The following is a 288,358-nucleotide window of genomic DNA, read 5'->3' on the forward strand; positions in this document are numbered from 1 at the left end:
TCTTCCAGGTCTTCCCTGGTCACCCTCTTTAAACATCACACCCTCACCTCCTAACTTGCTCACTCTAAAAACATATCCTATTTTCTGTCTCTTCTTAAAATTTTATTAGGACTCTATGTTCTTATTTCTGGCCCATCTGTATAACTCAAGACAGCTCCTAGAAGGTGCTCATTCTGCAAGACAACAATTCATAACTTGAAGACCCAGTATTAAAAAATGTTCTATGAGCTGTGTTTCTTCCTCAAATATATGTCTGTGACTATTCCTCTACTTCATCCTTGGGGCAGATGTCATAATATATATTTGCATGATTCTCCCTGCTGTTCTTTCTATAAATGGGGTCAGAAGAGGCTTGGAAGGGCTATTGCTTGAGTTTCTGTGTCAGCCTTCATAGCTTTTATATCCAGTTACCTAACATTCAGGGCAAATGTTTTCTAAATCCAGTTCTACTGCTATTGACAGAGAAAAGGGTGTGCAGGGCTAGGAATGGGGACTGGCGGCTTTCCTACAGTAAGCTTGTTCAAGTGGCACTTCCTGATGAGTCACAGAGTATGGGCAGGGTGCTAGTGTGATATTACTGAGACTGTGAGAGCACTCCACACTCTGAGCATGTTTTTAGCAGGGCTTCTTCTCGACAGAAGCAGACAAGTCAACTATTTTGTTTACCTTGAGGGCCCTCAAAAGGCTAGTCTGAATAAAAATTTTATTCGTATTTACTTGATCTGAAATTCCTGCCATAGACCCCTTCTATAGTTATATCACTTCTAAATAAATAAAGATTTATTTCTGTCAACACTAGGATTACAAATTAGCTAGCGGACATATTAGCAGGGGTTGGTTACCTGATTAATAATTCATCACATCCCTCCTCAATCATAGGAGCACAAGATATCTGACAGGTGGAGGAAAAGCTTCAGTTTATTATGAGATTTAAATAAGACATTTTATGTAGAGCACTTAGAAGGTGCTGAGAAAAATAGTTCCAATACAACTAGAGAAAAAGGATGATATAAGAAATGATTATTAGGTTTCAAAGGCTGGATGAGAAACCTCTTTATGACATTGTTTCTTAAATTCCGTGCAATTGCTATGAAAATTGGAGACATCACTGCCACTCATGCCTCTGTGTTCTCAGGAACTTTTGAAAAGAAGTCCTTGGTAGTTTTCACTTTCTTGTTTTTAATTCTAAAACTATTCACCCTAAGATGTAAAAGACTAACATCAGATCAATCTTCAATATGGATAAGAGAACTCAAAAATACCAGCCAACCTTAAGGAAGCAGGTATGCCACAGCGAAAGGAAAGCCAATTTCTTCTCACTTCAGTCTTCCACCCCTTTCCTTTCTCCTTGACCCGTGTTCTTCTAACACTGAAGAGTCCACAGTAAACTCTGGATTTCCCAGACACTACCATTTCCTCAGATGCTTGCCAGATGAAGACTCCAATTTACCTCGTATTTCAGAAGACTCCTAAATTTCGTCACTATTACTATCATTTCTCCATAGTTACCTGTTATCTAAAATGAAGACACAGGTGGAATGAGTAAAGCAAATGCATGAGCAACCTCTCAGATGAAATACCAATGGGCAGGGGGTTTTGATTTTCCTTTTGGCTTTTGCAGACTTTGTGCAGCAACAGGGGTTCATAGAGCCTGACTTTTCTGGGACTATCATGTCCATGCCCCTTTAGCTTCCCTTGGTGAACCAAAGGGGGTTAGCAAACTTGTGCCATCCATGAGACCCCAGGCAATTAGAGAAGGAAAAACAATTGTCTCCCATGGGAATGACACCTAATTCATTGGCCTATGTAGAATTGTTTTTTTTCTCTGGAAAATCACCAAACCAAACTCCATTCATCAAACTCTTCAGAGAATTGGCCAGGAGTTACGAAAGAAAATAGGTTCTTTTCATCTCAGATTTTGCCTCTGGGTAAAGTACTCAATTTCTATGAGTCTTGGTTTCCTCATCTGTAGAAAGAACATGATATCTAAATGATCTACTTCATGAGTTAAGAAAATCAGTGGAGAAAATATATGGACTTTTATTCAAGAAACACTTCTGGAACAGGATGTTCAGGTAATCTACTGGATGCTGAAGGAAAAACAATGAATAGGCTAAAGCTCCCTCCAGACAGGGAGTCAGATACATAAAAAAATAATGGCTACTCATCATAAGTACCATAATGAAGGTAAAACAAAAGCCCATATATCCCTGAGATCAGGATCAATGGAAGATAGTCAAATCAAAGGTTAATCAAGATAGCTAATTTACTTAACTTATATAAAATATAATTTTGTTGGTCAGTTTTTGGATGTTCAATGTTATTTCCTTTGAATATGGGTCTACTGATTAGAGTTTTGCATAATTAAAAACTCACCCAGTATTTAGTTTTCTTAAAGTAGAATAAGAGTTTAAAGATACTTGAAAATCAAACACATTTGCAAAGACACGTAAAGAATCTTGCCATATTATGATGACTTTTCCTCAATTTTTTAATCATTGTTTAACCCACATCTAACTCAAAAGAACTTTTTCTTAGAGGCTTGTCCAAGACAGTAACTTGGCTTTTATTCAATTCGTATTTTAAATTGGTATAAATACTATTTAAATAACAAATATTAAATATGACTGGCATAAACAAGTTTGGGAACAAATAAACTGAGTCTTGATAAGCCTGTAACTCAGCTGGCTGATGCAGAAGGGTGTAGGCCCACTGGAGAGAGGCTACTGGTCAGGGGCTTTGGGCAGGCAGTGAGCAACAGGGCTTGTACTTACAGAGGATGTGGCGGGGGTGTTGGTGAATTCAGCACCCTGCCTCAAGGTGGTTTAAGTAAAAACTGGTTAAAGACCTTCCCCATATGTACAAAATGCTTTGTGAGCACAGTGGAGCTACTGAGTGTTTCTGCCTGGACTTGAGATAGACACCTCACAGAACATGTTTTTGGCAGCTGGATCTTAAAGGAGTCAACTGTTTTTTTTAAAAAACAGCTGTTGAGGGGGTGGAGGGGAGAGCAGGATGGCTTTTGAGCTACAGGAAATAGTATGTAGAAACCAGAGAGGTATGAATCATGGGAAGTGTGTTTAGCTACACTTTTCTAATACTCACTTGGGAAAGTGTGGTCAAAGGATGGAGTGTCGGAGGAGAAGTAAGAGACAGGTGCAATTTTGATCACTATGTTCAAGTTTTCAACACTTCTTCCCAATTCACACTGGACCATCTAAGCTCTTAGAATATTCCACCCTTTTTTATGTCACCTTGCCACAATTTCTGAACAGGTTCATCTAAACCTCCTTCCATATGTGGGAAAGGAGGGAGGTCAAGAAGAGCATCAGTATAGATATATTCCTAGCCGTGGTAGGATTAAGGGAGAATTCACTACCAGTGGACTGAGAAGGATAAGAGCCCCACCAAATCCAGGCAAAGTGATAGTGCAAGCTTTCTACCAATCATCCTCTGGAGAACATATTATTGCAAAAAGGTATTGCATAACATCTTGTAATGTGAGAAGGCTCACCTTCATGCACCTCACTTTCCTTTAGGCATCACTCCTTACCTGACTAAAATCTTACTCCTTTTACAATCCAGGCTCAAATGCCACCTCTCCATATATAATGTTCCTTGAACTCTATCCCATGTCTTTTAGTGTAGTGACATTACTTATTCCTTTGCCCTCTCATAGCCTGTTTTTTTTTTAACCTACCTGTTTTTGTTTGTTTGTTTGTTTGTTGTTGTTGTTTTTAAGCCTGTAGAGCAGTTATTTCATTTCACCTTGAGTTAAGAGCTATTGGGTCCACATCTGTATCTGGCAGTAGATTGTGAGCTTCCTGGACAAAGTCTTTACTTTCTAGCCTCTTTGTTTCCCCAACAGCACCTTTCACAGTGTAGTCAGTAGGTTTGAATAAAAATTTATTTGTTCAATTGAAGAAATGAAGATATGAATAAGAGGTCTCAGTAGCCTGGAAGACAAACACGGTTGCGTTTATGAAACATGCTCCTAGGAGTGATGGCAAACTTTGGAAGAATAAAGAATCTGGAGGGGGCTCAGTGTACAAGCACAAGGAGATTAGAGGTCTAGAAAATAGGACCTTTCAGAAAAGGTTAGAGGAACTGGGATTGTTTAGCATGGAAATGAGAGGATTTAGGGGAGTTAGTAAGAGGCTTTAATTATATACATCAAGTGGTTAAGCAAAGGAAGATTCTGAGCTGTGTTCTGGCTCCTTGGAGGATGGAATCAAGAGGATTACCATGCAGTTTGTCTAATTTCTTCCACATGTTTCTTAAAGTCAGGGTCTTTATCAACAATGTTTCTATGTAACTCAACAGAAACCAGATGGAGTGATGGATACCTTGCAGATTGTTAGGATTTTATTCGATTACTTGAAAATACGGATTGGTCTGTGTCTGGGCAATTATCCATGTATCTGAAGTTCCTTTAAACATTATTCAGTGTCAACATTGCCTTTCAAGGGTGTCCTAGAGTCCCGTACCTGGTCTGTGATGTGTGCAGAGCCCAATCAGTCTCCTACAGGCAACATTCCTTATGTAAATGTGTCTCATGACTATGATTAGATTGGGGCTGCAGCCTGGGTGGGCAGTGCTCTATTCTGGTGACATTTTATGTCAGCCCTGGTCTAGATGAGGAAAAGAGAAACCCAAAGAAAGATTGCACAACTGTCCAGGATGTGACAATGATGCCCTGAGAACTGTTTCCACTATGGCCAGGAGAGTGGGGAGGTGGGAGGAGTCACCCTTAAATAGCTGTTCCATCAACCGGCATTTTCACCCATTGAACTAAATGTTACTTGAAAAAGATTGGACCACAACATAAAGACATCTTTGACATGGGTATTAATTCTGTACTAATGCAATAGCTGCTAACAAATACAATTTTGCTATTAAAATGGGGGGTTGGGAGGTAGAGATGTTGGAAACAGGCTCATTTGTGTGGCTGTGTATGTGTGTGTGCGTGTGTGTGTGTGTGTGTGTGTGAACTGCATCTTTATTTGTTGTCAGAAGACAAAGCCTCAGAGCAGCAAAAGAGATAGACTGACCACAGAATTAGCTAAGCACAGAGGAAAATCATTTGCATAAACAGTTTCCCCAACCTTGAGGCAGATTTGCAACTCATCACTAAGGGGCTGTAGTGGGAAGGATGAGGAGAGAGAGGGGATTATTTCTTCCACTTCCGCAGTAGGTTGACCTCACTCTTCCTTTGAATAAGTGAGCCTGTGGTGGTGCCAGCATTCATGGGTTTCCACAACCTGAGTTACACAGAAAACCACAGCTATTTTCAGTAGAATCAGACCCCAGCTGAGTAGCATTCTGCCCTTTTGCTTTTTTCCCAGAACTGCAGAAATACAAAATGACCTGGAATTAGGCATTAAGAACAAACACACTTCCTCAATTCTCATTTTCCTCCCACAAGTATATTAAGGATAATAACAACAACAATGCATTATTTCTTCCTTCACTTAGGACTTCAAGCATAACATTTACTATGTGGATGATTTACCAATCATCTTGGGTTCTCTGATGGCAATTAAAGTTAACATTCTGGTAATTATTCCCTTTGAATGGACATAGTGCCATCTTTTTAGATGAGGATCTCAGAAATAATCAAAAACAAAAAACCAAACCAAACAAAAACCTCCCAGATACCCTGGACTGATTAAATTAAAACAAAGGAAAATTAGCTGTGATTCCTTCTTGATTCAATTTGAGTTTTCAAAATGATGAATGTTATTCATGAATGCTTTAAAGTTCACTTTAATGCATATTTGATCAACTTTGAATGCATCACAAATTTCTCTTATATTTTAGCCTTTTTAAAAATAGTAAAATTGAAACTGTCTCGCCCAGATTTAAAGGGATATTAGTTCTCTCCTCACATATTCTGTCTGGTCTTGTGAGAGTGGCCCATTGTGCCCAAGTACAACAGTTTCTTTGCAGTGCTGGATCTTAGACACTAAAGACAGCCTCTCTTCAATGGGGTTACTACAGGGGAAAAAAGAAAATTTCAGTGCATCATAGAAGGGATAATCTAATCCTCTTTGCTGGTGCATCTGCTCTGGCAGTTTTGCTCTGCAAATCAAAAGGCATCCCATTAATTAAAGTTCCTTTTCCTTTCATTTTTATTCAGCTAGTGAAATGTGACCAGTATTCACATACACACAAAAAAGTTTCAGCCCACTTTAGTCAGAAATATCCCCCCAAAGGGTGTGCACTTTGATTTGTTGTCTGGTTTCCGCTCACTGTTCCTCCTCATTTTTTTTTTTTTCAAGAAGGAACCCTTCTCCTTTGGCAGAGTGCAATACATTCAGAGAGCTTTACAAAACAAAGCTTTCAGCTCTGAGTCAGCAACAAACTCATCTTTGTTCCTGTGGCTCTATTAAGGAAAGAAGGCCAATTTTATGCAGGTTTCTATGGCTGGCTTCACAAAGGCATCTCTCTGTGTGCAAGCTCTCTAGCAGGAACAGCCCACTCTGAGATCATCATTTTCAGCAATCCCCAGCTGCAGAGAAGATAGGAGAAAGAAAATCATAAACTGGTTTATATAGTGATTTTCCTCAGGCGTCTGGAATATAGATTCATTCACTGGTAAGCAATTAATGGAGACAGCTCATTGGTTGCATTCACATGTACAGCCAAGGCCTTTACATTTTCCTTTATCCTCAGTCATGTTGATTGGATATTCGCATCAATTGTCTCGAGGAGGAAATGAAGCTTATTTGCACTTTCCTGGGTTTCCCAGGAAATTCCCAGGAATTCTTGTCTTTCATTCGTTGGTGTTTTAGTATGTTTGGGATTACATTAAACAGTGTGTTGCCATGCACTTAACATTTGTTTAATATGATTAGGGCACTTTAAGAGCCCCAATTGGCCCACAGGGTGAAAGTATAAGACTTCAAAGACAAATGGCAAACATTCAGAATAGACAAAATAGCTCCCAACTCATGAAGCAAGAATTTTTAAAGACATCAGAATAACCCTATTTGTCATGAGGTTTAACAAGAAAGAGTTGGGGGTGTTTGTTATATGTATTTTAAAAATGAGAAGTAAATTTACAATAGTTGTTTCAATTTAAAAGTGATACGGTATTGCCTACAGCCACCTGTGTTAGTGCTTCCTAAAGAGCATTTTAAGATAGGTTTATGCATATTTTGATTTAAAAGAAAGTTTCCACATTAAATAAGTTTTGAGGGGAAATGTTGGTTTTAAGAAAATGAAACTTCTTTTAACTGCAGGACTTCTCAGAACCTTTCTATGCTAAAGTAGATTGAATGTTCCAACAGATTCCTTCCCCTCTCCTTACCTCCAAACTTGTGCTCCAAAGATAGAATTTTGGGAAGTGCTGACCAAGGCCAAGGGCATGATTGGTAACTGAAGGCTTCAAAAGCTCAGGCTATCCTGAACCTTGGTTGCAAAAGGAACTTCAGACATATTTGTTTTAATATGGGTATATAAAATATTTATAATCAGACGTTATCTGAAGCTAGCTATTCAGTAATCAATTAGCGTGTAATAAGAGAGCACTCTACCTTTTTTTTTTTTCTTCCCAACATGCTATCATTTTACAGGGAGAGCCTTAGGAGATCTCAGTTAGTTTATGGATACACTGGTTTTCTGACTCATATTTCTGAGGCTTCAGTGATAGAAAAAGAGCCATGATGGAATTTAAATGAGACACCTAGAAAGGTACCTAGTAGAAACATTAGGAAACATATTTTTGCCATATTATTAAACTTTTTGTTGTTATGTAAGATCTGCTAGTAAAGACTTTTGTTCATTGTCCTTTTCATTAGTTCAAAAAGAAATATGTATGTATCAGGCATGGTGTAGACAAGACAGATGTGGTCCTGCTCTCCTGGAGCTTACAAACTAGAGGGGAAGAAGAAGAAATGCCACGTTTTGTAATTTCTAGTCATGTGTTGATTTGTTTGTTTCATAAAAGGGATTTTGGTGCATTTAGAACTGAGGGGGTGGGTCAGAAATTACTGGTATTTTGAAAGATTAATGCATTATTAGACCCATCCTGAAACTTGCCTGGCCCAGGGGAGGGTTATCCTCACAAGCATAGGCTTGTACTTTTGTCACAAATGTCTTGTATTTATGAAGACTGTATGTTGGGACAGAAAAAATTCATGGTTGGGAAGGATGGGTTCTTTGAATTATTTGCCCAGAATTCCTGAGCAACAATTTCTGTTTTTCAGTGACTGATGAGTCACAGTTCAGAGGAGATAGAATCAGTGTGCTGATTGTTGTAAGAAAACTGGATACAAGTCTAAACTTCTCTCGAGCTGGAAAAGAAATCCTAAGACATACCTCAGTATTTGATATACTACAGAACATAAACGATCTTTTTGCACTCTTGAAGCAAGTTGCGACGTGTCTCAAGGACGTTTTCTTATGAAAGAGGGAAAGATAATGGCTGAACTGTGGAACAAGGCAGTGTTAGGGAAGCTGCTATAAAATGAAGTTATCGTAGTTGTAAAAAGTATAATCTATATAAACTGACATGTAGCCATCTCATAGGAAAATTGTAAATCCTAATCAATTACGGGAAACTAAAAATCAAGGAAATGATTTGGTGTTGATCAATTCAGAAAACAATTTAGAAAAAAATATATGATCTAGGCTTTTAGATCCTGTGCTTATGTACTCTAATATGTTTCTTTGTTACTCTCTTTTCCATTGTTTTAGTATATGAATCAGTCATTTGTGTACTTTCTACTGCAGTTTCCTTTGCTTGTCTCTCTGCTCTATTTATGTTTGCCTTTTTTCAATCCAGGTCAATCTAGTCAATTCAAGTTCATGTATTTATTGAAGAAATATTTATTAAGTGCCTATTATTGCCTAAGCACTAGGGATAAATGGTAAAACAAGATAAATAGATGTTTCTATATAATGCTAAGAAACACTATTTGAAAAGCCATGGGCAGCTACATGTCAAATTGCATTTGATGATCAGATAGTGGCTTTGGATGAAGTTTGACTTTTTTTTTTAATGCCCAGATTAGCTTCCATATTTCTTTTAGACTTTAAACACACTGTGCTAAAAATCTCTATAATTTCAGTTGTGTATACTTATGAATATTATGAGTATTATTAACATTATTATAAATATTATAAAGTATCTTGACTTCAAAATTTAAATATATTATTATGCTTTAAAGTTTGCTGTCATATTAAATGCATTTTATTAAATAAAATTTATAACAGAAATTGCAAAATTAACCATTAAAAACAACAGTCTATTTTGCTTTTTCCTATTTTTATTACATATATTTTATGATAGACATGATTTTATATATACCTATTATGCATATATGAGGTATTATATCAGGGAGAGACTGTTTCTCCTCTTTAGCTTTTATGGCTTCATTCCATCCACATAATAATTATTTAGTGATGATAAATACTCAAGGCAGTGGTTCATGCAAATCTTCTCCTGCACCTAGAAATCTCTGCACATCTTACAAGAAGCTACACTGGCAATTGTTTGAAAGGTTTTACATGGATTTGAAATAAACATCATAAAAATTTGAAATTCTTCATATTGCCAACAAATATGCTTTTAAAAATCAACCAAAAATGCACTTTATAATTACTGAAATAGGGAGCACTTTGAAAATGCTAAACATTATAGCGATTTAATCTGGTTAACCAAAATCAACACCATGAGACAGGTTCAGATCAATTCATTTGTTCAATTATTCATTTATTTTATCCACGTGTGAGAGAGTGAAAGAGATTAGTACTTGCCAAGAAGTGTTATAGGAGCTGAGTTTACAGCAGTAAATAAAGCAGATAAAAATCTCTGCCTTTGTGGAGCTAAATTCTAAGGGAAGGAAGACCAACAATCAACAAATAGCTATATAATAAAATGCAAGGTAGTGTTAGAAAAGCACTATAAGAAGAATTAAATTAGTGTAAAGATGGGGGTGGTGGTGGTGGTGATAGTTAAAGAATATGGAATTTGTTTTGAGGTGATAAAATCTAAATTGACTGTGATAATAGTTGTGAATATACTAAAACCCATTTAATTCAGCACTTTAAATAGGTGAAATGTATGGTGTATGAATTATACCTCAATAAATTTTTTTTAATAAAGTAGCATAAAGGGATAAGGACAATGGGAAGAATTTTTTTTGATGCAGTGAATGGGAATCATTTCTCAGAGGAGGTTATATTTGAGGAGAGATTTGAACAAAATCTAGGACCAGCCCTTTCAGTTACCTAGGAAAGAACATTCCAGGCAGGAGGACTTGCAAGTGTAACGTCCCTAAGGCAGAAGCATGCCTGTGAGGGTTGAAGAGGAGCCAGGCAGCCCACTGGAACAGCATGAATGAGGACGGTATGGTGGGAGATGCATTAGTTAGGGGGCCGCTTGACCTAACATATGGAGGACCAGGGCTGAAAGCAAATGGAGGCCCACGTATGACAAGTCTGAATATTTTAAAGTTATATATCACACTAACATACTCTTAAATAAAATATGTTCTATCTTTCTTCTTTGACAAATGTACCTTTATAACATCTGGGAGGCCAGTTTGAAATTTAAAATTCTTGACCTCTGCATGATGCCATGTTGTGAATAAGGAGTTGGTCCCTGGTCTTTGGCCCAGTCCCTTCTCTTTCTGCCCCCAGCTCTATTCTATAGTTTGAGAGGTTATACATTTGCATGGACATCCCAGCCCAGCATATCCAAGTTCTATCCTCACCCCTACAAATAGCTGCCTCTGGCCTAGGGGTGTGTACATCAGCAGCAAGGCCTGCCCCTAGAAAGACAAAATAGGAGAAGAGGCTGCAATTCTGGAAGCAGGCTTGCAGGCATCTGGAACGGTATTCTGCAACCCTGGGAACCATGGAATGTCCTATAAGTAAGGGTACAGGCTCCAGTTGTACACATTCCTTTGACTTGCAGGCTCCTTGCTCTGGGGGGATGTGATGCTGGTAGTGCAGCTGGAGACATTATTATTTCAGGCATCTCTTTCCTAGGAAGAAGAAAGAAGATTGTTCCAAGAATGTTGGGGATTGATTCATGTCCCTCATAAACACATGTACAAGTCTTAATCTATGTTTCTGAGGGTGAGAACCCATTTGTAAATAGGACCTTTGAAAATGTTATTATTAGTGAAAGTGTGGAATAATTTATGGACAGGATCTTTGAAGATCCTATTTAGATGATGCCAAATTGAATTGGGGTGGACCTTAATTTATATAAGTGGAATTCTTGTAGGGCAGAGGGAATTCAGATGCAGTCAGTTAGGGAAAGCCTCAAGAGATGACCAAGGAGATATTGCCACGTGACAGAGGCAGAAATGCAAGCTAAGGAACCGCAAGGATTGCGGCAAGCCAGCACAAGCAGGCTACAGACTCTGGGAGAAAGCATGAAAGCGTGGCCTTGATGATGCCTTGATTTTGGACTTCTAGCCTCTAACACCATGAGAGAAGTTCTTGTTCTTTAAGCCAATGCATTGTGTGGTATGTGTTGTAGTAGCCCTGGCAAACTAAGACAAAGAACTGCCCTGAAGCAACAACAACAACATTTAAATTAATATCAGACTGCTCAACTCTTCAATAGATAGCATCAAATGCCTTTTACTTTCAAGACGCTTTGAAACCCTCCTGTAGAAAACCTCCCCTTGCTGCATCTACCCATTCTAATCTACTATATCAAGATCCTTACACAATCCCAATCAAATATCCCGCTGCCCACAATGAAAGACAGTCTTGAACTGGATGCAAAATCTCATAAATTGAGTCTCAAAATCTCCCTCTTGGAATGGCTCAGATGCTACTAAGGCAGTATTCTCCTGTATCTGAGGAAGAATAAATGCAGCTTTGTTCCATCAGCATGTTATTTTGCTGTATTTATGGTAAACCAGACTGACAATCTTGGAGGCCCACTGAGATCCAATCAAGACCTCCTACTGCCGAGCCCAAGACCCTCAGTCTGGAAACAGTACACTCTTCTGAAGCCTCCTGAAACTTTCAACTCAAGGGTCTCACATTGGATCCAACCTCTAATTTCTTTCTTTTTCTTTTTTCCTTGCCCTTTGGCTCCCCAAATGCTGAGTTTATTTTGTATTCTAGAAATAATAAATGCTCTTAAGGAATGCTTTGATTATCTGATCAGATGTGAAAACTTTTTATCCTTGGTGGAAATCTGTTTGACTACTAGCAATACTATATTTGTCTCTGTCTTTCTCAATTCTGGTGAATGTCTATAAGGGAAAGTCCATAAAAAAGCACATGGGTATAGGCTCTATAATTCTGCTCCTCAAGCAGCTCCACAGAATGAGAAATTCAGAAAGTTTTTACTCAGGCTGGCTTCCTTTGGTCAAAATTTGCTCCAGGTGACAGGTCACTTATCAAAACTTATGCAAATTTCCTCAGTCTTGTTTTATAAGCCTGGTTCTGGGAGAGATCCCCTCTCTATACCTTTCCAAATACCTGATGCTTTAAACTAGTCAGGTTTGCTGTTGCAGATGTTCTGGCCTTTAGGCTGGGGCCATCAAGACACAAGGTACATAAGCAACATTTTTGACCAGACTCTTGTGGATTTATCTGTCTAAACTTATGTCTGCTCCTCTCTGCATCAGACTCCTGCTTCTTACATACATTTGTACCACAACCCACATTCAAATATTTGCCTTCCCAAATGGCATACTTTCACCAAGGACAATTTAGAATTACAGAAACCACTTTAGGGAAATTTTGATATAATCAAAATTGGAGGCATTTAGGAGGCATCTTAGAACAAAAATGGAACGAAATCTCAAATATCCAATTGTCTTCATTTTTTATTGCTGTACAAAAAGCAGCAAAAGATATTCAAATTCCAAAATTGCTACCTTAAGAGATTACTCTTATGTAAGCTCTAGCTAGATATCCCAAATGGCCACAGTATTCCAAGCCCTTACTGACAGTTGTCTCAAAATATCTAGGTCCCTATCTGAGACTCTAAAAGTTTCACCCACTAAGTTTATTTTTCAGAAACTTAAATCCACCAGAGGGATCCTATGCCAGACAAGTCCTAAACCCCAGAGGCAACAGCCTCTTAAAGAACAACAATCAGATGCAGCCTCCTCCCTCATAATATTGATACCCCTTTCCAATATGAACAAGTTAGGGTATTCACCGCCTAGACACCCCTGAAGATCGAGAAAGTGACTAAATGAGAGGAAGTGATAGCAACAGACAAGATAGGATTTAACAAAGGATTACAAATACTGAATCTTTATTTAAATATATACATATATCAGTTTTAGATGCTAGGGTATTAGAATAGTTAGAAGGAAATAACTGAAATGGTGGAACTGTAACCCATAACATTCTTTGAAATTTTGCTTTCAAACTCTTGTTAAATCTTACTTTGAAAGTTATCACTGTTTGGTATATATGTTAAATTTCACAATAAAAAATGTATTTTAAAAAAGAGTTTAAGAGATTAAGTGGCTAAGGCAAAAGAAAAATGTGAAAAACTTAGAACTCTCTTACACTTAAGTCCTTCCAAATCACAGTTCACATCTTTATCCTACTACTCTTCTTCCCCTGACCAATGCTCTGCAACACCCTTCTGCCCCTATTTCTCCCTCTGACCTGATCCCCTCCTCTACTTGTCTACCAGAAACTCCCCAAACTCAATTACTTCTTAAGTTAAACTTCCCTCAGAACAGGAAAAAAACCTTTAGGGTTTAATTTTTTTTCTACTTTTAATTTAATTTAATTTTATTTTGCTCTGTAACTGCCTTTTTATTTCACTCACTAACATAACATCTCAGTGTCTTCTTTTTTAAATGATTTTATTCGCACACCATACAATCCATCCTAAGTGCACAATGGCTCTTGGTATAATCATATAGTTATGCATTCGCCACCACAGTCAATATGAGAACATTCTCCTTTCTTCTGGAAAAGAAACTGTAGCCCTTATATTCTCCCTATTACTGACATTTAGCTTTGGTATATGCTTTTGTTACAATTAATGAAAGAATATACAGTGTTACTGTCAACTAGAGACCTTAGTTCGCATTAGTTGTATTTTTTTCCCATATACCAACCTATCATAATAGTGATGTACTTTTGTTCCAATTCATATAAGAACTTTATTACGTTTGTACAATTAACCACCATCATTGACTACTCTAGGTTCTGCTAAGTTATACAGTCCCAGCTTTTATCTTCTAGCCTTCCTTCTACTGACATACATGACCCTAGCTTCCCTCTTTCAACCATACTCACTTTGTTGATTACACGTATGGTATTATGCTACCATCACACAGTATTGTGCTATCCATTTCTGAACATTTACAATCCATCTTATTAAACATTCTGTACTCTATAAGCATCAATTGCCCAACCTCTACCTTAGGGTTCATTTTAAATCTTGGTCTCCCTCTGAGTTGAAACCATTGTCAAGAACTTTCTGAAGCCAAGACAGGATGGGGGAAATTTGCTGTGAAATTTAGAATTGTTTAGGAATATATACTTCAGAGGCCCCAGATCTATACCAATTTGTTCATATGATAGTGGTAACACTGGATGCCAAACATTGGATGGAAAAAGCAGTTGGAAGATCTTAGGGGTAATTTGAAGACATTGAATTGCATAGAACACCAGAGGGGTTTAGAAATCCACAGATATTGAGCAAGGACTCTTGGAGGCTATTCGCAAAGTCTTTACTATGAAAATAGATGAACTCTAATCCATCCCCGCAAGCAAAGGAAGACTATGTCTAAGAAAACTCTTAGACAGCATTCATGACAGCTCTTGAAATAGATGTGAACCCAGGTCTCTCTTCGCTTTTTGTAAATGACCTTAAGCCAGAAATAAGCAACTTAATGTAAGCAAAAACTAAAATGGGAAATAGCCCAATTGTCAAATCTCCACCACCTTGCTGAATATTTTGAAAGAATCTTAGAACAAAATGAACATAAGATTCAGAGTAGATTGATGGCCTTATAGATAAAACAACTAGATGTTCCTATCCCAGTCATTAAATACTGGAAGAAAGACAAGATATTTATGAAAAGATAAGACATTTAAATAGAAAAGATATTTAAACATAGATACTGTAAACAGAATGGATATGGGAAATACAATCATCCTGTGTTAACTAAGAAACTAAAGGAAACAAAGTAAATGATCAATGAAGGAGCACTGAGGGGCAATCAAGCACCCAATTGCTAATTTTACCCTTAAATTCAAAAGGACAAATTTCTTTACATATTAAAGGATAACCATTAAAAATTTTTTATGGATACAGGCTATGGTAGGTAGATTAATGGCACCCTAAAGATGTTCACACTAATCCCCAAATCTATGACTATATTATGCTATATGGAAAAGAGGGCCTTTGCAGATATGATTAAAATTTAGGAAGTAGAGATGAGAGATTTGAAACATGAGGACTTGACCTGCCTTTGCAAATTTTGAAGATCCAGGAAGGGGGTCATGAGCTAGAACCAGACCAACAAAATAAGGAATGCCAGTGGTTTTTCAAAGCTTGAGAATGATCCCTGCCTGGTGACCACCAAGAAAATAGGCCTTTGTCCTACAACTGTGTAGAATTGAATCCTGTCAACAACCTGAATGAGCTTAGGATGGGATGCATCCCTAGAACTTCCTGAAAAGATCACAGCCCTGCTGGTGTCTTGACTTTGGCCTTATAAGAAATCAGGATCAGAGAAACAGCTAAGCCACACTGTGCTCAGATTTCTGTCCTAAAAGTGAGAAAATAGATGAGTGTTGCTTTAAGCCTTTCAATGTAATTTGATATGGCAGCAGTAGAAAACTAATACAGGACACTACAATACCAACCTTAAACCCTGATGTTTTATATAACCTCTCCCACAGAGTCAACAAACCACATGGGTGATGGGTATCTCTAAAAACCTTAAGATAATTTCCATGTCCCAACTCATAACTGTCACCCTTGGATCTTTAACTGAGGAACATGCTTTTCTTCTTTATGACAACTCCTACTACCTTGATAGGGAGGGATTTATTGTGCAAATGCAATTGCTAGATTAAAGGATCTTCTGAAGATTTCTTTCTCAAAATCTCTTATGGCTCTCTATTTCCTTTATTAGTAATGAGTTCATAGCTAATCGACTTTGACTTACTAGTATCCTTGTTTCTTAATCAGGACCAATTTGAAGACCTCAAGGAGGTTGGCAACTTAATAGAGAAAGGACTCATCATACTTTGTACCAGTCCTTGCAACATGCCTATCCTCTCCATCAAAAAAACCAATTGGTGCAAATGTAGTTTGTTCAAGACCTCAGATTCATAACAAGAATGGTGATTTTCCACTTCTATTAGACCAACCCTAAACACTATTTTGTCTTTGATGCCTCCTGAGTTTACATATTTTATAGTTGTTGATCTGTGCTCTGCCTTATTTCTTTAGATCAAAATAGTCAGCACTTGTTTGCTTTCTTTTGAAAAAATAAAAAATATAGCTGAACTGTTATGCCCAGGGATTTACTGAAGGACTCTCTAAATTTTCACAAGTCCTCAACCAGGACATCAAGGGCCAAGTTTCCTAACGATTTTATTCTTGTCTAATATGTGGCTAACTTCCACTGTATTCTAAAAGTAGGTGAGCTCTATGACTGACTTCATCTATCTACTTACTGTTTTAGCTCAGAAAGGGCATAAAGTTTCCAAAGGAAAACCACAATTTTGTCAAAATAATGTTCATTCATAGAATATGATTAATCTCAGGGGGTGAATTCCTTATTCTTGATAGACTACAAGTACTTCAAAACTTTTCCAGGTCAGTGGCTAAGAGACAAATGAAAGGATTCTTATGACTCACTAGATACTACAGAGAGACTAAAGTTCCCAACTTCTCTGAAACTGCACAGCTACTATAAGACTTAAAAGCCTCAGTAACCCAACCTATATACACACACACAAAATTTTGTGAGTTATAATTAGCTCTTTGACAACCTTTCACTCTGGGCTACATAATTAGTATAAACATTTCTACCTATTTGAGTATGGGAGATGTGGACAAGCCCCGGGTGTTCTGATTCAACTTGATGGTTGCAGAAACCAATTGCTTACTATAGTCTCTCTTGATTCAATGTAAAAAACCTACCCACCTTGTCTAAGGTCAATAATGGAGGCTTCTGCTAATTTGGTTTTAGGGCCTTCCTTGCATTTGATAGTTCCTCATTCTGTACAAACATTGCTGCTCATTGAATACCCATATCCTGAATAGATTTATTAGAAACTCCTTTAGAAAATCTGGATTTAATTTTGTATGTTGATGGGTCTTATTTTAAGACTAACTAAAGAAAGAATCCGGCAGATTATGTTAAAACACTCAATATGACCCATTGTCAGAAGCAAAATCTGCCCAAATGGCAGAACTCATTGCACTCACCAGAGTTTGCTGAGTAGCTACAGATAAGTTTAATATAAACATTGATAGTAGATATGGTTTTGTTATGTCCATATTTTGTAGTGCTTAGAAGCAAAGCACTCAAAGTTTCCACTCAATTAAGAACAGTCAGCATATTAAAGAATTTTTGAGTTCTTTAATGCTTCCTCAGGAGGTGACTGTTATAAAAGTAGAAGCTCATTCAAAATTGGGTTACGTGGAAGATAAAGAAAATGGCCTGACTGATCATTATGTCACATAAACAGCTGTCACGAACATCCTAACCCTCACGAGATCCCAAAAGACTGAATGTTTGGATAGGTCTAAAGAAGCTCTTACAGGATGCCAGCAATTGGCTTCAGACTTGGAAAAGAGGTACTGGGAGAAATCTGGACACAAATTGCATGAGGATAACTTCTGCTCTTTGGATATTGGACTCATAGCACCAGAGGATCTCAAATGGAATCTTGCAAAAATTTTATAGGAAATTGACCACCACAGCAAGAATGAATTGACCATTGATACATTGTATTGTACTTAATCAGCATTGGTTGGGCAACTTTACTAAAATTCTTGAGGATGTCTCTGGTGCAGGTCACATCTTTCACAAGAATAAACCCAGTAAAAGTAGTAAGGTGTGGCATAGACTAAGGTCCAAATCTCAGGATCCCTTTTCACACCAACAAATGAATTTCAGAAAAATACCCCAGTGGGTTTGTAATACGTCCTGGTCATTGCTTAGTCTCAGGAATTTTTACAGCATTTTTCTTGCTGGAAAGATAGTTTCCAACAGTGTCAAAAATTTACTTAATTTTGTATTCCCAACCTATGGAATTCCAACCTACCTCTCTAATGACTAGGGCACCCATTTTACTGGGGCTACTATTAAAGAGCTTTGTAAATCCTTGCTACCTAAATGAAAATGTTCTTGTCAAATTTACCTTCCATCTTCAGGACAGGAAGAAAGAACAAATTGAACTCTAAAACTCAAATTTATCAAAACTCTTAGAGACTCAAATTTCCATGGCCTAAGCTATTGCCCTTCACTTTCATAACATTGGGCTCAACTCCTTCTGGGATTCATCAACTCCTCCCCCTGTATGAGTTAATAATAGGCTGGCTTATGAATCTAGAAATATCATCTGCTATCATGGATTCTACCTAATAAAAGAAGAGAAAGTCAATATGGTGGTAATTCATGCAATACATTAAGTCTTATCAACAGATTTAAGCATCCTTTTCACTTTATTCTTCTAAACAACTCCTGAATGATTTAAACCTGAGGCCAGGACTTCTGAAAAGAATACCCTCAGGTACTGTTAACAACTAGAGCAACAGTGAAACTCTAAGAGGCTGATCCTTGGATTCATGACTCTCCATCAAAGAGGCAAAAACCATCCTTGAATCAACAGAAGATGGTCCTAATCAGAGCTCTCAAGCTGAGGATTCTGAGATTTCTTAGGGCCCTTCCAGAAGTGGAGAGTGTTCACTGAGAGATAGGTTCTACTCAAAATCTTTGGATAAAAAAGAATTTGACTAGGTGAGAAAAAGCTTCCATCCAGAACACAAAGAATAAAACCATAGATTGCAATGCTTTAACTAGCATTCTTTTGTTCTTTATTGTCCTAGATATTTTATTTTCTCTTTTGCTGGTTTAAGGCTGCCTTTATGTTACCTATAAAGCCCCTATTCCAAACTTTGCTGTTTTAGGGCCTTCTTTACATTGTATGAGTTCCATACCTAGCTACAATTTACTAGTAAACTAAAGTATACAACAAAAGCAATGGAAAACACATTTTCCATTGAGAGCCATCCAGCTTCCTTTGGTATGGTTTCCTTATAATAAATCTGTTGGTTTCCTAGGTAACTGTATTCCATCCTTAGCTAACTTTGTAGATAGAAAGCACTGTAACAGGCCAGACATCAAGAAATCTAAAACTCTGTATCATATTGAACTCAGAAAAGGAGGTTCCTGTCTCCACTGAAACAACACGTGGGGATCTTTTGTTGGAGCTGACTTTTGAAACTGAGCTTATTCAGAAACACAACTTAGAAGAGGACTAGGGCTAGGGAACAGATGGTAAATATCTGCAGGCTAATTAACTTTCACAGATCTTCCAAGTAAGTCATGTTACTTTTTTTTCCTTAGAGCTACTTAATGATCTTGATACTACAAACTTCATTTCCTGACACCAGATCATTCTTGATGAGCGATACCAAAACATTACGACACTATTTGACAATCTCTGGGTGTAGATTGGCAAAAGCAGATCATTGAATATCTCCCAATATCTAGCATTAGATTTGAATACAAAAGTCTACTGGCTTCTACCTGCAAACTGAAAAGGAACTTATTACATTGGTAACCTGATTCCTGAATTCAAGATAGTTTCTGCATCATCCAGGGTCCATTTTGGCCTATAAGTTTCCCCTCTCAGAAAAAATTCACTTTCTGTTTCCTCCTGTAATGTAGGAAGACTCTTACAAGCCATGGTTCATAGACTAGCAAAGATCTAGAGAATATCACCTAGGATATATAAATCCTCACTTTGGAAATTCATGAAATTGGACAGGCAGGGGTTGAAAATAGAGCCTCTTCAGATATAATATTGGCCTTTTGACAGGGATCATGTGCTGTTCTAGAGGAAGAGTGTTGGATTACATACCTGCAGACCTCTCTGATTCTTTAATATTGCTAAACAGATTTGGAAAGGAATATTAAAAAACATTGTCAATTTGACTAATAAATCCGTATCTGGTACTTGTGTGCTCTTCAGTTGGGGATGAGATCTATTCTCTCAGTCTAATATGGGCACTTGGCTCCTGGGTAGAGAAGTGAACTATGAACTCTAATCATCACCCTCCCCATAGTACTGGGTTATAGTGTTAGATGTGTGATCTCCATAATTTAAAATGTTGCTGAGAAGCCACTATGCCATCAAATGATCCAACAAGTGATCATCCAACAAAAAGAACAGGAAAACTGACACTTGAGGAGGTTGAAACAACCAAGTCTGGAAACGTGATATGCTATCATGACATTTCAAATAACAATGAAAATTTTGATTGATCACATCCCCAGATGTTAATGGTCTCTTGTACCTCAGGCTAAAGAATGAACAACCAGGCAGGACACTGAAAACTCACACAGTTTACATTCTACATTAATGTGACTTTATTATTTGATTGCCTTTATTAACATGATATTACTATCCATCAACATGAGTGCATTATTCCAGACAACTCTGATCTAGAAAAATAAAAGATACAAATTAATTCATTGTTCATTCCAGGAACTTCTTTAAAAATCTATTCAAATTAAAATCAAACTGTTCAACTGTTCAACAGGTAACACAAACAACTGTTTACTTCCTCAAAGTCTGAAACTCATGCTTCAAAATCCTCATCCTTCTGTGTCCACCAGTAGTAAATTATAATGACCTGTACCAGTCCCATTTAAACTCACGCATTAAATACTCACCTTAAAACAGACTCCAAAGTCCCAAAAATATTCTGATTTTTCCGTTCTTTTTTGAGAGGCTACTAAAACTCTCAAAGGTTTGTTATCTCTTACTATGGTAAGAGTATGCCAAGCCTTGTCTTATGCACAGGTTATTACTGCTGTTATTACTGTGTTTTTGATGAGCCATCATTTGACAAAAATTCAGTTTTGAACACCAGAGTTTTTGGCACTTGTGATTTGTGTCATCATTTAGTTGAAAAATAATTTTCTAAATTGAAGTTTTTAGAAACCTACTGCGTATCATCAATCTACCAAATTAAATATAAAACACATTTAAAAAGCATGAGTACATAATATTCTGTAAAATTATATTAAAGTAAACCGAAATACAACAGAAAAGCTATATTCCTTCTTTGTGTTTACATTTATAGTTATAAGGAACATTATAAATGTTTCTTCTTGGGGATTATATTTACAGTTATATTTGCAATAAGACAAATTCTAAAATTTGTGGATAATTGATTGCGTAGGGTGGTACTTTTGAATATTGCAAGTCAGAGTTTGCCTTATAGTAAATTTTGAATTCTTTTCTAAAACACAGTGTTGTGGTGGTGCAAGTTGTTCCATGGTGAGCCATGGTAACAGAGGCTCAGGCACAACAGAAACTTTAAGCAAATAACTGCTTTATCACTGACAGAGCACAAAGGGTCCAAAAGAGCAGAGGAAGAGATTACATTATGGCCAATCTTCTGGGGAGGCCCAATTGCTCAGGTCAGGATCAGTGAGTGACAGCTCCTCACACCCTGCTTTGTGTCAGAAGGGAGAAACTCTGTGCTGTTTGAGTGTGAAGTATTTATCCACCCCAGGGAGAGGGGACCCTGCAACTGAGAGTTCCTGCCCTGAAAAGGATTTCAGACTGCTTGTTCCCAGTTTCCAAGTTTAAAGTCTGACTGGGTCTTTTCAATAGACTGAACATCTCCCTCAGGCTGTGGAATAGAAACAAACTGAAACATCATTGCACAGTAGAAGAGGAGGTGGGGGATAGTGGAGGGCTAGGAGATTGCCGCTAGGTTTGTCCATGACTTCCCCAGCTGTCCACCTCTTCATGTCCTGACCAGGTCTAGTCTACTCTTCCACATTATAAGCCCACCTCCACTTTGGACACAAAGGTGGAGACAGCCTGTGGCTCTCAACTATGCTGAAAGTAAAGGTTTGGAAACATCAGTGACTGGTGCCAATATGCAAATAGCACAATGTCTGGGACTGCAGGTGCCAAAGGGGGCACTTTTGCATTCAAGCCCCAATAGTCTATAATCAGCTGCCGTGCTCCACTCACCTTTTTCGCTGGGCACAACAGTGAAAAATAGGCAGGGATAGCGGAGCAGAGAACACCCACACGTAGGATTTTCTTTTCAGTAGATAGTTTGCTAACCATTTAGCAGCTAAATTTGCTGGAAAAACTACCTTTCCAAGAGAACAATGTTCACTTTGGCAGGTACATTGTAGTATGTTTCTGAGTGGATCAACTCTTGGCATCCACACATAGAAGGTCCGTTATGAGTTTGGTAATGTCTGTTTCCCCCAGCAGGGAGCTACTATTCCTACTACTAAACAACGCGGTGAAGAGATAAGAACCCTGAGGGTGCATGACCCATCGCTTGTCCAACTGTGATGGGCAGAATTCTCTGGGACAGGGAAGCATATCCTCATGGTCACTGCTGGGAGGCACAGTGGGCAGGATATCAACTCCTATAATGCATTCCCTGGTGGGAAACACAGCCCTGGGGGTGGTCAAAAGGCCAAGGGGACCAATCCACAGTGTACCACTAAACTCCCATCCCCATACGTGGTGGAATGCCTGAAACCTCCCACCACTACTCATTGTCCCTTCCCCTCTGTGCCTCCCAGAATAATATGCACATGGGTATCTGTATCCAAAAGCACCATAAAGGTTTGTTCATTGCCCTCAACTTGTACATGCATTGGGGCAAATGGTCTTCATTCCCCGGGACATTTTTAGTTTAGTCAACTCTGCATAGAGAGGTCCCTGTCAGGGGCCAAACTCCTCAGCTGGAGCCAAAAGGAGAGACAAATCTGCAGGCTCCTCCTCCTCCTCTGCCACCCATATCTGGGTCAAGCAAGGACAGACTGTCCCTGTTGAGCCTGTGGTCCTCCTTCCAGTTTATATTTTCCCCTGAGTTTTCCATTGGCAATCCCATCTGTGGTGTCCTTTGGGACCACTTGCTCTAGTAGCCACAAGAACACAGCTCAGCAAGTGGGGGCCCTGAGAGTAAGGGAGCCTGCTGACCCCCTCCATGGGTTCTAGGACTTGCTGGGTTAACAGCCATGTGCCCACTGCTTGTTGATTTAAGCAGTGGTTCCCCAAAGAAAAATTGCTGGAATATTTTCTCATAAGGCAAGTTTTTTAATGTGTATGTATTAAGAAAGTAGAATCTCAAAATACCTTGGAAAAAATGTCCTAATTTTCCAACAACAATATAAGTGTAGTTGGTTGTTCTAGTTTGCTAATGCTGCAGTTTAGCAAAATACCAGAAATGGATTGGCTTTTATAAAAGAGAGTTTATTCGGTTACGCAGTTACAGTCTTCAAGCCATAAAGTGTCCAAGGTAATGCATCAACAATTGGATACCTTCACTGGAGGATGGCCAATGGCATCCAGAAAACCTCTGTTAGCTGTGAAGGCACGTGGCTGGGATCTGCTCTGGAGTTCTGGTTTCAAAATGGCTTTCTCCCAGGACTTTCCTCTCTAGGCTGCAGCTCCTCTTCAAAATGTCACTCTCAATTGCTCTTGGGGCGTTTGTCCTCTTTTAGCTTCTTTGGAGCAAGAGTTTGCTTTCAATGGCCATCTTCAAACTGTCTCTCATCTGTAGCTCCAGTGCTTTCTTCAAAGTTTCCCTCTTGGCTGTAGCTAGCTCACTCCTTCTGTCTGAGCTTATATAGTGCTCTAGTAAATTAATCAAGGCCCATGCTGAATGGGTGGGACCACACCTCCATGGAAACTATCCAATCAGAGTTATCACCCACAGTTGGGTGGGGCATATTTCCATGGAAACAACCTAATCCAAACATTCCAACTTAATCCCCACTAATATGTCTGCCCCCACAAGATTGCATCAAAGAACATGGATTTTTCTGGGGGACATAATATATTCAAACAGGTACATTGGTATTAGTTATTTGCATCCTAAACACACTGCCAGGAAAGACAGGTGTAGATTTAGGAGGTTTATTTCAAAAGGGTAAAAAGAAAATGATAAGAACATCTCAACTAGTATATATGAGTCCCTGCTATGTAACAGACACTGCCAAGAGTTGATCCATTCAGAAACATGCTACAGTGTACCTGCCAAAGTGAACATTGTTCTCTTGGAAAGGTAGTTTTTCCAGCAAATTTAGCTGCTAAATGGTTAGCAATCTATCTACTGAAAAGAAAATCCTTTTACTTATAAAATAGTTTTCTTAACAATGTTGCAAGTTCTGTAGCTTGGCCTCCAAGCCAGACAGCTGGCCATAACTTTAAATTTGCTTTAGAGTCATTAAAATTGAGGCAAATAAAAATTTTACTTAAAAGATAAAGAAGCTTAAAGCCATTTAAATTGGCTGTAACAAGAAATAGCCAGTACTTTCTTCATGAGCTTCAATATTGTTACCTAAAATGATCTACCCAAGATACTAGATTCAGGAGCTAGACATAATAGGGGCTGAACTCCCAGCCTCAGGCTATGTCCCAGCTAGTGCACCTAAACCTCATATGAAATTTCAAAGCAAAAGTTATTTCCATTATTCCCATGAAATAATCCCCAATAGTAGCTTAGAATTCCTATTTGTAGTTCACTAAGGACTCAAGATTTCCCAGTTAATGGTATATTTAGGTTTGTCATCAGGACTTGGAAATATACTTTCTTTTGGCCTCAGTCCTGTACTTGCTTTTGTCTAAGTAACTCTGCAGATGCTAAACAAAGGTAACACAGTTTTGTGTGAAACAGGTAGTTTACAAGCTGGCCCAGTTTTCTCTAGGTGGAGTAGTTAGGGAAACTTGGTTTTGTTTTGCTTTAGTGACTAAAATATCTTTTGAGAATATTTCTTTTACCTTCAGTAGATGTCTGGCTTATCATGATCACAGCTCCACTGTACTAGAAGTGCTCCTGGAGCAGGAAGACTTACCCAGGAACTTAGTGCTCTCAGCTTGCCTTTGGGGATGTGGCCCCATATTGCAAGCTGATGGTGAGCAGGGAGAAGCTCAAGAAAATGAAGAAGTCAAAAGAAAAGTTGAGGAGTGACATCATCAACATGGCTATGCAAAACAACTCCTGGAAAAGTCTCTCCTCAGAATCAACAAATAAAAGGGCAAATCCCACTTGATTAGAATTATGGAGGACAACAGACCAGGAGGAGGACTCCATAAATGCTGAACCAAAGAAAAGAAAATCAATCCCCAAGATCAGGTAGCAGGTTTTCTTTCTGGATTTGCCAGTCTAGACCCCTTCCCCTCACTTGGTCCTGCACAGCCTGGGCATCCTGCAGAGGCAGCATAGCCTGGGTACCTCCTGCCACAGGTGCAGATTATGGAACCACTCAGAGCAGTAAGTTAGAGCCCCACACACATCCAAGCCCAGGGACAAAGGTCTGCAGAGACCCGGGGCACAACACAAGCCAGTGAGGAGAGCTGCATAAAAAGAGGCCCCCAGAGGGGCAGAGAGACAGAGACCACAGCAGAACTGTGGGCAAGTGCTGTACACACCCCATCCAGTCTGTTCACTGTTCCATATTTGACCCTTCTGGATTGACCCTCCTTCCTGGATTGACCTCATCTGGGTCCTGGGAGTGGGATACCCTAACAGGGAAGAAACTGGAGACAGAAAAGCCTCACAAGTAATAAAAAGGGGGCAGGGCAGGGACTGATCTGCTGTAAAACAGGGCAGGTCTGAGAACAGAAAAGTGTGAGGAAAAGGTGGCAGTGAGTGAGTGAGAAAATTTAAACAGATCATAGGAGCTAGGCAGAAAATCCTGTACAAAAACAAACAGAACAGATCAAGATTTCCAGAAGAGGAACAGACGAAAGGATGCTTTCTCCTGGAGGTGAAACAATTGCACATAAAGTGAAATCTTAAAAACTGTACCACATATCCAGGGCAAGAATCAGATAAAGAAGAGCTGAGAAAATCTGAACGGTTAAGCAAGGGCTATACTCTAAAGGTACAGAATAAGTTGGATCAACCATCAAAGAAAAGCCTTAACACAAAGCCAAACAACAATAAAGCTCCAGACAAGAGGGAGAAAATGACCTTCAGAGTTAACATATCAACATAATCAGATACCCAGACATCAGCAAAAAATTCAAGCCATAATAAAAAACAGGAAGATATGGCTCAAAGGAACAAATTAAAACTTCAGAGGAGACACAGAATTTGGAACAACTAATCAAAGATATTCAAACAAATCTCCTAAATCAGTTCAAGGAGATGAAGGAAAATATGAGTATAGAGCTAAAGGATAATAATAAGACAAGGTAGGAACATAAAGAAGAATTTGAAAGTTCATAAAGAAGCATAATAGAAATTACGGGGGGTAAAAGACATAATAATGGAGATTAAAAATACGCTAGAGGCATACAACAGCAGATTTGAACAGGCAGAAGAAAGAATCAGTGAACTAGAAGACAGGACTATCAAAATCAAGCAGTCAGAAGAACAGATAGAGAAAAGAGTGAAAAAAAATGAGCAGTGTCTTAGGTATTTGAGCAACAGGAGAAAGTGCACAAACATATGTGTTATGGATGACCCAGAAGAGAAGGAAAAAGGGGAGAAAGAATATTTGAAGAAATTATTGCTGAAAATTTCCCAAATCTTATGAAAGACATAAATATACATGTCCAAGAAGTACAACATATTCCAAACATAATAAATCCTAATAGACCTATCTGAAGACACATACTATTCAGAATGTCAATGCCAAAGATAAAGAGAGAATTCTAAAAGCAGCAAGAGAAAAGCAATTTGTCATATACCAGGGATCCTCAATAAGACTAAGTGCTGATTTAGTCCAATTTGCTAATGCTGCCTGTTATGCAAAATACCAGAAATGGATTGGCTTTTATAAAGGGGGTTTATTTGGTTAAACAGTTACAGTCTTAAGGCCATAAAGTGTCCAAGGTAATGCATCATCAATTGGGTACCTGCACTGGAGGATGGCCAATGGCATCCAGAAAACCTTTGTTAGCTGGGAAGGCAAGTGGCTGGCATCTGCTCCAAGTTCTGGTTTCAAAATGGCTTTTGCTTAGAACATTCCTCTCTGGGCTGCAGCTTCTCTTCAAAATGTCACTCTCAGTTGCTCTTGAGGCATTTGTCCTCTCTTAGCTTCTCCGGAGCAAGAGTCTGCTTTCAATGGCCGTCTTCAAAATATGTCTCATCTGCAGCTCCTCTCTCAGCTCCTGTGCATTCTTCCAAGTGTCCCTCTTGGCTGTAGCAAGGCTGCTCCTTCTGTCTGAGTTTATATAGTGCTCTAGTAAACTAATCAAGGCCCATGCCAGATGAGCAGGGCCACACCTCCATGGAAATTATCCAATCAGAGTTATCACCCACTGTTGGGTGGGTTGCATCTCCATGGAAACACTCAATCAAAGAATTACAATCTAATCAACAGTAATATGTCTGCCCACACAAGATTACATCAAAGATAATGGCGTTTTGGGGGACATAATACATTCAAACTGACACAGTAACTGAAAGGGTAAATGCAAAACCCCAAAGTACTATGTCCTCAATATACGACTCTACTCTTTAATTCACGTAAGAATCAGAATACAACTAAACAAGAAAATGGCAGACTTCCTGAAAATGGATGTGCAAAATATAAGTGGGTTAAGAACAACATAAAAGAAGGGAAACAGGGATATGGAAGAAGAGAGGGGAAAAAGAGAGATACGTAAGCTATTGAAGTTAAGTTGGTATCTTTGCAAATAGTAAGTTATAGATGTAGGTTGTGTAATACAAACCCCAGGATAACCAAAAGGGAAGTATTTTTAACATATATAGAAACAGAAATGAGAACTGGATCAGTCATAAAAGGTCAACTGTATAGAACAGGAGTGGCAATAAAAGAAAAGAGAAACAAAAAAAAGAAAGAAAAAAAAAGATATGACAGATAAAGAACACAGGACCAAATGGCTGAAGTAAGTACTATCTTTACAGTAATAACACTGAATGTTGATACATTAAACTCCTTAATCAAATGGCACAGATTGGCAGAATGGATAAAAAACAAAAGCATGATCCAACTATATGTTGTTTACAAGAAACTCACCTTAGACCAAAGATACAAATAGACTGAAAGTGAACAGATGGAAAAAGATATTCCATGCAAATAGTAACCAAAAATGAGGTGGGGCACCTATACTAATATCGGACAAAATAGATTTTAAGCTAAAAGCTGTTTTAGGATAAAGACAGACATTATATGTTAATAAAGGGATCAAGCCACCAAAAAGAAATAACCAGCATAAATATGTAAACACCTAACAACAGTGCCCCAAAATACCTGAGGCAAACACTGGCAAAACTGAAGGGAGAAATAGATACCTCTACAATAATAGATGGAGGCTTCAATATACCACTCTCATCAATAGATACAACATCTAGACAAGAGATCAATAAGGAAACAGAAAACTTGAATATTATGATAAATGAAGTAGACCTAACACATCTACAGAACATTGCACTCCAAAACAATAGGCTATACATTTTTCTCAAGTGCACATGGATTATTCTCCAGGATAGAACGCACATTGGGTCACAAAACAAGTCTCAATAAATATTAAAAGACTGAAGTTATACAAAGTATTTTCTCTGATCATAATGGGATGAACATAGAAATCAATAATAGACTGAGAGCTGGAAAACTCACAAATATATGGAAGACATGCACCCAAAAGCTCCTGAATACTGTGCTCTGTATCCACAATGTTGACCTGTTTAATACAGACGAGGATTGTATTACAGGAAACTAGAAAAGTCCAGAAGCTTTATAAAAGAAGGTCAAGACTTGGATATAAAAAACCATATAAAAGAACATTAAGGTTTTGTTTGTTCATTTGTTTGTTTTAACTACAAAAAGTGCAGTAAGTTTGCCATGTAGTTTATGAAATGAAGCTTCAGGGTCCTTTGCCAGCCCTGGAGAGTGCTGAGAATTTCTGGGTGTTGTTAGTTACAGGGAGAAGCCAGGATGACAGCAGGAAGCATTTCTTTGTTGGTATTTCTGGTAAATGGCCCAAAAAGGTCTCAGAAGAAAAGGACCTGAATCTGTAGTAATTTGTTGTGATTTATTTTCTCATTGTATTTTAAGAAAATATGCTGAGGAATTGAGATATTTTTATTTTTAAGAACATTTTTAGTACTCAAAGGATTTCTTTACATGATAATTAGTTGGAATTTTAATTGGTTTAATTATGTAAATAGTCTAAATATATAAAACAAATACTTCGTTCTCTTTTAATTCTTTCTTTTAGAAGTTAGGTAAACCACACTTACATGTTTCCAAAGAACTTTACATTATGGAAATGAGGAGGGGGTTGGGTTTTGGTCCCCTTTTAAGAAAAAATAGTTGATATTAAATCCTTGATGCTATTATAAGGGTGCTGTTTGGAATTTTAATTAATTTTAATTGCTACTAAATATGGAGAAAAATTTGAATACTTCCAAAAGCAAGCATTCCATGTCCTTATGTGCTTTGTCAACATTTTTTAATAATGCAAAATTTATTTTCTTTGAGAGAGGACACAGTGGGAAAACAAAAATATCACCTTATTATGGAGCTCATTCATTTTTGCATTCAACATATAGTAGGTACTCAAAAAATATTTGTTCAATGAATGAATGATTTAAACTACCACATAATACCTCCAAGATATAAAGAGTTTACATTTAAATGACCCAATGAAAATCAAAGTTCAAAAAATGGCTACTGTCTGCTTATTGATGAGAATATAATTTTTCAGAGCATTTCAAACTATTAAGCATGCATTGATGACTTGGTTTGAAACATTTTTGTAATCTCTTTTTATTCCTAGTTACTGGCATAGTCTCTGGCATGTGGAAGATGCTCAATAAATGTTTGTTGAATTTATGAATAGGCATTTTAAGGATTAGACCATTCATCTGTAGTTATACACAGTTTGTTTACTTTTAGGTTGACAATTTCTTTAATTAACGGTATGGGATTGTCAACAATACATAAAAGTTATCTTTCAAGATTGTTAAGCATGAGACCCTCAAGGGAGCTTCAAAAATATGTTTGACGAGAAGTAGAGGAAATTTTGTAGTCTCAGGACTGACAATCCTGCTGTCATTAGATGGCCAAAGATAGAAGTAATAAGCAGGGCTGGTAATTAGCATGGGCCAGTGAAAAGGAAAAAGGAGGGAATTTGAGGTTGTGAAAAATACACATAAAGGGGATGATTAAGATTCATGTGGGAGGTGATGGTTTACTTGATGCAGCTAGAGCAAGGGTGTGTTGGAGAGTAATGAGATATTTGGTTAGAAAATATGGGGATTGTAAACCCCATTGATGAGGGGCCATAGATGCCAGGCTCAGGAATTTAGATGAGGTGTTGCAGGCAAGGGAAAGTGATAATAAGAGACTGACATGATGAAAGCAGTGTTTGAGAAAGTTAATCCTGGCAGCTTTGTGCAGGATAGAATGACAGGCTCAGAGGGTAGACTTAGCATGTAGCTGGGGGCTTCACAGTAATCCCAGGGAGGAGATGACAGCCTGATCTGGGGGGTTCCTAGGGAAATCAAGAAGAAAGCACAAATGCATGAGGTAGGGTAGGGACAGCAGCTTGTGGGGACTGAGAGACTGTGGGTAGACTCAGGGTACCAGTTAAAGGGCAGGGTATTTAGCCGGGTTTACGACATTTACATTTCAAATGTCACATACTCAAAGCCAACATGCTGTCTGACGTAAATGATGGGAAAGGATGAAAAGTTAAGACCTGAGTTGTAGATCTGGGGAATTACCAGGATAAGTATTATAGAGGAGAGCAAAGTATCAAAATAAGCTTTGTGTGACCTCACAGTATGGGTAAAGAAGAGGAGAGGAGATGGGAAAGAGTGAAACTATAGCTGAGAATATAGGAACATGGTAATTTAAGAGAAGAAGGAAGTTTTCAAAGAAACGGTGACCAACTGGGTCAATTGTAGTCAAGGAGATTGAAAACAAAGTTGGAGATGTGAAAGCTCAAGTGGAACGGTTACGCATCTGGGGGTGAGGGAGGGGAAGGAAATGATTGTCTTTCTTTTTTTCTTCCTTTCTTTCTCCTTTCCTTCCTTCTCTCTCTCTCTCTCTCTCTCTCTCTCTCTGTCTCTCTCTCATTCTCTCTTTCACCAAACAGGCACTTGGAAGTGAGATCCTCAATTGTGTTGTCCAAGGGGGAAGTTAATTACCATCTCCATTTTTGGCAGATGACCCCAAATTCAAAAGAATTCTCTTCACTTCCTGTGTAGCGGTGACTGAAAGGGTGGGTGGGAATCACCCTTTTTCCTATTTATGGTGATGGATGGGGATCTAAGGAGGAGGAAAGGGAGGGAAAAAGATAGAGTGTTCTTCATTCATCCTACCCTCACTCCCCAACTAGGCAGATTTCTATTCCCAAAACCCTCCTTGAATTAGTCTTTTCTTTTATAAAGGGTGTGGGGTATGAGCATGTGGATTGATAGCTGGATTAACAACTTTGTCACCTTTTCTAAGTCCTGCAAATATTTGCCTGGACGCTTTCTTTGGAAAGTGAAGTAATTCAGTGTTGGTGTTTTAGAACAAATTCAAATCAACATGAAAAGTCTCATTCCACCTTCTATTACAAATGCCATCCCCACACACCTTCCTTTTCACCTCCACCATCACATCTCCTGTTCCATAACACCATGGCTAGATAGTCTCTGTTTTCTCTTCCAGATCCACTCTTGTCTCTTCCCAACTGTGCTGTGTGCACCAAGAGCTGAACTTCAAGGGTAACTTCCAAGAGCTCCCTTCCCCTTTGTTCTATTTGGATTCAGTCAATGTGAGGCAGGATATTAAATGGCAGAAGGAAAATGAATTCAAGGTATTTAGTCCCTCAGCAACCTTCCTGCTGGCTATGTGTTAACAGGGCTGCATTTCTCTACCAAAAGACCCAGCTCCAAACCATGCTGCCCTGTCCCCCCTTCCCCCCCGCCCCTCACACTCTACAGCATCTGATCTCTCTCCAGGCTTCAATAGTCATTCCTTCCTCTTCTCCTTTCAGACAAGAGATGGCAATAGATCCCCACTGTGGCTAGGCCCCTGGATCTTGGAACCTGTTGGTGTCTCTCAACATTTCCCATAGACTTGTACATTTTCTTTTATTGAATTTTCCTCAATTACCCTGTTAGAATATACCATGTGTTTCCTTTCATGACTCTGACTGAAACAAATGATCGATATAACTTCTGCATCTCCTTACTATAAATATTTTAAGGTGTAAGTGTGAATTACATATATTGCCTTATGAAATATGCATACCCACATGCTACTAGAAAGAGGGAGAATTTTGGAATAAGACAACTTGAATCCAAATCTCAGCTCTTACATAGATAAGCACATTTTTAAAGTGAATCTATACATGCTCCTTCTTGGGATTGACATGAACATTCAGTGAGATAAATGCATCACAAACACAGCCCATATTCAACAAATATTTAGTTAACATCTACTTGGTACCAGGCACATAGGTCTTTGTATATTGCAAATGTTCTGTAAGTGCAACTTAATTTAATTCACTCAAATGTATAAGAAATATCTCAAGGTCATGAAAATATTCTTCTTCATGGGGAATGAAGAAGACCATACTAAAGAAAGCAGAGGAAATATAACTAGCTCTTTCTAGTGTCCTGCATTTGATTTCCTTGCTGTACATCAGCATCATTATAGATTATATAATTATATCCTCTAGTAATGAAATTTCACAATATAACTGTGCTTTAAAAAATGAAAGCTGGAAGGAACTCATTTTTAGATCAGGAAAGCAAGGAGAGAAGTGTCAAAATAATTGAGTGTGAAATCTTCTTAAAATGTCATTGTCAATTACTGAAGATACAGCAATCATATTTAAAAGTAGATGTCAAATGGCAAATTTGGAAGCAATAATTGAATAAATTTTACTTCAAAACCTTTGGTTAAAGAAAGAATATTGCACTGAACATTAGGAAGCTTGAGTTTTACATCTATTTCTGCCTTTAACTGGATAATGGCCCTCAAAGATAATTCAACTTTTTGGAGTCTCATTTCTAGTCCTATGGTTCAATTAAAATAATTTTATGGCACACTCATGTACAGACAATATAATTAATGCTCCAAAACTAACAAATGTAACTTAATTGTGCAAAATAGACTGGACTAATACCATGTGAAAAGCACTGTTCTAGGTGTTGGAGAGATAATGGAATAATCAAGATAGTCCTGCTCCCTATTTAATAAGTCAAGCCCTCGATCTTGGGACTTGCCCTTTATGAAACTTCTTTCTGCAAAGGAGAAGCTAAGCCTACCTGTAATTATACCTGAGAGTCTCTCCCAGAGAACCTCTTTTTTTTTGCTCAGAGGTGGCCTGTCTCTCTCTAAGCCAACTCTGCAGGTAAATTCACTGCCCTCCCCCCTACGTGGGACATGACTCCCAGTGATGAGTCTGGACCTGGCAACGTGGGATGAGAAAAACTTCTGGACCAAAAGGGGGAAAAGAAATGAAACAAAATAAAATGTTGGTGGCTAAGAGATCTTAAAAAGAGTCAAGAGGTCATTCTGGAGGTTATTCTTATGCATTATATAGATATTCCTTTTTAGTTTCTGATGTCTTAGTATAGCTAGAAGGTAATACCTGAATCTGTTGAACTGTAATCCAGTAGACTTGATTCTTGATGATGTATAACTATATAGCTTTTATCGTGTGACCATGTGATTGTGAAAACCTTGTGACTGACACTCCCTTTATCCAGTGTTTGGGCAGATGAGTAATAAAATAATGACAAATATATATATATAAATAATAAGGGGAGAAAAGGAGTATGGGATGTTTTGGATGTTCTTTTTTATTTTTATTTTTTCTTTATTTTGGAGTGATGAAAATGTTCTAAAATTGATTGTGGTGATGTATGCACAACTATATGATGATACTGTGAGCCACCGATTTTATACTTTGGATGGATTATATGGTGTGTGATTATATCTCAATAAAGTAGCAATTAAAAAAGATATAGTCCTGTCCTCAATAAGGCTAGAAGAAGAGTGAAATGTCAATGCCAGGAAGCACAAAATAAATTCTGTTACTGAGATTAATAAAGTTTTTAATGAAAATGCCAAAAGGAATATTTTTTTGTAGAGGGAGAGGGAATGATATTGCAGAGCAGGTAGCATTTTCAAATCAGTAGTTCTAGATTAAATTTTTCTTAAGAAGATACCTTGCACTTTTAAAATTATTTCCTCTAATATATTTGTGGCTATTTTTATGGGAATGAAAATTTAAAATTATCTTCAAAATTACTGAAAAACTTAGATCTCTGGTATAAATGAATATATGTTTTTAGTCTTAAAAGATCCTGACCTAATGACTAGTTGGACTAATACCATGTGAAAGCACTGTTCTAGGTGTTGGGGAGATAATGGAGTAATCAAGGTAGTCCTGCTCCCAATTTAATAAGTCAAGCCATTGATCTTGGGGCTTGCTCTTGTGAAACTTCTTCCTGCATTTATCATTACCACGTCTGACTGCCATGACCTTCTGAGAGGAATAGCTTCTCTTCCACTTCCACCTTCCAAATTTCATTTGTGTTGGACAATTGAAAACCAGAAGAGGTGAGTACTTTGTGATAGTTCCCAATAAAGAAAGCCAGAAGACAATGGAATAAAAACTTTAATGAAATGAAAGAAAATAATTGTAAATTTTGAGTTCCATACTAAGCAAAAATATCTTCTAGAGTGGAGGGGGGGAAGACAATTTGAAATAAAACAAATTGAGCATTTGCCATCAGAAGCCTCATCTTAACAGAAGTAAAAAGTGTGTAAATATAAATGAAAATTAACTACAAGTAAAAAGTGTTCATCTGTGGAGTCTTAAAATGGAATTAAAATGTCAAAAGTAACAATAAGTCAAGAGGGGAGTAAAAGAGAAATGTTTTAAGTGTTCTATTTGTCCATGAGGAAGCGAATAGTATTGATTAACATTAGACTTTGATAAATTAGAGGTTCATATAGTAATTTCTAGACTATGCACTAAAATAACAAGAGCTGCATATGTTACTTCCAAAAGGAAAAAAATGTATAATCTTTTTCAAAGAAGGAAATAAAGGAGAGTAAAAAGACAGAAAAAGTGTGACAAATAGAAAACAAAAAAATAGAGTAGACTTAAAGCAAAAGGTAATTACAATAAATGAAAGTGGACTGAATGTTTCAGTTAAAAGACAAATATTGTCAGACTGCACAATAAAAGAAAATCTAAATATTAAACTAAACTGTATAAAATTATCAACTCAATCATTTTTTTTTGACCAGAAGAATTGCAATTTCATATAGTTCAGGCTAATAATGCTATTTAAAAGGGACACATATAAAAATAAGCACAGAGAAACACTGAAGTTAAAGAAATGGAATAGATATGCAGTGCAATCACTAATCAAAATAAAGCTGATTTATCTTTATTAACATCAGACAAAAACAGAATGTAAGAAAGCAAGCATTAGCAGAGAAAAAGGGGTCAATTAATAATGATCAAAACATCATATCAACAGAAAGATATCACAATTTAAAATTTGTAGGTACCTAAATACTGTATCCTCAAAATACACAGGCAAATAATGGAAAAAAAAAGGGGAAATTGACAAATCCATAGACATAATATATATTTTAGCATGCATTTCTCAATGATTAGAAGAACAAGCAGAGAAAAACAACTCAGTAAGGAATAACAAAATTAGGAAACTTGAATTAATAAATCATTTTAATTGCTTCCTGTTGACCCTGTTGGTAGGAAAGGGATGCCTGCCCTACGGTTATGGGGATGGACAAACACATGATGCCTGACATTGGACAGATGAAGTTGACAGCGGTTTATTAGTCGCATGTACTCTGGGGAGGAAGACACAGCATGCCACGCAGGTCCACAGGAGTGTTGGCCTCAGGACAAAGTCAACAGCCAAGGGCTATGGGAGGCAGGCTTTTCGTGTCAGGAGGGTGGGGTGCTCCCTGGTTCCAGCAGGAGGATGTGATTGGCTATCTGAATATTTATGTGGACTGTCGGAACTAAAACCCAAACAAGATCTACACCTGTTCTGTTTGATAAGGAGGTTTGTTTGGTGGGGAATCTTATTTCTGGGAGCAGAGTAGAGAGGGAACCTTGGAGTTAGACCATTTATGGCCCTTCTGGTTTTCCCCAGATGTCGAGGCAGTAGAGTATTGCCCCTTAATTTTAGTCCTTACCCCACAAGGGTGAATATAGAGCATTGGTACCTGAGAAAGGCAGAAAACATCTTCTATTTAAGCACAATTGGAGACAGCAGAAGAAAAGTTTAGTGTCTTTGAAGTAGGTCAGTAGAAATTAACCAATTAAAAAAAAAACACACGCACACAAAGAGAAGATATTTTAAAAAATGAATAGAGTTTCTAGTGGCTTGTGGGAAAATATCAAGTGGTCTAATATGTCTATAATTAGAGTCACTAAGGATAGGAAAGACAAGATACAAGAGTTTTGAAAAAATAATGCCCAAAATTTCCCCAAATTTGGTGAAAAAAGATCAACTTACAGATCTAAGAAGATCAGTGGACTCTAAACATGATAAATACAAAGAAATCCATACATAAGTATATTATAAGCAAACTGCTGAAAACCGAATATTAAAAGAAAACCTTGACAGCAGCCAAAGGGAAAAAAAGCTACATTACATACAGTGGAACAATAATATAAATGATAGAAATGAAGGCCAGAAAACGATGGTATGAAACATTTTGACTTCTGAAAGAAAAAAATAAAAGTTTAATCTAGCATTCTAGATTTAGTGAAACTATCTTTCAAAATTGTAGTGAAATGGAGACATTTTCATATAAATGAAAGGTGAAAGAGTTTTCCACTAGCAAATCTATATGAGAAATTCTAAATGAAGTTTTTCAGGCTGAATATTTTAGACTTGGATTTATAAGAAGGGATGAAGAGCATTTGAAATGATAACTATATGGTAAATATAAAAAACTTCATTTTTAAAAAAATATCTTTAAAAAGAAACTAACTGGTTACTCACAAAATTATAACTTTGTATTGTGGAGTGGATAGTGTTTATAGATGTTAAATTTATGGCAACAATAGAATAAAAAATGGGAGCTAAATGGAATTATATTGCTGCAAAGTTTGTACATCTTATATGAATTACATAATATTAAGTTTAAGTGTACTGTGATAAGTTAAAGATGTATGTTAAAAACATTAAAAAATAGGAAGTGATAGAACTAAAACCTGTTTGAGAACTTAAAATGGGATACAAAAAAATTAATGAACAAAAATAAATTAGGAAAGGATTAACAAAAGACCCCAAAATAGAAAGGATAGTAGAAAAAAATAACAAAATGGTAGGCCTAAACCCACTATATAAAAAATTACATTAAAAGGAAATAAAGTAAATATGTCAATTAAAGGCAAAGATTTTCAGACAGGATGCAAAAGCAAGACTTAATTATGTGCTGCTTTCAAGAAACCCACTTTAAATATGAAGACACAAATAGGTTAAAAATAAAATGATGGAAAAAATACATAACATGCAAATAATAAGCACAAGATATCTAGTGTTGCTATATTACATCAAAATAAATTCCACACAATGAGTATTATTAGAAATAAAAAGGGACATTCTATAATGATTAACAAGTCAACTCATCAGAGGAATGTAACAACCCTAACAGTGTATGCACCTAAAAACCAACTTCAAAATTCATGAATGTAAAATTGGCAGAACTAAAAAGAGAGATAAAGTCATGATCACAGTGGAAATTTTAACCACTATAACTCAGTAAATGATAAAATGACAAGGCAAAAAATAGTATTAATATAAAGAATTTGAAAAGCCTAACCAAGCACTTTGCCGTAATTGACATTTTTGGAACCTTGTATCTGAAAACTACACGACGGACATCATTTTCAAGTGCACAGGAAATATGTTTACTAAAGTGGAACATATATTGGGCCATAGGATAAGTCTTAGTACATTTCAAAAGACTGTATTCTTATAAAAAATGTTCTTTGTCCACATGGAATTAAAATAGAAGTCAATATCTACACAATAGATTGAAAACTCTAACTATATAAGCATTTAATAACAAAATTGACCCATGAACAAAGAATAAAGCAAAGGGGAAATTATAAAATATTTCAAAATAAATGATTGAATATACAATTATTCAAAAATCTTTGGAATGTTTTTAAAACAGTGCTTATAGGTAAACTTTTCTATTCTTTCAAGCTAGAAAGAGAAACAAATTAAATTGGAAGCAAGCAAAATGAGGTAAATAAAACAATAAGAGCAGAAATCAATAAAATGGATAACAAGCAGAGAAAATTATCATAACCCAAAGTTGATTAAAATGGCTTATTTAAAAATGAATTCAAAATAGTAATGAAATTGACAAGTCCCTAGGAAGCTTATCAAGAAAAAAGGAGAAGAAATACAAATTACTAATATCAGGAAGAAAAGCAGGGATTATCATTACAGAGCCTACAGTCATCAAAAGGTTCATAAATATGAATAAATTATAACAAATTTGATTACTTATATTAGAGGTCTGCAAACTTTTTCTAAAATAGTCAGATGGTAAATATTTTAGGTTTCAAAATTTATGGTCTCTGTCATAGCTATCCACTCTGAAATTGTAGCACAAATGTAGTCATAGACAATATATACAAATTAGTTTGGCTATGTGCCAATAAAACTTTATTTATGAAAACATGTAGTTGGTCTGTGGGCAGTAGTTGGCTAACCCCTGATTGAAATAAAATTGATAAATTCTTTGAAAACACAACTTTCCAAAACTGACAGGAAGAAATAGAAAATTAGAATAGCCCTATGTCATTTAAATTTGTAATGAATACCTTCCTACAAAAAAAATTCTATGCCCAAATGGCTTCACTAGTGAATTCTCTTGAATATTTCAGTAAGAAATGACACTATTTCTATACAAACTCTTTCAGAAAATTGAGAAAGAAGAATATTCACATTTCATGCTCTAAGGGCAACATAACCTTGACACAAAAACCTGACAGAGATTACAAAACAGAGAAAATTATAGATCAATATACCCTCCTGAACATAAACACACATACTCACACATATGTACAAATCCTTAAAAACTATCAAATGCAGCAATACATAAATAGAGGATAATTCCTCATGAAAAATGGGGTGTATCCCAGGAATTTAAGGCTATTTAAACATTTATAAACCATAACTGTTACCTGTCATATTAACAGAAAAAAAGGAGAATAGGCATATCATCATCACAATAGGATACAGAAAAAGCAGTTGACTAAATTCTATACTAATTCATTATAAAAACTCAGCAAACTAGGAATAGAATGATATTTTTTCAGTATGATGCTGGACATCTGCCAAAAACCTACAGTCAACATTATATGTGATAGTGAAATGCTGTATTCTTTTCTCCCAAGATCAGAAATAGAGTAGGGATGTCTATTATCACCACTTCTATACAATATTGTACTGAAGGTCATAGTCAGAACAATAAGACAAGAAAAAAGAAGTATGGGGCAACAATTGGATAAGAAGAAGTAAAATTACCTCTCTGTTTTTCAAAAGGCATGATTGTTTACTTAGGAAATCCAAAGAAATGTATACAAGTATATATTAGAATGAATGAGTGGTTTATAAAGAATCTAAGATTCAAGGTCAATGTACAAAAATCCATTTTATTTCTACATGAAAATATCAAAATAAAAACTTAGAAAATAAAATAAAAAGAAAATTCCATTTCTATATCACACAAAAAGATCAAATACCTGGGAATCAATCTAATGTAGATGTTTAAGATACCTTCATTGAAAAGTACAAAGCATTGCTATGAGAAATTAAAGAATGAAATAATAAATAGAGCAATATACTGTTTGGGTTAGAAGACACAATAATTTTTAGATGCCATTCCTTCTCAACTTGATCCATAGTACCAAAACAATCACGATGAAAATTGCCCCCAATTTTTGTAACAATTAACAAGCTAATTTTAAAATTTGCATTAAATGCAAAGGATCTGGAAAGCCAAAACAATCTTGAGAAAGAAAAAAATACATATATGCTTAGTTGAGTTTAGATGAAGTTAACAAGGTAATTTAAAGGGGAAGGAGAGTCTTTTTCAACAGACAGTATTGTAACAATTGGAAAAACATATGGAATAAAAATAACTCTTGACCAAACTTCATATAAATAAAAATTAATTCTGGATGGATAAAAATCGAAATGTTAAAGGTACAGTCTAAAAGTTCCTGTAGAAAACTTAGAAGATAGTCATAATGTTGGGGAAGGCAAGTATTTCTTATAGTGGAGTATATAACACGAAACATCAGAGAAAAAGGAAATTTATCATCAAAATTAAAAACTTCTGCTGATAAAAGCAGCACTAAGCAAGTGATAAGGCAAATCAGAGACCAAGAGAAAACACACACAATATATATCTGACAAATGACTTTCACTGAAAATGTATAAGACAAACAAACCAATAACATGGGCAAAGTATTAAAACAAACAATTCAAAAAAGATGTACAAATAGTCAGTAGGCAAATATATAGTTGCTCAACATCTTTAAACATCAGGAAAATGCAAAAACTAAAATTAAAACTAAAAACCCAATGAGCTGCCATACCAACCCACTGAATGTCTAAATTTGAAAATACTGGCAACACTGGATATTAATGTGGTTGTGCAGTAACAAACTTTCATGCATATGGAAAACTATTTGGCAGTGTCTCAGAAAGTTAAGAATAAAAACACCCACTGTTTTCGTTTCCCAGCTGCTAAAACACATACCATACAATGGATTGGCTTGAATAAGGGGAATTTATTGGATCAGGTTTTGAAGCTAGGAGAAGTTCAAAATGGAGGCATCAGGAAGGTTATGCTTTCTCCCCAAATACTGTGGTATTCTGGGGCTGGCTACTGGTGATCCTTGTTCCTTGGTTTTTCTGTCACATGACAATGCACATGGTAATGTCTTCTCCTTTCTCTTCTGGGTTCCATTGACTTCCAGCTTCTGGTGGCTTCCTATGGCTTCTCTCCATGTCCAATTTCCTTTGCTTATAAGACTTCAGTCATATTGGATTAAGGCACACGCTCATTTAGTTTGGTCACATCTTAACTAAGAGCATCTTCAAAGGTTCTATTTACAAATGGGTTCATACCCACAGCATCAAGGGTTGGGACCTGAACATGCTTTTCGTGGGGACATGATTTAATTCCCAACACCTACCCTATGACCCAGCAGTTCTACATCAATACAAAATGAAAATACAGTCGAAAAATACTTTTAAACATGAATGCATTCATAATTCATGACAGCAAAAAATTGAAAAGATGTCAGATGTCTATTAAAAGGAGTCTTGATAAACAAACAGTGGCATGGTCTTATAATGGAATACTACTCAGCAATAAAAAAGAGTAAATGGTTGATATATGTGACAAGGTAGACTAATCTCAAAAATATGTTGAGCAAAGAAGACTGAAAAGAGTATACAATATATGAATGTATTCATATGAATTTCAAGAATAAGCTAGGCTTCTTTATGGTGGTAAAAATCAGAAAACAGTTGGTCATAGGAATTGGAACCACAAAAGAATTTTCTAGAGTTATATTCTATATCTTAATTAAGGTACACTCACATGGGTATACTTTTATCACATGGGTACACTTAAAAGCCATGCATATCTAAACAGGTCCTCAATAAAAAGAAAATATTAACAGAGTAAAAATATTTAAATCACAAGCATCCAAACACAGAGCAAAAACAATTCTAGGTGGATTATAGGCAGATGTGAAAGGAAATAACATATAAAACTTTTTGAAGAAAATATAAGAAAAAATCATTACTTCACAATATCAAAGTTTTCTTTAAAAAGACACAAAATGCAATAATAATAAATGATTGATAAATTCAATTACATTAAATTTTTTTAAATTGTGCTCATCAAAACACCTTAGAGAAAGTAAAACTACAATCTATAATGTGAGACAACATATTTGCAAAACATGTATCTGACCAACAATTTGTATTCAGAATATTACAAAGAATTTCTACAAATCAATAAAAAAGACAGCCAGTGAAATAGAAAAACGGGCAAAATTCTGAGCAGATATTTAAATAATGAAGAAATCCAAGTTACCAGTATGAGATTACAAACTCATTAACATTCATGAAAGAAGCAATTAAAACTACAATGAATTACCACTAACTATGCACAGATTGGCAAAATTTGATGTCTGACAATGACCAGAGTTTGTTAAGGACATGAAACACCAAGAATGTTCATTTGTGGTAGGGAAAGTTGGTAAAAAGTAATTTTGGAACATTATTTGCAATATCTAAGAAAGTTGCAGAAACATATCTCTATGACCTAACTATTCCCCTCCTAGAGAGTCTTAATTATACCCTAGAGGATCTTGTGTTTGTGTGCCCCAGGATGCATGTACAAGACGTCCATAGCAGAATTCATAACAATAAAAATAATGTAAAAATGGGAAATATCCCAAATGACAATTTGAATCTTTGGGGATTCAAAATATTCCTTCCCTCTGGCCCTCTTTGCAGTCCCTGGAATTGTGTCTGTGACCTTGAAGAGCATGGAGAGAGGCAGCCACAAAATGTGGAGAAGTTGAGGATGTGGACGTGGGAAGTGGATCTCGACTTCATTCTCCCTGGGACAACCTCTGTCCAAGTATGGTGAAATACCATCATTCCTTGGAAGAAATTAAGTCTTCTCAAGGCTTCTAACAAGAAAATGTTTCCCCAGTTAAATTTCCAAGGCTTCATTCACCATGGCAGGTTCATAGAGAGATGTAGGACTTTTACTCATTGGGGACTCCATCCTTGATAACAAGGTCTTTCCTGTTGATGATCCTCTGAGTACCCCACCACACTGCCTGCAAACCAGCACACTCATAGTCTCTGCAAGTGTACAGCTAATCTTTACTAAAAAGTGATGGAGTTTAGGGTTGTTGACTAGATTGGTTCAGTGCAATGAATTGCTCACTCTCTGTTCATGCATGTCCCAAATGTGCTCCCATTGCATCTCATGGACTCTGGGAACTTCTCCAAGTACCTCCCATCAATGCATCTTATTATTTGCCTGTTTTCCATTTCAACTTTTACCCCTTGACACCCTTCATGGCCCTGCAGCCTCCTGGGCAAATTTTTGGAGTTCAGGCACTTTTGTTCAAGATCACAGGCCAGTAGAATCCACACTACTCACTTAACCTAACTCCAGAGACTCCAGTCTGGGCAGAGAGATGAATTCCAATCACACTGCTGATCTAACTTGCTACCCCAGATTCTTAAGCAATTTTGTTTATTTGGCCAGATATAGTACCATAAATGGTGTGCTAGTTTGAATGTATTGTGTCCCCCAAACGCCATTATCTTTGATGTAGTCTTGTGGGGCAGATGTTTTGGTGCTGACTAGATTTGCTTGGAATGTGCCCCACCCAGCTGTGGGTGATGACTCTCTGATGAGATATTCCCATGGAGGCATGGCCCCACCCATTCAGGGTGGGCCTTGATCAGTGGAGCCATATAAATGAGCTGACTCAAAGAGAAGGAACTCAGTGCAGCTGTGAGTGATGTTTTGAAGAGGAGCAAGCTTGCTAGAGAGGAACGTCCTGGGAAAAAGCCATTTTGAAACCAGAACTTTGGAGCAGATGCCAGCCACGTGCCTTCCCAGCTAACAGAGGTTTTCTGGACGCCATTGGCCATCCTCCAGTGAAGGTACCCGATTACTGATGTGTTACCTTGGACATTTTATGGCCTTAAGACTGTAACTGTGTAGCCAAATAAACCCCCTTTTTATAAAAGCCAGTCCATCTCTGGTGTTTTGCATTCTGCAGCATTAGCAAACTAGAATAGATTTTGGTACCAGAGAAGTGGGGTGCTTTTGCTGCTGAGTCTGCAAATACCAAACATGTTGGAACGGCTTTTCAAATGGATAAGGGGAAGATTATGGAAGAATTGTGAGGAGCTTGATAGAAAAGGCCAAAACTGCTTTAAAGAGACTGTTTATGGAAATATGGACTCTAAAGATACTTCTGATGAGGACTTAAGCAGAAATGATGAATGTGTTGTTGCAAACTGGAGGAAAGGTGATCCTTGTTTTAAAGTGGCAGAGAAGTTGGCAAAATTGAGTCCTGGTGTCAGATGGAAGGAAGAATTTGAAAGTGACAACCTGGAATACTTAGCTGAGGAGATCTCCGGACTACATGTGGAGGATGTACCCTGGCTTCTTCTTGCAGCTTATAGTAAAATGCGAGCAGAGAGAGATAAACTTAGAACTGAAATCTTGGGTTCAAACAAACCAGAAGCCAATGGCTTGGAAAATTATGAGCTTCCAGGGGGTGGAATCCCAGAAGCTACAGCCCAACATGACGATGTAACCAAACATGCAACCCAGCTGCCATTTCAGTACAAGCCAAGACTGGAGATGGAATTATCCAGAAAGGATTTGTGGAAAGTCCTATTGTCTGATGGCTTTGACCCCTGCATGCTTCATGCAAAGCCAACAGAATTTTTGCAAGATCTTTACAGACAGAGCCATTGCCAGTCTGGACTGGAGAAGACAGACAAGGAACAAACTGAAGGAAAAATTTCTTCAACGACAGAGCCATGGAGGTTGGGGTCTGGAGTCAAGAGGTCTTGGGCTGGGAGAGCAGAGTGGCCCATACGCATGGAAAGGGTGAATTTTCCCTGGAGGTCGAGGGTGGGTCTTCCACCTCGATGCTCGGGAAATGTCTTGCCACCCCAAGCCCCAAAGAGGGTGGAGCACATTCCCAGGGAATTGGGGAGAGCCTGGCTGCCACCACACGGTTCTGAAGGGGTTGAGCATGTGCCCCGGAGATGGAAGGGAATCCGGGAGCTGCCCCGAGGTTTGAGGAGGGTGGGGCCGAGAAGGTGGTCTCCCCAATGTGTGGATATGTTGGAGCACTCACCCAAGTGTTTGGAGAGGAAAGGGCTGCCGAAAAGGTCCTTAGGAAGGGTTAGGCTCCCGCTCTCTCAAGCCCCAAGGATGCAATGTTGTTCTGTAAATGACTCTCAGACTTTGAAATCTAATGGAGTTTGTCCTGCGGGTTTTAGGAACTGTTTTGGTCCTGTTAACCCTGTTTTCCTTACTCTTTCCCCTTATGGCAATGGGAATTTTTATCCTATGAATGTCCCTCCTTTGTATATTGGAAGCACATAACTTGTTCTAAGTCCACAGATCCAAAGCTAAAGGAGAATTATGCCTTAGAACCCACCATGCCTGTAATTGATTTTGATAGGATCTTGTACTTAACTTTTGTTACTGAAATGATTTAAGTTTTTGTGATATTGTGATGGAATGAATGTATTTTGTACTTGGAAAGATAATGTCGTTTTGGGGTCCAGGGGGTGGAATGTGCCAGTTTGAATGTATTGTGTCCCCCAAACGCCATTATCTTTGATGTAGTCTTGTGGGGCAGACGTTTTGGTGCTGATTAGATTTGCTTGGAATGTGCCCCACCCAGCTGTGGGTGATGACTCTGATGAGATACTCCCATGGAGGCATGGTCCCACCCATTCAGGGTGGGACTTGATCAGTGGAGCCATATAAATGAGCTGACTCAAAGAGAAGGAACTCAGTGCAGCTGTGAGTGATGTTTTGAAGAGGAGCAAACTTGCTAGAGAGGAACGTCCTGGGAGAAAGCCATTTTGAAACCAGAACTTTGGAGCAGTTGCCAGCCACGTGCCTTCCCAGCTAACAGAGGTTTTCCAGATGCCATTGGCCATCCTCCAGTGAAGGAACCCGATTACTGATGTGTTACCTTGGATACTTTATGGCCTTAAGACTGTAACTGTGTAGCCAAATAAACCCCCTTTTCATAAAAGCCAATCCATCTCTGGTGTTTTGCATTCTGCAGCATTAGCAAACTAGAACAAACGGGGTCTTCCAAACATTTTATTTTCATTCCTCTGTTAGCCTTTGAAGTTCATTGTACATTCACATCCATTCCTAGACTAACCTTTTTCTTGGCCTTAGGCTTTGGAGAAGCAGTATCACTTTGAGTCAGGGATTCAGGTACCTTCGCTAGGTAGTAATCTCATAATGATCATTAAATCTCATTGGCCTTAACGTGGAGGAAACGGAAACCACAGAAGACAAAAATGAAAATGTCAATAGAAGAACATCTCTGTAGCACCTTGCATATTTAAAGTGGCAACTTTTTCTGTGTTTTTCACGTAAAGGACTCTGTCTTGCTTCTAGACAACCTTGTTTGACTTTGCCTAGTAACATCTTTCTTTCATTTGTTTTTGGCTCTGATAGTCAAGCTACCTCTTGAATTCCTGGTTTCTAGAACACTGGTAATAGTTTGGTTTTGTGTTGGTCTTTTTACTCCAAAGTTAAAATATTTTGCAAGATTCATGCTGACCCAGATTAAACTCCATCCTCTGCTTTTTATTAGGTGAAGGAATGTGGATAACTTAATCTGTATGAACCTTAAGTTCTCTCATGTGTAGAAAAGAGCAATGATTGATGAATTTCAGGCTTTTTGAGAGCATCAGCAGAAACTCAATGAGTGATAAACATTCATATTTTTATAATCATTATCATTATTATACTCTGCATCTTGTTTGCTCCCTATTTTAGTTTGCTAAAGCTGACAAAATGCAGATACCGTAAAATGGGTTGGCTTTTACAATGGGGATTTATTAACTTACAAGCTGACAGTTCCGAAGACATAAAAATATCTGAAACAAGGCATCAATGGGTGATGCTTTCTCACTGAAGCCCAGCCACCAGCAATCTTGGACTCCTCTGTCACATGGCAAGACACATGGGTGTGTCTGCTGGTCAATCCCTTCTCTCCTGGGTTGCTTTGCTTTTGGCTTCTCGCTGCTCCATCTGCAGCTTTCATTCTCGGCTTCTATGTCTTTCTCTCTGTGTTCTGTGTCTTTCTTTCACTTTTCTACTCTGTTTCTTTGAATTTCATCCTCTTATAAAGGACCCCAGTAAGAGGATTAAGACCCACCTAGGGCATGCATCAACTGAAATAGCCTAATCAAAAGGTCCCACTCACAACAGGTCTATACCCACAGGAATGGATTAGCTTTAAGGACATGATTTTCAGGGGTACATACAGCTTCAAACCATCACACTCTCTATCTCCAGAAACAACATTCAATTCTCTTTTTTTTTTTTTTTTATTTTTTTAATCATCATTTTATTGAGATATATTCACATACCACGCAGTCATACAAAACAAATTGTACTTTCAATTGTTTACAGTACCATTACATAGTTGTACATTCATCACCTAAATCAATCCCTGACACCTTCATTAGCACACACACAAAAATAACAAGAATAATAATTAGAGTGAAAAAGAGCAATTGAAGTAAAAAAGAACACTGGGTACCTTTGTCTGTTTGTTTGCTTCCCCTACTTTTCTACACATCCATCCATAAACTAGACAAAGTGGAGTTTGGTCCTTATGGCATTCCCAATCCCACTGTCACCCCTCATAAGCTACATTTTTATACAACTGTCTTCGAGATTCATGGGTTCTGGGTTGTAGTTTAATAGTTTCAGGTATCCACCACCAGCTACCCCAATTCTTTAGAACCTAAAAATGGTTGTCTAAAGTGTGCGTAAGAGTGCCCACCAGAGTGATCTCTCGGCTCGTTTTGGAATCTCTCTGCCACTGAAGCTTATTTCATTTCCTTTCCCATCCCCCTTTTGGTCAAGAAGATGTTCTCCATCCCACGATGCCGGGGCTACATTCCTCCCCGGGAGTCATATTCCACGTTGCCAGGGAGATTCACTTCCCTGGGTGTCTGATCCCACGTAGGGGGGAGGGCAGTGATTTCACCTTTCAAGTTGGCTTAGCCAGAGAGAGAGGGCCACATCTGAGCAACAAAGAGGCATTCAGGAGGAGACTCTTAGGCACAAATACAGGGAGGCCTAGCCTCTCCTTAGCAGCAACCGTCTTCCCAAGGGTAAAACTTATGGTAGAGGGCTCAACCCATCAAACCACCAGTCCCCTATGTCTGTGGTCATGTTAGCAACCATGAAGGTGGGGTAGGCAAATACCCCTGCATTCTCCACAGGCTCCTCAAGAGGGCACTACATCTTTTTTTATTTTTTTTTTTCCTTGTTTGTCTTTTTTCTTTCTTTTTTTTTTTTTTTTTAACTTTCCCTTCTTTTTTAAATCAACTGTATGAAAAAAAAAGTTAAAAAGAAAACAAACATACAATAAAAGAACATTTCAAAGAGACCATAACAAGGGAGTAAGAAAAAGACAACTAACCTAAGATAACTGCTTAACTTCCAACATGTTCCTACTTTACCCCAAGAAAGTTACATAATATAGCAACATTTCAGTGAACTTGTTCCTACTACATCCATCAGAAATTAACAGACCATAGTCATTTCTGGGCATCCCCAGAACGTTAAATAGCTTATCTGTTCTTCTTGGATTATTGTTCCCCCTTCCTTAATTGCTCCCTACTGCTAGTTCCCCTACATTCTACATTATAAACCATTTGTTTTACATTTTTCAAAGTTCACATTAGTGGTAGCATATAATATTTCTCTTTTTGTGCCTGGCTTATTTCGCTCAGCATTATGTCTTCAAGGTTCATCCATGTTGTCATATGTTTCACCAGATCGTTCCTTCTTACTGCCGCGTAGTATTCCATCGTGTGTATATACCACATTTTATTTATCCACTCATCTGTTGAAGGACATTTGGGTTGTTTCCATCTCTTGGCAATTGTGAATAATGCTGCTATGAACATTGGCGTGCAGATATCTGTTCGTGTCACTGCTTTCCGATCTTCCGGGTATATACCGAGGAGTGCAATCGCTGGATCGAATGGTAGCTCTATATCTAGTTTTCTAAGGAACTGCCAGACTGACTTCCAGAGTGGCTGAACCATTATACAGTCCCACCAACAATGAATAAGAGTTCCAATTTCTCCACATCCCCTCCAGCATTTGTAGTTTCCTGTTTGTTTAATGGCAGCCATTCTAACCGGTGTTAGATGGTATCTCATTGTGGTCTTAATTTGCATCTCTCTAATAGCTAGTGAAGCTGAACATTTTTTCATGTGTTTCTTGGTCATTTGTATTTCCTCTTCAGAGAACTGTCTTTTCATATCTTTTGCCCATTTTATAATTGGGCTGTCTGTACTATTGTCATTGAGTTGTAGGATTTCTTTGTATATGCAAGATATCAGTCTTTTGTCAGATACATGGTTTCCAAAAATTTTTTCCCATTGAGTTGGCTGCCTCTTTACCTTTTTGAGAAATTCCTTTGAGGTGCAGAAACTTCTAAGCTTGAGGAGTTCCCATTTATCTATTTTCTCTTTTGTTGCTTGTGCTTTGGGTGTAAAGTCTAGGAAGTGGCCTCCTAATACAAGGTCTTGAAGATGTTTTCCTACATTATCTTCTAGGAGTTTTATGGTACTTTCTTTTATATTGAGATCTTTGGTCCATTTTGAGTTAATTTTTGTGTAGGGGGTGAGGTAGGGGTCCTCTTTCATTCTTTTGGATATGGATATCCAACTTTCCCAGCCCCATTTGTTGAAAAGACCATTATGGCTCAGTTCGGTGACTTTGGGGGCCTTATCAAAGATCAGTTGGCCATAGATCTGAGGGTCTATCTCTGAATTCTCAATTCGATTCCATTGATCTATATGTCTATCTTTGTGCCAGTACCATGCTGTTTTGGCAACTGTGGCTTTATAATAAGCTTCAAAGTCAGGGAGTGTAAGTCCTCCCACTTCGTTTTTCTTTTTTAGAGTGTCTTTAGCAATTCGAGGCATCTTCCCTTTCCAAATAAATTTGATAACTAGCTTTTCCAAGTCTGCAAAGTAGGTTGTTGGAATTTTGATGGGGATTGCATTGAATCTGTAGATGAGTTTGGGTAGAATTGACATCTTAATGACATTTAGCCTTCCTATCCATGAACATGGAATATTTTTCCATCTTTTAAGGTCCCCTTCTATTTCTTTTAGTAGAGTTATGTAGTTTTCTTTGTATAGGTCTTTTACATCTTTGGTTAAGTTGATTCCTAGGTACTTGATTTTTTTAGTTGCTATTGAAAATGGTATCTTTTTCTTGAGTGTCTCTTCAGTTTGTTCATTTCTAGCATATAGAAACATTACTGACTTATGTGCATTAATCTTGTATCCTGCTACTTTGCTAAATTTGTTTATTAGCTCTAGTAGGTGTATCGTCGATTTCTCAGGGTTTTCTAGATATAAGATCATATCATCTGCAAACAATGACAGTTTTACTTCTTCTTTTCCAATTTGGATGCCTTTTATTTCTTTGTCTTGCCGGATTGCCCTGGCTAGCACTTCCAGCACAATGTTGAATAACAGTGGTGACAGCGGGCATCCTTGTCTTGTTCCTGATCTTAGAAGGAAGGCTTTCAGTCTCTCACCATTGAGTACTATGCTGGCTGTGGGTTTTTCATATATGCTCTTTATCATGTTGAGGAAGTTTCCTTCAATTCCTACCTTTTGAAGTGTTTTTATCAAAAAGGGATGTTGGATTTTGTCAAATGCTTTTTCAGCATCTATTGAGATGATCAATTGATTTTTCCCTTTCGAGTTTTTAATGTGTTGTAATACATTGATTGTTTTTCTTATGTTGAACCATCCTTGCATGCCTGGAATGAACCCCACTTGGTCATGGTGTATGATTTTTTTAATGTGTCTTTGGATTCGATTTGCAAGTATTTTGTTGAGGATTTTTGCATCTATATTCATTAGGGAGATTGGCCGGTAGTTTTCCTTTTTTGTAGCATCTTTGCCTGGTTTTGGTATTAGATTGATGTTAGCTTCATAAAATGAGTTAGGCAGTGTTCCACTTTTTTCAATGTTTTGAAAGAGTTTGAGTAAGATTGGTGTCAGTTCTTTCTGGAAAGTTTGGTAGAATTCCCCTGTGAAGCCATCTGGCCCTGGGCATTTATTTGTGGGAAGATTTTTGATGACTGATTGGATCTCTTTGCTTGTGATGGGTTGGTTGAGGTCTTCTATTTCTTCTCTGGTCAGTCTAGGTTGTTCATATGTTTCCAGGAAATTGTCCATTTCTTCTACATTATCCAGTTTGTTGCCATACAGTTGTTCATAAGATCCTCTTATAATTTTTTTAATTTCTTCAGGATCTGCAGTTATGTTACCTTTTTCATTCATTATTTTGTATATATGGGTCTTCTCTCTTTTTGATTTTGTCAGTCTAGCTAGGGGCTTGTCAATCTTGTTGATCTTCTCAAAGAACCAACTTTTGGTGATATTTATCCTTTCTATTGTTTTTTTGTTCTCTATGTCATTTATTTCTGCTTTAATCCTTGTTATTTCTTTTCTTGTACTTGGTTTAGGATTGGTTTGCTGTTCATTTTCTAGCTTCTTCAGTTGATCCATTAGTTCTTTGATTTTGGCTCTTTCTTCCTTTTTAATATATGCGTTTAGTGCTATAAATTTCCCCCGTAGCACTGCTTTTGCTGCATCCCATAGGTTTTGGTATGTTGTGTTCTCATTTTCATTCATCTCTATATATTTAGCAATTTCTCTTGCTATTTCTTCTTTAACCCACTGATTGTTTAGGAGTGTGTTGTTTAATCTCCAGGTATTTGTGAATTTTCTAAGTCTCTGATGGTTATTGACTTCTAATTGTATTCCATTGTGGTCAGAGAATATGCTTTGAATAATTTCAATCTTTTTAAATTTATTGAGGCTTGTTTTATGTCCCAGCATATGATCTATTCTGGAGAAAGTTCCGTGAGCACTAGAAAAGTATGTGTATCCTGGTGATTTGGGATGTAATGTCCTGTAGATGTCTGTTAAATCTAATTCATTTATCATATTGTTTAGGTTTTCAATTTCCTTATTGGTCTTCTGTCTGGTTGATCTATCTATAGGAGAGAGTGATGTGTTGAAGTCTCCCACAATTATTGTGGAAACATCAATTGCTTCCTTTAGTTTTGCCAATGTTTCTCTCATGTATTTTGTGGCACCTTGATTGGGTGCATAGACATTTACGATTGTTATTTCTTCTTGCTGAATTGCCCCTTTTATTAGTATGTAGTGGCCTTCTTTGTCTCTCAAAACATCCCTGCATTTGAAGTCTATTTTATCTGAGATTAATATTGCTACACCTGCTTTCTTTTGGCTGTAGCTTGCATGAAATATTTTTTTCCATCCTTTCACTTTCAGTTTCTTTGTGTCCCTGTGTCTAAGATGAGTCTCTTGTATGCAACATATTGATGGTTCATTTTTTTTGATCCATTCTGCGAATCTATATCTTTTAATTGGGGAGTTTAATCCATTTACATTCAACGTTAAAACCGTGAAGGCATTTCTTGAATCGGCCATCTTATCCTTTGGATTATGTTTGCCATATTTTTCCCTCTCTCTATTAATATCCTTTATTGTACCCATACCGAATCTCTTTAGTACTGAACCTTTCTCCAGGTCTCTCTGTCCTGTCTTTGTTTCTCTGTCTGTAGGGCTCCCTTTAGTATCTCCAGTAGGGCAGGTCTCTTGTTAGCAAATTCTCTCAGCATTTCTTTGTCTGTGAAAAATTTAAGCTCTCCTTCAAATTTGAAGGAGAGCTTTGCTGGATAAAGTATTCTTGGCTGGAAATTCCTCTCACTCAGAATTTTAAATATATCGTGCCACTGCCTTCTTGCCTCCATGGTGGCTGCTGAGTAGTCACTACTTAGTCTTATGCTGTTTCCTTTGTATGTGGTGAATTGCTTTTCTCTTGCTGCTTTCAGAACTTGCTCCTTCTCTTCTATGTTTGACAGTGTGATCAGTATATGTCTCGGAGTGGGTTTTTTTGGATTTATTCTATTTGGAGTTCGCTGAGCATTTATGATTTGTGTATTTATGTTGTTTAGAAGATTTGGGAAGTTTTCCCCAACAATTTCTTTGAATACTCTTCCTAGACCTTTACCCTTTTCTTCCCCTTCTGGGACACCAATGAGTCTTATATTCGGACGTTTCATATTATCTATCATATCCCTGAGGTCCATTTCGAGTTTTTCAATTTTTTTCCCCATTCTTTCTTTTATGCTTTCATTTTCCATTCTGTCATCTTCCAGGTCACTGATTCGTTGTTCAACTTCCTCTAGTCTTGTACTATGAGTGTCCAGAATCTTTTTAATTTGGTCAACAGTTTCTTTAATTTCCATAAGATCATCCATTTTTTTATTTAGTCTTGCAATGTCTTCTTTATGCTCTTCTAGGGTCTTCTTGATTTCCTTCATATCCCGTACTAGGGTCTCATTGTTCATCTTTAGTTCTTTGAGTAGCTGCTCTAGGTGGTGTGTCTCTTCTGGTCTTTTGATTTGGGTGCTTGGGCTTGGGTTATCCATATCGTCTGGTTTTTTCATATGCTTTATAATTTTCTGTTGTTTTTGGCCTCGTGGCATTTGCTGAATTTGATAGGGTTCTTTTAGGGTTTGTAGACCAGTTGAAGTCCTTATCTCTAATTTATCAGATCTACAGCTTCGTGGAGTACACTTTCTCTAACTAACCAGCAGGTGGCGTCCACGAGCCACCTGTTCTCCACAAGCCAGATCTCCCCTGCTTAGCCTTTTTGGTGAGTGGGGGAGTGAGTCTTGTGGGGCCCAATTGGTGTCCCAAGCTTGCGTGTGTAGTTGGTGTTGCCTGCCCTGTATGTGGGGCGTGTTTCTGGGCAGTCGGGGAGGAGGGGTGGCCCTAACAATCAAATCTCCCTGATGATCCTAGAGTTTTAGAGCTGCTGCAATAGTCTAATCCTTCAGTTCAGTCCTGCCACAGTTTGTCTCTGCCACTGACCCACAAGTCTTTGGTATTGGCGTATGGCTCCTGAGACTTGCAAGTGGGCCCCTCTTCCAGGCTGTGCACCCCGGGTCCTCTGTTGAGGGATGACTGTGCTATGTCACAGGTGAGTGCCGTCTCCCCAGGGCAGTTCTGGGCTGCTGGGCTGTGTTGGGAGGCTCCCAGTCTGCTCAAATGATGGCTGAATGGGGCTCTGTTAATTCACACTGCTCCCCCTTCCCAGCTCTGGGACATTCAGCTGAGGTTGCAGGGAAGGCTAATGTCCACGCCCAGTTTTGTGGTGTGTGCCTGTTATTTGAAGCACTTCCGTCACACTGGGTTGTCTGGGGCAGCTCTGGGCTATGGGGCTGGCGATGGGCAGGAGTGTTTCCTGTCCACCAGGATGGTGGCTGTGAGCGGACACCCCCCTTTTCTTGGGAAGTTGTGTTGTTTAGTGAATTTTCTCAGCCACTGGAATATTGCCTTTTGTCTCAGAGCTCTCTTAGTTCTGCTCTTGATTTGACGTGCCCAAATTTCAATTCTTTGAAGCTTTCTGTATTGAGCTTCTTAGAGTAATTGTTTTAGAAAAAGCAAAAAGGATTTAAAAAAAAACAACAACAAAAAAAAAAAAACAACAACAAAAAAACGGCCCTCCTCAGAGATCTAATGGGTTATTGAAATGCTAATAGACAAAGCAACCAGGGCCATTAAGGAAAGGTGCCCAGGGCAGAGAGATCAGCTTTGCTTCGGGATTTGCATATGCGCCTCAAGGCCTGATCTCCGCCCTTCCCCTTTCTGTGTTCACCAGAACTCGAAAAATCCTCTGCTTTTATTTTGGAGTTTTTCGTGTTGTTTTTTTTCTATGTCTGTCTCCTCTCTGCTGGGCTGGCTGCTCTCAGAGTCTCTGGTGTCTGGTCTCAGTCTATCTATGGTTGGAGTTTGAATCAGTAGAATGAGTTTCCGATAAGAGCAGCCACTGCACTTCTCCCTTCTCCTTCCCGGAGCTGACAGCCCCTCCTCCCCCGGGACTGAGCCTGGCAGGGAGGGGCGCGGGTCCCCTGGCCGCAAAAACTTACAGATTTCGCTGATCTCAGCAGTTCCACGTTTTCATGAGTGTTGTATGAAGTATGCCCAAAGACAGATTGCTCTGTGGTGTCCAGTCCACGCAGTTCCTGGCTTTTTACCTACTTTCCTGGAGGAGTAACTAAAACATACAGCTCACCAGTCTGCCATCTGTCTCAATTCTCTTTTAATCTCTACCCTATCATCCCCTCACCATTTGTCCCTCAATGACTTCCAGCAACCTTGGTTTACAACAGATAGTTTGGGACCCCAGTTTGAGAATTCTGTCCTAAAATACCCTGGTCTGTCTGTGAGGCCTCACTCATAGGTATCTGGCTTAAAGTAAATTTTTGTCCCATTTTCTGGGATTGTCCCTGGTAAAGACCTTTTATCTTGGCATGATTAATAATACTACCCCTCTCACTGAAAACATCCCGGGTCCAGCTATAATTACAATATGATCACCCAATTTTGACTGGACCTTATCTCAGTTCTGGGCTCTGTATTTCTTAATGTTTCCCTGACCTGAACCTGTCATTTTGATAAACGTGCCCTGTTCTCTCTAAAGCTTATGCTCATTTAAGTGAGTAGTATAAAGTTCCTTGAATAACACCACAGATGATATGGGCTCTAGACCTAGATCTTCCACTCGTCAGCTATGGAACCTAAGGAAACAATATCTTAAGTCTCAATTTTCTTCATAAAGTTGTGTGGTAAAATTATCTTTTTTCTCACAGGCTTGTTATGAAGCAAAGTTAAATATGTGTGAAAGAACTTGATAAATGATAAAGCGTTGTACAAAGATATGGAATATTCTGTGGGCTGTTTCCTTCAGATCCTTGACTTCTGCTCAGAGACACGGTGCTAGATATAAAATAAAATGCTTAATGTTTCTGGATTCATTTTCCTATTACTAAGATGTGCAATGAAAACTTAAAGTGAAGGCTATGGAAATACTTCCAGTCATTATATGTTAGCAGCTTTTAGCCATATCCATCTGAGAAATTATTGTTTCAAATAAGAACTACTTTTGTTGGTGGAATTATGAGCAATGATAAAAAGAGTGGTACATGTGAGAGAAAGAGAGCCTGGCATAAATCAGGATCTGGACATACTGATGTCGTGATTCTGTCTGATCACCTATTGAACTGAGTCAAGTCTCTGGAAAGTGATAGGGTGTCTGGGGTTCACCCTTGATGGAACTCATTATGATAGGGATCACAGCCTCATGCAAGCTTACATTTTTATCCCTTTCCGAGGGCTTAAATATAGATTAAGCTGAAATCATGGTGTTTTAAGACTGAATAACATCACTATCTTTTCATTCCAGTCTCCTTGGTTGAAAATCTGGGACAAAATTTGTGCCTGCATTATTCCATGATGGGAGTTTGAAGCTCTCTGTTCCCTCATTGAAAAATGCCTCTCCTAATGTTCTACTGCAGATGTTTGCCTTGAGTCAAACAACTTATGTAGAATTACAGATGTTTGCCTTGCATCTACAACTTATGTAGAATTATAGATGGGTTAGTGGTAAATTAGTGTAAGTGTTGCTTTTAGGAGATGGGGAATCATTTAACAATATTCTATTTTTACTTTAATGCATGGGGTCATTTTATCCCAGCAATAGTAATTTACTCTGAAGGAGTAGTGGTAGAAATGCAAATAAATGCCCCAGCAACATAGTGTTTTGACCTGCAAGAAATTCATCTAAGGCAAAAAATTATTTTCAGAATCAAACTTTTCTTAAACAACTGTATTATCTTAATGTTTTGTAAAATTTTCAAAATGAGTTTTACTTTGAAATAGGTTATATAGTAGCATTCCTTAAACAAGTATTTAGTGTAGTGTATGATTTAGAAGCTGTTATTTTTCAAAGAGTAAAAATCCAGTTAGCAATTTGGCAATGAAAATCAATGCAGTTTTCTTACCACAGTGACATCAGTTGCTTTAATAAATTCAGTGCAAAAAAACAATAAATATGATGTAATTTTACTACACTTAAAGTTCACTCCTCTTTTTACTCAATTTCTTGTATTGCTGCTTACTATCTTTAGGACATTGGGAGAGTTATTCATTCTCTACTTCTTAGTTTCCTTATCTGTTAATTGGATGGTTATGAAGATCAAATAATTTAATGCACATGCATTAGTACATAGTAAACATTCCATAAATGCTAGCCATTATGATTATGAAAAACAAGCAACTTTTACATAAAAGCTCATGAATTTGATAGGATGAATTTGTGTGTTTTTAAGTCTTCAAATAAACGTCAATGCAAATAATTCTAGTGTTAGGATCATTGATAGGATGTTTTGCTTTAGCCATACAAAATCTAGTTTTCAATTAGAAGCTACATTTCCAATTGTCTTTCATTTCAAATCATTTTGGTGTTAAACTTAACCAATTGATGTTTTTTGAATGCCTGCTATGAGAGACTCTTGGGGAGATTTAAACATGGAAAACACCATTGCTTCCTTTAAACTGCTTAGTATTTAATGGTAGAGATGAGTATTTTACAAGCAACTTTAATACAAAGCATAGGGAAAATACTTTTATCAGACATAGATCAAGATATTTTAAGAGAGCAGAGGAGGTATAGATTATACTGTCAGAATAAGGAAAAGCTTCACGTATTAGTAAAATTTTGATTCATGAAGAACATTTCAGGCAGAGGGAAAGAGAAAAGCAAAGACAGTGACCCGTGAGTGTTCAGAGCATATTCAGGGAATAAACATTAAGTATTTGAAGGTAAAGCACATGGTAGGAAGGCATGAGCCTATAAAGTTAAGTTGGGATAATACTGGGCCATGTCTCAAGGCTGATCAGATACAGATTCAAAAGGATAAGGAATGATAAGTGGGGATGGAATTGTGGGGGCAGCTAAGGGAAACGTTTTAGAGGCAAAGAAAGAAGACTTCATGACTAATTGGATGCAAAGGTAAAAGAGGAGGTGAAGAGGATCCTTATTCTCTACCCTTGCATGCCTGAAATAGCAGTGGTGCCACTTACTGAAAAAGGGGGCACTGGAGACTTGGTGCAGTAAATGACGGATTCAGTTTTAGTTATATGAAGTTTAAAAATACTCATGGGATTTTCTCTTGGAAGCATTGCAGGGATTTAGGAGTCATTTGCAGAGTAGTGATAGTAAAGCTATGAGCTGAATGAGTAAATGAGTAAAAGTTCATCAATAATTCTAGCAACCTACACTGCAGATAAAAAAATAGTTTTGAAAATTTATTTAATTTACTTTAATTCCTAAAGAAAGTCATGTTATCTTCATTTCAGTTCCTGCCTAATGATTCATTTGCTTTTTTCTTATATATATTTCTTATATATTTTCTTATTTCTTAGTTTTATTTCTTTTTTTTTTTCTTTCTTTTAATGCAATTTTATTGAGATATACTCACACACCATATAATTCACCCAAAGTATATAATCAATAGCTCCCAGTGTCATTGTATCATTGTGCATTCATCACCACAAACAATTTTCAAACATATTCATTATTCCAAAATAAAGAAAAAATATATAAAAACAAATAAAAAAGAACACCCAAACCAACCCATACCCTTCTCCCCCAGTCCCTCAAGAAGACTTTGCAAATACTTTACTATTTTCTGCACAAAGTACTCAGGGTTACGTTAGGGTACCTTATTAACTGGTACAGAAAAACAAGTTCTAATTCCCATTCTAGGTTCCATGCAACCATGTTGTTTAAGTAGACTGACCATACAGGTTATGTTAGAAAGTGTGCTACAAAGAATATAAATTCTGTACCAAATGTCTTCTAAATAAGTCAAAACTCATGAATAGATGTGACTGCCATAAGAGTTTACAATCTATGAACGTTTACAACAAGCTTCATTGAACACTCTGCACTCCTGCATCGATTGCCTGATCTCTGCCCACATTCGATCCCTTGGTACTTAAGCTTTTGAATTCAATTCTCAGCATTTGTTCATTACAGTAATTTTATATTAGTGAGGTCTTACAATATATGTCCTTTCGTTTCTGGCTTATTTCACTCAACATAATGTTCTCAAGGCTCATTCACCTAGTTGTATGCCTCACGTTATTCTTAGTTTTCTAGGCTGCTATGACAAATATCACACAATAGAAATCAGAGGCTAGAAGTCCAAAATCAAGGCTTTGGAAAGGCCTTTCCATCTCCCCAAAGTCTGTAGTGTTCTGGTGCTGGCTTGCCAAAATCCTTGAGATTCCTTGCTTTGCATGTCTGCCCGCCGTTCCACAGTAATCTCTCTCCTTCCTTATGTTGGCTCTTTTGGTTTTTGCTAACTTCTAGCTTCTCATCCTCTGGCTACAGCTGAATTTCCTCTCTTAAAAAGTCCTCCAGTTACAGGGATTAAGGCCCACCCTCATTCAGTGTGACTGCACCTAAATAAGACTTTAGAAGATCCTATTCACAAATACATCTTCCAAAGAGTCCTATTTACAAATGAGATCATGCCCATTGGAATGTAGATTAAGATTGAGAACATGTCTTTTGTTGGAATCCATAATTCAATCTACCACAGTCTGCCCTCTACAGCCCAAAAAAGATATGTTCTTCCCATATGGAAAATATATTCAGGCCATCCCAATATCCCAAAGTCCTTGAGTCATTTCAGTAACAACTCTAAAGCCAAATTCTCATCAAAATCAGTTATGGTGTGGTCAGTCCTGGGACAAAACTCCTGGCCTCTGTGGACCTGTGAAACTTGGAGAGCATGTTATCTGCTTCCAATTACAATGGTTTCTTTTTGTTGAGGTACCTAATCCAATCTACCACATTCAGCAAACATTTATAATGTACTGATTATTTTGGGTACTAAGGATTTATACTGAATAGAACATGGTCTCATTCAGTAAGCAGCTCACAGTGTAAGAGGCTTTCAAGACAGGAATTACTTAATGAGTTGTCCTCTCCCAAAGCCCTCATTTCAGGCACTGAAGTTTCCCAACACATTTTATGCAAAAATATTATTTTCATAATCAAAATTAATTATTTTAAATTAATCACCTGTGGCTTATTGCCTGCTTGGTCTATGCTGGAATATTCTTGAGATGGATGACTCTGCTTTCTCAAAGTTTTCATGACCCTGAAAGTGTACAACTTACACACTAGAAGCATCATGAAAATGACCAACACATAAAATTTAAAATGCTTGACATTTTTGTTGGTGTACCTTTTTATCTTAGCCACAGTAGTGCTGGAGCTTCTTCATTATGCCCTGTCTTAAATATTTAGGGGCTCTTTGTTAGATATTCTAAACCTTCTTTTAAGCACATTATATTGGTATTTGGTAAAGAGAAAGAAAATCTTGACTTCTCTGCATTTCTGAAATCTTTACTAGAAATACACAGTTGGTGAGCAGAAAAATGCGTTTTAGTTTATTCAAAAGGGTCAGTGTGAAATGTTCAGCCCAGAGCTTTTTTCCCTTTTCTTTGACACTTGTCCTGGAGCTAACACTTGCAGCAGTGCTTGCTGTGCTGGCAGGAAGTGTTTTCCCGGAAGCCAGCTTTATGCCAGAGGGAAGTGCCCAGGCCTGTACACTTGACCCTCAGCCAAGGGTTCCCTAAGGCTTGTCCCTAGAGCTGGGAGCTGCAGGGAGATTTGAGACAGGCATCACCTCCTCTCTGGTTTAAAAGAAGTGCCAGGGCTTAAATTTTTTCATTTCATTTATAACGGTGAGCAAAGCAAAGCTTGGCTTGTTTTCTTTTATTTCCCTTTCAAACCCTTTTGACTTGGGGATAGCCATAAAGGAAATGAGCAGAATGAAAACTTATCGTGAAACTATAATAGTTTGTAATGTTCATTAAAATACATAAAACTTGAGGCACACAAACTATGCTCTGAAATGATAGTTGTGAAGAAAATAGTTTTTCACAGCAGGGTGCTGAGCACTGTTGCTAGAAGACTTTGCTGTTTCAGCAAAGTCACTGCATTGTGTCTGAGCCCATCTTATATTAACCTGTTTCTGGGCCCCTCCAAACAACCAGCTCTTGCTTGGCTATCAAATTTGAAAATAGATCTATGGATGCCAGCTAGACTATAACTGGTTTTGCGCTTTTTCTAGCTTGCTACATGCTTCTATCCATTAACAATCGGTTAAATGTTATCCCCTGTTAGTTTTCAAACCCAAATTTGATTGCACTTTGATGTGAACTCTACTAAGAAGTAATTTTAAGTGGAAAGTCAGAGGGGTAGATTTGAGAAAGAATGTGATTTAAAATCAGGAGACACAGTCCCCAATCCCATGTCCTCCATTTGCTTTCTGTGTGACCCTGAACACATCTTTTAAACTTTCTAAATATCAATTACTCTTCTCTCAGTTATGAATTATAATAAGAATTTTCAAACTTCCCACACAGAATTACGGGGTGGATTGAAAGATAATGTATGTTAATGCATTTAGCAACAATTTAGAATTTATAGTTAATAATGAGTTAAAAAGCATACATTAGACTCTATTCAGAATTTGTGATTTGGATTTAGCTGACATTTAATTATACACTATCTATAAAAAATGGTAAAAAGGAAGGATACTAATGAAATGTAACAAGATTACAGAGGAGAGGTTTGAGCTATAAAATAACATTTTTGAGGACTTCATATTAATTATTTATAAAAGCATGATATTACTAAATCTAAATAAGTATCTCAATCTAAATAAATCTATTTGCGTATTTAACCATCTATCCATTTTTGGCATAAGGGATCTAAATGAGAGTGGAAGAAAACTTGACTTAGGACAGTAAAAACTTGTTCATTTGCTTACTTTTTTGTGGTTAGTTAATTTAGCTTGTTGACAATTTGGTTAATTGTTCCCTGACTTATTCCCAGAAAGATTCAAGAGAGCAAAAATGAAGTTAATTTTTTAAATGCTATCTTTGGGCTGGAAATAACTGAATTAAAAGTAAATAATGTAAAACATTTCTGAAGATCTCTATTTCCTTGTCTGTAAAAATGATTAGCCCCTCTAAGCTTCCATTAGCTCAGTGTTGCATGATTGTATTTCCTGGAATACTACTTGAGAATTGCTTGGAAATTTATTTAAAATGCACCTCTCTCAGACTTACTGATTAGAATCTCTAGAAGTGATAGTAAGAATACCAGAATTTTCAATATAAACAAGTATGCTGGATGAGTCTTGGGCACATTAAACTTTGCAAATCATCACGTTGGTCTATAAATCTGTGTAAGTGTATATGTGTGAATCTCACTTTTATTCCCAGTTTCATGCAACCTGGGAAAACACTGATGGGGGATTATGAGGAGCACATATTATTGATTTAATGCTTTTAAGCCACAAATTGTATTTAAAGATTATTCATTTTAACTTGATGAATCTAAAATTTAGTCAATTAATGGTAGCATAGAAGCTATGATTTATATTAATTTTATTTGTTTTAATGTCAACTAGTTACATTTGAGCACAGTTGATAATGGGGCAAGTTTCAAACAGATGACAGCACATTGATTATTAACAGAAAGTTAGAAAATCCTCTACTTGACCATCTTCCTTTAAGAATATCCTGAATCAGATTTTTCACTCTTCTGAGTAGACTTTTCTCTCATTCTATGTTCAAGTTAAATGCTATTGTGTCTTAGAAACCTGACTCTTCCTGCTGCTCAATCTTGCTTCCTTCTCGCATCCACAGTTCCACATCGTTGTTCCAAGGGCACTTACTCGTTAGCATCCCACACACTACACTTCATCTCAGAGTCTGCCTCCAGGAGAACCCAGCCCATGATGGATCCACCTCAGAGGTCCTCTGCAGACAGCTCTTGTCCACATGGGCAGCTTCTTGCATGTCTCTCCTTGAAGTGGATCTCTGGTTGTTGAAGTATGCTCAGTCCCCATGGGGACAGACAGAAAAGCTGTGAGATAATACCACTGAGAGCAGAAATTGGTATGGAACTGTCAGACAAATATCTCAGCCTCCTCATTCCTCAGTAAAATATCTGGGAGATATATGCTATAGTCTCCCAGAAGGTCCCCAGAGAGATTTAACTCCAGATGCCTAGAGAGATAACCTGCTCCTGCATGTGCCCTATATTGGCCTCCTTCCCTTTTCTGCCTCCCTCACACCCTCACTGTCTTCCTGGGCTCACTCCCAAATGAATTCATTGCACCCAGTCCTTTCCAGGGACAGCTCTGGGGAATTCCAAACTAAGACGAGATCTGTGAATTTGCAGTCCTTAATTCACTCCAATTTTACTTGTACACATTGTTATCATGTCTCTCTAACTTTTAATTTTTTTTGTTGGAAGTTTAAATAATTCAAGTTATAAATAAATTATAACACTGAAAAAAAGAGAACAGCACAGGACTGAATATACAGATTACCAGAATAATACTTGCGGGCTGTAGGAGCATTATTTTAATTGTTCTGTGGCATCTGGTCCCCAGTTCATCCCAGGAGAGCATATCTGATATTAGTGATGTTTTGTAGAAGCTCCTGTTTAAAACTGTCTAACAAGATACCAAATATTAAGCATACACTCCTGTGGTCATTTGGAGCAATGTACTCCAGGAAAACATGTTCTTAAACTTAATCCATTCCTGTGGGTGTGAGCCTATTGTAAGTAGGACCTTTCAAAAACGTTACTACAGTTAAGGTGTGGTCCAAACCAATCAAGATAGGTCTTAATCCCATTACTGGAGTCCTTTATAAGCAAAATGAAATTCATACAGAGGGAGAGAAAGCCACGGGAAGCAAGAAGCTGAAATTCAATGAAGCGGCAAGAGAACATGTGCATTGCCATGTGACAGAGGAGCCAGGGACCAAGGATCACTAGCAACCAGCCCCAGAGCACAAATCTTCAGGAAGAAAGTAGTGCCTTGATGACACTTTAATTTGGACTTTCTCTTAGCCTCAAAACCATGAGCTAATAAATTTTCATTTTTTAAGCCAACCCATTCAATGTTATTTGCTTGAGCAGCCAAAGAAACCAAAACAACTCCTTTTGCTGTTTGCAATGAAATGTATTCTTGTGTATATTTTTTTATAATCTCTCTTTCTGGTTTATATGTTCTGTTTTTTTAACATTAAAACCGTTAAAAAATTAATTAGAACCATGTAGCAATTTTCTACTAAATAATTCATGTGATCATCTTCACATTTCTTTCAAGAAGTATTCACCTCTAATATGACCCTGCAAAAAAAAAAATAAAATTAGTTCAAATCAATTCAATCCAACAAATATGTGTATGGTGGCTACTACTTTTTTTCACATGGTAATATGGTTGATTCTCATTTTTTGCTGTATTTATACTCTACAAAGCTGCAGTGAACACTGATTAATGAATATTGAAGCATTGCTTCTAAAGGATATACTGAGTTTGGTTCCTGTGAGCCTCTGGTCACAATATTTTCATCAACTGATCAATACGTAGCCTTGTTTTATATGTACTTCTGCTTAAAGACACCCTACTTAATATATATTGTTGAATCATTAATGTTGAACTCATGCCCACAGCACCATAACTCATACCCAAATGAAGCTTATCTAACAAAGGTAGTTTCTCTATAAGGCACATTACCACCTTCTTGCACTTAGAAACACTAGATAGCACTTTAGCAGTATGCATGGCGGCCATTTAACACTGTAAGCTCTCCGACAAAAAAGCAAAAAGCATGGCACTAAATATACCACAGAAAGCATAGTTCTTTACAATATGAGAGTTGAAACAAGAAGGCAGAGCTCTGCTTTGTTCCACCACAGCTGGAAATGTATACATCAGGTAACTCAAATGTTGGGCTGCTCTGCACATGTCTGTAAATGATTGTGAAATCGCCACAGGTATTCACCTTCAGGTTACAAATAAGTTTTAGTGAGGATGTGAATTTGAAAACATGGAATCAGAAAATAATGAGAATGGAGGGTAGATCTGTATCAGAGAGCAATACAAAGAATTGGCATTAGTTTCCTCAGGCTACATTCACAAACCAGTTCATAGGTTACTATCACATTAAAAGTACAGAGATTCTTGGCTCTGAGCCCCTGCCCAGCAGTGTCATTGAACCTCTAGGCTTTGAATTTTTTGTTTATACTACCAATCTTATCCTCTTTCTTTCTTATGAAAACCCTGATTTGTGTAAGTTTCTGTCTTCTTCTGTGGAGCCTTGTGCTTGAGGGTAAGAAGTTCCAGGAAATGATGTCAATCAAAATTGCTCTACATCAATCAAGGTAGTTAATACTTAAGTGAGAATTCAAGCCCGAGTTTGAATTTGCCAGTAAGGCTCCTAATTGATGGGAGAAGATGCTGGAAGGGCTGCTGGGGATGGATTCCCTGTTACATAAAGAGACACTCAGGAAGAAATAGTCCTTTTTTTCTTGTGCTGGAAATTTAGTCTTCATATGATACCTGGATACAAAGGATGGCCTCAACTGCTTAATTTCTTGCTACAACCCTCCTTTGAAACTTAGGGAAGAGCTCCTTGGTATTATTTGAAAGTCTGAGTGGCTATATCCAGTACCGTGTACCCCAAAATGCCTCTTGTCGAGTCACCTGATATCCCTGATGTTATCCTACGTACGCAGTCAGTTATAGAAAGAATTATCTTTTTCCCTCTCCTTAATCCCCCTCCCTTCCTCCACCCCAATTTTGGAAATGATGGGAAGGTTGCTGTTTCCCATCTCTCTATCCCCATTTGCTCATCTCCACGTGAAAAGGAGGGACTCATTCAATTGATAATATTTGGAAAAACATGTTGAGAAAAATGCATGTCTGGGATAGGCCTGCCTGTAAGTAATGTGATTCTCTCTGTTCCTGTTACCACATGGTAAACTCAGTGGAAGGGGCCTCCTTGCCCTATGTCTGGATAGGCAAGTTTAGTTCTGATCAGAAGGGAAGAATTAGGAGGTCTGATTTTGGCCTCAGGAGCAAGGTAGTTTTGTGCTCCCATAATCTGCTGGTATTAAACCTAAAATCTTAATCCCTATTTGATGCTCATGTCTCTTTTTTAATTTGTTTGGAATGCATAGATGGAATGAATAATGAATGCTTCAAGTGGCAATGTTCTTGGGGGAGTTTTGTCAAATTGTGAGTCCTGCTTCCTTTTCCTTGTTTTTCCCAGAAAGTCATCACATCATGATGCTAGTTGGCTCCTCATATCCTACCATCCTGGTCAGACTCCCTGAAGTGAAGACCCTGAGGCTACCCTCAGATGCCTCTGCTGCAGGGTAGGTATGCAAAGCATAACGAACAGCCTCTAAATTTCTAGTCAATTACAAAATTCAGAGGAATTCTACAACCTAGAGTAAAACCAGATCGCTTATTAAATGAGATAATTTTTTTTAATCTAAAAAGCATTAAAATGAAAAAAGAATTAGAAAGGAGAAGCTATAATTCAAGTTTCTGTTGTACAATCATGGCCTTGGTAAAAAGAAAAGTATTGACAGAATGTAAGCTCTTTCAAGGTTGCCTATTTCAAATATGGTTTCATTGGTGTTTTAGTTTCCTAGGCTGCTGAAACAAATACCATGAAATAGGTCAGCTTAAACAATGGGAATTTATTAGCTTACAGTTTTGAGGTCAGGAAAATGTCCAACTCAAGAAATCATCAGTCTTTCTTTCCAAAAACCAGCTGCCGGCAATCCTTGGCTTCTTTATCACATGGCAAGGCACATAGCAGTATCTGTTGGTCTCTTCCTTTTCTTCTGGGTTCCATTGATTTCAGGTTCTTGCTTCCATGGTGTTTCCTCTCTTTCTGGCTTCTGTTTAGCCTCAGTATGGGATTAAGACCCATACTGAATGACGTGGGTCTCACTTTAACTGAAGTAGCCTCATCAAAAGGTCCTACTTACAATAGGTTCATACCCACAGGAATAAATAAACTTTAAGAACAAGTTTTTCTGGGGTACATACAGCTCCAAACCACCACAATTGGTGATATATTTAATTATGGTTGGAAATTTATAATTCTACATATGATGACCCTAAAGTATTCACTTAATGAAATTTGTCTGTTTCAGTGGGCATAAAGTTTATGTGGGGACCCAGGGCTCAGGACCCCTCCTCTCCATAGTGAAAGTGTTATTTCAGGTAGCCGCTACTTGACCAGGACAGACGTTAAAGATCATCAGACCTCCCCAGGAGTGGAAAGACTGTACAAATGGCATCATAAAGAAAGCATTAAAACTTCCTTCCCCTGATAGCTGTTGATAACAAATCTCCATACCCCTGTGTCTCAAGAACCTGCTGAAACTCTGTTCTCACACCCTGTGGGACGTCTTTGTACTAACCCTTATAAATTGCCCCCGGTACCCTCCTGCTCTTTGTGGAGCACTAACTTCCATCTTTTCTGGCTGGCCGCTGCTGTGGAACCATCTTTTGTTCATAAGTCCTGATTAAACTTATGTCTAACTCCATACCTAGTGTGTTCTTTGGTCTTGGGGCTGAGCTGGGTTTGAACAGCTTATTAACAATTAATGCAGCCTTTTGCTCAAAATATCATCATCTCAGCCTGTTTTAATTCTTTGTGGCTGTTTATGCTTCACTACTCTATTTTACTGCTTTACCTCTAAACAAATTGTATTATGCCAAGTTTCCTATATGATATATTTTTTTTTAATCATCATTTTATTGAGATATATTCACATACCACGCAGTCATACAAAACAAATTGTACTTTCGATTGTTTACAGTACCATTACATAGTTGTACATTCATCACCTAAATCAATCCCTGACACTTTCATTAGCACACACACAAAAATAACAAGAATAATAATAATTAGAGTGAAAAAGAGCAATTGAAGTAAAAAAGAACACTGGGTACCTTTGTCTGTTTGTTTCCTTCCCCTACTTTTCTACACATTCATCCATAAACTAGACAAAGTGGAGTTTGGTCCTTATGGCATTCCCAATCCCATTGTCACCCCTCATAAGCTACATTTTTATACAACTGTCTTCGAGATTCATGGGTTCTGGGTTGTAGTTTAATAGTTTCAGGTATCCACCACCAGCTACCCCAATTCTTTAGAACCTAAAAAAGGTTGTCTAAAGTGTGCGTAAGAGTGCCCACCAGAGTGATCTCTCGGCTCGTTTTGGAATCTCTCTGCCACTGAAGCTTATTTCATTTCCTTTCACATCCCCCTTTTGGTCAAGAAGATGTTCTCCGTCCCACGATGCCGGGTCTACATTCCTCCCCAGGAGTCATATTCCACGTTGCCAGGGAGATTCACTCCCCTGGGTGTCTGATCCCACGTAGGGGGGAGGGCAGTGATTTCACCTTTCAAGTTGGCTTAGCCAGAGAGAGAGGGCCACATCTGAGCAACAAAGAGGCATTCAGGAGGAGACTCTTAGGCACAAATATAGGGAGGCCTAGCCTCTCCTTTGCAGCAACCGTCTTCCCAAGGGTAAAACTTATGGTAGAGGGCTCAACCCATCAAACCACCAGTCCCCTATGTCTGTGGTCATGTTAGCAACCATGGAGGTGGGGTAGGCGAATACCCCTGCATTCTCCACAGGCTCCTCAAGGGGGCACTACGTCTTTTTTTTTTTTTTTCCTTGTTTGTCTTTTTTCTTTTTTTTTTTTTTTTAACTTTCCCTTCTTTTTTAAATCAACTGTATGAAAAAAAAAGTTAAAAAGAAAACAAACATACAATAAAAGAACATTTCAAAGAGACCATAACAAGGGAGTAAGAAAAAGACAACTAACCTAAGATAACTGCTTAACTTCCAACATGTTCCTACTTTACCCCAAGAAAGTTACATAATATAGCAACATTTCAGTGAACTTGTTCCTACTACATCCATCAGAAATTAACAGACCATAGTCATTTCTGGGCATCCCCAGAACGTTAAATAGCTTATCTGTTCTTCTTGGATTATTGTTCCCCCTTCCTTAATTGCTCTCTACTGCTAGTTCCCCTACATTCTACATTATAAACCATTTGTTTTACATTTTTCAAAGTTCACATTAGTGGTAGCATATAATATTTCTCTTTTTGTGCCTGGCTTATTTCGCTCAGCATTATGTCTTCAAGGTTCATCCATGTTGTCATATGTTTCACCAGATCGTTCCTTCTTACTGCCGCGTAGTATTCCATCGTGTGTATATACCACATTTTATTTATCCACTCATCTGTTGAAGGACATTTGGGTTGTTTCCATCTCTTGGCAATTGTGAATAATGCTGCTATGAACATTGGCGTGCAGATATCTGTTCGTGTCACTGCTTTCCGATCTTCCGGGTATATACCGAGGAGTGCAATCGCTGGATCGAATGGTAGCTCTATATCTAGTTTTCTAAGGAACTGCCAGACTGACTTCCAGAGTGGCTGAACCATTATACAGTCCCACCAACAATGAATAAGAGTTCCAATTTCTCCACATCCCCTCCAGCATTTGTAGTTTCCTGTTTGTTTAATGGCAGCCATTCTAACCGGTGTTAGATGGTATCTCATTGTGGTCTTAATTTGCATCTCTCTAATAGCTAGTGAAGCTGAACATTTTTTCATGTGTTTCTTGGCCATTTGTATTTCCTCTTCAGAGAACTGTCTTTTCATATCTTTTGCCCATTTTATAATTGGGCTGTCTGTACTATTGTCATTGAGTTGTAGGATTTCTTTGTATATGCAAGATATCAGTCTTTTGTCAGATACATGGTTTCCAAAAATTTTTTCCCATTGAGTTGGCTGCCTCTTTACCTTTTTGAGAAATTCCTTTGAGGTGCAGAAACTTCTAAGCTTGAGGAGTTCCCATTTATCTATTTCTCTTTTGTTGCTTGTGCTTTGGGTGTAAAGTCTAGGAAGTGGCCTCCTAATACAAGGTCTTGAAGATGTTTTCCTACATTATCTTCTAGGAGTTTTATGGTACTTTCTTTTATATTGAGATCTTTGGTCCATTTTGAGTTAATTTTTGTGTAGGGGGTGAGGTAGGGGTCCTCTTTCATTCTTTTGGATATGGATATCCAACTCTCCCAGCCCCATTTGTTGAAAAGACCATTATGGCTCAGTTCGGTGACTTTGGGGGCCTTATCAAAGATCAGTCGGCCATAGATCTGAGGGTCTATCTCTGAATTCTCAATTCGATTCCATTGATCTATATGTCTATCTTTGTGCCAGTACCATGCTGTTTTGGCAACTGTGGCTTTATAATAAGCTTCAAAGTCAGGGAGTGTAAGTCCTCCCACTTCGTTTTTCTTTTTTAGAGTGTCTTTAGCAATTCGAGGCATCTTCCCTTTCCAAATAAATTTGATAACTAGCTTTTCCAAGTCTGCAAAGTAGGTTGTTGGAATTTTGATTGGGATTGCATTGAATCTGTAGATGAGTTTGGGTAGAATTGACATCTTAATGACATTTAGCCTTCCTATCCATGAACATGGAATATTTTTCCATCTTTTAAGGTCCCCTTCTATTTCTTTTAGTAGAGTTATGTAGTTTTCTTTGTATAGGTCTTTTACATCTTTGGTTAAGTTGATTCCTAGGTACTTGATTTTTTTAGTTGCTATTGAAAATGGTATCTTTTTCTTGAGTGTCTCTTCAGTTTGTTCATTTCTAGCATATAGAAACATTACTGACTTATGTGCATTAATCTTGTATCCCGCTACTTTGCTAAATTTGTTTATTAGCTCTAGTAGGTGTATCGTTGATTTCTCAGGGTTTTCTAGATATAAGATCATATCATCTGCAAACAATGACAGTTTACTTCTTCTTTTCCAATTTGGATGCCTTTTATTTCTTTGTCTTGCCGGATTGCCCTGGCTAGCACTTCCAGCACAATGTTGAATAACAGTGGTGACAGCGGGCATCCTTGTCTTGTTCCTGATCTTAGAGGGAAGGCTTTCAGTCTCTCACCATTGAGTACTATGCTGGCTGTGGGTTTTTCATATATGCTCTTTATCATGTTGAGGAAGTTTCCTTCAATTCCTACCTTTTGAAGTGTTTTTATCAAAAAGGGATGTTGGATTTTGTCAAATGCTTTTTCAGCATCTATTGAGATGATCAATTGATTTTTCCCTTTCGAGTTTTTAATGTGTTGTAATACATTGATTGTTTTTCTTATGTTGAACCATCCTTGCATGCCTGGAATGAACCCCACTTGGTCATGGTGTATGATTTTTTTAATGTGTCTTTGGATTCGATTTGCAAGTATTTTGTTGAGGATTTTTGCATCTATATTCATTAGGGAGATTGGCCGGTAGTTTTCCTTTTTTGTAGCATCTTTGCCTGGTTTTGGTATTAGATTGATGTTAGCTTCATAAAATGAGTTAGGTAGTGTTCCATTTTTTTCAAAGTTTTGAAAGAGTTTGAGTAAGATTGGTGTCAGTTCTTTCTGGAAAGTTTGGCAGAATTCCCCTGTGAAGCCGTCTGGCCCTGGGCATTTATTTGTGGGAAGATTTTTGATGACTGATTGGATCTCTTTGCTTGTGATGGGTTGGTTGAGGTCTTCTATTTCTTCTCTGGTCAGTCTAGGTTGTTCATATGTTTCCAGGAAATTGTCCATTTCTTCTACATTATCCAGTTTGTTGCCATACAGTTGTTCATAATATCCTCTTATAATTTTTTTAATTTCTTCAGGATCTGCAGTTATGTCACCTTTTTCATTCATTATTTTGTTTATATGGGTCTTCTCTCTTTTTGATTTTGTCAGTCTAGCTAGGGGCTTGTCAATCTTGTTGATCTTCTCAAAGAACCAACTTTTGGTGATATTTATCCTCTCTATTGTTTTTTTGTTCTCTATGTCATTTATTTCTGCTTTAATCCTTGTTATTTCTTTTCTTGTACTTGGTTTAGGATTGGTTTGCTGTTCATTTTCTAGCTTCTTCAGTTGATCCATTAGTTCTTTGATTTTGGCTCTTTCTTCCTTTTTAATATATGCGTTTAGTGCTATAAATTTCCCCCTTAGCACTGCTTTTGCTGCATCCCATAGGTTTTGGTATGTTGTGTTCTCATTTTCATTCGTCTCTATATATTTAGCAATTTCTCTTGCTATTTCTTCTTTAACCCACTGATTGTTTAGGAGTGTGTTGTTTAACCTCCAGGTATTTGTGAATTTTCTAAGTCTCTGATGGTTATTGACTTCTAATTGTATTCCATTGTGGTCAGAGAATGTGCTTTGAATAATTTCAATCTTTTTAAATTTATTGAGGCTTGTTTTATGCCCCAGCATATGATCTATTCTGGAGAAAGTTCCGTGAGCACTAGAAAAGTATGTGTATCCTGGTGATTTGGGATGTAATGTCCTGTAGATGTCTGTTAAATCTAATTCATTTATCAGATTGTTTAGGTTTTCAATTTCCTTATTGGTCTTCTGTCTGGTTGATCTATCTATAGGAGAGAGTGATGTGTTGAAGTCTCCCACAATTATTGTGGAAACATCAATTGCTTCCTTTAGTTTTGCCAGTGTTTCTCTCATGTATTTTGTGGCACCTTGATTGGGTGCATAGACATTTACGATTGTTATTTCTTCTTGCTGAATTGCCCCTTTTATTAGTATGTAGTGGCCTTCTTTGTCTCTCAAAACATCCCTGCATTTGAAGTCTATTTTATCTGAGATTAATATTGCTACACCTGCTTTCTTTTGGCTGTAGCTTGCATGAAATATTTTTTTCCATCCTTTCACTTTCAGTTTCTTTGTGTCCCTGTGTCTAAGATGAGTCTCTTGTATGCAACATATTGATGGTTCATTTTTTTTGATCCATTCTGCGAATCTATATCTTTTAATTGGGGAGTTTAATCCATTTACATTCAACGTTATAACCGTGAAGGCATTTCTTGAATCGGCCATCTTATCCTTTGGTTTATGTTTGCCATATTTTTCCCTCTCTCTATTAACATCCTTTATTGTACCCATACTGAATCTCTTTAGTACTGAACCTTTCTCCAAGTCTCTCTGTCCTGTCTTTGTTTCTCTGTCTGTAGGGCTCCCTTTAGTATCTCCAGTAGGGCAGGTCTCTTGTTAGCAAATTCTCTCAGCATTTCTTTGTCTGTGAAAAATTTAAGCTCTCCCTCAAATTTGAAGGAGAGCTTTGCTGGATAAAGTATTCTTGGCTGGAAATTCCTCTCACTCAGAATTTTAAATATATCGTGCCACTGCCTTCTTGCCTCCATGGTGGCTGCTGAGTAGTCACTACTTAGTCTTATGCTGTTTCCTTTGTATGTGGTGAATTGCTTTTCTCTTGCTGCTTTCAGAACTTGCTCCTTCTCTTCTTTGTTTGACAGTGTGATCAGTATATGTCTCGGAGTGGGTTTTTTTGGATTTATTCTGTTTGGAGTTCGCTGAGCATTTATGATTTGTGTATTTATGTTGTTTAGAAGATTTGGGAAGTTTTCCCCAACAATTTCTTTGAATACTCTTCCTAGACCTTTACCCTTTTCTTCCCCTTCTGGGACACCAATGAGTCTTATATTCGGACGTTTCATATCATCTATCATATCCCTGAGGTCCATTTCGAGTTTTTCAATTTTTTTCCCCATTCTTTCTTTTATGCTTCCATTTTCCATTCTGTCATCTTCCAGGTCACTGATTCGTTGTTCAACTTCCTCTAGTCTTGTACTATGAGTGTCCAGAATCTTTTTAATTTGGTCAACAGTTTCTTTAATTTCCATAAGATCATCCATTTTTTTATTTAGTCTTGCAATGTCTTCTTTATGCTCTTCTAGGGTCTTCTTGATTTCCTTTGTCTCCCGTACTATGGTCTCATTGTTCATCTTTAGTTCTTTGAGTAGCTGCTCTAGGTGCTGTGTCTCTTCGGATCTTTTGATTTGGGTGCTTGGGCTTGGGTTATCCATATCGTCTGGTTTTTTCATATGCTTTATAATTTTCTGTTGTTTTTGGCCTTGTGGCATTTGCTGAACTTGATAGGGTTCTTTTAGGGTTTGTAGACCTATTGAAGTCCTTATCTCTAATTTATCAGATCTACAGCTTCGTGGAGTACACTTTCTCTAACTAACCAGCAGGTGGCGTCCACGAGCCACCTGTTCTCTACAAGCCAGTTCTCCCCTGCTTAGCCTTTTTGGTGAGTGGGGGAGTGAGTCTTGTGGGGCCCAACTGGTGTACCAAGCTTGCGTGTGTAGTTGGTGTTGCCCACCCTGTATGTGGGGCGTGTTTCTGGGCAGTCAGGGAGGGGGGGTGGCCCTAACAATCAAATCTCCCTGATGATCCTAGAGTTTTAAAGCTGCTGCAATAGTCTAATCCTTCAGTTCAGTCCTGCCACAGTTTGTCTCTGCCACTGACCCACAAGTCTTTGGTATTGGCGTATGGCTCCTGAGACTTGCAAGTGGGCCCCTCTTCCAGGCTGTGCACCCCGGGTCCTCTGTTGAGGGATGACTGTGCTATGTCACAGGTGAGTGCCGTCCCCCCAGGGCAGTTCTGGGCTGCTGGGCTGTGTAGGGAGGCTCCCAGTCTGCTCAAATGATGGCTGAATGGGGCTTTGTTAATTCACACTGCTCCACCTTCCCAGCTCTGGGACATTCAGCTGAGGTTGCAGGGAAGGCTAATGTCCACGCCCAGTTTTGTGGTGTGTGCCTGTTATTTGAAGCACTTCCGTCACACTGGGTTGTCTGGGGCAGCTCTGGGCTATGGGGCTGGCGATGGGCAGGAGTGTTTCCTGTCCACCAGGATGGTGGCTGTGAGCGGACACCCCCCTTTTCTTGGGAAGTTGTGTTGTTTAGTGAATTTTCTCAGCCACTGGATTATTGCCTTTTGTCTCAGAGCTCTCTTAGTTCTGCTCTTGACTTGACGTGCCCAAATTGCAATCCTTTGAAGCTTTCTGTATTGGGCTTCTTAGAGTAATTGTTTTAGAAAAAGAGAAAAGGATTTAAAAAAAAAAAAAAACAAAAAAAAACGGCCCTCCTCAGAGATCTAATGGGTTATTGAAATGCTAAGAGACGAAGCAACCAGGGCCATTAAGGAAAGGTCCACAGGGCAGAGAGATCAGCTTTGCTTCGGGATTTGCATATGGGCCTCAAGGCCTGAGCTCCACCCTTCCCCTTTCTGTGTTCACCAGAACTCCAAAAATCCTCTGCTTTTATTTTGGAGTTTTTCGTGTTGTTTTTTTTCTATGCCTGTCTCCTCTCTGCTGGGCTGGCTGCTCTCAGAGTCTCTGGTGTCTGGTCTCAGTCTATCTATGGTTGGAGTTTGAATCAGTAGAATGAGTTTCTGATAAGAGCAGCCACTGCAGTTCTCCCTTCTCCTTCCCGGAGCTGACAGCCCCTCCTCCCCCGGGACTGAGCCTGGCAGGGAGGGGCGCGGGTCCCCTGGCCGCAAAAACTTACAGATTTCGCTGATCTCAGCAGTTCCACGTTTTCATGAGTGTTGTATGAAGTATGCCCAAAGACAGATTGCTCTGTGGTGTCCAGTCCACGCAGTTCCTGGCTTTTTACCTACTTTCCTGGAGGAGTAACTAAAACTTACAGCTCACCAGTCTGCCATCTTGCCCCGCCTCTCCTATATGATATTTTAAAGTTATGTAATAAGAAACAATGGTCATTGACAGTTTTTGCCCCCCAAGGCTTCATCTAATTCTTCACTTTTGACTGCTTTCTCTGGACATCCCAGGCTAAAGATAAATTCTTCCTTTATGAATGACTTCAGTGTTACTTTCTGAACCCATTAATGTCCTTCAATAATTGATTCTGTCCACAAATGTTTATTGATTGTCTTCTCTATACCAGATGCTATGCTAGGAGTACAAAAGCACAGAACCTATAGAATTAACATTCTATTGGGGAGGACACATTTGAACAAATAATCACAGTTATTGTGAGTGCTACAGGGAGGATGTATATGGAATTGTGTGAGAACCTATAACAATAGTATTGACCTAGGAAGGGGGAGAATGGATCAGGGAAGATATCTATTTCTAGAGGCCTTTGCACTATATATGGTTTACCATGTTATACACTTTAATACCAAAGAACATTCTGAGAGGCTGGGCAACAAAAGATTCCTCACTTCTGGTGAGGATGGACTCACTCCTTTGTCTTTCTTCACCCCAACTCTGATACTAGAACTTGCTTTTGAAAGCCCATCAAAAAGATCCTTAGCCACAGAAAGGAGAAAAGCTTTTTATGGTAAAGCAAGTTCCTCAGACAAAGAAAAGAAAGACACATTCCGGATGTTAAAAGGAGAGTAGGATGACTAAAACACAGAGAGATATAGGATATAGGAGAGAATGGTGTAATGTCAAACTGGAGCTATAAGTTAGGACTTGTAGGTCATGTTAAAAATACTGAGTTTTACCCAGAGAAACAAGAAGCCATTGAATATAATAATGATAGTGCTACTACTACTAATGTATATTTTTGGATCACTTACTATCATTCAGGTCTGAGATATATTCAATCATCATCACCATCCTCTGAGGTGGTATTATTATTCCAGTTTTCAATATGTGGAAACTGAGTCACAAGAAGCTAAATGACTTGCCCGAGATCACCGAATTAGTAAAATGTTAGTGCTAGGATTCAAACTTAAAGTCTGCACTCTTAAGCAAAGTATTATGATGAGATTTACATTCTAAAATTATTAGGATACCTGGACCTTATAAAATAAATTGGAAGAAGGAAAGAATAGTGTACAGACCAGTGAGGAGTAAATATAATAAGATGAGAAATAAATGGTGATTTGGGCTGGAATAATGGCAATGGGAATGGAGTAAAGTGAATGTATTTGGGAGATATTTAGGACCTGGTATTAATAGGACTAGAGGAATTGTTAAAGGGTAGGAGAGCCTAGGATGCATAGCGGCTTTCTATTCAAGCAGCTAGGGAGATGGTGGGACTGTTTACAAAGACAAGAATCATTGGAGGAGAAGCAGTTGCTGTGGAATAAGGGAAAGCGGAAAGAATGACCATGAATTTACCTTTTGATATGTAGATTTTGAGATACCTGGGAGGCATCAAAGAAGAGGTGCTAATTAGGGAGATGTTCTTGCATCTAGAATTAAGGAAAACTGTGGGACACAGATAGAGATTTGGGAATTAATAGCATTTGATAGAAGTTGTACAAGTAGGTAGTGACTAAACCATGTGAAAGAGTGAGAGGCATGAAGTAGAGACTCAAAAGAGAGGAATTTCTCAGGACTGTCAACATTTTAAAATTGGTTAGAGAAGTGTAAGCCAGTCAAAAAACCTGCAAAAAAGATTTCAAAGGACTAGTAGGAATGGCAGGGGGCAGGGAACAAAATAAGAGAGTATTTTAAGTAAGGAGTGGAACCCTGTAACAAAAAATGCAACAGAAGCTACTGAGTTGTTGAGAAAAGTTAAGAGTGAAAAGTGCCCTTTGGATTCAGTGATGTCGGGTAAATGATAATCCCAGAGGATACTGTTGGTAAAGGATGGGGGATGTACCTAGATTGGACATATGGAAATTCCTGAGGTAGACACACATTTGAGAAGTTTGACTGTAAAGGGGAGGAGGGGCATAAGGTGGCAGCTGAACAGTGACAGGGTTGAAGGAAAGCTTTTTTATGGAATGACTTATGAAAGTCTGAAAGTTGATAGGAAGGAAGCAATATAAAGGGAGAGCAATAGGTTCTAGAGGACATGGGATAATCAATATCATACTATTCCTGAGAAACCATTACTTTTTTATTTCCTTGATGGAGTGTTTGTTTTTTAAGTGTATGTGTCATTTCTTCAGCTAAATTTAAATTCTTTGGTAGTGTATCATTTTCCTGTTTGGATTCCCATGCTCTCAGACCCCAAATTCACATCTACCACACACATACACACGCACTACAGACACACTCAGGCATACAGACACATTCCATAGTGGCTGGTGGTGATTGTACATAACTGAGACTGATGGCTCAAAAATATTTACAGATTAGTGACTAAGGAAACACATTTCTCAGTGATTTTACCAATAGCTTTCTCTTCTAATTTAATAAAAAATGATAAACCATGTTCCTGTAATCACAGACTATAGTTGTTTATACTTGTTATTGTAATATTTTCTTTCCACTCCTTTACATGATACTATAGTTGTTATACTTGCTATTGTAATGGCTGTTTTAGCTTAGTTACTTGTTATTGTAATGGTAACAATTCTACCTCCCCTTGTTTGAATTCATAAAACCCAAAACTCTCTAGACTCAGGAGACAGATTTGAGATTTCTCTTATTCCTGTTTCCTTTCTTGGTGGCCATGAAATAAAGTCCTTTCTTCCTCTGAAGCACTTGTGTCATTATATTGATTTCAGTGTGCATTGGGCAGCAAACCTGCAGTTTTTGGCAACATTCTTATTCTTTCATTAGTATTCAGCAGCAATAGATGAATACTAAATTCTCACTGAATAATTTAGCTTGAATGTTTGCCCTTTGATGTACACATACAACATAACTAGGAAACACCATGTATTGAATCCATTGTCAGAAGCTACCATTCTAGCATATTTAACAGTTTAAATACCAGATGAGACCCTGAGAAAGTGCACAAAAAGCTTCAAAAAAGTTTCAAATTTTTGTTGATATAAATGTATTCCCTATACCCCCTAATTCTCCCCACACCCATCTCCATTTGTTGGCTGAACAAACAAATCTTTACATTTGTTGTTAAAATCCTAACTGCAGATTTCTGGGCCACGTTTTTTGCTAACCTGTTCTGTTATTGATGGTTGAAAAGTCCCTTTTGTTTATTGTTTAACTTCACTTATATTTTTAAGACCTTACTATTGTCTAAGCTCTAGGATTCTCCACCAAGAGGCACTCACACGAGGCAAAGCAATTAGTAGGAAGTACATGAGTCCAGTAAGCCCAGTATCAAATCCTGCCTCTGCCATTTAAAAACTCCACGACTTGGACAAGACACTTAATTGACCCTTCATTTCCTTGCTTTTAAAGTGAGGATGGTTTTACTTACCTAGCTACTTAACTGTTGTTAGGATTAAAAATAATAAATGGGCTGGCACATAGTGAACCTTCCACGAATGGATTTGCATTTTACTGGAGTAAGGAGTACAATTTCTTTCATCTGTTCCCTTCTTCCCCTTCACTGGGAAAATTATGGAATTTCAGTGCTTTCTCTTTCCTAGATTTCTCATTGGGCCAGTTTAGGCTCAAACTTGTGAAGTGCCTCGGAAAGTACCTGGACCATTTTTCTTGTTCCTACAAAGTGGTGATAAATGGAGCACATTAATGAGATTCACTGAGTATAATTATGGCAACTTTACTTGGCAGCTGATCTTATTCTACTTTTATGTCTTCAAAAAGTGACATTTATTAATATTTAACATTTATTTATGTGTCTACTCAGTGATGTGTGCTTTTCAGATAATGCAAATATGCCCACTTTCTGATCTTAAGAAGCTTAGTCTCTGAAATGACGGACAGCTCTATTCGTTCCCTTAGGGGGTAAAAAAAGAGAACTGTTTTGTACTGGTAGGGGGTGCCCCTCAATGACCCAGTGTGCTTTCCATCCCTGTCCTTTATTATACTCTCCATTTGTGTCATGTGCACATTTGAGATTCCAGCAGCTCTGTATGAAAGCCTTAGGTAAAACTGCCAGCAGTCAGCTCACAAAGCAGCATGATGACCTAAAGAGTTTCCTCCAGGCTGCAAACACAGAGAAAGATGCCAAGATAAGTCCCCCCCCCCCCACCTGTATTTCCTAAGGGACAAGCTGTAGGCTAGCAATCCTGCCAAGGCCCCAGTATCAGGCAGAGTCTCCACCCAGCAACTGACCAGAAGGCTGGAAGATGGAAGGAGTCAACGTTGAGGACTGTTAGGAATTTACAAGACAGGCCTGACTCCTGCCAAGCCTGGCTTGAGGATACAGGCCAACAGCTATTGAGCGTGCGTCACCTAGCAACACGAGACCTGCTAATAAAGGGGAGTCTTTTCATTTTCCCATACTGCAGATAATTTTTCAAGGGGAGTTTGGAAGGTGTGTTCTTGTATCTTTTTCTTTCCTGAAGTCTAACATGGGCTCTGCGTGTCAATTAGACTACAGAATTTAGGGAGTTCTCCCTGTGTGCAGAGCACTATCTGGGGGATTCTGCTCCTTCAGCACTCTGAGAATAGATACTATGTTTAAAACTGAGAGCCCAGGAGCAAGTTGGTAAGCACCACTTAATGCAAAGTAGCAGTGGTGGCTGCATACATTTCTGAAATAACAAGGCAAGTGGAAATAACAGCTGTGGTGAGATAGTAGTAAGTAAAACTTCAGCTGAACTTCCTAAAAGAGAGGTTACCTGAGAGGAGGCATCCTAAATTTTGGAAATAATTCCTAGGTTTCATTATCAAGTGACTAAACAAGGCATCCAAAAGGCAGTCAGCTGTGCTTCTGTAACCCAGAGCTACTTAAATGCCATCCATAGACCAGTGCTGGTCTGCAAACTTTTACAGGTCTACGGTAAGTACAGAAATTCAGAATAAGGATTTACAAAATTTTTGGCAATTTGGCAGAGTAATTGTATGGCTGTTGAATTTAATATTTTGTTATTAAAATAAAGGCTTATATTTTCTATATCTTGCTTTATTTTTTCTAGTAATTCACTTTCTTGTATTTAAATAAAACGTATGCTCCATGATGAGTTGGAAATTAAAAACAAACAAAAAAAAAAAAGGAAAAAGAAAAACAACTAGCCCTTTGATACAAATAGTTTGAGAAGGTTTGCTCTAGACCATGGGTTAGTAAATTTTTTTGTAAAGGACCAGATAGTAAATATTTTAGGCTTTGTGAGCCACCCAGTCACTGGTGCAACTAAGTAATTCAGCTGTTGAAGGGTGAAAGTAGCTATAAAGGATACATACACAAATGGGCATGGATGTGTTCCAATAAAACTTTATTTACAAAAAGAAAACACAAAAAACAGCCAGTAATCCCTGCTCTAGACCAGTGCTTCCCAAACTTTACTGAGCAATCAAATCATGCAGATTCTAATTCAGTATATGTGGATGGGGCCCCGAGATTCTACATTTCTGACAACCTCCTGGATGATGAGGGTGCTTCCGGTTCATGGACTCATTCTGCACGGCAGGACTTGATAAAAGGATTTGGACATTGAAAGCCATAAAACAGGGTTGGAAGCCATTCTGCCATTTTTTGGCTAGTAACTGTAGGGAAGTTATTTATCTTCTAAGCCTCAGTTTCCCCATCTGGAAAAGGGAGATGATAATTTCTATTCCATTTCATTTCTCTAAAATTTATATAAAATGATATTTGGGAAAGTGTTTTATGAAAAATGCAAAAAACAGTGGTAAAAGATGTGAGATAGATATAAGGTGTTCCATTATTCTTCATTTTCTTTAAAGGATTTCTGTTTAAATTGTGTGGGTATATGTAAGTAGATTAACTTTTATCCACACATCAGGTGTCACAGCCTGAGGGGGCTCTACCAGTCAAAAGACCAAAAAAAACACCCAGCACCTGCTGAAACATGAACTTTGTTTGGGGCTTACTCACAGGGAGGCAGAATTTAAACCACTTTTCTCTTGCCAGGCAAGTACCACTTTTGCAGGGAAAATTGGCCATGTGATTCAGAGAACAGCAAGCCCTTTTATAAGGGTTTTAGACAAAGACATTCCTAAGGGTGGGGGGAGCATAGATGCAGGAACAGGTCACTCTGATCTGAGGGGTGGTGCAGGAAGGACTAGAATAACACTTTAACAATTACATTTTGCTCTTTTTGTGAGACTAAGAGTCTCTCACTTCCTGCCTGCCTCCCATAAAGTTACATTTGAAGGTCAATTTACCCTTTTTCTCCTTACTGGCTTACAAAGGTAATAGTTTAAACATATAGCTGCCTAGGTCATGCAGACTGCTGTGCACCAAAGATCTGCAGGCCTGTTTTGCTCAGGCCATGGCTTGCCACATTACGGCAGTTTATTTGTATTTGAAATAGTCAAACTGAGAAAATGCACTCAGTCTGTGCTTAATTGTTACCTGGAGGACCTTTATCATGACTTCATACCACAGAGGTGGTTATGGGAAGCAAATCAAAAATTGCCTTCTAAGTCTGCATCAAAAGGTTTGCTAATATAGCATAATGGATGTTTAAAATCAGTATTTGTTGTGAAAATTAGTGCAGTTCAATAAATGGCTAAAAAGACCACACACATAAATGAGGTACAAATAATTGCCCAATCAGCTCAGCAACCTAACACCTGAGTTGAGCCCTTGTCTAGAAAAATATCCAGTTTTGTCCCTCACTTAACAGAGGTCACTGGTGTCCTTCGAGAAGTTTAGCTGATCCTGCAAACAGAACAGTCGTTGCATTTTTACCTTGAAAGGAATCTTTCTTGCCACGTTTTGTCAAGAATCTCTGGAAGGACAAAGAACTGGGACTTCATCAAGCTTACATAATAGGCTGTATGATGTGCCTACTTGCTACTAAATGTTTGTCTACAGGACAAGATTCAGTATAAGACTTTCTTTAGACTGCTGGGTAGTGGGGTTGTGGGGAGTTCTGCAGATAGAATCTAACAGTTATGAATAATCTAGGATATTCCACAGATAGAACCTAACTGTTGTAAACCAACCAAATTGGCTTAAGATTGTTTGCCAAGTAAGGCTTCATTATTATCTCTGTTCATCTAAAGGAAAGTGCTAGGAAGCCATCTTGGATTTACTGAGAGAAGCTACCCTGCCCTGTTAGAACATGGGTGAGCAAGGCATCTTGTATCACTGAATGTAGTTATACTACTCAAAAAAGGGCAAAAATAGGAATAACTGGCCCTTTTGTCTGCAACATGAAATTGTAGACACTTTGTATAGGCAATTATAGAAAATAGCTTTAGCTTGAATGGAGAGGGGAGGTGGTTCTCCAGGATTTAGGATGGAAAAACTAGTAGATCTGAGAAAGATAGATTCCTGTGGAAAAAGAAATGGGATTTGGAGTCCTAGAAGTGGAAGACTCCTGAATCAATTCTGACATAGAGCTCTCAGGGCTCTCGGTGACCATGGATTGTGACTTTGGGAGTGAACTGAAAGCAAGGGAGCCCCACTGCCCTGTCAGCATCCACTCTGAAGGAGGAGTGCCAGTGAGGATTTGGCTTTTGTGATGGTTAAGTTCATGTATCAACTTGGCCAGGTTATGGTGTCCAGTTGTTTGGTCAAGCAAGCACTGGCCTGATTGTTACCATGAGGACATTTCATGGACTTAAATCATGAGACAGTTGATTTCACCTATGGCTGATTACACCAACAATCAACTGAGGAGACTGTCTTCAACAATGAGAGAAGTCTTTAAAAGGAGAAGTGATGATTTCAGTAGTCAGAGGAGAGAATTCCTTTTTTACATCAGCCAGTCAGCTTCTTCTGGAGAATTCACTGAAAGCCTTCATGAGAGTTTGGACTTGCCAATCTCCATAGTCACATGTGACAATTCTTATAAAAATCTCATAATATTTACTATCCTATCTGTCTGTCTATCTTCCTATCTATCTATCTATCTATCCTGTTGGATCTGTTTCCCTAAAGAATCCTGACTAATACAGCCTTCTTCTTTGTATTCCAAGCATGGATTTCTAGGCCTCCTTACATCAAACACTCCAAGCCCTTTCCTTATATTTGCAGTTTGAGATAACAAGCTCAAGGAACCCTAGCCTCAGAGACACGGTGACCTGTGATGACTGATCCAAGGATTTATGTGTTTGAAAACACCTATGGGAACTGGAAAACCATTAGTATGAATCCCTATGGAGGAAAGGAAGGCAGGGTTTCTGGGTGGATGTGTTGTTGGGCTCCACAACCTTCCTGAGGTAACCTGAGAGTGACTGTGCAGGACCTGAAAATGAGGGCTAAGTGCTACAATCTTGGGAACTCAATTGGAGGATACTCTGGGCTAAAGTTGGTCTAAGAGAATGGGACCCTCCATCCATAAACCTCCCCAGTGCCTGGGAGGAGTCAAGACCAGCATCCCCAGAGTAGGACCAGTTTTCAAGAGTGACACCTGGTGGCAGTGAGAAGAAAAGCAGCCTTGACTGATGTTTCCAATATTCTCCCCACTTTGGTGTAAAAATTGGATTGATCTCTTCCTTTGAACTACATCAACTGCACAGCATTTGACAATTTATGGGGAACACATAACCCTGGAAAGGGAGATGACTGATAATAAGGTGGGTGGGTCTTCAGTCATAAAATAGAAAATAAAAGAGATGTGATCATACTGGCCTCCCTCATTCGTAAAAAGTTCATAGGTTTATTGTAGGAATCAAGTGAAATAAAAGATGTACATATGTTCCTTGAAAAGAATAAAATAATAATTGTAATAAAAGTGTCATAGGTGGTACATATTAAAATTATTGTCATAAGCTGGCATTTGACATCATATAAATTGAGTGCCTTAGGCAACTGTTTTCCTTCTTGTCTTGCATTGTGCCTTTTCTATTTCCATATCTGGAAGATTAATCAATAAAAAATGGAGCATTTTCATATCTCTCAGAAAGAACAGTGTCAAGAAAACACAGACAAGGTGCTGATTAATGTATAAACAAAGGCTTTTAACTGTAACTTGAAGTTGACAAATGAGTTTAATCAAGGCTGGAATCTTGCTGTAAAAGGTGCCTATGGTAGTTTCTAGGATATTTAAAGGAGCTCAACATATGGGAATTTTTACAGATGGGATTCTTTGCTGGCTTTCGAGGGGAATGAAGATGGGGCATTGTTCAAGTCCTGCCTCAAGACTTCCTACTCTTCTTTTTATACCCCCCCCTTTTTTCTTATCTTTCCTCTCCTTTTTTTCTTCACCCTTGATTCAGTAACTTCAAAGAAGGTTTCTCCTATTTTCTTATAATATCTTTAATGCAATATGGAAATGAGAAAATTAGTTAAAAAATCTTGCTGGCTGCAAGATGGCCAACAACTTCTAGGAAGCTGTCCTGGGATCCTTCTCCCCTTGGGAACTGGCTTTTCCCCCTGAACTGTAAGCAAACAAAGTCACCACAGCCCAAATAATACTGTAAGACTTCAGCTAATGAGCTGAATCCCTTGTTTTTCAAATTTATTTGATGAATGTTCTAGAGCTTCCTTCCCTGAGGACACTCTAAGTTCATCACTGAGCCTGGGTTCATTTAAAGAAAGGGAACAAGAAATAGGTAAGCCTGTGCCCAGCTTGTGCTTCTAGGGCAGAAGATTTAGGATTTGTTAGTGAAGGGCATGTGGATGTTCCTGGAAGGAAACATGAACCTCCCACGAAGCTGCTACTTAGAAGTAAAATGAAAATCTTTGGGGGAAAGGAAGATCAAGATGCACAAGTTCTGAGACCTGAGATGCAAACACCAGCAAGTGAATCTTTACAGTTAGTTTCCTAGCAACACAAAGCCAGGGTAATCTTGGCATTTTGTTTTCATTCCTTAAAAATATTGACTCCTGAAAAGAGTCTGAGCAATGAAAAAGAGAGTGGGAAGAAGTAACTGGTGGCTAAGATTGTACTCAACTCCTACATCTTAACAACAAAAATAAATTATAATAACACCTGCATGCTCACTAATCCATGTCTTTTCATTAATTAAAATATTATCTAGCTCTGCAAATAAAATTGTAAAATAGGCATATTCTTATCGTATTATGAACTGACCTCAGCCAATTTTGCCAGTCACAACTGTGAGACCCTTTTGGTGTATATCAGAAGTCACCTTACCTTACAGGTGTGGAGGACAATAGGATTCCCTTCCCATGCTTTCACAACCAGACAGAAAGCTAAAATTATAACAATTGTCTGAATTAATCTGCCGCAATGCAAACATGGGCAAGCATACGCCAAAACAGTGAACAATGCTGTTCTTTCACACAATAGAAGTCCCAGTTCCCTATCCTTTTATGCATTCTTGAGCATTTTGCATGAAACGTTCATTTAAGACGGATATTTAACTATTCTGATAGCAGGACTCGACTAAACTTTCAGTTGGCATTCAGGTCCAGGGTCCTTGAGTGAGATCCGTGGTACTCTTAAGTGATGGTACCCAGTCCTGAATTGATATCCTTAACCCCAGAGATTCACACAGTCTAAGCAAAGTTGAAGGTGTTTGTACAATATTTCTAGCCAACTCTTAGAAATATTAGGCACCATTCATTTCACCAGTGAAAAATTATCCCTAACATACTTTCTGTGATTAAAAAATCCTCTAGTGAAGACTTAGATATGGGTTGTTGATGCTTATAAAAGCTGCATCTGGAATCTGATTTGAGATTTTCAGATAGCAACACAACACCCTTGAAGTTTGAATAACTGATTGGAGTACTTAGAACATTTGCTAACTTACCCCTCACCCTCAGAGTGTACTATTTCTAAATAATATATTAAATTTAGAACTGGTACTAGTAGGGAGTTCCTCTGAGTCACTTAACCCTCCCCACTGCCACCCTCATTCAAGTAATCGGCCACTTGTACCCCCTTCCTGTTAGCCGAATGAGAGAGGGAAACATGTACCACTTTAACACACCTCTCTTCAAATTTGGTGTTGATGTTTAAAAGGTGAGTAAAGCGATGGGGCTAAGGCATTACAAAAAGTCACCACCACTATAATCATTAGGTAATATTTACCTGGTGAACACATTGAAGACCGGAGACTGGCCTTTAGCCTAAGAGGTTCAGAATTTGAATTTCCCAGTGTTCTGGAATTGAGAGGCTTTTGTGACACCCACTTATGCTAAATAAGCAACCAAGTTACTGGTATATAGCCTAGAAAAGCAATTATTTCACAATGAAAAACACAACTGCCAAGTGGACCTAATACTAACATCTATTTGACCAATGCATTTTTTCTCCTGTGGGCAAACTACTGGTGAAATAAAATGTTTACGGTCCCAATTGAACAAGGAATCAGAAGAAAGGAACTTGATTATATGACATAAATGTTTTATACCACTGGGTTCTGTCAGGCTGCTGAATCTACATTAAATCTGAGAAGGGAGCTATTTTCTCAAGTTGACCTGGTAAACTCAAGTCCCACCCCCAGAGACCTTGGGTGAGACTTGCAACCATTATCTCTGAAAATCTCCTTTTTCTCTGCTTTCATGGTACGGAAACCTTCCTTCTACAAGACATGGCCCTTCTTTAAAGGTGGTAGCAACTTCAGTCTGATAAACAAGTGAAGCCAAGTGACTTTGCAAATCTGTTTTGAGTGATTATTTGCCAATTTTAAGGTTCAAATCACATGGCAACTTTATTTCTTACAGAAAGAATTATTGTAGGCACCTCTTATTGCTCCACATACCATTGATAATTAGCAATTATTCGTCCGCTCAATAATATAAAAGAAAAAGTCTTGTGATAATAAAAATGAAATTCTAGGAGACAAACATTTAGAATAGTGGCTTGTATAGAGATTAATAAATAACTTGAATTAGTAAGTGAGTGAATGCTGCTCATAATAGTTCTGGAAAGAACTTCAAGGGGGAAAAAAGTGGTGAAAGGCAGGAACATCTTCAGATAACCAAGATAACCTGGCACTACCATCAAAAGCGTCAGCTGGTAGGCTCAGTCCAACTCGCTATTCTGAGTCTATTTCCTTGTTGTTAGAGCGGAGGGCTCACGTGCAACAACTTCCTATGAATCAACCAGTGAATCATGGGAAGGATCTGAGGAACCCAAACAACATGAATTGTTTCCAGTAGTCTCAGTCCCATCCTGCACCAAGAAATGCTTTTGCCTCTTCTGTCTTCCCCTGTACTTGAGCACTCAGCATCCCCTTTTCATCAATCTCTTCTCAACAGGAATAAATAGAATAGCAATGCAGTGTTAATGAAGGAGACATCATGACAAGAGATAAAAGGGTGAGAAAATTAATTAGAGTGAAAATTAATTAGAAAAGAAGGATAAATAATTTTGCTAAATCCTGGAGCAATAAGTAACCTGTTTTTGAAGATCATGAGTACATTTAAAAAAATCTGTTAAATCAGTTTTATTGCACCACACTCTGATTTGAAAAATTCAATTGAAATATAATATACTCTTTAGAGGCTTTAGCCTTCTTAAAAACTTCACTACACTTTTAAAATGTGTTATGATAAGTTGTTCTGTTTTGCTTTACTTGTTTCATGAAAGAACGGGAGTATAAAATGAAGAAATCATTTTTTATTGTTCATTTTTGTACCCTGCTTTGTTTTAGTATGCTCTTTCATCTTCATCAAGATCACTCTTGTTCAAGAAGAAAGTTTTTTTTTTTTTAAACAAAATAAAGAGCCACTTATTTTTGATGCTAGCTGGGGTTACAAAATTAATAATTAATTACAAAATTAATAATATTAATAAATATCAGCAATTGTTTAGAGAAAGTAAAAGTGATAGCCTTTTCTGTAATTGAGATTAAGTCAGCAGGACTCTTCTAAAATGCTTACCTTATGCACTGTACTCTTCAGTGGTTACCCAGAAGGTCCAAAATCAAGATCAGTCTCCCGCTTACCTTTCCAGCCCCATCTTTCATCATTCCTCACCCCTACCCCATACCCACCGCCCACTTTCTAGGCGCTAGCCATACTGCAAACTTGCAGTCTATGAAAGTGCTGTCCTGTTTCTTCCTTTCTGTTCCAGGCACACGTGGTTCCCTCCACCTCTAATGCTAGTTCTGATAACACCATCTTCCCTTCACTTGGCTGAATGTTTCCTTCCTCTCAACCTTTTCAGGATTCTACTGAACATGGCACATCATTGATCACACAGAACTGACATTGCCTGCAGATCTCATCCTCCAGACATATTTACTGAGTGAAGAATTAAATGCAGGAATAAATATATATTTCATTAATCCTTATTATGGATAGGACTTGGAGCTTTTCCTCACCCTTTCGTAATTCCCAGACTTCATTCTTGCTCTCTCTGTTTTGGGTGCTGCTAGCTTCCTCATATATTTTAAGAATTTTGCTCCTCTGTAAATACCATTTGCCTATAATTATAGTCTTAAATTCAAGGGACTAATTTTTGTTTTCCTGCTTTGTGAACATAACTTTTAAGTAATAATTAGTTAATTTGTTAATTAATTAATTCAACAACTGTTTAATAAAGCCTTTACACAGTCCAATGATTGGTGGTGATTTTTTGGAACTATATTTGATGAAGAACTTTTCTTCAAAGTCCCTCTCTTTTCTCTTCAATTATTCTTTATTTCTTGTTGCTACATATTGGGACTCATCCACTACATCAAAAAGTACAAGAATGAGAAGATTAAAAACTTATTTGTCAATTTCACTAGTTATATTTTCTGATAAAGCATGTTCTATGGAGAATCAAATATTATCTAGCTTTTAGGATTTGGGGGCATGGGGAAGGAAATATATGAGAAAGAGGTTATTTGTAGTTTGCTATGTTCACCACCAGGAAAATTTAAATCATGCTGAATGAACTCATTTTTTGGCTTAATTACTCTATATTTTGAGTTTTGAATCTTGATCTACACATTTAAAATCATACCAGATTTGGTTGGCTTTTTAAAACAAAAATAGTAGTTGCAAATCATTTTCTTTTGATTATGACTTAAAATTATGCTTTATTTTTTACATAATCTGTGCCATCTAAAAACTGATTCAAAACTAATTTGCTATTTTTCTTCAATTCTAATACCATTTGGCTTAGCGAGGGAAAAATGCTACCCTTAATGAACACATGGATTAGAAGACATATCCTAGTTTTAGAATATTAAATGCATAAAAATGAACATTTTGAAATCAAAGAAATTTCTTGTATTTTTCCAGTCAGAAATCAAGCTTGACTATGTGATCCTTGCTATGCAAGTATAGTCTACATATTTTCATTTAAGTGTGTAGAATGGATGCAGAAAAATTCAGCTGTTTTTAAAATATGGCTAAATGTGAGGCTTGATTTCTCTGAAGAGAAATCAGTGAAGAAATGGCAGTACTTCAAATGACTCATCAGAGTTGCATTGGTTTTCTGCCTGCACATGTAGATTACACTCCTCTTGACTGAGCATTTTGGTATTGGTATTTTGCTGCCAGTTCACCATCCAACTATGGTGTATTTTTCTTTTATCTCTCATTTTATCTAGAGAAGTATCAAAGCCCAGGCATAATTCCAGAACAGAATAAAAGTATTATTTTTGGCTCAGTGTTATTATATAAGTATCCTGGTCTAAAAATTGGCTTATTCTCATTCATGCCATTTATTTTATGGACTAGTTATAGTCCACTATGGGCTAAGTCCACCTGCACCAGAGTCCCTTGGTGCTGCAGAAATGGTGATTCCTGAACCCCAGCCCACAGCCCCCGTGCTTGAATATCAAAGGATGGGTTTTGGAATCTGTATTTTTGGCAAGCTCTCTAGGAGTTTCTTAAGCATACTGAAGTTTGAGAAGCTCTGCATAGTAGAGCATGGACTCAGAGCTAGACTGCCTGAGTTTGAATCTCTGCTCAGTCACTTACAAGCAGAAGGGCCTTAGGCAAATTATCTAAATTATCTGTGCTTCAGTTTCTTCCTCTGTAAAATGGGATAGTATAAGTGCCTTCTTCATTAGAGCGCTTTGAGGACCGAATGAATGAATATATTCGTAAAGCACCTAGAACTGTGTTTGACATGTAATAAGCGCTATATGTGGGTCTTTCTGAATCTATAGAGACCATTGAAAAATGGCAGATGCTCATTTAACAAATACTTAGTGAACATCCACTAGGTGCCGGGCACAGATCCTTGCCTTGATGGTGCTTGTACTCTGGTGGGTGAGTATCATGCAAACTCACACGCACTTGTATGTGCTAAGACCAGTAACAAAGACCGCCTCCTTAATCTGCACAATCCTAAGAGATTAATATCCTCCCCCTTTTACAAAGGAATAAACTGCAGCACAAAGAGATTAAGTAATTTGACCAAGGTTGGACAGTTACTAGGTGATGGAGCTACAGCATGTTCTTCTTTAGCCACTTTCCTATACTGACAGGTATATTCTGCTAAAAGGATTGCTTGGTTGAACAAGCCTGGGTTGACTCTTAGTTGCAGAAGGGTTTATCTGGAGGCCAGGAAAGAACTGGAGGACAGAGAAGTCACACCCAGTAAGTGGGAACAGTTTGCTGCTGGACTTCCCATTAGGTGCAGAAGTGGATGGGATGTTACCCCTTTCCTTGGGGGTTTGGCACAGATGCTGTTATATTCACAATAAGTGAAGAGGCTTAAAAATTGTATTTTATATAGATACAAGTTTAATTCAGGGTTAAATCTTTAAACGTCAGTAACTGAATGATCAAACATCATAATGGTTCCAGATAACTAGGTTAAACTCCTTAAATCTATAATCAGTGTCACCTGGTAGTCGAGTTGAAAAGCAGGCTTTCTGGGGTTGGACTCTACTTCATTTTCTTTTCTGTTGAAAGAAGAAAGTTATTTAAGGTGCGATATCTATGAATAGTACCCTTCCTTTACATGAAACCTCTCTCTAAGGTGTTGAAAGACTTTTATTCATGCTGACTCGCTTTCAGTTTCAAGATCAAGGAATTATCTTCTGGTTAATCATTTAAGTTCTGTGATGCCATCTGTTCACATATGGGATGAATTTAATAATTACAGGCAAGAAGCTATCATGTGAGGTAATTTACCCCTTTGCTTCCGAAGTGAACTATCTTTATCAAGGCTACATTTGAAATGATTTGGTAAGGAGAGAGGAGGAAGATGTCTTTAGTAAAATTTTTGGTGTGTGGTGGATGAAGAGGAAGGTGTCTTGAAAACCAAGTTGGGGAAAGGTGACAAGAAAACTAGAATTTCTATTTGCTGCATAATGTAGGGATTAAAGTACACATTTAGCAACCCCCAGCTTTCTTTTAGTATGAATTATACTGCTTATTAACTTGTAAAATAAACACATTAGTTGTTATAGGGAGTTATGGAGACTTCTAGATCTCTGTAAAAGGACATTTATTCATAAAACTCACTTAAATGTAAACATTAATGTGAGTGAAATGCCTTTGAGAAGATCTTGAAATGTGCATCCTTTATAATAAAATCAGGACTTAGCGGTTCACAGAGCTGTCACATACATACTCTACATGAATACGTATTTATTTAGAAATTACATGTGCTCTAACAAATTCATCTTATAAGACATCCAGAATAAGACATTTTAGTAGGAGAGATGAAAATGGAAATAAAAACAATATTTTAAAATAATTTTTATTTCTAATAGAACAGAAACAATATTGCCGACACTAAAAGTAGCATTTATTTTTGTTTTGATGAGAATCATTTGATTGGGTAGGCCTCGTTATTTTAGGAAATCCTATTCTATGCCTGGAGACAGAGCTGGAGTTTGGGCCTCTGTGCCCACACTCTGCTCTACTCTTTGCTACTGCTTCCTGGATCAAGAGCGTTGTCGTGTGGAAATAAGGACAAGGCTTTACCAAATTTCCATATTTTAAAAGAGACTTCAGAAACTGTATTTTTATGTGTGTAAGTTTCTGAATTTTAAATTTACCCTGTTATATTTTAAACATTGAGTGAGCAAAACAAATCACATCTGCATGATGAAAGCAGTCCACTGACCACCAGTGTATAACCTCTGATTTAATCATCCTATAATTTATTCAAGACCAACACTTTGAAAAGGCAAACATCATCTTGATGCTAAACATGCCCTCCCTTCTACAATCTCTAACTTTTACTTTTCAAATAAATTAAAATTCATTCAACTCTTCCATGCCCACAAAGTCCAAATTTCAATTTTAATGAAATGCGAAATCTATTTCCTACTCCATGCTGCACCACTACCACTGTGTGTGATCTTTTTCTTCTTCTTGTCCTCCTAATTTACTCCTGCCAATGAACAACACCAGCTCAAATGTTGTTTGCTGTGTGGAGTCCTCTAGGTGAATAACGCAGTGGTTGCACCATTACCAGAATACCAAGTGCAAGAAGAAGAACGTAAATGTAAAACTATCATTATAATTGTCACCTGATGACCCAGTTTGATTTACTCTTTATATCTTAAAAGTCAGCCTAAATATTTGTTTAGCACCTGCTACATGCCAGCCACTGTGCTAGGCACTGGAATTATGAATATTGAAAACATGGTCTCTGTCTTTAAGCTGCTCACAGCCTAAAACAGTCATGACATCAAATAATTGGAAAACAGTGTTAAAAGTGCTTTAATGGAGTTTGGTAGAAGGTGCCAGTGGAGACTAGAGGAAATTCTAAAAGGCTTGAGGAGATCAGAGTATTTCCCAGAAGAAAAGAAACATGAAGTGAAATGGAAGGATAAATGAAAGTTCTTCTTGGGGCAAGAGGGACAGGCATTTCGGGAGAAGTAAGAGGAATTTCAAGCAGAAGGATCAACATGTTTATATAAGAAAGCCTGACAAAATTGAGCATTTCATGTAGTTTCCTGGAATTAGAAGCTCATAACAATGTTTAGGTGACTATAGTATTGACTACAGTGTTACTGTTACTCTGTTCTGAAATGTATACTGAACTTGGCCCTGAAATTATTTCCTTAGGCTTCCTGTGTCTTGTGTTAGAATAAGAATATACCTTTGTGTATAGGTTCTATCTTGATCAATTCCTTGGATCAAACTGAAAATTTCCACACCACCCTCCCTACATTCTGCTGGGTCAAACTTCAACATTTCCTTCAAAATCTTAAATCAACTCAATGACCTTTTAATTATAGGTAATTTGTGGCATTGGGATCCTTGTTTGATGTTTGCTCTTTTTGCAGTTTTTAAACTTAAAATCATTAAGTTAATAACAATTCCTGGTCATTTCATCTGTTGGAACCTCATTGGTAACAACACAGTTTGTGATTAGAGAAATGCTGAAAGCATTAATAAAAGCCCCAATAAGCACAGTATAGACAAAGAAACAGCCTCCGTTCTCTTCTCATTAAACAATTGAATGTCTGAGAGTACTGCTGTAAAGTACAAAAATTTTGAAATATAAAATTGTGGGATTTTATTTAATTTTTTTTTAAAAAGTTTTTTTTAGTAGCCATGATGACAAGCAGCAAAAGCTGTGAATTTGCTTAGCTCTCAAAAGATGTGGTTTCATCAGTGAAGCAAATCTCCTGGGGGCAGACTGAGTCAGTTTATGAAAAGGCAGTGAGCCATACTATTGCCATTCATAGTCTGCTCTCCATTAAACTGCCTTTCAGAATCAGGTCAAGCATGAGATAGGCTGTGCCAAGTACAAAACATCCTTCAGGGATGGTGAGGACATCGTCAGTGATATGCAACCACATCCACCTCTCCTCTTTCCTTATTTTCACAGTTTCATCCTCTGATATACCTTAGGCCTGCCAGAGGAGCACAGGCATTAATTAGCTCTGACAGCCAACTTGAATTAACTCCCCTGTGCTACAAATTTACAAACCCATTGAAGGCAGGGGCCACATCAGTGTGCTTTGCCCATATATGCATCACTAGTGCCTAGTGGTGTGCCACCACATTAACACTTAATAACTCAAAGAAAACACCTTTATTACGCATTTAACAAATATTTAAAATACAGGCAGGGCTGTGATTGTGTTCCTGTACTTTTGTTTTTTGTTTTTAGTAATTATGGTTGGACACTTTTACATATAATTCGGACAGTGCCAAAATGTATGTGCATATGTGTGTGTATGTGTGTGCGCGCGTGTGTGTGTGTGTATGTTTAAATGTTCTATAACTGATTTAAACTTTCTCATGGGCTTCAAACTGTAGTAGTGGTGAGGTGGGAAAAGTAGAGACAACTTTTCAATTCATTTACCAGCCCTTTCAGGTAAATTTGGTCTTTGTGGAGAGTGTAAACACTTTGTCTTTCATCTCTTCTTTTACAAGATGGTCTCTGGGTAGAGAAGAAAGTTACGTTCTATGTGCCTTCTTGTGAGGGAAGTGAGAGCCTCATGTTTGTGAGCAGGATCCTGTGCTGTGCTTTGAGACATCCCAGGCCTCTGGTGTTGAAGTCCATGGCTACAAAATGTTGGCAAAGCCCCGACATTGTTTTTCCATCTCTGCTGCTGCCTCAGCCCAACCTTGGCTCTTGCTGGGCTGCAACCTCCCTGTGGCTGGGCCGAAACTCCCAATCGTGCATTCGCTTCAGGCTTTTCGTCACTTTGCCACCTTTTTAAAAAAAAAATTGTTATTTTTCTGATATGGCTGCCCTACTTCGGTTTCTTTTGGCTAATCTCCTTCCAGACTCTGAACAAGGAAACTGGGTTAAGTTTTCCCCATATCCCACTCTGTCCTCCATTTTAAAACCAAACGTCACTCTCCCCCACACTCTTAAAGATTCAGTCTTCGGAGCCGGAGGGTGGTTGGGAATTCAGTTCATGGCCTGACCTCTTCTCTTACTCCCTGCTTCCATTCCCTCCTTTTCCTCGAGCCAGAAAAGCTTTCTTTTCTTTCCCAGTTTTGTAAGTCAGGGACTACTGCTTCAAACATCATATCTTCTTCTGTTTGGAGGTGGCCTCAAGGGTGCATGATTCACAGAAAGGGATAAAAGTACATTGATTTAATATTTTTCCTAGTACTATCCACATTATATTCATTTTACCTGAGAGAAAACTAAAGCTTACGGGGGTTAAAGTAACTTGTCTGAGATTACTTAGATTCGAAGTCCTGCTGCAAAGATAATGACAGTCTGATGCAATTTGGAGTTTTTGAGTGTTTTAATTCGAAGTTAGCAGCTGTATATTTCTCTTTGCAAGTTTTATCACCAGATATTGCTTCTGATCAAGTTAAAAACATAATTTGATAGCACTTCCCCAAACTCATATAATGTTTGGCACATGAGACCAGAAGCAATTGCCCTAATTAATTAATTTGACAAAATGCAGTTTATCTGTGAAAATGAATTAAGGAATAGATGAAATTAAAACCTAAATTAAGGTAGCACATCTTCCATTTCTCTCATGGTGGGAAGACGGTTTCAATCTAGCAGTGTCCCTGATACAAAAAACAATCACATGACTATAATTAGCAAAATTCCTTCCATTTTATTCTAAAGAGAAGCAGAGAAACTGTTTTTCCATTTAAAACTACTCACCCAGGGGAATAAAGTGAACTGGGAACACAAATGTCTAAAAAGTGATTGACTGTAGGTTTTTAAAATAGAAATTTAAGATATAAAACTTACCTTTAAAAAGAAATTTAAAACATGACTTTTCAGTATATTGAAACAAATATGCAACAAGTAGATTCTTTCCCCCTAGGTTGCACCAGCCTAATGTGAAAAATAAGGTCACAAAAAAGTAACAAAAGAGAATGTCTCTGGCTCCGTCACCACCACTTCCAAGGGTATGCCAACTCCCTCTTTTAAATTAACTTTACATGTCCCAATTTCACATGTTCTCTGCCAACCAGTCCTCTTGGTGATTGCAGCACCTGCCATTTTCCTGGTGATAGTTCCAGTAAATGCCACCCATGCCTGCCAAGGTTCTCCCACGCCTATTGCTCTTGGTAAAGACTTCTCTCTGCTGCAGATACCTATGGATATGTGAGCCAAAATCCACAGATGCCTGATGTTTTAGGGGCTTATGCTCAGTCAAGGTCTCCATCTCATGAAACATGCCATTTTTCTGCACAGTATACTCAGCCTGTCACCAATGCTGCTATGCTCTGTTCTCAGTGCAACATGAAGCTTTTATTAAAGCTACCCCTTTTAGCCATTATGCCTCTAATGCAGACTTTTCATTATAAGACTGATGATAGCTTACCTGAGGAATGGACTAAAAATAGACAACATACTATGTAGAGAACTACCCCTTCCCTACAGTATTTACCTAATGGCTCATTGTCCAAATTTACCTCGATGTGTTCTTTCCTGGGTTGAAAGCTTTCCTAGGAAGCTTTTCATTTCCTTACGCAAAAGTAACCCCAGTGAACAGGTCTTAGTCTCAAGCAAAGACTTCTGCAGTCTTTCTTTTTGACCTCCTACCTATATGTCCAACTGCTGACTGGATATTTCTATTAGACATCCCACATTTCCTTGACTTCAATATATCTGAATTGAACTCATCATCTCTCCTTATCTTCCACCTGGGAATCTCCATAAATGGGATAACCATTCAAACAGTTACCTATACCAGAAACTTGGACATTTCCTGTGTCTTCTACCTCAACCTTGCCACTACCTATATCTGGTTTCTCACAAATCCCATATTCTTCCTTCTAAATATCTTGTAAATCCACCCACTTCTCTTCATTCCCACTATCTCCTCATTCCCACAGGGCATTACTTCTCACCTTAATTTTCTGCATCATCCTCCAAATAGTTCTACCCACACTTTCTCTTGCCCCTCCAACATGCCTTCTATATTGTATAGCCAAACTAGACTATCTAAAATCCAGTCTGATTGATCATTGATTCCCAGATGAGAGTCCTTCAATTTCTTCCTGTCATTCTTAGTGCCAACCTGGTCCGGCACCAATGACCCCTTTTACCTCTTGAAACCGCCATGCTGTCTCTCTTCTCCAGGCTTTTCCAAATACCGTTCTCTGCATGGAATGGTTACTAATTATCTGTTGAATAAATGACCAAATGAGTAATATTTTTCCATAAAAGTACTCTAAAGACCCTTCAATAAACAGATTCCCTGAATCCATTTCTTTTCAACTGAACAATTTCATTACATTTTAAAGTGCATTTACTGTTTTACAAATAGCAAAAGTAGAAGTGAACCTTGCATGCTTGTTTTAAGGTTCTAACAGGTGTGTTCATCTATATCGATCACCTAGACCATGGTGTGGTCCACCTGTATCTGAGTATCACCCTCTTTGACTTGGGTGACATCCTGAAGATGCAGCCAATGCCTATGGCAGAATGACAGCATAGAACAGTGAGGGAATCACTGGACACCTTCCAGCCAGCCAAATCCCTCCTATCAAACCTGGCATACAATGGAGTGACAGATGTCGCTGTCAGATTGCTTTCACATCCTTGATGTGACCTACCATGAGATGCTCTAATTTCATTTGGAAAAGCCTGAATAATCTTTACAAGCTTGAAAAGTGAAAAGAAAAAATAATTTTATGACTCAGCAAGCCCTGCAATCCATCTAGAAACAGTTCGACAAACCCCGTAATTCTTAAGATCTGGCTGCCATCTACAGGATGCTGGTTCCATTCCAACTTTGATGATTACATTCAGCTTGCCCACCTTCCCTTGCCACTTCAATCAGATGATATATTTTAATTTTGTTCAAAAAATACCATGCATAATTGCTAGCAAAGTAAAATAATTGCACAATTAATTCAGAATTGTGCCTTAAAAATGGCAAATTAGATGACAATAAAATTGCTAATTATATTATTCAGGGAAACTTAAATATATTAACTGGCATTGCCTTTATGGTTTATTAAAGGGAAAAGTATTTGATTTTACCTTTTCTGATACAAAATTTTGGTTTTATGGTAATTAAAGATAAGATTAGCATGGTCCTAGACACACAGATGTACACACGTTTTGTTTGGTGTGAGCTGGATCTTATAAAATCTGAAATACAATTTGAATAGCAGGGCCTTACAGACGACTTGGAGACACCATGAATGGTAATGATTTCTTTGAATAAAAGTATTACTGCAATGAGTTTTAAAAGAAGAGTGAAATAAAAGGGAGGACCAAGAGTAAACTTATTGAGGGGTTAGCTATCCGAGAAGTCACAGCAGAGAGTGGGCTTTTGGGCTAAGATCACTGAGATGAGACTCCAGACAAAGGATACAAAGTGATCAATGTCATGAAGCATAGGAGAAGTGGGGAGAGTTTTCAGAGATGAAGTGGGAGAGGTACGTGTGGTTGTGCATGTTTTACGTAGAAAACACACGTGCATATCCCGTGTAAAGTCTTAATGTTTGCTTTACATATTCACGTGGTTTTCATTGGAGAGGAGACCTTGTGTTAATCTATACAGAAATATATTGTGCTCAATGTGATTAGCTCCATACTCCAGACTAGTGGAGGAAAAGGTTCAAATTCCTTTTCAGGTATACAATAGCCCTGTGACCTCAGATTCCTTATTTGGAAAATGGAAATAATAATATCTGTTAGGATTATTGTAAAGCTTAATGAAATAATGCACATAAAACTCAGTAAACAGTAAGTTCTTTAAAAATGTTAGCTTTATTTCAGTGTTATACTGAATATTATTTATTCTTTCAACACAGGGTACAGAAGAGAGATAAATCAGAGGCCCTGCTGTCTTAAGTAGCTTGCCCAGTTAAATGACCAAGGAATTACAATTATAAAAAGATAGAGGTGAGATAAATGAGGGTGACCTTCATCTAGTGCTATTCTGCCACATTCCATTTTTCAGAATCCCTTATCAATCTATGAAAAAATTAAGACCCTGGAGAAGACACCCCATTTCACTGATGGGTAAACCAGTAGGAAGAGAGTTGAATTTCTCAAGTAGTGAAGTAGCATGACAAAAGAGTAATCAGGATTCTGACATCCTGACCCTGTCTTATTTTAATCAATGGGTCTCATCTTTTCCCTCAACTGGATAAAATAAGCCTGAGAGTCCCATAGGAAGATAAACTTTTCCTTTCTTGATTTATCCCTGTATCTGACTGCAAGATGTATGGATTGAAGGAAAGAGAATGTGCTAATCCTGACTGTGCCTAGATTTTTGATGGGGATGAGTAACTAATCCCCTTTACCACAATGTATCCCTGTGAAAGAATATTATGAATAAAAACTTCAGACAAAAACAATGAAAAGACAATCTTCAGTATTGTGTTTTTAATAAGGAAATGACAACTCAAATGACTCATTCAAATAACTTTTTATGCAGATAGATGAAGTTTTGTGTCAACAATTATAATGCTTCTGAAAGAATTAAAAAAATATATATATACTACAGATATACCTGATTGCTTAGACAGAGAATATGAACTCTGATTCAAAAGACTTCATATGGTGCTGCATCTCCAGTTGAAATAATAGATGGGAATGGGAACCAAAGGGTGGAAGTAAGACTGGCCACACTTACCATCTTGAGAGTTTGTGCTTCCCATCCCTACAACTATGGGCCCTGAATATTTTGAGATTCTGGTTGTTAAGAGGGTGCATGTTCAAAGCAATTTCCCATAGAATTACAAGCTATGACTCCTGAATTATAAGCACTTCAGGATTCTTGTGCCAAGGGACCAGTTGACAAAAGTGTGGTCATCACTCTGGCAGGGGTAATTAACCCTGTTCATCAGGATGACTTAGGGCTGCTGTTACACAATAAGGACAGAAAAAAATATGTCTGGCATCCAGGTGGTCCACTTGGGTGCCTCTTGGTACTCCCTTGCCAAATTTTGATGGTGAATGCAAAAGTATGACAACTCCAGCTTGCAGCAGGCATGGTGACTGATTGGAGTTAAAGGTCTCATTAATGGCACCAGGTAAGCCCTCTAGGCCAGCAGAGATGTTAATTGAACAGGAGGGGAATCTAAATTAGATAGCAGTGGAAAGAGACAAGGAGTGTTAGTTGAGACTCTGTGATCAACTGCAGGAGTGGGGGCTGTAGTTCACTTCTCTAACATTACTCTTCCAAGTTCCTCCAGGAATAGAACTCTGAATAGAGTTCTGCCATAATCCTGGAGGATCTGCCCCAACAATACATGTGAAGAAGTGAATCCAAGCATTGCAAAGTGGGAGACTGTGGGGGGACATTGTAATGCATCATCCACATCGCTGCTCAATGAAAGACTTCTTTCCCCACATGCTGAGGATGCTGTTGACAGTCTTCAGCTGTCTTCCCTTTGGGGGTTTCCTCAGCTGCAGAGATCTACCTCCCCCAAAGTCAGGCCCCTTCCTCATGTAACTCATATCCAAAGACTGACTGATGTGGGGTTATAGAAATATCACCATCTCAGCCTAATTGAGACAATCCTGGATACCCATTTTAGTTCCAAAGGTCACTCTGGTGTCAGCTGAGACCTACTTTGGGCCTGTGTTAACAGTTCGACTTCTCTCTCTGCCCAGTTCTACTTCTTTCTCCTCTCTTGCACAAGTGTTTATCTTAAGAACGCACTTTTTAAAAAGTCCTGCATGCTAACCTCTGCCTTTGAGGGAACTCAACCTGGGAAGTCCTTTGGTGATGGTGGTGGTTGTGGTGGCCATGGTGGGCGTGGTGGTGGTTCTCAGTGGTTGGAGGTCAATTTTCTTATGCAGAAATTGCACTGGCCGGGAGCAACGTTAGCCACAGCTTTGTGTGCTATTCTGTGGGCCAGCACTATGGGTGGCAGTTTTGCCATTAAGCCAATTCTGTGGCATAGTCTTGGCCATATTTCCTAGAAACTTAGCCTCAAGTCTTATTTTCTAGCTTTTTAGACAATACTTGGGCTACTCAATATCCTTTTAATAAACTTATGCTTAATCAGATTAAGTCAGTTCTCCTGTTTCCAACAGACTGATACAGTCATGTATCTTAAACAAGTAAATATTAAACAAGTTCATAAACATTGGACCTCTAATAACTGATTGAGACATTCCCCAGGGTAGAACAATGGTATGAATATTACAGGCATACATTAAGTAATGCTTCCTTACAAAGCCTTTTGAGCTACACTGGCAATAATGATGGAAGGTGGGCATGTTGGAGATAGAAAACAAAGACAAGCAAGTTCACTGATGTATATAGAAAGCAGATTGATGTAGCTGGAAGGAAAGGGAATGACAAGTGAGAAAGATGAGACAAAGGGCTCTGTGGCTCATTGGAATTTTATTTATGTTTTTTAAAAGATGAAGTAAAAAACAAAATCTCCGGACATTTTTATTTTGTGGATATGGTTTTTCTTTTAGATTCACTTCAGATCAACATATTTATGACTCTATTGCATACCCATTAGGGGATTACAGTTTCTAACATCAAAAACTGGCAGTAGCTGTTATACAATAACAAAAACAGCAAAGTAGACTCTTTTTTTCATTCATCAAAATGCTCTAGGAGTAAAAATAAAACATTTTCTCATATGTAACAGATTTCTGTTTATTAAAATAGATCAGGGTATAAAGACAGCAAGCCCAATAAACTGAAAATGTAAAGTCATAAAATGAAACAACATTGCATCATTTCTGTACATACTGTTTTTCTGTGTGCTCTGTTTGAATGCTCCCCACAGTCACAGCCTTTTTTGGGATTTTCTATTTGCTAACTTGAAATGTTTTCTTTTTCTGGTTCATAGACTAATATTTAATGGCATCTAATAGTAACAAAATAGCAGCTTAAAAATACTGGTATTAGATGGTTTCCTAGGAAAATGGTTATGTGCTTGGATGAATCTGGCACTATGCCCCAAATGTCAACAGTATTCAGGTTGTGCCAAACATCCAAAAAGAAAATGTGTTTCAGACACCTAAAGATGACTTGGCTTCCATTCACTCTGCAATTCAAACCTGGACAGTGTCAACAGAGTGTTACTCTGTTTGTCTGCATGGATAAAACAGAGGAGCAGAAGCTAATTTCAAAAGGAGTCAAGGTTCAGAACCTACATAATTTTATGGAGCAAATTATATTCTGCTCTTTTGAGAAGCCTGAATTATACCAGAAAATGAACCAATGGCTAGTCTCAACTACAGAGTGCAGGTGCAACATGTTTCTCTTGGCAGTGGCTAGAAGTACCCAGGACCCTGGAGAGTCTTTAGGGCCCTGGACACTGCAAAGTGTAAGGACCCAAGTACTTGCAAAGGAAATCAAAAGGAAATTAGAGTTGCTTTTGTGCCTTGGTGCAGATGTAACAAGAACCTATACTGGAAGGGAACTTCTATTATTAATAGCAAGACCAGTGATGTGAAACTAGAAGTAGTTTCTTTTTTGTCATTTTTGTATTGCTCACCACAATTCTATAAAATCACAAAGCTCAGAGAAAGATAATCATGCTGTAGTGCTCTAATTTTCTTTATCATGAGGGGTAGATAAATGAAGTAAAGACTTACACAACAAATATGGCTGCATATGCTGAGCATTCTTTCCTCTCCTCCAAAAATAATTAGGGCAATTGAGGAAAAAGTAAAACTCAGATTCTAAATGAAAATAGGATTCAAATTTCAAAAGGCTTTTAAAAGCTTCCAATGTGGAGCCAAGCAAGAGGATGTGGAGTGAAGCTGAGGAGAGAACCCAGCAGCTGCAGATCTCAGAAAGCACCAACAAGATACATTCCCTAAAGGTAGAACCACACTCTGATGCATAAAAACTATGCCTTTTACTAGAACAGTAGTGAGAGAATTGGGGTGTACACCTTGATACCAGAAATCTCTTAGCATCCAATTACATTCAGAGAAGCTGGGGTGGGGGGTGGGGTCTACTACATGAAAATCATGTTTGCAGGAAGTGCTTTGTCTTTTTGGAAGCTTAGAAGAATGTCTTTCATTTCTGAAAGACGGGTATCCTGGATTTTTACTCTGTTTCACTAGCAAAGAACCTCTTGCAAATAGCTGGTCCAACTCATTCAATGGAAAAGTAACAAAAATAATTAGCAAAGAAATGTTCCAACTCACTTAAAGTTAACTATAAAAAGTAACTAGCACAATTTCCATATAAAGATGCTATAAGAGGAGGAAATTGCCAGCAAAATTTAAAACAGTGAAGGGTACACCAGAAAAAAGTGTTGACATATAGCCCATGAAAATTATGAACCCCAATTTTTCCCTGAATTAAAACAAAACAAAGCAAAGCAACAAACAAACAAAACAAAAAACAAAGAACAACAAGAAAAATGAAGCATTTACTTTTATGAAGGAAGACTACAAAACAAAAATTCAGGATGTCAGGGAATGATGGCAAAGTCAGGAGTGATGAAATTATGTTGGCTTAACTTAGGTAAAAAAAGAAAAAGAAAACTAGAATCATAAAGGCAATACACTGGAATATACAGTAGGAAACATATAAGACAGAAATGAAAAAAGTAAAGAAAATGAGATCGAACTGAAGAGAAAGTTAAATGGAAAAAAGATAAATTGTCTATATCTATATCTGTATATATCTACATCCTTAATATTATATATATTATATGTAATATTATATATATAAAATAGACAAAGATGATGCAACATATGCATACTTGGAGTTCCAAGATAAAATTGCAGAACAAAGATTTAGAGATATAACTCAAGAAACATACTTTAAATTAAAAAAAAAAAAAAGGCTTGAGAATGTATATTTAAAAGACACACCACTTGCCAGGAAAAATAAATCTAGAAATCAATACTGAAAAACAATCTGGAAAATATAACAGATCACAAAGCCAAAGGAATATTACTTTGCAAAACCAGGCAAAAAGATCATGTCACTTAAAAAGGTGAAAAAAATTAGGCTTCCTCAAACTGCACAGCAACATTTAGTATCAGAAGAAAATGATATAAACAATAGTGAAAAGAAGAAAGTGTGAGTCAAGATTTCTTTATCTGGACAAACTGACTTCTAGGTATAAAAGCCACACACAAATATTTCGTGACATTTGGAAAAGAAGCTCGCCACAATAAGATAAGAAATTGTTAATGAACTAGCAATGGAGGTGACAGTTGTAAAGCTTAAACAGCAGTATGTGGAATTTTGGGATAGAATATATTGTCATTAATAACAGCATTTTATTGGGGTGTCCTGGTCCTTTCAGATGCTTACTCTAGTTCCAAGTTTAAAATGCATGTTCTTGATGACCCCAGATTCACAATGGTCAAAATTTCATTGCCCACACAGTATATTTGTAGCTTAAGTTTCTATCTGATGAAGAAAAATATTATTTTAACAAAGGCCATAGAGAAAATTTTTGACCTTTCATTGGCATAATTTCTTGTTTATTCTTCTATTACAGAAATCCTCCCCAAATTCAGACACCATAAGTGAAATGTAGATGTGCACTCTATTCATATCATTTAATTTTCTTTTTAGAATTAAATGTAATTTGTTCAGGAAATAAGTCCCAAGCCTGGTGGTACTCTACTAAAATGACTGCATAGGTTTGGGACTCCTTATCCTGGTATACAAGTCACAAAGATTCCTTTTGTTGAATTCTTATAAGAAATAACATACTGAAATTTCATTTTTTTTGCTCTGCCTAGTAATGGGAAAAGCACTCTGACTTTGGCATATGCTACTAAAGCCAGATACTTGATTTTTCTATCTTGATTTGCACCCTCACCTACTAGTCCTCGTCCCCACCCCCCTTCACTGCATTCAGCAGAATTGAAATGTCTACGTTGAACCTTAAGATTTAATCACCTCTATTTAAATTGGGGGACCCAGCAGCTAACAACATTTGGTTTTGGGTTTCTGCCTAACATTTATCTGTTTGGGGGGGTTTCAGTGAAGGTTAGCTACTTTTCTTTCTGGGCCGTCCATTCCTTCCACTGTTGGCACCTATGAAGTAAATAGTCAAGTATTTGGGAAAACAAAACAAAACAAAACAAAACGACCTCTGGATTTTTGATGCCCAGCATTAAGTAAGGTCTCTTGGATTTTGCAGCAATGTTGTGCACTGCAATTTTATTTTGGGTTATGGCATTTTGGGTCACCATGTAATTATATGCTAAGCCTAAGTCTCAGTACTGAAGGTTTTGTTTTTCTTGGCATTTCAGCTTTGACATATGTAAATTCTATTTTCAATAAAATAAAATGACTTTCTCTTGATCTCTATTTATAGGTTTAAAATTGAAGGAACTTCTGGTTTTGATCTAGGGTTGATCCAGGGTTATGATGAGTCTGTTATATAGTAATTACTTATATGTAATTTTGGGTCATTGCAAGTAGAAAACTACATGAAAAATGCTTTTTATAATCAGTTGAAATTTGTTAAAGGTTGTGGTGTCCAGAGTGAAAATGTTTGCAACATTAGGTCTATTTTAGGTCTATATTAGCAACAATCTATTGTTAAGATGAGTAAGTTCAGCTTTAGGATAACTATTGCATGCATGTGTGTGCATGTGTATGCACGCACATGAAACAATTCAAAATTGAATTAAAAGATACAAACTTAAATTTGGCAGATTTTATTGTATATTCCAGGTTCATTAAGAAACAATTCTTGGGGGGAAAAAGCAAAACAAAAAAGAGAAATTGCAAACTGAAATTTCAGAACATAATACTGAAATCACTATAGAAATCTAATCAAAGAACTAAAAAGGGAACAAGAAAGTAAGAAAAAGAAGGAAGAATTTCATAAAAACACACCAGAGAAAACATTAATATTGACCAGAAAGCTGATAAACAGTAGAACTCATACATTCAAAGTAGGATTCTTGTGGATAAAACCAATAAAAGTAGACTAACTACTAGCTACCAAATGAAGAAAAAAGGAGAAAGTAATAAATACATAAAATTAAAAAAAAATTGTAATGAGGAAGTAACAAGAGAAATAGAGGCAAGTTAAAGAATCACTTTTTAAAAAATGTTTTGCTTAACACTATGAAAACAAGTTTGAATATGACATGGACAATTTTCCAGGAAAATACAATGTGTAAAACTGTAAAAGAGAAAATTTAAAAGACTGATTTCTACACACTAGTCTGGAAAAGTTATAAAAAATCCAACCTACTCAAAATCTCCAGATTTAAATATTTTGATGGGAAATTTTACCAAGCCTTTAAAGAAAGTGAATTCCAATGCTTTATAAACTTTTCCAAATCAGACCCCTCAAATGGGAAAGCTTCCACTTTCTTTATGACAAAATAAAATGACAAACCAACCATGACTGCACACACAAGAGATCTTTAGGCCACTGCAAAAATTCTAGGTAAAGTATTAACAAAAAGAATCCAGAAGCATATTGAAAAACATTCCTTACCAAGTGGAGTTAATTCTAGGAATGCAAGAACAAGGAATTTTCTAGGAGTATTCAAAACCAAGATATCTATCATTTACTTCACAATATTAATAGTCATATGATCATTTCCACAGATGATTAAAATCATTTAACAAAATTCAAAATCTATTGATGAATTAAAAAATACTCTTAAGACTAAATATTTTAAGGTGTCAATCCTACCTAGGCAATTTATAGATTCAATTCAATCCCAGTCAGAATTTCAACAACTTTCTTTGCAGAAATGGAGAAGCCAATCTTTTGATTTATATGGAAGGGTAAGGGGTCCTGAGCAGCCAAAGCCATCTTGAAAGAAAATGAAGTTGGAAGACTCATACTTCCCAATTTTAAAGCTTACTACAAAGCTATAGTAATCCATACAGCATGGTAGTGGCACAAGGCCAGCCATATAGACAAATGGAATAGAATTGTGAGCACAGAATTCAACCCTCACATTTATGGCCAACTGATTATTTTTTTTTAATTCATTTTATTGAGATATGTTCACATACCACGCAGTCATACAAAACAAATCGTACATTTGATTGTTCACAGTACCATTACGTAGTTGTACATTCATTACCAAAATCAATCCCCGACACCCTCATTACCACACACACAAAAATAACCAGAATAATAATTAAAGTGAAAAGGAGCAACTAAAGTAAAAAAGAACACTGGGCGCCCTTGTCTGTTTGTTTCCTTCCCCCACCTTTCCACTCATCCATCCACAAACTAGACAAACAGGAGTGTGATCCCTATGGCTCCCCCCAATCCCACTGTCCCCCCCTCATAAGCCACATTTTTATACAATTGTCTTCAAGATTCATGGGTTCTGGGTTGTAGTTTGATAGTTTCAGGTATCCACCACCAGCTACCCCAATTCATTAGAACCTAAAAAGGGTTGTCTATATTATGCGTAAGAGTGCCCACCAGAGTGACCTCTCGGCTCCTTTTGGAATCCCTCTGCCACTGAAGCTTATTTCATTTCCTTTCACATCCCTCTTTGGTCAAGAAGATGTTCTCCATCCCACGATGCCAGGTCTACATTCCTCCCCAGGAGTCATATTCCACATTGCCAGGGAGATTCACTCCCCTGGGTGTCTGATCCCACGTAGTGGGGAGGTCAGTGATTTCACCTTTCAAGTTGGCTTAGCTAGAGAGAGAGAGCCACATCTGAGCAACAAAGAGACATTCGGGAGGAGGCTCTTAGGCACAATTATAGGGAGGCCTAGCCTCTCCTTTGCAGCAACAGTCTTTCCAAGGGCAAATTCCGTGGTAGAGGGCTCAATCCATCAAACCACCAATCCCCTATGTCTGTGGGCAAGTTAGCAACCATCGAGGTAGGGCAGTGGCCAACTGATTTTTAACAAGGGGGCAAAGACCACTCAACTGGGCAAGAATAGTCTCTTCAACAAATGATGCTGAGAAAATTGAATCTCCATTTGCAAAAAAAAAAAAAACAAAAAGGAAGCTCCCTACCTCACATTTTATATAAAATCAACTCAAAATAGATTGAAGATCTAAATATAAGAGCCAGAACTATCAAACTCCTAGAAAAAACCTAGGGAAGCATCTTCAGAACCTTGTGTTAAGCAATGATTTCTTGGGCTTTACTCATCACAATCAAAAACTTTTGTTCCTCAAAGAACTTTATCATGAAAGTAAAAAGACAACCTACATAATGGGAGAACATATTTGGAAACCACATATCTAACAAAGGATTACTATTCAGTATATATAAAGAAATCCTTCAAATGAACAACAAAAAGCTGACAACCCAGTTAAAAAATGGACAAAAGACTTGAACACACATCTCTTTAAAGAAGATATACAGATGATCAGAAAGCACATAAAAAGATGCTTACCATCATTAACCATCAGGGAAATGCAAATGAAAACCACAATGAGATACCATTTCACACACATTAGAATGGCTGCTCTTAACAAAATGGAAAATAACAAGTGTTAGGGAGGATGCAGAAAAGTAGGAACACACATTCATTGCTGGTGGCAGTGTAAAATGGTGCAGCTGCTGCGGAAGACAGTTTGTTGTTTCCTCAGAAAGCTGAGTATGGAACTACCATATGACCCAGCAATCCCTCTACTAGGTATACACCCCAAAGAATTGAAAGCAGGGACTTGAACAGATATTTGCACACCAATGTTCATAGCATTATTCACAATTTCTGAAAAATGGAAGTAACCAAGTGTCCATCAACCAATGAATTGATAAGTAAAATGTATATACATGTGGAATATTATTCAGCCATAAAAAGGTATGAAGTCCTGTCACATGCAAAAACATGGATGAACCCTGAAGACATTATATTGAGTGAAATAGGCCAGACACAAAAGGACAAATATTGTATGATCTCACAGATTTGAAACAATTAGAATAAGCAAACTCATAGGATCAAAATCTAGATTAGGTTATCATGAGATGGGGTATGGGAATTTAAGGCTTAAAATGTATAGGGTTCTTATCCGGAATGATGGAAATGTTTTGGTAGTAGATGGTGATGATGGTAACACAACACTGTGAACATAATTAACAGCACTGAAATATATATCTGAAAATGGTTAAAAGGGGAAAATGTTAGGTTGTATACATGGTAACAGAAAATTTTTTTTTTTTTAAATCCATGGAACTTCTGCACAAACAGTGAATCCTAAGTTAAACCATGGGCTCTAGTTAATAGTACAATTATAAAAATGTGCTATCATCAATTGTAACAAATGTTCCACACAATGCAAGGTGTTACGAATAGGGTAGTATATGGGAATACTATATTTTATGCATGATTGTTCTGTAAACTTCTCTAATAAAGAAAAAAAATCCTTTCAATAAAACAGAAGCTTTCTTAACATTATATCTATTTCAGTTCAAAAGCAAGCATTATGTTTAATGGGAAATACTAGATGCATTTCCAACAAAATCATGAACAAATCAAGGATGCAACTATGCCATCTATCAATTTATGGCCTGTTCTGGTTTGCTACTGCTGCCAGAATGCAAAATACCAGAAATGGATTGGCTTTTATAAAGGGGGCTTATTTGGTTACAAATTTAGAGTTCTAAGGCCAAAAAAGTGTCTAAACTAGGGCATCAACAAGAGGATACCTTCACTGATGAATGGCTGATGGCATCCAGAACACCTCTGTCAGCTGGGAAGGCACGTAGGTGGCATCGGCTGGTCCTTTGCTCCCGGGTTGTGCCAAAATGGCTTTCTCCAAAATGTCTCTGGTCATCTGTCTTAGCTCCTCTCTTTCAGCTCCTCTGCGTCCTTGCTTCTTTCTCCCAGGATGTTTCTCTCCAAGCATCTGGTAGTTCTCTCTTAGCTTCTCCAGGGCAAACTTTGGGCTTCATCTCTTAACTTAGCATCTCCAAACCTCCTTCTGTTTGTATCTCCAAGCATCTCCAAGCATTAGCAAGCATCTGTGTTGGCTCTTGAGTTCTCTTAAGTAATCCAGTGAACCAATCAAGACCCACCCTGGGTAGACAGGGTCCACACCTCCATGGAAATAATTTAATCAAAGTTCTCATCCACAGTTAGGTGAGTCACGTCTCCATGGAAACACACAAGAGGTTCCACTCAACAAGACTGGGTTAAAAGATCATGACTTTCATGGAGGACATAATGTATCTAAACCAGCATATGGCCTCTCAGTAGTAAATTTACCCTTCAGTACTTGCTCTGCCATAATGGGTATTTCTCCTTTACAGTGAACGTGAAGTTAAGTTTTGTCAGTAGAGGATGCTGGAGGGACACTGCAGGTGGAAGGAGAGTTTCCTTCCTGGTTCTAGTGTGCTGTTTTGCTTTTACTTGTTCTTCATGAATGATGTGTCAAGGGTGCATGTGTGGGCACACTGGATGGTGCTGTGCCCCAGTGCACGTGCGACCTGGAAGACTCACAAGCACAGCTGGGGCCTGATGGTCACATTCTCGTGGCCCTTCTGATGTGGAAGTCATGTTTTTGGCACCATGCCTGTGGCTGTATTCTGATTTCCTCTTTGCACCCACCCACCAACCTCAGTCCATCAGGCCCATGAGATTTGTTCCCTGCTTACTGGTCCTGGCCACAATTCTCTGCCTGCTGGCCTCAACCTACCTCACCCCTGAGGAGTGTTTCCTACTTTCCCATTGACCGTGGACCAGCTCTAAACCCTTCCATGCAGTGTGTTGCAACTACACCTTCTGCTATGGGGTCTGATACCCAGTCTTGGGACAGGGCCCCTTCTAAATTTGCTTTGCCTTAAATACTCTCCTTCAGCCCCAGGATATCCTTTAGGAGTTCCCTTTATGTCATTATAGTTACATACATGTACATATATATACATATATATAGTTACACATATAGTTTAACATAATTATTTATAATTAACTTCCTTGTTTAAATTACTGTGTGGTTTCTCTCTCCTCACAGTTTCACCATTATTTAACATTGCTTTGAATGTACTGGCCACTGTGATTGTGAGAAAAAGAAACTAGAGATATAAATATTGGAAAAGAGGAGGTGATACTAGAACTATTACAGATGATGTCATTATATAATTGGAGAATCCAAATAATCAATTAAAAGGCACAAAGATAATACCAATTCATTAAATCATAGTTTATAATTAATATTTATCTATAATTATCATTCATATGTAAATCTAAATCAGAGAGCTTATGTATGAGAAGAAAAAGCCCAGTTCAATAAAAACAAAGAAGTAATAAACCTTAGGAACAATTTTAATAAGAAAGACATAAAACTTATATGAAGAAATATTTAAAACACTCTTGAAAGTTACATAAAACACTTGAACAATTGCAAACTGATTCCATATTCTTGGATAGGAAGACTCAACTTCCTAATTTTAATCCTACCCAAATTAATTAATAAATGTAACATGGTTCTGAAAAATTATTAGTATTTTTTTCAGAACTAGACAAGATGATACATTTTACATCAAAAGTAAATGAACAAGCAAGATGGCAGAATGGTGAGGTGTGTCTTTCAGTTACTCATCTGGCAGCTGCTAGATAGCCAGGAACTGTGTGGAACTGATGTCACAGAGGAATATGAGTTTGGACACATGTCACACAACAGTCTCCAGCACATGGACCAGCTGAGATCAGCAAAATCTGTAAGTTCTCATGGCCAGAGGTCCTGTGCCCCTCCCTGCCAGGCAAAATATACTGTTTTGTGGCTAGTCTCCCAAGGGAGGAAGGGCCATCAGTGCTGGGAATCGGGAGGGAGAAACTGCAGTTGCAGCACTGATTAACAAACTCAGACTGCTGAACAAAAACTCCAACCATGGATAACCTGAGACCAGACACTGGAGAATCTGGGAGCAGTCAGCCCGGCAGAGAGGAGATAGGGCTAGCAAAAACAGCAGAAAAAACAAAAACAAAAACAGACACTTTTGGAGTTGGGGGTGAATGTAATTCAGAGAAGGACTGGGGTCAAATAGAACCTGGCACATATGCAAACTGGGGAAACCAGGGTCCCTCTCTGAAAAGCTGTTTTTTCTGGTTTCATGTTTGCTACTCAATTGCCTTGTCTTTTTGCATTTCGATAGCCCATCAGAACTGCAAGGGTGGAATTAAGGGCTTGTCTTTAAATAGCCCATATTGGGCCTTTCTTTTTCTATTGTCATTTCTTTTTTTTCTTTTTTTAATCTTTCTCTCTCTCTCTCTTTTTTTAAATAACTATTCTAAGTAGCCCATTATAGAAAGCCTCAAAGACTTGCAATTTGGGCCTAGGCAAGAGCAGAGCTAAAATAGCTCTGAGAGACAAAGCAATAAGTCTAGTGGGGGAGAAAATTCACTAAGGTCCATAACTTTCCAAGAAAAGGGGGCATGCCCAGCTCCAGTGGCAGCCCTCCTTTGGGGAACTCACCCCAGGGGCTGGAATTCAGAAACCAGTTTCAGTCAGCCACACTCCCAATAGGGTGAGGGTCACCAGGAGAACCAAAGACTCCATACCTCCTAACACTAGTGGGGGAGCTGCGGACTGGCAAGCGCAACCTGCTGGACAGCATAGGAAAAGCACAGAGTCTAAAAGACTCACAGGAGGGTTTCATTTTCAAGGAAACTCCACACCCTCCTCCTGAGACCTGGGCCTCTCTGGACTGGGAAAACCTGACTGGGGTTGACCATATCTGAGGATACACTCACACAAAAAGGCTATATAAAGGCACGGCAAGAAACAGAAAAACAAGAGGTGAAAAACTCTGATCAACTAAACAGAATCTAAGTTAAAGTTCTAGAATAAGCTGAACTGAACACCAAAGGTTAGAGAACAAAGCCAACCAACAAGAAAACCCTAGGGAAGAGTGAAAATAAGCTCCAAAATAAACTAATCAAGAAAGTTAGAGGTCCAGACAGCTTAAGACAACAAGCCATACTAGGGAACATGAAAATATGGACCAGCCAAAGGAACAAACTAATAGTTCTGAGATCCTGTATCAACTGAGAAACAGGAGTTGAAGCAATTATTGCTAAATCAATTCAATGAGCTGAAGGAAGAACTAATTGGAGATGTTCAAACAACTCTGAATCAATTCAAAAATCAAGTCAATGAACTGAGGGGAGACATAGCAAAAGAGATGAAGGATGTAAGGAGGACACTGGATGACCATAAGGAAGAATTCAAAAATTTGAAAAAACAAATGGCAGATCTTATGGGAAAGAAGGGCACAATGGAGGAGGTGAAAAAGACAATGAGGGATATAATAGTAAATTTGAACAGGCAGAAGAAAGGATCAGTGAATTGGAAGACCAGACATCTGAGTTCACAAACATGAAAAAACAGATGGTGAAAAGAATGGAAAAATATGAGCAGGGTCTTAGGGAGCTGAGTGACACTATGAAGCACACAAATATACATGTTATGGGTGTCAAGAGGGAGAACAGAAGGGAAAAGGAGCAGAAAGAATAATAGAAGAAATACTCACTGAAAATTTCCCAACTCTTATGAAAGACAGAAAATGACAGATCCAAGAAGTACAGCATACCCCTAACAGAATAGATCCCAATACACCTACACCAAGACACTTATTGATCAGATTGTCCAATGTCAAAGACAAAGAGAGAATTCTGAAAGCAGCAAGAGAAAAGCAATCCATCACATATACAAGGGAAGCTCTATAAGACTATGCACAGATTTCTCCACAGAAACCATGGAAGTGAGAAGACAATTGTATTAGTTAGGGTTCTCTAGTGAAATGGAATCAACAAGAGATATCTATAAATATAAGATTTATAAAAGTGTCTCATACAATGGTGGGTATGCACGAGTCCAAATTCCATAGGAAAGGCAGCAAACTGGCAACTCCAATGAAGATGTTTGATGAACTCCTCAGGCAACGAACTGGCAACTTCGATGAACTCATCAGGAAATGCTTTGCTGGTCAGCCAAAGAAGTGAAGGTCCTCTATCTGTCTTGCTTAAAAGTCTTAGACTGATTGGATTAAATCCAGCTGACTGCATTCTCTCACTGTGGAAGATATGCCCTTCACTGACATCATCAGTCACAGCTGCAGCAAGTTGACTGAAGATTTATTTAATAAACCATCCTGTTAGTTTATTAACCAGCCACAAATGTCCTTGCAGCAATGGTTAGGGAAGTGCTTGCTTGACCAGACACTGGGTACCATCACCTGGCCAAGTTGGCACATGAACCTAACCATTATAACAATGGTATGGCATATTTAAGATACTGAAAGAGAAGAACTGCCAACCAAGAATTCTGTATCTGGAAAAACTGTCTTTCAAAAATGAAGGAGGGATTAAAATATTTTCAGACAAACAGACACTGAGAGAGTTTGTGAATAAGAGACTGGCACTACAAGAAATACTAAAGGGAGTGCTACAGTCTGATAGGAAAAGACAGGAGAGAGAGGTTTGGAGAAGAGTGTAGAAATGAAGATTATCAGGAAGGGTAAAAGGAGAGAGAGGAAAACATAAGACATGACATATAAAATCCAAAAGAAAAAATGGTGGAAGAAATTACTGCCTTACAGTAATAACACTACATGTTAATGGATTAAACTCCCCAGTAGAAAGACACAGACTGGCAGAATGGATTAAAAAACAGGACCCATCTATAGGCTGTCTACAAGAAACTCACTTTAGACACAAGGACAAAAATAGGCTGAAAGTGAAAGGTTGGAAAAAGATTATTTCATGCAAACAGCAACCAGAAAAAAACAGGAATAGCTATATTAATATCAGACAAATTAGACTTCAAAAGTAAAACAAAAGAGGCAAAGAAGGACACTATATATTAATAAAAGGGTCAATTCATCAAGAAAACATAACAATCATAGATATTTATGCACCAAGCCAGAATGCCCCAAAATTCATGAGGCAAACACTGAGAACACTGAAAAGAGAAGTAGATAACTCTACAATAATAGTTGGAGACTTCAGTACACCACTCTCATCAATGACTAGATCATCAAGACAGAGGATCAATAAGGAAGCAGAGATGTTACAATGTATGATAAATGAACTAGCATTGACAGATATTTATAGAACACTATGCCCCACAACAGCAGGATACACACTTTTCTCAAGTGCTCATGGAACATTCTCTAGGATAGACCACATGTTTGGTTACAAAAAAAGCCTCAACACATTAAAAAATGTTGATATTATAAAAAACATTTTCTCAGATCATAATGGAATGCAGTTGGAAATAAGTAACAGACAGAAGACTGTAAAATTCACAAATATATGGAGACTAAACAACACATTCTTAGAAAACCAGTGGGTAAAGAAAGAAATTACAAGAGAAATTAGTAAATATCTTGAGGCAAATGACAATGAAAACACAACATATAAAAACTTACAGGATGCAGCAAAGGCAATGCTGAGAGGGAAATTTATTGCCATAAATACCTATATTAAAAAGGAAGAGAGCAAAAATTGAGGAATTAACTGTTCACTTGGCAGAACTAGAGAAAGAATAGCAAACTAACCCCAAAGCAAACAGAAGGAAATAAATAACAAAGATTAGAGCAGAAATAAATGAAATTGAGAACAGGAAGACAATAGAGAGAATCAACAAAACCAAAAGTTGGTTCTTTGAGAAAATCAACAAAATTGATGGACCCCTGGCTAGGCTAACAACAACAACAAAAAAGAGAGCAGATGCAAGTAAATGCAATCAGAAATGGGAAAGGAAACGTAACTACTGACCCTGCAGAAATAAAGGAGATAATGAGAAGATACTATGAGCTAATAAACTAGACAACTTACACAAAATGGACAACTTCCTAGAAAAGCATAAATAACCAACATTGACTTGAGAAAAAATAGGTGATCTCAACAAACCAATCACAAGTAAAGAGATTGAGTCAGTCATCAAAAAGATTCCAAAAAAAGAAAAGCCCAGGACCAGATAGCTTCACATGTAAATTCTACCAAGCATTCAAGAAAGAATTAGTACCAATCCTGCTCAAACTCTCCAAAAAAATTGAAGGGAGGGAAAGTTACCCAACTCATTCTATGAAGCCAACATCACCCTAATACCAAAGTCAGACAAAGATACCCCCCCAAAAAAAAGAAAATTATGGACCAATCTTTAATAAATATAAATGTAAAAATCATCAACAAAATACTTGCAAATAGAATTCAGCAACACATTAAAAGAATTATACACCATGACCAGATGGAGTGTATTCCAGGTATGCAAGGCTGGTTAAACACAATAAAATCAATTAATGTAATAGACCACATCAATAAATCAAAGCAGAAGAACCACATTATCATCTCTATTGATGCAGAAAAAGCATTTGACAAAATTCAACATCCTTTCCTGATGAAAACACTTCAAAGGATAGGAACAGAAGGGAATTTTCTTAATATGATAAAAGCAATAGATGAAAAACCCACAGCTAACATTGTACTCAATGGGGAGAGACTGAAAGCTTTCCCTCTAAGATTAGGAACAAGACAGGGATGCCCACTGTCACCATTGTTATTCAACATTGTGCTGGAAGTTCTAGCTACAGTAATTAGGCAAGAAAAAGAAATAAAAGGCATCCAAGTTGGAGAGGAAAAAGTAAAACTTTCACTGTTTGCAGATGACATGATTCTATATGTAGAAAATCCAGAAAAATCTACAGTAAGGCTATTAGAGCTAAACAGTGGATACAGCAAAGTGGCAGGCTACAAGATCAACACACAAAAATTTGTAGTGTTCTTATACACAAGTAACGTGCAACAAGAAGAGGAAATCAAGAAAAATGTTCCATTTACAATAGCAACCAAAAGAATCAATTATTTAGGAAAAAACTTAACGAAGGCCACAAAAGACCTATACAAAGAAAATACAGGCAACTGCTAAAAGAAATTGAACAGGAGCTAAAAAATTTGAAGAACATACCATGCTCATGGATTAGAAGACTAAATATAATTAATATGTCAACTCTACCTAAACTGATTTATAGATTCATTAGAATACTAATTAAAATCCCAACAACTTACTTTGCAGAAATAGAAAAACCAATAACAAAATTCATTTGGAAAGGCAGGGTATCCCATATAGCCAAAAATATCTTGAGAAAGAGGAACGAAGTGGGAGGTCTCACATTACCTGACTTTGAAGCATATTACAATATCTGGAAACCACATGTCAGATAAGGATTTAATATCCCAAATATATAAAGTGATCCTACAACTTAACAACAGAAAGACAAACAACCCTATTAAAAAATGGGCAAAAGACATGGACAGACACTTTTCTGAAGAGGAAATACAAATGGCTCAAAAACATATGAAAAAATGCTCAACTTCACTGGCTATTAGGGAAATGCAAATCAAAATCACAATGAGATTTCATCTCACACCCACCAGAGTGGACATTATCCAGAAAAAAAAAAAAAGAAAATTACAAGTGCTGGAGAGGATGTGGAGAAAGAGGCACACTTATTCACTGTTGGTGGGAATGTAGAGTGGTGCAACCACTTTAGAAGACAGTATGGCAGTTCCTCAGGAAGATAAGTATAGATTTGCCATATGACCCAGCTATTCCATTACTAGGTATATACTCAGAGGAATGGAAAGTTAAGACACTAATGGAGATTTGTAAACCAATGTTTTTTGAGACATTATTCACCATAGCCAAGAGATGGAAACAGCCCAAACGTCCATCAACAGATGAGTGGATAAACAAACTGTGGTACATACACTTGATGGAATATTATGCAGCTGTAAGACAGAACAAAGACATGGAACATATAATAATGTGGATGAACCTTGAGGACATCATGTTGAGCGAAGTTAGCCAGAAACAAAAAGACAAATACCATATGGTCTCACTAATGTGAACTAACATTAATAAGCAAACTTTGAGAGTTAAAAGCTGATAACAGGCTACCAGGAGATAGATAGAGGGTAGAGATTGGGCATTTGATGCTGAAGGACTGCAGAATGCTCAGCAGGATTGATTGTATAGATCCAGAAATAGATAGCATAATACTGTGTGATGGTAGCACAATATTGTAACTACACTGAACAAAGATGTCCATGAGTAAAGCTGAAAGAGGTCGGCTAGGGGCATGAATGACATCTGAAGTAAAGATAGAAGATAAAGACTGGGACTGTTTAACTTAGCCAAAACTGCAGTGGTCAAAACAGCATGGTAATGGAATAAGGATAGATATACTGACCAATGGAATCGAATTGGGTATTCAGAAATAGACTCTCACATCTATGGAGAATTGATATCAAGGATTGTGTCTAAATGTACAAATATAAAACTGCTCTTGCATGTTGGTGAACAAATGAATGTCACCATGCAGTGTTGGAAAGGGGATGGTATTGGGGAAAAATATAATCAGACTGGAGTCTATGGTCAACAGTAACATTGTAATATGCTTCCATTAAATATAACAAAGGCAGTATACCAAAGCTAAACGTTTATGAGAGGGGAATGTAAGGGAGGGATATGGGATTCTTGCTAGTGTGTTATCTGACTCTACCATTGCATTGTATGATATTTTATTTTCTTTTTATTATCTTTTTTATTATTTGTTAAAAAAACAAACTTTTTTTCTTGTTATAATCAATATGTTCAAGCGCTGACTGTGGTGATAAATGCACAACTCTATGATGACACCATGAACAACTGATGGTACATTGTGGATAATTATATGCATTGCAAAAGCACCAAACTGTCTTACAATAGCATAATGAACTGGGTGAAAATTATTTTACCTCATTTCACTGGCTTAGGCCTAACTCCTTGTATGTAAAGAGTTCCCATTAATTAGGAAGAAAAAGACTAACAACACAGAAGAACGATAAATGGAGTTTATAAACAGATGGTTTACAGAAAATAAAATACAAATGGCTCTTAAGCATATAAGATGTTCAACTTCACTCATAATAAGAGAAATAAAAATTAAAACCATATTGAGATATATTATTATGGATTGAATCATATTCTCCATAAAGGCATGCTCAAGTCTTAACCTCTAGTTCTGTGGATGTGACCCCATTTGTAAATAAGATCTTTGAAGACCCTATTAAGGTAAGACCAACCTGAATCAGGGTGGGCCTTAATGCAAAATATCTGGAATCCTTATAAACAAAAGAAATTTGGACACAGTAGTAGGAATAGTAGGAGACAGAAGGAAAGAGAGGGCCATGGACAGAAGCAGAGATTGAGTTGTGGGTGGCCAGCAAGCCACCACCAGGATGGATGCTGCAGACTTCCAAGAAAGCATGGCCAGCTAACAACTCGATTTTGAACTTCTAGCTTCCCAAACACTGAGACAATAAAGCCCAGTCATTTAAGCCAACCAGTCTGTGATACTTTGTTATAGCAGCCTTCACAAACTAAGATACATATTTTGCTTGTCATATTAAAAAAAAATTAAAAAAATTAGAAAAAACAGCTCTAAAATCCAGAAGTTTAATAATATTCAGCATTAGTGAGGATGTAGTACATTGATCATGGAATGGAAAATTGGTAAAATTTTTATGGGGAACATTTTGGCAGTATGGAACAATATTGCAAAATAGGTATACTTTGATTTGGCATTACTGCTTCTAGGAATTTACCTGCAAATGAAGTATGTACAAGGATCCATGCAAAATTGCAGCCCTGTTTGTTATAGCAAATATTTGGAAACAATCTAAATTTCATCTTTACAGGACTAGTTAAATAAGCTATATTTCTAATGGAATATTATCAGAAGTTTAAAAAATAAGGAATTGTTCATATGCTTATTTTGAAAGGTGTTCAAGATATAGTAACTGAGGCAGGGGGAGAGAGTATAGTATACCACTATCATATGAAAATGTAGGTATGCATGTGTGTGTGTGTGTGTGTGTATTGGCCTTATTTGAAAATTAATCTCTGAAAGGGTAAGGAAGAAACTAGTAAGAATGTTTACCAAGAGAAGTGATGGAAACTATGCAGTTTGTAGGCAGGAAAGGGAAGAAGAGTTTTCATCACTTACCTTTTTATACTTTCAGATATTTGCACCATGCTATTATATGATAGCTGTTCATTAAATAAAATAAGTTTTAAAAAATGAGATAAATATTCCAATCTGCCACAATATTGCAAAATTGAATTTCTAGCAAATATAATCTAGTTTTATTACACATTTATAAACTGAAGTGGCACAACTTTCATTTATATCTTGGCGTTCATTCCTTGATGTGCTGCAATCTGAGTTCCACTGAAATTGCTTTCGCAAAACTCAATAACAGCCTCCTAATTCCTAAAACCAATAACCACTTTTCAATCCTTTTCTAATTTGAATTCTCTGCAGTGTTTGATGCTGCTGTCCACCTCGTTCATTATCAGAATACAGCCTCTTTGATAGCACTTTGCCACCTACTAGAGTTCCTGGCACTCAGAATCCCCCTAATGTCCAGGTTCTCCCTCATAGTAATCACTTTCCCTTAAGGAACAAGCAGGATAAAAAGGAGATTTTTCTCATTTGTCATTCCTGATCTAATGCCCTGCCACTTTGACACTGGCTTGAACGTCTGTTGCAAGCTCTTAATGATCAATGAACCTGTTAGGTTGGAGTCATTCAGGAATCCACACAACGCAGCAAGTCATGGTTTAAGTAGAAAGTTTAAGGTTTATTAGAGGAAGAAAGCAGGTGGGAGCCAGTGAACAGAAAGAAAGAAAATGGCTCCAGCTCTCTATCTGAGAGTCGCATTGTTTAAAGGAAAAAACCCATGCTGGGATGGGAGGGTGTTGGGGGAGAAGGGTGCCTGCTGAGTGTGTCCTGTGCCTCGATTGGGTGGGTGCCTAGCAATTTCTGGGCTGATTGGTTGTTAGGGTTCTGAAGCATTATTCTTCTTTGAAATGCAGTTGTGTTATCTATCTAGGGAGAGCAGGCCTTTCTGGTTGTTCATCTTATGGACATATCTGACTTTACCTTACCTGCCTTTTGGGGGTAGGCGCCACTGTGGCTGGAACAGCCTTGAACAGCCTTTATTCTTTAGTTTATGGGGCACCTGTTTCTGTGAGATAAGCTGTGGGGCCCCTGGGTCAGAAACTCCTTCTACATGTTAGACTCTTTTTCTGGGATCTAACAGAACCCTCTTGTCAAAAACTAAGGGACATCTTCAGTTGAAGAGGCAGAAAATAATTGGGAGTTCTATTATTTCATCTCCTTATGGTTATTATTCTCTGTGTTTTAAAGGTGGCACACATACAGTACTTAGAAAAAGCAGAACTGGGGCTGGGACTTGAAAGGCAGCATGGTGTAGTGGTTAGGGAAACAACTTCTGGGGCCAGATTACCTGGGTTCAAATTTCAATTTCACTCTTTACTCGTGTGTAACCTTGAGTGAGTTACTCAAACTTCACCTGGGTGAGTTATTCCAACTGTACTGTCTTGTTCATTCCTCTCTAAAATATTACATAATTCACTGGGCTCCTGGGCAATATTGATGAGGTAATAGTTGTAAAATCACTTTGACCCATGCTTGGCATCTAAGTTCTTGCATTTACTGCTAATAGCATTCCATGTAGAAAATTCTAGAATATTGAATCCAGAGTCAGAAATCTGAATTTTAGTCCCATTTCTGTTACTCATTTTGCCTACAATCTTGAATAAATTTTCTGTGTTTCAGTTTCCCTTTTTGTAAAATGGGGGACTAAAATATGATCTCTAAAATTTTTTGTGGTTCTATAAAATTCTAAACACCCAACTTATTTGAGGAACAATATTATAATCATGTTTACTTCAAAGCCTAATAGCCAAAGTTCTGGTTTGTGTATAAATTGACAAGCTTTTCTAAAGACCAGGATCAATGGCTACACAATATGAGCAACATTCAGTCTAGTTTTATGAAGAAATTTAGTGACTGACTTACATTTAATACAGTGGCCACTTCTGTTAGGGCAGGCAAAGAATCCTACACTTAAGAGATAAAGTCGCTCCATAATTGAATATTTATTTAATAAACACCTAGTCTCTTAGAAGTTTCTAATATTGAGAAATAAAACCAAAATTGCATAGATTAGAAGCAGATCGATGAGCAGAAAAGCACTTATGTTAGAAATAAAGAATTTATTTTCACTTCATTAAATTGTAGTTTGACAAATAGACCTGGATTTTCTCAATGTTATTTTCCAAAAAAAATTACCTCATAAATCCTACATTTGTTTCACTCCCCTGGGTTAAAACCTTGGGATGCTATCTTCAAGTCTTTATCATTTACTCCTTTTGTCCAAAGTAGCCCTAAGCCCTGGCCTCTCTTTTGCTTCACTCCATTGCCACTTGGTCCAAATGCTCTTCACCTCTCCATCTGACAGAAACAGACTGGCAGACTTCAGCCTTTGTATTTTCAGGCTATCACACATTCTATTGCCAAGCATCTCTGTTGGGGACAATTAAGGTAGCATATATAATATTCCCCTTCAGCGATACCGGTAACATGCAACATGGCCGCCAGGGCTGATGCAAGAACAGCCTAAGCTATAATTAGCCTTCTTCAAGGAAGTAACAGTAGTTCCCGCCTAAGCAGTAGCAAGTTCGCACCTAAACAGTAGCCGCCCATTGGCCATCCACCCCAGCAACAGCTACCACCAATCCCAGACCCCCAGCAACAGCAACCGCCAATCCCCCTACATCTGCCTTCCACCCTAGCAACAGCAGCAGCCAATCCTAGATCGCCACCCGTCCTTACTAGCCACTCCCTCCACCCTTAGAGTATATATACGCTGCCTTTTCAATAAAATTTTGCAGCTTGATCAGAAACCTGTCTTGCTGTCATTCCTCGTGTCTCTTGTCCCATACCATTCTTCCCTCGCAGGAGTCAGAGCCTCCGTTGATCGTCCCGCAGGCCGGGACACATCTCCTTCTTTCAAGCACTGCCCCCTAATATTCTTATCTTAAGAATTTATATTGGTTCATTACTACCTTGTTAGCAAGCCTAAAGTTCTCAGTTATCCAGACTCAAGCCTTGCTTAACTGATCTAGCCTCTCTTATTAATACTCTCTTCCCCTTTTGTTTGTTACAGTTTCCTCACTGTCTCTTGTGTACAAATTTCTCATTACTGATTCCATGTAGGAATTCCTCTTCCTGAATAGCTCTTCTTCACCCATCCATCCACCCATCTACCCATCCATCCATACATCTATCCATACATCCAACCTATGCATTTTATAACATGTTGAGTCTTATTTTTGCATGAGGCTTTACATATTTACTAGCATCTCCTGTTTTGAAGCATTGACTCTCAATAACGCAGAGCTTCATGATTCTCAAATTATTTCAGGTACGTGCATTACAAGAAACTTAAATGGGCATCATAACAGAGTAGAAAATCCACTTAACTTGGGACTTTGTGACTTGAATTTAAAACCAGTTCTACTATTGACCAGCTGTATTTCTGTTGACAATTCACTTTCTGAACTTTACAAAGTTGTTATAAATATTAAGTGAATAATATGTGAAGCTATTTTGTAAGTTATGAATGCAATGCCTGTTTTTCTGTTATTTCTATGTAGTACAACATTCTTTTCAGTGTTAGATAAATAGAAGTTCTGTTAGAAGGTGTTTAAGAATTATATGTTATATGCACAAAAGAAGTCACAAAGCAAAGTTTTGAATAAGAAAAGAAAATTGGAGTTAAATGTAAAGCCATTGGGACAAAAATAGTTGAGTCATATTGAATCGGATGGCAATTCTCAAGAGAAAGAATTGTCACTTAAAAATGATGTGATACTGTTTATTCAAGTGCTCTCCAAGGAAACATTAGCATCAGCTGACTGCACCCTGGCAAGTTACAAGAGACGTCCCTAACTGCACTGTGTTGTTATTGATAAAAGACCTATTTCTATGAATTGGGAGGATATAATTAGGGCATCTTTACAGAGTAATTCAGAGTCTATATATCTTTCCTGTGGCCATTCTTTGTGGGATGCACAAACAGCTACACTGAAATCAGTGGAGACTTGACCAAATGGGGAAGTTTCATGGGAAATACTAATGATCAGGAAATATTAATAGGCTGGAAACATATATCCTATTCTGGCTGAGATGAAAGGTATCATAAGAGAATAATTAGCATTGCAACTCAGTTTTGTTGCTAAACTATTGTACAAAAATCTAAGAAGAAAATATAGGACTTAAAAGAGGAAATACTAGGTACTCTCAAAGATTATTTACATGTTGAAATGTCTTACATAAGAATGGGGTAAACTCTAAGGACTCAAACATTCTCTTCTAAATTTTCTACAGTACTTCAGCAGACACTTATGTTCAAGCCAAGAGTTAGAACTGAAGTAGTAACCTAAGTGGAGTTCAAGTACATCACTGGAAAATTAAGACCTATGGTAAGTGTGAGAGAGAAAGTTAACTGTCCATCAAAATTTGTGCTTTCCCTCCCTAGTTTAAATCTATTGTGGTGAAGTAGCTGCTCAGACAGCGATTACATTTCCAAGCTTCCCTTGCATCTAGGTGGGTCCATGTCACAAATTCTCCCCAGTAGAATGTAAGAAGTGATAATTTTCTGGCCAAGATGTTGAACGAGTGGGTTTGACTTCTCTTCTAGCTGCCAGAGGACACAGAGACACTAAGGGAAGGGTGGGGCTTCTGAATTGAAGATGCCCACATCCCTGAATCTCAAGATAAATGAAAACCACCTACTTACCAAGCAGGAACACTGGAATTGGCCTATTATGTGGGCAGTAAATTTATATTTTGTCAAACTCCTGAAATTTGGGGATTTAGAATTAGATGCAGCTAGCATTCCTCTAACAGAATAAACTTAACCCATGAGGTGAAAGCCTAGAAAATAGGTCAGCAGTAATACGTTGAGAGACTTTCTAGCCAGGTTTCTAAATATAGCTCAACCATGAGTAAAAGATTCCATTAATATATTTATGGAAAATCCTCCAAAACAAATGCTCTGAAATAGTATTAGAAGTATAGGCTACATTCCATTTCCATCTTTACCATTTCTGTTCCTCTTTCCCTAAAGACTCTTTCTTATCTTCTCCTCTATCCATCCATTCATCTAAATTTTGTCTGCCCTTCATTACACAGCTCAAGTCTTGCCTTCTGCGTGAACCTTGCATATCTTCCAATAGCACTGTCTCTATGCATTTACTATGCACTAACAAAGGGTTGTATCTTCTCTAATCTGTTCAAATTTACTAGTGTAGAGATGCTAGTAAAATTAAATATTTTCATAGCATGGATTAAAAGGTAATGTGTTACACTACTGAAAAGCAATGTACACAAAGCTTAGAGAGAAATGGTCTTGCCTTTAATTTTTCATAGAATTTCATTATCAAGCTATCAGCCTTGTAATAAAGTGAAGGAATACTCCCTTCCTCTAGGCCATTTTCAAATATTTAGTTGGAACTATTTTTTCTTGGTGGCTACTTCTTTTGAGAAAACATTCTATTCCATTCATTAATGTTGTTTAAAAGATCAGATACTAAATTAAACAAAAGAAAAAGGAAGGAAGGAAAGCAAGAAGAAAAAGGGAGGGAGAAAGGATGTACAGAAGGAAGAAAGGAGGGAAGGAGTGAAGAAAGGAAAGTAAGGAAAAGATAAAAGTAATGACAAACATTTAAATTTTAGTTTAATGTTTGCACAGATTATTAACTGAGTTTTTTTTTTTTTTTTTTAAATCTGATTTAGTAAAATTATGTTAAAGAAAGACCAGGTCCTGTCTTAAGGGCATGTTTTGATTACAGGAACTTTAGATAACACTGGCCATGAAATTAGTAGCTTCTCTGCTGAATCAACTAAGATTAATCATAGATTTCCTTACCTGGACAAAGTTGGTCACAGTTTCAGCCAAAGGAAGAAAGTGAAGGCAAGGAACTGAGCTATGCCTACTAAAGCACCCAACCATTTTAGCAGATGTCATTCCAAGTGGGACTCTGGCAAAAAAAAAAAAAAAAAGAAAGTTAAAGTAAATGAGCAGGAGTATCAGTTAACTAGGTATCAGAGTGGATCCTGAAGTATAGATGCAGAATTTCCCAGTAAATAAATATTTTTAAATGACAGCCATTGATTTCAAAATTATAGGTTATAATAAAAACTATTTTGCATATTCTCTCATTTAATTGACAATATCTCACATTAATTTAATGTAGCTAAATATGATTATAATATTACTAGATGTAACCACAGTTCCTTCACTTACTCAAGTGCAGAAGATGAAATTGGAATTTTAAGTGATTTGTCACAAGCTACCAGGCTCTGAATAGAAAATGTTAATTTTAATGGTATGAGGGAGATATCTTTTTCAAGTTGATACAACACAATTTAAATTTACCACAGTTGCGAAAGGTCAAGACTTTTAAAAGAATGTGATTCCCTCCCCCAATAAAAAGTCTCTTTCAGCATTATATTTATAGGTAAATTCCATAAACCACCCATTCAAATCTCCAACTAAATGATTCCCAACTGCTCCAGGTAATGGTTACCAGATTTTTTTAAAAAAATTTTTTTATTATTATTTTTTAATGAGATTGTTCACATACCATACAATTATCCAAAGATCCAAAGTGTACAATCAATTGCCCATGGTACCATTATGCAGCTGTGCATCCATCACCACAATTAATTTTTTCTTCAATTTTTAGACCATTTTCATTACTCCAGAAAAGAAATAAAGACACACAAAAAAAGGAAATTCAAATCCTCCCATACCCCTATCCATCCACCCTCCATTATTGCTTCATAGTCTTCGTATAGTACATTTGTTACTGTTAATGAAAGAATGTTAAAATACTACTAACTGTAGTATATAGTTTGCAATAGGCATATATTTTTTCCTATATGCCCCTCTATTATTAACTTCTAGTTATAGTGTCATATACTTGTACTAGTTCATGAGAGAGATTTCTAATATTTGTACAGTTAATCACGGACATTGTCTACCACAAGATTCACTGTTTTATACATTCCCATCTTTTAACCTCCAACTTTCTTTCTGGTGACATACATGCCTCTGAGCTTACCCTGTCAACCACATTCACACATCATTCAGCACTATTAGTTATTATCACAATGTGCTACCATCACCTTTGTCCATTTCCAAATGTTTAAGTTCACCCTAGTTGAACATTCTGCTCATAATAAGCAATTGCTCCCCATTCTTTAACCTCATTCTATATCCTGATAACTTACATTTCATGTCTATGAGTTTACATATTATAATTAGTTCATATCAGTGAGACCCTGCAATATTTGTCATTATGTGTCTGTCTTATTTCTCTCAATATAATGCCCTCAAGATTTCTTCATCAACCCATCTTTTTAAAGATGGTTTTGTTCACACACCAAACATTCCATCCTAAGTAAAAAATCGATGGTTCTTTTATAGTCACATATTTATGTATTCACCACCATCGCCACTATCTGTATGAGGACATCTCCATTTCTTCCACAAAGAAGGAGGAAGAGTCAAAGAAGGTAGGGAGACAAGAGAAAAAGAAAAAAAGAAAAAGAGAAAACAAAACAAAGCATGACAGCTAGGAAGCAAAAATGGAAAGATAGCATTAAACTAAAGTAGAATAAAGAGTCTGACAACATCACCAATGCCAAGAGTCCCATACCCTTCCCCTATGACCCCTCCCCATATGCATTTAGCTTTGGTATATTGCCTATATTATATCAAAGGAAGCATAACATAGTGTTTCTGTTGACTGTAGTCTCTAGTTTGCATTGATTGTATTTTTCCTGCAATCCCACCCCATTTTAAACACCTTGCAATGTTGACATTCATTTGTTCTACCTCATGTAAAAATATATTTGCACCTTTTATCACAATGATTGAGCATCCTAGGTTTCACCGAACTATGCAGTCCCAGTCTTTATCTTTCCTCTTTCCTTCTAGTGTCCCACATGGTCCTAATCTTCCTCTTTCAACCATACTCACCATCATCTTTGTTCAGTGTACTTACATCGCTGTGCTACTATCTCCCAAAATTGTGTTCCAAACCTCTCACTCCTCTTTTCCTATCTATCTGTAGTGCTCCCTTTAGTATTCCGTGTAGAGCAGATATGTTGTTCACAAACTCTGTCATTGTCTGTTTGTCAGAGAATATTTTAAGCTCTCCCTCATATTTGAAGGACAGTTTTGCTGGATATAGGATTCTTGGTTGGTGTTTTTTCTCTTTCAGTATCTTAAATATATCACACCTCTTCCTTCTTGCTTCCATGGTTTCTGTTGAGAAATCCACACATAGTCTTATCAAGCTTCCTTTGTATGTGATGGATCACTTTTCTCTTTCTGCTTTCGGGATTCTCTTTTTATCTTTGACATTTGATAATCTCATTATTAAGTGTCTTGGCATAGACCTATTCAGATCTCTTCTGTTTGGGGTATGCTGTGCCTCTTGGATCTGCAATTTTATGTCTTTCATAAGAGATGGGAAATTTTCATTGATTTTTCCTCTATTATTGCTTCTGCCCCTTTTCCCTTCTCTCCTCCTCTTGGGACACCCATGACACATACATTCATGCATTTCATCTTGTCCTTAAGTTTCTGGAGATGTTGCTCATATTTTTCCATTCTTTTCTGTATCTGTTCTTTTGTGTGTAGGCTTTCAGGTGCCTTGTTCTCCAGTTCCTCAGTATTTTCTTCTGCCTCTTGAGATCTGCTGTTTTATGTCTCCATTGTGTCTTTCATCACTGGTGTTGTGCCTTTCATCCCTTGTGTTGTGCTTTCATTTCCATAGATTCTGCCAGTCATTTTTTCGAACTTTCAATTTCTACCTTTTGTTCACCCAGTTTTTTTATTATACATGTTATCTCTTTTGCCATATCTTCCCTAAACTTTTTGAATTGATTTAACATTAGTTGTTTCAATTCCTGTATCTCAGTTGAAGTGTAAGTTTGGTCCTTTGACTGGGCCAAAACTTCATTTTTCTTAGTGTAGGTTGTAGTTTTCTGTTGTCTAGGCATCTGGTTTCCTTGGTTACCCCAATCAGGTTTTCCCAGAATGGGCTCAGGTCTTGTAAGGAGGCAATAGTATCATGTCTTCCTAAGGATGTGTCTTAGAAGACTGATACACCCTGTGAGGCCTCAAGTCACTGTGCTTTTCTGCCCAGCAGATGGTGCCTGTCAGCCTGTGGCTCCAGACTGGTGTAAGGAGGTGTGGCCCATGGCTGTTTTCCCCCAGGCTCCGGGGTCTGGTACTGAATGGAAGGTGGGTGGTACAGCTTGGCACTGCCTCTTTCCTCTTAGGGAAGATACACCCCCTAGGGAGAAGTCATTTGTATTCAAATAGTCTCTGACTCTCCTATCTACTCTTGTCTGGGTCTGAGCACTGGGAATTGAAAATGACTGAGGCTTTCTCCACTGAGTTGAAAAAGGACAGAAAGCCCCCCCTTCAGGGTCAGTCTGTGGCCACCCTCAGTTTCACCCATCAGCCAGAGACAGCACCTGTTCTTCTGGGCTTCTCCTTCCTCCCAGAGAGGTCCTCCAGCTCTCCAAGATCAGTCATCACCAAAAGCCTCTGTCTGTTGGGGATTCATAGCTTGTATTGAGCAGCCCCAGGTTTGTCAATTAAAACCCCAGCTGGAGCTCAGCTGAGCTATATTCACTTGCTGGGAGAGTGCTGCTTTCTAGCACTGCAAGGCTTTGCAGTTCGGGCAGTGGTGGGAGGGGGCTCCTGGCTTGGATCCACAGTTTTTACTTACATATTTTATACTACAATCTCAGGCATTCCTCCCAATTGAAGTTGGTGTATGATGGGTGGACGGTCACATTTGTCCCCCTGCAGTTATTCCCGATTATTTAGTAGTTGTTCCTGGTTGTTTATTAGTTGTCCAGGGGGACTGAGGAGCTTCCACTCCTCTCAATGCTGCCATCTTCTTTCCTGGTTACCAGATTTTTACACAACATCTGTAATCACAATATTTAAATGCAATAGAACACATAAAACAATTCCTTGTAAACCGAAGTATGAACTATATTGAAATACAAATTTAGCACTAGATTTGAAAAGATTGATATTTGAGTACTTGTTCTTTCAATGAATATGAATAATAATAAAACACTTACAGGCTTTATAGTTTGAAAAATACATTATCATATCATGTTGCTTTATAAGTGATTGTGGAAACTGTGCTCCATGCTCATCTCTATTTTTTACTTACTCATGCTTCAGGTTTGACCAGTAACCCTTTTCAAAATTGACCATCTCATCCCTGAATACTGCCAGGGATATCTGTTCCTCTTCTGATATTTCTTAGTGCTTCACAAATAATCTATATCATTTATGATGGTCTCTCAGCATGCTCTCACAGTGTAACTTGGGCTGAAATTTCTAGTCTAACATCTGCTTCAGTTGACTCCACAGCAGTCATTTGGGATCTTTACTGCACATATCAAATGGGCAAATCTCAGAAGCCTTGCTTTGAGGAACTTAAGCTGGCTATGGTTCAGTGCTCTGTTGTTCATGACATCCTCTGACTACAGACTTAGTTTTAACTATGGCTGACCTAGGATGAAATTATTTTGATAGTGTAATACTCAATGCAAGGAAACATGCTTGGTTAGAAACTATTCTGCTCAAAATATTTTTAAACATTTTAGAACAAAATTTTAAAGTTTTGCTTAGAAGAGTCTCTAGGGAGAAAAAAATCTGGATTTAAGACAAATGCAGGAAGCATGCTATAAAATATTTAAAGTCATTGCTTAGCCAAGAGTTGATTCAAGGTAAATTAAGCATTAAAAAAGAAAATGTTTGAAAGAGGAAACTACAAATGAAGTGGCTGCTGAGGCAGTGAGGGGAACATTTGCATTTATTGGGGACTGGTTTATCATGGATTGTACACACTGCAGATAGAAGAGGTCGTGGCTGTGTGAACTGCTTGGAGGCCACTTAAAGAGGTTGTATTTCTTAGACAATTAGGACTAGAAAATTGGAAAGTTAATATTTTCTATCTAATTAGTTTAAATCAAAGCAGGCTAAAGAAATACATTTTAAAGCTGGCTAGGAAGCTCCATTGCCTCTAGGTTGGCAGGATTCAAACTCCAGAAGCATTAGATACATCTGAGGGGCTTGTAAAAAAATGAAGAATCTTATGCTCCACCCCAAGTTCTGATTCGCACTTCTAATGGACCCCCCTTTTCCTTTTCTTTGGAATCCATTGTTCTGTTTTGTGTTCTTCTGCCCAGTGTTGTAGAGACCTAGAATCTGAATATTGAATAAGCAATCCAGGTATTTTGGAGAGATGCCTGGACTGTACTTTCAAAAAACACCACTAAATAGCATGGCAAATTTATCAGTTCTTATTAAAACAAAAAAAAGGAGGTTGGGGGGAGTGGGTATGGATTAAAAAAATTAAAATTTCCATGAAATGTGAAATGTAAATTTGCTTTATTTTCCAAAATTGCCAAAGTTCTGGAGACAACGTAGAAATGTACAAGAATTTATAAATAAATGTTTGCATATGTTGTACAGTAGGTGCATATACTATGCTTTAATCATTAACTTTAAATGATGGTTCTAACATTTCTAAACTTCCAGTATTTACATATATAGCATAAACATGGCTACAGTGTTGACTATGGATCCTGGTGACAGACTGCTTGGGTTCAAATCCAGGCTCCCACATATTAAAAAAAGCTGCGTGGGCTTCAGCCAAGTTCCTTAAGCTCATAGTGCCTCAGGTTTTTCATCTTTAAAATGGAGATGATAATTATACCTACATCATGGAGAGTATTGAGGAGCGGAAATTATGTAATACATATAAAATGCTTTAAAAAGTTCCTGGAGGAAGAGGATCTAAGATGGTGGCATAGAGAGGAGTGGAAGCTAAGTAGTCCCCCTGAAACAACTAAAAAAAACCAGAAACAACTAGTAAATAATCCAGAATAACTTCAAGGGGACAGACATGACCGTCCACTCATCATATACCAACCTGAATTGTGAGGAATGCCCGAGATCATAGCATAAAATCTGTAAGTAGAAACTGCGGATCCAAATCGGGAGACCCCTCCCCCACGGGCTGAGCTACAAAGCCTCGTGGTGCCAGAGAGATGCTTTCTCCCAGTGAGCGAATATAGCTTAGCTGAGCTCCAACTGGGGTTTTAATTAGCAAGTGTGAACTGCTCACTATGAGGTACAAATCCCCAACAAGTAGACAGAGGCTTTGGGTGATGACTGACCTTGGAGACCCAGAGGGTTGCCTCGGACTAGCTCTGTTCCTTTTTCGACTCAGGGGAGAAAGCCTCAGCCATTTTCAGTTCCCAGTTCTGTGACCCAGACAGGGGTGTGGCACAGGCAGAGAGAGACCATTGAAATGCTAATGACTTCCTCCTAGGGCGTCTATCTTCTCTAAGAGGAAAGGGGTGGGGCCCAGCTCTCCTACCTGCCTTTCATTCAGAACTTACACCAGTCAAGAATTATAGGCTAATCTTTGCAGCAGGCAGAGAGCACCCCTGCACAGCCCGGTGGCCCGGGGCTTTCCTTGAGGGACGACGCACACTAGTGATGTAGCACAGCCTTCCCTCAGCAGAGGTCCTGGAAGATCACAGCTGAGAAGGGGGGCCCACTCGGAAAACCCAGGGACACTACATCAATGCTCGTGGTTTGTGGGTCAGTGACAGAGAAAATCTGGGGCAAAATCGAAATGAAGGCTCAGACTCTTGCAACAGCCTTGACTCTCGGGGAACACCTGGGAGGTTTGAATATTAAAGTGGCCCTGCCTCCCTGACCACCCAGACACACACACCACCTTCAGGGCGGACAGCTCTGACAACAAACCCAAACTGAGTTCACCAACTGAACCCCACAAAAATCATTTCCCCACACACCACAGAGACAAGAGTTGGGGAGAACTGACTTCAGGGATATAGGTGACTCAGAGACACCATCTGCTGGTTAGTTGGAGAAAGTGTAGGCCACCAGCTTGTATTTCTGAAAAATTAGATTGGTATTTTTTTTTTTTTTACAACTTGAAAGAATCCTATGAAGCAAAGCAAATGCCAAGAGGCCAAAAACAACAGACAATCTTATTGCATATGCTAAAACCAGATGATATAGAGAACCCGATCCCAAACACCCAAATCAAAATTTTGGAAGAGACACAGTACTTGGCACAGTTAATCAAAAATCACAATCGAGGAACGAAAACATGGCACAGGATATAAAAGACATGAAGAAGACCATGGAACAAGATAAAAGGGACATAAATAAGACCCTAGAAGTGCATAAAGAAGAAATTGCAAGGTTAAATAAAAAAAAAGAAGACCTTACGGAAATAAAAGAAACTGTTGGCCAAATTAAAAAGACTCTGGATACTCATAATACAAGACTAGAGGAAGTTGGACAATGACTCAGTGTCCTAGAGATCCACAGAACAGAAAATGAAAGAACAAAAGAAAGAATAGAGAAAAAAAACGAAAAACTCAAAAAGGATCTCAGGGATATGATAGATAAAATAAAACGTCCAAACTTAAGACTCATTGGAGTCCCAGAAGGGAAAGAGAAGGGTAAAGGTCTAGAAAGAGTATTCAAAGAAATTGTTGGGGAAAACTTCCCAAACCTTCTACACAATATAAATACACAAAGCATAAATGCCTAGCGAACTCCAAATAGAATAAATTCAAATAAACCCACTCCAAGACATATTCTTATCAGACTTTCAAATACTGAAGAGAAGGAGAAAGTTCTGAAAGCAGCAAGAGAAAAGCAATTCACCACATACAAAGGGAACAACATAAGACTAAGGAGTGACTACTCAGCGGCCACCATGGAGGCGAGAAGGCAGTGGCATGACATATTTAAAATTCTGAGAGAGAAACATTTCCAGCCAAGAATACCTTATCCAGCAAAACTCTCCTTCCAATTTGAGGGAGAGCTTAAATTTTTCACAGACAAACAAATGCTGAGAGACTTTGCCAATAAGAGACCTGCCCTACTTCAGATACTAAAGAGAGCCCTACTGACAGAGAAACAAAGAAAGCAGAAAGAGATACAGAGAATTTTAACAGACATATATAGAACCTTACATCCCAAATCACCAGGACACTCATTTTTCTCTAGTGATCACGGATCTTTCTCCAGAATGGACCATATGCTGGGACATAAAACAAGCCTCAATAAATTAAAAAACAAACAAACAAACAAACAAAAAACAATTGAACATATTCAAAGCACAACTCTGACCACAATGGAATACAAATAGAAGTCAATTTTTGAATTGTAACTCCATTATTTACTTCCTACATGATATAAAATACACAAACTCTAATGATAAATCAGTGGTTTTGAACTCAATGTAAAATATGTAATTTTTGAATGAACTATATAAAGGTGGGGCATGGAGGAGTATAGGTACATAGTTTATGGGTCCTATTGAAATTAAGTTGGTATCAAAGAAAAATAAGATTGTTATGGATTTAAGAGGTTAATTTTAAGCCCCACAGTAAACACAAAGAAATTATCAGAGAATATGACCATAGAGATGAAAAGTAGAGTATGGGTTAAGAGAAATGGGGCAATGGGCAATGGGGAGTTAAGAAATGAGTGTAGGGTTGCTGTTTGAGGTGAAGGGAAATTTCTAGTAATGGATGGTGGGAAGATGATAGCATTACAACATTCTAAATGTGATTAATCCCACTAATGGAATGCTAGGGAAGGGGTGGAATGGGAAGATTTAGGCTGTATATATGCTTCCACAATTGAGGAAAAATAAAAGACAGTCTAAATAGATGACAATTGAAATCCAAGGATGACCCTGGATGGGATCTGAGGATGGAGGACAGGAGGCTCAAAGGGACACAGTTGAGACATAAGGAAAAGGAAATATAGAATGTAAGCTTTGTATCATTGTTGAATCTCTTGTACTTCTTAGCTGCACTTAATGGGATTGCATAAAAGAATGTTCTTTTTCATGGGAATTGTATACGTGAATTACAGTGTTTGTTCAAGGATGTGTGCAGCTATCTCTCATATGTTCAGAAGACAGAGCGATAGATAGGGAGAGAGGGAGGGAGGGAAAGAAATAGCAATGTGACAACAAGTTAAAGTTAGTGGATCGGGGTATCGGGGTGGGGGGCCAGAGAATACTGGAGTTCTGTGTATGGGGTTTGTATTGTTTTTGCAACTGTTCCTATAACTTTGAATATATTTCAAAATAAAAAGTTCCTGGACTACCATAAACCCTCAGTCATTTGCTTACTATAGCAGGCACCCAGTGGATATCTGTTGAAATAAATTAAATTGATGGACTAAAATAACAGTCTTGGCATGAACTGAAGACTTTTACTGCTTAGCCTTACAAGTGAACCCATAAAGAGAGTCAAGTAAGCAGAATAAAGTTAAGATTAGTGTGAAGGCTGCAATCTGATCTTACGGTTGTCTACCTCCCATGCAGCCTATTAGTATATTTTTCTTCAAGTTAGGTTTTTTAAAAAGTCTTAATTATTTGCTCTGTTTTTAAGGGGAAAATAGAATTGACTAGAAATCACTTAGGGATATCAGAACAAACGTCTAATGCACCCCCTTTTCCCTGTTTAGTGTTCTTCTACCCAATGTTTTTTGCCAATGCCATAGTGAAACCGGATCATTCTGTTTTCAGCTTCACCCTCTTCTCTCTTGTACCACTAAAAATTAGTATAAGTTTTAGTTTTTTACTTGCAGTAAAGGAGAAAAACAAAAAGTTCACAAATAATGCCTTTGTGTTTAGGACTATGGCCTGTAAAAGAGGCGGTTAGAGACCCAAAGCCCAAGGGAAACCCATCGTTCTCAGCAACTATTGGCCTGGCCATCATCGCCTCAATTTGGTGGTAGAGTGTTTAGTCAGTAATCAATACTAAACTCACAAGAAAGATGAGTTTAGGACGTTTGCATTAGTTTCCTAGGACTGCTGTAACAAATTACCACTAACTGGGTGGCTTCAAACAATAGAAATTTATTCTTCTACAGTTCTGGAGGTCAGAAGTCCAAAATGAAGGTGTTGGCAAGGTTGTTTCCTTTTAGAGGCTCTGGGGGAAATCTGTTCCATGCCTCTCTCCTGGCTTCTGGTGGTTGCCAGCAATTCTTGGTGTTCTTTGGCTTGAAGATGCATCACTCCAATCACTGCCGCTGTTTTTACAAGGTGTTCTCCACTGTGTGTGTGTCTCTGGGTGCCTCCAAATCTCCCTCTGGTATAAGGACACCAGCTAATGGATTGGGTCCATCCTAATCCAGTATGAACTCATCCTAACTTGTTCACATCTGCAAACACCCTATTTTACATTTACAGATAGCAAGGACTAGGACTGGAACGTATCTTTTGGGAGAACACAAGTCAACATAGTATAGAAATCTTTCTGTTGGCACCAAAAAAAAGAAACAGTTTTGGACTGGGGTTGGGAGAAAGTCTAGGGCAGGAGAGCCTCCCATTCACAAAACCAAGATTCTGAGCCAGGTAAAGCATTAAAACTCTGGAAGAGGCTCTCTTTTAATAACATAGGACAGTAGGGATAACAAAGATCTACAGTAGTCATCTTTGAAGAATGGGATTCCAGATCTGGCAGAAGAACTCTGATTGTAAGCTCTGTTGCATGGGTATCCTGAAGTTGTTGATAACTCCCTGCCTGAATCTGTCTTGGCTCAGGAACTACAGCTGTATAGAGTCTACCATGGACTTTTCAAACAACAAGTGTGGACAGAGAATTTTTATCAAACAGAATCAACCATCATTTCTGCAGTACTGCACTGCAGTGTTATATTGTGATTTAAGTGATGATGAATTGGTCGTGATGGGTTAGAACAGCAAAGTGGCACTGGAGAGGATATTGCCAGTAAAGGACAACAGCTATGGAGATAATGCAACACACTTGAAAGGGTTGCCAACACCTTAACAACATGTGTTTCATATTATGTGACTTTAAGTGGTTTTAAGAATGGCTTCAGTTGTTTTGCTTAATAGAATAATCTCTAATGCTTTTAATTAGCTAGAAAAATGAATTAGGGAGTGAGATTTTTAAGAAAGGAAGTTCATTATAAACCTTATTTATAAGGAAGGAGATAAAAAATAAAAATAAGGTTGAGGTCAAAAATACCTTTATTCTAAGCCTTTAATTCCAGGCAGGCTCATCTTAATTTTAATGTTAATTTAGCATTAATGCTTCCCCATTTCTTAGTGTTACCAGTTTCCACATTCAAAGAAAATGTACATTGTAATAATGGAGAATAACTCTAAAATGACTTTTTAAGTGGCCTGGCAACTGCTCCCTTGATTTCTTTCTCAAGATCCAATATTTTTCTAAAAACTGCATTTGCACTAACTCAGTACCCAGAGAAGAATTTTGACTATGACAACTTGAGAGCACTAAACTTTATGATATATTATGGCAAGGCTTGTTTCTTGGCAAGAAGCAGGGATGGCTGATATTAATGGGAGCATGAAGGTTCTGACAGAAAACCAGCTCATGGCATTATGAATCATGGGGCTCTAAAACATTTATAAATGAATGAAAAGGCTCGAGGCTGACATGAATTATGAGTCTCATTATGGCACTGTAATTTCTCCAGCAATGCCTCTGAGGGGCATGGCACCTCTCAAGAAGAGGGGTGAGACTTCCCTTACGTTATTTTTCTACCAGTAATTGGCAGTGGCCAAGGAGGGTTTTGGTCCATATCCCTGGGGTACACATGACAACATATCTCTGCATATAAAAGTTTTCAACAGCCAGGATCCTGCAAGTTTCCTTTCTTCTTAGGGCCAAGCATTACTGTTAACCTTCAAGAAAAAATAATAGGCCTTAGGAGGAAGGCAGCTTTTCCAACTTTTCCATTTCTTTAAACAGCATTCAGATGGGCTACAGTGCTTCTATGGTATTTTATAAGCTGACACAATGCAGCAGCATTATCAGTATTTCTCAGGGAAAAAAAAGTGTACAGGTTAATTATTTAGTTACTTACCTCAGTTGGGAAAAGTTAAAAAAAAAAAAGGTGAGATATTAATGCAAATATATGTGCTCTTAGAATCAACACATCCTTGATCTTCACAATCTTGTAAAGCCCAGGCTAATATACCTTCATTAATAAGGTGAATTGGGGGAGAGGCCTATTGGAAATAACTAGAAGGCTGCATTATCAATCATTCCCAAGAAAATTTATATTTCTTTCAAGTAAATAAACTTATCAAAGCATCGATTTAAGCAAAGGCAAGGCTCTTCACTTTCAGATTTTCTATTACATTTTCATATGGACATAAGTATTTCTAAAATACCTTAGAAAGTTTGTTGGCTCAAGGAGCAAACATTCTGTCTGGTATTTCACTTACGCTGTTCATGTGTTAAGAGCTCCACCTCACCTTCCCACCCCATCTCACACATACAACTTTAGGCTGAAAATATAAACACAGATGCACACACACAGACACACACATAGATGCCACCTATTGTGATGATGACAAGCTTAGAACTACTGTGATGCCAATGTGTGGCAGGGATCCTGTCTGATGGCTGCTAAATTTATTTTTCTTTTCCTCCTAGGATCAGAGGTAGACTTCAGGTTCTAGCCTCCCTGTGGACACAGGGGATCGTACACTGAGTTCTGGTATGTAGAATGGGTAGAGGCCCATGAGAACATTGTTGGCAATACCTTTTGGTCACTCTTTTTCCTCACCAGGTGAACAGAATCTGACAGAGGACTCCAAGCTCATAAGAAGTAGGAGAGCTACCAAGTAAAAAGAGTCTTATGCCCTTTTGCCTGAATAACCACAGAGCTCCTTGCTGACCCACTTTTTAATGTAATGTGAGTGATTAAAAAAATAAATAAATAATAAAAAAAAATTGAGATCTGAGATTTGGGGGTTAACTTGCTATAGTTTTTAGTCTACTCTGATACATTAATAGTGAATATAGTTTTTCCTATTTAAAATGTGTGAAAAAATGAGGTTGAATTATTTCTGTTTAAAGCATGTGCCAAAATTGAAGATGTATTTTCTTTCTACTATAGCTATGTATTACATGAATGTCTTCTTAAACATTCTTAGATTCCATTTACTAGAATACAGTGCTATTAGAATGATAAACTGTTGGACTTTATTAAGAAATTCTTAGAGGAGAGCACATTCATAGAAGTGGTCTTAGCAGCTACTTATGGGCACAAGCCCAAGCACTATTTGGATCTCATCCCCCTTCACTTTACTCATCCCAGGTCCTGTTCTTTCTTTTTAATACCAACTCAGCCTGTCTGTCTTTTAGTCCTATCACCATTCTTAAGTAGCGATATTTAATGCCTGACTGCACACTATCAGAATAACTCTTTTCTCCATTTTCCTTTCTCTTTTTATTGCACTCAGAAAAGAAGTTTGATTAGTTTTGCTGAACTAGAGCTGCAATTAGTATGTGGGGCTTACCATATTAGTTTGGGTTTGCCACACTAAACAGAATAATTTATAGCTTGTAGACTGAGAGGATTTTTGTGGTGCTTAATACCTATATTTTCTTTTTTTTTCTGTATGGCTTATCAGTGTAAAAGATCTGAATCCATTGTAGTAGCCAGAAAAGATGTTAAAAGAGAAGAGCAAAATAATATTTGTACTCTGAAGACTGCTATAGAACACAAAGCTCAGTTTGGTACATTTAAATCATAGGATGTGAATATATAAAGCATATACATGTTTTGAGAAATACATTTTTAATATTACTAATGACATCGTAAAACTAAAATAAGCTCATTTTCTGAAATCATGGATCCCACACTTTTTTTCAGAAACAATTCTACTTGCTTCTCACCAAGCTTAATGTGCAGTCTGGATGATCTGATAACATCTGTATTAGTTAGGATTTTCCAGAGAAACCGAACTGGCAGGATATATAAATATTAATAGATTTATTATAGGAATTGGCTCATTGACCATGGGTTTGGCAAGTTCTAATTCCATAGAGCAGGCTGCAAGTTGGGAACTCTGATGAAGGTTTTGATGAATTCCCCAGGAGAAGCTGGCTGGCTGATGTAGAGATCATTGCAATTAGGGGTGAGAGAATGGGAAGAATAAAGGATAAGTTGTGTGGATTTGATAAATTGTGTGGATGTTGGTGTTGGTGCTATCAATGAGATGGGGAGGATCAAATGAAAGGGATAAGGGGAAAGTGGTAGAATCAGAAGTTCAGATTTACACATTTTAAGTTTAATATGTCTGTTGAATACCATGTAGATATCAGGGTATATTTCAACAACTAAGTCAAGAGCTAGGGGGGAAATGAGAGCTGGAAAGAGACATTTTGAAGCGAGCATATAGATAACATATAGTCACAGCCCTGGATAAGATCACCTAGGGAGAAAGTGCAGCTCAAAGGGGAAGGCAGCCCTCGAGCTAAGCCATGGAGCAAACCACAGTTAGTGGTTGATAAGAGATGGAGCCAATAAATCAGACTGAAAAAGGAGCAACCTGTGAAGTGGGAAGAAAACCAAGAGAAAGTGGTGTCATAAAGTTGGTGAGATGAAAGAATATTAAGGTCAGGGTAAAATGCTACTGAGTGGCTAATTAAAATAAGAACTGAGAGATGACAGTGGGAGTTGGCAAATTTTGATAAATGTTATAAAGGAACCAAAAAGTCCTTCAGATATTGACTAGCAGAGAAGTGGTTTCCAGTAAACTAATGGTGATGAGTGACCACTTCAGATACAGGTGACAGGGAAGTCCTCTATATAAGGATCTCACTAAAGTTCAAATTAAGAATGAAAAAGAAATGCAAAGAAAGAGATTTTTGTAAAAATTTGTTTGCGTTGTTTTGTCATGTTTTAATAGTGATAGTGAGAAATCATTCTTTAAAGGGAGAAAGAGAGTTATATTTATTTGAAGTTGTTGGTTTTTTTGTTTTTTGTTTTTTTTTTTTAAGGAAGAAATTAGATTGGGGAGACAGGAGGACCCAAATTATAAAAGACGTTGTAGATCAATTTAAGGAGCTGGGATTTTATTCTAAGTGAATGGGAAGAAAAAGCCACTGCAGATTTGAAGTTTTGAAGTAGGGAAATCACATATTTTGATTTATATGTGCACTGGCATTAAGAAAAAAAGAATTTTTATTAGGTTTTCCAAATTCAGAAGCATTACATGCTCCTTGTAACAGGTTAATCTAATTTTGTTCTGTCAACTTAAAACAAGTGACTTTAGAAATAAAAGGTCTATCTTACATACTTTGGGAGTTAGGATTCTGAGGAATAAGAAAAAATATTTTAGACTTGACCTTTGTGCTTCAGTAGGAAATGGTAGATGTCTATACTTTTCTAATTTTTTATTGGCCATAAAAATCCAGTGAAAACAAATAAAGGGAAATGGCATTCCCATGTCATGTCACCTTACTATCATCTTGATGTTGTTGTATGTTTTTTACTTTGTTGCTTATAGAGCTTTACAATTTTTAATTAAACTCTGATCTCTGAATATCAGCTCAACCGAAAACCAAAGTGAAATTTTCACAATGAATTTAGATAGCACATGAAAACAGATGATTTTCATTGCATAACAGCCTCATTATTTGGTGCCTGAAACCAAGAACCTAGAAATAATGTGTTCACCTTGACCTGAGAATTAAATGCTATTTAACTAACATTGTTACCTAACCCCCTGCAATCTTCATTTCCCTTTCTTTCACTGTGCTTCATGATGACCTTCAGAGAAATACATAAAGCTAAACGTTAGACTGGTTCTCTAATTGTTTATAAAGAGCACGGTGATTAACTCCTACTTGGGTAAAGCTCCCGGCAGGTGTCTGTGTGCTGACCACATACCATTGTGATTTACTGATGCAGTGATTACTAGACTCTTATTATGATTAGAAAAAACCCGTAACTGAAAAATATATGACTTTTCACTTTTTAAATCAAACTTGTGAAAAACATTTTTTCCTTAGATGGAGCCCCAAATTAGGTTTAGGCATATTTGGTGTAAGGATGTAGAGCCAGGTTTTCTTAATTCAAATCCCATTTCCACTGTTCCCTAGTTGTGTGACTCTGGCCAAGTTTCTGAAGCTCTTGGTGCTTCAATTTCCAATTTGCAAAATAGGTATAAAAATGTATCCACCTCCCAGGATTGTTGTGAAGATTAATGTGTTATTACATGTAAAGTGATTGCAATGGGGCCTGGCACATAGCACTGTATAAAATTCAGATAGATGTTCAAAGAGATAGTTATCTGTTATATAACAGAGCATTGTTCTTCATTCCTTCTTCAGTTGATGAAGTTAACATATATTTTCATTCCAGATATATTTGATAATCTTTCTTCCAGTTTTCCTGCTTATAATGCTCATTTTTCTGAGATGGGATACGAGTTCTCTCCCAATGTTTTGCTACAGGTGTGGCATCATGGGAATATTGCTTGTTGGGTTTATTGTCCTCCTTTTGTCTATCAACTTAGAATACTTAGTCCTTAAAAGTTCACATACACAACTTAATTTTTAATTTATAACATCGCTTAACTGTCATGCAGAGAGCTATTAAAAATTAAAATGAACTACTGTTTAAAAATCAAAAGCCAATAAATAATTTTAAAGTATTGGAGTAAAAACATTTGAGTCTACTCCAATTATGTATTTCTGTAGACCTTTAATGTCAAAATTATCTGCTCATTCTCATTGAAAAAGTGTTTGCAAGAACATATATTACAGGTGGAAAATGCAAGTTTTATTAGAGTTCTTAAACTATATACCATACCCAGGAAGGAGTCCCATCTCAGGGCAGCAGCAAAGTTGCATCTTATGTGTGCCCGATTATGGCACTGAGAAAAGAGCAACCTATACATGGCATCTGGTCACTTTCATGCACTAAATAGCAATAGGATTACATAGACCAAATTTTTTATTATTGTTTCTTTGTCTTAAATAAAAATTCAGAAAGATAATAAAAGTTTTCCTGGGAAGATTTTTAAATAATTAAATAAAAGGGTCAAGTAAATCAAGTCAACTTATAAGTGAGTCCCTTGATTCCAAGAAAGCCATCCAGGTCAAATCTTAAGGTAAATGTTGAAGAACTGGGTGGAAAGGATTGCCCATAATGGCAGAATAAGTCCAGGGTCTAGTAAAGCCTTCTAATAGTCATTTGACAAAGCAGAAGAAATAAGTGACAACTTGTTTGACCTCTCCCCACAAAGTAGGAAAAATTGAGGAAAGCAACACTGTGAAATGAGTAATAACAGTAAAAATTGAAGCAATAAAGTATAACAAGAATATCATTAAATGGCAATTCCACTGAAATTATATATAATTTTAATATCATTATAATTAGAATTCCAACAAGGATTTTTAAAATATTGGATTTCATTAGTCTTAGAATTCATGTGGAAAAATAAATACCCAAGAAAATTGAGACAAATGCAGAAAATTAAAAGAGAGAGAAAGGAGAGTTGAGTTGAACTGACAGGCAGGGGTGAAGAAATTATTTAACCATCTATCAAAATATAATATAAAAACACTGAAATAAAATAAATGTAAAGCAGGTGTTGGAAAAAAATAAATCAGAAGAACAAAATAAGAAACCCAGATATTAATCCCAGAATACATGAGAAATTACCATACAAAAAAGTTGGTATTTCAATTTAGTGGGAAAGATGTTGGTTTATTTTTTAAAGGAGGATTCCTATGTATCTAGAAGAAAATAAAGTTGAACCAGCACACAAAATGTGCAAAAATATATTCCACATTTTAAAATATAGGGGTGGGGAAGGGGGAGAGGAATTTTTCAATCAACCACAAATGTACAAAAATTTGAAAATATTATACAACATTTTACACTTTAGATCATATTGTATCACTTAATTCTTGGTGCAAATCCCTTCAATTCAACCAAATGACTCTTGATTTCTTTTGTTACCCAAGGTAGATGGCATATTTTTAAAACTAAAAGAAGCCCTGCTTTTGTCTTTTTGCTAGAGATATACATATGATCAGAATCAGCAATATATGAAAAAAAATTATAGTGTGAGTACTCACTTGTGGTTAATAGTAATAGCTTCATATGTTCAGCCAACAGATATTGAGCAGATGAGCCGTCACTGTGCAGACATCTGGAACACAACAGGGAACAACAAAGAACAGGGTCCTAACCTGCCCAGCATTAGCAGTCCACAGGGGAGTCAGGCTGTAATCAAATGTCCACACAAATAAGGTGGTCACACTTCTAAAAGTGTGCAGCATTTGGGAGTGGGTAACTGAGAGCCTGGCCAGGTGTGTTGTGAAGAGCTTTATAAGCAAATCCTCCAGTGACCCTGTGAAGTGGTGACAGTTTTATTACTCAAGCCCTTGTAGCTAATAAGTGGTCACAGGATTCAAACACAGCAGTCTGTCTGACTTCAACACTCTTGATATTAAACCTGACACACACCAATACAAACGTTTAGCTTTACCCAACACATGATTGGGCTAAGTGGTGAGAATCATAAAACTGTATCCTTGGGAAGGTGGTTGACAAATAATCATAAAATATTCTATAAAAATTTACATTTTTTTTCCTAAATAAGAACTTACTGCTGAATTTTTTTACAGCCTCTGACCTCTTCAGTTCCCTCTTCAAGCAGTGGTTGGAATTGAATTATCTGTATAAGGTAAAAGCCGGATTGTACCCTGGCTTAAAGAACATGACATATGAAAAAGTGCTAGGTTGTCTCTGGCACATAACTGATCAGCCAATGTTGCTATCCTTTTCCTTCCCTTTCTTGAAACCACAGTATCCTTGAAAATGAAATCCAAGCTCTTTGGACTGCCATTCAAAGTCTTTAGAGGCTTTGACACCAATCTGCCTTTCTAAATTTCCTAATCATATCTTGCTATGCCTGTGGACCTTTGGTCATCCTGTAAGCAGAAGGTGCTTTCTCTCCTCTGGCCATCCTCAAACTGCTTCCTTAGCCTGGAATGTCCTCTCTCTACTTTTCCAACAATTACAACTGCATGCATTCCTTAAGAGAAAACTGCAAAGCTGTCTCTCTTCCCCAGTGCACTGCTGACATTTGAAGACATTTCTGCAGTGCATTACTCTCCTTCCGTATCCCTGACTTCTTCATATTATTCTAAACTTCATTCTCAGACTATAAAGTTATGGTACTTTGCTTACACATTCTATCATCCTGTCTTATAGGGAAGGAAGATTGTACAGCAAATGCAGAGACTTTACAGGGACAATATTTTATTTTTGGATTCCTACCTACACTTTATAATGCCACTCATATATGTATATGTATGTGTATATGTGTGTATTTAAATTGAGGCAACTGTTATATCTTTTCGCAAAATACCAACATTGCAACATTGATTCAGTCATTTGCTTAGTAATGTACAGTTTAGAACTATAAGTCCGATATGGAACATTTCCCTCATCCCTCCCTTTTATTCATTCCCTTTATGTGAGCATGTAAAAATGTGTGCATTTCTATGTGTACATGTGTCTGCCTCTTTCATTAGATGCATTCCATTGAGCACAGGGAACATTTTTTAAAAATATATTTTGGTTCAATCTCATTCTAACACATAGTACTAGACTTTGCACATAGTAGATATTCTAATCATTCATTCATCCATTCACTCAACAAATAGCTATAGGGTACTTACTCTGTATGAAGGCTGCACTATGTATTCAGGATAAAATAACGAACAAACCAGACACAGTTCCTGCCCTGAAGGACTTCCATCAGAGCTGCTGTTACCAGCAAGGGCTTGCTGCCTGAGGTGTACAGTAGCCAATGCTATGACATCAGGATTTTGAGAAAAGAAAGGGTTTTTTATTTTGAGGTTGACCAGCAGGGAGACAAGAGCAGGAGCAAAGCTCAAATCTGCCACCTTCCCCTTGCCCAGCAGTCAGGTGAGGTTTATATGGGGTTAGGAGGAATGAGGGTACCTCGAGTCACAAGTGCTAAGCTTACATATGGGGCACATGCAGAAGCTCTACAGAGAAAGTCATATGTTGCATGACTAGAAAATGGCAGCTTAAGCAAAGTATTTCTTGGGTAGATTACTTTCAGTCACAAGTAGTAGGGAGTGTGCAAGCGTGGTCTTGGGGAATCCCTGAGAACAGGTTAGATCTAGTTGGGGCTGGGGTAGGCTGACCATGAGGGGCTCAGGTTACAGAGAGGCCAAAGGGAGACCAAGGAAGTATCTGCTACAATAATGAGCACAGGTTAATGAGTCCTGTTGCAATGGCTTCACTGCCATCTTCCTTAACCTAGAATAGCATAAATACCTTGAAGTCATCTTTCATTTTTCCTCTCTTTATATCCAGTAGGCTAACTGTCACCACATTGTGTATTATACTTATTCTCTTGAAATCTCCCATATATGTACCCTTAACAGTTAAATTAATTTTCCAGCACTGATTGCCTCACATCTGCATGAATCAAGTCGCCTGTCTTTTTCAAAATAAATTCCAGGGCTTTCATCCCTCCTCGTCTCTTTGGTAACACCAATCTATCTTTTGTATTGATGCCAGACAAATCTACCTGAAGCACCCAGTGCTGAGCACAACACATTTGGGATGATTATCTGATTGATTGATGTCAACCTCACCATGCACAGAGTCTCCCTATAGTATATTATTAAAGTTTAAACACTTCTGTCCAAATTGCAGGGGCATAGATAATCTAGCCCCATTCATTTTACTGTTCATTACTCCCCAGTAACACATATTCCATTCCTATTAGACTAGACCTTCACTGTTTTCCAAACACCATATGCTCATCCATTCAATTATACTACAAATATTTTTCAATTCCTGCCTTTCCAGTCTTGCTTACTGCTAATCCACTAGGAAAGTTATCCACCTGGAATATCCTTTTTCTCCTTCCCCTCTCCAAACCCAACAGTCCTCAATTCTATTTTAGAGCTGCCATGTTTATGAAAACTTAGATCAATCTAATCCATACTGTCTCTCTTTTGTATTGTACTGCTGCAAAGTTTGATATTTCTCTTTTGTTAATATTTACTTTTGCTTTCTCAACTATATTAAAGTTTCATTCATTCATTCCACTGACCTATCTAGAGCAGCTACTGTGTGCCAGGCACTCTAATAGGGGTCAAATATAAAAATATTTCTAAAACATAGTCCTCGACCTTTAGAAACTTTCAGTCTGGGGGAGGAAAGATTCAGACCTATAATTATTTCAAGATATGGTGTGTCTTGTCTTTGAACTATTTCACCAATCTCTTGGACAAGCTTACCTCATTTTACACTGAATCAACCCTACTAATGAGCCCATGGTGGCTCTTTACAGATAACCATATCTGAATTCAAAGATAGTTCTTAAATTCTTGGTATTTCAAAAGACTTAATGAAGATGTTTCTAGATATACAAAAGTAGCTTATTACTTAGAGAAAACCACACATTTCATTTGATTTACATGTAAATTATTGTGGGTAGCAGGAAAGTCACTGAATTGGGCAAGCAAAGGCAATCTTGATAGATGGGGAAACAAATGTTATATGAGTATCTTTGCAAAAATAACCTTGAATAAGCCTGCTACAGGAATAGTACACATTGTGCGAAGGCCTTAACTTTCACAAATGACTAACATTTCTTCTGAATTATAGCCATTTTCACAATAGAATAAGTAGGTAAATAACTAGTTGAATTTTTTGTTCTGCTGTGTATGTAGTGGATGCAAAAATAAAGATTAGTTATGATGGTGGATATCTGGCTTATAGATTGCTAAAACTGCACATGGTGGGTGGAACAATAAATAATGACTAATGATGATGGTGATATCTGGCTTACAGATTGTTAGAAGTGATTGAAAACAGATTTGGAATTCTCATAAAGATTCTAAGGTAACATTTTTCAAATTAAAAATGATGTTTGATTCTGAGTGATACAAACTTATAAAAATATTTACAGATCTCTGTAGATCAACTATGGGCTGCATATTTTTAGGTAGGTGTGACTAAATGTGTAAGTGGAGTTTCCAGTATTCTACTGATGCTGCAGGAAAACTGCTAAAGGGAGAATAGCAATGGCTGGGATTTATTACGCTAATGCATAATATGAAGATATTTACTGATAGCCCTGTGTTCTGAGAGAGGCATCACTATGCAGTCTACAGCCCAACCAAGTGAAGGGTTTGATTCCGTTGTAAGTCACTGTTAATAATATGAATATGAAGTAGCACAGACACATTCCCTGATTCAGATCAGTAATTCCATGCCACTTCTCTCTTTGGTGAAATTGTACATGTATACACTCCCCTCTTCTGGAAGTTAGCAATGCTAGAGACACAATTCCATCACTGTTTGTGACACTGCTAAGAGTATGGGGGGGATAGTTAGATTGAATGAACTGACATTGTTGTCAGTACATTATCATCATTCATTCTTGCAGAGCCCATCAGAACTGCTCTCACAGTTTAGCCCTCCACCAGCAGTGCTAGAGAGTGTCCTTTTACCCACATCCTCACCATCACTTGGTACAATCTAACTCTTTACATTTGCCATTCTAAAGAGTGAAATAGGAGGAGAGCAATATTTACCTGAATCTAAGATGCCAGATCATGACTATGAACAGATTTTATGGCACATGGGATTTGAGGGTGATCAGTTATTATGAAGAAGGTATATATATTCCATTAATAAGATTTTCATGGAATATTTTTCCATATGTAGAATATACATAGAGAAAATGGAATTTGAATATTTTCTAGAAAACATCTACCCCTTATTTTCTGGTCAAAATCTTTTCATTTGAAATACATTTGAAGATTCACTTTGATGTGAGTAGATTCTTTCCATTATTTAAATATTGCAAATTGTTTAAAACAGAGATAAAATCATTTTATGGACATGAATATATTTCACTGATACTTGAAAACTGCCTGTGACCACCTGAAAATAAAAGAAAACCATGCTAATATAATGAAAGCCTTTCCTTCCCTAAAGTTTTGTATACAGACTCTGGTCTTAAAAGCATATGAAAGAGAGGAAAAGCTTTTTATCTAAAAAATTAAACATGATTAGCAGGTGGTATTAATACATTAAGACTGCCAACTAGAAAAAACTGCTTCAGATTATAAGACAGCTACTGCATGGCAAGTAATTAAGAAAACTACTTTGCAAAGAGTTATAGATTAGAGACAATTATTTAGTAATGAATAGAAACAACTATTTAAAATGACTCATTTAATTGGTTTGACATTTGAAACCAAAACTCTAAAGAGGGAGAATTTTAAATCACTCTGCGATTAAAATAGAATTTAGACTTCTGAACTAATTTAGCTAGAAATTATTAGAAGTGTCTAGTGGTTACAGTATAGAATGAAGTTGGGCCTTGTGTTTTCCTGAATGGAGAGAGGATAAATAATGGCTTTGATGCCAAGAATGATTAACTATATGACTGTGATCAGCTCTGACTTCCAATGACATGTTCTAAAAGAGCTGGTATTTATAGTCTCATTATATTATTTGATCCATGACACTTATTGGATTCTTTTATATCTGTTTTATGGCATAGGGAGAAAGAAAACCCTCAAATTCCTTCTGTCAGATCTCTGTAGATCAACTATGGTCTGCGTATTTTTAGGTAGTTATGATTAAATGTGTAAGTGGAGTTTCCAGTATTCTACTGATGCTGCAGGAAAACTGCTAGAGGGAGAATAGCAATGGCTGGGGTTTATTATGCTAAAGCAGCTGTGGGCAAGCTATTCCAAACTGAGGCTAAAGGGCCAGATCTATATGGAGGGATCCTAGAATCCCTATTCATAGCTCCAGCTAGGCTGGAATCATCACTTTCTACCTTCTTTTACATTAAATCAACACCAATGAACCAAAGTCTCCCCTTAGTGAGCAGTCAATGTGAAATAGGGCAAAGGGGAAACTGCCCCTGTTAACCATGAGAGGTGAGCCCTCCTCTCTGCCACTGCTCTCTCAGGTCCCTACTCTTCTGAAAACGGAAGGAAGAAATAGCCTCTCATGGGGACCTTGCACTGCTTACAATTCCAACAAATGATCCTTTCCTCTCTTCTTTATATTGACTAAGAGGGTAGGGAAAATGGTTGTCTGATCACTCACACTTAGTAATTTGGGCCTTAGCCTCAATTCCAAGACAAGAGCAAAAGTTCCATTTAACATCTTTTTATAAGAGAAAGATCATATGGACCTGGGGATGAAAGCAGATTGAACAAATATGAAAAGCAATGACTCTGAGAATAACAATTTGTATAGTTTATAATGGGAAGAATCGGGGAAAATAAAAAGTCAGCGAAAGAGAGAGAAATCCATTAGCATTCTAAACCTTTACCAGGCTAACTGAGAAATATGAGCTATTGCACTTGCTTCTTGCCAACTTGGAATGCTTAGGAAATGAAATGTAATTTCCCAATGCTAAGTTAGGTATACACAAGTGATCAAGAAGCACTATTTTTTGTGTCCTTCCCCAAATGCATAGAATTCTCTATTTTTTTTTTTTTTTTCTTCCTGGGCTAGTACTCTGACTTAGGTTAAGAAGTCAAACAAACAAACAATGTATGGTATAGTGAACTTGGGAAAAAATAATTGATATTACTTTTAAATTCCTGTACTAGTAGTTTAAAAGGAGGACCACAATCTAGCCATCATTTGTTGTAATAATTATTAGAATTGCTATTCTAATATTCTTATATAATATTGTGCTGCCAGTTTGGATGTATTTTGTCCCCCAAATGCCATGTTCTTTGATGCAATCTTGTGTGGGCAGACATATCTGTGTTGATTAAGCTGGAATCTTTGGATTAAGTTGTTTCCATGGAGATGTGACCTACCCAACTGTAGGTGATAACTCTGATTGCATTATTTCCATGGAAGTGTGGCCCCGCCCATTCAGTGTGGGTCTTGATTTAATCACTGGAGTCTTTTAAAAACACTGGCACATAAGAGTCTCCCCCTGAGTGCCTCTTTGTTGCTCAGATGTGGCCCTTTCCTTCTAACTAAGTCACCTTGGCAGGTGATCTTGCTGCCCTCCCCCCTACATGGGACCTGAATCCCAGGGGTGTAAATCTCCCTGGCAATGCAGGATATGACTCCTGGGGATGAATCTGGACCCAGTATCATGAGATTGAGGACATCTTCTTTACCAAAAGGGGGATGTGAAATGAAATGAAACGGAGCTTCAGTGGCTGAGAGATTTCAAATGGAGTCGAGAGGTCACTCTGGTGGACATTCTTATGCACTATATAGATAGCACTTTTTAGGTTTTAATATACTGGCATAGCTAGAAGTAAATACCTGAAAGTACCAAACTCCAACCCAGTAGCCTTGACTCTTAAAGATAATTGTATAACAGTGCGATTGTGAAAACCCTGTGGATCGCACTCCCTTTATCCAGTGTATGGATAGATGAGTAGAAAAATGGGGACAAAACCTAAATGAAAAATAGGGTGGGATGGGAGGTTTTTTTTTTTAATTTTTTAAATTTTTTAATTTTTAATTCTGATTCTGATTTTTTCTGGTGTAAGGAAAATGTTCAAAAATAGATTGGGGTGATGAATGCACAACTATAAGATGGTACTGTGAACAGCTGATTGTACACCATGGATGATTGTATGGTATGTGAATATTTCTCAATCAAACAATTAAAAACAAAACAAAACAAAACAAACAACACACTGGCACAGACCCAGACACTTGCTAATACTGATGCTTAGACATGCTTGGAGTTGCAGACCCTTGATGTTTGTTGCTACCAAGAGAGACATTTGAAGATGGCCACTGAAAGTAGATTTTTGCTAGTCCAGAGTTTGCCTGGGAGAAAGTAAGAGAATATCCCCAGATGCCTAGAGAGAAACATCCTGGGAGAAAGCCATTTTGAAACCAGAACTCCGGAGCAGACACTGGCCAAGTGCCTTCCCAGCTAACAGAGGTTTACCAGATGCCATTGGCCATCCTCCAGTGAAGGTACCCTGTTATTGATGCCTTACCTTGGTCACTTTATGGCCTTAAGACTGTTACTTTGTAACCAAATAAACCCCCTTTCTAAAAGCAATCCATTTCTGGTATTTTGCAAAACGGCAACATTAGCAACTCAGAACAAATATATAGCATAGATTATATCACTATATACTACATGAAATATTGAGGCAAAAGTGACATGAGTACTGTAGTTCAGAAAACAAATTGGTTCCAAGCTTGGAACTCAAATTTCTGTTTTCTCTCTTCTTGATGCTTCTTGATTTCTCACCAAATCAAACAAAAAATATGATATTGACTCTTCTTCTCAGGGATAGTAATTGAACCAACACTCCGAATAAGTGGGGTAATTTCACCTGTGTTTACAGAGATGAGCATGCTCAGTTTCTATAAAGTTTTCAGATGACTTTTGCCTTGTAAATAACAGATTTTAAATTCTAATCCCTGATGAGTTCTCTTAGGAATCTAGTGGGCCAAATAAAACTAGAGTTTAGTCCCCAGCAGTGTTGTGCTGATAAAGGTGCCTTTTCTCTGTGACTTTTCTATTAGAAACCTAAGTTATTAGTTCAGCACTATCACTCTCTCCAGTTGTTTAAGATACAGACTTCTGAGAAATGAAGCATTACATGTGGCTAAGAGTAGTGATTAAAGCCAAGTCTTGACCTGGAGACTTGCTCTTATGAAACTGATTTTTCTAATGGCCAAACTAACTACACCTAAGAATCACCCCCAAAGAACCTCTTTTGTTGCTCCAGTCTGGACTGGAGAAGACAAACAAGGAACAAACTGAAGGAAAAATTTCTTCAAAGACAGAGCCATGGAGGTTGAGGTCTGGAGTCAAGAGGCCTTGGGCTGGGAGAGCAGAGTGGCCCACATGCATGGAAAGGGTGAGTTTGCCCCAGAGGTCGAGGGAGAGCATCACGCCTTGATGCTCTGGAAGAGTTTTGCCACCCCATGTCCCAAAGACGGTGGAGCACATTCCCAGGGAATTGGGGAGAGCCTGGCTGCCCACACTGTTCTGAAGGGGTTAAGCATGTGCCCCGGAGATGGAAGGGAATCCGGGAGCTGCCCCGATGTTTGAGGAGGGTGGGGCCGAGAAAGTGGTCTCCCCAATGTGTGGATATGTTGGAGCACTCACCCAAGCATTTGGAGAGGAAAGGGCTGCCACAAAGGCCCTTAGGAAGGGTTAGACTCCTGCTCTCTCAAGTCCCAAGGATGCAACGTCGTTCTGTAAATGACTCTCAGACTTTGAAATCTAATGGAGTTTCTCCTGTGGGTTTTAGGAACTGTTTTGGTCCTGCTAACCTTGTTTTCCTTACGGCAATGGGAATGTTTATCCTATGAATGTCCCTCCTTTGAATATTGGAAGCATATAACTTGTTCTAAGTCCACAGATCCAAAGCTAAAGGAGAACTATGCCTTAGGCCCCACCACGCCTGTAATTGATTTTGATAGGATCTTGTACTTAACTTTTGTTACTGAAATGACTGAAGTTTTTGTGATATTGTGATGGAATGAATGTATTTTGTATTTGGAAAGATAATGTCATTTTGGGGTCCAGGGGGTGGAATGTGCCAGTTTGAATGTATTGTGTCCCCCAAACACCATTATCTTTGATGTAGTCTTGTGGGGCAGATGGTTTGGTGCTGATTAGATTTGCTTGGAATGTGCCCCACCCAGCTGTGGGTGATGACTCTGATGAGATATTCCCATGGAGGCATGGCCCCACCCATTCAGGGTGGGCCTTGATCAGTGGAGCCATATAAGTGAGCTGACTCAAAGAGAAGGAACTCAGTGCAGCTGTGAGTGACATTTTGAAGAGGAGCAAACTTGCTAGAGAGGAACATCCTGGGAGAAAGCCATTTTGAAACCAGAACTTTGGAGCAGATACCAGCCACATGCCTTCCCAGCTAACAGAGGTTTTCTGGACGCCATTGGCCATCCTCCAGTGAAGGTACCTGATTACGGATGTGTTACCTTGGACACTTTATGGCCTTAAGACTGTAACTGTGTAGCCAAATAAACCCCCTTTTTATGAAAGCCAGTCTGTCTCTGGTGTTTTGCATTCTGCAGCATTAGCAAACTAGAACACCTGCTTATAACTACACCTAAGAATCACCCCCAAAGAACCTCTTTTGTTGCTCAGATGTGGCCTTTCTCTCTAAGCCAAATGTGGCCTCTCTCTCTAAATCAACTCAGCAGGTGGACTCACTGCTCTCCCTCTCAGGTGGGACATGACTTTCAGGGGTATAAATCTCCCTGGGAATGTGGGACATGACTCCCAGGGATGAGCCTGGACTAGGCATCGTTGGGATTGAGAAAGACTTCTTGACCAAAAGGAGGAAGGGAAATGAAACAAAATAAGTTGCAGCAGCTGAGAGATTTCAAATGGAGTTGAGAGGTCATTTTGGAGGTTATTCTTATGCATTATATAGATGTTCCTTTTTAGTGTCTAGTTTATTAGAATAGCAAGAAGGAAATACCCAAAACTGTTCAATATAATCCAGTAGCCCTGATTGTTGATGATGAATGTATAACTGTATAGCTTTCATTGTGTGACCATGTGATTGTGAAAACTTTGTGACTGACACTCCCTTTATCCAGGGTATGGACAGATGAGTAATAAAATAAAGACAAAAAATGTAAATAATGGTAGGGTTTGAGGGGTGTGGGATGTTTTGGTTGTTTGTTTTTATTTCTATTTCTATTTTTTTATTTTTTTATTTTTTGGGGACTAATGAAAATGTTCTGAAGTTGTGGCGATGAATACACAATTACATGATGACACTGTGAGCGAATGATTGTATACTTTGGATGGATTGTATGGTGTGTGAATATACCTCAATAAAATTGCATTAAAGATAAATATTGCTCATAAAAAAAAAGTAGTGATTAATCCAGGTCAGCATTCCAACTCACATACAGCTAACAGTAAGCTTATGGGGATTATGGTGGATGCCCTTCATGTCTTCAACTTCTAGAGGTTAAATAGATTTTTAGAAATCATTCATTTTCTTCTAAAAATAGTTTATCTATCTTTGACTCATAAATTTAGTAAAACTCTTCTGGAATGTATTTACAAATATAAAGCTAATCTTGGACCAGCTATTAAAGCAATAGCTTTATATATTTCCTGTCAACTATGTAAAGTAGCAATCATTTTATTGGTTATAGAATCATTTTTAGTGGTGTTATCATTGTTGGTGTTTTCTCCTTCAGGCTTCAAGGCTGCCTTGCCAATTTACAGTCTTCTGGATATTGATAAATTTATTTACTTTGGTCTTATCCAGTATGAACTGGCTGGGAACTACTAAACTTCCTGGAGGCATACCATCAGGGCAGTTATCAGGTGTAGGTGGTGGTGAAAAATGTTCAGATACTGCTCAGGGCAGAGAACTTGCTTAGAGGTTAGGGAAGACTGAGTAGACATGAAATGGTGCAGATGACTGCTGCCAGAAGCAACAAATCCATCCAAGACTGGCAAGAGTCCTATGGAAGGCAGAGAGAAATGGTTTAGGTGTATTGCATGCAGAGAGGGCAGCTGGAGGAGGGGCATAGCTGATTGGGAGCCCCAGGAGATGCCGAGAATGGACTGAAGCCATTTGGCTAAAGCTCTAGTTGTTTCTTTTACTTCAAGCTTTCTTGTTGTGGAGTTGGGAACCATCTCTTTCTCCTTGTTCCCAGAGGCCCACACTTTCTGGCCTGATTATGAAATGAAAAGAATGCTTCACTCTCAACAGGTCTAAAAGCATGGCATGGACAAAGAAGGTCCCTTTCTCCCTATCCTTAAAAGGTCTCTTTTCTTAGTTGGGGAAGAAGTTCTACCCAGGGTTAGAGTCCTGATAATATGACCTGGGTCTTTTATCTTTCCATACTGAAAACTATAGTCTTTTTAGTCTATCCTTGTGCAAAAGCCATTCCATTATTAAAGTCATGTTGATAATCCTCCTCACAAGAGTGTCTAGTTCTGTAAAATTTGTCCCAATTCCATGAACAAATTAAATGAGTGAGTCCTAAACCTATTAATTTTACCAAGTAAACAACTGATCTCAGGAACATTATTAATCTGGGTGAGAAGCAATGTATTTGAGAAGCCTCAAAACTTTTAAAGCATAAATAAACATTTATGCCTTAAATGCAAAACTTTTGCATATAAGAGGGTGTTCCAGTTTGCTAATGCTGCTGTTTTGCAAAATACCAGAAATAGGTTGGCTTTTATAAAGGGGGTTTATTTGGTTATAAAGTTACAGTCTTACGACCATAAAGTGTCCAATGCAAAGCATCAAAAATAGGATACCTTCACTGAAGGATGGCTGATGGCATCCGGAAAACCTCTGTTACCTCAGAAGGCACATGGCTGGTGTCTGCTTGCCCCCAGGTTATATTTCAAAATAGCATTCTCCAAAGTGTCAGTGTCAGCTTTCAATGGCCATCTTCAAAATGTCTCTCTAAGCTGCAGCAAGCATCTGGGCCTGCATGGCTCTTTCATATGGCTCCAGTGATTTAATTAAGACCCACTCTGAATGAGGGGCCACACCTCCATGGAAATAATCTAATCAGAGGTATTACCCACAGTTAGGTGGATCACATTTCCATGGAAACAACCTAATCCAAAGGTTCCAACCTAATCAAGACTAAATACATCCACCCCACAAGATTGCATTAAACAACATGGCATTTTGGGGGACATAATACATCCGATGGGCACAGATGGAAATGAAAGCAATCCAAAGCAAATGATGTTATGATTATTAAAGTTTCAGTTCCATTTTTTCCCAGGCATCTATGTACACCTGGAGGAGGGGGGGGCGCAAAGGGGCACAGGTAAGGGGGCCCTGGTGGGTTTTTTCCCATTTGCCTCAATATAAAAACAGGTATAAAAAAAGGTATTAGTTAAGTCATAACCTTAAAATACATGTAATATTTAGAAGCTAGAAATTAAATCTTTTAAACAATTTTAGTGCCATCAGTTAAAGATTTAAAGTAAGTAACCAGGGATTGGAAAAATACTTCCTAAAAAAGTGCTGTTTCACATTTCAGTAGGAAAAAATGATTCGAAAACTCTTCCATGACAGTTAGGTAGCAAGATTTAGCCTCAAGTCCTTTCCACAGTCCCTTTTACCCTTCAGAGAAATGACCGGATACTCTACCATGATTACCAAATAGATACACGCACACACAAATATACATATATAAGGCATTTATGAGTATAAATGACCTAAGTGCTACTTTAGGAAGGTCTTGTTTGATGAGATCTTCCAAAAATACTCTTTAAAATGCAACAGATATGACACTAGCTAGAAAAAGGAGCTTGACATTACAAACCAAATTTAGAAAATGTGGAAAAAACTATTAAAAAAGATTATAACCTCTCTGGAGGACTGGACCAACAAACCTGTCTTCGCAGTTGCTTAACCTTAACCTAAGTAAAAACATTTCTGTGAAAAACCCCTTGGGACTTCTTGCCCACTAAGACGGTGGCATAAAACATCCCAGGGTTTTGAAGGGGAGGTAATGCCAGTGATAAATTAAAAGCCTGGCTGATTCTGCAGAAAGGTACTGTTAGTGACTGATAGATGCCTTTGTTTTGTACATTATTCAAATCTTTGTTTTACATTTCCTTTATCCAAAATATTTAGGCATCTGACATTTTCAACCAAAACTTCAGCTATATACTGTAATTTTTAGTTGTTGCAGTACATTAAAATTTCAGAGATAATTTGGGGCTCAAAATCTAGGATTTCTAAGTCAGTATGTGCATTTCACATAATAAAGCTGTTAATGGTGAACAAAGTATTATATACTAACTAGATTTTTCCGCATCTGTATATTATGTATTTTGTGAAATTGAGATTATAGAAAGTTTAGAGTGTCAAATGTGTTTAATGTGTATTTTAAACAAATTTATGGCAATTAAAATATTTGGAGACGAGGGTATCACATTTCAATTTGTAAAGATCTTTTTAACTCTACTGTGTCAACAAAGATGCTTTGTATAATGTTAAACCATAGCTGGAGAAACTAAGTTTAATAAATATCAAATAGATTTTCTGTAAACAAACAAAGAAACAAACAAACAAAAAATGCCCCAGGGTACCACCCCTCTACAGAATCTTTGAATAACTAGAAAACCTGGCAGAGAAATCTTCCTCAAACTCTGGAAAACAGTTAAAGGGTTATAGTAACTCAGCAAATGCTGAACCAAGAAAACATAGCTTTAAAAATGGTAGAAGAAGCTCCTAGTGCATTTGCTGTTCTCCCCCTGCTGCCTCTTTGGAATAGTGTGGAGTTGGCCTGTTCTCCCATGGTGGATCACTGGCCCTGTTTGAAGTGGAGCAAAGTAACCCTATGCATGTACTAGGGTGCCTACATGTCACTGCTAAGCTGTAGGTGGGGAGGGGCAGTATAAAAGACTGAACCAGGAAAGTTATCTCTGGCTGACTCTCCCAGAACTTGCCCTGTAGGCATAAGCAGGTTGCAGACAGCTAAAGCAATGTAAGAAACAATTAAGCAAGGGATTGCTAACATTAACATTATGACACACAATACAGCACCCAGAATTTGGGGGGGGGGTCTATTTAATAGGGAATAGAGGGGACATGCTAATTCCTTAAAATAAAGGAACTCCTAAGGTCATGAGTGGGCACAAGCTCAGGACAAAACGTAGACCCAGAAAAGACTGAGAAAACCTGCACTCCACTTTTGCTTTGGGCTAAACTTGATAGGAGAGATAAATTCTAAAGGATACCAACATCCAAAGTAGAGTCAACTTGCAAAGATGGTGAAAGGTGCTTTTTGCATTAGTTTGTTTATTTTTGTTATCTCCTGGCAGGCACTCAAGAAAATCTCCATCATATCACTATCTGGATACAAACTTAAGAAACATACAGCTTGGGAATAAATCCCAGAGTTATCACATTAAAATATTAACATATACAGTGTGCAACAAAACATTACAGACAACCAAAGAAATAGGAAATGGCTCATCCAAAAGAACAACAACAACAACAAAAAATTCAGAAACCATCAATGAAGAAGAATAGATTTTGGACATACCAGATAAATACTTCAAAAAATGAACTTAAATTTCCTCAAGGAGATAAAGGAAAACACAGAGAAAAACGAAAGAATATTAGGAAAATGATGAATGGACAATATGAGACTCTTGATAAAGAGAAAGACATTTTCAAAGGGAACCCAACAGAAATAATGGAGTTGGAGACCACAAAACTAGAATGAAAAATTCCCTAGAGGGTTTCAAAAGCTTATCAGATGAAAGAACCAGTGAACTTGAGGACAAGACAATTGAAATAATTCAAGTTGAGGGGCACAAAGAAAAAAGAAGGAAAAAAAGTGAACATAGCCTAAGAAACCTATGGGACACCATCAAGCATAGTAATGTATGCATAATGGAGTCCTAGAAGGAGAATAGAGAAGGGCAGAAGGAATATTCAAAGAAATAATGGCAGAAAATCCCCCAAATTTAACAAAAGACATGAATATAACCATTTGAAAAGCTTAGCAAACACAAAGAGGATAAATTCGAAGAGAACCATGCCCAGACACATACTCAAAACTGCTGAATACCAAAGAAAAGGAGAGGTTTCTGAAATCTGCAAGAGAAAAGCAACATGTTAGGTACTGTGCCAGTTTGAATGTATTGTGTCCCCCAAAGGCCATTATCTTTGATGTAGTCTTGTGGGGCAGATTCATCTTTGGTGCTGATTAGATTTGCTTGGAATGTGCCCCACCCAGCTGTGGGTGATGACTCTGATGAGATATTCCCATGGAAGCATGGCCCCACCCATTCAGGGTGGGCCTTGATCAGTGGAGCCATGTAAATGAGCTGACTCAAAGGGAAGGAACTCAGTGCAGCTGTGAGTGACATTCTGAAGAGGAGCAAGCTTGCTAGAGAGGAACATCCCGGGAGAAAGCCATTTTGAAACCAGAACTTTGGAGCAGACACCAGCCATGTGCCTTCCCAGCTAACAGGGGTTTTCCGGACGCCATTGGCCATCCTCCAGTGAAGATACCCGATTACTGATGTGTTACCTTGGACTCTTTATGGCCTTAAGACTGTTACTGTGTAGCCAAATAACCCCCCTTTTTATAAAAGCCAATCCATTTCTGGTGTTTTGCATCCCAGCAGCATTAGCAAACTAGAACAGATTTTGGTACCGGAAGTGGGGTGCTTTTGCTGCTGAGTTTGCAAATACCAAACATGTTGGAACGGCTTTTTAAATGGATAACGGGAAGATTCTGGAAGAATTGTGAGGAGCTTGATAGAAAAGGCCTAAACTGCTTTGAAGAGACTGTTTGTGGAAATGTGGACTCTAAAGATACTTCTGACAAGGCCTTGAACAGAAATGATGAATGTGTTGTTGTGAACTGGAAGAAAGGTGATCCTTGTTTTAAAGTGGCAGAGAATTTGGCAAAATTGAGTCCTGGTGTCAGATGAAAGGAAGAATTTGAAAGTGACAACCTGGAATACTTAGCTGAGGAGATCTCTAGACTATGTGTGGAGGATGTACCCTGGCTTCTCCTTGCAGCTTATAGTACAATGTGAGCAGAGAGAGATAAACTCAGAACTGAACTCTTGGGTTCAAAGAAACCAGAGGCTGATGGCTTGGAAAATTACAGGCTTCCAGGGGGTGGAATTCCAGAAGCTACAGCCCAACATGAGGATGTAACCAAACATGTAACCCAGCTGCGATTTCAGTACAAGCCAAGATTGGAGATGGAATTATCCAGAAAGGATTTGTGGAAACTCCTACTGTCTGATGGCTTTGACCCCTGCATGCTTCATGCAAAGCCAACAGAATTTTTGCAAGCTCTTTATAGACAGAGCCATTGCCAGTAGGGACTGGAGGAGAAAGACAAGGAACAAATTAAAGGAAAAATTTCTTCAAAGACAGAGCCATGGAGGTTGAGGTCTGGAGTCAAGAGGCCTTGGGCTGGGAGAGTGGAGCAGCCCACACGCATGGAAAGGGTGAGTTTTCCCCGGAGGTCGAGGGTGGGCATTCCACCTCGATGCTCTGGAAGAGTTTTGCCACCCGAGGTCCCAAAGAGGGTGGAGCACATTCCCAGGGAATTGGGGAAAGCCTGGCTGCCACCACACTGTTCTGAAGGGGTTGAGCATGTGCCCTGGAGATGGAAGGGAATCCAGGAGCTGCCCTGATGTTTGAGGAGGGTGGGGCTGAGAAGGTGGTCTCCCCAATGTGTGGATATGTTGGAGCACTCACCTAAGCATTTGGAGAGGAAAGGGCTGCCAAAAAGGCCCTTAGGATGGGTTAGACTCCCACTCTCTCAAGCCCCAAGGATGCAACATTGTTCTGTAAATGACTCTCAGACTTTGAAATTTAATGGAGTTTGTCCTGCAGGTTTTAGGAACTGTTTTGGTCCTGTGAACCCTGTTTTCTTTTCAGTTTTTCCTTATGAAAATGGGAATGTTTATCCTATGAATGTCTCTCCTTTGTATATTGGAAGCATATAACTTGTTCTAAGTCCACAGATCCAAAGCTAAAGGAAAAGTATGCCTTAGGACTGACCACGCCTATATTTGATTTTTATGGGATCTTGTACTTAACTTTTGTTACTGAAATGATTTAAGTTTTTGTGATATTGTGATGGAATGAAAGTATTTTGTACTTGGAAAGATAATGTCATTTTGGGGTCCAGGGGGTGGAATGTGCCAGTTTGAATGTATTGTGTCCCCCAAACGCCATTATTTTTGATGTAGTCTTGTGGGGCAGATTAATCTTTGGTGCTGATTAGATTTGCTTGGAATGTGCCCCACCCAGCTGTGGGTGATGGCTCTGATGAGATATTCCCATGGAGGCATGGCCCCACCCATTCCGGGTGGGCCTTGATCAGTGGAGCCATATAAATGAGCTGACTCAAAGAGAAGGAACTCAGTGCAGCTGTGAGTGATGTTTTGAAGAGGAGCAAGCTTGCTAGAGAGGAACATCCTGGGAGAAAGCCATTTTGAAACCAGAACTTTGGAGCAGACACCAGCCATGTGCCTTCCCAGCTAACAGAAGTTTTCCGGACACCATTGGCCATCCTCCAGTGAAGATACCCGATTACTGATGTGTTGCCTTGGACTCTTTATGGCCTTAAGACTGTAACTGCATAGCCAAATAAACCCCCTTTTTATAAAAGCCAGTCCATCTCTGGTGTTTTGCATTCTGTAGCATTAGCAAACTAGAACAGGTACCAAGGATCCCAATAAAATTATGTGCTGATGGAGGCAAGAAAGCAGTGGGATGAAGTATTTAAGTGCCGAAAAAAACAACTGCCAATGAATAATTTTAAATCTGGCAAACTGGCATTAAAAAATGAGAGAGAGATGAAGAAATTCCCTGATCAAAAAAATCTGAGGGAGTTTGCTACCACTAGATGTGCCTTACAAGCAATGGTGAAGGGAGTTCTTCAGACTGAGAGGAAAATGCATTAAACAGCAGATTGAAGCAGCAGAAAGAAACAAAGACTTCCAGGAAAGGTAACCAAATGGGTAATTATAAATGCCAATGTTATTTTATTACATTTTTTGTTATGTAACTTTTTTTTTTTTTTTTTTTGCTTCTTACAGGTTTTAAAATGCAAATGTGTAAAAGGAAACGATAAGTCTATGGTTTTGGACACACAATTTATAAAGACATAATTCATAAGAAGCACAACAAAAGGATAGGGGGACAGAGGGGTATAGGAACAGTATTTGTGTATGCTACTGGAAGGTCATAATTTTCCAAGCCATCAGCTTCTGGGTTCTTTGAACCCAAGAGTTCAGTTCTAAGTTTATCTCTCTCCACTTGCATTTTACTATAAGCTGCAAGAAGAAGCCGGGTACTTCCTCCACATGTAGTCTGGAGATCTCCTCAGCTAAGTATTCCAGGTTGTCACTTTCAAATTCTTCCTTCCATCTCACACCAGGACTCAATTTTGCCAAATTCTCTGCCACTTTAAAACAAGGATCGCCTTTCTTCCAGTTTGCAACAACACATTCATCATTTCTGCTTAAGTCCTCATCAGAAGTATCTTTAGAGTCCATATTTCCATAAACAGTCTCGTTAAAGCAGTTTTGGCCTTTTCTATCAAGCTCCTCACAATACTTCCAGAATCTTCCCCTTATCCATTTGAAAAGCCATTCCAACATGCTTGGTATTTGCAAACTCAGCATCAAACTTCTCTGGTACCAAAATCTGTTCTAGTTTGCTAATGCTGCGGAATGCAAAACACCAGAGATGGATTGGCTTTTATAAAAAGGGGGTTTATTTGGCTATACAGTTACAGTCTTAAGGCCATAAAGTGTCCAAGGTAACACCTCAGTAATAGGGTACCTTCACTGGAGGATGGCCAATGACGTCCGGAAAACCTCTGTTAGCTTGGAAGCCACGTGGCTGGCGTCTGCTTCAAAGTTCTGGTTTCAAAATGGCTTTTTCCCAGGATGTTCCTCTCTAGCAAGCTTGCTCCTCTTCAAAACATCACTCATAGCTGCACTCAGTTTCTTCTCTTTGAGTCAGCTCATTTATATGGCTCCACTGATCAAGGCCCACCCTGAATGGGTGGGGCCACGCCTCCATGGAAATATCCCATCAGTTATCATCTACAGTTGGGTGGGGCGCATCTCCATGCAAAAAACGTAATCCAAACGTTCCAACTTAATCCCCACTATTATGTCTGCCCCACAAGATTGCATCAAAGAATATGGCTTTTTCTGGGGGACATAATACATTCAAACTGGCACAGTTGGTATCATATCAAATGTGATTATTATAGATTGGGGTGTTAAATTTAAGCCCAATGGTAACCACAAAGAAAAATACATGAAAATACATACAAAGGGAAATGAGAAGGATCTTAAAATGGTACACTTCAAAAAAAAAATCAACTAAATATGAAATTTAGGCATTAATGGAAGAATTGAGAAACAAAAAGTTTAAGTCTTACAAAGACCAAACTGCAAAATGGCAAAAGAAAGTCCTGCATTATCAGTAGTTATTTTAAATGTAAATCGGTTACACTTTCCAGTCAAAAGGAAGATAGTAAAATGGATAAAAAAGCATGAACCAACTATATGCTGTTTATAAGAGACGCACCAACTCACCTTAAATTGAAAGACACAAGTAGATTGAAAGTGAAAGGAAGGAAAAAATATATGCCAGGAAAATAGTAACCAAAGAGAGCTGGGGTAGTTACACTAATATCAGATAAGATAGATCCTAAGTAAAAAATTGCTACGAAGGACAAAAAGGTAATTATGTATTGATAAAGAGTCAGTTCAACAAGAAGTCATAACAAGTATAAGTATATATGCACCTAACAGCAGAGCCCCAAAATACATCAAGTCAATATTGACCAATTTGAAGGGAGATATTGATGGCTCTGCAGTAATTGTCAGAAATTTTAATATACCACTTCCAATAATGGATAGAGCATCAAGACAGAAGATCAATAAGGAAATAGAAGACTTAAATGATACTATAGGCAAACTAGACCTAACAGACACATGTAGAACACTTCATCCAACAGCGACAGAAAACACATCTTCTCTAGTGCACATGGGTCATTTTCCAGGATAGACCGTATTCTAGGTCACAAAGCAAGTCTCAATAAATTTAAAAATATTAAAACCATGCAATGCATTTTCTACAATGGAAATAAAGCTAGAAATCAGTAACATACAGAGATCTGAAAAATTCACAAATATGTGGAATTAAACAATTTTTTACACTTAAATAAGCAATGGGTCAAAGAAGAAATCAAATGGGAAATTAGGAAATATCTTGAGGCAAATGAAAATGAAAACAGAACGTATCACAGCTTATGCAAAGGCAGTGCCGAGAGGGAAATTTATAGCTCTAAATGCTTACATTAAAAAAGAAGAAAGACTTTAAATCAAAGACCTAACCTCGAAACTGGAAGAACTAGAAAAAGAAGAGGATACTAAACAAAAAACAAGCAGAAGGAAGGAAATAAGAAAGATTACAAATAAATGGAATGGAAAACAAAGCAAAACAAAAAAACAATAGAGAGAATTGACAAAACCAAAAGTTGGTTCTTTGAAAAGATCAATAAAATTGACAAATCATTAGCTAGACTTACAGTGAGAGGGGGGAGTTTGAGAGGGAGAAAGAGAGAGAGAGAGAGAGTGAACACAAATAACTAAAATTAGAAATTAACAAGTTAATCATAAAATGTGTATGGAAATCCAAGGTCCTAAAATAGACAAAACAATTTTGAGAAGACAGAATTCAGTTGGAGAACTTATACTACCTTATTTTAAAATTTATTATAAAGCTACAGTTACCAAGACCATGAGGATAGAACATACACATCATTGTAACATAATAGAGAATCCAGAAATAAATGCAAGCATTTATCATGAATAGACCCTTGACAAAATTGCCAAGGTGATTCATTAGGGAAATTATTAATCCTTTCAACAAAAGGTAGTGAATAATTAGATAATCATTTTGAAAAGTGAACTTAGTACCTTTCCAGTATCATACCAAGTAATTAAGTTAACATGGATCAGAGGTCTAATAGTTAAAATTATAAAACTTCTAGAAAGAAAATTGGTGATAAATTTTTGGCTTTGGGATAGTCAAATACTGTTTTAGATAGGATACCAAAAGCATTATCTGTAGAATACAAAATTGTTAATGATATTCCACCAAAACTGAAAATTTTTTTATAAGGGTTCCATTAAGAAAATTAGAACACAAGGCAGAGATGGGGAGAAAATATTTGAAAATACTCTATCTGGTATGAGATACATTTTAAAAATTCTTACTACCTAATAATAAAAAGGCAAGCAAACCAATAAAAATGAACAAGATATCTGAACAAATATTATTAAAGAAGATATACAAATGGCTAATAAGCATACAAAACTATATTCAACCTCCTAAGTTATTAGGGAAATGCAAATTAAAACCACAATGAGGTTAGAGAATGAATATAATTAGAAATACCGACAATACCAAGTGTTGGTGAGGATGCTGGGATGTTGTGGTAGTGTCTTAGTTTGTAAGACTGTTATGAAAAATACCACACAATAGGGTGGCTTAAACAATAAGCATATATTAGCTCATGAGTTTGGAGGCTTGAATTCCAAAATCAAGATAGCATGGCTATGCTTTCTCCCAAAAGTCTGTAGCCTTCTGGTGTTGGCTTGCTGCAATCGTTGGTATTCCTTGGCTTGCAACTCTGCCTCTGCCACATGGTGATCTTCCAGTCTCCCAGCTTCTTCCTGTGTGGCCTCCAGTCATATGGATTAAGACCCATCCAATTCAGTTGGCCAAATCTTTATTGATAGTAGCATCTTCAAAAGAGTGTATTTATAAAGGGATTCACACCCACAGGAATGTAGATTAAGATTAAGAGCATGCCTTTTGTTGGGGTCCATAATTAGACTAACTCAAGTAGGAAGAATAATGACCCTCCAAAGGATACCCACTGTGCATTCCCAGAAACATTTTTTGCATGGCAAAAGAGACTTTGCAGATATGATTAAGTTAAGGACTTTGGGATGGGGATATCACACTGAATTATAGAGACAGGCCCAATATAATTACAAGGATCCATATAAGGGTAGGAGGGTCAGAGTCAGGAAAAGAGATGTGAGGATGGAAGCAGAGGTTGGGATGATACAGGGCCAGCAGATTCAGAACACAGGCAGCCTCTAGCAAGGCAGCTCTGCCAACATCATGATTTTAGCCTCCATAAGGCCCATTTTGATTTCTGACCTCCAGAATTATAGGATAATAAATCTGTATTGTTTTAAGCCACCAAATTTGTGGTGATTTGATAGAGAAGCAACAAGAAACTAATACAGATGTGGGAAAGCTGGAACCCTCATACATTTCTGGTGGAAATGTAAAATGGTACAGTCACTTTGAAAATTAGTTTAATAATTACGACCCAGAAACACCACTCTTGGGTATCTACCTAAGATCAAAGAAAGCATACGTCCACAGGAAGATTAGCACACAAATGTTCATAGAACATTATTCATAGTAACCAAAAACTGGGAAAAAAATCAAATGCCCATCAATTCATGAAGGCATAAATACAGTGCAGCATAATCATACAATGAAATAATATCTACCAATAAAAAAGAATAAACTGATCATGTGATGACATGAATGAACTTCAAAAAATTATCTTAAATAAAAGAAGCCAGACACAGAAATCTATATAGTGCATGGCTCCATTTATAAGAAATTTCAAAGAAAATCAAAGCTATATATAGCGAAAAACAATCAGCGTTTGCCTAGGGGTGGGAGCTGGCTGAATTCAAACAAACACTAGGGATTTTTTAAGCTGTAATGGAAGTATTGTAAAATTGGATTGTGGTAATGGTTGCACAAGTGTATAAACTTACAAAAAAATCATCAAACTGCACATTGGTAATGTGTAATTATGTGGTTTATAAATTATACCCCAATACAGCTAATAAATGTGCAAAAAAGAACAAGAAACAGAAAAATAAGTTGCTAAGTTGTCTCCCCAAACTATCCTAAAGAAACTTTCTGAATAGAGACTGCATGAGAAAATTCCTAAGCCATCTTTCCCCCATTATTCTTGCTTAAATTTATTACGTTTGTCCCTGTATCCAGATATTAATCGTCTAAGCTACTTGAGAGTAAAAGTAATGGTTAATATTGAATCAGTACTCTCCTCCAAGAATCCTACAGATGTCTGGGGCACATTTGCTGCAGCACTGAGAAATCACTGCTCCCATCCTAAGCACCAGCATCTGCTTTAAAACATGATAAAATGTTCTTTCTCATGAGTTTTATCAAAGTTGACCATGGATGTCATTCCAAGTTTTCAATATTGTTTTCTTTTTAAGCTTCTGTGAGCACATGGAGGAAAGGGTGGAGGGAAGAGGGTCTATACATTTTTGCAGCAGTAATTCGTTTCCTCCATTTCTCAAAAGGTACAGAATCACTCCAAAAAATTTTCTTATGACTGTTCACTGATAAGTCTTCTAACTTCCCCCCCCTCTATTGTCTATTCTCTAGCTTTTCTCTTCTTTTAATAATCTCTCCTTTCTTTGAAAAGTAAATTTTCAGATAGGGAGGGGTTCAAGGTCAAATTTAGAGGAGAATTTTCCCCATACCCTATTTCCTCACATAAATCTCTTTTACCTAGATTCCAAATTGTCATTTAATCCATTTATTTTTTACTATTCATAAATTATGATTGTCACATCAGAATCAGCCATGTGAAGATTCCAATCAATTTTTAAATACTTTGAAGTAAATGAATTGGCTAAAATGAAGTTCATATACTTCAACAAATGATGACACTGTGAAATCAATCTCCACCAAACAAATTAATAAAAAATGACATTTGTAGAGCACTGTAAGAGATATCTGTGAGGATGATGATCATTCAGTATTTTTTAATACATTCAACAAATATCCAATATGTTCCAACTATTTGCCAAATAGTGTTCAAAGTTCAGAGATGCAAAATTGGAAGAGAAATTCCCTAACCCTGGAGAAGTTCTCATTCAACTAGAAGTAAACATGGTAAGAGATAATTTGCATTTCAATGTGGTAGTAATTATAACGTGGTATAAATCAAGTACTGGAAAAGTTCATAGATGATGGAATATATTTTCGTTACTTTGATCACAATTTTTGTCAGAGTCCCTGAGGAAGTGATGAGAAGTACTATTCTCCGTGGAAAATGACAGGCCCAGTAGAAAAGACAGCATTACTGATACCAAGTTTTCCCCAATTACATGCCTAGCCAATCACTTGCAGTAAAACTCATAGTTGACTGCTCCCACTATGAACTCATTGTCACAAATGAATCTCAGCAAGATGTTTTTTATGACAATAGCCATAAATTCCTTACATTCTCAGGTTCTCTCTCTATATATATACATATTAATAACAATAAAGGGATTTTGTAAATATATAAACCACAGGATGTGAAGAACAGAAGAAAAGAGCAACAATATTTTGGAAGGCCAAAAGCATGTGATTACATAGATTTAGCAGACCCTCAAAAACTGAATTCTGAATAGGCTGTGGAAAGAGCAAAGAATAATCCATAAAATCTCCCAAATGTTAAGGAATTGGTGGCACCATCCTCTGGAAGTGGAGAATGGTTGAAATTCCATTTGATTCACATCCTCAGGTCCATCAACTCCAGCAAAAAGTAAGCAAAACAAACAAATAACTGAATTTTATTCTTAAACATAGAGTAATTGGATTGCCAAACATGAAAAAATAATAATAGCTACACTTGTATAGCACTTACTGTGTGCCAGTTACTCTTCTAAGCATTTACATATATTGACTCATTTTATCCTTACCCCACACCTATGAGATAGCTATGTAATTATCCCCAAATTACTGAGAAAAAGAGGCAGAATTGAAAAGAGTAATAAGTGACTGTCTGCATGCTGGATGCAGAGACACTTGCATCCCAAACTTCCCCAACCCTCTTTCTTCTCTAAGATGCCATAATTCTGCAGTTAGACCTTCACCCTCTTGGCGGGAAATAGAAGTACTATTCTCTGGGGAAAATGACAGGCCCAGTAGAAAAGACTTAGCATTACTGATACCAAGTTTTCCCCAACTACATGGCCTAGCCAATCACTTGCAGTAAAACTCATAGTTGACTGCTCCCGCTATGAACTCAAAGTTTTCAATCAACTCTCTAGTGCTCCATTGGTAAAATAAGCAAATAGATGAGGATTACCAGGTATCTGAAGAAAATTGCTAAAGTAAAAGTTTGGGAACAAGAATAAAAAAAAAACCCAAAGATTTTAAAAGCCAGTAAAAAATCAGTTAGGAAGAAATAAAGATCTTGCAGAGATAAAACAAAATAATCCCTCTATCCATCTATTATCTATTCATCAGTAGGTAAGAGAAGATATTTTAATAATGATGCAATTATATAATTTTAAAAATGAGTATCTGGAGAAATTAAGAGACCTTTTAATAATTTATACACATACTGCCAGTAACTCAAAAGTCAAGAGAGAGGTTGGAATATAAAAATTGAGAAAATCTCCTAGAGAACAGTGCCAAAAGACAGCGCTAGGAAGTATATGAGAAGTGATAAGAAGATCTGAGGACCAGTCCAGGAAGTCAAACATCCAAATAATAGGAGGACCAAAAAGAAAGAACAAAATTGAAAGGAAATAAATTATCAATGAAAGAAATCAATAAAGATTTCTACAACTGCAGTATACATAACTTCCCAGGCTGATTGAGCCCACTGATAGAGCCATATGTATGAAAACAGTCCCATACAAAAGCAAATAATTTGAATATTTTAGAAAATTGCCAATAAAGAAAAGAGTCATACTTTTGAATAGGGAAAAAATGATATGTAAAGGACTGGAAATCAGAATGTCATTAAACTTCTCAGCATTGTGGGAGCCCTGAGCCCAGGGCCTTCCCCAAGTTCATGAAGACTGCACACAGCAGGACAGTTAATGTTTGACCTACTCTCCTTGTAAAATCAGGCCTCTGGTGCTAAATGTAATCTATAACTACCTCCTCCCTGAAACTCCCTGAGATACTGTTAACTACAAGATAATCTATAATCCTCCCCTCCTCCCTGTTGATTATAATCAATCCCTCCCTACATTGCAAGGCACCCACTCCCGCCTTATGCTCTCATACCCATTGGAATGTTGAGCCCTTACAGCCAGCTTATTCAGCCCCTGCAAAGTGCAGAGTACCTTCACATTGGGTGCTGAATCCACTGCCATTCAGAGAAGCTCCTGAATCCATTCAGAGAAGCTCCTGATTTCAGGGCAACATGGATTTACTTCCCCACCCTGTAGGTAAGCCCTATAATAAAAGCTCATGTTTCAGAACGTGTCTGGTGCTTTCTTTAGTCCTTTGGCTACAAAAGCCTTCTTGGGCCATGACATCAGCATCAACACCAGAAGCTAGAAGGCACTAAAGCCAAGTCCTCAAACTATAAGTCATGTGTGAAGGTAGAATAAAGATGTTTTCAGGAAAGCAAGTTTCAAAATATTTACTTCTCATGCTTTCTTTCTTAGGAAGCTACTAAAACATGTGCTCCACTAAAATGAGAGAGCAAACCAAGAAAGAGGAAACAACGCCAAACTGAGAATAGGAAAGCCAACCAGGAGATGTGAAGGGAGGGCCCAGGGTGAGCTATACACTGTACAAGAGGACAACCAGTTTCATGCGGAGCATGGCAGCAGGTTCCTGAAGGGATTTCTTCAGGAAGGTAAAGCTGACAGTATATCTGATACATCTGAATGTGTTTAGAGAAGATTAAGACAATGGTTAATGAGATTAGTGTTGAATTCTTGGTAAGTATTTAGAAAACCAAGCAAACAAGACAACAGCAAGCAACAAACATAAAGGAATAAATACCAGGGAACAAAAGTTGTGTAGAAAAGAAAAAAAATAGCATAGATTACTACATTGCTTCACTGTAAATAGTATTTGCACAATAATGCCAACATAAACATAAAATATTGATGTATGAAAAATTAAAATGAAAATACATTGGGGGATGGGAAATAGATAGGGCATCATCGTGAGCTAAGGGTGAAGAAAGGAAAGAGGTAAAACTTTTATTCTTTCCAAAATGAAAACCCAATAAGCAAAGCCTAAAAATGAAACACCATGATGTGACAATCAAGCATGTCATTTAGAGACATGTAGGTAAATACCAGAATAATTACTAAAATTGGTGAAAAGATTTCTTCAGGAAAGGGAGAAATGTGTGTTTGGGTAGTGGGGGTTCTGGGACTTTTTTTTAAAATAAAATTTGTCAAATTACTGGAGCCTTAGACTATACACATGTATAACTATGACAAAATAATAATTTAACAAAGTACAAAAAAGAAGCTCTGCAATGTCCATGCTCCACATTTATCATTTGCTTGATTCCTAACATAGCCTATTTTTTCTAATAAGAGAAAAAGGCTATTAATTTTCCTTCTTCATCACTCTTAACCACTTCAAAAGAATTACTGAATTTTAGAAACTTGAATATTGCTGTTAGCTAGAGCAGAGATTTAAAATCATTTACAAATAATTAGATACACACATATATATATACACATATGTATGATATGTATGTATATATATATATGAGAAAATTTCAGGTGACAGATATTAATAGCCAAACAGTCTACATGAGGAAAAAGGAGCAAGGCTTTGATTCCTCAAGAGCAGCTGAAGGTCAGAAACCAACTATATAAATATCTAGTGGTAATGATATTTTAATATCAAAATTCCACCTTTTTAATCTTTTTTATTCTGGAAACTATCTTGGAGTAGGGAGAGGATAGGTATGACTGGATAATAAATTAAAAAAGAATGAAATCAACAAACTTAAAGGAACCCAATAAAGACCAAATGCCCTCACTATTTGTCACCAATTTTTTTTGTCCTACAAAGAAAAAGCTTTATGTGAATTCAGAATCATTTCTTAAGTCAAGTTACATTATCTTCCTCATCTATGACAGCCACAGTACATTTCCAAACCAAGCAATTCATGGCAAAGGGGTGGTAATAAGTTTAGGTAAAAGACTTTCAAAGATGACTTCCTGAAGTTTTACAAGAAATTCACTGATATTCTGGATCAGTGAGGATCATGTAAAGTACACTGAAAAATAATAAAGACAAGCAAGGGCTCTGTCCTTGTGGGGGCTGGCAAGCCTGAATTCTGTAGGGCAGGCTGGAGACTGGAAATTCTAGTAAGAGTCATGTTGTAGTCTTGAATCCAAAATCCTTAGAATGGAAACTCAAGAAGGAGTAGAGGGTATAGTCTTGAGGCAGAATTCTTTCTTCCTCCTGAAACTCCCAGTTCTTTGCATTTACAGTCTCCGGATGATTGGATGAGGCCCACACACATTATGGAGGGTAAATCTCCTTTACCTAAAGTCAACTGTTTGTAGATGCTAATCCCATCTACAAAATATCTCCACAGCAGTATCTAGGCCAATGTTTGACCAAACAGTTGGACACCATAACCTCGATAAGTTGACAAACAAAATCAATCACACCTTTTGCCCAAACAAGTTCACTACTGGAAATCTTTCCTAAAAAAAATTCCATGTATGTACAAAGATATGTGCACAAGGATATATAATGTATAAAAGCAAAAAATGGAAATACTAATTTTGGAACATCTGAAGTAATTATGATGTATTTTATTTATGGAATATTAAAACATTGTTTAAAAGCATATATATATACATAGATTCAAAATATCTTGAACATATATTTTATAATATAGCCAAGACATTTTAAAAATGAAAACCATTTAAAAATATTTTACTATGATCATATTTACATGTTTAAAAGAATTATATGTAGGTAGGTATGGGACCTAGAGAAATACATACCCCCTAGTGTGGTGGTTACCTCTGAGGTGGGTTATAGAAAAGTCAAGGGCTTATAGGAGCTGTATGGAATAGTGGCTAAGGGCATTGATTTGGGCTTCAGGCTTCCTAAACTTGAATCCTAGCTGTGATCTTACTTAGTGTGTGTCCCCTCGAGATCCTTCAGTTTCCTCATTTGTAAACTGTGTGTGTGTGCACGTATAAGTATTGCATAGAACAGATCTTGGCAGCATAATAAACATTACATAAATTAGCAGGCACCACACAAGTGGTCATCAGTCTTATTAAGAGAGAATTTTAGTTTTTGTGCTATAACTGCTGTTCTGTTTAACTCTTAAATAATGATAATTATTTACAAAGAATGTAAGCACATTCTTTTATAATTTAAAACAAGAAAAACCAAATTAGGGCATTTTTATGTTACTGTTCTAATGATGATGAAATTGTATAAAAATATCAGGCCATTAAGTTGAAGAACTCCTGCCCATTCACTGGTAAATGAACTACAGCACTCAGAGTAAATAATAACCCTTCTGCTATCTCAAGGGTTGGAAATTATTGCTCTTTCCCCTTAATGAATCCCACAGTGCTGTGTACACAGCGGGTGTGTGCTAAATGTTTGCTGATAATGATAATGTGGAGGATGTTGACAGCTGTGACACACTATAAAGCTTAATTAAAAAGCCATCAGGAAAACATAACACAAAATATGATCCTTCTGAATTTTTTCTGCAAGAGAAACAAATTCTGTTAGATTATTAATAAAGAAATTCAGTGCAAATTGTGCTATGGATTGCTTTGGTACCATCCCTAGTTTGTGCTCATTAGCATGACCTAATTGTTACTTCAGATGATTCAGAGGGCATATCAAGGTCCATTTCTATTATTTTAGTCTTAAAAGTTGGTCTCCTGTAAGCACTTTCTAAATTAAATGCATACAAAGAAGAGATGCTATCAACTAAATTATATTTAATCCCTGCAGCAAGATTTGCAGTAATGTGACTCTTTATCTCCTTAAATTGCCATGCTACTTTGTTTCTATACTGACATATTCCTTTTCTGTGTTTCCAGGGGTCCTTGCATGGAGAAAACAACTTCACTGGAATGATAGTGATGCTCTCCATTCTAGTTCCATCCCAGCATTTTGGGAGGCTCCAACTATTTCTTCATAGGTTATCCTGCTTCTCTTCTTCAATCATTAAAGCATCAGTCAGACAATTTGTCAGTGACCCTTCCTCCCTACATCAGCAAAATCTGAAATTAATCTCTAAAGATAGAGCATTGTCTCCTTGAGGCTGATGTGATGGTGACTGCAGTGATAGGAAGTGGCTTCAAAGAGAAGGTACATTGCAGGGAAGAGTCAGGGCTATTGGGTATTGGTGATCCTTCTCATAGGGAGATTCTTCCTCCATAGTTGTATCAGTCAGCATCCAGTCAGGAGAGAGGAATCATACTCCTAATCTGAACAAGAAAATGTTACTATAAAGAATTATTAGCTGTTAACGCGAGATGGCCTAGAGGAGTAAAGCTCATGTAATGGCTTACGTTCCAATGTTTATATTTGCTCTGGGCCTGACTGTGGTCTGGGAAACGAGCTTACAGTCAAGCAATCTGAGACACTTTTCCAGGAGATCTCTCCAACTGAAGAATTCTGCCCCCCACCTCCAAATCCAGAAGACATTGTCTTTGATGGTGATGGTAAGCAATCAAAGACTCCTGGAACCAATAATATAATAATGGCCCAATTGGAATCCACTGAAGAAATAAAAAACCTAGAAAGCCCAGGAAAGCACCTTTAAAATTAGAAAAGAGCAAACTGGAAAATCCATTTTGGACTTCATCCTGGCATCAGAATATTCTCATTTAAAGGACAGTTTCCCATATTAGAAGTGGTTATAAGATAAATGTTATGGAGGCAGATGTTGTCTTTAACTTTTTTTAGACTTTCAGTTGTTGGATGTCTTTGTTAATCTGTCAATAACTGATTTATTGGTTATTGGACTTTTTTTTTTTTTTCCAAATAGACTCCATGATCCAGTATTTTAAACTGCATTAGCTTTATTTTGGAATTAGGTACATATGTGAGGGTTCCACATTAGGAACTCTGCTTGAAAGAAGGTAATATTGTATCTGCTAATGATCATTAGATTTCACCATTGTCTACAGAACAAGGAATAGTTTGAATCCTTTTGCAGCTATCATAAGTTACTATCACTTCTGCTTTCTATGGAGATCTGTTTGAATAGTGAAACACATGCAAAGTAAATTATATGGGTCTTTTGTATTATAATATCAACATGTATAAACTAATGCATATGCCAATATGATAAAATACATTTGTCTATGATTGTTAAAAATATTAGTTTTACATGATGCTTTATTCTTTGTGGAGGTCTGATGTTTAAAATACATCTTGCAAAATAATTCATCAACCTGACACATATAACCAACTGGGGCAGTGAATGACATCACCACGATCTTCTACATCACAAAAAGAGTTGGAGAGCTCAGTCAGTAGTTTAGGAGCTCATTCTTGGGAGTTTCATCCCAAAGAGAATTCAGGGGATAAGATTGGTTCTGGTTGAGTGCTTAAGAAAACTTCTGTAGAGTGCTGCTCTAGCAGGAAACTCAGTAGAGAACAACCCAAAAGAAAAGAATTTCTAACAAGTAACTCGGACCAAAAGAAAAATTAAATTGCCCCATGAAAAGATACTTTAGAGTGGTTATTCTGAAATTCCTTAGGAGAAACTCTCTGAAGTGGTTTTAAGACCATCTGTAAATAGATTACCTGAGGTATATTAGTGAGGATTAAATAACTATCTTGTTGACTCTGCCACGTCAATGAGCAACACTAATTACAACTGTTAGCAGTGAATCAAAAGAATATTTAATACGTCCCTTTGGTTGTGTTCCATTCCACAGATAATGAGATAACATGCCCTTCCTAATCAATTCTTCCTTCTTTTTTGTGACCTAGAGGTTTTTTTTCTGGAACCACCAGAAGTCACAAAAACTGGTGGTGCTCCAGTAGTGAAAAACTGTGGAGATATCAGAAGAGGTATACACTTCTTTTAGTTTCCTGTTTTCATTCCTCAAGTAGAGAAAGATAATCCTTTAGGAAGTGAGTTAGTAATGACAAGTTTTGCTTTGGCACAGAGCATTTATTATTGTGCTAGACACTTGTTCTGATTTGCTAAAGCTGCCATTATGCAAAATACCAGAAATGGATTGGTTTTCATAAAGCAGTTTTATTAGGTTACAAATTTACAGTTCTAAGGCCATAAAAGTGTCCAAATGAAGGCATCAACAAGAGGATACCTTCACTGACCAAAGGCTGATGGCTTCCGGAATGCCTTTATCAGCTGGGAAAACATGTGACTGGCATCTGCTGGCCTTTTGCTCTCAGGTTGCATTTCAAAATGGCTTTCTCCAAAATGTCTCTGGGCTTCTGTTTTTCTTAGCTTCTCTCAGCTCTCTGCTTGGTTCTCCTGGGGCATTTCTCTCTAAGTATCTGAGAGTCCTCTTTTAGCTTCTCTGGGGCAAACTCTGGGCTTCTTCTCTTAGCTTAGCATCTCCAAACATCTTCCTGTCTGTATCTCCAAGCATCTGAGTCTGTGTCAACTCTTAGCTTCTCTCCAAAATGTCTCTTTCAGGTTCTCTGATATCCTTCTCTCCATGAGCTCTCTTAAAGTACTCTAGTGATCTAATTAAGACCCACCCTGACTGGGTGGGGTCCCATCTCCATGGAAATATTCAATCAAAGCTCTCACCCACAGTTGGGTGGGTCACATCTCCTTAGAAACATTCAATAAGAAGGTCCCACCCAACAAGATTGGACTAAAAGATCATGGCTGACTAAAAGAATATTGAATGGGGAATATGGTGGCATAGAGAGGAGTGGAAACCAGTTAGTCCCCCTGGAACATCTAATAAACAACCAGGAACAACTAGTTAATTTTCTGGAATAACTGCAGGGGGACAAACATGACTGTCCACTCATCATACACCAACCTGAATTGGGAAGAATGCCCAAGATCACAGCATAAAATCTGGAAGTAAAAACTGTGGATACAAGCTGAGAGCCCCTCCTCCCATGGCAGCCCAAACTACAAAGCCTCACTGTGATAGACAGCAACACTCTCTGAACAAGTGAATATAGCTTAGCCCAGCTCCAACTGAGGTTTTAATTAACAAACGTGGACTTCTCAATATAAGCTACAAATCCCCAACAAGCAGACAGAGGCTTTGGGTGATGACTGACCTTGGAGAGCCAGAGGATCTCTCTGGGAGGGAGGAGGAGCCCAGAGGACCAGGTGCTATCTCTGGCCAATGGGTGAAACTGAGGGTGGCCATGGACTGGCCCTGAAGGGGGACTTTCTGTCCCTTTTTTGGCTCAGTGGAGAAAGCCTCAGTCATTTTCAGTTCTCAGCACTCTGACCCAGACAAGGAAGGAGATAGCAGAGTCAGAGAGACTATTTGAATGCAAATAATATCACCCCAGGGGGTGTATCTTCCCTAAGAGGAAAGTGTGGGGCCCCAGCTCTACTACCAGCCTTACATTCAGAACCAGACCCCGGAGCCTGGGGGAAAACAGCCATGGGCCACACCTCCTTACACCAGTCTGGAGCTACAGGTCAACAGGTGCCACCTGATGGGCAGAAAATCACAGTGACTTGAGGCCTCACAGGGTGTATCACTTTTCTAAGACACCCTCAGGAAAACTAGATACTACTGCCTCCTTCCAAGACCTGAGCCTGTTCTGGTCTGGGAAAACTTGATTGGGGTAACCAAGGAAACCAGATGCTTAGATAACAGAAAACTACAACCTACATTAAGAAAAATGAAGTTATGGCCCAGTCAAAGGACCAAACTTACTCTTCAACTGAGATACAGGAATTGGAACAACTAATACTAAGTCAATTCAAAAAGTTTAGTGAAGATATGGCTAAAGTGCTGAAGTGTATAATGAAAACACCGCACGTACATAAGGTAGAAATTGAAAGTTTGGAAAAACAACTGGTAGAATCTATGGAAATTAAAGGCATAACATATGAGATGAAAGACACAATGGAGACATACAACAGATCTCAAGAGGCAGAAGAAAACACACAGGAACTGGAGAACAAGGCATCTGAAAGCCTACACACAAAAGAATAGATACAGAAAACAATGGAAAAATATGAGCAACATCTCTGGGAATTGAATGACAACAAGAAATGCAAGATGTATGTGTCATGGTGTCCCAGAAAGAGAAGAGGGGCAGAAGCAGTAATAGAGGAAATAATGAAAATTTCCCATGTCTTATGAAAGACATAAAATTATGGGTCCAAGAAGTGCAGTGTACCCCAAACAGAATAGATCTTCTAAATAGACCTATGCCAAGACACTTAATAATCAGATTATCAAATGTCAAAGATAAAGAGAGAATCCTGAAAGCAGCAAGAGAAAAGTGATCCATCACATACAAAAGAAGCTTGATAAGACTATGTGTGGATTTCTCGATAGAAACCATGGTGGTAAGAAGGAAGTGGGGTGATACATTTAAGATACTGAAAGAGAAAAAACACCAACCAAGAATCCTATATCCAGCAAAACTGTCCTTCAAATATGATGAAGAAAAAATATTCTCTGACAAACAAACAATGACAGAGTTTGTGAACAAGACACCTGCTCTACAGGAAACACTAAAAGGAGCATTACAGACAGAAAGGAAAAGACAGGAGTGAGAGGTTTGGAACACAATTTTGGGAGACAGTAGCACAACAATGTAAGTATACTGAACAAAGATGACTGTGAGTATGTTTCAAAGAGGAAGGCTAGGAGCATGTGGACACTAGAAGGAAAGAGGAAAGATAAAGACTGGGGCTGTATAACTCAGTGAAACCTAGGGTGCTCAATGATTGTGAGAAAAAGTAAAAATACATTTTTACATGAGGTAGAACAAATGAATGTCAACATTGTAAGGTGTTAAAAGTAGGGTGGGATTGAGGGGAAAATACAATCAATACAAACTAGAGACTATAATTAACAGAAACATTGTATTATGCTTTCTTTAATATAACAAAGGCAATATACCAAAGCTAAATGCATATGGGGGGGCATAGGGGAGGGGTATGGGACTCTTGGCAGTGGTGATGTTGTCTGACTCTTTATTCTACTTTAGTTTAATGCTGTCTTTCTTTTGTTGCTTCTTAGCTGTCATGTTTTGTTTTGTTTTGTTTTTTTATTCTCTCCTTTTTTCTTTTTCTTTTGTCTCTCTACCTTCTTTGACTCTTCCTCCTTCTTCGTGGAAGAAATGGACATATCCTTATATAGATGGGGCAATGGTAATGAATACATAAATATGTGACTATACAGGGAACCATCAGTTGTTTACTTAGGATGGAATGTATGGTGTGTGAAAAAACCTGTCTTTAAAAAAATGGATTGATGAAGAAAACTTGAGGGCAATATATTGAGTGAAATAAGACAACACATAAGGGCAAATATTGCATGGTGTCACTGATATGAACTAATTATAATATGTAAACTCATAGACATGAAATATAAGTTACCAGGATATAGAAGGAGGCCAAAGAATGGGGAGCAGTTGCTTATTATGAGCAGAATGTTCAACTACGGTGAACTTAAACATTTGGAATCAGACAAAGGTGATGGTAGTACATTGTGAGAATAACTAACAGCACTGAATGGTGTGTGAATGTGGTGGAAAGGGGAAGCTCAGAGTCATGCATGTCACCAGAAGGAAAGTTGGAGGTTAAAAGATGGGAGTAAAAGCAGTGAATCTTGTGGTGGACAATGTCCATGATTAACTGCACAATATTAGAAATCTCTCTCATGAACTAGAATAAATGTATGACATTATAATTAGAAGTTAATAGAAGGGCATATAGGAAAAAAATATATACCTATTGGAAACTATGTACTACAGTTAGTAGTATTTTAACATTTTTTTATCAACAGTAAGAAATGTACAATGCCAATACTATGAGTCAATAATGGAGGGGAGTTGGTTAGGGGTATGGGAGGATTTGAATTTCCTTTTTTTCTGTGTCTTTATTTCTTTTCTGGAGTAATGAAAATGTTCAAAAAATTGAAAAAAATTAATTATGGTGATGGATGCACAGCTGCATGATGGTACCATGGACATTTGATTGTACACTTTGGATCTTTGGATAATTTGTATGGTATGTGAAGAATCTCAATAAAAAAAGAAAAATCATGGCTCTTCTGGGGTCCATAACAGTTTCAAACCAGCGCAGCACTTAATATTGTGCTTTCTCTTTACAGCTTCTCAGTGGCCCTGTAAGGCAGATATTATTCCATACATTTTCAAAGAGGAAATAGAAAGTTAGTTATTAATAATTTGTTCAGAGTCTGATATGTGGGATAGGCAACTTCAGAATTCAGGTTTTTATTCCAAAACTCTTGACTTTTCCACTGACTTTCACTACTAGAAGAGTGTAGATACTGCAGGATAGGGAAAAGGTGGTCATGAAAATCAGAATCTAGCATTACTGGTGAAGACAGACACTGGGAACCCCACTCAGCTTACTGAATCAGAAACATGAAGATTAAGACTGATTAAATGTGTGTGTGTGTGTGTGTGTGTGGATTTATGAATCTCCTTAAAGCAGAATTTGGCTACGTTTTAACAAAATAGTGCTCTTTAATAAAGTATTAATAAAAAAAAAGAGCTCTAAATATGAAAAGAATAGCAGGTACAGGGGTAGCCACCATTCTAGGGAGGAGGCAGGGCACATGAGGAAGGAATAAATTTGTAAGAGAGACTCACTGAAGCTGAGATTCAGATCTCATTGGAGAGTGTGTGGATGTGGTCCACTGAATGACAGAAAAGTTTACTGAAGTGCCAAAGGCTGTACATGGCACTGGGGTGTCTCACTAAGAAGCTGCTCACTAGGGCATCAGTAAGACTCACTGGGAGGCCAATTGGGTTCCTAACAAATATTGAAAATTCACTTGCAAAAAAGCTGCCCTCTAAGGTACCCATAAAACTCACTGGGAAGCCACCTGCTGGCTTGCGGGAAAGACTTACTGGAGGCTGAGCACCACTTGCAGTGCACACCACAGGAACTGAAAGCAAAAAGTAAGCCATAACCAGGAAAAAAGCTCCTTCTCCCTGCATTGTTTCCCCAGTGCCCTCTATTTATAATACTTAATATTGTGCTAATTGGCAAAGCAGAAATATCACAGGGCTAAGTTTCACTATCACAAAAACAGGACAAAGAAGGTAGACTTGCAGCTCGGAGGCAATAAGTTGATATCTAGTATGATAGCCAAGTGTACTAAGGTTCTCTATGGAAACAGAACCAACAAGAGTTGCATGAGACACTTTTATGAGATTTTATAAAAGTGTCTCATGCAACTGTAAGGACACATGCATCCAAATTTTGTAGGGCAGGCTGCAAGCTGGTTTTTGATAAAGGTTTTTGATGAATTTCCCAGGAGGTACTGGCTGGCTGAAATAGAGAGGAAAGTTCTCTCTTCAGACTGTTGAAGTCATCACTACTTTTAAAGTCTTCAACTGATTGGATTAAATGTCTCATTGCTGAAGACATTCTCCTTAGTTGATTTTAGATGTAATCAGCCATAAATGCAATTAACTTACTGATGATTTAAGTACATGAAATGTCCTCACAATAACAGTTAGGCCATTGCTTGCTTGACCAGACAACTGGGCACCATTACCTGGCCAAGTTGATGCATGAGCCTAGCTAATGATCTCACCAAGCCTGGACTTTTAGAATTTAGTTTTATTAAAGAGACTCTAAAAATCCATTTTCTAATTTCTTGATCATCTATTCATTAATTTATTAATTCACTCAAGAAATATTTATTGACCACGTACCATATGACAAGGACTATAGTAGGTAGAATGGTAGCCCCTCAAAAGATATGTTTACCCAGAACTTGTGAATGTGACCTTATTTGGATAAAAAGTGTCTTTTTACATCCTGGGTTATCTGAGTGGGCCCTAAATCCTATAACATTTGGCCATATGAGTAAAGGCAGAGAGAGATTTGAGACACACAGAGCAGAAGCCATGTGAAGACAGAGGCAGGGATTGGAGTTATGCAGCCACAAGCCAAGGAACACCTGGAACCATCAAAAGCTGGAGGAGGCAAGGAAGCATCCTTACCTAGGTCCTTCAGAAGGAACACAGCCCTGCAGACACCTCAATTTCCAACTTCTAGCTTCTAGAACTGCGAGAGAACAAATTTCTGTTGTTTTAAGCCACCAAGTATGTGGTAATTTGATAAAACAGCCCTAGATTCTGGTACTAGGAAGTGGGGTGCTGCTGTAATAAAAACCTAAAACTGTGGAAGAAGCTTTGAAATTGTGTAATGGGTAGAAGCTGGAAAAAATTTGAAGTGCATGATAAAAAAAGCTGACATTGTCCTGAAAAGTCAGTTGGTAGAAATATAGATGTTAAAGTTGATTCTGGTGAGGGCTCAGGAGAAAGTGACAAGCTTGGTAGAGAAAGCTTCTGTCATTCTAGAGAATACATGTGTCATCATGAACAGGTTAACAGTGGAGAACCCTATTTTCTAATGATGTTGATCTTTGTAACATACAGGGAAGACTCACAGGCTTTTGAGAAAGCTATACCTACAGAAATATAGCCAGTCTGGACTGAAAAGAACAGAGAGAGAATGAAATGAAGGGAGGTTATTAGATTTCTGGTATTCTGCAAGCAGGAAACAGTTTGACAGAGCTAAGAGGGTGAAAACAAGTCCTACCTTTCAATGACAAGCAGATTGTCTCCAAGGACAGAGTCAGGTTTATAAGCAGAGGTCAATAGCCAACAGAAGCTCCCGGGCCCAGCATGCAGAGACATGGGGCCAGAGGGTAGTCATTCAAGACAGAGAGGATTCTTCTTAGGCCTTGAGATCTAATTAAATTTGCCCTGCTGGATATTGAATTTTCTTAGGACCAGTGACCCTTTATTTCTTCCATTTTCCCCCATTGGAGTGGGAATGACTATCCTATTTCTTTCCTACCATTGTATTTTGGAAGCAGGTAACTTGTTTTTGGGTGTCCCAGGTTGGATTTTACCCAGAGTCTTTAGATGGTTAAATGACAAGACTTGGTGCTTTTGAGCTGATGGTACTTAGAAGAGATATTGGACTATCAAATAGCAGACAGTGTAATAGGTTGAGACTTTAGGGGATATTGAGATGGGGTGAAAATATTTTGCATTTGGTATGGACATAAATTTGAGGGAGGGCTAGAAGGCAGACTATAGTGGGTTGAATGTTGGCCTTTCAAAGATATGTCTAGTTAAATGTGACCTTGGTTTGGAAAAGGGTCTTTCCTTATATAATTAAGTTGAGGATCTTGAGATGAGAGCATCCTGGCTTATCCAGGTGGGCTCTAAGTCCAATGACAAGTGCCCTTATATGAGAAATACAGAGGGAGATTTGAGAAACACAAAGGAGAAGGCCATGTGAAGACAGGGACAGAGATCGGACTTATGCAGTCAGAAGCCAAGTGTTCTACTTTGCTAATGCTGCCGGAGGGCAAAACACCAGAAATGGATCAGCTTTTATAAAGGGGGTTTATTTGGTTACACAGCTACAGTCTTAAGGCCATAAAGTGTCCAAGGTAACATATCAGCAATCAGGTACCTTCACTGCAGGATGGCCAATGGTGTCCAGAAAACCTCTGTGGCTGGGGTCTTCTCCAAAGTTCTGGTTTCAAAATGGCTTTCTCCCAGATGTTTCTCTCTAGGCTGCAGTTTCTCAAAAATGTCATTCTCAGTTGCTCCTGGGTTGTTTGTCCTCTCTTAGCTTCTCTGGAGCAAGAGTCTGCTTTCAACGGCTGTCTTCAAACTGTCTCTCATCTGTAGCATTCTCTCATCTTCTGTGCATTCTTCAAAGTGTCCCTCTTGGCTGTAGCTCCTCTTCAAAATGTCACTCTTAGCTGCACTGAGTTCCTTCTGTTTGTCAGCTCATTTATATGGCTCCAGTGATTTAATTTAGGCCCACCCTGAATGGGTGGGGTAACACCTCCATGGAAATTATCCAATCAGAGTCATCACCCACAGTTGGGTGGGGCACATCTCCACGGAAACACTCAAAGAATTACCATCTAATCAACACTAATAAGTCTGCTCACACAAGTTTACATCAAAGATAATGGCATTTTGGGGGACATAATACATTCAAACTGGCACAGAGGGGACTTTACAGTTATAAATGTTTACATTAAAAAAGAAGATTTCAGTTCAGAGACCTTAGCTCCCAACTCGAGGAACTAGAAAGAGAAGAGCATACTAAACCTAAATTAAGCAGAAGGAAGCTAACATCAAAGATTAGAGTGGAAATAAATGAAATAGAGAATTAAAAATATAGAGAGAATCAACAATACCAAAAGTTGGCTCTTTGAAAAGGTCAATAAAATCAACAAACCTATTGCTAGAATGGCAAAGAAAAAGCAGTATGACACACATAATTAAAACATGTGAAATGGTGGACATTACTCCTGACCCCACAAATAAAAAGGACATAAGATGATGCTGTGAATAATCACACACCAACAAATGAGATAACCTAGATGTTATCTGAGATGGCCAATTCTCAGGAACACACAAACTAACTATATTGACTCAAGAAGAAACAGGTCTCAACAGACTAATGACAAATGAGGAGATTGAATCAGAAATCTAAAATCTCCCAACAAAAATCACAGGGGCAGATGTCTTCTCTGGTGAATTTTACAAACTCTCCAAGAAGAATTAATACCAATCTTTCTCAAACTTTTCCAAAAAAGTTGAATAGAAAGTAACACCTCCTAACTCATTCCATGAAGCCAAAATTGCCGTAACACCAAAATTAGATAAAGAAACCACAAGAAAAGAAAATCATAGACCAATATCCCTTATGAATATGCTAGCAATAATTCTCACAAAATACTAGAAAACTGAATCTGACAACACATTAAAGAATTACATAACATAATCAAATGGGATTTATCCCAGGTATGAAAGGGTAGTTCAACATAAGAAAATCAATTAATATACCACATTAATAGAACAAAGGGAAAAAAGCCACAAGATCATCTCAGTTGATATAGCAAAGGCATTTGACAGAATCCAGCATTGCTTCTTGATGAAAACATTTAGAAAACCAGGAACAAAAGGAAACACCATCAACATGGTAAACAGCATATATAAAAGCCCACAACTAATATCATACTTAATGCTGAAGGACTGAAAGCTTTCCCTCCAAGATCAGGAACAAGGCAGGGATGCCCACTGTCACCTTTATTATTCAGCATTGTACTGGAAGTTCTAGCCAGAGCAATTATGCAAGAAAAAGAAATACAAGGCATCAAAATTGGAAAGGAAGTAAAACTTTCCCTATTTGCAGATGACATGATCCTATATAGAGAAAATCCTGAAAAATCCACAACAAAGGTACTGAAGCTAATAAATGAACTCAGGAAAGTGGTGGGTTACAAGACCAACACATAAAGGTCAGTGGTGTTTCTGTACACAATCTGAAGAGGAAATCAAGAAAAAATAACCATTTACAATGGCAATGAAAAGAATCAAATATCTAGGAATAAATTTTATCTAGGATGTAAAGGATTTGTACATGGGAAACTATAAAACATTGCTGAATGAAATTAAAGAAGACCTAAATAAATGGAAGGGCATTCCATTTTCATGGGTTGGAATGCTAAATATTTTTAAGATGTCAATTCTACCCAAATCAGTGTAAAGATTCAACACAATCCCAATCAAAATTCTAAGTCCTCTTTGCAGAAATGAAAAGCCAATCATCAAATTTTTATGGAAAGGTAAGGGAACCTGAATACCCAAGATCATCTTGAGAAAGAAAAACAAGTTTGTGGTCTCACACTTCTTGATTTTAAAACTTATTACCAAAATACAGTAATCAAAGCAGCATGGCACAAGGACAGTCATATAGAACAGTGCAATTGAGAATTCAGAAATAAACCCTCACATCTATGACCAAATGATTTCTTACAAGGGTGCCAAGTTCATTTAATGGGGAAATAATAACCTCTTCAACAATTGGTATTGAGAAAACTGGATATACATATGCAAAAGAATGAAGGTGAACTCCTACTTCACAAAAATTAATTCAAAATGGACCAAAGACCTAAATATTAAAACCAAAAATATAAAAATTCCAGAAGCAAACATAGGGAAACACTTTTAGAACCTTATGTTAGGCAATGCTTTCTTAGCATTTACATCGAAAGCATATGCAACAAGATAAAAAATGAATAAATGAGGCCATTAAAATCAAACATTTTTGTTTACATCAAAGGACTTTATCATCAAAGTAAAGGGTCAACTTACAGAATGGAAGAAAATATTTGAAAACCACATATCTGATAAGGGTTTAATATCCAGAATATATAAAGAAATCCTACAACACAACAAAAAGATAAACAAGCCAATTAAAAAGTGAGCTAAAAGACTTGAATAAGGCATTTCTCCAAAGAAGACATGCAAATGACCAATAAGCATATGAAAAGATGCTTCACATCATTAGCCATTAGGGAAATGCAAATCAAAACTACAATTATATACCATTTCACACACACTGGAATGGACAGTGCTTTTAAAAATGGGGGAAAAAACTGTTGGAGTGGATGTGGAGCTAATTGTTATATATTGTGAAAACACAGGCTCAGGTACAACAGAAACTTTCAGCAAATGACTATTTTATTATTTAAACAGCACAAAGGGTACAAAAGAACAGGGGAAGAGATCCCTTTGTGGCCAGTTTTCTGCAGAGGCCAATTGCTAGGGTGAGGGTCAGTGGATGGCAGCTCCACTCACCCACACTGCATCAGATAGGAGAGACAAAACTGTGCTGCCAGAGGGGAGGGGTTATTTATACAACTCCAGAGGGAGGGGTCCTGACATTGAGTACCCATCCTGATAAGCAGCTGAGGCTGCTTGTTCCTACCTTCCGGGTTTGTGATATGTCCAGGTCACTCCATAAGACCTAACGTCTCCTCCAGGCTGCAGAATGGAAACATACCTAAATATCTGCACAGAATAGAAAAGGAGGGAAGGTAGATGAGGGCTTGGACATGGTCGCTAGATGTGTTCTGGACTTCCATTGTTGATGGGAATGTAAAATGGTGCAGTCACTGGAAAATGACTTGGCAGTTACTCAGAAAATTAAGTATAGAATTACCACACCAATTCTAGGTATTACCCCAAAGAATTGAAAGCTGGGACTTGAACAGATATTTGCAAACTGATATTAAACGCGGTATTATTCATGATTTCTAAAAGATGGAAGCAACTTAATTTCCATCAACAAATAAATGGATAAACAAAATGTGGTATATACATACAATGGCATACTATTCAGCCTTAAAAAGGAATGAAATTCTGATATATGTGACACTGTGGATCAACCTTGAAGACATCAAGTTAGTGAAATAAGCCAGACACAAAAAGACAAATATTGTATTATCTAACTGACATGAAATAATGTAAAATAAGCAAATTCACAGAGTCAGAAACTAGAATTCAGGTATTAGGGGCCAGGGTAGGGGTAGGAAATGGGGAGTTAATGATTAATTAGTACACAGTTTCATTTTGGGATAACAGAAAATTTTGGTAGTGGATATTGGTGATGGCAGCACAACATTGTGAATGTAATTCATATAATTGAATCATGTATTTGAATTAAATGAGAAATTTTAGGCTGCATATATGTTACCAGAAGAAAAGTTTTAAAAAACCATAAAACTGTACAATACAAAACAGTGAACCCTAATGTAAACTATGAACTATAGTTAATGGCATAATTATAATAATGCTGTTTCATCATTTGTAATAAAGTTACCAACATGTTAAAAATAGGGAAAACTGTGTGTGTGAGGGGAGGTGCATTAATCAGGTTCTCTAGGAAACACAATGGACAGGAGATATATAAATATGCAATATATATATATAATATAGCAGAATTATTATGTATATAATGTAAGTATTATGAGATTTTTATAAGAATTGCCTCATGTGCCTATGGGGATGGGCAAGTACAAATTCTGTAGGGCAGACCGCAAGCTGGGAACTCCAATGAAGGCTTATGATGAATTTGCTGGGAGAAGCTAGCTAACTGAAGTAAAGATGAAAATTCTCTCTTCTGACTGCAGAAATCATCACTCTCCTTTGAAAGCCCTCAACTGATTGGATGAGATGTCTTTCATTGTTGAAGGCAATCTTCTCAGTTGATTGTAGATATAATCAGTCATAGATGCAACCAACTTACTGATGATTTAAAAGCACAAACTATCCTCACAGTAGTGATGAGGCCAGTGCTTGCTTGACCACACAACTGGTCACCATAACCTGACCAAGTTGACACATGAACTTAACCATCATAAGAGGTATAGGGGAATTCTGTATTTTCTGCATGACTTTTCTGTAAATCTACAACTTCTCTAATAAAAAAGTATTTTTTTAATTAAGTCAAATATGCTTATTTAAAAATTTAGAATGAGTGTGCTATCCTAAACTAAAGCAGGGGTGGTTAGAGACTGTAAATCAAGAAAAATTGGGATGATACTTAGAAAAGAGAATAAGTAAATCCTGGTGAATATTTTAATGGAGATATTAAACAAGAAGAATGACAGTTTTTTTTTTTTTTTTATTAGAAAACTCACAAAGAAGGGGTATACAGGAAGAAGAGTGATTTGGGGAGGGGATTAGTTGAGAAATTATTAGGTCAGTTTTACACATCTGGAGTCTCAGGTGCATAAGGTCCATCCAAGGGAACTGTCCAGGAGGGAGTGGATACCTGCCTACAGGTGAGGATAGAAGTCTGGGAGTCATTATTGTAGATCAGTATTTGAATGAATGAGGAAACCAGACAAGTCAACATAATGAGACCTTGGGCAAAGGGATGGGAAAGTTTCCTTATATAGTGTATAAACATTCCTCACTATGAATTTTCTTTCAGCCCTTATTCTAGGTTAATGAAGAGGAGAAAGTTTTCTTCAATCACTGAATTTTCATTTCCTTAGCCCATAACAAGATAAAGGTGAGAAATAGCATGTTTTCTCAAGTGTTTTCCTCTCCTGCAATCATGGTCCTAAGAAAAATGATCTGAGGGTGATGTGGTTGAGACAGATTGTCATTTTTTTGTTGCAGCAGTGTTGATTTGTCTGGCCTGTCCTTTCTTCCATCTTCCTTCTCTCTCAAAGCTCTTGCTCAGTTGAAGGGAATCCTCCTGAGAGCTAGAGAAAGATTGTTATTCCATATGGGGCAAAAGAGCATCTGTTTTCTCTACCAGAATCTCCAAACAAGTTCCCTGAGAATATGGAATATCCTAAGACATATGAGAGAGGTGAGGAAAGGTGAACGGTGAAATACAAGTAGCTCTGTTATCAAGGGATTCTTGATTTTGTCACTTGTTTCTTGGGCCAACTCGGTGATTTTGTATGTATACATCCAAAACTATAATTTCCAGATCCAGTATCAGGGCTGTATCCCTTATTCCATATATTTTTTTAAATTCCTTGATAATCAACAATGCAACACAGGTCAGGTTTACAGACCATTCAGACTACTTTAGTAGAAGTATGAAGATTTCCTGAGAAAATATATGTTGGCTGACAATCACAGTAAGAAATTACAGTTTCATATAATAACTTATCTGGTCTAAGAACTATTTTCTTAAAGAGTTTCCTCATTTCAATGTTTCTTTTTCAACTTGAATTTATATCTTCCTATCCAAGATCCTCTCAGAAGAGCCTTGAGAATCTAATTTATCCTCTCCCTTAATTCCATCCCACTTCCCATCCTTGTCTTGAATAGATTGAGCTCCCTTTCTCTTTATTAATTAAGATGCTCTTGGCTGTGCTTATTAGAAAACACAAACTGAAATGGCTAAGCAATGAGGAAAATGTATTATCTCACACACAAGACTTTTCTAAGTAGAACAGACAGCTCCAGGAGTGGCCAATTCAGCAGCTCATAAACTCATAGTCTTTCCACCTTCACACACTGTCTCCAAGTCTTGTCTTTGTTCCTCAGGTAAATTCCCCCTTGCAAGTAAGATGTCTGGCATAGTTCCAAGTGTCTCATGCAGACATGACTGCATCCAGTATGTGTGTGTGATGGTTAAGTTCATGTGTCAACTTTGCTAGGTTATGGTTTCCATTTGTCTAGTCAAGCAAGCATCTACAGTTGATTGCATCTAAAATCAACAAAGAATATTGCCCTCAGCAATGTGGGGCATCTCCTCATCCAATCAACTGGAGGTCTTAAGAGTGAAAACTGAGGATTTAGGAAGACAAAAAGAAGAATTTGAATTTGTGCCTCTACTTCAGCCAGCCGGTTTCTTCTCGGGAATAAAACTTCACCTTCATTGGAGTTTCCAGTTCATGTCCTGCCCTACAGAATTCAGACTTCACCAATCCCCACAGTCTCATAAGCCTATTCCATCATAAATATATGTGTGTGTGTATGTGTGTGTGTATAAGTATCCTGCCAGTTATTTTTCTCTGGAAAGCCCTGACTAATACAGTGTGCAAGACACTTCTCTAAGAGGAGGACACCCTAAACTAGTCTCACATACCTTCTGAAGTGCAGAGAAATGAAGAACACTATAAATAATCCAAAAGGAAAGAACTTATATAAGGACCAGGAGGAGAATTCTAATAAAAGAGTTTCTGTGCAGTAGCCAGGACTGTTGAACACTTAGCTTTCCCACTGAAAACTCCACCCCTAACACGGCCCTGGAAGGAGTCCCTAGTTTCCATTTTCCAACTCCAGTAATACTGTAGATCTTTCTTTTCCTTTGGGGCAGTCAGTTGATAGGATGGCAAAGGAAGAAAAAGGAAGAGGAAGGAAAGAGAGAAAATAGAAAGCCTCATGATTCCTTAGGCCAAGTCTTCAAAATTCAGTAATCTCATTAAATGTACATATTTGGAGGACCAACCCCCACAATTCCTCATTCTGCTATAAATGGCTAAAGGTCTATAAGCTAGAAATACTGCCTCTGGGGTTACAATGTGCTACTGACAGTTATGAGACATGTAGTAGGAGCTTAGGACTGTTTAGGACTGTAGGAACTATGCTAGATTGATTTTGGTTTCAGGAAGAAGCAGAACTTGAGCTTGGACTTGAAGAATGGAAGAGAGCAAGGAAGAGTTCAGTCAGCACCAAAATTAATACGACAATGAGCATGGAGTGTCCATGCAGTGCAGCTCTGCATCTTTAACAGGGATGGGGTTAGGGACTACAAATATGGACATTGTAGCCATGGAAAGAAGGGGATGATTCCAAGATATCTTGTAAAATTGTGAATTTAAATACTAATTGAGAGATTGCATTTATGAGAGGAAAGAGAAGAATCAAATAGAATGATTGTGCCAGTTTAGATGTATTATGTCCCCCAAAACACCATTATCTTTGATGCAGTTTTGTGGGGGCAGGCATATTAGTGTTGATTAGGTTGGAAACTTTGGGTTAGGTTGTTTCCAGAGAGATGTGACCCACCCAACTGTGGGTAATACCTTTGATTATATTATTTCCATGGAGATGTGACCCCACCCATTCAGGGTGGGTATTAATTGAATCACTGGAGTCCTATAAGAGAGTTCACAGACAGAAAGAGGTGCTTCAGCCAAGAGAGGCACTTTGAAGAATGCACAGGAGCTGAGGGTGGAGCTGGAACACAACCTGGGATCAGCAGATGTCAGCCATATGCCTTCCCAGCTAATAGAGGTTTTCCAGATGCCACTGGCCTTCCTTTGATGAAGGTACACTTGTGTTGATGCCTTCATTTGGACATTTTCATGGCCTTCAGATGATAACTTTGTAACCAAATAAACCCCCTTTACAAAAGCCAATCCGGGGATTCTGGGGAGACAGCAGCATAGAAAGAAGTGGAAGACTTAGTCTCCCCCAGAACAATTCATAAATGAAAAAAAATCAGTAAATAACCTGGAATAACAGCGGGGAGATAAACGTGACTGTACACTCAACATCCACCAACACGAATTGGGAGGAATGCCTGAGATCACAGCATAAAATCTGTAAGTAAAACTGCGGACCTGCTCTGAAAGCCAAGAACCTAGAGCCAAGAGCCCCTCCCTCACGGAAGCCGAGTCATGCACTCTCTCAGCCCAGCTCCAAGTGAGGTTTTAATATTAACTGCTCAATACAGACAGTGAATCCTCAACAAGCAGACAGAGGCTTTTGGTGACAACTGACCTTGGGAGAATCGGGGGACATATCTGTCTCAGGATAGGGAGCCCAGAGAATTGGGTGCTATCTCTGGCTGATGGGTGAACCTGGGAGTTTTTCTGTCCCTTGCTCGCTCTCTGTGGAGAAAACCTCAGCTGTTCTTAACCCACAAGGCATTGCAGTAAAGACAGCCTCAGACATTCTGCATTCTGAAACGAGCTGAGAGCCCCGTGGCACAGTCCGGCGGCCCAGGGCTTCCCTTAAGGGACGGTGCACACTGGTGATGTAGCATGGCATTCCCTCAGCTGAGCTCCTGGAGGATCACGGCTGGGAGGGGGGACCTGCTCAGAGAACCCAGAGAGACTACGTGAAGTCCGGTGGTTTGTGGGACAGCGAGAGACGGGGTCTGGGGCTGAAATGAAATGAAGGCTTAGATACTTCTGGCGGCCTTGAATCTCCTGGAACCTGGGAGATTTGAACAGTAGAACTGCCCTTCCTCCCTGGCCACCCGTACACACACTCCACATTCAGGGCAGACGGCTCCAGCAACACACCCAAACTGAGTTCTCCAACTGAACCCAGAAGAATCATTTCCCCACACACTGCAGAAAATATGGTTGAGAACTGACTTGAGGGATATAGGTGATTCACAGACACCATCTGCTGGTTAGTTAGAGAAAGTGTACGTGACCAAACTGTGTCTCTGAAAAATTAGATCGATATCCTTTTTTTTGTTACAACTTGAAAGAACCCTGTCAAGCAAAACAAATGCCAAGAGGCCAAAAACAACAGAAAATCTTAATGCGTATGATAAAATCAGATGATATGGAGAATCCAGCTCCAAGCAAACAAATCAAGATTTCGGAAGAAACGTTATACCTTGCACAATTAATCAAAGAACTACAATCAAAGAACGAAAACATGGCAAAGGATTTAAAGGACATCAAGAGGACCATGGCCCAGGATATAAGTGCCATAAAGAAGACCCCAGACAAGCATAAAGAAGACATTGCAAGAGTAAATAAAAAAATAGAAGATCTTATGGAAATAAAAGAAACTGTTGGCCAAATTAAAAAGACTCTGGATATTCACAATACAAGACTAGAGAAAGCTGAACAACATCTCAGTGTCCTAGAAGTCCACAGAAGAGAAAATTAAAGAACAACAGAAAGAATGGAGAAAAAAATCGAAAAAATCGAAATGGATCTCAGGGATATGATAGATAAAATAAAATGTCCAAACTTATGACTTATTGGCGTCCCAGAAGGGGAAGAGAAGGGTAAAGGTCTAGAAAGAGTATTCAAAGAAATTGTTGGGGAAAACTTCCCCAACCTTCTACACAATATAAATACACAAAGCATAATTGCCCAGCGAACTCCAAATAGAATAAATCCAAATAAATCCACTCCAAGACATGCTCTGATCAGACTGGCAAATACTGAAGGGAAGGAGCAAGTTCTGAAAGCAGCAAGAGAAAAGCAATTCACTACATACAAAGGAAACAACATAAGACTAAGCAGTGACTACTCAGAGGCCACCATGGAGGCGAGAAGGTAGTGGCATGACATATTTAAAATCCTGAGAGAGAAAAGTTTCCAGCCAAGAATACTTTATCCATCAAAAGTCTCCTTCAAATTTGAGGGAGAGCTTAAATTTTTCACAGACAAACAAATGCTGAGAGACTTTGCCAATAAAAGACCTGCCCTACTTCAGATTGTAAAGGAAGCCCTACCAACAGAGAGACAAAGAAAGGAGAAAGAGATATAGAGAATTTTAACAGACATAAATGGTACCTTACATCCCAAATCACCAGGACACTCATTTTTCTCTAGTGATCACAGATCTTTCTCCAGAAGGGACCATAAGCTGGGACATAAAACAAGCCTCAAGAAATTAAAAAAAAAAAAAATTGAATATACTCAAAGCACATTCTCCAACCACAATGGAATACAAATAGAAGTCAATAATTTTTGAACTGTAACTCCACTATTTACTTCCTACATGATAAAAAATACACAAACTCTAAGGACAAATCAGTGGTTTTGAACTCAATGTGAAATATGTAATTTTAGACAACTATATAAAGGTGGGGGAATGAAGGAGTATAGGAACATAGTTTATGTGTCCTATTGAAGGGAAGGTGGTATCAAAGAAAAACAAGATTGATAGGGATTTAAGATTTTAATTTTAAGCCCCACAGTAAACACAAAGAAATTGTCAGAGACTATAACCATAGAGATGAAAAGTAGAGTTTGGGTTAAGAGAAATGAGGGAAGGGGCAATGGGGAGTTAAGAAAGGAGTGTAGGGTTGCTGCTTGAGGTGAAGGGAAATTTCTAGTAATGGATGGTGGGAAAGAGCATAACATCATTCTAAATGTGATTAATCCCACTAATGGAAGGCTAGGGAGGGGGTGGAATGGGAAGATTTAGGCTATATATATGTTTCCACAACTGAATAAAGAAAAAAAAAAAGGACAGTCTAACTAGACAACAATTGAATGCTAAGGATGAACTTGGATGGGACTGGAGGGTGGAGGACAGGTGGCTTGAAGGGACACAGTTGAGACATAAGGAAAAGGAAATATAGAATGTAAGCATTGTATCATTGTTGAATCTCTTATACTTCTTAGCTGCGCTTAATGGAATTACATAAAAGAATGTTCTTGTTCATGGGAAGCACATACGTGAATTATAGTGTATGTTCAAGGATGTGTGCAGCTAACTCTCATACGTTCAGAAGACAGAGCAATAGATGATGGATGATAGATAGGGAGGGAGGGAGGGAGGGAAAGAAATAGCGATGTGACAGCATGTTAAAGTTGGTGGATTGAGCTATCGGGGGAGGGGGGTCAGGGTATGATGGAATTCTGTGTATGGGGCTAGTATTGTTTTTGCAACTATTCATGTAACTTTGAATTTATTTTAAAAAAAAAAAGCCAATCCATTTCTGGTATTTTGCATAATGGCATCATTAGCTAACCAGAACAACGATCAAAGGAAAATGATGCTATTACTGAAACAAGTGGTGATGGGAGAGGCAAGTTAGATAAGGCTAGAAAAATAGGCTGGAACCTGATCATACATGACCTTACAAGCCATGTTAACAATTTGGGCTTCAATTTAAGAGTAAGATGAACCCTGAAGCATTCTAAACAAAAGAGTGATGTGATCATATTCGTGTCTTACACAAGTAAATGCCTTTTATGGGCATTGGTGGCATTGTGGCCATTAGCAGCACATCCCCAAAGCACCAACTTAAGTAAATATATTACCTTAGTGGGTACCTCACAGATTCTTTCTCACAGTATTTCCATCCAATTAAGTGTGTCCTAAGTACAGTTCTATGTGGAATGATGAGATCACAGGAGATCCTGTGTGCTCTGCTAGTTTGCTGTTTGTAAGTTATTCCCCAGTAAGATCCTGTTTTATATTTACTTGTGGGGGTAGGCATATTAGTGTTGATTAGGTTGGAAACTTTGGGTTAGGTTGTTTCCAGGGAGATGCTGCTGTAATGCAAAATACCAGAAATGGATTGGCTTTTATAAAGGGGATTTCTTTGGTTACAAATTTATAATTCTAAGGCCATAAAAGTGTCCAAACTAAGGCATCAGCAACAGGATACCTTCACTGAAGAAAGGCTGATGGCATCCAGAACACCTCTATCAGCTTGAAAGGCATTGGCAGTGTCTGCTGGTCCTTTGCTCCTGGGTTCTGGTTTCAAAATGGCTTTCTCCAAAATGTCTCTGGACTTCTGTCTCTCTTAGAATCTCTCACTCTGCTCCTGTACATCCTTGCTTGTTCTCCCAGGGTGTTTCTCTATAAGCATCTGGGGGTCCTTTTAGCCTCTCTGAGGCAAACTCTGGGCTTTATCTCTAAGCTTAGCATCTCCAAATGTCTTTCTCTCTGTGTCTCCAAGTGTCTGGGTCTGTGTAGGCTTTTAACTTCTCCTGGGGGCAAACTCTGGATTACATATCTTAGCTTCTCTCCAAAATATCTCTCTCAGCTTCTCTGATCTCCTTCTCTCTGTGAGCTCTCTTAAAGGATTCCAGTAAACAAATCAAGACCCATGTGGGTGGGGTCACATCGCCATGGAAATAATCTAAGCAAAGGTCCTACCCATAATTGGGTGGATCACATTTCCATGAAAACAACTTAATCAAAAGGTACCACCCACAATAGGTCTGCCCCCATAAGACTGCATTAAAGAGCATGTCTTGTGAGGGGGATGTAATAGATTCAAACCAGCACAATTTGTGATACAAAAAAAATACATGAAAGTTAGGAGCCAGAGAAATACAAAATAAATAATATTCTTATTATATTCAAAAGGAAAACAAAGGGCCATATGATTTTTTAGTGATTTTTTAACAAATATTCAAGGAACAGAATGTACAAATATTATTTAAAATCTTCCAAAGAATATATTTTCCAAATCATACTATAAATCTCTTTAGCTTTGATACCAAAACCAGATACAAACTGTACGAAAAAGTATAATTAGCAGCCTATCATACTCATGGGTATAGATAAAAAAATCATAAGTGACCAGCAAATCAAATTCAAAAGTAAATGACAGATACTACCTCATGATCAAGTTGAGCATGTCCCAGAAATACAAAGGTGATTTAACTTTGAAATTTTTGTAAATATAGTTAACCACTTTTCTGTCTCAATATTTTCAAAATACAAGTATTTGACCACATTTATTACATGTCCATGGTTAAAATTTTTGCAAAGTAGGAATAAAAGGATCCTCCTAATATAATAAAATGCATCTGCCAAGAATATAAAACAACATGATTCTTTATGGTAGAATATTAGACACAAGTCTATTTAAAATCATGACCACAACAAGCTTGCCCACTATCACTATTTTATTTAACTTTTTACTTGCCATCCTAGGTAACATTCAAAGAGTGAAATAAAAAAAATTAGAAGGATTGGAAAGGAAGAAGAAAATAACATTATTGTTCCAGATAATATGATTATTTTCTTCTCATAAACTTAACCACCACAATCACCCCCCAAATGCAGACAAACAATCAGAATTAAAAAGCAGCTTTGGCACAGGGACTAAATATAAGATAATTAACAGAAGTGAATTGCATTTCTATATACCACAAAAGAAAGAAAATGTAATTTTAAAACTATATTATTTGTAAGAGCAGAAAAATAATAAAGTATCAGAGAAATAAAGCCAGCGAAAGATATGTAAGAACTTCGTGGAGATAAATGTAAATCATTACTGGAAGACTAAATAAATGGAGAACTGCACTAGATTTATGGAAAGACTCAATATCATAAAAATGATGGTTCTGGAGCTCTGTCGTCTAATATAAATTATAAAATACATGTGTAAATGAAGGCCCAGAAAAGCCAAGTTACCACTAAAGAAGAACGAAGTACAGGGACTTGACCTACTAGGTGACAGCAATTATTGTGAAGATGCATTAATTAGGATAATATGGCTTTGATGCAGGAATAGACAAATAAACAAATAAAACCAAAAAGAGCTTAAAATTCACAAATACATATACATATACTTAAAATGATATATAACAGGGGTGCCTTTACAGATCATTGGTAAGACAGACAACTTGTGTTGACAAGGAACTTAACAAATCAATAAGAAAAAGACAACCAACTTTTTAAAAATTAAAATTACAAACATGGGTAAAGGCACACACATTTCACAGAAGAGAAAATAAGCAGTGCAAATATTTATGTGGAAATGTCCAACTTCATTTGCAATTAGGGGCATGCAAAACAAGACCAACAGTGAAATACAATTTTAATTCCATTACTTAATAAAAATTTAAATATCTGACAAAACCAAATATTTGCAAAGTTGTGGAACTTTGGGAAGTCTTAAATACTGCTGGCGAAGATAAATTAGTACAACCACCTTGGAAAATAATCCTGTTATTTTGAAGTAATCACATATTCTCATAATCTTGCAATTTCTCTCTTTCACCAAAGAACTTTGCACACAATGATTATTATACAGCAGTGAAAATGAAATAGTTACAAATGCATAGAATAATATGGTTAAATCTTAAAAACAAATAGTATAGAGGGGAAAGAGTACAGAAATCCAAAGAAACTTTTAAAATATGAATGATCAGTTAAGAAAGAAGATAGGTTGAGTGGCTCTAAAATTCATCTGAGACTCTGCTGTTAAATACTGCTGCCACAAACTACATGTAGCTACTGTGCACTTGAACTGTGGCTGGTAGGAATACATTTTATTTTGTTGAAATTTTAGCATCTAAACTGAGGTGTGCTGCAAGTGTAAAATACACATCAGATTTTGAAGACTTAATTATGAAAATATGTGAAATATCCCATTAATATTTTTATATATTTATTACATGTTGAAATGATTATGTTTTAGATATATTGAGTTAAATAAAATATACCATTAAAATTAATGTCACCTGTTTCACTTGTTTTTTAATATGGCTACTAGAAATTTTAAAAGCATATGTGTCTCACATTATATTGCTATTGGGTAGTACTGGTCTAAGAGTTCAGAGAGAAAACAACATTGGAAATAGTGGAGAAGTAACATTTGAAGAGATAATTGATGATAATTTTCCAAAAGAAAATGGATCCTCTATAGAAAACAATCTTTGAATACTAGGCAAGATCAATAAAAATAAATCTATATCAGTCTGCAGAATATCAAAGATAAGTATAAAATCTGAAGAGCAATAAGGATTACTGAAAAATGAGTGACTCTTTGATGGACAACAGACTACTTAATGCCAGAAAACAGTGTTTAAAGTTCTGAGGAAAATAATGTCAACCTATCCAACCTGTGATTCAAGAGTGAAGTCAAAGAAAAAAATTATCAGTCATAAATATTAAGGCACTTCACTAAAGGAACTATTTGTATTTCAGCAAAATGAAAAATGAACACAGCAAAAAAGCATGGGTTGCATTAAGCAATGGTGAGCACTAAAATTTATTTTTTAAATAATTAATATACTTAATTAAATTATTGACACTACAAATAAAATTTTTTATTCCCCAAAATAAATTCTAAATGACAATAATAACATGATGTGCATATGTTCAGTGGCTTGTTAAAGATGAGCAGCATTTTGTCCTGGTAAAGAAAGAAAAGGCATTACTAATTGTTTACGTTATTACAAAAATGTACAATTCATTATGAATGTAAGTGTAACAATTTTAAGAAACAATATAAGATCTATAGCTTTCAAATAAGTGGAGGAAAAGAGAAGAGAAGGCAGTTAATGACGAGGAAAGAGGGTAATGAAAATGAATGGCAAAATAAAAACACCATATAAAATGATAGAAATTAGTAAAATTGTATCAGTAATCACAGTAAATATATATAGCTTAAAGTCACCTATTAAAGGGCAGATAATATCAAATTGGATTACAAATAATCTTTCTATATTCCATTTCCAAGAGACATACATAGAATAAGACCACATAGAGAAATGGAAAATAAAGTGTTCCAGTTTACTAATGCTGCCATTATGCAAAATACCAGAAATGGATTGACTTTCATAAAGGGGGTTTATTTGGTTACAAAGTTACAGTCCTAAGGCCATGAAAGTATCCAAACTAAGGTATCAAGAATAGGGTACCTTCACTGAAGAATGGCCAATGGCATCTGGAAAACCTCTGTCAGCTGGGAAGGCATGTGGCTGGCGTCTGCTCTGGGGTTCCGGTTTCAAAATGGCTTCCTCCCAGGACATTTCTCTCTAAGTGTCTGAGGGAGTTCTTTTAGTTTCTCCTAGGCAAACTCTGAACTAGCAAAGGCCATCTATAAAATGTCTCTCAGCTGTTCTTGGAGCATTTGTCCTCTCTTAGCTTCTCTGGACCAAAGTCTGGGCTAGCATCTCAAGGTGTCAGCAAGTGTCTTTCCAGAAGTATCTCTCAGCTGCAGCATGAACATCTGTCTGAGCTCTTACAGGGCTCCGGTAAACTAATCAAGACCTACCCTGAATGGGCAGGATCAAATCTCCATGGAAACATTCAACCAAGAAGTCACACCCTGATCAAAAAGATTAATAAGTCTGTCCCCACAAGACTGCATTAAAGAATATGACTCTTCAGGGGACATAATATATCGAAACCGGCACATAAAGCTATGGAAAAAGATATATCAGGCAAATGCCATCCAAAAGAAAACTGTTATATAATATAAATACCAGGCAAAATGGAATTTAGATTTAAATTTTAGTAGGGATAATGATACACCATACTTTAAAACAGATTTTTAAAAGCTTGAAAGATATTTTTTAAAAACTGGCAGAATCCCAAAGAAAAATTAATATATCTCCAACCACTTAGATGTTTAACATGACCTTATCATAAATTAATACATATATAGACAGAAATAATAAAGATTATAAAGATTTGAACAACAAAATTATCATGCATGATCTGCACATATATAAATAACATACACGTATACACATAACCTTACATCTCCAAACCAGGAAATACATGCTGTTTCATGCACCTAAGAAAGTGTTACAAAATTGATGACATACTAGTTCACAAAATCTCAATAAATCTAAAAGAATCAATATCATATAGATCATGTTATCTATTCAAAACTCAAGGAAACTAAAAATTAAAACAATAAAGTTATTTAAATTAAAATAAATATGCCCATATCTTACAAATGGACTCCAAAATAACTTATGATTTAAAAAGCAGATCACAATGAAAGTTACAAAATAGTTAGAAGTGAATGGCAATGAAAGTAGAAATATCAAAATATAGAAAATGCAGCCAAAGTGGTACTTCCCAGTAAATTTATAATCATGCATGCATTTATTTTTAAAATGAAAAACTGAAAAACCAATGAGCTAAACATTTTCCTAGGTAAGCTAGAAAAAAAGGAATAAAAAAATAAATAAAGTAGAAGGAAGGAGATATTAAAAGTACAGAATTCAACGGTGTAGAAAACCTAGGGGAAAAAAATGAGTGACCAGCAAAAACAAAAACTCATACTTTGTGGAAACCAAAATCTCTTACCACAAACACATAAGGCCAAGACGGTTTTACAGATAAATTTTACCAATTTGCAAGGAACAAATAGTTTGTTTATTAAATTTAAAATCTCAAAGGGTAGAAAAAAGAAGGAAAGCAACTAGAATTCTTGTATAAATGTAGTCCTCAACACCAAAACAAAACAAGCAGAGGAAAGAAAAATATAAACCAATTTCACTGGTGAACATAGGTGAAAAAGAAAAACCTATTTTAAAAAAAGATATGACAACTAAATTCAGCACAGATCTTCAACCTGATCCTTTTGCTATAAAAATGTCATTGGGATAACTGGCAAATTTGAATGGGGTCTGGGGAGTAGACAGCAGCATGTAACTGTTAATTTCCTGGTTTTAATGGCTGTAGTATATTTTATGTTGGAGAATGCAGGTCCCAACTTAAATTGTTCAGGAAAGAAAAATGTTCTTTGTACTGGAATTGCAACTATTCTGTAAATCTGTGATTGGTTCAAAACCAAAATTTCAAAAAGTATTCAAAAATCCACATTGAGATAAATAAAGAAAAATTCAATCCCAGTGTTATTAAAAACCCATTTGTTCTTCTCCAGTAATAATTTACTACTTTCTTTATACAATATAATCTGTGTGTGCTGAACGCTGATTTAGTGTTACAATGCAGATAAAAAATACAGAATCTACAAACACATTAGATTCAAATCCTAGTTCTGCCACTTACATGGTCTGCAATGTCCTCATTTAAAAAAAGTAAGAGTAAAATAACAAGTTAATATATGTAAAACATTAGTGTACATATTAATTGATAACTAAATATTAGGAGTCATTATCAATGTCATCTTTGTTATGGAAAGAATTTTTAATTATAATTCTAAATATATGCACAATATATTACTAATAATATAGCAATAATAATTGTAATAATACAATACTAATAATATATTCTAAATCCATGGCAAATAATACACTCAAATTTTTCACAAGTCACAATTTTCATAGGATTGGAAATTCTATTTTCTCTTTCATTGCTTTAGAGGTGATATACAAGGGATATTGAAACAGCAACATTTTGCTAGGGAAGAATTTGAAAACTTCTTGAAACTGTGAGTTATGAGCTGTATGCTTTAGATAATGACACACTTGGGACAGTACTTCAAGGTTATGTGACCTAGCTTAGGCTATAAAAGCATTACTAGTGGTTGCTTGATATTAGGCTATTTTCTGGGAAAGCAGTTAATGAAATGCCATCTCAATTTTTGGGCTGGTGATTTTTGGTTTATTTCAAAGATTATTGAAGTTTTCCTGCCCATAATTCTGATGCCAAGAATTAGATGACCTGCACAAAGGAGGTTCATCAAATTTCCATGATGTCAGTCCACTGGGCAGTTTTCCGAGGCAGCAGGTATGGCTGCGCCTTTTTGGCAATATTCTCACAAAGTAGGAGAAAGGTACAGGAGTCAGGATGTGGCAACTCTGCCCATCTGTCCCCAAAATAAAAGTAAACCCCACTGTGTCAGTCTAGCACTGCCCATGGACTTTTCTCTAATTAACAAATTCCAGTATACTATGATTTTTAAAAGCAGAAATAGATTTCTCTGTTTTCTTTCTAGATGAAGCTTATACCATATCAGGGTATGTACTATATCCTGAAGCAGGAGTTTAGTGATACAGGGAATCCTCTCCTGTGAAGACATGCCTCTGCTGTTCTGTGTTTTAAGCTCAACAAGAGGCAGAGGGTGAGAAGTAGGAAGACAGCAAAGCTGCAGCGCTTCATTCTCGACTAAAACCACAGTTTATTACACACACAGCTAACACGCTTACCCCAGTACTATCTGTTCTTCTTCCTAGATTATTACACTTGAAGACTGGCAGGAGATAAACTCAGAAGATTTCATAGGATTTAGCGGATAAACAGGAAGAGGAAGAATACTCTTCCCACAGTAGACTATTGCCGTTTCAATTTCTCTTGTACTTACATTTAATAGGCACTTTGTTGACACGATCTATATTAGGCGTCCGCTCCTTGAAGGTTAACATTTGTTTTTAATATTGTATATCTAGAGCACTTTGCACACAGTGCCTGAAACATTGTGGTTGTCCACTTGCTCACTTCATACATTATTTTATTTCATTCATTAAATTCTAATGTCAGGCAATTTGTCATCAGCCACAGGAAAAAGAATGTTTTTCCTTTTCTGCTGTCTGAAGTTATATCTTGGCCCTCTTTTGGTCTCCTTAGATATGTTATCATTTGATTCATCTTCTCTAAACCATACATGCCTTTAAGTCTTTCCCTCAAAGCAGAGAAACCAGAGTAAGAGGCACTGGGTCAAACACTGACACTGTCCATCTAGCCGTTTTCCAATGGAGGTGGTTGCAGACAAAGGACCCTGAGCATCCTGATTTAATTCTCAAGACCAGCTCTGCTATGGATTTAAATGCAGTCAACTATCTGAGCCAGATTCTATTAAATACTCAATTCACCTGTTTAACTTCCTTTGCTCTGATTCTATATTCACTCACTAAGCAGTTTTTAAATTATTATTTAGCTTTCCATATAGTTCTTCCTATAAGAAAAGAATATGTTGGCCATATGCACTGTAAATTTTTGGTTCCTATATTAGTTATATTTTTTAACATAAATTAACAAATTAACATTGTGGTTTATACATCAGTTTTCAAGTTTAATATGGGTCTGCCCTTAAGATGTGGGCAGAAGAGGCAAAAACAAAACAAAACAAAACAAAACAAAAAAAGAGGCAATCTGAGGTTACAAGGCTAAGAGGCAGATCTGGACTTCAGAAGGGGACAGTAGCTACAAATTAGGTCTTCTGAGATATAGTCCATTGCCCTTTCCCCAGGTATGCTCTAACTCCTCAGTCTATGTGCTTCCCTACATTTGACACATTAGGTTACTTCTCTAAAAGACATGAATATTATCTATAACTTCTGCCATTTAATTTCTTGGCTCTCAGTTGTAGGTTTGATTACTGGCTTATCAAAGGTTATCTGTCTGATACCCCCAGGCCACTACATCTGGATATTTAAAAATGGACATTGGATGGCCATTTCTAGAGCTACCATACAAGACACTGCACAGCTCATCCCGTCCTTTCAGCCATAGACATTATCCACACACAGCACAGTGCAGTCGCTCAGGAGTACGAGGAGAATCCTGACAGGATAGATGAGTGTGTATGTTCTTACCAGTGCATCAGTCCATGGTCTACACTTGAAAGATGAGCAGGATAATGCTAGGCTGACTCATTCATTTACTCTATTAGCAATCAAGGAGAGGGAGTGCTCTGTAGAAAAGCACGTCAGTTTCTTCAGATTATGATTATGCCCTTATGGGAATATAATTGGTTAAATCACTTATTAATCTGCTTTGTCTCAATCCAAGTTTCAACAACAACCACCACACTTACTTTTTATTATTATTATTATTAGAGAAATTGTGGGTTTACAGACCAATCACACATAAAATACAGGATTTCCTTATACTACCTATTCCAGTTTGTTAATGCTGCCTTTTGCAAAATACCAGAAATGGATTGGCTTTTATAAAGGGTGTTTATTTGGTTCCGCAGTTACAGATTTAAGGCCATAAAGTATCAAAGGTAAGGCATCAACAATCAATCGGGTACCTTCACTGGAGGATGGCCAGTGGCGCCCAGAAAACCTCTATTAGCTGGGAAAACACATGGTCAGCATCTGCTCTGGAGTTCTGGTTTCAAAATCGCTTTCTCCCATGATGTTACCCTCCAGGCGTCTGCTTGCTCCTGGGTTGTGTTCTCCAAAATGTCTGTAAGCTGCAGCTCCTACAAAACATCACTCTCAGTTGCTCTGAGTCCCTCTGTCTGTGAACTCCTTTAAACAACTACAGTGATCCAATTAACACCCACCCTGAATGGGCAGGGTAACACCTCCATGGAAATTATCCAATCAAACGTTTCACTCACAGTTGATTGAGTCACATCTTCATGGAAACACTCAAATAATTCCAATCCAATTAACACCAATAACGTCTGCTCACACAAGATTGCATCAAAGAACAGGGCGTTTGGGGGGACATAATACATCCAAACCAGCATACTACCCCAGAAGCAACACTTTGCACTAGTGTATAACATTTGTTACAATTTATGATAGTACATTTTTATAAATGTACTATTAGTTAAAGTACATGGTTGAACTTAGGGTTAACTGTTTGTTTAGATTGTTCCACATTTTTTTTTAATTTATTCTGTTACCATTTATACAATCTAATATTTCCCATTTTAATCACATTCAGATATATATTTTGTTTCTGCCCAAGTGGGTTCATTTGCCTGATATGCACAGAAGTCAAGGCTGTGACACCAGGATTTTGAGAAGGGAAAGGGTTTATTGTGTAGTTGACCAGCAAGGTGCCTGGAGGAAAGCCTCAGATCAGTCTCCCTGAGCAAAATGGGAGCTGGGGCTTTATACCATCTAGGGAAGGAAGGCCTAAAGGAGTGGCTAAGGATGGTGAGAAGATGGTGGGTTCATGCTACTTCATACATCACATATTCAAAAATGGTGGCTAACTCATTGTTGTTCAGATGTGGCCCTCTCTCTCTAGCTAAGCCAACTTGGCAGGTGAAATCACTGCCCTCCCCCCTACGTGGGTTCAGACACCCAGGGGAGTGAATCTCCCTGGCAACGTGGAATATGACTCCCGGGGAGGAATGTAGACCCGGCATCGTGGAATGGAGAACATCTTCTTGACCAAAAGGGGGATGTGAAAGGAAATGAAATAAGCTTCAGTGGCAGAGAGATTCCAAAAGGAGCCGAGAGGTCACTCCGGTGGACACTCTTACACACAATATAGACAACCATTTTTAGGTTCTAATGAATTCGGATAGCTAGCAGTAAATATCTGAAACTATCAAACTACAACCCAGAACTCATGAATCTTGAAGATGACTGTATAAAAATGTAGCTTACGAGGGGTGACAATGTGTTTGAAAAAGCCATATGGACCACACTCCCCTTTGTCTAGTTTCTGGACGGATGAGTAGAAAAATGGGGGAAGAAAAAAAAAAAGGCACCCAGTGTTCTTTTTTATTTTCTTTTTTATTTTGTTCTTTTTCACTTTAATTTTTATTCTTATTATTTTTGTGTGTGTGGTAATGAAAATGTCAAAAAATAATTTTGGTGATGAATGCACAACTATATAATGGTACTGTAAACAACTGAATGTATGCTTTGTTTTGTATGACTGCATGGTATGTGAATATATCTCAATAAAAATGAATTTAAAAAAAAGTAAAAAAAAAAACAAAAACGGTGGCTTAGTATGATCTCTTAGAGTAATTTTTACTATTACAATTAGGCAAAGGTGACTTTAGGTCAGGGCTTCTCCTTACTGCACATGCTCCAGTGCCTTGAACTGACTAGAACTGGCCCTAGCAGGTGCTACAAAGGGAAAAGTATCAGCAACTTCCTGCAAGGAAGCAAGCTTCTTCTGAGTAAATATGAGGAGGTAGGAGCTCAAACGAAAGAATGAAAACTTTTTCAAACTAGTAAGGGAGGGGCTACTTCAGTGGGAAAAGGGAGTTGGTAAGTGGTAGTTTCAATTTCAGTGCTATTAATTGTGTTTAGAATGTGATGCTACCATCACCACCATTCATTACCAAAAAATTTTCATCATTCCAAATAGGAACCCTGTGTATTTTAGGCCTTAACTTCCCATTCCTTATCCCCACCCTGGTAACCTATATTCTAGATTCTGACAAAATTTGCTTATTCTAATTGTTTCAAAGCAGTGAGATCATACAATATTTCTCCTTTTCTGCCTGGCTTATTTCACTAAACATGATGCCCTCAAGATTCATTCATTCATTGCATGCATCAGGATTTCACTCCTTCTTACAGCTAAATGATATTCCATCATATGTATAGACCACATTTTGTTTATATCCATTCATTAGTTGATGGAATCTTGGGTTGTTTCCATCTTTAGCAATCCTGAATAATGCCACTATGAACATTAATGTACAAGTATCTGTTTGATTCCCTGCCTTCAATTCTTCCGATTATATACCTAGCAGTGGGATTGCCAGGTAATACGGTAGTTCTATACTTAGCTTCCTGAGGAACTGCCAAACTCTTGAACAGTGGCTGCACCATTTTGCATTGCCACCAGCAATGAACTTGGAGGAGCTGCAGCTTACAGAGACATTTTGGAGAACACAACCCAGTATTCCTATTCTGCATATCCTCTCCAACACTTACAGTTTTCTGTTTTTTAAATAGTAGTCAATCTAGTAGGTGTGAAATGATATCTCATTGTGGTTTTGAGTTGCATTTCCCTAATAGCTAGTGATGTTGAACATCTTTTCATGTGCTTTGTGGCCATTTGTATTTCTTCTTTGGAAAAGTGTCTATGCAAGCCTTTTGTCCATGTTTTAATTGGGTTGTTTGTCTTTTTATTGTTGAGTTGTAGAATTTCTTTATACACTCTGGATATCCAACCCTTATTGGATATATGGTTTTGAAATATTTTCTCCCATTAGTAGACTGCCTTTTCACTCTCTTGACAAAGTCTTTTGAAGCACAAAAGTGTTTAACTTTGAAGAGGTCCCATTCCTCTATTCTTTCATTGCTTGTGCTTTGGGTGTAAAGTCTAAGAAACCTCTGCCTACCATAAGATCTTAAAGACACTCTGCTACATTTTCTTCTAGGAGTTTTATGGTCCTAGCTCTTATATTTAGGTCCCTGACCCATTTTGAGTTAATTTTTTGTATAAGGTCTGAGATAAGGGTCCTCTTTCATTCATTTGGATATGGATATCAAGTTCTCCCAGCACCATTTGTTGAAGAGACAGTTCTGCCCTAGTTTAGAGGACTTGGCAGCCTTGTCAAAAATCAACTCATCACAGATGTGAGGCCACAGCAGCTTCACAATATGCTTTAGAGTCAGGAAGCCTCAGTCCTGCAGTTTTGTTTTACTTTCTCAAGACGATTTTGGCTATTTGGGGCCCCTTACCCTTCCATATAAATTTGATGACTGGCTTTTCCATTTCTGAAAAGTAAGCTGTTGGAATTTTGATTGGGATTGCATTGAATCTGTAAATCAATTTAGATTGTATTGAATCTGTAAATCAATTTGGGTAGAATTGACATCTTAATGATATTTAGTCTTCCAAACCATGAACATGGAAAGTCCTTCCATTTATTTATTTATTCTTTGATTTCTTTTAGCAACGTTTTTTAGTTTTCTGTGTACAGGTCCTTTACATCCCTGGTTAAATTTACTCCTAGATGTTAGATTCTTTTAGTTGCTATTGTAAATGGAATTTTTTCTTGATTTCCTCCACAGATTGCTCATTACTAGTGTATAGAGACACTGCTGATTTTTGTGTATTTATCTTGTATCCCACTACATTCCTGAACTCATTCATTAGCTCTAGTAGCTTTGATGTAGATTTTTGGGGACTTTCTAAATAGAGAAGCAGGTCATCTGCAAGCAGTGAAAGTTTTACTTCTTCCTTTCTGATTTGGATGCCATTTATTCATCTTGTGTGATTCCTCTAGCCAGAATGTCTAGCACAATGCTGAAGAACAGTGGTGACAGGCATCCTTGTCTTGTTCCAGAGCTTTGAGGAAAAGCTTTCAGTCTTTCACCACTGAGCATTATGTTAGCTCTGAATTTTTCATATATGCCCTTTATAATATTGGGGAAGTTTCCTTCTATTCCTATCTTTTGAGGTGTTTTTATCAGGGAAGTATGCTGGATTTTGTCAAATGCCTTTTCTGCAGCAATCGAGATGATCATGTTGTTTTCCCCCTTTGATTAATTAATGTAGTGTATTACATTAATTGATTTTCTTATGTTGAACCACCCTTGCATATCTGGAATAAAACCCACTTGAACATGTTGTGTGATTCTTTTAAAATGCTGTTGGATTCAATTTGCTGGTATTTTGTTGAGGATTTTTGCATCTATATTCAAGAGAGAAATTGGTCTGCAATTTTCTTTTCTTGCATTATCTTTATCTGGCTTTGGTAGCAGGGCAATGTTGCTTCATAGAATGAGTTAGGTAGTGTTTGCTTCTCTTCAATTTTTTCAAATAGTTTGAGTATGATTGTATTAATTCTTCTTGGGATGATTAGTAGAATTCACCTGTGAAGCCTTCTGGCACTGGGCTTACTTTGTTGCAAGGGTTTTAAAGACCATTTCAATCTCTTTAATTGTGACTGATTTGTTGAGGTCTTCCATTTCTTCTAGAGTCAGTGTAGGTTGTTTGTGTGTTTCTAGGAATTTTTCCATTTCTCCTAAGTTGTCTAATTTGTTGGTGTACAGTTCCTCATAGTATCCTCTTACGATCTTTTTTATTTCTGTGGGATCAGTAGTAATGACCCCCTCTCATTTATGATTTTATTTATTTGCATCTTCTCTCTTTTTTCTTTTTTCATTCTATCTAAGGATTTGTCAATTTTATTGATTTTCTCAAGGAACAAACTTTTGTTTTTGTTGATTCTGTTGTCTTTTTATCCTAAATTTCATTTAATTCTGCTCTAATCTTTGTTACTTCTTTCCTTCTGCTTGCTTTGGGAGTAGTTTGCTATTCTTTTATTAGTCTTCCATGTGTGCATTTAGGTTTTTGATTTTAGCTCTTTCTTCCTTAAGTAAGCATATAGGACTATAAATTTCCCTCTCAGCACTGCCTTCACTGGTAATTCAAGTGTTTCTCATCTTCAAGTTCACTGATTCTTTCTTTTGCCAGCTCCATCTCAGTTGTGGTTTTCAACTCCAGTAGTTCTCTTTAAAATATCTGTCCCTTTTTTTAGACTCTCATAATGTACATTAATTGTTTTCCTGATATACTGTAGATCTTTCTCAGTACTTTCCATCATCTTCTGGACCATTTTTAAGATCATTTGCTAAAAGGCTCCATGCAGTGTGTCCACATTCTCATCTTCATTGGTGTTTTCTGTATTTTTACTCTCTTTGTTTTGGATGGGCCATCATTTTCTATTCTTTGTCTTGTACTCTGTTGCACACTGTATATTTTAATATTTTAAAATTTTAAACTCTGGATTTAACTCCACTGGGATGTCTGTTTCTTGGTTTTGTAACCAGGTGATAATAAGACAAAGATTTTCTTGAGCTTCAGCCTTCCTAACAGAAAGGTATGTCCAAGGCAAATGCAGTGCCCACAGTTTTCTGTATCTTTCTGGGTCTCTATCTCATCCTGTGCTTTTGCTTGTTAGTTGTCTTGGAGTTCTCCTGTTTATAGGATTTTGGTTTTCCCCTCTGTTTCCCCAGAGACAGGTCTCCCTGTCCCAATTATTTTTTGCTGGCAGGTCCTTGTCCCAGACTGCCTACCTCTATATAGTTTTTTATACTCTTTAATAGTTTCATACTACTTTTTCTTGAAGGGAAACTCTGGGAGGAGGGTTACCCTAATGAGGACTTTTCCAAGTCAATCTTTCTCAGCCAGAACAAGGCCAAGGATCCACAAAGGGGCTGCAGACTGGCTTCCTGGGGGAGGGGGATCTGGAAGGGCTCCATAGTTTCTCCAATGTCTCCCCAAAGCTGATCTTCCCTGGTCTTCCCAGCAAATGCAGCCCTTCAGCTAACTTTCCCCCACAGCCCTGAGGAAGCCTTGCATCATTAAATTTCCACAGCCTATGCCCTGTCAGGGGTGGGTTGAAACGATAGCTGCCTTCAGAGCCAGGATCCAGTGATCCAAATTCACTAATCAAAAGCTGTGATCAGCAATTGGCTATGACCATCCCTGTTCCTGGAGGAGGGGATTTTTATGCCTCTTTCTGTCACCAGCAACTAGCCAGAGACTGGACACTGAGGCAGCTTGCTGCAAGAGTGGGGGATGGATGTCATTAGATGCTGCATGGAGAAAGCAGTTTACAGTTCTTTACTGTAGTTTACCTGCCTCTTCCTCCTGCTCTCCCCTGGATGCTGTACAGTGTTTTTCTGGGTCCAGAGTTTCAAAATAGTTCCTGTCTGTTTAATAGCTGTTTTGGTGGGAGGAATGAGTCCTGGAGAAAACTACTCCAACATCTTCCTAGGAATTCACCATACTCACTTGTGTTTATGCTTTACAGAGTGTATTGTTTATCCTCATAGCAACTAGGTAAGATTAGTAAAATAGAGGCGGGGCAAGATGGAGGCATAGAGAGGAGTGGAAGCTAAGTAGTCCCCCTGGAACAACTACAAAAAACCAGAAACAACTAGTAAATAATCCAGAATAACTGCAGGGGGACAAACGAGACCATCCACTCCTCATACACCAACCTGAATTGGGAGGAATGCCCAAGAACACAGCATAAAATCTGTAAGTAAAACCTGCGGAACCAAGTCGTGAGACCCCCTCCCCCATAGCCCGAGCTGCAAAGCCTCGTGGTGCCAGAGAGAAGCTCTCTCCCAGCAAGCGAATATAGCTCAGCTGAGCTCCAACTGGGGTTTTAAGTAGCGAGTGTGAACTGCTTGCTACAGGTACGCATCCCCAAAAAACAGAGGCTTTGGGTGACGACTGACCTTGGAGAGCCGGAGGGTCACCTTGGACTGGGTCTGTAGGGGACTATCTGTTTCTTTTTTGGCTCAGTGGAGAAAGCCCCAGTCATATTCAGTTTCCAGGGCTGTGACTTGGGGAAGGGTGGAGACAGCATAAACAGAGAGTGAGACCACTGAAATGCTAATGACCTCCACCTGGGGGGTCTGTCTTCTCTAGGAGGAAAGGGGTGGGGCCCTTTCCATTCAGAACCAGACCCCAGAGCCTGGGGGAACATAGCCATACCTCCTCACACCAGTCAAGAATTATAGGCTAACAGGCATCACCTGCTGGGCAGAAAAGCACAGTGACCTGAGGCATCAAAGGCTGGAGCAATTTTCTAAGACACACCTGCAGGGAAACCAGATACTGAATATTTCTTCCCTCTGGGACCTGAGCCTGTTCTGGTCTGGTAAAACCTGATTTGGATAACCAAGGAAACCATGCCTAGACAACAGAAAATTACAACCTACACTAAGAAAAACAAAGTTATGGCTCAGTCAAAGGAACAAATGTACACTTCAACTGAGATACAGGAATTTAAACTAATGCTAAATCAAATAAAAAAGTTTAGAGAAGATATTGCAAAAGAGATAGAGGCTGTAAAGGAAGAACTGGACATGTATACGGCAGAAATCAAAAGTTCAAAAAAACAACCAGTAGAATCTATGGAAATGAAAGGCACAACACAAGAGATGAAAGACACAATGGAAACATACAACAGCAGACATCAAGAGGCAGAAGAAAACACTCAGGAACTGGAGAACAAAACACCTAAAAGCCTACACGCAAAGGAGCAGATGGAGAAAAGAATGAAAAAATATGAGCAACATCTCCGGGAACTCAAGGATGAAACAAAGTATAATAATGTACGTATCATTGGTGTCCCAGAAGGAGGAGAGAAGGGGAAGGGGGCAGAAGCAATAATAGAGGAAATAATTAATGAAAATTTCCCATCTCTTATGAAAGACATAAAATTACAGATCCAAGAAGCGCAGCGTACTCCAAACAGAAGAGATGTGAATAGGCCTATGCCAAGACACTTAATAATCAGATTATCAAATGTCAAAGACAAAGAGAATCCTGAAAGCAGCAAGAGAAAAGCGATCCGTTACATACAAAGGAAGCTTAATAAGACTATGTGCGGATCTCTCAGCAGAAACCATGGAGGCAAGAAGGAAGTGGTGTGATATATTTAAGATACTGAAAGAGAAAAACCGCCAACCAAGAATCCTATATCCATCAAAGCTGTCCTTCAAATATGAGGGAGAGCTCAAAATATTTTCTGACAAACAGACAGTGAGAGACTTTGTGAACAAGACACCTGCCCTACAGGAAATACTAAAGGGAGCACTACAGGGTGATAGAAGACAGGAGTGCGTGGTTTGGAACACAATTTTGGGAGATGGTAGCACAACAATGTAAGTACACTGAACAAAGATAACTATGAATATGGATGAGAGAGGAAGGTGGGGAGCATGTGAGACACCACAAGAAAGGAAGAAAGATAAAGACTGGGACTATGTAACTTGGTGAACTATAGAGTATTCAACAATTGTGATAAAATGTACAAGTATGTTGTTTTACGAAGGAGAACAAGCAAATGTCAACCTTGCAAGGTGTTAAAAATGGGGAGGCATTGGGGAGGGATGCAATCAGCATAAACTAGAGACTGGAACTAATAGAAAAAAAAAGATTAGTAAAATAGAAAACATAATTCTCATTTGATTGATGAGAAAAGAGACTTAGAAAAGTTGAATAATTATGCCAAGCTCAACACAATCTGTAAGTGATAGAGTTGGAATTTAAACCCACACCCAATGATCTTTGAAGATATGACTTATACATTTGTTTAAACTTTAGAACAGTGTTTCTTGAACTTTAGTTACTTGAGAATCATTTGGGATATCAACTAGGTAATGAACTAGTTTGAGCTGCTAGCTCCTTTCCCCTAAATCAACTGCGATGGAATGACAGTCATAAACAAAGCAGAAGAAAGAAGGAAACATGGAGCTGAAGAGCTAACCAAAACTTTTGGGGAAACCAGGGTGTTTAGATTGGGGGTAGGGATGTAGACATGGCAATGGTAAGATTGGTTTGATAAGGGCTTTTAAGTTCTGACCTTACTGCTCTACAGAATTTGGACTCGTGCATACCCACAGTTGCAAGAGTCACTTTTACAAATTTGATAGTCAGAGACACCTCTCATTGATTCTTTTTCCCTAGAGAACCGTAACTAATACAGTATTCATCACCTCCCCTCTCCCAGCATGTGCCGGAGGTCACAGTGCAGACCCTGGCCTTGAGTCCTACCCCCAGTGTACATTTCAGTCAGAGTAGCTACTCCGAGGAAATCACAGGACAACCTTGCAGAGCAACTGCTTCAAAAGAAAAGTGAACTGAACAATATATTCCCCATGAAACTAAATTATTGAAGTAGAAAGTGCAAGAATTTAAAATGAGCATAATAAATATCATTGAACAGATAAAAGAAGTATTGGTAATATGAAACCAAACAAGAAATTTTAAAAGATATTCAAGTGATAATAGGATATATGAAATATATAATAGTTAAAATAAGAAGACAAGAGGAGGAATAGTCAGATGAATATAGCTGAAGAATAAACCAATAAGCTATAAGGTCAGAATGAAAAGTTCTCTCCTGAATTCAGCACAAATGATTAAAAATATAGTAAATACTTTAAAAATTAGAAGATATGGAGAACAGGAGAAGCGCCAAAATTGGAATAATAGGAGCTACAGAAAAGAGGAAAAGAATAAGCCATGGAAGACATATTTGAAGAAATTATTAAGATAAATTTCTTGAATTAAATAAGGATAGATGACTTAAGATTAAAAGGTCTTGAAGAGTAACAGGAGAGATGAGGAAAATTCCATACCCAGACATATGCTCATGAAATTCAAATATGAATTGGCAAGGACTGATTTTATTCAGGCTATGTGATAGGACAGGGAGAACCCAGAGTGGGTCTGATCTCACTCAGGAAGGCAGGAGGTTGGTGGGTTATGTTTTATAGGCAGGGCAAAGGCAGTGGAAAAGTTTTAGCAGAGCCATCTGACAAAAAGAGGGGAAAGACAGGTCTCTGGCATGGGTGGATGGGGGAAGCTGGATACTTGAAATAGGTTGTGTCCGAAGTTGTTCATTTTTTCTTCTGCAATTCAAGTTGTTTTTCTCTGCAGAACTACAGCTGTAAGATTAGTTTTAAGGAAATGAGGGCAGGGAGTGGGAGTGGGTAGGGTCATGGGAGAGATCAGACCTGCAGTTCACGCAAGAAAAAAGCAGTCTTGGTCAGATATGTTTTGTCAAACAATACATGTTGTGTTTTTTTTTAATATTAACTGATATTGCCATTTTATCCTCCATAGAAGTTGCACCAATTTATACTCCCACCAACAAAGTATGAGAGATAGAAATTCCCTTCAGTCTAGCCAACACAGGGCTTTATCAGATTTGGAATCTTTTGACCTTTAGATAAATGTTATTTCAGCGTATTTTTAATGTACAATGATCTCATTATGAGTGAAATTTAACATATTTCACATATTTAAGAATCATTTATTACATCCTTCTCTGTAAACTGCCTATTCGTATCTTTGGCTCACTTTATCATCGGATTTTTGCTCTTTATTGATTTTTTTTCCCATTTTGTCATTGTCTTTTGACTTTGCTTATGGGCAGAAACTTTTTATCTTTAGATGAATAGAAATTTGAGTATATTTGTCTTACTTTTGTAGTTTCTGAATTTTTTATGTTGTTAGAAGGACCTTCCCCACTCCAAATTTAGAATACGGGGGTGATTTAAAAAAAAAAATACAAATTCCTAGGCACCTACTTTGGAATTTCTGTTTCTGTAATTCTGGCATGGTGCCAAAACTCTGCTCCAGAAATCTCTCCTCTAGCCTAAAATAATCTCATGTTAGACACTCAGTAAATGATTAATGGGGACAGTAACCCAAGTGCTACTAGATACTAAACCATTCACTGCAGGCACAGCTCTGATTCTCACAGGGAACAAAACCATTAATCCCCCCAAACAGGGGATGCCATTGAATACTTAGGACATTCACAAAAGTATAATGCTAAAACCGTGGAACCAAGAAATGGAAACCTGCGATTAATGTTGCCTACCCCACACCACTGCAAGGGGACCCCGTATCTCCACTGCAGCAGTTGCTCTCTCTTGTTTCTACGCCACCCCAGCACAGAAGGGTTGACAGGCAGTTTAGAATGTAGAGAGGGAGAACACAGGCGGGCAGTCCTGGAAAAAAAGAAGTTTCTGGGGAAGTGGCTGCAAAGCCCTGAGGAGGAGGCAGGAACCCGAGCCTGAGCAGTTGTTGGGTGGGCACCAGAACCGGGATCACCACCATTGCTGCAGTTAAATGCAAGATCCAGGTTCTACAGCAGTAGGGGGATGAGACTGAAAGAGAGTAGAGCACCTCCAGCGCGAAGTGGAGGAACAGTGAGCCAGGAACAGGCTGAGACTGAGGTGGCCTCCTTGAACCAAGGGATCCAGCTGGTTGACAAGGAGCTGGACCACACTCAGGAGAGCCTGGCCACTGCCCTGCAAAAGCAGGAGGAAGCAGAAATAGCTGCTGATGAGAGCGAGAGAGGTACGAAGGTTATTGAAAACCGGACTTCAGAAGATGAAGAAAATATGAAACTCCCAGAAATCCAACTCAAAGAAACTAAGCACACTGCAGAAAAGACAGAAGTACAAGGAGGTGGCTAAGTTGGTGATTACTGAAGGGAACTTGGAACACACTGAGGAAGGAGCTGAGCTTGCAGAGTCCCTTTGCTGAGAGATGGATGAGCAGATCAGACTGATGGTCCAGAACCTGAAGTTTCTGAGTGCTGCTGAAGAAAAGTACTCCAAAAAGAAGACAAATATGATGAGAAGATAAAGATTCTTACTGACAAAATCAAGGAGGCAGAAACCTGTGCTGATTTTGCTGAGAGACAGATAGCCAAGCTGGAAAAGAGAATTGATGAGTTGGAAGATAAACTGAAATGCATCAAAGGGGAGCACCCTATACACAAAGAATGCTCGACCTGAATAAGATGTAGAGCACCCCAGTCCTGCCTGCCACTGCTCCTCCCTTTGACCCCAACTCCACCTGAGGTCGGTCTGCTGGCAGCTCACTTTTAAACAGAGGGCTGGTCTTTAACAGAAGGCTGCTTTCTCCTTTCACCATATCCCATCCACCCACCCCTGGCCCTGTGTCTTTTTCACCAAATTTTCTCTGCCTCTCCCAGAGACTGCAGCTGGGCTAGGGGCTGAGCAACTTTGGGAACAACATTTAAGAGAACATGAGCACAATGTAAGTGTCTTTAAAAGCATGTTGTGATGTATACTCATTTTGTAATTACCCCTCTTATTTGTTCTTGTTGTAGCAACAATTTGTAGAACATACCAAATACTTGCACAGCTCTGAAGAACCAATCTAACTCCCTTCTCACTTTTGGAAGGTAACTTTTCAATGTAATAAGTATTGCCCTTTCCTTAGAGGAGGGAAAGGGGTATGGGCCTGCCTCATTGAGAGCAGAATATAGCCCAGGGAAAGACTTCATTGTGGCAAACCTCATTGCTGTATACAAAGACCAGTCAAACCAGAAAGGTGATTTTGGGAGTTAGCCCTTCTTCCCCCTCAACAACAAAAAAAGTACTGTTCAGATTTTCAGGTTTAAGGTGTACAAGTTTATTATTATTATTATTTTTTTTCTCATCAGAAGTGACCAAATTAAAATGGTGATACCTCTGTCTGAGACCAAATCTTTGCCTGGTCTTTCTCTACCCCCTTCCCGCTGCTTCAGAATGGATCATGTGCCCCTTATGTTGGGGTGACCACTGATGTACTCTCCTGTCTCCTTTTAAAAAAAGGAAAGAAAAGAAAATTATGTTTTTGCCATTGATTTAGCCATATGAAATATTTCATTGCCCTTTTCTGGGTCTGAAACTGCTGTCTCTAAAAATTCCATTTCATGCTTTGTATGAGTCCATGCTGGAGAAATCTTGAATAGCTTATGTACAAAACTTTTTAAAAATTTTATATTATTTTGAAACTTTGCTTCTTTGGGGTTGGGGAGCACTGGTCACCCCATCTGGCTGTGAGTGCTCTCTATAGTCTGGGCTGGCAGTGTGCTGATCTTTTACAGTTCCTTTCCCCACCCACTTACCCCTTTTTGGTGAGGTTTCTGTGAGGTCTGTTAGGTGTGCATCCTGCAGCTTATTGACTTAAAATGTACCCTTCTTCAGTTTGGTCTCTTTTGGGGGCTGATTGAGAGAAAAAGAAATCAATAAGGCAATTGTTTTGGTATTGAAAATTGACAAACTTCTTTTTTTTTCTTTTTCTTTTTCTTTTTTTTTTTTTTTTGAGAAACTTCTTTTTGAAATAAAGAACCCATCCCTACCAAAAAAAAAAAAAAAGTAAAAAAAACAGAAAAAAGAAATTTCTTCTTTTGTTGATCCCCAATATTTTGTTCTCTGCACTCAAAGTGATCTCCCTTACATTAATTCCATTAGATTCATTTAGCTTAACAGGCAACTCTCCTTCTCCCTCTTCCTCTCCCATCTGTCTTCATAGGGTCTTTAGAAATCATTTGATTCGGTGGTTCCCAACCCTGGCTACAGAATAAAGTCACCTAGGGTGTTTTATAAAACTCGCAATGCCAAGCCAATTCAAAAAGCTCCCCAGGTACTCTCATATGCAGCCAGGCTTGAGAACAACCTAAAACATATTTCATTTGCCCTCATCTAGTCCATCAAGCAACAATCCATCCACAGCAAAGAGCAAGCTTAAGAATGCAATAAGAATTTTGATAAACTTTGAGAAGTGCTTTTGGAGACTGACACATTCCTAAGGATAGCATTCCTGTTAGGGAGTTATTGCAAAGAATTTGGTTTCCCAGAGTAGCATGAAAACTTGAAATGTTGCTTTAATATTCCAGAAAGTCCCTCAAAATAATTTTCTCTCTCTTCATTTTTGATCACTCTAAGGAGAGAATAATAGTTACAAAATAGCTCCTTCATAGGTTATTACTCTGCATCCCATACCACATAATACACATACCCCTTTGTTTCCCATATAGCCTATTCTACAGACATGAAGTCTCAGATAAATGCAGCACAGAAACTGAGTAGGGTTTTTTTTTTTTTCCCTCAATCAGTTGAATGTATTTTTCTAATATTTAAAGACATTCGTCATGATGAAGAAATTTCCCTTACTTCCTGCACATCCAGATGTGAATGAATGGCTTATGTGTAACTTGTATTTTATCTCTGCATACTGGTTGCTGATATTTATAGTTAACCTTTGGACAATAACTGCTACTCCCTGCTCCAAGCTTTACAATCCCCTCTTCTTCTATTTACCATAATCTTTTCCATATCAGATACATATGACTTGAAAAGAGAATTTCCTTAAATCTCATAATTCCCCCATTTTCTATTTTGCCATAAACTCTTTCATTTCACTATTCTCTGACAAAATAATTTTGCTCATATTCCTACTAAGCAGTTCTTTTTTTAAATATCACTCATCTACACAGACTGAAAATATGTTTGTGTTAATGAGAGCATTATTTTGTCTAGTGCAGAAAAAGGAAATAGATGCCTTCTATATTTTTGCTGTGTACATTAAACCCATTCTTCTTTAATTCTGTATTTTTATTTTGTGTAAAACATTTTTATTTTGGGGACTTAGAGCATAATGTTTTGAAATAAGAAGTTCACCTAGAAACCAAGCTCAACTTGATACCAAAAGGGTGTACCTTTAAATAGTTGTGGGTGCAAAATAACTTGATTCTATATACCATAAAATGTTCATATTTTAAAAATATAGACAGCTAGCTAGAAAATATTAAAATAGAGCCTATCAAATTAACCTTTTTTAAAAGCTTCATTTAGTTTATGTAAAATATGTTTGTAAACTTACCCTCATTAAAAGCTTAAAGAAGTTGCACTAGTACTAATGAATCAACAGTATTTCTTTTACCATTAAAGATAATTTGAGAATTTTTAGGACTTTTAACTTTCTGGTAGCTAGCAATGAAACATAATTTCTTCACTGAAAAGCAAGCAAAGTTATGTAAATTCAGAGAGTTTTCAAAGTGCTCTTGATATGGAAATATTTTGCTAATATTTTCTCAAATTTATCTGAATGTTCTATATAAATGCACAATATTTAATATATTTAAATGTAAGGAATTCCTTCTAACTAAATCCTTTTACTTACAACAACAATATGTAGCAAAAACAAATGTAATTATTATGAATAATTTTTCTTGAGTTTTTAAAAGCCCATTCAAATGTCTTTTCACTTTCTGGTTTTATATCCTAGCTCCCATGTCACTTTCCAAATGAGAAATGTCAGTTCTGTCTTAGTTTTAACAATGTGAGGCTCTTAGATAGCATTTAGGTTTAATTGGAGTTTTCTGTTTGGTAACTTTCTGAAAATTAAAGAGTTTATCATTAAACCAGTATCATTTCCATTTCTGCTATCCCCTCAAATTTTGTCTGGGAGTCTGATTTTTATCTTTCATTGACTTGTTAAGTAAACTTAAATGGCTGCCTGCATTAGACATCACTGGGATGAACTCTTTCAAAGAAAGGCTTTTCCAGAAGATAAAAACAATTGATTTGCAGGGGCTTTCTGAGAAAATGCAACAATGAAATGCAGATAAGAATTGCAGATAAGAAACACCTGTTGATAAACAAGTTTTGGTCCTATAGAGAAAGCTTAACAGAATGAAAAAGCATACCATAACTATGTATATTTGCATACATACCAGTGAAAAAGCATACCATAATCAATGTATATTTGCATACATACCAGTGAAAAAGCATACCATGATCAATGTAGATTTGCACCCCACTTTGTAAGACCCTTCCCCACCGTTATGTGAAATGGAATCTTAACATCAGCCCATCAGAACATTTCCTCATTTGCTTTGGTGTTTGCCCTAGATAATCTCCCTTTTCCACCCACTCAGTGGAGGTCCTTTCCACGTGTGGTTTGGATGCTGCCCAGGTCATAAATTGTAAACTGCTCAAATAAATTCTCATAAATGATATCCTGTCTAATTATTTTATATGTTTTGGTGTCAGAAATGGGATCTGAAGGAGACCCCTGATGGCCTCTGGAGGCGGTGAGGAGACTTGGTGAAAGGTACCCGCTGACCCCTTTGTGCACTTTGCTCTCTCATGTTGCCCAGAGGCTGACAGGCAAGTTCCTCTCAGGTCCAAGTTCCATAAACTGTGTTGAGCTCTAACTTCGTTTCAACAGGGCCCAAGTCTGGAGATCAGATTAATGGTCTGGTTAGAGTCTGGATAAAACAGGACTGGAGAGCAGATCCTAAAGACTTGAAATCTCCAATCAGTAACACAGGTTCTTCTTTGTTGAAAAATTCGGAATCTGGAGCTCTGCTGGCTGGGATGCAAATTGGATACATGTATAAAAACTATGGACTCTGAACTTGTCTATTGTTACAAAAATGGCCAGCCTTTACTAAAGATACTTTAAAATTGCAGTGTCCATAATGGAGTAGTTTTTGTTTATATAAAGTAGTTTTCCTCAGGGGACATTTGGAAAATAAGGGATCCTGCATCTCTCAAAAGCAATGGGATGCATATTTTGATTGGTATTTAGAGGCATCAAAAGAAATTAGTGATTACAAAATAGCCTCAGTAAAGGACCCTTTACAATAGCCAATTAAAAAAAAAAAACAAAAAACCTTAAGAAATAAGAAACCAGACAATCAATGAGGTCTGTAGACAAACTGACTTGACTCCGACTTATCTACAGCCCCTTCTCTTTATGCTCTTTTGCTAATTACTCTAAATTTACTAACTCTTTTTCTCATTTACCCTTTTACTTAGAAGATGAGAAAGAAAAGGAAACTAGACAGATGCCCTTCAAAAGTTAGACTTTCCACAGGCCCTGGTGCCCAACCACTGCAACATTTAACCCACAGTCAAAGTGGGAACTCAGAGGCATAATTATTCATAAAAAAATTTAGAATTCTTTTGGGTGCATATGAGCCAGGGTTACCTGACTGATACCAGCTTGTACACATATTGGTCAGAACCTCAGATGCTAAATCCTAGAAGGCAGAAGCTGATTGGACTGACCTGGAAAGGTCTTTTTTTCTTTTTTTCTTTCAGAGTGATTACCAAGTATAAAATTCTTAACTATGGTAATTTTCTGGGGCATGTCTTCTTTTTTAATGATAAAAAATCTTTAAATGTTTAATCTTTAAATGTTTTAATATTGTTTATGGCACTTTTAAAAATAAATATTATACATCTACAAAAATTAAATTGAAAAAGTTTTTGTAATATAATTAAATTACCATACAACAAATACACTTTTCATCTTTGGTTTAACACCTATGTCTATGGCTGAATAAATAGAATGGAATTTAGCAGGAACAACTGTCACTTTTCTGCTTATATTTTTGCAAATATTGAACAAGAACCACAGAGCAAAATTTGTGGGGAAAAAACCCTTAGGAGTTGTATTAGCTTGTAAACTTTGTGCAAGTCAACAGTAGCATTAATAAAGTGAATATATTATACTGCTACATTAAAAGAAGGGTGTTTTAAATAATCCACTCTTCTTTTTGCTGATAAATTATACCTGAAGCATTCTGTTTAGTCATCACAATTTATATTAGAAAAAGATACAGTCTAGGTTTCCTAAACAGTATTCCAAGGGTCATGTTTTGTTCAGTTATTGGTGAAAAGGGAGGTTCCACGGTCAACTGCTATATTAAAAAGGTTTCTTTGCTACAGGACTTCTAAATGCCTTTAATAAGCTAGTGGACATTATGACTCTATGAAGATATAGTATGCAACTTTTTCTCAAAATCATTGACCAGAAAATTATTTTTTCATCAGATACTTATTACATATAATAATTAGGTTCTATGAACCTATTTGAGAAAATGATGATATGGTCAGTTGGGACTTGATTAAAGGAGAATAATCAGGAAGGCATTCCTTCCTTCAGTGGTCACTCTCTTCGGATCTCTCTATGTGATCTAGAAGCCATCTCAGAGTTTGGCTTATATTCAGATCAATAGAAAAATATATTTCTTGCCCTAAGAAATATCTAAGGCAGACACAAGAACAGATTTTCTTGTTGCAAATTTTGAAATTTTAGTGTTGGTCAAAACTGGGATATTGGAATGTGTACAAATATTGAAGGTGGCCCCTCAAGGAATCAGCTATCCATGTTTAAGTGATCTCCATTTACATGGAAAGCTTCTATTGGAATTAGTGTACCAAGAGGGACACTGTTATTGAATACCTTGCAACTGTAGATATATATGAATGTAGAAGTCCTAGTCAGAGTTTCTTTGTGGATGCCTAGCACAAAGAACATCATTCTTAACAATATACAAAATGAGTCCAGCAGATGCTAGATAAACTTTGAATTAGCAAAATGCTTACAGGAGATACAAAACAAAAGTAAATTACAGAGCAATAGTGCAACCCAAAGTCAGCCAGTCAAATCACTCATTTGTTGACTGAATTCCCTTTATCCATGAGGTTGTTCAGTAGCCAGGGAGATAATGGTTTCTCTGTAGGGAAAGCATCAAAGCAGAAGCTGAAGAACCAAGTTAGGAGTGTAACAGAACTTTTGGAGGACCCTGAATTAAGTGACCTTCACAGTTCCTTCCTCTGTAAATGTTATCACTGTGATACAAAGATTTAAAATTAATCCAAAGTATTAAATAGATACAATTTTACAAATCATATTTAAATAACATTATGGCTATCTGTGTAAGGCAATTATGGCATTATTGCATCAATTACAGGAAAGAAGCTATTTATAGGAAGTATTGTTCTATTCAGACTGACTACACACACCACAGAGGGGAAATGCTTCAGAGGGGAAATGGAGATGGGTCCATGTTCAACAAATGTCCCAAAAAGATCAATAGGGGCTGTGTCTTACCTTTTATTGCTGTCTAATGTCTGATCGATTTCTAGTGTGCTGACGGCATCTGTAATGCTGAGAGGTTCTGCCTGAAGTCAGTGCCACTCTCAGCTTAGCCAGTTGGTATATTCTATTTCACCCCTTCCTTTCCATCTTTCATTGCTCAGACATTGTCAATAATTTTAGAGAGTGGTTGGAATTTCCACCTGTAACAGAAAAGTGTGAACAATAGAATCTGCAATAAGTTAGAGCAGTCTACATCAGAGAGAACCTTTGCCTTATGCAACAGGATATTAAAATGTCTCAGTGTCAGCTGAGACACTAATTCAACAGATGCTGTATTTCAAGGGGAAGTGCAAGGTTATAATGCAAGAATTACAAGGGAGGAATGCCAACACTTGTAACAACTCTTAACTCCTCACCCTTATCAGTGTTTTACAAAAATTTGAGGGATCTCAATGTTGAGAGAGATGCTATTGTTTTATGAATCTTCCCCCACTCCAAGTTGGGAGAGATGAGGATACATCCTTTTCTTCATATCAGGAGATTGGGACTTTAAGGAGTTCTTTCAAAGACCTTGACATGTGTCCTCTGTTTGGAAGACAGTGGTAGGTGACTAAGCCCCACTCTTGTCCTGAGAAATACAAAGGATCAAAAATTATGATTGACTGGCTGCTCTGTGGCAAACAACAAAAACAACAACATAGTTTTGTGTTAGGACAAGCAGCCTCCCAGAGTTGGTTGCAGATTAAAAACATTAAAAAAAAAGAAAACAAACAAAAAACGCTGATGCTTTTCTCATTCACACACTGAGGAAATGCAAGGAGAAGTTTGCTCAGGGTGATCTTAAGCCCTTGTCCCAGTACACTCTCACAGAGTCTACTGAACAGTTAGAGAGAAGTGTGAGGTGTCATTGGATATGTAGGACAGAGGAGAAAAAAGAAACCAACTAAAATAAAGATAGACGGTTCCTCTTCAAGACAACTCCAGATGAGAGATTCCCTAGAGATGAGTTGGGAGCGGGGGGGGCTCTGAAGGAGCCATGAAAGCCCCTCCCTCAAGCCCCATGTACAAAAAATGAGATTTCAGTCCCAAGAGTCCTGCCGGTTTGCAATAGTATTAAACACATAAACACTTCTCTGCCCCTTTTTTTCTCTTTCTCTTCCACTTACTCTGACCCTGGAGTAGTCAGGCATTACAGTGAGGTAGTTGGGAAAGGGGGTAGAAAAGCATAGATCCAAGCTGAGAACATTGATGTCAGTTTTGAATAGGGATTAAAATTTTGATAATTGCACTGGCCTGGAGACATTATTTACTAACTAGAGAAGCTTTTATTACCTGAAATTATATATTGTATTTCTTGATTTGTGCTTGTTCAATATAAAAGTTACGTGTGTTTTCCTAGGTGAGGCCCAGGGCAGCAGCAAGATCCCAGAGGTCTCCCCCAGAAGGTAGGGTATAGCAGCAAAAGCATACACATGGTTTGGGTGTTTGAATCATGTTTCTCACAAAAGGCATGTTTGGGTCTCAATCCCTGGTCATGTGGGCATGAGCCCATCTGTAAATAGGACCTTTGTAGATGTTATTAGTTAAAGTGTGCCCAAACTGAATAAGGGTGAAGCCTTACTTTAATATGGCTGCAGTCCTTATAACCAAAGGAAATTGGACACACAGAGAGAAGCCACAAGTAGGAGCCAAAAGCTGGAAGTCAATGGAACCCAGAAGAGAAAGGCAAAGATGCTGCCATGTGCATGGCCATGTGACGGAAGAGCCAAGGAACCCCAATGATTGCCAGCCAATCAGAAGAGACAGACCCCAGAAGGAAGGAAGCCTTCTAGACTCTGAAACCATGAGCCAATAAATTCTTGTTGTTAAGCCAACCCATTTCATGATATTTTTTTCATCTACCAGGAAACTAAAACACATGGTATAGACAGGAAAGGCCCCAAATAAAATAAGCAGACTCTGCAGGTGCAGGAGAGTGGAAGGACATCTGAAAGTGTTTTGTACTTCCTTGGTAGAAAGATCAGGAAGAACAACTTAGCAACAGCAGAAACTAGGATGGATAATTGATAAGTAAGAATCAATTATCCCTCCTACTACTTCCTCAATGCTGAGAATTTAGGTAAAATCCAGGACAGCAAAGGAGGAGGGGCAACCCTGAATTGACTGAGAAAACCTTGAGCTGACAGTTGACAGAGTCTACAGTTAGTGGACTAAGAATCTTTTGCCAATAGTTTGAGATAGAAATTAAATTCGGTAATAGAAAAAATAGGTTACTTTTCTGCATCTCTGCTTAGAGCCTGAGAAATTTCTGCCCATCGCATTCAACATACTTAAACTGAATCTACCATCTTTCTGCACATTCAGCTTTCCTCATGAATTCTTTATTTTAGATAGCCATATAGTTTTAAAATTGGGGTTCTCATTGATTTCAACTGTTCTAAATTCCATAATGACTCAAGCCCAATCCCAACCTTGCCAATTTCTTTGTAATAGCTCCCATTAAAATTATTTCCTTTTATTCTGGCACCTCCAAAATGTAGCCTTTTTAAAAATCAAATTGGTATTAATACAGTAACTTCTGAAGTGGTCTCTGACTTTACCACATTCCAGTATACACACCTCAGTGGACTCTTCTTCAAGATATACAATTTTAGAGGACTGTTTAGGAATTTTTAAGCAACCAGTATCATTGTTAGATTTTTATACTAAAAGGGTTTCAGTAATTCCTGTTAAAAATATTGCTCTCAGTGTCCTTTTCCACCATAGATCCCACTAGTTGCCTATTCTTAAATCTATTGTATGTCACCAACCTTAGAAATGACATTTCAATTATTTCCTTCACTTTGCTCCTTCTTCATTCCTAACATATTCTCCCAGTATTTTTAATTGAAAATTTTATTAAGATAATTGTAGATTTGCTTGTAGTTTGGGAAATAATACAGAGAGATACATTGTACATTTTGCCCAGTTTCTTCTAATTTTGCAAAACTATAGTATAATATCATAACCAGGATATTGACATTGTTACAATCTACAGATTTTGTTGTTTCCCTAGTTTTACTTGTTCTCATGTGTGTGCTTCTATGTATGCGTGCACGTGTCCATTATGTTCTATTCAATTTTATCACCTGTGTAGGTCGTGTATCCACCACCATTGTCAAGATATTGAACAGTTCCAAAACCACAAGGAGACTTTGTGTTGCCCTTTTACAGTCATAACCATTTCTAAAATTTTGTAATTTCAAAAATGCTATATCAATGGAATCATACCAGATGCAATGTTTTGGGATTGGCTTTTTTCATTCAGCATAATTCCCTGGTGGAGTTGTTGCATGTTTCAGTAGAAGCTACTTAGTTAATATTTGCTGACTTAAACAGTACGTAATTTAATGATGGGATATGGACAATGTCATCCTTTTTTCTCTAAGTATATTTTATTTAGGCATTGTGCCAGTTTGAATGTATTGTGCCCCACAAAACGCCATTATCATTGATGCAATCTTGTGGGGGTAGACATATTAGTGGGGATTAAGTTGGAACATTTGGATTAGGTTGTTTCCACGGAAATATGCCCCACCAAACTGTGGGTGATGACTCTGAATGGATAATTTCCATGGAGGTATGGCCCTACCCATTCATCATGGGCCTTGATTACTTTACTGGAGCACTATATAAGCTCAGACAGAAGGAGTGAGCTTGCCACAGCCAAGAGGGACACTTTGAAGAATGCACAGGAGTTGAGAGAGGAACTGCAGTTTACAGAGACATTTTGGAGATGGCCTTTGAAAGCAGACTTTTGCTCTGGAGAAGCTAAGAGGGGACAAATGTCCCAAGAGCAACTGAGAGTGACATTTTGGAGAGAAGCTGAAGCCTAGAGAGGAAGATCCTGAGAGAAAGCCATTTTGAAACCAGAACTCCAGAACATGTGCTTTCCCAGCTAACAGAGGTTTTCCAGACACCATTGGCCATCCTCCAGTGAAGGCACCTGATTGTTGATGCATTACCTTGGACAGTTAATGGCCTTAAGACTGTAACTGTGTAACCAAATAAACCCCCTTTATAAAAGCCAATCCATTTCTGGTGTTCTGCATTCTGGCAGCATTAGCAAACTTGAACAGGTATCTTTTAACATCAGTTTTGTAGACTATTCCATGCTTCTTCATTTTACATAAACTGAGACTCCTCAGAATATAGCATTTTCTTTCATCACCATGGCACCTCAATACTTAAACACATTAGGATAAAAACAAGCACTTCTATGGGAAGAAGAATTACTTTGCAGCTCCCACACAAAATCTTGGATGAAACCTAGCTGGCTGATAAGTAACAGATATAGAACAAACAGGAGGCAGGGAAGAACTCAGGTAAGGAATCTTAAAGTTCTCCCTTATAAACCAGGGTTCTCAACCCTGCCTATTCTATACAGGGTCATCTGGTGAATTCTTTAAAAATAATGATGGTTGGGCCCCACAGAAAATCAATGCAATCATAATCTTTGGGGGATGGTTTCATTGGATCAAGAACTGATATTCAGCCAAAATGTTTGTTCACACTTGGCATACAATGTCAATTTTGATTGGACAGTGCCCAGGCCTTATTGGTTTTCAAATACTTAGAAATCACCTCTGTTTATATCAGTCATCACATGATATACTGGAATTTAACACATTATTTGACTCTGATTCTGAAATCTATATTAGAAAATTAAAATAGAATTCTAATATCTTTGGTAGAGAGTAGAATATGGTGACACGAATTGTAAAATCCCCCTTATAATCCTATGAATGACTTCAAAAGTCTATTTCCAACACATTAGAAATAGTTGAAATTGCAAACAAAGCCCCAATAATTCTCTTTATTCTCTTTATATTCACTTATTCATTCATAAACAAACATTTATGAATAACCCATTTATGTTGGCTATCTCCAATATAATCTTTAATATGGTCTAATTAAATTCCTTTAAGGGGTTTTGAATGGCATTGCTGGTTGCTTCCCAACAACTTTCTACCACTCTTTCTTACCAACATAATTTCAATTTACTTTGGGGTAGAAATGTGCCCAGCTAAAAATCTCAATTTCTTAGCTGTCATTGAAGCTAACAAGTGACATGGTTGTGGCCAATGATAAGAAAATAGAAGGTTACCAGATGGGAGTTCCAAACAAACAAACAAAAACTTGTTTCTTGGAAAAGTATTGACCAGATTAATCTTATGTGCCTGTTTTTTGCCCCTCACTTTTCCTCTTTAGCCTTGCTCTTGATGCAGATGTGATGACTGGAGGTGTGGCAGCCATCCTGTGACCATGTGTTATATATTATGGATGGTGGAACAAGAAGCTAGAAGAAGCCTGGTTTCTTGAGAACCTTTACTGGATATGCCACTGATTGTTTGAGTAAATAAATCACTTATTTATTTGGGATTCTGTGGTATAGAGTGAGGGCAATTATGACTGATAGAGGATTTGAAATCACTTAAGTATGATAAGTGGCTTCTGCTTAAAAGAAATGTGAGCTAGTTGCCCAGTTTCCATAAATTTAATTCCTTAAACATCTAACATAACTAAATCTACAGTACCTTCTCAGTGATAACCTTCTCTTATTTCAACCTTTTGAATATCAGCATCACTGCCCACCTACTATTCATGTTTCTTGCTTACTCTAACAGCTTGATACATGATCCACTTTTTCCCCTAAATATCCTTTTATTTTTCCTCTCTGATTATAGACATCTGCCCACAGTCCTTAGGATAAACTTCTCCAGCATCAACCAAATAGATACACGTTTCCCTAGCACATCACATCATACCCTCAGTAACCAAGACTCAGATACTACCATCTGACTATAAGGAATTATTTGCTATTACACAAATACATCATGTATGTTCCAGGACCACCTGTCCCAGATTAGTGATTCACATGTTCACCCCTCCCTTATCTGTCTAGCTAATTCCTAGTCTTACTTTAAGTCCCCAAACAAGCTGATTCCCTATTCAAAGCTAAGTGTTTTTTCTTCCCTTTGTGCATATCTTTAATTTGGATTGTAATTACTTTGCTTAACTAGCTACATCCCTACTATACCAACAACACCTTGAGGACAAGAATAGTCTTGTTAATATTAGTGCTTTACCCTCCCCACCAACACATACATCACACCCATAAATATTTTGTTGAATAAATACTGAATATTGACTCTCAGTTATCCACACCCCAAAGGAAAATTAAATGCAGGTTAAATTCATAATTTAATATCATTCTATATACCATTATTCTAACAGTTACAGGAAAAGAGCCAAGAAGTAGTTTGTCTCCATGGGGTTTTCAGTGGAGTTCCAAATTTCTTAAGTTATAGCCAAAATGAAATGCTTCCTGAGGCATTCATCTATCCAGCTTTGATATTTTGTATACACACACACCTTTTAGCCAGAATCTACATACAACTGGGAATATATACAAACACAAAACATATAATACCTTCTGGTTCCAGGAGAGGAAAGTGTTTTCCTGATGAATACTCACATTCCTATTTTTTCCTTCACTAGCATAGGTGTCTTAATTTGGACTCTCTCAGTAGCAGAATCTGAAACAAGGATTTAAGGACATGATTTGGAAGTGTCCAAGGAAATACTGGTAGGGGAGTGAGTGAGTAGTGAGTGACACAGGAAGGGAAGGAGGCCAATATGGAATGAATTAACTTCCAGGAAGATGGTGGAATAGGGAGTTTCAGGGCTCACTTGTCTTCCAAAAACAGCTAGTAGACAGACAGAAACTTTACAAAACAACTTTTTGGGGGCTCCAGAAACCAGGGGAGTACTTCATAGCATCCAAGCAAGAGTGGGACAAAGAGATTGAGAAACTGTAGTGAAAAACTGCCAGCAATTCACTCAGCCATGGCTCCTGGTACCCATCCCCCACCTCAAGTTAAGCAACTTCAGGTCATCCCAGTCCCCGTCTGGTAGACTGCTGTGAACTGGGGGGGCCACAGCAGACCTCTCCAAGAAGAGAGGGAGACATGGCCCAACTGATCCAGCTATTGGGAGGCAAAGTTAGGCCACTGGGTTTTGCTGCTTTTGACTGTCCTGGACAGGCACCACTGTGCTGTTGTTTTGAAGTTCCTCAGAGGTGGAGCTGCCAGAGGCAAAAATACCCCACCTTCTTAGGGCTGTGGGTAATAGACAGGAAAGCACAACTGCAGAGAGTTGTCAAAATGTTTCTTTGTGAACAGTGCCATCTGCTCAGCAGGCCAGAAAAGCACAGCCTTGGGGAACTGGGGAAAAAAAAAAAAGGCTTTCCTGGTGAATTACCTGACCCTTTCCCTGGGACCCTTTGGAAATGATCTGTGCCCTCAGTGTGGGTCCCTGGACCTGTCTGGGCTGCGAAATACTGATGAAACAACTGTCAAAAAGAGCCTACACAAGAGAGATAAACTGACTTTCAGAATAATCGCAAGATAATCAGATGCCCAGATATCAGCAAAAAGTTACAAGTCACACTAAGAAACAGGAAGATATGGTCCAATAAAAGAAAACAAATTAAAAAGTTGAAGGCAAAACAGAATTTGAAACAACAAATAATCAAAGATGTTCAAACAAATCTCCTAAATCAAATCAAGGAGATGTAGGAAAATATGGCTAAAGAGATAAAGGATATTAAGATGACAGTGGGTGAGCATAAAGAAGACTCTGAAAACATGCAAAGAAAAATAACAGAACTTATAGGAATGAAAGGCACAGTATATGAGATTAAAAATACACAGAAGGATCTAAGATGGCAGCATAGAGAGAAGTGGAAACTAGTTAGTCCCCCTGGAACAACTAATAAAAAACCAGGAACAACTAGTAAATAATCCAGAATAATCGCGGGGGAACAAACGTGACTGTCCACTCGTCATACACCAACCTGAATTGGGAGGAATGCCTGAGATCACAGCATAAAATCTGTAAGTAAAAACTGCAGATCCAAGCTGGGAGACCCCTCCCCCCACAGCCCAAACTGCAAAGCCTCATGGTGCTAGAGAGCAGTTCTCTCCTAGCAAGTGAATATAGCAGAGCTGAGCTCCAACTGGGGTTTTAATTAGCAAGTGTGAACTGCTCACTACAAGCTACAAACCCCCAACAAGCAGACAGAGGCTTTGGGTGATGACTGAACTTGGAGAGCCAGAGGGTTACCATGGACTAGCCCTGAAGGGGATTTTCTGTCCCTGTTTCAGCTCATTGGAGAAAGCCTCAGCCATTTTCAGTTCCCAGTGCTCTGACCAAGACAAGGGTGGAGAAAGCACAAGCAGAGAGAGAGAGACCATTGAAATGCTAATGACCTCTCCCTAGGGGGTCTATCATCTCTAAGAGGGAAGGGGTGGGGTCCAACTCTACTACCCACCTTCCATTCAGAACCAGACCCCAGAGCCTGGGGGAATACAGCCACAGGCCACACCTTCTTATACCAGTCTGGAATTACAGGCTGACAGGTGCCACCTGCTGGGCAGAAAAACACAGTGACCTGAGGCATCACAGGGTGTACCAATTTTCTAAGACACCTGCTCAGGGAAACCAGATACTAAATATTTCTTCCTTCTGGGACCTGAGCCCATTCTGGTCTGGGAAAAACTGATTGGGGTAACCAAGGAAACCATGCCTAGACAATAGAAAACTACAACCTACACTAAGGAAAATGAAGTTATGGCCCAGTCAAAGGAACAAACTTACACTTCAACTGAGATACAGGAATTGAAACAACTAATACTAAACCAGTTCAAAAAGTTTAGGGAAGATATGGTGAAAGAGCTGAACCATATAATGAAAATACTGGGCATACATAAGGTAGAAATTGAAAGTTCAAAAAACCAATTGGCAGAATCTATGGAAATGAAAGGCACAACACAAGAGATGGAAGACACAATGGAAATATACAACAGCAGATCTCAAGAGGCAGAAGAAAACACTTAAGAACCGGAGAACAAGGCACCTGAAAGCCTACACACAAAAGAACAGATAGGGAAAAGAATGGAAAAATATGAGCAACATCTCAGGGAACTGAATCACAACATGAAACACAGAAATGTATGTGTCATGGGTGTCCCAGAAGGAGAAGAGAAGGGAGAAGGGGCAGAAGCAATAACAGAGGAAATAATCAATGAAAATTTCCCATCTCTTATGAAAGACACAGTTAATAATCAGATTATCAAATGTCAAAGATAAAGAGAGAATCCTGAAAGTAGCAAGAGAAAATCGATCCATCACATACAAAGGAAGCTTGATAAGACTATGTGTGGATTTCCCAGTAGAAACCATGGAGGCAAGAAGGAAGTGGGGTGATATATTTAAGATACTGAAAGAGAAAAACCACAAACCAAGAATCCTATATCCAGAAAAACTGTCCTTCAAATATAAGGGAGAGCTTAAAATATTCTCTGACAAACAGACCATGACAGAGTCTGTGAACAAGATATCTGCTCTAAAGGAAACACTAAAGGAAGCACTGCAGACAGAAAGGAAAAGACAGGAGTGAGAGGTTTGGAAAACAATTTTGGAGATAGTAACAGCAATGTAAGTACACTGAACAAAGATGACTGTGAATATGGTTGAAAGAGGAAGGCTGGGACTATGTGGGACACCAGAACAAAAGACGAGTGATGAAGACTGGGACTGTGTAACACAGGGAAACCTAGGGTGCTCAATGATTGCAATAAAAGGTACAAATATGTTTTTACATGAGGTAGAACAAATGAATATCAACATTGCAAGTTGTTAAAAATAGGGTGGGACTGAGGGGAAATACAATCAGTGCAAACTAGAGACTATAATTAACAGAAACATTGTATTATGCTTCCTTTAATGTAACAAAGGCAATATACCAAAGCTAAATGCATAAGGGGGGGGCATAGGGGAAGGGTATGGGACTCCTGGCATTGGTGATGTTGTCTGATTCTTTATTCTACTGTAGGTTAATGCTATCTTTCCTTTCATAGCTTTCTAGCTATCAAGTTTTGTTTTTGTTTGTTTGTTTGTTTGTTTGTTCTCTCTATCTCTTTTCTTTTTCTTTTGCCTCTCTGCCTTCTTTGACTCTTCCTCCATCTTTGTGGAGGAAATGGAGATGTCCATATATAGATAGTGGTGATAGTGCTGAATACATAAATACATGACTATACAAGGAACCAATGATTGTTTACTTAGGACAGAATGTATGGTGTGTGAACAAAACCATCTTAAAAGAAATGGGTTGAAAAAACCTTGAGGGCACTATATTGAGTGAAATAAGACAGACACATAAAGGTAAATATTGCAGGATCTCACTGATATGAACTAATTATAACATGTAAACTCATAGACATGAAATATAAGTTACCAGGATATAGAACGAAGCTAAAGAATGGGGAGTGGTTGCTTATTATGAGCAGAATGTTCAACTAGGGTGAACTTGAATGTTTGGAAATTGACAGGGGTGATTGTAGCATGTTGTGAGAGTAACTAACAGTGCTGAAAGGTGTGTGAAGGTGGTGGAAAGGATAAGCTCAGAGTCACACATGTCACCAGAAGGAAAGTTGGAGGTTAAAAGACGGGAATGTATAAAACAGTGAATTTTGTGGTGGACAATGTCTGTGATTAACTATACAAATATTGGAAACCTCTCTCATCAACTGGAACAAATGTATGACACTGTAACTAGAAGTTAATAATAGAGAGGCATATAGGGAAAAATATATACCTATTGCAAACTGTATACTACATTTAGTAGTATTTTAACATTCTTTCATCAACAGTAACAAATGTACTATCCCAAAACTATGAATCAGTAGTGGAGGGGGGTGTGGTTAGGGGTATGGGAGGATCTGAGTTTCCTTTTTTTTTGTCTTTATTTCTTTTCTGGATTAATGAAAAGTTTCTAAAAACTGAAAAAAGTTGTGTTGACAGATGCACAGCTGTATGATGATACCATGGACAATTGGTTGTACACTTTGATCTTTGGATAGTTCTATGGTATGCGAACAATCTCAATAAAAATGTATATATTTTAAAAATACACTGAAGGCATAAAGCAGAAGATTTGAACAGGCAGAGAAAAGGATCAGTGAGCTAGAATGTAAGTCATCCAAAATTGAACAAAAAAGAATGGAAAACATTGGACAAGTTCTCATGGAATTGAATGGCAGCCCAAAGCACACAAACACATGCATCATGGGTGTACCAGAAGGAGAAGAGCAGGGAAACGGGGCAGAAGGAATGCTTGAGAAAGTAATGGCCAACAACTTCTCAACTTTTATGAAAGAAGTAAATATACATACCCAAGAAGCGCAACATACTCCAAACAGAATAAATCTGAATAGACATACTCCAGTACACATACTAACCAGACTATCAACTGCCAAAGATTAAGAATTCTGAAAGCAGCAAGACGAAAGCCACTCATCATATACAAGGGACACTCAATAAGACTAAGTGCTGATTTCTCATCAGAAACAATGGAGGTGAGATGGTAGTGGCATGATATATTTAAGATACTAAAAGAGAAAAACTGCCAGCCATGATCTTTTTATCTGGCAAAACTTTCCTTTAAAAATTGAGGCAAAGTTTTACTTATTCACAGATAAACAGAAACTGAAATGAAGTTCTGATGCATGCAACAACATGGATGAACTTTCAGGACATTATGTTGAACAAAGTAAGCCAGACCCAAAAGGACAAATATTGTGTAATCAGGTTAGAGAATGGAGAAATGAAGCATAACTTGTGCTGAATTTTTAATAAGTTTGATTGTAAATGTTTGGAAACGGATACATGTGACAGTAGCACATTATTGTGAGTGTGACTAACAGTGTTGAATCATGTGTGTGATTGTGGTTAAAAGGGGAAGTTTAGGGTCATGTATGTCACTAGAGGAAAGCTAAAGGATGAAACATGGGACTGTATAACATAGTGAACCCTGTTGTGAATGATGAATGTGGTTAATAGTGCAAATATAAGAATGTTCTTCCATGAACTAGGACAAATGTATGTCACTATTATGAGGTATTAATAATAGGGTGGTATTTGAGAAAAAATACACCTAATGCAAACTGTGGACTATATTTAACAGTAATATTATAATATTCTTCCATCAGTTGTAACAAGGGTACCACACTAATGCTAAGTGTTAATAATAGGGGGTTTAAAGGTTATGGGGTTTTTCTTTTTGGAGCAATGAAGATGTTCTAAAATTGATTGTGGTGATGAAAGTACAACTCTGTGGTTATACTGAAAGCCATTAATTGTACACGTTGGATGGATTGTATGGTGTGTGACTAAAACTGCTTTAAAAAAGAGTGAATTATCCTACAAGTAATCATGTGACCTGAGGCTCAGTCCCTCTGGGGCACTTTGGAAGATGATGTAAAATCTGATCCAGATCTTGAGGCTTGCCATTATGAAACTTATTCCTGCAGAGGAGAAGCTAAGCCTACTTATAATTACACCTAAGAGTCACCCCCAGAGAATCTCTTTTATGCTTAGATGTGGCCTCTATCTCCCAGCCACCTCTGCAAATAAACTCACTACCAACCCCACAATGTAAGTCTCCCTGGCAACATGGGACATAGCTCCCAGGGATGAGACTGACCCTGACTTCAAGGGATTAAGAATGCCTTCTTGACCAAAAGGGAGAAAAGAAATAAAATAAAGTTTCAGTGGATACGAGATTCCAAATAGAGCCAAACAGTCATTCTGGAGGTTATTCTTATGCATTATATAGAAATTCCTTTTTGGTTTCTGATGTATTAGAATAGCCAGAAGGTAATACCTGAATCTGTTGAACTATAATCCAGTGGATTTGATTCTTGATGATGACTGTAAAACTATACAGCTTCTATCATGTGACCATGTGACTGTAGAGATGTTGTGACTGAAACTGCCTTTATACAGTGTATGGGCAGATGAGTAATAAGATAAAGACAAAAAATATATAAATAATGGGGTGTGGGGTAGATAAGGCATACGGGATGTTCTGCATGTTTTTTATTTTTATTTTTTTCTTTACTTTAGAGTAATGAAAGTGTTCTAGAATTGATTGTGGTGATGAATGCATGACTATATGATGATACCATGAGTCACTGATTGTATACTTTGATTGGATTATATGGTGTGTGAGTATATCTCAAAAAAATTGCATTAAAAAAAATCTGATCCAGAGTTCCATCTTCAGTGGGAAAAAAAATTGAAATATTTATTCTCCAGCTCCCATCTCATTAGCTGAGGACCGGTACCAGAGACCTTAACGTCTTTGCATTCCTGACCTACCCACCCCTAGGCTGAAAGCCCTCAGATAAAAGTCACAAGTGTTTGCAGTTGGATGCCTTAGACATGAGCTGAGAAAGTGAGTGCCAAGGCACACAGGTGATCAGCAACAGCATCTGCTTCATTATTAATCTAGGATATTGTGATGGTTAGGTTCATGTGTCAACTTGGCCAGGTGATGGTACCCAGCCGTCTGGTCAAGCAAGCACTGGCCTAACCATTGCTGTGAGGACATCTGTGGCTGGTTAATAAACCAACAGGCTGGTTTATTAAATCATCAGTCAATTGGCTACAGCTGTGACTGATGACGTCAATGAAGGGCGTGTCCTCCACAATGAGAGAATGCAGTTGGCTGGATTTAATCCAATCAATCAGTTGAAGACTTTTAAGCGAGACAGATAGAGAAGCTTCACTTCTTCTTCAGCTGACCAGTGCAGCGTTTCCTGAGGAGTTGGTGGAAGTTGCCAGTTCATTTCCTGAGGAGTTCATTGAACATCTTCATTGGAGTTGCTACTTTGCTGCCTGCCCTACAGAATTTGGACTCGTGCATACCCACAGTTGCATGAGACACTTTTATAAATCTTATATTTATAGATACCTCTCATTGGTTCTGTTTCCCTAGAGAACCCTAGCTAATACAGATATTAATAAAGTAGCATGGTTCTCTAGTTAACTACCAAGTGTTTCAAATAATTAAAAGATATTTTTCACATGTCACAATTTAGACTCTAAAGCAATATTTAAGTAAAGAATTGATAGGAGAAAGACTAGACTGAAAAGACTACTTATTGGAAAGTATGTCTTTGGAGGAAAGGTTGAGAAAGTTTGGAATGAATAGAAGACAGTGTAAAACTTGAAGGATGTAACCAGAGCTTAGATGCCTTCAGTTTGGGTGCAAACAGTGCTTCCCTCTCCACCCACAACCCCTGTGGCCAGATGTATTCCATAATGTACTCAAATCCCCTAATGCCCAGATTTGGGGTGGGGGGAAGTCCTATCTTCTTGATTCCAGTGCTTATCAGAAGCAAGCGCTGGATTAAACATCTCCAAAACCCAGGAGAACCATTCCCAACTCCCACCTACCTGATAACATTAGGGGCCAGTTCTTTCATTTATAGTAATTATTTTTTCAGGAGGATTGTTGCCATTTTCTACTCCTAAATCTTGACTGGAGCCATCAGAATCCACTTTAAAAATTCTCCTAACTTTGAATCTCAAGAAGGATCTCTTAGACCTCTTAGACCCCCTTCTTTCCAGAAGGCCCCTAAACTTGCTTTGCAAATCATCCACCCCCTCCTCAGAATATATACATCAAGGAAAGAGAAACATTCATAACTCATGGAGGGTGGAATGGGGTAGTTGTGAATTTCTTCTTGCCTTCTTTCTCCTGGGATACTTTTGAAATTTTTATTCCTATTATGATTACTTGCCTCTCAAAATACACCTGGACTCAAAAGGAATGGCCTCTTAAGAGGGCACTGAGTTTCTATCACTGGAGGATTTCAAATTGACACTAGATAACACTTATCAGGGATGTTGCAGAAGTGATTTATGCATCAGGTGGGTTGAACTAAATGACCACTAATTCCCCTCCAATTTAGAGATTGAATCTTTCTATGGAATTTTCCAGCTTTTTAAAAACATATTTTCTTTGGGGAGTTATCTATGCATCAAATTTTATAAGCAACACGTCCTTTGGCCAAAATATTACTTTCTCGCCACAACGTCTTTGTAAAATGAATATAACCAACAGGAAGTCGTGCCTCATTATCTGAGCTCATTATCTTAGTGCTGGCCTCAGTATGGACCAGGAAATACTTGTGTGATTTTGCTGGTGGTTGGCAGATGGGCCCATAGGCAGATGGCCAGCTGCTTGTCATAATTCTGTTAAAGAAAGCCAATCCTGCACATTCACACAGCTGACTTGTGACAGTAGGGACAGCAGAGAAGTGAACATAACATCTGCAACATCTAACCACCACATGCCACAAACAAGAAAGTAGAACTGAATGTTACACAAAATGTTAACAAAATGCCTGGGTGAAATAGAGCAAATACTTTAAGTTAATGATAACACATTCATTAAAATTAAAGCAAAAGATGCATTCAGAAGAAGAGAGAGAGAGAAAGAGAGAGAGAGAAAGACAGAGAGAGAGAAAACTACCTCTCCAAAGGTCAGTTCTTTGAGAAACAATGGGTTATGGTCATTTTACTAAATTGAACTAATTTTATTTTATTTCAAGTCTAAGTGTGCATAGGTAACTAGAAAACATGCTGACTAGTGCCAAGCATGTCCCCAGATATCAATAGATAAATTCAAGCCATTCAGAGTTTAGGTACATTGTTCAAAATTAGAGGAGCTATGACTAGTGTTTAAATAATATCGAAGTCTCCTGATAATAGCCTCTATTTATGGCCTCCTAAGTAAAATAGCCACCAAAGCACGTGCATTTTAGTAACTGGTATACATAACATTATTCTTAAAAGTTAAGAAAGATTTCACAAAACACAGAATATTTTTTAAAAAGCCCAATTGTAGTCCAGAAAATTGTGCCATAAGTCCATTTGCAATTCAATTATTTTGTGAAAAGATATAGCCTAGCTTTGGTAACTAAGAAAACTACCTTTATGTAAAACTATGATTGAAGTTTATTTTGATACATTAAAAAAAAAAGCTTTAATTGAGTTCATGGATATTTAATGAATTCCCAAGAAATATAATTAAAGTAGTAACTGCAGCAGAATGACAAAATTTGAAAAGCAAAACCGATGCAGAAAAATATAACCATTAAAATTATGTTGCCTTAAAGGCCTATTCTGAAAACACTGTTCTTTGGGGGCTTTCTACTCTGTGAAGATTAATCTTTGGTTATGAATTCACATAGACAAAATGATGTTACCATTGAGACCAGAGGCAAAATAAGTGCTCAGTAATACCTGATGCAGTTGGCTAAGGTTTAGTCTGCAGAGCACCCCTCCTTTCTTATGTTGAGGGCACTCACTTTGTTTTAAAGAGCTTCTCTGTACCCTCCACCTCTCTACCCCTCCACCCTTCCCCAATGATGTAGTTCTGCAGGGGCTGCCATCATCATGCTATTATCTTGGGCACAAAACTCAAGCTGGATTAATTAGAATCCTTCCCTGATGTTTTAAAAATGAGAATAAAGAAAAGAGATTTTTTTCCCATAGCGGAAAATCTGAGATGATGTAAGTCCAGAATCCATGGACAGCTGTACCTTCATGTGTAGAAAAGGCTACCTAGGATATGAACACAAGACTCAGAGAGTAAAAAAGAGAGATGGAGTTAACAATCCAGATGGTGTTGAGTTCCAGTTTCCTATTTTCCCTGAAGCCCTGCTTTTAATGCTTTTTGTTTGCTTGCTGATAAAAATCCCCCCCCCTTGGGTCAAACTAGTTTAAGTTAGTTTTTCTGTTACTTGCAATCAAAAGTTGTGAGCAAGACTCTTGGTGTGTTAGTGAATGAGTCAGTGAAGCATGCCATAGTTTTGACAGAGAAAATAAATATGCATACAAAAATATGTGCTATACTCACCTTTTATTGTACCTTATAATTTGTGACTACACAGTTGCTCCATTCACTACTAAAATAATGACATACTACATTTATATCCCAGTAACCATTTCCCATTTATATTCAAAACTCTCCCCATTCGCATGCATTTCAAAGAGTAGCCTGAACCGGTCTCGCAGTGATCATCCTTGCTTCTGTACAAGGTAAACAGAACTACAGAAACTACAGAATTAAAAAAAAAAAAAAAAAAAAAAAATCTCTGTTGTACAATGTTTTATAAAACAGAGTGTTCTGCAATCAGACAGGTAGTCTGGTACAACACTCAGGATTGTCTGAAAATGACCCTGAGACTTTCTTGGGTTCCCTGGACGACGAAGTATTTGATTCTTTGGGCTCTCATCAGTAGGTAATAACCCAAACTCAACTTTCTATGAGTCTGGGACTTTCTCCTCCTAGCAGGAGGAATTACACCCTCCCATGAGCCCCAAGGTCTTTCCACACTAGTGAGCTGGCTCTTCCAGAGGATGCCTATAAACAGTCAGCACTATACACCCTGCTTGCCCAGAGCCCAAGCAGTCTGTAGACCCCCCACACTGACAAGGTGGCTCTCCTACCTGCCCCTTAAAGAGTGAGATACAGAGGGGTGGCATCTCTTCCCTGGAACAGATACTCCACAGCAGGCCCAGGACAGCCCCTTGGCCTCAGCAGCCTCTCTTTGGATATAATGAAACATAGATTGTCATGTGCTCTCTCTTTTTGCTGAACCATGCTTTTTAAGTCTCAAAAATGTGTTCCTTAACAGACACTGTAAGGCATTTTGGACTTCATTTCAAGCCTTGTTGCCCTATAGGTGGCAACCAAGAAGAGACCCACCTTGCTCCATGTGTCATATGGTGAAGTGGCAGAGCCTTTGGCAGGCATCATTGCTGATTTTTCGTAATCACTTTTTTACTCTAAACCGCATGCATAAAATGCCTGCCTGGCCTACCTGATTTTTATGCCTGAACTTCAGGAGAGAAAAGCTCTAGAACTGTATAATAGATGAACTATGTAACTGTGGTTGGAAAAGAAGGTATGTGCTCATATCTGCCATCTCTTGGCAAAGTTGAGTAGCTGTTCTGATGAACCCTATTCAGCAAAGGTATATGCCTGCCTTGCCATGAACATACTGTCCTAGCTACTTTTGAAGATTTGAAAATGAGCCACATTCTCTTCCTTCAAAGAGGGTGCACTGTAAAGACCTTTGCGTGGTCACAGATGCTACATTCTTGCAGTGACATGCTTTTTTTAATGAACTTTTTTTCACATCTGGAGGACAAACGCCTGGCCTTTTGCAGAAAGATAAAATAGTCTGTACCTGGAGGAAGCAAAACAAAACAAAGATATGCATATCAGCTCAGTAGTTGTCTAATTCCCCTCAGAGATGAATAGGTGGGCCCAGCTTGGACAGCGAGGGCAAGTTTGGATCTTGGGAACTGAAACTAAAAGGGACAAGGCATTGTATTCAAAGCAGAACTGAAATTTGGAGGAAGCTGAGGTTGAATATGGGCCAATTCTGCAGGGAACACCCAAAGGCCAAATTCCTTTAAGCCACTCAAGTCTTTAAAACCAAAGGTCCAGCATGGAACCAGGAACGAATGACAAAGTGAAGGGTCAGTAGGACAGTCACTCAATGAGGTTGGTAGGCAGCACTGGAGGAAGAGCCGGCTTAGAGTTGGGGTCTAGGACAATAGCTGCAAACAGAGCAGCTTTTATTTCCCAGAGGACTTGGTACATGAGTCAGACTGGTTTAAAAGTTCAAGGCCAGGGCAAACAGAAGTTTGTACCTGAATTATTATATTTTCTTGAGGCGAATTCCAATACATTCTAAATAGGCACCTTTTGTTTCATCACCTTGAGGAGTGCAGAAGCCACAGCACAATACTTTAAAAAAAATCTTTAGACAACATAGATGAAAGCTATAAAGCAAATATCTTTGCTGAACAGCATGATAAGAGTTATTTCTGAAGTGGAACACTGAAGCTAAGGTATAACATTTCAAAACTTGAAATGATTAAGCAATTTTCTGAGTTTTACAAAGCATTTTTCAATAAAATAACCTTCTGTGTTCCTAGCCAAAATACAGTCAATTACCCATTTTCTTGTCTGTTCTATGAAACGTTTTGAACTAATGTCAGCTTATTAGTTCTCACTTAGGGCAAAATTTTTCAACCTTTGTTTTTTTACATATTTTCTCTGAAATTTATTCTCTTTCCAGGTCTCAATCACATTGAAACTAAAGTTTATATGCTAAAAATATCTAAAATTAATATCTAAAATTAATGCAATATCTAAAATCAATGCAAATAACAGCTGAAGTATAAAATCTCCAATTATGGAAAAAAAGAGCTACAGTAACACTTTAATAAATTATTATGTGCACATGTATTCAACAAATGATTATTGGGCACTTACTCTATGCCAGGCACAGTTCAAGGCCCTGGGGATCAGCAGAAGACAAAATATGGAACTCATATTCCAGTAGAGGAGATAGGAAATTAACAATACATGAATAATAATGGCAAATGCAATAAAGTAAAATAATCAAAATTTTAAAATAAAATAGTCAAGGGGAATGGCAAGTGAAGGAAATGCCATTTCAGATACAGGTGGTCTGGAAAGCAAATGTAGACCCAATATTGCAGAGGGGTAGAGGCAAATGGATCTCATATTTTAATCCCAAATTGACAATTCATTAGCATTGTGTCCAAAGGCAGATTATTTAGTCTCCTTAAATTTAAGTGCCATGTCTGTAAAGTGGGGATAATAAAGGCATCAACTTCAAAGGACTGGTGCAAATGCTCAGCCCAATGCCTGTGTCATGGCAATGCTCCACAAATGTTCATTTTTATTATCTGAGATTTGAAACTGCTTTGCTCAAAAAAAGGTATTCGTGCTGTGCATCTCAACTAAAATAAGGATGCTTCTTCACCAATTATGGCACAGTGAGCACTTCTATGACTCTAACAATATTCTTAAATTAGAAGCAAACCAAGATTGCATTTTATATCCCTCTGTATTTCTCCACTGGTTGGCAAACTCACATATTACTTTACTTACTTTCCTCGGAGGCCTCCTAAGTCAATTTTGCTGGCTGTCTCTATATCTATTCTGACAAAATGGAGGGTTTAATTGTTTAACTACCAGACATTATAGTTGCCATTTTGTTTTCCTGTATTTCCTCTAATATGTAAACGAGTTTCTACCAGTTTTCAAATCTGTTTTCCAAACCAGGTAATGCCACATCTTAGCCCTATTGAGGATAATTATAATATGACATGAAAAGGAATAAACTGGCTTGCATATATAAAGACAGCTCCACATATAAAAAGAATGACCTGTCTGAATTGATGGAGCTTCTTCTCCTCCCCACCTTTTTTTTTTTTTTTTTTTGCTGCTTTATAGACAAGAACATCTAATAATGACAGCAGATTACAGCACCACAATCCCTGCCCATGACTGTGCATTGGCTTCACCAGCATCTTGGCAATGCACCATGCAGGCATATTATTCAACCTGATTGCAAACATCTCAAGTCCCTTCCCACACAACGTGGTTATTCAGGTTACCTGGGGATTATCCGACAAACTATCTTATCATATAGATGAGAGAGATGAAGTGACTTGGGCCAAATCATAAAGATAACTGGTGACAGAATTAGAACTAAAAAGCAAGTCCCCTGAATCCTAGTTCACTCGGCTCCATCCATTTTACATCCTGTCTCCCTACTCTGAGTGAATATGACAAACCCATGTACAAGATTAACAAGCATGAATATATGAACAGAGAAGGGGTTGATTTTTGCATAGAGTACAGATTTTTCTACAAAACAACCACAAATGTCATCAACACAGTTTGTATATCTACAGTGTTTTTAAATTTATTCTACTTTCATGTAAAATGTTTAGTAATACAAAATAGTAGTCTTAACATTTTAATCAATTAAATAGATAATGGCATCCTGTGTACTTAGTAATAGCACCAAAGACCTCAATAAATTCTATGAAAACTGAAGCTCTAGCAAAGAAATTGTAATGTGTCACTATGCTTTTTGTAACTGTATTGTTCCAAAACAAATTACTTGTGGAATGAGGTTTTATATAGAATCCATTTGGTACTTGAATCCACAATGGCCTTTCTTTTACATTCACTCATATGTGTATATAAATGGCTATGCATGTAAATCTATCAAGAGAACCCATTATGAATTCCTGATCATCATTTCAACAGGGGTAAACATACATAGGAGGCATTAACATCACAAAGCAAAAGCAAACCAAGAAGTCAAACTCCAGGTGCCTTCACATACATACAGTTATTGACAGGGTGGCACTAAGACAAAATTCATTAAGTTAAATATTGGCTTGAAAAATACAGGTTAAAATGTTGCCATTTTTCTTTTTTAAAAAATATTGAACGGCCTTTATTAAATGAGTACTGCCATTATACACAGGCAAGAGAGGCCTCTGCCCTGGGTCCTGCCTGCACTTTATGTGGCCTGCATAACACAAACCCAATAAAATAATAACTGTATTAAAGAACCTCTGGTTGCCACTGTCACTCAGAATCGCTCAATGCTACCACAGCCTGTAACTCTAAACGCTCATTCTAATGACTAACACAATTCTTGCCACTGAGACACAGATATCCACATCTCCTGACTTGCATTCTAAGAAAAAAAAAAGGCAACTGCTTGTGAATGCTCTGAAGGTTTGTAGGCTGTACCAATGTTGACCTTGGTGATGGACACTGCTTCAGAGAGGGGAGGTATGGGAATGGCCAAAGTGTTTAAGTGAGAGAAAGGACAAATCATTCAACTATTTAGATCCTCCCTCTCAGATAGCATGAACGCAATAGTTTTATATAACTAAATGCAGAGCATTTACTTCCAGGAATATTTCCTAAAGCAAAAATTAGAAATATGATTTTTTAATGTGCAAGAATTTTCTTAGCAGAGCTATTTTTTATATTAAAAGAAACAATCTAGATTTCTTACAATAAAAGAATGGCTAAACATTAAGAATGCACCAATAGGTGGAAATATGACCAATATTATTTTAATTATATTTTAAGAAGTATTCATTGAATTAGGAAAATATTCGGGGCTGGGGGGGAGCAAGATACAAAATTTGTATGTTTAATGTGATCCCAAATGTTGAAAAAGTATATATAAAAGGATATACATCAAAAATATCAATAATAGGTATATCAGTTTGAATGGGTTCAGGTTGATTAACAGGACTCGATTAATTATTACTTTAAACAGAAGGATATTTACCGTTAGTGTAACAAAATGTCTGGAGGTAAGCTGTATCAGTATTGGTTGAACAGCTCAACTCTTATCGTCATAGATCAAAGTTCTTTCTAGTCTTCCATTCCGTTGCTCTCACCAAGTTAGCTTTTGTCCTGCAGCTCATTACCTCATGAGTTGCGAGATGGCTGCTGCAGCTCCAAGCCATAAATATTGTTAAAGAAAAAAAAATTGTACCAGATAATGTGAAACAGGCAACGATGACTTTATTAACAGTGTTTTAGTTTGCTAAGCTGCTGAGAACAGATACCATAAAATGGGTTGGCTTTTAACAATGGGAATCTATTAGCTTAGAAGCTTACAGTTTTGAAGCCATGAAAATGTCCAAATCAAGCCATCATCAAGATGATGCTTTCTCCCTGAAGACCCACTGCTGGTGATCCTGGGCTCCTCTATGGCAAGGAACATGGTGGCACCTGCTGGTCTCTCTCTTCTCCTCCTGGTTCCCTTGCTTTCAGTTTCTTGCTTCCACAGCTTTCTCTCTCTCTGTATTCATCCTGTTTATAAAGAACTCCAGTAAGAGGATTAAGACCCACCCTGGACCACACTTTAACTGAAGTGAACTAATCAAAAAGTCCTATTTACAATAAGTTTACACCCACAGGAATGGGTTAGCTTTAAGAATAGGATTTTCTGGGGTGTATACAGTCCCAAACCACCACACACAGCTACCATGGTAGGAAAGAGAGAGTAGAATTCAACTCTGTTGAAACAAAGGACAGGAAGCTTTTTAAGGCTGAAGGTAGGTTAGTGGAAAAGCACTGAAAGATAGTAAGTAGGGCTGGCCACTGGGATGAATGATGGATTTACTGAGGTTGTAATTAGGACCATTTGGTTCAGAATGTTTTCCTTTGAGACAGTTAGGCCAAGTGGAGTTTTTAAGGGCCAGAGGGGAGAGAGGGGGAGATAAGGAACTACTTATTAGTCTCTCAGGTACATGGCCAAGGTGAGAGGGAGGTCAGGGGCCTGGAGTCAGGGAAAAGCGTGTCTCAAGTTTAAGGCAAGCTACACTGTCTTGGGCAACACTCACAAGATATGATAGCATTCACGCAAGGACATAAGTTGGTTGTTAGTAAAAGAAGCTTTCTCCTATAATTCAACCTTCTTATTAGGATGCACCCTCAGAAGATTTCCTTTGCATCCTATAGGCCAGAGTTCATCACATGCACATACAATGGAAAGACTAGTGGTATTGCCCATGCTTGTTTTATACCAATCATGACAACATACCCATGAGACTGGGTATATTGTCACTTAAAATCGAATTTATTTTAGAAAGGAAAACAATTGGAAATGTCCATCAGATAGGTAACCAACAGTGTCTTCTACAAAGAATTATCACTGAACAGAATTATAGCTGATTTTTAATTTTTTGTCACCTTATATATATTTCTAAATTTTCTACAATGAGCCCAAATTATTTTATAATAAAAAGATTTTTTTTCCTTAAAGATAATGCGTCCAATTCCTAAAGAATTCCTTCAATGTGATGACAAATACTTTAACTGGTCCAAGAGACAGTTCCTCAAGGGTCACAAAACCATAATCCAGTAAATTTACAAAAACCTAGTATGGCACCTCTACTATTTGTAACTTCAAACCAAAATGACCTGTTCAATAAGATTTAGGTTACAGGTAGGGGAAACATTTGTCTTGCTAAATTTAAGGAACAATAAAAAGGACAGGATAAATCTGAGTCGAAGCCTAGTCAGGCAGGACCAATATTTACACAGAAAAGGACCTAGTTCTTATAAATAACTTCTTACCTAGCTGCTTATTCCCTCCTTCTTTGGTGCCTGATATCTCTAGGCCCAGATTTCCCAGGCAATGTAGTCAATTTTAGAGTCTAATAAATATTTTAAAATATAGCCTTAAGGAAGAATGCAAAGAGAAAATCCCAGGAGCAGATTTGGCAGCAGTTTTAAAGTCAGGCTCTAATTCTAGCCCCATGCTCTGTGTTGCCTTTGGAATAAGGGATTAGTTATATTCAACAGAAGGCAAAGCTACAAAGACAATTAAGAACTCATTATAATGTCAAGTAAAATCAGAAATATGGTAGTATTTATATTTTTAAACTTAGATACCACAGCATACATAGAAATTGGCACACACATTCTGCCATGGTTAATATTTATCTATCTACTCTCTAAATTCATCTGCTTGTTTACTGCTAAATATGAATTTTCAGTCATAAATGTGAGGAAGTTAAAGAACTCAAGATTTTAGACATGTTTACTTTCTTATAGTAAACTATTCTTTCAGGAAGTTTAAAGAAATGAAAATGCTTCATATTACCAAGTAGATAGTGTTCAATCTACTATTAACACTAGCAAGTATATGATATATATGCATATAGTTAATTTTAAAATATATGTAGTAATACTTGCGGTCTTAATTTGCCTGTGCTGCTATGATAAACACCACACACTGGTTGGCTTAATAACAGGAATTTATTTTCTCATGGTTTCATGGGCTACAAGTCCAAAATCAACATGTTGGCAAACAGTGCTTTCTCCCCAAAGTCTGTAGCATCTGGTGCTGTCTTGCTGCCATTCTTGGGTCCTTGGTTTGAATCTCTGCCTCTTTTCATATGGAAGTCTCCTTGTATCTGCTCTTCTGGTTTCTGGTGACTTCTGGCTTCTGGCTCCTCTGCTGCATCTCAATTTCTTTTCTTGATAAGGTCTCCAGTCGTATGGACAAGGCTTGCCTTCATTCACTTTGGACACACCTAAGTAGAGTCTTAGAAGAGCCTATTCACAAATGAGTCCACATCTTAACTGATAATACATCTTCAAGGTGTCTATTTACAAATGAGTTCCAAGAAAAGAGATAAAACAAAATGGAGTTACTATGGCTAAGAGACTTAAAATGGAATCAGCAGAGCACTCAAGAAAATGCTCTTACGCACCTCTCAGCAAGATATCACAAACTGCCAAGGTCTGCAAAACCAAAAGCAGCAATGTTTCTGAGGACATCTGGATGCTATGAACCAATTACAAGATTAAAAAAAAAAAAAAAAAAAAAAAAAATCAGTGAATTGTCTAACTTAAAGGACATTTGAAAAGCCCCAAATATCCACCAATCATAATATTTTCCCAACAATTTATACAATCTTTTTCTTTAAAAACCCTTGCTTGGAAGCCACAAGATGGGACAGAATTTGGATTGCTACCTGAACCTGTGTTTTGTTTGCAAAACATGAATTGTTTATATGAATTGCAATTCTAAAACCTCAGACAAATACTTTTGTTGCTTTACAGCTCAGATTGTTACTTCTCAGTCAACAGTACATGGTGTCAGAAGAGGGTTCTGACTCGACCCAGCACCTCACCTCTGGAGCCACCACTGGATTTCAGCATGGTACCTGCTGCAGCCCCTTGCACTCTGTCGTCTCCCTGGCAGTCCCAGTTTTCTGTTGGTGAGTCCGCTTGGATTCTGAAGCTCACTTCCTTTGGTCGATGTTCTGGCCTTTGTTTGTGTGTCTTCTGTTAAGAGCATTTTGAATTCTGTTCTTTTGTTCTTGACAGGTGGCAGCAGTCCTTTCGGTTACCTTTTTGTTTTACAGGAATTTCTCCTGTTTGGTGAGTACTCAAATATTTGGAATCTCTTCTTTCTCTCTTTCTCTGATATTCTTTGAAAGGACACCTCCTAACATTTTAATTGACCTTTGTCCTGACTGAGAGCAATCCCATTATCATTTTGGTGGACATGGGTTGGGCATTTAAATGCTATTAGAGTACCCCCACCTTCTTCGAGAAGTCTCGGCCTCCACAGACTAAAGAAGTCTTCCGTGTAAGGATAAGGTAGTCACAGACTGATGGGGGAAACTGACAATAGACCACCTTGCACCCTCAATAGAATTTCCAGGCAGCTAGGGACACCTGGTCATGGATTGGACAACAAGAGTACAGGCTGTCTGTCAGGTTAAAGAAATATCTTGTATCAGGCACACAGTGAAACACCTCATTAACCTAACCCTAAAATAAATCCCATCAGGTTTTAGGATTGCTAAATCCAGTCTGGAACAATGGTGCACTGCTATTAAGCACTCTAGCTGTTTTTATGTATGAGAATTATGGTCCTGCATCATGTAAATTCTTATCTCACTGGACCTGGAATACCAAAAATAATCTTGAATTATAATGACTGCAACAAAGCTCCTTTGATATGCCCAAGTTAGTGTGCTTGCAAACACAATTAGAGAATAGGGGCTATAAGAGCAAACAACATAAATGGGCTACCTTTTTAAATTGGTACTTGGAAGCTTCCAAATGCATAAGTTCCAAAATTGCCTCTCTTCAAGAAACAAATACAAAATTAACAAAACAAAGACTTTCCTAAATGCATAACTAAACTTGAAAAACTGTCTGAAACCTCTGAATTTTATAACAGGAGCCTTTTATAACAAGGGCCCTGAAGCTCCTTCAGATACTACCCTCTTAGCCCCTTTTAAAACAGAATTTAATAAAGGAGGCTCAAGAACTGCTTCCATCACTTTCTCTCCTTGGATTAAAGCTACACTAAGAGCCATAACCAAAGAAATTCCAAATCCTACCAAGGATCCCCCAGAAAAAATAAAACGCATTCTTTAATTGGTGTGCCAAATCAGCCAAAAGAGTATCTGATTTCCAGATTGCTTCTTTAAAGGACTCCTTATAAAGAGATTAAGGAAAATTAAAAATCTAGCCTTAGTAACCCTCTGACTAAAAAGACTAGACTGGACTATGCTACCCTTTCTGCTTCTCCTACTGTAATCCTACTGCTGACTAATCCTACTGCTGACTAATCCTACTGCTGACTAATCCTACTAATCTCCTACTGTAATCCTACTGCTGACTAAAAAGACTAGACTGGACGATGCTACCCTTTCTGCTTCTCCTACTGTAATCCTACTGCTGCTCTTTGTGTTCCTTATAGCCCCCTTTGCCTCACTACTAAAATTTGGCAAATGCCCTACGAGACCAGACCTTCTGAGACTGCCAGAATGGCTCCCTTGGCAACTTTTAGCCCCTGATCAAGTATGGAGCACAGGGCTATTGTTAAGGAATTTCCCCATCTTAAAGTGGATCAAAAAATTTTATGAGAAATTTAGAATTCTAACTGAAGCTTATAATCCAGGATTGCCTGACCTTTTTCAATTTATACATATGGTTTTGGGTCTGGATGAAATTTTTTTTTAAAAGTGGATTGAGGTGGCTAAGTAAGAAGGCTAAAGGTGATATAAAGGACCCTACAAATGTTATAGGTAGGGACACTCCTAGAAAGGCCAGCCAAATTACGAAGGACTTATTAAATGCCACACCAAAGGCTCTTCCTCAGGAAAAAGAAAATGATTAGTCAATAATCCAAACTGGAAACAAACAAACAAAAATGCTAAATCCATCTGGGATCACAGAAAACAGTTGTCTCAGACCTTTCCTGCTCATTTATGTCTCTCATCTTTTGCTGTGGCATTTAAAAAGATGATGTCCTCATTATTTATCAACAGACTTAAACCTAATCATAGGAAGTTAATTAAAAAACATAAACTTGAGTGGAAAGCTGTTCCTTTAGATGAACTCATTAAATCACCTGAACTCTAATTTGAAAATAACTCTGAATCAAGATAAAAAATAAAACAATAATATAACAGCTTTACAATTACAGCAACTCCAAAAAGTTGGGATAAAAAAATTATGAGTCCCCAACTGCCACTTTTCATGACAATCAATACAAAAACAGAAGTACCTCCAAGGGACAAAATATAAAGAACAATAGCTATCTATATTGCAAGCCACAGGAACTTTGGAAATGAGATTGTTCAATTTTAAAGGAAAAAAAGCAAGCACTGGGCACATAAAAGACTCGGTTTAAAATGGGTTACAAAAAGGTTTCCAAACACCGCCAAAGAATGGTGTGCATTCCTTAATTAATATTCAAAAACTTCTAACAGATATAATTATTGTAAAATAGTCTTTTTACCAAAAATACAAAAATCCTTGATTAAAAATAAAAATATTATAAAGTGGGCAAGGACAGAAAATCAGCTATTTTGCATATCTAGTGAGTTTTATCTATGTTTTGTCTTTCTATGTTTCTATGTTTCTGTTTTCTTTTTTATTCATGGATGAAAATTTTAAGCTGTAAATCTTCTGTTGAATACTAATTTAATATTGTTAATTTAGAAGAAAACAACTATGTCTTCTGAGCTATCAATGTTCAGTACAAAAAAAGGCATGCACTTTTGGAGACATTCTTCCTTAATATATACAAGTTTACTAAGCAAATAAGCTAGAATTTTATCTCCTAGATGTTTAAATGAATATATAAATTTGCATTTAACCAAATTAAGTCTTTAATCTGTCAAGTTTTATTTTAACAGTAATTATGTTTTGTAAGATATCAGCTTAAAGACAGTTTCCAAAATCATTTTGGTAACCTAAGCATATAAGGTATAGAGGATGTGTTTTAATTAAGAAAAAAAATGTAGTTTTGTCCTAAAGTAAAATGACTAGTGGTTACAAAATAAGAAAGAGGAAATGTAGGAAAAAACCTGAATGGATATAGAAAGTGGTAGAAGGTTAGTGGAAATGGAATTTTATTTCTTGCGGTTGAAGTTGGATATCAATGAATCTATCCATAAAAATTTTTAAAACCTTAGTAGCAAATAGCATACTAATGAAAAACTAAAATTTGGTTTTCTCTCTATTAAAATAAAGTTGTCTTGGGTTATCAGTCTATTCTTAATAAGAGATTGTAAAGATTTTTTCCTAATCAATGTAAAAGTCTGTAGAAATAACTTCTTATACTTTATGTTAACTTTATCGTGTCCTTTATTGTTTAAAAGAAATGTCTTCTTACTTTTACAGAAAAAAAAATATCGTCTATATTTACTTTTTAAATCTTTTATGGTCACTTTAATTAAAAAAAAAAAAAAAAAAGAGCCAAGTAGGGTTTCACAGTGACCTATGATCCTATTAAACAAAGTGTTCAACCCTCCTGACAATGTCTAACATTTTGCCTTCTCAAAAAAATGCTAAATGGTATGTTTTTAATTTCAAACTGGGTTTGTGATTTTCCAGAGGGCCCCTGGAAAATCACAAAGAATCTACTGTTCCACATTATAGAAAGAGAGGTGCTAGAAATAAGTTTATTTGATATACTATAAATTGCATAGAAAGTGTTGTCAAATTAAAAGGGATTTTCTAACCTTCCATTAGTGGGATTTATAGAAACAAAATGTTATTAATATATGTCTATATATTCCAGAAATTATATAAACTTCCTTAAAAATATGTCAATGTCCTCACTGCCCATAAGATATCCTGGTACTAATCTGCCTCATATTAGAAAACAATTTAATATTATCAATCATAATTTCAGTTACTCTTAAAAATATGTTACAACCCACAAACCAACCAAATTTCCTTCTCAATTATATTATTTTATAATAAACTCTCAATAGATCTTTCACTTTTATAACACACCAGTAAGTTAACCATAGCCATTTTTATCCATTATGCTTTGTCTTTTGTAATCCACTGATAATTTTTAATTTTATTCTGATTTTTTCTTGAAAACACTTGCAATCAGGTACAAACCAGAGTATTTTGACTCCAACAAATAATACTGTCTCAGAGACCTGTAAAAAGGACTGTGCCTGCTGGCTTCTAATGACATAGTTCAAAGAACTTTAAGACCTTAGCATTGGACTGACTCAAAATTTCCTAAAATATAGTAGGAAGCTAATGGATACAAGAAATTACTAATACAACTTCAAGAAGAACAAGAATCAATTACTTAGGGCTGATTTAATTGTTAAAAAATGATTATGGATTTCATTAGATTTCTTTAAAATATTGCTTATGTTTTATTTTTTTTAATACAGGAAATCCCTTATACTTTTCCCTTAAACTATCTATAACTCATAAAATATTTATCCTTTTTTTCCTGCCTAATGCTTGGAACTCAGAAATTCTTATTGAATATCCTTATTTTTATGAAAATGTAAATCCAATAAAAAAATCCTCCTGGTTAACAGGATACAGTTGAAGACTCTGATTATATAACCAAAGCTTTAACTGAAATATCATAATTAAAAATGACACTGAGGAGACTTCCATGGAAGATGGAGGAATAGGGAGCTCCAGGACTCAGTTCTCCCACCAAAACAACTATTAAATAGGCAGGAACTGTCTGAAACAACTATTTTGAAAAGCCAGAGGCCAGAAAAACACTGTCCAGTATCTAGCAAGAGCAGGTGGAAGAGGCAGATGAATTACGGTGAAGAACTCTAAATTGTTCTCTCTGCATGGCAGCTACCAGCACCCACACCTGCTCTCATGGCAGGCCTTCATGGAGTCCATTCCCTGCGAGCTGCTGGTTACAGAAAGGGACATAAAAATTTTCTTCCCCAAGAACAGGGGTGGACATGGCCAATCGCTGATCATGGCTTTCAATAGGTGAATTCAAATTGCTGGGCCTGGCTTTGAGGGCAGCTATTGTTTCAACCCTCTCTGGACAGGGGTGGCAGCAGTGAGATTTAAAGACACAGGGCTTCCTCAGGGCTCATGGGGACAGTTAGCTGAAGGGCTGCATTTGCTGGGCAGTCCAGAGAAGCTCAGCTTTGGGGAAATACTGGAGAAGTTTTGGAGCCCTTCCTGATCCGCTCCACAGGACACTTGGGAGCCAGTAGGCACCCTTTTGTGAATTTCTGGCCCTGTTTTGTCTGGGAAAGACTGACTTGGGAAAGTCCTTTGTGGGGTGACTGTCCTCCCAAAATTACGCCTCCAGGCAAAAGCAGCTAGAGACCATGAAAGGAGTGTAAAAAGCTATGGAGGTGGGCAGTCTAGGACAAAGGCCTGCCAGGGTAGAATAACTGACTCCTGAGAAACAGAGGGAACAACCCAAATCCTCTAAACAAGGGAGCTCCAAAACAACTAAAAAGCAAAAGTTCAGAAGATGACAGAGGCCCAGAAAGACAGGGAAAACCCTACCTACTACATTTGCCTAGAGGAGATCTTCCTGATAGGAGGTCTGAAGCTCAAGACAATATTTGCCTTCCTACCTGATTACAAAACCAAGAAACAGGCAACCCAGGGGGTAAAACCCAGAGTTAACATTTTTAAAATATTAAAATGTACAGTGTGCAACAAGAGTACTAGACAAACAAGAAACAGAAAATGATGGCCCATCCAAAGGAGACAATGAACATACAGAAAACACCAGTGAAGAAGATGAGAATGTGGACATACCAAACAAAGCCTTTTAAGAAATGATCTTAAAAGAGCTCAAGGAGATGAAGGAAAGTGCAGAGAAAGAACTAAAGGATATCAGGAAAACAATGAATGAGCAATATGAGAAATTTAGTAATGAGATATAAATTTTAAACAGAAACCAAATAGAATTACTAACGCTGAAGACCACAATAACTGAAATGAAGAATGCCCAGGAGGGTTTCAAGGGCAGACTGGAGCCCACAGAAGCCAGAATCAGTGAATTTGAAGACAAGAGGCTTGAAATGAGTCAGGCTGTGGAATAGAAAGAAAATAGTAATATTAAAAGTGAAAATAGACTAAGATACCTTTGGTAAACATCAAGCTCACCAATATACTTATTATCATAGTCCCTGAAGGAGAAGGAAAAAAGAAAAGGGCAAAGGGAGTATCAAAGAAATAATGACAGGGAACTTCACAAACTTAGTAAAAGTTGTGAATTTGCACATCCAAGAAGCTCAGAGAACATCAGACAGGATAAATATGAAGAAAAATACACCCCATCATATATTGTTTACACTATGCAAAAGCAAAGGATAAAGAGAGAATTCTGAAAGCCTCAAAAGAAAAGCAACATGTTATGTACACAGGAGTCCCCATTAGATTGAGTGCAAATTTCTCATCAGACACCATGGAGGCAAGAAGGCAGTGGGTTGAAATACTTAAAGTGCTGAAGGAAAACAACTGCCAGCCAAGAATTTTATATCCAGAGAGACACTTTCAAAAATGAGGGAGAGATTAAAACATTCTTATATAAACAAATGCTAAGGGAGTTCATCTCCACTAGACCAGCAATGCTAAAGAGAATTCTTCAGACTGAAAGGAAAGGAAACTAGACAGTCATTCAAAGAGACAATAGGAAATAAAGACCTGGGGTAAAGGTAACAATTTGGGTAATTATAAATGCCAGTAGTATTGTGTTGTATTGTTTGGTATGTAACTCCACTTCTTACTTACTACAGGTGCTAAAATGTAAATGCATATAAATTATGATAAATCTCTGTTCTTGGTCATGCAAGATGTAAGTGGTAACAAGTACAAAAAGTTGGTGGGGGATCAGAGGAGTATAGGAAAAGTATATATATGTGCATGCTATCAAAGTTAAGTTAGTATCAAACCAAATATGATTGTTACATATTTAGGTTGTCAAATATTAGCCCCATGGTAACCACAATGAAATAGATGAAAAATATATTCAGATAGAAGTGAGAGGGCACTCAATATGGTATAACACAAAAAAAGCAAATAAAAAAGGAGACTTAAATGGAAGTGAAGGACCAAAAAATATATAAGACTTACAAAAGCTAAATAGCAAATGGTAGAAGAAAGTCCTGTATTATCAGTAGTGAATTTAAATGTAAATGGATTAAACTCCTCAGTCAAAAGGCAGAGATTGGCAGAATGGATAAAAAGCATGACCCAACCATATGCTATTCTGCAAGAGACTCACCTTAAAGTCAAAGATAAAGTAGTTTGACAGTGAAAGGATGGAAAAAAATATACCATTCAAGTAGAAACCAAAAGAGACCTGGGGTGGCTATACTAATATTGGATAAAATAGATGTTAAGTCAAAAACAGTTATGAGGGACAAATATGACCATTACATACTGACAAAATGGACAATTCAATAGGAAGATGTGACAATTATAAATATATATGCACCTAATGTTAGGGCCCAAAATACCTGAATCAAATACTGACAGATTTGCAGGGAGAAAATATTGGTTCTACATTAATAATAGGAGATTTTAACACACTACTCTCAATAATGGATAGAACATCCAGTCAGAAGATCAATAAGGATGTGTAGGAGTTGAATGATATACTAAACCAACAAGACCTAACAGATACATATAGAATACTGCACCCAACGAAAATAGAATACATATTCTTCTTGAGTGCACATAGTTCATTCTCTAGGATAGGTCACATGTTGAGTCACAAAACAAGTCTCAATAAATTAAAAAATATTGAAATCATACAATGTATATTCTCCAACCACAAAGGAATGACATTAGCAATCAATAACACATGGAGAAATGGAAAATACATGAATATGCTGAAATTAAACAATATACTCTTAAACAACCAATGTGTTCAAGAGGAAATCAAATGCAAGGAAATATCTTGTGGTGAAAGAAAATGAAAATACAACATACCGAAACTTGTGGGATACCGTGAAGGCAATGCTGAGATGGAAATGTATAGCTCTAAATGCTTACGTTATAAAAGAAGAAAGACTTCAAATCAGAGACATAACCTCAAAACTGCAAGAATTAGAAAAGAAGAGCAAACTAAACTCAAAGTGAGCAGAAGGAAGGAAATAATAAATATTAGAGTGGAGATAAATGAAATAGGAAACAAATGACAGACAGACTCAAGAAATCAAAAATTGGTTCTTTGAAAACATCAACAGAATCAACAAACCTTTAGCTGGACTGACAAAGAAAAAAGAGGATACAAATAATGAAAATCAGAAATGAAAAAAGGGGCACTTCTACTGACTCTGCTGAAATAAAAAGGACTATAGAAGGATATTATGAACAACTGTATGGCAATAAATTATCTAACCTAGATGAAATAGACAAATTCTTAGAAACCCAAAAACTACCTACATTGACTCAAGAAGAAATAGAAGCTCTTAACAGATCAATTACTGGTAAAGAAATTGAATCAGTCATCAGAAACCTCCCATCAAAGAAAAGCTGAGGACCAGATGGCTTCACAGGGGAATTCTACCAAACATTCCAAGAAGACTTAATTCTAATTCTCCTTGAACTCTGCCAAAATTGAAGAGGAGGGAACACTCCCTAACTCTTGCTACAAGACCAAAATCACTCCCATACCTAAGCTGGATAAAGATATCACAAGAAATAAAAATTAAAAAATATTATCTCTTATGAGTATAGATGCAAAATCCTCAACAAAACACTAGCAAATCCCATTCAATAGCCTATCAAAAGAATTATACACCACAAATCAAGTGGGGTTTATCTCTGGTATGCAAAGTTTGTCAAACATAAGAAAATCAATTAATGTATACACCACATTAACAGAATGAAGGGAAAAAAAATCCACACATGATCATCTCAATTGATGCAGAAAAGATATTTGACAAAATATAGCATCCTTTCTTGAAAAAACACTTAGAACACTAGGAATAGAAGGAAACTTCCTCAACATGATAAAGGGAATGTATAAAAAGCCCACAGCTGCTAATATCCTACTTAATGGCAAAAGACTGAAAAGTTTCCCTCTAAGATCAGGAACAAGAGAAGGATGCCCACTGTCCCCACTGTTATTCAACACTGTACTGCAAGTTCTTGCCAGAGCAATTAGGCAAGAAAAAGAAATTGAAGGCATCCAAATTGGAAAAGAAGAAGTAAACTTTCCCTATTTACAGATTACATGATTCTATATAAGAAAATCTGGAAAAAATCCACAGCAGAGGTACTAGATATAGTAAATGAATTCAGCAAAATGGTGGGGTAGAAAACCAACACATAAAAATTGGTGGTGTTCCCAGAAAGTCTCTTTTTTTTGGTCAAATGTAGCCTCTTTTCTCAGCCAACTCTGCAAATAAACTCACTACCCTCCCTCCTACATGGGACATGACTTCCAGAGGTGTAAGTCTACCTGGCAATAAGGAATAGGACTCCCAAGGATGAGCCTGGTTCTGGCTTTGTGAGATTGAGAATGCTGTCTTGACCAAAAGGGGGAAAAGAAATGAACAAAATAAAGCTCCAGTGGCTGACACATCTAAAATAGAATTGAGAGTTCAATCTGGAGGTTATTCTTATGTATTATATAGATATTCCTTTTTAGTTTCTAGTGTTTTAGAATAACTAGAAGGAAATACCTGAATCTGTTGAACCATATTCCAGTAGACTTGATTCTTGATGTTAATTGCATAACTATATAACTTTCATCATGTGACCACGTGATAGTGAAAACCTGATGACTGACACTCCCTTTAATCAGAGTATGGGCTGATGAGTAATAAAATAATGACAAAAAATATATAAGTAACAGGGGTGGATAAAAGGTATGGGATGGTTTGGGTCTTCTTTTTTATTTCTTTGTTTAATTTTTTAATTTTTTATATTTTTTTCTTTATTTTGGAGTAATGAAAATGTTTGAAAATTGATTGTGGTGATGAATGCACAACTATATGATGTTACTGTGAGCCACTGATTGTATACTTTGGGTGGATTATAAGGTTTGTGAGTGTATCTCAATAAAATTGCATTAAGAAAATAAAAATTAAAAACAAATTAAAAATGCTTAAACAACAACAACAAAAATCAGTGGTGTTTTTATACACAGTCTGAATAGGTAATTAAGAAAAAAATATCCATTTACAATAAAATGTAACAATAGTAACAAAAAGAATCAAATACCTAGGAATAAATTTAGCCAAGGATGTAAAGGATTTATACATGGAAAACTACAAAACCTTACTAAAAGAAATTAAAGAAGACTTAAATAAATGGAAGGACATTCCATGTGCATGGATTGGAATATCACTAAGATGTCAAAACTACCCAAAGCAATTTATAGATTCAATGCAATGCCAGTAAAAATTTTAACGAGCTTCTTTAAAGAAATGGAAAAGCCAATCATCATATTTATGTGAAATGGTAAGAGGTTCTGAATAGCTAAAGCCACATTGAAAAAGAAAAATGATGTTGGTGGACTCACACTGCCCAATCTTAAAACTTACTACAAAGCCACAGTAATCAAAACAGCATGGTCAGTACCATGTTGCTGCACAAGGACAGACATTAGCCAATGGAATAGAATTGAAAGCTCAGAAATCAACCCTCACATTTATGGCCAACTGATTTTTGACAAGGTGGCAAAGACCACTCAATTGGGCAAGAATCATCTCTCAACAAATGGCGATGGGAAAACTGTATCTCCATTTGCAAAAAAAAAAAAAAAAAAAAAAAAGGAGGACCCCTACCTCACACCATTTACAAAAATCAACTCAAAGTGGATCAAAATCTTAATGTAAGAACTAGAAATATAAATATTCTTAAAGCGAATGTAGGGAAGCACATTTAGGACTTCGTGTTAGGCAATGGTTTCTTAAATTTTTACACCCAATGCACAAGCAACAAAAGAAAAAAATAGATAAATGAGACCTCATCAAAATTAAAAACTTTTTTTTGCCTCAACTCACTTAATCATGAAAGTAAAATAATAACCCACACAATGGGATAAAACATTTGGAAGCCACATATCTGATAAAGGATTAATATCCAGAATATATTAAAAAAAAATCCTTCCATTTAACAACAAAAAACAAGAATCCAATTTAAAAATGAACAAAAGACTTGAACAGACATCTCTTCAAAGAAGATATACAAATGGCTAGAAAGCATATGGAAAGATGCTCAACATCATTAACCATCAAGTAAATGCTAATCAAAACCACAATGAGATACCCATTAGAATGGTTGCTATTTAAAAAAAACAACAACAACAACAACAGAAAATAACAAGTGTTGGAGAGGATATGGAGAAATGGGAACACTCATTCATTGCTGATGGCAATATAAAATGGTGCAGCTGCTGTGGAAGAGTTTGGCAGTTCCTCCAAAAGCTAAGTAAGGAACTATCCTATGTCCTGCCAATCCCACTACTAGGTATATACCCAAAGAAAGTGGAAGCAGGGGCTCAAACAGATATTTTCACACTGATGTTCATAGTGGCATTATTCACAACTGCCTAAAGATGGAAGTAACTCAAGTGGGAAGTAACTCAAGTGTCCCCCAATCAGTGAACGGATAAATAAAATGTGTATATATGTAAAGTGGAATATTGTTCAGTCATAAAAGGAATGAAGTCCTGATACAGCATAGATGACCTTTGAGGACACGATGTTCAGTGAAATAAGCCAAACACAAAAGGACAAATATTGTATGATTTCACGGATTTGAAACAATTACAATAAGCAAACTCATAAAGTCAGAATCTAGAATATAGGTTACAAGGGATGGGGTGAGGATAAGAACTAGTAAGTTAAGGCTTAAAATGTACAGGGCTCCTATTTAGAATGATGAAAATATTCTGGTAGTGGATGGTGGTAATGGTAGCACAGCATTGTGAATGCAGTTGACACCACTGAAATATATATCTGAATGTGATTAAAAGGGGAAATGTTAGATTGTATAGATGATACAGAATAAAAATTTTAAAAAAAAATCCATGGAACTGCAATACACAAACAGTGAACCCTAAGTTAAACCATGGTCTTTAACTAATAGTACAATTATAGAAATGTGCTGTCATCGATTGTAACAAATTCCATAGCAATGCAAAGTGTTGATGGTTGGGTGGTATAGAAGCATCCTGCATTTTACACATGATTGATCTGTAAGGCCAAAACCTTTCTTAAAAAAAAAGTTAAAAAAAGAAAAAAAGATACAGGCTAAATCTTGGATCTTGAGGTAATTAGAAACAGCATATTAAAAACCTTGCTAATCTTTTTTTATTATATTCATTACAGTATCTCTTATTCATTGTCCATCTCTAAAACAGTTGCCACAGCTACACAAGGAACCATGCTAATGCACCAAACCCTTAATCCTAAAACTTGTACTTATAAAATTTATGACAAAACTAAGATTGAGTATAACTATTGCCCAAGCCTCATTCACTGAGAGCATCCTTGTTACTCAAGGCCCCTCTATGAGCCAAACTCTGCAAATAGAACCACAACCTTCCACCCCACATGGGACATGACTCCCAGAGATGAGCCTCCCCGGTACCAAGGGATTAACACCAAACAGTGGTCAGCAATACTTTTGAAGAAAGATCTTGATCAAAGGAGAAATGAGAAAAGAGATAAAACAAAATGGAGTTACTATGGCTAAGAGATTTAAAATGGACTTGGGAGGTCGTTCAAGAATTTACTCTTATGCACACCTCAGCCAGATATCACAAACTGCCAAGGCCTGCAAAATGAAAAGCAGCAGCATTTCTGAGGATATATGGATGCCATGAACCAACTACAAGATAAAAAATAAATTAGTGAACTGTCTAACTTGAAGGACATTTGAAAAGCCCCAAATATCCATCAATCATAATTCTTTGTGAATAATTTATGTAATCTTTTTATTTAAAAACCCTTGCTTGGAAACCCCAAGTTGGGGCACAGTTTGGATTGCTGTCAGAATCTGTGTTCCTGAATTGCAATTCTAAAACCTCAAATAAATGCTTTTTTTGCTTTATTGCTTAGATTGTTACTTCTTGATTGACATTTCCCACCTACAGGAATGTGCATGAAGACTAAGAAAATGTCTTTGTTGGGGTACAATTCGATCTACCACACTCACCAAATTATTTATAGTGGTTATCTCTAGGAAAGGGAGTAATGATGAACTTTAACTTTTTATTTTGTATATCTCAGTATTTTTTTTTGAGTTTTTACAATAAGCATGTATTCCTATATTACTTAAGTAATTGGAAGTGAATACATTTTTAAAAGAGAGTGGATGCTGTATGTGGTTTTATTTCATTTTCTATGATTATAGAGCACGTATCTCATGCCATGCTTTTCAAATTGAGGTAGATAGCAGTGTGCCAGAGAGCTCTCTGATATTTACTCTACAGTTAAGAATTTAAGTCTTATTTTTGTGTTAAAGCAAATCTTAAAATATTATAAAGTAATTAGGGTATAAAATTTGCTCAAATCATTAAGGTAAAACACAAAGATTCAACAAACATATTTGCTGTAAGCAACTTAGGGCTATAGTTCATAGGGAATACTTGAGAAGTATTGAGTCTAGCCTCTTTGTTTTAAGGGTTGAAAGTGAAGTTTTAATAAGTATGATGGCATTTAAATCACAAGCCAGTCATAGCCACAGACTCTGCTTTCTATTTTGTTTTGCTTTTTCTCTTCCAGCAAATAATACCTGTCCCTAGAATTTTGTTTTGACTAATCAACCAAAACAGTCTTTTGTGGGGAGGGTGAAAATGGACTTTAGTAGGATTTGAAATAGTTTTGGGGCTTCCAAAAGATTTTTGGATGGTTAAAACACAAAGAAAGGTCACTCTCTGATTTTTAGAATATTCACAGGAAAACAAAGGCTTGCTTCCCATGAATTGGTTAAGAAGATGTCTTCACACATCTGTCAGGAAATTATACCATTTCAATCTCAGTCCATCCACTTTCTGCCCAAACAGAAAACATGAAATGGTGCTTCTTTTAAAAACGATGGAGCTTTGCTTTAATCTCTCCTACCTCAGTTAAAAAAAAAAAAAATTCCAAGGAGCCAAAGAAAGCTCATTATTTTTAAAGTGTAGTTCATTTTTCAAAGATGTCATTATTTCCCTCATCACACAATACTAGGTTTCATGAGGTAACCCATGTAATTTTTACAGCTAAATATATGATCTGAAGTCAAAATAGCCATGATCAGTAAGAAAGCCTGGAGACTTACCATGATCAGTAAGAAAGCCTGGAGACTTACCATGATGGTAAGTGATGGTCCACTGATTCATTAAAATATTCATTTAAGTATCGACTTTATTATATATCTGGGAAAATGTATGAAAGAGTATCCACGACTGAAGTATCTTGGGGAACTATTTTTCACAGGAACCAAGTGAAAAGTGAAAAGAAACAAATTCCTGTTTAGTTTATTATCTTTAAATAGATTTAGCGTTAATTTGCGTCCACATTTATATTTAGTTATGGAAAGTTTCAATTTTCTCTTTTTATGTACCTTGGCCTCTAGCTGTAAGGCAGATTCCTTTTTTTTTTTTTTCCTTAGAAGAGATTTTGGGATCTGAGATCGAGCCAAGAAAAGCTAAAGAGGCTAGGAAGGGCCTACAGATGGAGATAATTAGCATATTAAAAATAGGCCAGCCAGATTTTTTTTTAAATCAGGAAGTAGAGGGGTAAATGTTCTTTCTGGCAACACTGTAGAAACCGTGTGGACAGAGGAAGTGTGATTCAAAGTCTGGTATGAGAATGGTATTTTACTTGAATCAGGTTTCAAAAGACTGAAGCAGGAGTTCCTTTTTCTGAAAACCATGCAGTTGGCGGGCTTTGTAGGGGCTTCCCTTGAAATTCTGCTCCAAGAGCACTGTTTTGAATTTTGTTGTGAGTCTTAGAATGGAAGACCCTTGGATTCAGAAGACTCAGGATAAACATCTTGAGTTCTATTGCTTTCTAAAGCATGGTAGCGGAAGTGGCATTCTGACACCACCTCCCATTGAAAGAGGATTATAGAGGAACGTGGTAGGTGGAAACCATGTCACTAGAACAAAACCACTCAGGCTCCATTGGCTGTTTTCCTAATCCTAAAGCAAAGGCCTGAGGCCAATCTGGGATTCAGGCTCTATCAATGGGGTATGCTTAATTGCCAGATAATTCACTGTGGTTCCTGAAGTCTGATTCACAGAGTCAGCCCTTCAGATCATATTCCACTCATACTCTGAAGTCTACTCCTATTCAAAATAGACTTAAGAAGCATCTTTCCTGGAGCAGTGCTTCTCAATTCAGTGTGGGGACTGGTGACTGAATACAGAATTGTCCATGTGGGCCAGGACATTTAGAACATTAAGTAAAGATGAACAATTTTTCAATTTCCATAGTCATCTGAAAGTGAAGTTAGTCATGTCTGGAAGACTCTCTTGCCATGGGTTTTATAAATACAAAATAATAACAATTAGTATATTGCAAGGCTTCTTTTTTATTCTACAGGTCATTAAATGCTAAAAATAAATATTGAGGAGGGAGAATATGGAATTTCCATAAAGAGCTCAAAAATAGAAGTGAAAATTATTAATCTGGAATAATTTCAGTGCTGGCCTAACTTACCGGAAGGGGGTAGACAAAAAGGCTTGTCATCCCTCAGTGGCTCTAACTGTGATTGAATAGGCAGCTTCTCCTTCTGCTGACAAGACTGGGCCTTGAGTTTTTCACCTTGTAGAAGATAGCAGATAGATTTTATCCCTCCCCCATCCCATTTCACATTAAAAAATAGTTTTCCTCTTTTTTTGTTAGTCAACACAGATTCCAAATATCCTAAATTTAGAAATATCTTTCAAATGAAAATATTCATACAGCCACAATTCTTTCCATCCAGGAGCCTTTCCATCTTGGCAAAGTAATAACCTTGGTCTTCCAGAGGAGTGGGGTTGTTTTTAAACAACAGGGACAGGGAGGAATATGAGTGGAATCCAGAAGATACACTTGGGTGCTTCCAGGTACTTCCTTTCCATATTGTAACTCTAAATGGACATGTGCCACAACCCCAACCTGAGAAAAGTCTGATTTCCAAGGGCTCAGACCCTTCAGGAATGATGATTTTGGTCACACCAACAGGAATGTCACCAAGACCTGCCAAGGTGACAGCTAAGTGGCAGAAAAATTAAGAATGCATAGTGGATGTGGGAGAGGATTAGTACCAGTTGATACTTTGAGACCAATTTGCATCAAAAGATGCCCTAGTTTACCTCACTAACTTCCCTCTTCTATGTTTCCTCTCAAGGAGAGACCCACAGGAAACATGAAAGAGCTGCTTTCCAAATCTGAGGGTGGAGGCAGATCTGTATAGAACAAGGGTAGACATGGCAGCCATGGAGATCCATTGCTCGTATTCCCCTAAAGAGAACCTGCTGTGGGGAGCATATTTGACTGCAGCCCCAGCCGCTGCACCTCTGAATCCACCACCATGTTCACACCGAGTCCACATTTCCCTCACTGACAGCTGCATGTACGTGTGGGGTGCAGGATCTCTCTGATGGGAAACTTTGACTTGAGGGCTGCCATCAACCAGACCAAAACTTTCTTCGAACTGCATTGCAGTCTGACTTCTTCCACCCAGTCTTCCTCTGTTGCTACTCTCCTTTCCGCCCACATGTGTCATACCAGTTTAGTAGTCAAAAGTCTCACCCTGCCTAGTCCTGCTCCTTCCTCTTTATCCTTCTCAGGCATTTCCTTCATTAAGTCTCTTGCATGTGCAACCTGTTATCAGTTTCTAGACTAAAGAGGACCTCTGAGGGTCTAGAAAAATGAATGAAGGATATCCTCACCCAGGCACATTGTCATGAAATTGCAGAATATCAGGAAAAAAGAAAGGCTCTTAAAAGCTTTCAGAGAGGATATCAAAAGGTCACATATAAAAATCAGGAGTTACATACAAAAATCAGAATATCTTTGGATTTCTCAAAAACTCTGGAAGTTTGAAAGTAATGAAACAACAAGATAAATGACTGATAGTTAAGAATAAGAATAGAATAAAGACATTTTTAGTCATCCAAATTCTCAAAATTAATTATCCCTTTCTTAAAAAGCTATTGGAGGATGTGTGTCACCAAAATGAGGGAGGAAACTGAAAAAAACAAGAAAAGGAATTAAAGAAAACCGAATTTAGGATCCAGTGTATCTAATTCAGGAGAGAAGTAAAGGGACTATAATGAAGGGCCATTCTAGAGCAAGACTTGCACAAAGTACCCAGAATAGAATAGAAAGTTGTAGGGAGGTTACCAGGAAAAAGACGGAATAGGTATGTCAGCTGTTGGTTTTGATTGTGAGAAAATAAGATTTAGAAAGGTTTTACAAATTTTTAGGAGCCTTTGGAAAGAAATGTAGAGAAAGTCATGGAGAAAAATAAATAAATGAATAAATTAGGCAATTTCTAACCCCAGGAGAAAGCAAAAAAGAAGAAATATATATTCAAGAAATATATTCAAGAAAGGAAATATAATCATGGTACCCTCTTAGGCTTAGTAGAAACAAATATTTACATATTATAATAATGTAACAGGAAGAGTGGGAAGAGAAAGTGAAGACACTAGATTTTCATCTTGAGAATTAGTTAGCTAATGTATAATTATGTCTAAAATATCTAAAACTGTAAAACTAAGACATGGCACCAAAAGAATATAATTTAGAAAAACAGAGGCCAGTATCTGAAAAAAAAAAAAAACAAAAAAAAAAACAACAAAGAACTTCTAGTGAATTTGGCATACTTTATTAGAGACCAGATTCAGAGTAGGGGAAAGGTGGAAGCAAGAAGCAGCTGTTTTTTAATATGCCTTATTTGACTTTTTAAACTATATACAAAGTTTTAAAATTTTCATAAAATTAAAAATTTTTAATTTAAAAAATAAGAAACAGCAATTGAAAAATACAGGCACATATCTTCTTCTAATAGTTTAGGGACAATTTTTATTCTGATCTGGTTTCCCAAATGTGAAGTATAAATTAGTTTAGTACCCCTCAATCTACCTCTCATATTAAAGACTTAGCTCTGGGAATTATACCAAAATGAGAAGTGGGCCCACTAGGAACTTGGCATGATTTGTTTGATTAAGAAATGTGTCATAATCTGAACCATCCAAAATGTATTTTCTTTTAGAACTACATACATTTTGACAAGGGAAAAGAACATTAGAAAAGCATTATTTTCTTAATTCCTATTGAAAAGCTTACCTCTTAAATAGCATTAAAATGACTACTAAAGTTTTGTTTTTTCAAATATGTCAAAAGGAATACAGCATTCCACCATATTCTTGGCTACCTTATTGTGTTTCCTGAGAAGCATCCTTTAGCAAACAGACAGAATAACTCTGGCCAGTTAAGGGGTACACCTTCTCGCTTCATCTAGATACTCTTATGACAAAAAGATAAAAGCAATATCTTCAAATATCAACTAATTTTCCAGTTAATTGTCTTATTGTATCAAACTTTGGAAGATACGTTTACAAAGGAAAGAAATATTGGCTTAATTCTGCAAACTATTGAAAATTTTGAAACTTAGAACTTAGTTTTGCTTGTGTTTAGTGTTTGTAACTCTCTTTTGAATGTTGTGATGGTTAAGTTCATGTGTCAACTTGGCTAGGTTATAGTGTCCAGTTGTTTGGTCAAGCAAGTACTGGCCTGATTGTTACTGTGAGCATATTTTGTGGATTTGAATTATTAGTTGGTTTCATCTTAGGCTGATTACTTCTACAGTCAATAAAAGAGACTGTCTTTAGCAAAGAGAGAAGTCTCATCCAATCAATTGTAGGTTTTAAAGACAGAACTGATGAGGTCAGCAGTCAGAAAGGAGAATTTCCTCTCTCTACTTCAACTAGCCAGCTTCTGGGAAATTCATTGAAACCATTTGAGTTCCCAGCTTGCACTGTGCTCTACTAAATTTAGAATTGCAAATCCCCATGGTTGTATGAGCCAATTCCTATAATAAATCTTGTAATATCCTGTTGTTTCTGTTTCCCTGGAGAATCCAGATTAATACAAACATTCTTGATGGGAAGTTTGATCTAGTGTGGAGTATGTGGAAATAAATATTATAAACTTAAAATTCAAACTTGGTTAAAATTAAAGAGAGCATACATCACAAATCACAATGATAGTTAATGAGAAGACTTGAAAGGAAATAGGAGAATTAAAAGTACTGACCTAGTCATGACACATCAGTCGGGATAAATAAAGGAATAGACAATATTTACATAACCATTACCACAAATATACATAAAGTTATAAAATACATAAAAAGTATTAGCAGGCGAACTAAGGTCCAGTTTCATTAAAATTCATTTATTCAATCTGTGTGTCTTGTCATCCTGAACTGAGTTTCTATCTAGCTCATTTACTAAGAAAAATACAGGAGAACAGCTGTGGCATGAAGCCCTGGTGACTTCACATGTATCCAAATAGGCAAAGGCTAGAACTGCAACTGACCTGTATCTGGACAGAACACCTTGTGATCCTCCTGCAGCAGGGAAGGACGGGAGGCTGGGAGAAGCTGCTCTGAGGCCATCTGCCCTCCGCCTGCCATCTCTCCTGGGAGCCTGTCATGAGACAGTTTCTCATCACCTCCTGGGTTCCATAATGAGGGATGGGGCTTTCTGCCTGCCCCTCAGAATCAAGCTGAGGAATTTAAAACTGCTTGGCTACAATCTAGAACTGGCTCCTCTGCAAAAGGGTATCACGCAAATTGTATTACCGTCATCATCAGTTCCCTTTTTTTTGGTGTTGTCCCTTTTGGTCTGTGGGACAAAGTTCACTGGGAGCTGGCACCTTTGGTGTACTCTTCTTTTTTCTGCCTGTGTAAGTAATAAAGCATCTAAATCTAAAATGGCTTGTTGTTTCTTTAATGGACAAATCAGTCAAGCTTTGACCTTGGTCATGCCTTGTCTTATAAATATGAGTTTGACATAGGGTAAGGAACAAGCTGTTCTGTTTTTTAGTTTTGCTCATATTATTTAACTCTTAAACATAAGGCTACGTTACCTCAAAGGTAGGTCATCGAAAATTATATTTTGATAGAATGTTTATTATAGAACAGTAGTACTTGCCCATGTAAGTAAGAAAAATTGAATAAGCTCACCAATCTTGTGAAAATTAACCTATGGACTAGGACCTCACTGGGGTCCTTATAATTAATCTCACCATAATATAGCCCATATTAAATTCTACTGCTACTGAAGAAGTTATCTCTAGACTCTTCTTTTTGGGGTTTATGCAAAGGCAATTGAAGGGACAAGAATCCAGACTACTTGTATGCTCATTAGCTTTCTTGCTGTGAATAGTGTGGGAGTTGAAAACTAGTTATATTAAAACTGCAAATTCATTAAACCAAGACTATTTGAGTCTTAACTAAAATTCTGAGAAGAATTTTTTAACCCTTATGATTATTTTAATGTATATTTTGTTATAATTACTTTTTTTTCCTACTGTTTTAGTTTGCTAAAGCTGACTAAATGCAATATACCAGAAATGGGTTGACTTTTATAATGGGGCTTTTTACCTTACAAGTTTGCAGTTTTGATGCCATGAAAATGTCCTAATTAAGGCATCAACAGGCGATGCCTTCTTTTCGCTTCTCTGTCACATGGCAAAGCACGTGGCTGGTGTCTGCTGGTCCTTCTCTTTCAGGTTTCGTTGCTTTCAGCTTCCGCCTGCTCTGTCTCTCAGCTTCTCTGGCTTTTTTCTCTCATCTTCTCTTGGGATCTTTTCTGTGTCTTCTCTCTGTCTTTCATCCTCTTATAAAGACTCCAATAAGAGGATAAAGACGCACTGTGAATGAGGTGGGTCATATATAAACTTAAGATCCCACTCACCAAAAGATCCTACTTACAAGGGTCCACACCCATGGGAATGGATTAGCTTTAAGAACATGCTTTTCTCGGGTATTCACATAGCTTCAAGCTACCATATTTACAAAATAGATTTTAAGCTAAAACCATAGGTGAAGAAAAGCACTGTGCTCTTCAGCTAAGGTAGAAAAACATTGCATGGATTTTCCCATATGTACCTACAATTTCTCTGACAGCTCCCTGTCAAAGTGATAAAATATTCATATGCATTCACCAAGCAAACAACCCAGCTTCCCCTGCACCCCCCCTCCCAGAGCTATCCCATAACAACAATAAAAATAAAGCTATTAATCTTTCAAAATTAATTTGGGTTACAAATCCCAACAGACCTATTTTTTTCTTTACAAGAAATTCTACTTTAATACCATGGGATAAAACATCTGACAAAGTGATCATGGAAAACAATCAGCATTCAGAAAATTTGATGAGTTCTGTGTATCTTCTTGTGCCTCTTGGATTATGTCTGTTCTTGAAACCTCTTGAGGTATTTGGTCCACTGTCTTCCTTTCACCCTGCTTACCCACCACAGTGAACTCTTCTTATAGATGCTGTTTCTTCTTCCTTTATCCATCATCAGGGAACAAAAGCATCTAGAACATGCACATTTGGGATCCTAATTCTACCTGGAATAAAAAGAAATGTAGAGTCTTACCAGGAGCTGTGGGGAGCCGCTTTCCGGGTTAGGGCCTAGTGGACACGCCGCGACCTGCTCTAGAGTAGCCCCCGCCCATCGTTTGAGCCAAGATGGCGCCCGTATCCTGCTTCCGCATATGACGCATGAGGCAGCGGTTGCTGCTAGCCTATTGTACACGCTTACGTAGTGCCAGCACATTGGTTGTAACTGTTGTATATAAGAAATTACCCGGGCTAGCCTCGGGGAGACAGCCCACAGGGAGCCGTGCCTGACGGCCGCATAGAGGTTGTTCTCCCGCGGGGTATAGGGCCTCGTGTGGAATATGTAATAGAGAAAGTTTTCTTCCTGGCTCCAGTAAAAGGCTTGCATTCACTGCTATTGTATGCCTCAAGTGTCAGTTTGTCTGTGTCTCTCCCTCTTTCCCTCTGTTCTCCTTGCCGGCCGAGGACAGGACGCGCGGGATCGAGTGAGAAGGCGCCGGACAAGGAGCCAAAAAAAATTTTAGTGCTACGTGGTATTGGAAAGGGAATACCGAGGATTCCAAAGTCAATGGAGGCTAAGAAATGGGAGTCCAAAGCAGCTGCCATTTAAAGAAGTATTTTAAACCCCTCCATGTGCTAAAAAGTCAACTAGTTAAAAAGGGACACAAAAAGGAAACATCAACAAAGTGTGTGAAATGAAAGAGTTAAGGTTTTAAGGAGCCCTATTCTAAAATTCTATAATTCAACCATGTTCTTCCTTATTTTCTAGCTTTAGCTTTAAGTTAGATGGGAAGGGAACTAAGTCCTAAGTTCCCATTTAAACTATCTTTGCAGATGATTAAGTGGAAGTCCCTGGCCTAGAAACAAAGACCCATGTGAGTTCCTTAATAATAGGAAGTAAATCAAAGCACCATTGCCCAAATAAAAGGAGGGAGAGGAGGAGTAACTAATAGCCTGGGAACATAGAGATAGATAAATTTGTGATTAAAATGACCCAGGGTTAAAATAATCATACCTAGTTAATACTTAGCAAATGCTTCTGTAAAGACTAGCACTTTGCTAAACACGTTATACCTATTCACTCATTTGATAAATGGGTGGCGTCATTGTCCTCAATTGAGAGAGGTAGAAGTTATCATCCTCAGCTTGGAAAAATACATATTGTTAGAGTGGAGCTAGGAGTTGAAACCTGATCCTCTCTGCCTACAGAGTATTTATAACTATGTGGGAGGAGCACTCCAAACTAACATGGAGCCATACTATGGGCCATACTGATTGCCTAATTTAAGGGGTTGGAATGATTCACGGCAAGGGCTGAAAGTTGCAATCTACTAAGGGTGTTTCATTTTCAATGAGTAGCCTACAACTTCAAATGAATATGGAGGTGTTGGCCAGTCACTGGCAGCAAGAGAGTGCTGTCACCGAACGCCCTGGCTCTGGGGTGCCCACAGCTGCTGGAGGGCCATGTCCTTGGACTGTTCCTTCTCAAGGTTCTGTACTTTATGAAGAAGAAAGTGCTGGTATGATGACTACTGCAAATGTCACAGCTGGGACAGTGAGCACATCAAACTGAGAAGAGCAGAGCTAAACTGATTGCCTAATTTAAGGGCAGTAACCTAAAACAATGGAAGAAACCTTGAGAGAATAAAGGAAAGAAATCATGTGGAAGCTGTGACAGGAAAGTGTCACTAGACTTTGCAAGAAAGAAAACTATTAAAGAAAAACCATTAAAACAAAGTAAAAATTGAAGGACATCTGGGAGATAGGAAGTGAAACCTCAAGAAGTCAAGGGTTTCTTCTATTTTGTCTTTCTCTCACATCTACAGGTAACTGTTACCTGGTACAAACACAACTCATGGGACGAGAGCATACGGCACTGTCCCTGTGTATTTAGTAGAGCTAGCTCTTTTCCTACCCCTGGATGAAAATGGAAATGTGTGAGCCCCACAGCTAATTTAAGTTGATAAATGGCCTCACTACCATTAAAATGTTCAGCTCCATGTAGCAAACAAAATTCCAAATGTGAATGAAAAGTTGAGATCTCTCCTTTCCCCTGGAGCATGATCAGCTTCTTCTCTGTACTCTACCAGTGCTTGCATTCTTTCTTCCCTCTCATAAGTCCAAGTTTTCTGACCCTTCCAGGGATGGAGCTGGGTAGAAGGGGAGATGTAGGGGGGACAGCAATTCTTTGATCATATAGGAGCAGGACTACCTGGGCTTGGCTGATGCTTAGAGCTAATTCTACTGAGGGACATTTTAGTGGGTTATTCTGAGAACCCAACCAATTCTCTGGAGCTTGGCGACTCTCTCTCTATTCTACCTGTTCACTTATGCTTTCTTTAGTCACTAGAAATATGGCAAGGTGTCCAATCTGTTTCTGCAGCCCTCTTGCATAGAACCCAGGATGACTCTGAGCCCAAGCTCTCTTACCCGTCGCCCACCTCCAGTCCACGGGATACATTCACCTGTTCTTTGCTCCAATGAACTCTGGGAGTGCTAGTGGGCCTTAATGCAGTCACTTTTCCTTCAGCTTTTCTGTTGTAGCAACCTGGCCAACTTTTCCAGACCTCAACAAATTGGGAGTGTAAAATAAAACTGTAGTCTATTTTTATGACCAAATTATGATGGCAAGAGCTCCAACTGGTTTGATGACTAGTAATTAGCTCATCTCTAAGTGTCCGCTTAGTTATTTTTGGTTGTTCTCCAAAAGGGTGCCACACATGTATCTCAAACCAGTCTGTAACTACATGGTGTCTGCTTTTTCCTTCCTTTCTTATTCTGGCTTATAATTTTCCATGTTCTCCACATACAGATTTAAGGAGTGTCACATCACTGCTGGGTTCCAAGGTGGGGGAAATGGCCTCCTCTCCAATTCTGTGCCACATTTGTTTACCAAGACTCTGAAAATGACTCTTCTTTCCCAGAAATTAACTTTTGGCCATCTTCTACTTCCCAGAAATCCACCAAATCACTCTTAAAAAAACAGTTATTTTTCTGACCACTGCCACTCTTCTGGAGTTTGGGCAGTCTGACCCAGTCTCAGGGTCAGAACAACCCCTCCTTAACTCCCCTCAGCCACAGACACCCCCATCCCAAATTCCTTCCTTCTCCACCCTCATGCCCCAGCACAAAACCGAAACCTCTGTGCATATTAATGGATGGCAGGGAGGGGAGAGAGAGGTTTCACTCATAGCTTCTGGGTCAAAGGTCTGCTGGCTAAGGACATCCAGTATTATCTTTCTTTTACTTCCTAAATTCAATAGCCATTCAGGAAAAGAGCAAAGTGCATGACAATGTATATAGTCTGCTACTAATGAAGGGAAGCATATAAATATGTACAAGCTTATAAATGCAAAGAATGTTTCCAGAAGAATCCATAAGAAACTAATAACTGTGGCTGCCTCTAGGATGAAACCTGGAGTAGCTGGGGATTGGTGGAGAAGGGAAGACTTACTTCCCACTGTATTTCATTTTGTACCTTGTGAATATTTTATATGGGCATGCAATCCCTATTCAAAATGAAATTTTAAAGAATACTCAGTAAAATTTTTTCCCTCAATTTCTAATAATTTTTTAAATTGTTACTTGTACATTTTTGATAGTTCCATTGAGAAGGAATTTGGAATTTAAAAAAAGGCTGAAAATATTTCCCTTTTCTGTGCATGTGATCACATTTTTCAAAGTAGAAACATTCTTTTCTATAAAGCATTGCTCTCAAGTTTTCCCTCTTTTCTAGTGTTCTGACAGAAATATAAGCTCTTTCAGTAAATATGTTGTTGAGGAATTTAGACAGTGACAAAGTGCAAATGGTGGATGACTCATGTACTTGTTCTTGGTATCTTGAAAACATGGATTCAACATCCCCCGCTGAGCACTGCCAATATTGTTTGAAATGAACAAATATTAGAAGTTTCAAAACCAGAAGCAGAGATTTCAACATTATTCCATTTTTAATCTAACAGTTTAAAATAAATGTACAGTGTATCTAGGGTGTGCTTAACTTTCAATGAATAAATGTATCATTTGTTCATTTTTCTCTCAGACTTTACATGAAAGCACAAAAATATTTTATAAGTAAAAATGGAGACAGTAATTCATTGCCTTTATAACAGTGAAATCTTTTCACTTGCAATGAAACGTAACCGTTTTCCACAATATGTATCAAATGGAGGGAGGCAGGGGAAAGATAAGGTCAGTAATTAGTGGACCAATACACTCAACTCAGTATGTGGATGATAAAATATACATTTATATATATATTATTTTATATATACTACATATACATATAAAACACAGTGCCCAAAACATCTTCATTCCAGTTCTTAGAGGCAAAATCACAGAAATCTTAGCCTCAACTTAGAAATATGTTCAAATCTCTTCCATCTTAAACATTGTCTCTCTCGCCCACATGGACATAACACATCCGGAGTGATGCACAGACCCACATACATAGATACATAAAGACACAGACACACAGATAAACAGACACAGACATATCCAGACACACACACAAAGGTATACACAGAGAGGCACATAGGTACATACACAGTCACATACACGGGAACTGCACACAGAGTCACAATCTCACACACGTATATGCCACCTCTAGGTGCCCTATTCCCTCTGGCTGCTGCCCTCTTACTCTTTTCCTTCCTAGCCAAACTTTATAAAGAGAGGTCTATAATTGCTACTCCAGTTTATCACCTCCCTTTCATTTCTCCTTCAGCCATAATTGGCTCCCTGCTCCACCACATCATTAAACTGCTCTCTCTTAGATCCCCAGTAATTTCCTAGTGGTTAAATCCCATGCACACATTTCAGTCTTTAGTCTTTCACCTCTCTCTTAGCATTTGACACTGCTTAATAATCCCTTTTTGATACACACTTGTAAGTTTAATTTCATGGTATTACTCTGTCCTGGTTTTCTCATATCTTTCTTACTATTCCTCATTTATTCAACAACTGTACTTTTATTTGTTTAATGCATAGTTTACATCAGGAACTGTCTAAAGATATGCAAGGGAAACACAGCTTCCTCTCACAGAGTTCCTGACAATGGGGAAGAAAGAAAATAATATCAGTGATTACCATAAAGGCTGCTAAATGCCACAATTGGAGAAGTACAGGGTGCTAAAGCAGGATGGGGATACAGATCAGGGGCATCTAACCATTCTGTGTTATAGACAAAGCTGGCTTCCTGGAGAAGTGATGAATATGCTTAAATCTCAAGAATAGGAGTTACCCAAAGGAGAATATTGTTCCAGGCAAAAGGAACAGAGTGTGAGGAGAACTAGAAGTGAGGGAAAGCATCATTCATTTGAAGAACTGAAACTATTTCACTATAACTGGGATTCGATAGTAATAACTATCATCATTGGGAACTACTTGGTGCTAGGCTTTAAATTAAGTGCTTTTGGGTATAATATCCAATTCAAACAGTGCCATGCGGTAGCTATTATTATTCCTACTTTTACAAAAAATAAGAAAAATAATAGCTAATACATAAGTGCTTACTTTCTACCAATTACTGTTGTAAGTGCCTGATGTCTTAATTCACTGAATTTTCAGAACAACCCTATAAGTAGGTTGTATTGTTATTCCCATTTAACAAGTGAGGAAAATAGATGCAGATTTCTTAGGTACCCCTCCTCCCAGTTCACACAGCTCATCAGAGGCAGATATGGAAGGTGAATTCAGGCAATCTGCAGTTTTACAGGTATTAGGGGACCTTATTGTAAGTGAGAAGAATGAGACTATAGGGGAATTTATTAGCAATGGTGCTCCAGGTTTGGGAGGGAGGGAAGGAAGAGTGTGAACCTGCTTGCATCAGAAAGAGGAAGATAAAAGAAGAATGGACTGGGAGCACTGCAGAAGATGGATGTACAGACGGGCTATCATCTTAGGGAAAGATCAACAATGGGGATTTAAGGGACACTGGTTTCGCCAAACCCATACTTTCCCCTTTGGAACTAAGTTTTTATACTTCCCACTTTATATTTGCTTGGTAGGCTGAAGAGGATTGAGAATTATCAACTCCAATTTCTCGAACACATCTTTATAAGAGAAACAATAACCATACAAATAAGTTGTCATCACTCCTAAGAAAAAGCCACTCCTCAAAAAGCACACAGAACATAGGTGTGTTTTTTACATGTATGATCTCATTTAATCCTCAAAGAGAGCTATGTATTATTTTCTGCATTTTACAGATGAGGAAACCAAGATGTAGAGGATTACATAATTTGTCTCAGTTCCATATCTGATAAGTGCAGAAGCCAAATGTCTGAGTCCAAAACTCATGCTGCTTCTACTCCATCCTGCTTTCTCTAGGACTGACGAATGAATCTTGGGTATCTGAAGTTGTCCTGCTGAATTATCCAATTCACTTTGAATTTAGAGAGGTGAGATCAATGATTCCTTCTTATCTTCCTCAATAGCTTACCACCTCCTATTCTGCCATAGCATGGAATACAAGAACCTTCTACTTCACAAGCCAGGTCCAAGGAGACTTTCCAACTAATCTCTCACCACTTCTATTTTTTCCCCTTTGTCACCTCAACTCTTACCTCATCCTTACACCCATGGAGAGAGCTTTCACACCATTCTGTCTTTGTACATGCTATCCCAATGACTCAACATGCCTTTTCTTACCATTTTCTGTTCATATGTTAAGCTCCCCTGCCCCCAACCCCCATATGTGACCACCCTGCAGGAATGGCTACATAATTTATAGGGCCCAGGTCAAAATGAAAATTCAGAGCCCCTTGTTCAAAAATTACTAAGAATTTCAAGAGAGCAGTGCATGAAACCAAGTGCAAAGCCTTCTAAGTTTACTCTGTCCACTACACCTGGCTGCTGGTTCCAAAGAAAGAGACCTTGTTATATCTTTCCTGCATCCCCAGCAGTCACCACTGTACACTGTGCTACAGCCCAGATTGCACACCTACGTAGCCAGCCTGGCTACCTTGTGAAGTAGTCTCCAATTCTCCTACACAGAGTTAGTTATTCTCTCCTTTGGAATTCCAGAGTACTTTCTGTGTGCATCTAGCAGAATATTTAGCAATTTGGAGCCTAACTGGTGGTTTATACATCTGTCCTTTCGCTGTAGTGTGAGCTCAGGGGTAACTTTGTATTCCCAATATTCATACAATATTTACCTCTCAAGAAACATTGAATGAATGAATGGCTACTTCATCACGTAGATAATCCAATCCACAAAACCGTTTCTCACCCTAGAAATGTGGTTATTAATGTTGTATAGATACGTGAAACAAAACTTTTTTTTAGCCAAATATATTCACTTGCAACAATCACAACATTGTCTTTACAGCTGAGATACTGCACTGAAATATAAGCCTCATATTGCTGTCTGGGTAAAAGCCTTGCCAGTATAGTAAATTTCTATATAATTTTATCCCCTTTAATAAAGCTTTAGGTAGATTGGAAGCCACTTACAGAATTCTAAAATCATAATAACACTCAATCCTGTAACATTATTTAGCAGATCTGGAATTTTAATGAGACATGGCTCCTATTTATTGATAGTATTTACAGCAACATGGTGAAGGAGAGGTCTCACAAATGGCTTTGCCTCACTATCGAACTTAAAACAGTTAAGTTATTTGGAGGGCTCTTCTTTTTTAAAAATCACTTAATTCTTACCAGCAATGAGAAGCACTTGTAGTTCTGGATGTTTTCTTTCCCTTTTTTTTTTTTTTTTTTTTTATCAAAAGCATTCTCTTAATGCTAACATTGACTTCATTTTTAGATAACATGGCATTTTTCAATTCTCTATCCTCTTAGCCCTGTGGCTGTGGGTTTTTCTTGTAACTTTGTGATTTCTTAAGATTGTTACAGATGTAACCTTCCAATTGTAGGTAAAAATAAAGAGGACAGTAGGATGAAAGAGTTATTGCGGAGCTCTTTCTATTCACTCCAGATATTGAGCATTAGAAGGACAGGAACCCAGTTTCCTTACTTCCTGTCACCTCATGTATATATTTAACCCAAAACTTCAGATAGCTTGAGTGACGACATTAAAAAGAATTGTAGAAATCGGATCACTATGTCTTTGTTCTTTTCTCTCAACTTCCATCCACACTTATTGAGACTTCTAGGAGAGCATGGCATGTGCCACAGAAGTTGGCACTTTCAGAAAAGACAACTTAGCTATGATCTGATTGTATCACTATTGGCATCCTCAAGGAGCTCTCAAAAACCTACCCTGAAGAGCATACAGTGCTGACTGCTAGGGATGCAGGAAAATGTAAGACAAGGTTTCTTCTTTCAAAGCAACAGCTAGGTATAGTGCTAAGAGCGTAAGCTTCAGAATCAGGGATATTGCATTATAACACAGGTTCAACTCATTTGAACAAGTTGTTTAATATATCTGCTAACATCCAAATTCTCTGATGTAAAAATTGAAATAGCAACAATATCTAACACACTGGGTTATTGCGTATGAGCACCATGTGCACATTAGGTAAAAAAGTACATAAGAATTTTATTTTGTTTATTTATTTATTCACAAACTTTTGTATAGAAGTTTTAATATGCAAACCACTGTTCCAAGCAGTTTATAAAGGCTAACTCATTTAATGGCTTTTATTTCTTCCATAGCAAGCATTATTGATTGCTTACCTCAATCTTGCTTTTTTTTTTTTTTTTTTTTTTTTTTTGCCTACAACAACCCCTCTCAACCTCTTTTTTTTTTTAGCTATCTGGGCAGAAACTATGACACTATCCTTAGCCCCAGGAAACAGACAGCTAGCCCTTGATTAGTCTAAATCAATCATGGAAATATTATTTCACTTGGTAGCTATTGATTAAGGAATGAACATGTTAAACAATTCTGGAAAATATGATGCCTTCAGGGAAACTGTTATAAAATAAGTATGAAGGGAAAAAATAGTACCTTTCTCTGCCTCTGGATTCTAGTGTGTGAATATGTGTGCCTGGATCTGCTAAAAATATTTTGCAACTATGGAGAGTTTTAATAGGTAAGCTAATGATACAGCATTGAAAAGATGAAGAGAACCTGAGTCTTTAACAATGTTGAACTCCTGAGTTATCCAGTACTAGAGTCTGCCTCTTTTGTGACTTTTGTTATGTGAGATAATGTCTCCTTAATGTTTTGGTCCCTCAAATTGGGGTTCTACTGATTGTAGGTAAGAGCATTTTGACTAATACATCCAAAAGGTGCTAAGAATCCAAATGAGGAGACAGGAATACAAGGATGAATGCATTATAATATATGCTAACACACTTGCTGATCCTCTATTTCTGATTATGTGAATAACTTCTATACATACTTATCAGTCAGACATAAGACTTACAGTAATTATATATTATGGAAATCAAATCCTAAGTGAAAAGATTACTATGTATGTATGGTATGTTAATTTGAGTAAACCTTTTTTTGAACATGTTTTACTTATTCATGTACCATGAGTTTTTTTCTTGTATATGAGGGATTTTTCAAGGTGATCAACAGCTAAAAGACAACTAATGCAAAAATGAGAAAGTCTATTTCCAAATAAATGAGAAAGAATGAAGGTTCTTAAAATATAATAAGTTCTTGCAAATCTATAAGAGATGTACAAATTTTAAAAGGTAAATGTTTATAAAAAAGAAGTACATGAAGGAAAAAATAAGGACTACAAATGGAAAATATGAAAAAGTTGCAAGATAAAATTTTAAATGCCTTTGCCAAAGTGATCTTAAACTTTTATTTATTAAAACACTACCCATTTGACAAGGCACAGGGAAATGGACTGTCATAAATTGTAGATGGGAGGAAATGGTGGCAATTTGTCAATATGCATTATAGCTCTTAAAAATGTGCATCTCCTCTGATCCAATGAATCCATTTATATACTCAAAGATAATCAAAGGTTTGAACATTTTGGCATAATTTATAGTGAAAAATTGTTGGAACTTCAACAGTCATGATTGCTTAAAATTTTTGATACATAAGTGAAATCATGAACTACACAACCAACTGACTTCTGGCCACTATAAGCCAGTAGGATACAGTAATAGGCGTACCCTCTGATTAATCAGTGCCTGTGCCATATTGGTTGCTTAATATTGTTAATATCACCCCTGTATGTAATCACTAAAACATATTCCCAAAGAGCATTTAATTCCATGGAAAATTTTTCATGATACAATTTTTAATGCAATTTTGTTGAGATATAATCACATACCAGATAATCATATAAAGTGTACAAATGGTTCTTGGTATCATCATATAGTTGTGTATACATCACCACAATCACTTCTTGAACATTTTCATTACTCCAAAATAAAATAAAATAAAATAAAATAAAATAAAAAAGAACACCCAAAACATCCCATACCCCTTAACCCCCTATTATTTAATTATTTTTTGTCTTTATTTTCTTACTCAACTGTTGATACACTGGATAAAGGGAGTGTCAGTTGCAAGGCTTTCACAATTACACAGTCACACTGTAAAAGCTATATAGCTATAAAATCATCTTCAAGAATCAAGGCTATTGGATTACAGTTCAACAGATTCAGTTATTTCCTGCTAGCTATTCTAATACACTAAAAACTAAAAAGGGATATTTATATAATGCATAAGAATAATCTCCAGAATGACTTCTTGACTCTATTTGAAATCTCTCAGCTATGGAAACTATTTTGTTTCAATTCTCTTTCCCCTTTTGGTACAAGAAGGCTTTCTCAAACCCACAATGCAAGGTTTAGGCTAATCCCCAGGAGTCATGTCCCATGTTGCCAGGGAGATTTAGACCCCTGGGAGTTATGTCTCACATAGAGGGGAGAGCAGTGAGTTTATTTGCAAGTTGGCTTAGAGACAGAGGCCATATCTGAGCAACAAAAGAGTTTCTCTGGGGGTAACTCTTAGGCATAATTATAAGTTGGCTTAGTCTCTCCTTTGCAGAATAAGTTTCATGATGGTAAGCCTCAAGACCGAGGGCTTGGCCTATTAAATTGGTAGTCCCCAATGCTTGCAAGAATATCAGGAATTCCCCAGGTGGGGAAGTTTAATATTTCCACATTTTTCCCCAATCCTTCAAGGGGGCTTTGAAAAAACTTTTTTATTATCTGCTCAAATAACTTGTACAAATCAACAAGATCTCACTCCCTATTCAAAATTCCGTGTAATTATAGTGTTCCAATGAACTGACCATACAAGTTAAATTAGATAGTGTGCTATAGAAAATATAAATTTTGCACCAAATAAACATCTCTTCCTTTTGTTTCACATAGAAGTTGAAGTTTTAAAACACCATCAATATCATCCTTTACCCTTTAGTCTGACTTGCCTTAGTCCTAACCAGATCAGCTTCATTCATATCTCTAACTGAAGGCTGATCTCTTTTCCAGCTTTTTTAACAGTTTCTGGGCAGGGTAATTCTGCTTTCACAGCTGCAGAACTCTAGCTTTGAGTCTCAGGTGTCAGATACCCAAAGTTCCAGGGACTGATCAGGTTATACACAAAGAATTCAGCATCTCAGAATTTAGAAATAACTGTAACAACTCAGTAATAAATGTGACTTTGTAAGACCTTACATTCTAGGAACCTTTACAATAAATCTTCCCCTGATAGTATATGCTCTCAAATTCAATTCTCAGAGTTTTCACATTATATTTAGTCCATATTAGTGAAGCATTCTATTTGTCTTTTTGTTTCTGGCTTATTTTACTCAACATACTCTCCCCAAGTTTCATTCACCTAGTTGCATGCCTCACAACTTCATTCCCTCTTGCAGCTGCTCAATATTCCATTGTATGTATACACCAGAGTTAACCATTCCTTTTATCAGTCGATGTACCCTTAGGTCATCCCCATCCATTGCAAATTGTGAATACTGCCACCACAAACAACAGTGTGCAAATGTCCATTCACATCCCTGCTTTCAGTTCTTCCAAGAATATACTTACAAACAGGGCCACAGGATCATATGGCAACTGTATACCTAGCCTCCTTGGAACCATAGCACTGCCCTCCAGATGGGCTGCACCATTCTACTTCCCCACCAACAGTGAATAGGTACATTCCTCTCTTCACATATTCTCCAGAACTTGTATCTTTCTGTTTATTTTTTAAACAGTTTTATTCACACACCACACAATCCATCCTAAGTAAACAATCAATGATTCCTGGTATAATTACATAGTTGTGCATTCACCACAACAAGTTATATGAGGACATTTCCATTTCTTTCACAAAGGAAGAAGAAGAGGAAAAAAGATGAAGTACAAATAAAATAAAATAAAATAAAATGAAGTAAAGGGAGAAACAACAACAATAACACCAAGAGTCCCATACCCCTCCCTATATGCCCCCTTACTGACATTTTAGCTTTTGTATATCACCTGTGTTACATTTCATGGAATTATATTACAATGCTACTATTAACTACAGACTCTTATTTACATTGATTATATTTTCCATACACTATCCCATTTTCAACACCTTGCAATGTTGACATTCATTTTTTCCTCTAAAATTTAAAAACATTCTTATATTTGTACATTTACTCTACCTTGTTGTCCATTCTAGGTTTTGCTAAGTTATACAGTCCCAGTCCTTATCTTCTATCTTTCCTTCTAGTTGTTATACATGCCCCTAGCCTTCCTCTTTCAACCATACTCACACTCAGCTTTGTTCAGTGTACTTAAAATATTGTGCTCCTATCAGGTAGTATTGTGCTATCCATTTCTGGATCTTTATACTAAATCCTGTTGAACATTCTTTACTCCTTCAGCATCAAATGCCCATTCTATAACCTCTTTCTATCTCCTAACAGCCTGTATTCTCTACTTTAATTCTCCAAGTTTGCTCATTAGTGTTAGTTCACATTAGTGGGACCATAGAGTATTTGTTTTTTTTTTTTTTTATGGCTAATTTCAGTCTGCATAATGTCTTCAAGTTTTTTCCATGTTGTTAAATGCTTCCTGACTTTATTCTATATTACAGCTGTGTAATATTCCATCATATGTATATACATATACCATTTTGTCTTTTGGATTTTATATGTCATATATTATTTTGTCTCTCTTTCTCTCTTTTTACTCTTACTGATAGTCTTCATTTCTACACTCTTTTCCAAACTCTCTCTCCTGTCTTTTCCTATCTGCCTGTAGTGCTCTGTTTATTATTTCTTGCAGATAGGTCTCTTGTTCACAAACTCTTTCAGTGTCTGTTTATCTGTAAACTCTCATTTTGAAGGACAGTTTTGCCAGATATAGAATTCTTCGTTGAAAGTTTTTCTCTTTCAGTATCTTAAATATTTCATACCACTGCCTTCTCACCTCCATGGTTTCTGCTGAGAAATTCGCACACAGTCTTGTTGAACTTCCCTTGTATATGTGATGGATCACTTTTCTCTTGCTGCTTTCAGTATTCTCTCTTTGTCTTTGATATTTGACAGTCTGTTTAGTAAGTGTATTGGAGTAGGTCTATTCAGATACATTCTGTTTTGGGTATGCTGCACTTCTTGGATCTGTAATTTTTTGTCTTTCATAAGGGATGGGAAATTTTCCTGTGATTATTTCCTCCACCATTCTTTCTGCTCCTTTTCTCTTCTCTTCTCCATCTGGGACACCCATGGCACATATATTTATGCACTTCATGTTCTCATTCAGTTCCCTGAGACCCTGCTCATATTTTTCCCATTCTTTTCCCTATCTGTTCTTTTGTGTGTAGGATTTCAGATGTCCTGTCCTCTAGTTCATGAATCCTTTTTTCTGCCTCTTCAAATCTGCTGTTGTAAGTCTCCATTGTGTTTTTCTCCTCTTGTGTTGTGCCTTTCATTCCCATAAGTTCTGCCATTTGTTTTTTCAAACTTTTGAGGTCTTCCTGATGTTTGCCCAATGTCTTCTTTATGTCCTTCATCATGTTTGACATATCTTCCCTCAACTCACTGATATGATTTTTGAATTGATTTAACATGTTTGTTTGATATCTTTAAGTAGTTGTTTAAACTACAGTATCTCATTTGAAGTGTTAGTTTGTTCCTTTGAATGGATCATATCTTCATTTTTCCTAGTCTGACTCATAAATTTTGTTGGTGTCTAGGCATCTGGTTTCCTTGACTAGTTTATTCTAGAGGTTGTTTTCATGCTTTTACCTAGGGTTTTCTTGTTGGTTGGCTTTGTTCTCTATCTGTTCTTTGGTATTCAGTTCAACTTATTCTAGACTTCTAGCATAGCTTCTGTTTAACTGATTACAATTTTTCGACTCTTGTTATTCTGGTTCCTGCCCTGTCTATATGGGACTTTTTTCTGAGGAAAGCCTATCCAGATATGATCAATCCCAATCGGATTTTCCCAGACTAGACAGGCCTAGGTCTCAAAAGCAGAGTATAATCAGTATCAAGTTTCCCTAAGGATGAGACCCAGCAGGTTGTCCGACTTTCCTGTGAGGCCTCTAGACTATGTGTTTTCCTATACTGCCCAGCTGGTGACACTTGTCAGCCCACAGCCTCCCACTGGCATAAAGAGGTGCAGTGTCTTTAGTTCTCAGCAGACCCTGTCTCTGCCAGGGGCATAGTTGAGACAAGGTGGAGGTAGAACATAAGCCTAAGCTGTTTCTGGTGTTGTTGTTGTTTCTGCACCTCCCCCCCAGCTCCTGGGGTCTAAATTCTCTGAAGGAGGATTGCCATTTGAGCTCGGTCCCTTGCCCCACCCCCTTTCCTGGGGAAGATAAGCCCTTTAGGGAATTATCTCCTTCACTTGACTCCTTACTTTTTCTCTCAGACCTCTCTTAATTCCACCTTTGCCTTGGTCAGCACTGACAATTGAAAATGCCTGAGGCTTTCTCTAATGGGCTACTTAGAATAGTTAAAGAAAAAAAAAAGAAAAGAAAGAAAGAAAGAAAGAAATCCCAGATTTCACCAGTCAAGAGTCAGAGTTAATACCCAGCTCTAGTACCCCTTTTCTTTTCTTGGAGCACAGTCCTTTTCCAGTATTCTGAGATCAGCCAACTCCAAAAGCCTGTGTTTTAATTTTTTTTCCATAATCCCCTCCTCCTCTCTGCTGGGAGTGACCTCAGGGTTCCTTTTCTGCTTGCTTCAGGTTTATCTGTGCTTGTAGCTTGTATTCAGTAGTCCAAATTGTTAATTAAACCTGCAACTGGAGCTTGGTTGAGCTACCTTCCCTTGTCCCTAGTAGAGACTGCTTCTTTTTCCCACAGGAGAGTGGTCCAACTCAGCCTACCCTGCCAGTGGGAGAAAGGTACCAGGTCCACAGTTTGGGGGCTTTACTTACAGTTCTATGCTGTGATCTTGGCCCTTCCACTCATTCCAGACTGGTGTACGATGTATGTCCAGTCATGGTTGTCCCCCAAACAGTTGTTTCAGAAGTTCTTGGCTATTTACTAGCTGCTCTAAAGGACTAACTAAATTTCACGCCTTCCTATGCTGCCGTCTTGCACTGCCCTGATTACAGTTTTGACATGTACAGAAAAAGATTGAAAGAACACACCTCAAGATATTACCAATAGCTATTTCAGGAATATTTCATTCCAGATTATTTTTATTTTTGTATTTATACTTTCTGTGTTTACCCAATTATCTTCAATAAAAATGCATTTTAACAATAAAAATTATACAAAATCTATACAATAGCTGTTACACCAATATAGCTTTATTTATGGAAAAGTTTATGAAGTTCTCTGGCATTTGTTCTAAAAGAGAATATAAAGGATTAGTTGGATTCATGGCCATATTGCTAATGATGGATGCATTATATGTATATATATATAATATATATATATATATATTATATATATATACACACATACGCATATACACACACACATATATATATGTATATATATAATGTGTATTACCATTTGAGTTGAAAAATGGAAACTGGATCCATTTTCATTTAGGTAACAGCAGCTCTGCTAGCAAGCAACATGCATAGTATTGGATTGAGTGCTGAAACAGAGTCATTTCACTCCACCTTCTAAGTTCTACAGGGGTGAAAACACAGCATGTATCTTAATGCTCTGTCTCCCAATAGAGTCTCTGGTAAGTCTGTCTCAACTAAAAGTAACTCTTTGCAGAACTCTTAGAATCATAATGAAAATAATCTCTCTCCTGGAAAATAATTCATCTGATGTAGAGGTCAAAAACACAAAGGAAAATAAATAATGGCATCATTAACAATCTTGACCCCAACCAGTTGAATCTCTCTTACCTCATAATATCTTTCATTCCTTCCTTCAACCTAATGTGATTGGGTTCAAAGGTCTGGGGTTCCAAACGCTATTAGAAACAATCCTAGGAATGTGTAGCTTACATACCTCAGGGATTTTTAGTGTCAGTGAGCTCTTCAAAATATCCTATGAAAACCCAAGTTTCCAAAATACATTAAAGCAGCAATATTTTTTTCTTTTCTTTTTAAATTTAATTTTAACTATAGGATTTTTTTCCTCTGCTGAGTATCACCCTGTACCTATGCCTCAGGAAGCTGTTCTTTTACATCAATATTTCAACTCTTTTCACTACCACTTATTTCCCCCAGTCTCCCAGGAGCTCTTCCAAAAGAATCCCAGATAATGATACTGTGAGCCACTGATTATATACTTTGGATAGATTGTATGGTATGTAAATATATCTCAATAGAATTGAATTTAAAAAGAAAGAATCCCAGAATCACAAAATTTTAGAAGGAACCTTTTAGATATCCTCTGTTCCAACTGCCACATTTTATTATAGATGAGGAAACTGGAACCCATAGAGGTTAACTGATTTGCTCAAGGGTAAAGAGATAATTGGCACAGCAAAGGAGGACAGATTCAGCTCTCCTGATTCCACACTGACCACTACTTTCATTATATCATGTGCTTTCTCAAATTTCTCAGTGAAATCTTTGTAAGGCAAAGACTTCTTCAGTCAAAGTCATTGTTGTGAATGCATCAGAGCAAACTTTCCTCTGAAGAAAGTCAAAGCTCTTTTACTAAGACTGTTCTGGATTCCCCTTGAAACTGAAGGTCTCCATGACACCAATTGCACTCATTTGATAAAGAGCTACTGACTGCCAAGCTCACACACGTATTGTCTCCAACCTTCAAAACTATTTTCAATGTATCTATCAAAATTCCCATTTTGCTGGTGAGGACACTGAATAATTGAGAGACTTAAGCAATTTGACTAAGATCCTACAGCTGAAACTAGCAGATCCAGGATGCAAACCCAA

At 37.6% G+C, this 288,358-nt stretch overlaps 2 long non-coding RNA genes and 1 pseudogene across 3 annotated transcripts; 2 read left to right on the forward strand and 1 right to left on the reverse strand.

The window, feature by feature from the left end:
• The first annotated feature begins 6,515 nt into the window (after positions 1 to 6,515).
• On the forward strand, positions 6,516 to 138,672 carry LOC119534947. 2 transcript variants are annotated; one of them, XR_005217139.1, is made up of 3 exons: positions 6,516 to 6,597; positions 66,107 to 66,212; positions 138,558 to 138,672. It is a non-coding gene; the product is annotated as an uncharacterized LOC119534947 (long non-coding RNA). The 2 variants fall into 2 exon arrangements; XR_005217140.1 differs by lacking the exon at positions 6,516 to 6,597 and adding an exon at positions 42,743 to 42,857.
• Positions 138,673 to 214,131: 75,459 nt separating this feature from the next.
• Positions 214,132 to 217,140, forward strand: LOC119535340 (annotated as a pseudogene).
• A 6,911-nt stretch (positions 217,141 to 224,051) lies between these two features.
• Positions 224,052 to 269,285, reverse strand: LOC119535577. The gene is made up of 3 exons (XR_005217208.1): positions 269,124 to 269,285; positions 265,254 to 265,358; positions 224,052 to 224,221 (listed from the first exon to the last, which is right to left on the reverse strand). It is a non-coding gene; the product is annotated as an uncharacterized LOC119535577 (long non-coding RNA).
• Between the last annotated feature and the right edge of the window lie 19,073 nt (positions 269,286 to 288,358).

Source organism: Choloepus didactylus, chromosome 5 (assembly GCF_015220235.1).
Source record: "Choloepus didactylus isolate mChoDid1 chromosome 5, mChoDid1.pri, whole genome shotgun sequence".
In the NCBI taxonomy this organism is placed as follows: Eukaryota; Metazoa; Chordata; class Mammalia; order Pilosa; family Megalonychidae; genus Choloepus; species Choloepus didactylus.